At 46.3% G+C, this 288358-nt stretch overlaps 1 long non-coding RNA gene across 1 annotated transcript; it reads right to left on the reverse strand.

Moving 5' to 3' along the window:
• Positions 1–89089: 89089 nt before the first annotated feature.
• Positions 89090–210958, reverse strand: LOC138258779 (uncharacterized). Its single transcript, XR_011198564.1, has 3 exons — positions 210884–210958; positions 201929–202037; positions 89090–89884 (listed from the first exon to the last, which is right to left on the reverse strand). It is a non-coding gene; the product is annotated as an uncharacterized lncRNA (long non-coding RNA).
• Positions 210959–288358: the final 77400 nt, after the last annotated feature.

Below are 288358 nucleotides of genomic sequence, written 5' to 3' on the forward strand. Positions count from 1 at the left end.
CACACATAGGCGGTCATTCTGACCGCGGCGGTCGGCGGTCGCCGCCCGCCAAGCGGTTCCCCGACGAAAGACAGCGGCGGCCATTCCGGCTTTCCCGCTGGGCCGGCGGGCGACCGCCAGAAGACCGCCGGCCGGCCCAGCGGAAAAGCCCCTTCAACAATGAAGCCGGCTCCGAATGGAGCCGGCGGAGTTGCAGGGGTGCGACGGGTGCAGTGGCACCCGTCGCGATTTTCACTGTCTGCAAAGCAGACAGTGAAAATCTTTGTGGGGCCCTGTTAGGGGGCCCCTGCACTGCCCATGCCGGTGGCATGGGCAGTGCAGGGGCCCCCAGGGGCCCCACGGCACCCGTTCCCGCCATCCTGGTTCTGGCGGTGGACACCGCCAGAAACAGGCTGGCGGGAAGGGGGTCGGAATCCCCATGGCGGTGCTGCAAGCAGCGCCGCCATGGCGGATTCCCAGGGCCAGCGGGAAACTGGCGGGAAACCGGCGGGAAACCGCCGGCTCCCCTTTCCTGACCGCGGCTTTACCGCCGCGGTCAGAATCGCCCAGGAAGCACCGCCAGCCTGTTTGCGGTGCTTCCGCTGCCCTCCGCCATGGCGGTCATGGACCGCCAGGGTCAGAATGACCCCCATAGTGTTGGACTCCTTGCAGTTGTGATTGGGTGAGTTGTATGGTTGTTGACTGTTCTGCGGATGTCATCATGCACTTGAGGATCCCCTTAAGGCTGGCTGCCATAGTTTGCATCCCCACCTGTACCTCCATGGCCAGCTCCCGCTGTCCTCTCAAAGGCGGTCCCAGTGTGATCAGAGTCCTCAGCTGTGTTTGAGCTGGCAGGTCGTACAATTGGGGTGGTTCCTCTGGGATGGCTGCTATATATGTGCTCCTCCTTGCGACTGGAGGTGGTGTTCCCAGGACATCTTGGAGGGTTTCCTGGCTGATGGTTGTCAGCAGGTCATCTATGTCATCAGGGTAGTCCAGGACAGGCAAATCCACAGGAGAGCCATCGTCCCCTGCAGTGAGATATTGTACAATTAGTGTGTCTGTGCTGTGGCAGTTGTAATGTGACGTCACTGACTTCCTATTGGTGGTACGTTGCAATCTGGGTTCCCATTCATTTTTCCTGTCATTAATGTTTGCAGTCTCTCAGGCCTTTGCCCCACCTGCATGTCACATGTAGTGTGGGCAGTTTGGGGATTTGTCTGCGTCACATCTTCTAGGTGTGGTTTCTGTCCAAATTGTGGCTTGCCACCTTCTTGTCCTAATCAACCCTCTCTCTGCTACCATTAGCATGGTGAGGCCTTGCAATGCTTGTTCGTGTGCTAATGCCACATGCACCACACATACACATTTGGCCCTGTCTCAGGCCATCATTTTTCACATACGCCTATATGGTGCTGAGACCTAGCACCATACCATGTATTGCATTTCCATGAAACAATACAGGTGTCACCACTGGTAGTTTCTCATGTTGATGTTTGCGTATGTGTGCTATGTTGCATTGCACTGATGGGCCATGGCAGAGTTCCTTTTCCTCTTATGACTGTGCAGGTGTGTTTTCCTAGCTACACACATATGTCCTCTCCCTCAATACAGTTGTCTAAGCACTATGACACCTGAGATGTTGCATGGTGGCATTGCAGCTATTGTGACACAGGCATCAGGGTAGACCCTGGAATGGGCAGCATGGGTATGAGATTACTGCTGTGTACTTCATAATGTATGTAACAGTGCCTGATGTTTATTGGGTCTATGAACATGAGCAGTTGACAGGAGTTGCACTTGGATAGGGATCGATGGGGATTGATCACGTAGTCATACTGATCCCTCATTTTGGGTGTGTTTGTGCCATGGGCACCTAACTGCAATTTCCTATTTGATCAGCACACCCAGCACAGGTAGTAGTGGTAAGTGTTGTCAGTGGTAAATGCAGCTTGAGTCAATGGCCTGAAACTGGGCATTGTCCCCTAGCTTACATTCTGACAATACCAGCTGTCCTGTGACAGCAGCCCAGTTTTATGTTCTCCACTACCCTCCTGGTCTTCTTTCGCATTTCCAGCAGCCTTGCTATGGCGATGTACCCCCATGGAAAGGATGTTGGTGTTGTGTTGTGCTGTGCCCCTGAATGCCCCTGCACAGCCCATGCACCAGTGCCGTGTTCCTGTGCCCTTTCCACTGCCTGATTTTCAGGGCTGACATGCATTGTGTAGTAGGTATGTGCCTCCCCCTTCTTGCACTTGAGATTTATCCATTTTTAACCCTCATGCAACTTACCCTGCATATTTGTTGTTTTCTGATAGTCTGCACTGTCCTGCAATTCATGTGACGATCTCCTCTGGGATGACGGCTGCAACCATCTCCTCCATCTCGTCCAGGTCCTCTTGTGGTGCTGGACTTCCACCTCCAGTCTGCAGTGCTGCCTTCCTGTTCTTTGCCATTTTCTCCTTTGTCTTGCGCTTGCAGTCATGCCAGCATTTCTTACACTCGGTGACAGTTCTCCTGACCTCTGCCACACTGTTAATCTTGTCCACAATTTGTTGCCGAATTGCCTCTCTCCTTCCAATTGGCAATTTAGAGGTGATGAATAATTGATGTTGGTGCTCTGCACCACTCTGACCAGAATTTCATGCTCCTCTGTGCTGAAGTGAGACTTCCTCTTCTTCTTGTCTCTCCCCTGGGTCTTGTCTGTGTCCTCCTGGCTGGTTCCTGGTTGATTGAGGTCTCCCTGGGGTCTCTTCTGGCTTCTGGGATTCATTTTGGGGCTCCTTACCCCTGGATGGTGGTCCCCGGGCTGTGGGGGATTGGCGCTCCCCCCACATTAATCTTGCTTAAAGCCCCAGGGAGATGGCGGTCCCTGGGGCCATGGGGGGAGGCCGACTGTCCTCTCCCCACAGAAAGAAAAGTTAGCCCTGGGGAGGTGGTGATCCCTAGGGTACAGGGGAGCCTAAAAAAGATGAACCTTGGGAGCCTGCACTTCGTTATACATTTTTTTTATGGCAGACCGTCACGTCTCCCGCTGTACATAAAAAAAAATGCTTTTTAGTCCGGGGGGTGGGTCCCTCTAGGATCCCAGCATCAGAGCTAAGGGGTCAGGGTGTCTCCACCTTGTACCCTTTTCCTTTTTTTACATTTTTTCCTGGGACTTGGCTCAAACCGAGTTCGAACTTGGCTGCCAACACTTCCTTGTTGAATTCTGTCCAGTGGTTTTGGTTCCACTGTTCAATTTCCAATGGAAATTAACATTGGACACACTCTAACTTTCACCCACCCTTATCTCAGCTCCTGCTTGATGGATCACTCCGAAATTTGCAATACAGTAGCTCATGTGACTATTAAATATTTTTGGAAATTTTCATAAGAGCGGTGCAAAAAATGTAGGCAAGTAAAACAGCTCTTTCTATAGAAACTAGGTCCAAACTATAACTACATACTGTTGTCTGTCACTAGTTAACCATCATATATATGTTGAAGAATTGTTGTATGTTTGTGAATATTTTGGTCTCACATGACTTATGAGAGTATGCTATGCTCTTATGCATTCATTTGTATAGTGGCAACTGTATTCTTACATGAGTCTGTTTTCCCAAAATTGAGAGTGTAGATAGTCTGTTCTCTCTTTTCTTTATGCACATATTACTTTAAGGGGGGTGATGTGTTCTTTAAAACATTGCTGTGAAGAAGATCGGATAGATTGAAACGCGTTGAAAATAACATTTTTAGATTCCTAAATTCACTTGTTATGGAGTGTGCTTTAGGTTTACAGATATGAGTGGAGCTGTTGATTTGTAATATATATATATATATATATATCTATATGTGTCACTGGATAAAATATTTGGTCATTCAATGGTGTTGTGAAAAGGTGATAGTGAATACCATAGTGAAGAATAGTCCAAAAATATGATCTTGAAAATGAATGATGTAAGTGCTAAAATGAAAAAATAAATTAATGTATTGTGGAACAGCCAGATGTTCTAGTTTTACTTGGTAATGGACTTTTGGCCTGATTACAACTTTGGAGGAAGGTGTTAATCTTTCCCAAATGTTACGGATATACCACCAGCCGTATTATGAGTCCATTATATCCTATGGAACTCGTAATACGGCTGGTGGTATATCCGTCACATTTGGGACGGATTAACACCTCCTCCAAAGTTGTAATCATGCCCTATGTGTCTCCCTAAGTGACAACAAATTTTTATAGTGCCTCCTTTTGTTTCACATTGTGCTCCTTTTTCATGGGCCAGCAGGGTGAATGCGCATGTTGCTGTGGTAACAGAAATTTTTATTTGGTCATGGTGATGTTTGTGAATGTTGATATCTTGTTGATAGATCTTTATATGTTTTTGTATGTATCATCACATACTTCTCTGCTCATCTCTGTCCCTTACGAAACTTGTAGCCATAGTAACATATTTCTATTTCTATGTGTGCGCCTAAAAGTGTATATCCATTTGTGGCTTCAGTGTAGTTGCTGTGAATCACTAATCCAGAGAATATCTACTAGCACAAAAATGAAACTTCTGGTTCTAAATATAGATTGAAATAATAGTGCAAGAGTACGTGGTTTTTGTGCTGTTTAAGATAGCAGCGCTCCTCTGATCTGCTGTGCATCACAGAGCTAATTTGATGCATAAAGCTGCTTTTTAACTGGACAAACCACCCCGAACCTGCTTTCAAGTTCTGCATCACTTCCTCGACAAGGCCCCGGTGCTGCAGTGGTGATTTTTGAGGGAAGCGAGTAGGTGCCATTTTGTCAGTGTGGTGCTTGCACTTTGCTGATACTGTTCCTTCCTACATTTCCCTTATGAGTTGGCCTTAATATGTTCTAAGTTCAGAATTAAAAGAGCAACCCAAATGTCTATGTGAACATGGTTATCAAGTATAAATTCAGAACAGGCGTGCACATAGAACTCATGTTAGAATCAAATTGTAGTGTGTCAGGAATTACCTGTCTTGAAATAATCTAAATCACAATCTCAATAGTAAGGCAGAAAATACCTGTCACAGATCAATCAATGTCAAACCAAACATAGAGCAACCAGTAAGTCATAGTTAAATTCATTGCATCCGGAGTAAAGTTTATTTCAGACTTGAAATGTAACAAAATGCTTTAAAAAAATTACACAGTTAAGTGAACAGTGAGAATGTTTTTTGAGAAGCCCCAAGTGAGAAAACCATAACCAGAAGAAGCAATGGTGACAAAATAAGAGAGACAATGGTACATTGGTATTTACAAGACAGCCTCATTAACTCATTACATGAAGCAACACTGAGCAGTTCCCACAATGTGTGATTTGAGGCAAAAATCTAATTGTAGTGTGTCAGGAATTACCTGTCTTGAAATAATCTAAATCACAATCTCAATAGTAAGGCAGAAAATACCTGTCACAGATCAATCAATGTCAAACCAAACATAGAGCAACCAGTAAGTCATAGTTAAATTCATTCCATCCGCAGTAAAGTTTATTTCAGACTTGAAATGTAACAAAATGCTTTAAAAAAATTACACAGTTAAGTGAACAGTGAGAATGTTTTTTGAGAAGCCCCAAGTGAGAAAACCATAACCAGAAGAAGCAATGGTGACAAAATAAGAGAGAGACAATGGTACATTGGTATTTACAAGACAGCCTCATTAACTCATTACATGAAGCAACACTGGGCAGTTCCCACAATGTGTGATTTGAGGCAAAAAGGTCTAACTATAATAATGTTGACTGTGTTTCAACCCTATGTTGAGTAAGAGGGTCTCTTCAGGACTGAGTGATTAAAAAAGATTGTCTCACAAGGTATAGGAATAAGCTAACACTTGGAGGCATTTTAGAAGCAACTTTATCTGTGAGCACGCATGAACTTAATGCAGCTAGTGGACCCCGTTGGGGATCTGATAGTGTTACGGCACAAGCAGCACAAGCTTGACAAAATCCTCATCAGAGAATCACCTGAATGAGGAAAGGATGATCGTCAGTGTCCTGGTGATCAAACTACTGAAATGAAGTCCCCCGCAAAACTGAGGCCTGGGTCCTCTAACATCCTCAAGGTGAGGAGGAGGTATGTCCCTGCATGATGGGCATAAGGAGGTGTGCCAGGAGGCAAGCCTCAGAGAATCATCAGTGCTATTGAAGATGCAAGGCACTTGCTGTCCTTACTGTTTAAGATTCACTGCGGTGAATTGGGCCTGCACATGTGTAATAGGCAGGATGGTAGGCAAATTCACAGACACGTTTGTATATTAAAATTCAACAGTAAAAAAATCAATCAACCACACATGACAAACAGCCGTAAATTTGTGCACCATGGCACAGTCAGGGCACAATTGATTAAAGAATGGGAACAGCAAGGTGACCATACATGAGGAGCTCAGTGAGCAGTGAGAGGAGGCCCCATGACAACTCTCCAAACATCTCAGAATGTGCTGGTACAACATGAACAAACGAGTTGGCGGCCAAGCAGGGGACTATGCTAACATACAGACATTTACACAGTTAACATTACTTAAAGTATAAGTGGGTATATACATGAACAGTCAAAGTAAGTTAAACCAAACAGTTAAACAGAAAAAAATAAATATTACTCAGCGGAAGGAACTGCCAACTCTTGTGCTGGGGTCAGCCACAGATTCCGTGTTAGAAGTTGAGTCAGTCCTAGTTCACAAGAGCAATGAATTTGTGCCACTTTTCAATGGAGTTTAGTTCGTTCTTCATGGAGTCACTCTTATCGATCCACTTGCACTCAAAAGGCTAGAGAATATATCCAGTGTCTCCACCTCTGGTTGATGGTATACCTTTTCAATGACCTGCCAGTTCAGGTCATCTTCCAAGTGTTGATGTACAAGATAGTGGTGGACCAGGGGGAAGTATCATTACTACAACGAATGTGAATCTCTAGGTGCTGATTCTTGCTTTCACTTGCAGGGATATCTTTCTGAAATAGATCAGATTATAAAAGACACCATATTTAATAATTCACCTTACTGGATCCACAGTTGGAATGGTGTTGCAAAGTGGTCTGGATGGTCCCATGTGTGAAGACTTTAGTGTTGTTCATAAACTAAACTGGCAAGACACACAATTTCAACATTTAAAATGGCCCTTGATAGGATCTAGACAAGGGTGGATAAAGTTGTATCTCATGGTTTGGGGGATTCGAATCAGCATGGGCCAAATAGTCACTGATGTTTTTGCCCTTTTTGTAAGAAAACAAATGGTGGTTCTTTGAAGGTATCAATGTTTTTCAAAATAGACCATTTCTTTTCTGATTGTTCTAACACTTTTGTTAGTGTCTGGGCAGTAGGTAGAGATACATTTGAACTTGTCAGATGGAAGCTTGGCTCTCGTTTGTAATATGTGCCCCCTTGGGCTATTCCAGTTTCTTTTCATTTATGAGGTTTTGGGGTATCTCCTAATCTGAAGTTTCTTACTTAGGATGGCTCCTTCTTTGAAAAAGTCTGGTTTGAGGGTACAGTTTCCCCATAGCCTAAGGAATTGGCCAAAAGGGAGGCCATATTTGAGAGCCCATAGGTGGAAGCTATTGTATTCCAATAAGGTTGCATTCACTGGGTTTCCTATATAAGGCAACAATGAGGTGATTCTCGTTATTCTTGATTTCCAAGTCCAGAAATGGTATGCTCTGGCAATCAATGTTTTGAAGGAATGTGAGGAATGGTTGATAGCTGTTAAAGTAATCTATAAACAGTGTAAAGAGGTTGGAGGGGACTTTCCAGATCATAAAAATGTTATCAATGTAACTTTTGCAGCAGCTGATGTTGCTGTGGAAGGAGTTCTGATCAGTGATCAGAAAGTCAAGTTTGAGCTGGCCAACACAGAGATTCCCTAGGTTTGGTGCAAAAATGGATCCCATGGATGTAACAGAGCATTGTTGGTGATAGTCTTTGGCAAACATAAAATTGTTAGTGGTGAATATGTTTTCAGCAAGCCTGAAGACTGCATTTTCATGCTGGTGCTTTTTTCTTCTATGCAATTTTAGTATGAGAGGCTCATTTGTTTTTTCTTTCATTTGTTTTCTTATGAATTGCCCTGTATCTACTACTAACTTCAGAATAAACACTTGTATCACTAGTTCATTGTTGCTTTTTAATCTTGGTGGCTACCAACCCTGATTACTCACATCCAAACTCTGCCTGAGTTATTATTTTGTTGTATGGCTAGGACAAAATCATTAAAAAACATTATTGTCATACTGCACACTTCGTCAAAATGGTCAGCAACCTACTTGCAAATACAAAAGCTACCTCCTCCAGCACAAAATCTAAGAGGGTGCAAAAGGACTCCTCTCGCCTAGTATGTCTTCACATAATATACTTTAGGTAGCATCCTTGATGAGATGAAGGGGTTACACCACTTATGAGTGCCGCAAATGAGAAATTTCAACAAATTGAAGATCAATGGATTATTATGGAGGGTAAAATTGTCTAAAATGGAACAATGTGTTAGTTCTCTTCAGGATATAGCTACTAAGATTCCTATGTTTGAAAAGAGGATCCTGAAACTCAAACTCCATACAGAAGATTTGGAAAACAGAAATAGTCATAATAATCTCAGCCTGTATGGTCCTTTGGAGGCTCCTGAGGGTCCTAATTTGCTTGACATTTTGAAGCAACTTCTTCCAGAACTTCTTGGCTTCCATACCTCTCCTTTTCTTAATCTTCAATGAGCTGCCTTAATCCTCACTCTTCTTATGTTTTTTTTATTTATTTCCTGACTTTCTAGGGACATTGGCCTATTTTAATTAGACCTATCTGTCCCCATAGGAGGAAGAAGCCACTAGATGCCAGGGATTTTTTATATATATTAGTAAACAATAAAGGGGAGTGACCCCTTGAGTAAGGGTCGCTCCCCTGGGGGGAAATTATTTATTAGGCCATTTTTGCCCCCCCGCGGCCAGATCAGCCTGTTTTAATTAGGTCGATCTGCCCCCGGGTGGGGCAGAAGTCAGTAGGCACCAGGTATATATATTTTTTTACATAAACAATGAAGGGGAGCGACCCCTTGAGCAAGGGTCGCTCCTCAGGGGGTGTTTTGCGGGGCATTTTTTATTAGGCCAATTCTGTCCCCTCGGGGGCATATCAGCCTATTTTAATTAGGCTGAGGGCAGAAGCCACTAGATCCCAGGGATTCTTTTTTTATATATATGTAAACAATAAAGGGAAGCGACCCCTTGAGCAAGGGTTTCACCCCTTGGGGCAATTATTTATTAGGCAATATCTGCCCCCCCGGGTGCAGATTGGCCTATCTTAATTAGGCCGATCTGCACCGGTGGGGGGGGGGGGAATAAGCCACTATACACCATGGATATATATATATATATATATTTTTTTTTTCACATAAACAATGAAGGGAAACGACCCCTTGAGCAAGGGTCATTCCCCTGGGGTGCAATTGGGGGGGACAGAAGTCACTAGGCAACAGGGATTTTTTTTTTTAACACGTGGGGAGCGACCCCTTAGGTAAGGGTCGCTCCCCTGGGGGGCAAATTCTTTTTAGGCCATTTCTGGCCCCCTTGGGGGCAGACCAGCCAACTGTTATTAGGCCAATCTGTTCCCAAAAGGGGAAGAAAACACTAGACACCAGGGATGTTTTATTTTTACAGATGGGGAGCGAGCCCTTATGCAAGGGGCGCTCCCCTGGGGAGGGGCAAATTAATTATAGGCCATTTCAGCCTCCCTTGGGGGCAAATCAGCCTATTTCCATTAGGCTGATCTGCTCCCAGAGGGGGCGGGAATCACTTAGGCACCAGGGATTGGTGTGTGTGTGTTGGTGGGGGCAGCCCCTTGAGCAAGGGTCCTCTCCATGGGGACACATTACTGTTGGCCATTTCTGCCCTACAGGGGGCAGATTGGCCTATTTTTGAAAGGCCCACCAGAGACCAGGGAAGATTTATTTATTTTTTAAAGAGGATGGGGTTATGGCCATACCCCCACCCCAAATAAATGGGGACAAAGTTGTGCTGCCCACCTTTGGGCAGATGGGGTAATTACCCCTGACCCCCTCCCCGGGTGGGCAGAAAGACTACTAGATGCCAGAGAATTAAATAAAAAAAATAGTGGGGTGGTGGCTACCAACCAGTATGGGCATGGTTATGCCCCCACCCAAAATGAAGGGGGTAACAGTCTTTCAGCTCTCCCCTGCACACTAAAACATCTTATCCAACGGCAAGCAAGAGGACATTTGATTGTTTTGGTTTTACATTTAGGCTATGAAAGCTTGTCTAACTCTCAAAATTGTCCCATTTGGAATGGTGAGGGCTGCACTTTTTGGACTTTGGGACGCTTCCATGTAGAAAAATCTACGAGACCTAAACACAACTGAAAACTATACATCTTGGTGTGTCGAGGGTGGTGTGCTTCACATGCACCCGCACCATTTTCTAACCCACAATGCCTTGCAAACCTCCAATCACACATTTTCCCACATTTTTTTGATGGAACCTTCTGGAATCTGCAGGAATCCACAAAATTCTTACCAGCCAGCATTGTCGTATCCATACCAATAAAAATTCTGCTCCACGTGTGAGTCTAAAAATGTTTTTTTTCAAACTGCCGTTTTGGACCTGCTTTGGTTCCCCCACATGTTCAACATGTTTTTGGCTCTTCCGTGTCACAGGCACTTGGCCCCCCTACTCAAGTGAGGTATCATTTTTACCCGGAGACTGAGGGGAACATTGGGTGGTAGGAAATTTGTGCCGGTAAGGTGATCCCACACAGAAATATGGGAAAAATTTGATTTTTTTTAAGCTACATTTAAGGTTTACTGAGGATTCTGGGTGAGAAAACACTGCGGGATTCACACACGTCGCACTTCCCTGGACTCCCTCAGGTGTCTAGTTTTCAGAAATGTTTTGGTTTGGTAGGTTTCCCTATATGGCTGCTGAGCCCAGGACCAAAAAAGCAGGTGCCCCCGTAAAAACAGTTAGATTTGTATTTGATAATTTTGATGTGTCCACATAGTGTTTTGGGGCATTTCCTGTTGCGGGCACTAGGCTTCTCTCAGATTCCTGAACTTTCTGTCACCGAAATGTGTGGAAAAGTGTGTTTTTTGCCAAATTTTGAAGTTTGGAAAGGATTTTGGGTAACAGAACCTGGTGACAGCTCCACAAGTCAGCCCATGTTGTATTCCCCTAGGTGACTAGTTTTAAAAAATGCACAGGTTTGGTAGGTTTCCCTAGGTGCTGGCTGAACTAAAGGCCAAAATCCACAGCTAGGCACTTTGCAAAAAACAGGTCTGTTTTCTTTGAGAAAATGTGATGTGTCGATATTGTGTTTTGGGGCATTTCCTGTCGCAGGCACTAGGCCAACCACACAAGTGAGGTACCATTTTTATTGGGTGACTTGGGGGGATGCTGGGTGGGAGGAAATTTGTGGCTTCTTTCAGATTCCAGAACTTTCCGTCATCGAAATATGTGGAAAAAGTATTTTATTTGGCCAAATTTTGAGGTTTCCAAATGATTCTGGGTAACAGAACATGGTGAGAGCCCCACATATCACCCCATCTTTTATTCCCTAGGTGTCTAGTTTTCAAAAATGCACAGGTTTGGTAAGTTTTCCTAGGTGCCAGATGAGCTGGAGGCCAAAATCCACAGCTAGGCACTTTGCAAAAAACAGGTCTGTTTTCTTTGAGAAAATGGGATGTGTTCACATTGTGTTTTGGGGCATTTGCTGTACCGGGTACTAGGCCTACTGACACCAGTGAGGTGCCATTTTTATCGGAAGACTTGGGGAAATGCTGGGTGGAAGGAAATTTGTGGCCCTTCTCAGATTCTAAAACCTTCTGTCACTGAAATGTGAGGAAAACATGTTTTTTTGCCAAATTTTGAGGTTTGCAAAGGATTTTGGGTAACAGAACCTGGTGAGAGCTCCACAAGTCACCCCATGTTGTATTCCCCTTGGTGTCTAGTTTTATAAACTGCACAGGTTTGGTAGGTTTCCCTAGGTGACGGCTGAGCTAGAGATCAAAATCTACAGCTAGGCACTTTCCAAAAAACACGTCGGTTTTCAATGTAAAAATGTGATGTGTCATTGTTGCATTTCCTGTCACAGGCATTAGGCTTACCCACGCAAGTGAGTTACCATTTTTATTGGAAGACTTGGGGGAACACAGAATAGTAGAACAAGTGTTATTGCCCCTTGTCATTCTCTACATTTTGTCCTTCAAAATGTAAGGCAGTGTGTAAAAAAGACGACTATTTGAGAAATGCCCTGTAATTCACATGCTAGTATGGGCACCCCAGATTTCAGAGATGTGCTAATAACCACTGATTCTCAATACCTTATCTTGTGCCCATTTTAGAAATACAAATATTTCTCGATACCTATTTTTCACAAAATGAATTGCCATATAACAGGTATACAATGAAAACCGATTGCAATGTGCAGCTCCTTTATCGGCTCTGGGTACCTAGGGTTCTTGATGAACCTACAAGCCCAATATATCCCCACAACCAGAAGAGTCAGGCAGATGTAACAGTATATTACTTTTGAAAATCTGACATCGCAGGAAAAAGTTACAGAGTAAAATATGGAGAAAAATTGCTTTTTTTTCACCTCTATTTCAATATTTTTTTAGTTTCAGCTGTTATTTTCCATAGGAAAACCTTGTAGGATCTACACAAGTGACCCCTTTCTGAATTCAGAATGTTGTCTACTTTTTAGAAATGTTTAGCTCCTCCAGGATCCAGCATTGGTTTGACACCCATTTCTGTCACTAACTGGAGAGAGGCTAAAAGCACAACAAATAGTAAAAATGGGGTATGTCCCAGTAAAATGCGAAAATTGTGTTTAAAAATGTGGTTTCCTGATTCAAGTCTGCCTGTTCTTGAAAGCTCGGAAGATGGTGAATTTAGCACTGCAAACCCTTTGTTGATGCCATTTTCAAGGAAAAAAACACAAGCCTTCTTCTGCAGCCCTTTTTCCCAATTTCTTTTTTTAAATGAATTTTTTGCTGGTTTTTTGCTAATTTCTTGGTCTCCCCCAGGGAAACCCGCAAACTCTGGGTACCTCTAGAATCCGTAGGATGTTGGGAAAAACGGATGCAAATGTGGCAAGGGTAGCTTATGTGGACAAAAATTTATGAGGGCCTAAGTGCAAACTGCCCCAAATAGCCAAAAAAAGGCCTGGCACCTGAGGGGGAAAAGGCCTTGCAGCCAAGTTAATGCCATTATTCATAATAAACATATTTCCCTGTTTAATGTTTGTGTCCCAGTTAAACTTGACCCTTATTGTTGGCGTAACATTAAAGAAAAACTTGCTACTAATTGTAACCCCAATGTCATTATAGCAGGTGACTGTAACCAGTGGTTGCATCCCTTTACAAATAGAAAGTCTAAATGTAAATTTAAGCCAAACCTCATTAGACATTACAATCAGCCAACACATCTCAACTATTATGTGTTATTTGGAGAACTTGCATTCCTGATAAATTTGAAAATACCTTTCTCCAATGTACATCATACAATGTCGAGAATTGATGAAATTTTAGTCAAGAAATCTCTACTTCCTACTCTATTTTTTTATCTCTGTTCTTGTACCAGTTCTGTCCTCCTTTGATGACCCTCCTACTGACTCCAAAACCTTTTTTTTCAAATTAACAAATCTACTGACACACCCATTCCTAATAATTGTGATTCTTTTAGGGCCTCAGACAGAGCTTTCACCATAGCGTATTCTTCTGGAAGAAAGATTTTTGACTATCAAAATCTTACTTTACTTCAACAAATTAAGCTGCTTGAACATGCTAACCTTACTTCCAAATCTTTCTCGATGTTTCATGACCTGATCAAAGCCAAATCTATTCTTAACAAATTTGCTACCTTTGATGCATGAAGCATCTTGCTTAAAATGAAGTTTACATTTCATGGAGGTCAAAACAAAGCCAGTAAAATGCCAGCTAACTATTAAAAAATGAAACAGAGCATAAACTATTGGCACCATTCTCAATTAATCTGATAATACCACTTCAATCTCCAACTTTGATATCTCCAGCGCCTTCCAGTCCTTTTCTAAAACATTATATACAGAAGATACCACCCTATCAGAACCTAATATACAACACTTATTTAATGGTCTCCCAAAATCACCTTCCCTTTCATATGTATTTGATGAATTAAAAGCTGTCATTACGCTCTAAGAGACTTTGGACACAATCATCTCCCTGAAAAGATCTAAAACACCTGGTGCAGATGGGTTCTCTATCAAACGTATTTCCTCCCTTTCTTAATTTTTTTGCTCCCAAGTTTTTAAAGCTTTTTGACTCTTTTCTTTTTGATTCAAAGGGTAGTGGCTCCTTCTAGAAGCCTTGATTGTGATCATTCCCAAACCAGATGAAGATCCCACACTTTGCAATAATTATAGGCCCACTTCTCTGATCAACGATGACTGCAACATTTTTGCCAAGATTCCAGTGTCCCTCCTAGAACTTGTTGTGCCTTTTCTTGTTAAACCTGATCAGTATATCACACTTTATAGATAATGTAATGTTATTATCCAGTTTTGCACAGGAATTTTATCTTTACAGCCTGAGAAATGTTTAACACACTTTGGGAGGCTTCTATAGGGCTTGGGGTAAGGACAATACCCAGGGCATGAGCACGGGTATTGTCCTTACCTCAAGGTATGGAAGAGATGAGCAAGGACGCGATGAGTTAATAGAAGTTAATATCCCCAAGGAAGTAACATTCTTCACTTTAGCAGAAACTGAAATTGCTCTGGGCCAGATGAAGAGAGAAAAGACCCCTGGACCGGTCAGGGGGATCTTTATTTATCGCATCCAGAAGTACGTTACCCTTAGGGGAGATCATCTTTATGTCGCTTTCATAGACCTAGGAGCAGAATTCGATTTAGCTCCAAGGGACAAATTGTGGACAGTTCTTGAGGCCTATGAAATACCTAGTGATCTTGCTTGGTTATTGAGGGTTTTGCATGACAAAGCTTATGCTAAGGTCCGATGGAACATGGGAGGGGAGTTAGACGGAATTCCTATCAAACGGGGTGTGAGACAGGGTTGTGTCTTAGCACCAACTTTTTTTAGCCTCTACATTAATGGCGAGGTCAATTAGCTGAGGCAATGTAAGCACGACACCGGATGTCTGCATGTACTCCGGTACCAATTATTATGTTTTCAGACAATACTTCATTTATTTCAAGAACTCCCAAGGGTCTGCAGTCAGAACAGGATGCCTTGTAGCCTTTAGTAAGTCCAAGGATCTTAAACTGAACCCTTCCAAATCAAAGTTCATGTCTATAAACCCCCATCTGTCTTTCAGAGGTAGGATAACTAGCAATGGTGTTATGGCAGAAGAAGTCATAAGCTTTGATTACTTAGGCGTGAAGCTGGCAAACAACTTAGCATGGGGGCAAGTGGACAAGAGCAGGAGTACCTTGCACCAGAGAGCATCAGTGATATGGAGAAAGCTTAATTCCACCAAGGGAGGTGTATTGTCTCCTGTGCTGGAAATCTATAGAGCCACGGCTGCTTCTGCAGCTATTTATGGTGCAGAGATCTGGGGTCACACTGATGTGTCTAATCACACAAGAGAAAACAATTTCCTAAGAGTCCTTCTTAATTTACCAATCAGTACCCCACTCTTACTGTGTAGATTTGATCTTGGGTTAAACTACATCCATCAGGTGGCTTCTCTTAAACCACTTCTTTATTTGGTGCTGCTATGGATTACCTCAAAGCTAACAATCTTCAAAGAATGTCTAATAGATCTTCTTTGCTGTGATAAACAACTTGTCACCCCTTGGCCAAAACAGATCAAGAACATCTGTAATATGATTAAAATGGACAACTTCAAATGGGCATCCTGGGGAGGGTCACCCTCTAACATAACCAAGGCTGACATTCCCAAGCTGAAACTATTATACTGGGAGAATGTTGTGGCTTGTATTTGGTCCCAACAATCATTAGGGAGATTGACAGAACAGTTTTGTCCCATAAATCCAGGCCAGGGTTTGAATCCTTTCTGTACATTATCTTTCAGTTTCAAGATAAACATCTATGTGCGCAATTTTGTAATAGCATTCCTCAGTTTCGGGCAATAACGTGGAAAAGAGATAAAACAGGCATTGACCCGACCACTTTCCTCACTGCTTACTGCTCTAAGAAACAGAAGAACACTTCTTGTTCTTTTGTCTGCTGCATGTGAAGCTCAGAAAAAAGTGGATTATAGCATTGTATAGGATGGAGGGAGTGAGGCATTACTGGGAAGTAATGAGAATCTCGAAATCAAGCACAAGGGAGTGTGTCCTATTAGCTGTCTCTAAATTCTTGTAATGGGCATGGAAGATCAGAGTAAAGATGCTGTTCTCTTTGTGAGTTTGAAAACTTGTATTGGGTAAACTGCCCCATACGGGTAGAGGAAAGAGTGACAGGTGTTGCTGCACCCACTGCACCACCACAACATGATGTTCCACCTGCTGGCCCTGTGGTGAACTCCTAATAGGGTCTAGAGTTGATTGAATTCACATTCGTAAGGGTAATTGCCTGTCAGTTCACCCTGTATGGCAATGCTTAGAGTGATTTGGATATTATTGCTCTGTTTTATAATGCCAATAAAGGGCTACAAGCACAGTGAAATTGGATGTTGCCTAGAGAAATTTCCAGTGATTAAGTCGGATTCAACCACTTCCACCCACTACAGAATCCTTGTGATCTGATCTATTCCACAGGCTATGCTTAGATACAGGTTCTAAACAGACTGTGGTAAATTTGCACGAACACCACTTCACTGATGAGGGCCAATAGTACAGCACCTGCAATGTATTCTTCTTCAGAGGCCTAATTGATTGAGATGTGACTTTCATCTGGTGAAGGAGGAAGGGCACCGGTGAGTGGGGATGTAGCAGCCCACAGGTCCCAGGAAGCTGGCACCAGCAAAGCCGAGGGGACCAGTTGGATGGAGGGCGAGGGGAGCACCACGGGAGAGACTGCAACAACCACCACATCTGATACAGATTCCTCCTCCGCTGGTAGCTCCCTGGTGGTGTCCGACCCATCTGAGAGCACCCCAGCACCATCCTTGTCCTCCCCGCCTTACCAGCACCGCACTCCCTGTAGCTCCACACCCAGTTGCCCGTGCCCGCTTACCCAGGAGGGTGGGCGTCTCCTTCGTCGCAGGCACCTCTGCCCCTGCCCCAGTCAGCCCTGCTTCCCTCAATGAGGAGGCTGTTGACCTCCTGAGGTCCATCTCTATGGGGCAGACAACCATCATGAATGCCATCTAGGGACTGACATCCCAGATGCAGCAGTCCAATGTGTCCCTGGAACACATTCACAGTGCCTTGTCTGGCCAACAGAGATCGTTTCAGGATCTGGCCTCCTCGTTGACAGCAGCCGGTGTCCATTCATCTTCTGTTCCACCTCCAGCTACCTGTTCCCAATCTACAACCCCTCTCCCTACACCCGTCCAGGGCACACCTGCAGACCAGCATAAACCCACTGCAAAAAGATAAGGTGCGCAAAGACAGACTTAAGCACCCACAAGCATGCACACACATCTTCATACACAACAGACACTTCCCACACTGCCTCCCTTACAATCACATCACCACTCACACCTGCCAGAACTGCATCATCATACACTGATCCTGCTAGCATTCCTGTCATACCCTCAATCACCACAACAGCAGACTCACAGACACCCACCCCACAAACCATATCCGCACTCATCACGACTACCTTCTCTGCCCCCTGCAGCACATCCAACTCACTTGCACACACCACACCAACATTCACTCACACATCTCCCATCTCCCGCTACCTCTCCTTGCATCTCAACCCACTCACCCACCCAACATTCACCCACCACAAACATACACACCTTGCACACGCCAGCATCCATATACAGCACACCAACACATCAGATGAGCACTCCCTCTACCTCCACTCCCAACTCTCAATCATATGACCAACTTGTGTACCTAAAAAAGTCTTCCTTGCCACCCTTGACCTCTTCCCTACTCCTCTCCCACTCTGTGTTACCTGTAAACATCATGTCCCCCTGCCCCTCCCAGGCCCTTCCACCTCCCATTCCTCGGGTGACACCTCTGGTGTTTCCCCTGCTCCTCCACCCAGGAAAAAATCCACCCCTCCCAGAGCCAAGGTCCCCCCTCCCAAGCCCAAACCAAGACATGCCACTTCCAAATCCAAGCCACCCCCACCACCCCCAAACCCTTTAGGTGCCTACCTATCCCATTGATGCACCTATGATATGGAGGCCTTTTTGCTGTCAGAAGTCAAGTTGGGGCCATGATATATGGACAGTGAGCCCTGCATTTCCAGACATTGGACTTGCCATTTGGCACATTTTGAATATAGTTTATTTATATATTTTGTTTAAAATATACATCTGCCCACATTGCTGTGCTTGGCATGTTGAGATGCTTGACCTGGTTTCCTTCTACAAGGTGGTGTGGGTTGTGTCTGTGTTGTTGCATGTGCTGGGTAGATAGGTTGTGCCATGTGCATGTTGTTATATGTTTGAATGCTCTTGTGGGATTGTATGGGGTGTTGTGTGCATCCGTGTGTATGGTGCTGCATCTGTGGATTTCCTTGTATGTTGTGATGTGTCACCTCTGTCCTTGTTTGGATGTGTGTTCTCTGCTATTGATTGTGTGTCATTGCTACATACAGTTTATGGTGTTTTTGTATGTGTGGTGTTTCACAACATGCCTGTCTATGCCTGCGTTGAGGTGTTTGTGGTCTAGTTGTTGTTGTGTGTTTATGGGGTGTTGAGTATAGATGTGTATGACAGTGTTGGTGGTGCTTGTGTGTGTTGTACTGTATGTATGGCACTTACCTGCTTGTCTTTGTGTGTGTGCTCTGAGCAATAGGAACTTAAAAGGTGTATTTCAAAAACAATCTCAGTTATGTTGCAAGAAGCAGTAGGAAAACCCACTCATTTAGTGTATAATATACAGCAGAAAGGAACATTCCCTATGACACTGACACATAATAGCACAGTTTTGTAAAGTTTTCACAGCGGAAACTTTTCTTCTTTTCACAACCGTAATGTTGTTGGACAGTACATTTGCAGTAAAAGTCCATTTTGAGACCATTGATTTAATCTGGGAAGAAAATTGGAAACAAAATGTTCTACATTTCTCTGTAAGGTGGGGATAATTGAGACTCTCTGTGGTTTCCCATGCTTTTCATCTTGCAGGACAGACGCCCAGTCAGTATTTTTAGCAACCACAAAGACAAAGAACTGAATACAGACAGCCTGAAATTGGCTTTCATGTTTTAGAGCCTTCTCGTGAAAGATTTGAAAAAGTTAATAGTTGTGTTATGTAGTGAAAGTGTGAAATACCAAGGTATATCATGAAAATTCCATTCCGAAAATGTATTTGCTTTTTTTCTATACTTATGCCCTCTAAAATGTACTATTGCAAGACTATTGATGAATAAGAGGTAAACACGTATATTTTGTCACCAGGGATCATCTGGATTGATGGCCGAGTTACAGGGTTGTCTTTCCACAAGATCCTTGATGTGGCTCAGTTAATTCTATTTGTCTATGCACACTTCCGGGTACCAATCTGTCACAGTGGAAAGAGGTCGTTTCCTGCATTTGCGGAACTTTTGCTCATTAATGTTCAAGAAGAAGATTTCCTTATACTGATGTTTATTCACAGCAGCAAATGAAAAGAGCAGACTTCCATCTTTGAATGCATAGTTATAGAGTACCAATATGGCAATCATCGTGTGCAGCGCAAGGAAAATCCACATCACAAAATAGAAATCAGGGGCGCATGCATAGGTGTCTCAAACCTTTGTCGACTTTCTCCCATGCCTTTAGCTGTCACTCAGGCGGCCAGCGCTGTGGATCACAGTTTCTACTTTGCCATTTGTAACTGATTAAAAAGGGCAGTTGGTAATCTGTTAAGGATGTGAACCAATCATGTATTCCCTTGCAAGTGTCAACAAAGAGTGGGGCAATAAACCCATTTTTATTTTTTAAGGAGTTGCAAATCTACATTGTGGGGTACCCAAACATAATTTGGGCAAAGCAGGCTTTGAAATAGCAAATACCTTTACACAACCTTCCCATGATTTTCTATATAAAAATACTGTTCTGTGTATAATTTACTAAAGGGGGAGCCATTCCTTGCCTTTCGATATATTACTTGTTCTTTTGGAATTGATGTGTCTTTCATTTCCATGTCTAACTATACTAACGTTCCTGAGCATATCTTCAAAGAAACGTGCAGAATTGCTGCAGTAACCTAGACCAAATGCCTGTGGTTATTGTAACATTTTAAAATGGATTGACTTAAAATATACACTCCCCTGTAGGCTCAACGTCCTCAAATCTAAGACTGGAAGACTTAAATAATGTTTAACCACGTTTTAATTGGCAGACCAAGGGAAGAGCTCACATCTCCTCTAGCTGCACTGTTCTTTTCGACCATTTCAAACACTATAAGTTAAAAGCAGGCTTGAAAATATGTCTGATTGTATCATCTCTAAAATCCCTGTGATATCCACAGGGCAGCACCAAATGTACCTTTCGTGTTTAGAATCATTCTTGAACTTGAAATGCCTTTACAGGTTTAGCAGGGTTTGTGTACACATCGCAGTTCTGAGAGAAAAATAAGTTATCTTGGGGCACTTCAAACAGTCGAATCTTATCCTTTTATACTTTGACATGTTTGTTGTGTTTTACACACTATTGGAAATGTAGGACCTCATTTACAACAAATTGGTGCATCAATCACAATGCGCCAGTTTGCTTGCACCAACCAGCACCCCCAAACAACACCATGGTAGCTCTGTATTTACAATAGAACACACCATGGTGCTCGCTAGCACAGCTGTGTCAGAATTTCTGATGCAATGGTGGCGCTTTGCTGGACTAGTGTTAGCGCGTCAGACCTTAATAAGTAAACTTACAAGGGTACGCGAATAGGTCGATGAACCTTTTGACTCGCAATTAAGAAGTTCATACCATAGATCCAGTATGTAATCAATAATCAATACACAATAATCGACAATCATTTGTAATCAATAAAATCAATATTCAATGGAGTCAGTAATTGTCAAGCACCATGACCTTTCAATCATGAATAACCACACCTTTAGTAAAAGTTTTGTATGTTTATTTCCCTATATTAACAATGCTAAGGTCATGTAGATTAATCTCAAAATCAAATGAAACACATATAGAAACAACACTGGTTGTCCAAAGCGGCGGAAGAAACACAATCTAATCAAAGTTTGAACTACAACACATTCTAAAGTTACAGTGCAAATCAATAGCAGAGTCAGCTGCGTCAACAAGATGAAATACATGCAGTTAGGCAGAGAAATCCATCAAGCATTAGTCTCAACTGTCATAAGTCAGAATCCTCAACTAACATCAGATTAGCATCAGCATGTTGGGCTTCATGCAAAACAAGTTAGTAACAAATTCGGAAAAACATGTAACCATGATAGAGTCATAGACAAAAAACAGCGCAGCTGGTACCTAGAAAGAAAAAGCAAATATGCATAATAATCACATTTCAATTTATACCTATCCTCGGTATTTGTCAGCAAGCAGAATCAGTCTTCGTCCTCAGGACATCAGTCGATCAGCAAGGCATCAGGCTCTCAGTCAGAGAAAATATGGGAAAAATCATTAAGCATTAAAGATAAGCACATCTCTAATAAAGACACATAAGAAAATAATAACCTTTCATTCAGAAAATGGGGTAGAATGTCTGTCTTCTCTCAGAATGAGCGTAGTTATATCAAAGTCACCTAAACTATCCCCTAATTCCTTATTAGTCAGTTAATCGCATGTTCACACTCTGTCCAATAAAACTACTATACCAAATCTATGAATTCTAATATTTCTCTGTTCTCATATTGTTGATTGGTTTGTCTTGCAATGTCCTCATCATCTGGCTTGTCAGGTAACAATATTGTTGCAGCATTAACTCTAGTCAGTATCATCATTGTTCTTGTCCTGGGTAAGTCAGTCTCATACACATTACACATAAAATGTTGAATTAGCAGGAACATCATCTCCTAGCAGTCGGTTCTCATGAAAAGCTTCCATTAAGCACATTTAAACAATACAATAGGCATTTCACAGTTTAATTCACTTGGTCAGCATTTTATATTAAACACTAAGAAATACAGCTTCTACATGAGGCCTGGCAAAATAGGCCAAGACACTCGCTGAGTTAAGGCCTACAATTAATAAAGCTAAAACATACTTCATAACTCTCAATATGGCATATTACTGCATTAGTCTAACATATATTCAATATTTCCTAAGTATTAATTATTAATTAGTACACTTCGTTAACATTGCTGGCCATTCTTCAAGATAACATTTTCAAATGCTTACATTATTTTTCTACATTATTTCATTTGCTACATAAACTCGTTATTCAAAATACATAAACACTCATTAATAATTTCTTATTAAAAGCACCTGCGCTAGCACTAGCAACAAAAGTTTTGATGCTAGTCCAGCAATGCTATGGGGGCCTCATTGAAAACAGCAAAGCGTCACTTTCACGCTTGCCCTGAGAAGGGGTTAAAAAATTATGCTAGAATAATGCAGTGAAAACTTACAGATTTCACTGTGCCATTCCTGTGGGCCTCCTAGTTGGGGAACACCACCGTTGCATACATTATACCTGGCGCAGGTATAATGTGGTGCAAAGGTTTACAAACTGGCGGTATGGTCCCATTGCACCAGTTTGTAATTATGGTGCACGGTGGAGGACTGTTCTGCGCTGCTGTAGAATCAACATAAATGATGCTGCGGTGGCACAAGGGGCTTGTAAATGAGCCCCATAGTTGTGGCCACCAAGAAATGGGAAAGTGTGTGTAAGTACATGTATTTTGATAATATTGTTAAGGTTCCTGCGTTATGCATAACCAACTGACTACTTAGTGATATATTTCATTCTTGTAATGAAAGATGTGCATTCATGTTTTGGTAAAACAATTATTTTTCATGTGAACGCACATGGTTGAGTTATCAATAATACGGTCTTTCATGGATATAAAAGGTCACAATTTAGCTTGCTGGCAAGTACTTTTCCTCATATAATTCTTTAACGAGCACCCTACTAACATTTGTATAACAATATCCTTCCAGTTACATCTCATTAGTTTGTCGCTAAAACTCCAATAGGCAACTAACTTCATGGCAGATAGATCACTGCCACTCACCCTCGCCTGTTGGTCTCAATTCAGACAGTTTTACATGCCTACCAGAGAGGGGTTTGGGCAAGCTCATCATTCACTGGAGCTCTGGGTCAGCCCACTATAGCCATTGCTTTTGTGAAGTGAACTTCACCTTCTGGATCAGCCCAAGAATTTGTACTGATATTAACAGTTTACAGGGGCAATTGCAAAGAAGTTGGTCTCCGATATTGCAAGTTATGAGCCACTGGTCCTGCATTGCATGGGAACAGGTTGCAGAAATGGATGTATGACGGAAAAAAGCATGCGTATATCACACATGCCTTTACAACGCGGTCTCTACAACAACTGTGTCTTTACCACACATGCCTTCACCACACTTGCATTTACATCAAAATTAGTTGTAAAAGCTTGTTTGGTAAAGGAACATGTGTGGTAAATCCCCCCTCACCCTGCATCCTACACCTGATACCATACTCCACCTGTCCAAGCCATTAAAACTGCCCCTTACACCCCCTGCCCCGAGCCCTAACCCCCTGCCCTACTCTGCCCTGTCCTAAAACCTACTCCACCCTCCAAACTACTCGACGTCCCACTTCACCCCATCCTAAATCCGAAAACCTACCCTGTCCTAGAAACTACCCCACCCTTTCCTAAAAACTACCCTACCTCCCTACCTCCCTGCCTTAAACCATAAAACCTACCCTTTCCTGTCCTAAAAACTACCCTGCCCCCACCCTAAGCCCTAAAAGCTACCCTGCCCTATCCTAAAACTTACCCCACCATGTCCTAAAAACATCCCCAACTCACCGCCCTAAAATGTAAAACCTACCTGTCCTAAAAACTATCTTGCCCTGTCCTAAAAACTACCCTGACCCCTGCCCTAAACCCCAAAACCTACCCTATACTGTCCCTGACACTGCCCCCACCCTGAACTCTAAAAACTCTAAACCCTAAAATGTAAAACCTACCTGTCCTAAAAACTATCCTGCCCTATCCTAAAAACTACCCCAACCCCTCGCCTTCACCCTAAAAGATACCATGCCCGTCCTCAAACCGACCCCGCCCTGTCCTAAAAACTACCCCAACCCCCGCCCTAAACCCTGAAACCTACCCTGTTGTAATGGGTTCTTTATCCCGAAACAAAGAAAAAGGATATTGGAATAATGTGACAGGTGCAGAAGGTGAGGGTTTAGCTAATTTATTTGTGCTCTGTTTTAAGGATGGAGCTTTTTATCCCATGTTTCTTGTTCACATGGGTAGCCCTGTTTTAGTCCCAAAAATATATCACCAAAGTTCCCTTTCTCTTCTCTTTCAGGGTTCTGGTGATAGTCCATATGTGGCCGGGTCCAGCTTTGGGAAGGGGTCCGATCTTCCTCTACGTCAGTGGCCCAGACTCTCCAAAGGACATAGAAAGAAGGAAAACAAAACCAGGTAAGTGGGATATATATAATGTAGGTATAGCGAGTTAGTAGGGTGGTGGGGTGGAATAGGTATAAGTGAAGGGAGGTGAGGGTATAACTGTCCTTTAGTTTGTGGTCAACCCTGTGGGTGTTCTCAGGAATTCCCTTCTTTAGAGAAATCCTCTGGCCCTCGGTTTCTTTGTGAGGTTAGGTTTTATTTTAGGGCTCTCCGTCATATGGTCTCCCCTTCCCTGCAGGACCTCCCTCTCTTTCCCTTATCCCCCCCTATTCCTAATAGCCACCCTGACCCAAGCCCCCAGCTGCGGTACGAACGTACCTGAGGTGGCCACGCCCCTCCGGGGATGCGGCTGGCTCTTTGGCAGTCTCCCGGCTTCTCTCTGACGGGGGCGGGAGAGCCCCTGTACTTTTCCCTCTTCTCTGGATCCTCCGCTCCTTCAACGGGTTCCTTTCTGTCGGTCCTCGACGTCTGGGTTTCCTTCGCTTCGGGTTGCGTTCGCCGAGCGTCTTCCTCCGTCTCTCTCTCTCTTTCACGTTCGGGTCCATCTTTTCTTTCGTTCTTCGTCCAGACGCCGAAGGCGTCTGACGTCATAAGCCTGCGTCCCTCTCTAGTGTCTCGGGGCCCAGTAATTGTGGCCGTCACAATATCTTGAGAACCGGCGTCCGGAGACGTCCGGTTGCACACCCCCTCCCTTGAATGGGGCTGTTCGAGACCCAAAGGTCCCGGGAACCGGGATAAATAGTCAGCCTGTCCCATAAGATCACCAGGGAGATGGCAAACCTGGAAGGAGAAAGGTTGAAGCTCCATAAACCATCTCAATATGCGACTGTTAGTATCCTTATATTTCGAGAGCCAGGTGAGGGGAGCGTGATCCGTATATAATAGAAAGGATCTTCCTAGGAGGTAATATTGGAGGCTTTCAATCGCCCACTTGATGGCGAGACATTCACGTTCTATAATGGGATATTTCTGCTCCCTGGGAAAAAGTTTACGACTAATAAAGACCACGGGGTGACTGATATCATTCTCATCTTTCTGAAAAAGCACGGCCCCCAGACCCACGTCTGAGGCATCCGTTTGGAGGTGAAAGGGGATAGTGAAGTCAGGACATTTTAAAATTGGTTGGGTAGTGAGATATCTTTGTAGGGTCTGGTAACTATGGGATTGGACGGAGTTTAACTTCGTGATATTTTTGGGCTGACCTTTTCTCAGGAGGTCGGTTAGGGGAGCGGCCACGGTGGAATAATGGGGTATAAATCTTCGATAGTACCCTACCAAGCCTAAGAATGAACGGACCTCCTTTTTCGTTGTGGGTGTATCTATCCGTAGGATGGCTTCAACTTTATTCATTTGTGGTCTAAGTATTCCTTTCCCTATATGATATCCTAGATAAGAGATATCATGGAAGGCCAATCGACTTTTGGAGGCGTTGGCTGTTAATCCAGCCCCTCGTAATGCTGTAAAGATTTTGTTTAAATGTGCCAAGTGGTTCTCCCAGGTCTCGCTGTGGATAACGATATCATCCAGATATGCGGCAGCGTATCTGGTATGAGGTCGTAGAATGGTGTCGATGAGACGCTGGAAGGTGGCGGGGGCCCCATGTAACCCGAAAGGGAGAACATTAAAATGATATAGTCCTGAGGGAGTAGAGAAGGCCGTTTTCTCTTTATCTTTTGGAGCCAAAGGAATCTGCCAGTAGCCTTTGGTCAAATCGAGTGTAGACATGTACTTAGCTTTTCCCAACTTCTCTAAGAGTTCGTCTACCCTTGGAAGGGGATATGTGTTGAACTGTGATATGGAATTGACTCGTCTAAAGTCAATACAGAAACATATAGACCCATCTGGCTTTGGCACTAATACGACCGGTGAACACCAGGGACTCTGGGAAGGCTCTATAATGCCTAGGTCTAACATCTTTTCTATTTCGTGTTCTACCAGAATCTTTCTAGCTTCCGGGATACGATATGGCCGTAACCGTACGACCTTGCCAGGTGGTGTTATGATTTGATGATGTACCAACTTGGTTCTGCCTGGTATCGAGGAGAACACATGGGTATGATCATGGAGGAGCTGGGTTAATTGCTCACTCTGTTGAATCGAGATTTCGCTATTTATGGGAGGCACCTCGTTTCCGCTAGGATGATCAGTGGGACACCACCCTATCTCCAATTCCCTAACCGTGTTAACTAGGCACCCCCTGGTCGGTTCTCCCTGTGGCTCTTCCCACTTTTTTAATAGATTGACATGAAAGATCTGTGACCGGTTGGAACTATCTGTGAGCTGAACCTTATAGGTCACGGGTGTTACTACCCCAATCACTTTATAGGGTCCCTGCCACTTTGCTAGCAACTTGTTGTCTGAACTGGGGAGAAGCACTAATACCTTATCTCCTAGGGTAAAGGTCCTTAATTGAGTATTCCTGTCGTAATATCTTTTCTGCTTTTCTTGAGCCTTCTCCATATGTTCCCTTACGTTTTCCCACACAGTTTGGAGGTTAGTTTTTAACTCCTGGGTATATTCCAAGAGGAATTTTTCTCCATCCTCCTCCTCCCATAACTCTGCAGCCATATCTAACAAGGTCCTGGGCTGTCGTCCGAACAATAATTCAAATGGACTATGGCCCGTGGATGCTTGCTCATGGGTCCTGATGGCGTATAACACTAATGGGAGCTTTCTATCCCAGTCCTTACCTGTCTCTGAAATAGATTTCTTTAGTAGAGTTTTCAGAGTGCGGTTATACCTTTCCACCAAACCATCCGTTTGAGGATGATAAACCGCCGTCCGCAACTGTTTGATCCCCAGAAGTTGACATATTTGTGACATCAAGTTGGACATGAACTGGGTACCTTGGTCTGTTAAGATTTCTCGGGGAAAACCTATTCGGGAGAAGAACCCTATCATTGCATGGGCTACGCTCTTGGAGTTAATACTGCTGAGTGGAATGGCTTCTGGGTATCTGGTGGCATAATCTACCAGTACTAGTATATAGCGGTAGCCCCGGGAAGAAGGTAGGAGAGGGCCTACGATGTCCATTCCTATTCTTGAAAAAGGGATGTCTATAATGGGAAGCGGTTGCAAGGGAGCTCTTCTTTTGGGACCAGGATCAATCATTTGGCATTTAGGACATTGCTGACAGAACCTCCTAATCTGTGAAAAGACCCCCGGCCAGTAGAACTTCCTCAACAGATATTCTTCCGTTTTCTCTCTTCCATAGTGACCCCCCCCCGGCTGGCTATGGGCTAGGTGTAGGACTTGTGGCCTATAAGGTTCGGGGACTAATAGCTGCTTCCTTTCTTCTCGGTTATTACCAGTGACACGGTATAACAGATTTTTGATTATGGTAAAAGAAGGGCTCTTGTCTTGGGGGTCCCGGGGTCGTGCACTTTTCCAGGCATGGATCAAACTCGGATCTTCTCTTTGACAACTACGGAATGGGGGAAGATCAGAAAGGGTAAGGACCTTTGTAATTACCCTGTTGGGACTCATATTTCCTTGCGTGTAGACTTTTCTGGTTTCTCTTTTTTCTTTTCGGGAGGGTCTGTATCGAACCACCGGCGGTGGTATAGGCATACTAGAAAAAGGAGCTCTTTTCCACCATGTACTCAAGTCCTCAGAGTCTTTTGTACTATCAAGAAGTTCCGAAAAGTCAGGGAAGTCGGTTCCTATGATAGCCTCTTCGACTAGTCGTTCCACCACCCTCATCCTTATGGGGACTTCTTTTCCCTCCCATGACAGGGTTGTCCAGATTAGGGGGTATTCTCTCGTATCTCCATGAATACAACATATGGATACCGTAAGTCCTGAAGTAAAAGGGGGGCTTTCCAGTAAATCAGTACGAATTACGGACTGACTGCAACCTGAGTCGATGAGTGCCACTGTGGTTCTTCCATTGATAACAAGTCTCTTCTTGTATCGGGTTTCCTTTCACCCTGTATAGAAGACTCTCCCCCTAGTAACTCCTATTTCCATCGGTTCTGGTTTATCCGTTTTCAGCGGGCAAACCCGGGCGATATGCCCCCACTCTCCGCAGCTAAAACACTGTGGTTGTTGCATATAGGGTCTTTCTAGTCCTCGCAATTTTCCCGGGTCCTCAGTGGTTTTTCGTCCTAGGGATGAGGAGGGTCCGAGATTCTGCCGGACGGGGTTAAGTGTTGGCCGTACGGGAGGGATTTTGAACTCGAGGGAGCGGTGAAAGGCACAGGCTAATTCAATAGTGGTGTTAGTATCTGGACTTGGGTGTTGCTTGATCCAATTACGGGTGTTGGTGGGTAGGGCGTCTAGATATTGTTCTAAGAGAACAACCTCAATGATATCCTCCCTATTGGTCCCAATGGGACCTAGCCATTTGAGACCCAAGTCCTTAATCCGGAAATACAGGGCCCGGGGATTCTCGGAGGGTCCCCACTTGGCTTTCCTAAACCGGACCCGGTAGTGTTCTGTGTCAAATCCCACTCGCTCCAGGATACTCTTTTTAATATCCTGATAGGGTGTCGTTCCGCCTGGGTTTACCGCTTGATAAGCCGCTTGGAGAGTTCCTGTTAATAAGGGAGCAATATATTGGCCCCACCTATCCTGGGGCCAGGTGGCGGAAGTGGCAACCCGCTCAAAATTGGTGAAAAAGGCGTCCGGGTCTTCGCCTTCCTGATATCGCTGCAGGACCGAACTGGGTACGTTTGGATGCACCCGGGTGGCGGCAATAGTATCCGTGAGGTTTTTGATGGCAGTCTCATGAACCAACTGATTGTTGGCCATGATAGTGGCCTGACTTTTAAGAGCGCTTTGTAGGGCCTCCCTTTCCACTTTAACCTCCTTCTGTTGCTCTTCCCACACAACTTGCATATGTCTCTGCCCTGCGGCTAGCTGCTGCATCACATCCGCTAAGGTGGGTGTACCCTCCATTGTCTTAGATTACCTGTCGTTGTCCCAATATCCCACTTCTGACACCACTGTAATGGGTTCTTTATCCCGAAACAAAGAAAAAGGATATTGGAATAATGTGACAGGTGCAGAAGGTGAGGGTTTAGCTAATTTATTCGTGCTCTGTTTTAAGGATGGAGCTTTTTATCCCATGTTTCTTGTTCACATGGGTAGCCCTGTTTTAGTCCCAAAAATATATCACCAAAGTTCCCTTTCTCTTCTCTTTCAGGGTTCTGGTGATAGTCCATATGTGGCCGGGTCCAGCTTTGGGAAGGGGTCCGATCTTCCTCTACGTCAGTGGCCCAGACTCTCCAAAGGACATAGAAAGAAGGAAAACAAAACCAGGTAAGTGGGATATATATAATGTAGGTATAGCGGGTTAGTAGGGTGGTGGGGTGGAATAGGTATAAGTGAAGGGAGGTGAGGGTATAACTGTCCTTTAGTTTGTGGTCAACCCTGTGGGTGTTCTCAGGAATTCCCTTCTTTAGAGAAATCCTCTGGCCCTCGGTTTCTTTGTGAGGTTAGGTTTTATTTTAGGGCTCTCCGTCATATGGTCTCCCCTTCCCTGCAGGACCTCCCTCTCTTTCCCTTATCCCCCCCTATTCCTAATAGCCACCCTGACCCAAGCCCCCAGCTGCGGTACAAACGTACCTGAGGTGGCCACGCCCCTCCGGGGACGCGGCCGGCTCTTTGGCAGTCTCCCGGCTTCTCTCTGACGGGGGCGGGAGAGCCCCTGTACTTTTCCCTCTTCTCTGGATCCTCCGCTCCTTCAACGGGTTCCTTTCTGTCGGTCCTCGACGTCCGGGTTTCCTTCGCTTCGGGTTGCGTTCGCCGAGCGTCTTCCTCCGTCTCTCTCTCTCTTTCACGTTCGGGTCCGTCTTTTCTTTCGTTCTTCGTCCAGACGCCGAAGGCGTCTGACGTCATAAGCCTGCGTCCCTCTCGAGTGTCTCGGGGCCCGGTAATTGTGGCCGTCACAATATCTTGAGAACCGGCGTCCGGAGACGTCCGGTTACACCTGTCCTATCCTGAAAACTACCCCACCCTAATCCCTAAAGCTACCATGCCCTGTCCTAAAACCTACCCTGCCCTATCCTAAAAACTGCCTTATACCCTAAAACATATCCTGTCCTAAAAACTACCCCACCCTGTCCTAAAAACTACCCTGACCCCACCCCAACCCTGAACTCTAAAAACTATCCCGCCCTATCCTAGAAACTACCCCGACCCCTCGCCTTCACCCTAAAAGTTACCCTGCCCTGTCCTCAAACCTACCCCACCCTGTCCTAAAAACGACCCCAACCCCCACCCTAAAACTTACCCTGCCCTATCCTAAAAACTACCCCACCCTAAACCCTAAAGCTACCATGCCCTGTCCTAAAACCTACTTCACCCTGTTCTAAAAACTACTCAAGACCCCACCCCACCCTCAACCCTTAAACCTACCCTGTCCCAGAAACTACCCCACCCTTTCCTAAAAACTACCCTACCTCCCTGTCCTAAACCCTAAAACCTGCCCTGTCCTGTCCTAAAAACTACCCTGCCCCACCCTGAACCCTAAAAGCTACCCTGCTGTGTCCTAAAACTTACCCCACCCTGTCTTAAAACATCCTCAACTCACCGCCCAAAATTGTAAAACCTACATGTCCTAAAAACTATCCTGCCCTGTCTTAAAAACTACCCTGACCTAAACCCCAAAACCTACCCTGCCCTGTCCTAAAAACTACCCCACCCTGTCCTAAAAATCACCCCAACCCCGCCCTTAACCCTAAAACCTACCCTGCCCTAAAACCTACCCTGTCCCTCATCTCCGCCCTAAACTCTAAAACCTACTCTGCCCTGTCCTAAAATCTACCCCACCCTATCCTAAAAACTACCCTGACCCCCCAAACCCTAAAACCTACCGTGCCCTGTCCTAAAAACTACCCAACCCCCACCTCTGCCCTAAACCGTAAAACCTACCCTGTCCTAAAAACTACCTCCACCCTGTCCTAACAACTACCCTGACCCTGCCCCCACCCTGAACTCTAAAACCTATCCTGCCCTATCCTAAAAACTACCCCAACCCCTCACCTTCACCCTAAAAGATACCCTGCCTGTCCTCAAACTGACCCCGCCCTGTCCTAAAAACTACCCCAACCCCCACCCTAAACCCTGAAACCTACCCGCCCTATCCTAAAAACTACCCCACCCGAAACCCTAAAGCTACCATGCCCTGCACTAAAACCTACCCCCACCCTGTCCTAAAAACTGCCTTAAACCCTAAAACATATCTTGTCCTAAAAACTACCCTACCCTTTCCTAAAAACTACTGGAGCCCCTGCCCTAAACCCTAACACCTAAGCTGCCCTGTCCTAAAAACTACCCTGATTCCCTTCCCCAACCCTAAACCCTAAATGTTAAAACCTAACCTGCCCTGTCATAAAACATAGCCCACCTTGTCCTAAAAACTACCCCAACCCCCTGCCCTAACCCATAAAACCTATCCTGTCCTAAAAACTCACCCACCCCGAAATCTAAAACCTACCCCACCCTGTCCTAAAAACGACCCGACCCCATCCTAAACCCTAATAGAGACATTGCCCTACAACCTACGTTGCCCTGTCCTAAAAACTACTCCACCCCCACCCGAACCTTAACCCTGAAACCTACCCTGCCCTATTCTAAAAACTCCTCCTCCTTGTCATAAAAACTAATCCGACCCCCCACCCTAAACCTTAAAATCAACCCTGCCCTAAAACCTACCCCACCCTGTCCTAAAACTACCCCTAGTCCCTGTCCTAAACCCTAAAACCCATCCTGCCCTGTCCTTAAAATGGCCCCAACCCACCCTAAATCTTAAAACCTATCCTGCCCTGTCCTAAAACCTACCCATCCCTGTACTAAAAACTACCCTAACCTCCCACCCTGAAACCTACCCTGTCCTAAAACCTACCCCACCTTGTCCTAAAAACTACCCTGACATGCCACCTTCACCCCAAACCCTAAAAGATACCCCACCCTGTCCTAAAACCTACTCCGGCCTGTCCTAAATTCTACCCCGACCCCCACCCTAAACCCTAAAACCTACCCTGTCCTAAAACCTACCCTACCCTGTGCTACAAACTACCCAACTCCTCACTAAACCCTAAAACCTACCCTGCCCTGTCCTAAAAGCTACCCCACCCTAAACCCTAAAAACTGTCCTGTCCTGTTCTAAAACCTAACCTGTACTATCCTAAAAACTACCCCGAGCCCCCACCCGACCCTAAACCCTAAATACTACTCTGTCCTAAAAAATACCCCGACCCTGAGCCCTAAAACCTTCCCTACCATGTCCTAAAAACTAAACTAAATAGAAAAGATGCAGCAGGCCCAGAGACAACGCATCAATCCCTGTGAGTGCCCAATAGATCATAGTATAAAAAATGGTAACTGTTAGTATTTGTGGTGTTCAACTCCACCAAGGCCCCTGCCGCAAAAAGGAGCCTGAAGGGCAAATGAGGCCCCAACAATACAAAACATTCAGGGGGTGCACCACTCCAAAACACCAAGTAGAACAAAGTAAGCAGAAAGAGTCCAATATTGTTGAATTAATAATGGTACAAGACTTCTGTCGATTTCTTTCCGGAGACTTTTATTGACGTAGAGAACTTGTTACGACATGAAGTGCATGAAAAAGAAACAGCCGATGGGGTCGCGTAACTAGTTAGCATGGAGGAGTCTCGTTCGTTATCGGAATTAATCAGACAAACCGCTCCACCAACTAAGAACGGCTATGCACCACCACCCACAGAATTGAGAAAGAGCTATCAATCTGTCAATCCTTTCCGTGTCCGGGCCGGGTGAGGTTTCCCGTGTCCTAAAAACTACCCCTCTCGTGACCCTGTCCTAAAAAGTACCTCAACCACCCTCCTTTCACACCCCCAAACCTGGCTCCACTTACCTCTCTCTCCTCTGGTCGATACTCGTTCCTGTTCTGCCTGTACTGCTTTTTCTGCGTTACCACACATAAGTGTGGTGAAGGCATATGTGCTAAATGCATGCATAGTAAACGCATATGAGTGGTAATGGCAGCGTGGTCAATGCATAGCGTTCCATTGACCGCATAGCTAGTGAGGGTTCCCTGCAGAAACAGTTCTTAAACTAGTGCTGGAGTCCCTTAACCTGCCACAGTGGCTATGCATAGAAGTGGACTTCCATCAGTTGTAGGCAACTGGTCGCGCAAGAAGTAAAAAAATACTAGAACACAGACTACTGTGAGGGTAAACGTCTCAAGCATAATGGCCACCATGTGAACATAAATATGATTTTTTATCTTAAATGAGTGCTTTACTCTCATAATCAATGCCATCCTCTTATCTGTCTTAACACCGCACTATTGCATCATGATTTCCCAAAAAGGGGAAACCAGATTTTCATATGGAAATTTTCTAAAAAGAACTTCTTCATATTTCACCCTCCTTCAGCACACATCAGGCATCCACACACTCCATGTGTAATATACTAAAGAATGTGCAGGAAACAGGAAAACACATGTAAAATAATAAAATGGAGACTAGCCCATGATGCTAACTACCTAAACCAACTCAGGACACTGTGGCTGGCACATAGAACTCTCATCACATCAACTGGTCACCTTCTACAAAACTACCAACAATGAAGCAAGCAGCAGATGCCACCCCTTATCAAAAGCTGTCAAGTAATGCATCAATCCAATCCAAGACACTCCAGTCACTCAATCTACCCAAGTGAAACTCTTTCAAACACTTCTTCACCAGAAGGTCAACTTGATCAGAGCCTGAATTAACAACAAAAAGCAAATCTCCATGCTGCTTCCAATTCCCACCACTCCAGCCCCAGGTGGACAGTCACATTCTGCTCTCACTCACAGAGTTCACCAGCATCTGCAACTCTCCAAAGCTCTGCAAAGATGGCATTCTCCATCAGCAGAGATTCCCTGAAGACAGGATAGATTCGTCCACTTCAATAAAGAACTCCCCCGCACCTTTTCCACCTCACCAAATACAACCCTTCATCAGAAAAATCAGTGGGAAAGTATTTCTATCTATACAGGAGAAGATCAATAGGAAATAGGAATACCATTACATAAATTTACCAATCTTTATTCAGATCATGTTGTAGCAGAGAGACAGTCACTCTTAAAGTAACTGATGACACCCTCTTCATTAATGAAAATCACGGCCTCTGCCTTATAGTCCTGCTTGAGCTCTCTGCATCAGTTGACACCGTTGATCTCCATGCATTGAACTGAACCATATCATGGACACAGAGATGTGCTTCTCAGATATATTTATGCAATGGTTCATCTCTTACCTCATTCTCGAATATTAGCTTGTTTGATTAACACCCCAAAATCCTTGACACCTGTGAACTCCCACAGGGATATAGCCTTTCCTCCATCCGCTTCAACCTGGAACACTTCATAACCGTGTTCACCCATAAGAACGTCAATATTCATCAATATATAACTCCTTGCCTTGAAGTCTCTTGAGCTCACAATATTCAGTGACTCAAAACCTTCCTGAAACTAATTCAGAAATTGAAATAAAAAACCTAGTATAAACTTAACCTGTCAAAGTCTGAATTTCTTCACCTCAGTAACACCACCAGACAAACAGATTTAATTGTGGATAACCAACATGCATCTATACAGATTCTGCCCCCATCAGTTAGCCTACACAAATCCAAGACTCTCTAGTTCTAGCTCACTCTTCCGATAAATGTGAAATCATTTCTATCCAAAAATAATAAAAATAATTTAAGAACAACAGTGCAAGTTCTTGTCCTCTTCCTTCTGGATGCTGGCAACATCCTTCTCTGTGCCCTTCACGACACCAGTTTGCCTTTCCTCCAGAAGGGAACACAGGCAGCCCCAGGTATATCCAGACATGGGTCACAGGCTCACTGTGCCAGAGGACTCAAATTATACCTCACTGACGAGGACTTAGTAGAAAAATACCAGTCGGGGTTGCCTGTGTTCCATTCAGAAGGGGTTATGACCTGTCAATTTTGTTTGAACTTTTCCTATTAGGGCAGGGCTAAGTCAGATTTGCATATTGATAGTCCTGTCAAGAGTAGCATAGTAAGTAAAAAGTGATGGTCTTGAATGTAGCTGAATGACCATCAGTGGCTGAGATTAATTCAAACATTTCTTTTTTCACTATTTCCCTCATTATGAGCCTGGCGGTCTTCTGACTGCCAGGGTTAATGTGGCGGTATCATCGCCAACAGGATGGCGGTGTATACTGCCACATTATGAGTGTGACGGGTTGGCCGCTGCCAACCCATCACATCACCACTCATACTGTCATGGCAGTATGAACTGCCGGGCCGGAGATATTCATCTCCGACCCGGAGGCCCACAGAGTACTGCCGGAGCCATTATAAGCCAGCCTACCGCCATGGTTTCCGCGGCGTTAGCAATGCCATGAAAAACATGGTGGTAGGGCCTACCGGTGACAGGGAATTCTTTCCCTGTCACCAGTAGACGGCCCCCCTAGCCCCCAGCAATCACCTAAACCCCCCACCCACCCATGGCCAAACTCAACGCAATTCAAACACATACACCCCCAACCCAGATTCAAACACCCCCACCCCACCCGATTAATTCACAAACACCCCCACACCCCTATATATGCACACAGCCGCAGACATGACACACATTCATGCACACGCAGACACATTCCCACCACACAACTGCCCCCACAGCCATACACGCACACATCCACACACACCCACATCACCACCCTCCCCCACCCCCTACAGTCACAGCACTCTTCACCCCACATACACGCACACAGACACACACATGCAGCACACATACACCCATTCACCTACACTTCCATGCACACATTCACACATACATACCAACATGCAGTCAGGTACGCATTCATACAGACATACTCACACGCTGTCCTGCCATTTGATAAAGTTTGTTTTGACCAATGACTTTGTGTTTCACCACTGCGCATATTAGTTGCTCAATGTTCACCAGTAGCACATGGTATGTTTTGTTCAGTTTAGCCGTCTATGGGCTTTGACATTGCATTAGTCATTACATTCTGTATTGTGCCTATAGGCTTTGACATGGCATTAGCCATTACTTTCTGTATTCAGTTGAGCCGCCTATGGGCTTTGACATTGCATTAGCCATTACATTCTGTATTCTGCCTATTGACTTTGACATGATGTATTCAATTTAGCTGCCTATTGACTTTGACATGCTATTAGATATTCTGCCTATGGGCTTTGACATGATATTATATATTGCATTTTGTATTCAGCTTAACTGCCTATTGGCTTTGACATGATATTCAGCTTAACTGCCTATTGGCTTTGACATGATATTATACATTACATTTTGTATTCAGCTCCGCTGCCTATTGACTTTGACATGATATTATATATTGCATTTTGTATTCAGCTTAGATGCCTATTGGCTTTGACATGACACTAGACATTGCATTTGATATTTAGGTTAGCTGCCTATTGCCTTTAACATGACATTGCATTTGATATTTAGGTTAGCTGCCCATTGCCTTTAACGTGGAGTTCTGTATTTTTCCAAGCTGTGTTTTTGCACCAGAGAACCAAGATGTTTTGCTCTCACAGTAGACTAGACCTGATAAGAGAGAGTACATGGGCGTCGTTTCTCTTCCCTTGAGCTTGGGAACAGGAGTAGTCTTGGAGACCTGGCCAGTCTCCAAAAGGCTTGCTCAGTTTCCCAGGTCTGAGAGGAGGGGGCACACCTTTGTAACGAATGTAACAGGCTGCAGAGAGTCAGATTCGAATCTGCCGGACCTCGTGCTGGAGCTTGGCGCAGGCTGCCAGCAATCCCGTGTGGGTAGATGAATCACTCTTTCTCGCGGCTGACAGGGGTCATCAGCTTGCAGACCTTAGAAAGATGTAGCTGTAAATAGTTCCTACACGGTGAAGTATTTGTTTTGCTTTGCATTCAATATTTTATAAATATAACCTGCTGTGTATATTGCAAACTGATATATTTTGTTTGATTAACGCGGACTTGAAAGCTACTAATTCGTCATTCATTCATAAACATTGTGGTTGGGGAAGAATAAAATAACAATAAAAGTCTTCTTTGACCTCAGAAGTGCATTTCTGTTGTGTAATGTTAGTGCTTAGAAACTAAATAAGAGGAAAGCACTACAATTGGTACCTGGAGTCGTGGGGTCGGTCATTAAGAGGTGATTAAAAGGGGTTTGACGAGTTAGTAGATTTCTAAGTGCACACTTTAAAAGTGTAATTGTTTTTTTTGTTGTTTGGAGAATTACAGAAATTGTTTTCTGTTTGGAGAATCACAGTAGCACGGCAGACCATGTCTGAGAATACATGTGTTGATGAACTGCCTGATGGTGCTAAGAAAAACTGTGAATTGTTTTCTGTTTGGGGAATTACAGAAGAAAATGCATGTGTAGCTAAAATGCCTGATGTTGTTTTGAGAAATAATTCCCGTTGTATATATGTAGAAAAAGTGTGTTTTGGAAGTAATGATGACAGAAAGGTCTGGATACCTTTATCTGCTTACAGAGAAATGCAGGAGAAATGTAGGAAGTTGGAACATGAAAATAGGAATTTACGTGAGCAAATTAGCCCAACTGAAAGTTATAAAACTGCTGTTTTTGAAGAATCTTTCTTGTCCCATTCCAGTAATGAGGGGGTTAAGACAGCTCCGAGCTGCACTGAGTTTCCGTGTGAGCCAAGGTTTTTGGCAGCCAAAATGCATTCCTTAACTGATAACACGGACGAGAGAGCTCAGAATGTGATTTACGAGTTACCGTTGCAAAATGCACAAGTAAAACGAAGGATTTTAGAGCAAGACACCCCGAGTTTCATTAGCTTGTTTGATTTTTGGAAAAAGAATAGCCCTCATTTGAGAGAAATCCTAACACTTTTCTATATGGTCACTGTGAAAAATAATATGCAGCTGCGCGCGTGTGATTTGGCAAATGAAATAATGCAGACTTTAGGTTTCTGCTCAGTGCAAGAAGGAAATACTTATGTATATTTAAATCATGAACAAGGAAAGAAAATAGTGCCCCTAGCTAGAATCATACAATGGATCTGGTACTTGCAAGACAGGGCTAGAGTACCACAGATAAAAGAATTACCAATGAAGTTGAATGCACCATTTGAATTCGTGTCCACTGAAGATAAAAAGCATGTTTGTTTTACTAATGATTCATTGACTGAAATGTTGTTTTCTGGCACCGTAGAAGGAACAGCGTTGTATAATGTGTGTCAGATTTTAAAGCAAGAGCTACGTGAGATGTGTCATTTTTATGCTGATTTTTGGTTCTTTGATAATGTTTTAGCACCTAACTGGTTCAATTACCTTGCAGATGTTAATGAGAAAAATGCAGAGAGAGAAGTGTTCACCCAGAATTCTGCCTTAGTGGGGATGGCTATGTGGGTGCACCAGAAATGTGAAAAAGCCACTTACAGGTGGGCAGAGATGAGAGAGATGCACATTCCCCTAGATTTGATAAAAACTGTGCAGCACGCACAAAAGCAATCTGTCATGCAAGCAGTCACAGAGCAGTTGGGGAGAGGAACGTTACCAGATCAGAAATGGCAAATTGATCAGGTTTTAGGGAAAGTGATTGTTGCAAATTACCAAGGAAAAATCGAAATTATGCTGATACCTAGAAAAGAATCTGATTTATTCATACAAATTGGAGACAGAATGGCCCAACTTGGCAAAAATGCAGTGAATGGAGGTTTGGTAAAGAAGGAGTCTGCCCCAGCCCTTCTGACAGTGCAAGAAAAGGGAAGCTGTGGTGCAGCAGATAAAAACCTCAGTGCTGATGTGTGGGCTGACGCCCCAAGTGACCCTCCAGAACCTGCAGAAAATATAACAAAGGGCCCCAAAAACGTCCTGATAATAAAACAGGGAAAGAAAGAGAAAGGGTGCAGTTTAAATGAAAAATGTTATTTGCAAGAAAAGTCATACTTGTTTCTTTTGCAGATCCTACCACGTTTCGCCACTGTCCCTGAGTGTGCTGTGTGGTCCCCCTTCCGGTGTGTGCGTGTGGGGTCGGGGAAGGGACCGAACCCCCAACCTGAACCTGGCTGAGTAAAGTGCCAGCACCATGGATCCATTTTGCGCAAACTGCGCCTTCAGTTCAAGTTCAACTTGTTTGATTGCATTCTTCAAGCTGTGATTTTTTTTTTTTTTTTTTTTTTTTCCTCTCGTATGGAACTGTGACTTTTGCTTATCTTCCAGCAAACCTTTCAGGTGGACCATGCACCTTTACATGAGCAGAACTCATGCCACATCAAATTGCTAACACTGTTGAATTAGAGACTCATTCAGAAAAAAAATTGCCCAGTCTTTTCTATGTAGATGTATCTGATGTGAAAGGTTATGAAATCAATGTGTTAATTCACTTCTATTGCTTTACAGGGATTGCTTTGATCATAATGTTGTTTGTGCTGATGTTTTTTTTGTTTGTTTGAAATATGAGATATGTGAAACAAAAATTCATTGGTCAAAGGGCGGAATGTCCTGCCATTTGATAAAGTTTGTTTTGACCAATGACTTTGTGTTTCACCACTGCGCATATTAGTTGCTCAATGTTCACCAGTAGCACATGGTATGTTTTGTTCAGTTTAGCCGTCTATGGGCTTTGACATTGCATTAGTCATTACATTCTGTATTGTGCCTATAGGCTTTGACATGGCATTAGCCATTACTTTCTGTATTCAGTTGAGCCGCCTATGGGCTTTGACATTGCATTAGCCATTACATTCTGTATTCTGCCTATTGACTTTGACATGATGTATTCAATTTAGCTGCCTATTGACTTTGACATGCTATTAGATATTCTGCCTATGGGCTTTGACATGATATTATATATTGCATTTTGTATTCAGCTTAACTGCCTATTGGCTTTGACATGATATTCAGCTTAACTGCCTATTGGCTTTGACATGATATTATACATTACATTTTGTATTCAGCTCCGCTGCCTATTGACTTTGACATGATATTATATATTGCATTTTGTATTCAGCTTAGATGCCTATTGGCTTTGACATGACACTAGACATTGCATTTGATATTTAGGTTAGCTGCCTATTGCCTTTAACATGACATTGCATTTGATATTTAGGTTAGCTGCCCATTGCCTTTAACGTGGAGTTCTGTATTTTTCCAAGCTGTGTTTTTGCACCAGAGAACCAAGATGTTTTGCTCTCACAGTAGACTAGACCTGATAAGAGAGAGTACATGGGCGTCGTTTCTCTTCCCTTGAGCTTGGGAACAGGAGTAGTCTTGGAGACCTGGCCAGTCTCCAAAAGGCTTGCTCAGTTTCCCAGGTCTGAGAGGAGGGGGCACACCTTTGTAACGAATGTAACAGGCTGCAGAGAGTCAGATTCGAATCTGCCGGACCTCGTGCTGGAGCTTGGCGCAGGCTGCCAGCAATCCCGTGTGGGTAGATGAATCACTCTTTCTCGCGGCTGACAGGGGTCATCAGCTTGCAGACCTTAGAAAGATGTAGCTGTAAATAGTTCCTACACGGTGAAGTATTTGTTTTGCTTTGCATTCAATATTTTATAAATATAACCTGCTGTGTATATTGCAAACTGATATATTTTGTTTGATTAACGCGGACTTGAAAGCTACTAATTCGTCATTCATTCATAAACATTGTGGTTGGGGAAGAATAAAATAACAATAAAAGTCTTCTTTGACCTCAGAAGTGCATTTCTGTTGTGTTATGTTAGTGCTTAGAAACTAAATAAGAGGAAAGCACTACACACGCATTCATACACACATTCACACAGACATCCAAACACCCATTTAGGCATGCATACACACTGACATGCAGGCACGTACTTCAACTTTCATACACGCATTCACTCATGCATACAACTCCACATACACTACAACACTCACATTCACAAACACATGTATACACACAGGCAGACACCACCCCCTCCCCTGTCGGATGCCTGACTTACCTTGTCTGGCGAGGAAGTCGTCCAGCAGGGAACGGGAATGGGTGCTGCCACCGCCAGCAGCGCTCCGCCAGCAGGACATCACCAGGCCGTACTAATGGCCTTAATACGGCTGGCTGTGTCCTACTAGTGGGGCGGTGCTGGTGGTAGCAGCACCAGGGCGCCACCGTCTGCCAGCATGGCTACCGCAGGATTTCTGCCCTTATTGTGGTGGAAATGCTGCAGTATCCATAATATGGCGGTTTTCTGGCGCCCTTGGCATCAGCAGTATTCTGAGAATACCGCCGATGGCATAATGAGGGCCTTTGTTCTTTGTTGCAGTAGATGTCTGTAGTGCTACTAATGGGCAGGAACGTAGGTCGTCTTCTCACTTCGATACAGGAATCAAGCTAAACCTCACTGACAGGGGCTAAGTAGGCCAAAAGCGATCTGTGGTTGTTTGTCTTCCCTTCGGGAGGAACCCTGGCCTAGCAGTTTGGGCTGGACTGTTCGTATTGCAGCAGGACAAAATCTGATTTGCATATATATGGTCCCTGTTTAGAGCGGCGTAGTGGGTGAAAACAATGGTTTAGAATGTGGCCAGCAGTTGAGATAAATTCAAGCATTCATTCCATCACTTTGTGCTTTTTGTTCTTTCCACTGTTATATCACACACCAGTGTCTTCTACTATTGTATATACGAGTACCCTATAATCCTGAGTCTTCTTCTTCATTCTGAGTATGAGATCCATGCTCCTGCTCTCTGTAGACATTACTCACCATCCTCTCTTACTTCAATGTCCATGCACAATTATTTATATGGGAATCATTTCTCTTAAACCCAGATAATTGGGTTACCATTAACTATTGTAATTTCCTATTTATGTTTTGCATTTACCAACAGTTACTTTTTCTTGCCGGAGCATAGATAGGAACATAAATGTCTTGTGGAAATATTCACTGCACAACTTAGAAACACTAGACTGTGAACAGTTATGAGCAAAAGCTATGCAAGTTCGTTTACACACCTGAACAGATCATGAAATTGGGGATCTCTTGATGAAAAGTGTTGGATCTGGCCATTTTTTCAGGGTCATCCCCAAACTTTTTGCTTCCTTCCTCCTATTTTTCCTGACCTGTTTTTGTTGGCTTTTGAACTCTGAGCACTTTACCACTGCTAACCGGTGCTAAAGTGCATATGCTGTCTATGTAAATTAGACTGTTAATTAGTTTAGCCATGATTGGCATATTTTATTTACTAGTAAGTCCCTAGTAAAGTGCACTAGAGGTGGCCAGGGCTTGTAAATCAAATGCTACTAGTAGGCCAGCAGCACTGGTTGTGCCACCCACATAAGTAGCCCTGTAATAATGTCTCAGACTTGCAACTGCAGTGTCTGTGTGTGCAGTTTTAAACTGTAAATTCGACTTGGCAAGTGTCCCCACTTGTCAGGCCTAACCCTTCCCTTTTCCTACATATAAGACACCCCTAAGGTAGGCCCTAGGTAGCCCCATGGGCAGGGTGCAGTGTATGGTTAAGGTAGGACATATACTATTGTGTTTTATATGTCCTGACAGTGAAATACTGCCAAATACGGTTTTCACTGTTGCAAGGCCTATCTCTCTCATAGGTTAACTTGGGGGCTGCCTTTAAACATGATTAAAGTGTAGCTACTCTTTGGGAGCAGATAGACATGTGGAGTTTGGGACCTCTGAACTCACAATTTAAAAATACATATTTTAGTAAAGTTGATTTTAAGACTGTGTGTTTGAAAATGCCACTTTTAGAAAGTGGGCATTTTCTTGCTTGAACCATTTTTGCGACTCTGCCTGGTTGTGCATTCCCTGTCTGGGTTAGTTTGGCAGTTGGGCTGTTTGCATTTCTCTCCAGACAGTGAAACAAAGGGGGCTGGGGTGTAGCCTGCATATTCTGATGAGCCATTTGTGCTAGGAGGGAAGGGAGGAGTGGTCACTCACACCTGAAAGGGCTGTGTCTGCCCTCACACAATGCAGACTCCAAACTCCTGGTGTGTGTCTGAGGCCTTGCCTGGGCAAGGCAGGATTTCACAATCAAGTGAGACTTTCCTTTGAAGTAAGCCTACTTCAAAGGCCAAAATGGGTATAAGAACAACACCCAAACCTACAGATTTTAGACACTTCTTGAGGTAGACACTCTACCTCACAGACACTTCTGCACAAGAAACCTGCTGGTGAAGAATCCCTGAAGCAGACCTGCCAAGAGGAGCTGTCTGGCTGCCCAAAGGACTCACTAGGACTGCTTTTCTGACAAGGACTGCTGCCTTGCTGTTGCCCTGCTGACTTGCTGCTCCCTGGCTGTGCTGAGAAGTGCTCTCCAAGGGCTTGGATAGAGCTTACCTCCCTTCCCTGAAGTCTCAGAACCAAAAAGACTTCACTCCTGCAACTGGACTCTGTGTGCGTCGAACATTTGACGGATAGCCTGCTAAAAACAACACACAGGCTGCCCTGCGGTGAGAGGTTCACTGCACGCCGAACCAGAATGACACAGCATGACTTCGTAAGGAGAAGATCGATGCGGCGCCTGCGTTGCAACCGGAACTTCGACGCGCGGCCCACCGGATCGATGCACAGCGGATCTGGGATAACGCAGCCCAACTTCCAGAGAGAAGATCGACGCAGCGCCTGCCATGCGGGAGAAATTTCCACACAACTCCCACTGGATCGATGCAGCGCTTGTAACTTCGCTCTGCAAGCCCAGGATTCCACGCACAGTCCCTGGGGTGCCAGAAACCCCCGCAAACCCAAGAGGAACGAACTCGGCACACCAGAAATCGATGCACAGCCTTCCCCTATTTGGAAAATAACAATGCAAGTCTGTGTGCGAAGGGGTGAAACTGACCCACACCTCTCCATCTTCCATGCATCATCTCCTCTGCGGTCCCTTGTGGAGATTTTTAATGCGAACCAGGTACTTTGGGCTTACAAGGAACTTTTATGGTTTTCAAAAGACATTTACTTATTTTGCAAAGACTTGAGACACTTTAAATCACTTTTCAGTGATATCTCAACATCTACTTATTGCATTTTAATTGTTTTGACCTGCATCTTATCAGGTAAATATTATATATTTTTCTAAACATTGTGTGGTGTATTGTTGTGGTGCTATATGGTGTTGTTGTATGATTTATTGCACAAATACTTTACACATTGCCTTCTAAGTTATGCCTGACTGCTCAGTGCCAAGCTACCAGAGGATGAGCACAGGATAATTTGTATTGTGTGTAACTGAGTGAGGGTCCTTGCTTGGACAGGGGGTAATCTGACTGCCAACCAAAGACCCAATTTCTAACAAAAAGCATTTTGAAAGTCTCAGTTTTCTTGCAGACATCGATCCTCTTGGAGTAACTGTCAAATCTGTACTTCTCATGAGAATTATGTGTGCTAGTAGAGAAAGAACTATTTGATTTAGCTCTCCTCTACTGTGTTTCTCACCCAAAACTTTCTACTCCTACTCTCTGCATGCATCTCATGTCCTGGAGTTCGACTCTTGCTGCTGTTGTTTGACTTTCTGATGTTTTTACCTGCTCTCTGTATGTGTCTCATCTCTAGTATCTGATCCCTGTGAATGTGTCTCAGACCCTGGTGTCAATCCTGCTCTTTTTGCTCATGTTTAAATATTTGATGATTTGATGGTGTCATCTTTTCTGTGTACACACCTTACCCTTAGAGCTTGCTGCTGCTCTTTCTGCTTGTATTTCACTCTGTGATGCTTGCTCTTGTAATTTATACACTTCTCACCCTCAAGTGTCTTCTCTCTGAGAATATATTTCATACTATATTGTATTTTCCTGGGTGTTTGCAAGCATCTTGGTTCTAGTGTTTTGTTTTCTCTGTTTCTTTTTATGTTAAAGGTCTGGTCCCTGCTTTTAATTTCTGGACGTTTTTACGCCTTCCGTTGTCTGCTTGTGTTCACTTCGAACATGACTGACCCGTGAAATCTGCTTGTGTGGCCTGTGCATTTGTTTGACTCTTGGCGTATGTTTTCTCTACAGTCGTCTGACCTCTGCTGTCTGATTTCTGTGCAGGTGTCTTCTCCTATTATCTTCGTAGGTTTTTGAACATGACTCAACGAGCGCCTTAATCAAATCATAAATATTTATAAAGCGCACTACTCACCCGTGCGGGTCTCAAGGCGCTAGGGGGATGGGGGTTACTGCTGCTCGAAGAGCCAGGTCTTGAGTTGCCTCCGGAATGCGGAGTGGTCCTGGGTGGTCCTGAGGTTGGTGGGGAGGGAATTCCATGTCTTGGCCGCCAGGTAGGAGAAGGACCTCCCACCCGCCGTGGTGCAGCGGATGTGAGGAACGGCGGCGAGAGCGAGGTTGGCGGAGCGAAGTTGATGGGTGGGTGTGTAGAAGCTGAGGCGGCGGTTGAGGTATTCGGGTCCCTTGTTGTGGAGGGCTTTGTGTGCGTGGGTGAGGAGTCGGAAGGTGATCCTTTTGTTGACGGGGAGCCAGTGCAGGTGTCTCAGGTGGGCGGAGATGTGGCTGTTGCGTGGTATGTTGAGGATGAGGCGGGCGGAGGCGTTTTGAATTCGTTGCAGACGTTTCTGGAGTTTAGCAGTGGTTCCTGCATATAGGGTGTTGCCGTAGTCCAGGTGGCTCGTGACGAGGGCGTGGGTCACGGTCTTTCTGGTGTCGTCGGGGATCCAACGGAAGATCTTTCGAAGCATGCGAAGGGTGAGGAAGCAGGAGGATGATACGGCGTTGACTTGTTTGGTCATGGTGAGGAGTGGGTCCAGGATGAAACCGAGGTTGCGTGCGTGGTCTGAGGGGGTTGGTGCGGTGCCAAGGGCCGTGGGCCACCAGGAGTCGTCCCAGGCGGTCGGGGTGTTTCCGAGGATGAGGACTTCTGTTTTGTCTGAGTTCAGTTTCAGACGGCTGAGTTTCATCCATTCTGCGACGTCTTTCATTCCATCTTGCAGGTTGGTCTTGGCGCTGGTGGGGTCCTTGGTGAGGGAGAGTATCAGCTGAGTGTCGTCGGCGTAGGAGGTGATGTTGATGTTGTGCTTGCGTACGATGTCGGCTAGGGGGCTCATGTAGACATTGAAGAGAGTCGGGCTGAGCGAGGAGCCTTGTGGGACGCCGCAGATGATCTCGGTGGGGTCTGATCGGAAAGGTGGGAGGTAGACTCTTTGGGAGCGGTTGGAGAGGAAGGAGGTGATCCAGTCCAGGGCCTGTCCTTGGATCCCGGTGGAGCGGAGGCGGGTTATTAGGGTGCGGTGGCAGATGGTGTCGAAGGCAGCCGAGAGGTCGAGGAGGATGAGGGCGACTGTTTCTCCGTTGTCCATCAGGGTTCTAATGTAGTCTGTGACTGAGATGAGGGCGGTTTCTGTGCTGTGATTGGCTCGGAATCCGGACTGAGAGGGGTCGAGTAGGTTGTTGTCTTCAAGGAAGTTGGTAAGTTGCTTGTTGACGGTCTTCTCTATGACTTTGGTGGGGAAGGGGAGGAGCGAGATGGGGCGGAAGTTCTTCAGGTCGCTTGGGTCCGCCGTAGGTTTCTTCAGTAGGGCGTTGACTTCAGCCTGTTTCCAGCTCTCGGGGAAGGTGGCAGAAGAAAACGAGCTGTTGATGATGGTCTGGAGATGCGGGGCGATGATGTCGTCAGCTTTGTTGAAGAAGAAGTGTGGGCAGGGGTCCGAGGGGGCCCCGGAGTGGATGGAGTTCATGGTGGCTTTGGTCTCTTCCGTGTTGATGTGAGTCCAGGCGTTGAGGGTGATGGCTGGGGTTGTAGGTTCTGTGGTGGTTGGCTGGGTCTGGTGTCCGAAGCTGTCGTGTAGGTCGGTGATCTTACGATGGAAGAAGGTGGCAAGGGAGTTGCAGAGGTCTTGTGAGGGCGTGATGGCGTTGGCGTTGGCGTTAGGGTTGGAGAGCTCTTTGACGATGTTGAAGAGTTCTCTGCTGTTGTGAGTGTTTTTTGTCCAGTCTGTCAGTGAAGGAATTTCTTTTGGCGGTGCGGATCAGTTGGTGGTGTTCGCGGGTAGCGTTCTTGAGGGCAGTCATGTTATCTGCGGTGTGGTCCTTGCGCCAGGCTTTCTCGAGGGTGCGGCTGTTTTTTTTTTATTCCTTGAGGGTATCAGTGAACCAGCGAGGTATTTTGGTGTTGGTCTGTCTTGGGAGGCGTCTGAGGGGAGCGAGGCTGTCTGCGCAGTTGGTGATCCAATGCTTGAGACTGAGGGCTGCGTCATTGGGGTCGGTGGAGAAGGTGGGTTGGTTTTTGCTGAGAGTGGAGAGGAGCTGAACCGCTGGGATTTTGTTCCACTGTCGGCGTGGGATGGGTTGTGTGCGGAGGTGGCGAGTCTCGCGTCGGAAGATGAAGTGGACACATCTGTGGTCGGTCCAGTGTATGGCGGAGGAGTGGCTGAAGGATACGTGGTTGCTGGCGGAGAAGATGGGGTCTAGCGTGTGTCCGGCGATGTGGGTGGGGGTTGTCACCAGTTGCTTGAGACCGAGGTTGGCGAGGTTGTCGAGCAGGGCGGTGGTGTTGGGGTCGTTGTTCTGTTCCAGGTGGAAGTTGAGGTCACCGAGGAGGATGTAGTCCGGCGAGGCAAGGGCGTGCGGGGAGATGAAGTCAGTGATCGAGTCGCTGAAGAGGGCGCGTGGTCCAGGGGGTCGGTAGATGAGAGTTCTTCTGAGGGTGGTCCTGGGGTCGGTGTGGATCTGGAAGTGCAGGTGTTCGGCGGCGAGGGGGGTGTCTTCAGTGGAGGTGGTGACGTTGATGGAGTCCTTGAAGACAATGGCGATTCCTCCCCCTAATTGGTTGGTGCGGTCTCTCCTGGAAATCTTGTAGCCGTCAGGGATGGCTATGGCGATGTCGGGGCCGAGGAGGCGTTCATTCAGGTCTCAGTGATGAAGGCGACGTCCGGTGCGGTGGAGTCCAGGAGGTCCCATAGTTCAACGGCGTGCTTGTGGACAGAGCGTGCATTGATCAGGATGCATTTGAGGTGGTTGATGGCGAGTGGGCTGGCAGGCGTGGTGGTTTCGCAGTGGAAGGTGAGTTTGCAGGTGTGACATGCGAAGGGTCCGTGGGTGCATTTCGGGTTCGCTTGGAAGCAGGTGCTGGAGCGCCCCGGGTTGAGGGCGTGGAGGGTGATGGGGTCGTAGCGGTGCTGCGGGGTTAGGGAGTGCTAGGGGCCAGGGGTCGTGGCGCTGGGCGCGGTCCAGGAGCGGACGGGCGCAGACGGGCTTGCCTTTGGCCGCCATAAGAGGGAGGAGGGGGGGAGGAGGGGTCAGCTGGGGGCGGGGCGGGAGGGGGGCGACGAATGGGAGCAGGGGGGGCGGGGTGAACAGGAGGTGGCGGCGGGAAAGCGGAGGGTGGGGGGGTCAGGTAGAGGGGAGGGGAGAAACAATAGGGGAGGGGGTGTTAAAGGTGGAGGGGAGTAAGGAAGAAAGATAGGAAGATAGGGGAGGGGGGTTACAGAGGTGGAGGGGAGTAGGGGAGAAAGATAGGAAGATAGGGGAGGGGGTGTTAAAGGTGGAGGGGAGTAAGGAAGAAAGATAGGAAGATAGGGGAGGGGGGTTACAGAGGTGGAGGGGTGTAAGGAAGGACAGAGAGAAGGGTCAGGATCAGAAGAACAGAAGACAGAAGAGCCAAGAAGAAAGAATGGTAAAGAAGAAGAGGAGCGAGGAGTCAAGAACAGAAGAACAGAGGAGAGAGGAGCTAAGAAGCAGGGTAAAGAAGAGGAGGTGAGAAGAGTCAAGGAAGAGGAGTCAGGCAGAAGAGGAGAGACCTGAGAAGCAGAGGATACGAAGAACACAGATGAAGAACACAGAAGAAGGACAAAGAAGAAGAGTGAACACGCAGGACGGGGTGAAGGGAAGAAAGAAGAACACAGATGAAGAAACACAGATGAAGAAAGAAGAAAGCACACGCAGGTCGCGGTGCAGAAGAGAAGGAAGAAACACAGATGAAGTACACAGAAGAAGAACACAGATGAAGAACACAGATGAAGAAAGAAGAAAGCACACGCAGGTCGCGGTGCAGAAGAGAAGGAAGAAACACAGATGAAGTACACAGAAGAAGAACACAGATGAAGAATACAGATGAAGAACACAGAAGAAGTCCAAAGATGAAGAAAGAAGCAGGAAGAGAACGCGGTGAGGAAGAGTACCGGGGCCGAGGCAGAGCAGAACACGCAGCAAGAGGGCTGCAGAAGAGGAGCAGAGAGCGAAGGGAAGAAGGACGGCGGAGGAGCGGAGAGAGGTAGGAGGGGAGCGCGGAAGGCAGAAGACAGAGGCACAGGAGAAGAGGTGAGTAGCGTGGGGCAGGGCGAGGGGCTGGACGGGGGGGAAGTACTTACTGTATTTTCGCAGGACTTGCTTGGAGGTTTCAGGAACCTGGGCTGGTGGAGCTGCAGCGGCAGGGGGAACGACCTACCCTTGGGTCAAGGGTCGCTAACTCTGTCGCGCAGCAGCCGCCATAAAAGGGAGGAGGGGTCAGCTGGGGGCGGGGCGGGAGGGGGGCGACGAATGGGAGCGGGGGGCGGGGGCGAGCAGGAGGTGGCGTCTGGAAAGTGGAGGGTGGGGGGTCAGGTAGAGGGGAGGGGAGAAACGATAGGGGAGGGGGTGTTAAAGGTGGAGGGGAGTAAGGAAGAAAGATAGGAAGATAGGGGAGGGGGGTTACAGAGGTGGAGGGGAGTAAGGAAGGACAGAGAGAAGGGTCAGGATCAGAAGAACAGAAGACAGAAGAGCCAAGAAGAAAGAATGGTAAAGAAGAAGAGGAGCAAGGAGTCAAGAACAGAAGAACAGAGGAGAGAGGAGCTAAGAAGCAGGGTAAAGAAGAGGAGGTGAGAAGTGTCAAGGAAGAGGAGTCAGGCAGAAGAGGAGAGACCTGAGAAGCAGAGGATACGAAGAACACAGATGAAGAACACAGAAGAAGGACAAAGAAGAAGAGTGAACACGCAGGACGGGGTGCAGGGAAGAAAGAAGAACACAGATGAAGAAACACAGATGAAGAAAGAAGAAAGCACACGCAGGTCGCGGTGCAGAAGAGAAGGAAGAAACACAGATGAAGTACACAGAAGAAGAACACAGATGAAGAACACAGATGAAGAAAGAAGAAAGCACACGCAGGTCGCGGTGCAGAAGAGAAGGAAGAAACACAGATGAAGTACACAGAAGAAGAACACAGATGAAGAATACAGATGAAGAACACAGAAGAAGACCAAAGATGAAGAAAGAAGCAGGAAGAGAACGCGGTGAGGAAGAGTACCGGGGCCGAGGCAGAGCAGAACACGCAGCAAGAGGGCTGCAGAAGAGGAGCAGAGAGCGAAGGGAAGAAGGACGGCAGAGGAGCGGAGAGAGGTAGGAGGGGAGCGCGGAAGGCAGAAGACAGAGGCACAGGAGAAGAGGTGAGTAGCGTGGGGCAGGGCGAGGGGCTGGGCGGGGGGGAAGTACTTACTGTATTTTCGCAGGACTTGCTTGGAGGTTTCAGGATCCTGGGCTGGTGGAGCTGCAGCGGCAGGGGGAGCGACCTACCCTTGGGTCAAAGGTCGCTAACTCTGTCGCGCAGCAGCCGCCATAAGAGGGAGGAGGGGGGAGGAGGGGTCAGCTGGGGGCGGGAGGGGGGCGACGAATGGGAGCAGGGGGCGGGGGCGAGTAGGAGGTGGCATCGGGAAAGCGGAGGGTGGGGGGTCAGGTAGAGGGGAGGGGAGAAACGATAGGGGAGGGGGTGTTAAAGGTGGAGGGGAGTAAGGAAGAAAGATAGGAAGATAGGGGAGGGGGGTTACAGAGGTGGAGGGGAGTAAGGAAGGACAGAGAGAAGGGTCAGGATCAGAAGAACAGAAGACAGAAGAGCCAAGAAGAAAGAATGGTAAAGAAGAAGAGGAGCGAGGAGTCAAGAACAGAAGAACAGAGGAGAGAGGAGCTAAGAAGCAGGGTAAAGAAGAGGAGGTGAGAAGAGTCAAGGAAGAGGAGTCAGGCAGAAGAGGAGAGACCTGAGAAGCAGAGGATACGAAGAACACAGATGAAGAACACAGAAGAAGGACAAAGAAGAAGAGTGAACACGCAGGACGGGGTGCAGGGAAGAAAGAAGAACACAGATGAAGAAACACAGATGAAGAAAGAAGAAAGCACACGCAGGTCGCGGTGCAGAAGAGAAGGAAGAAACACAGATGAAGTACACAGAAGAAGAACACAGATGAAGAACACAGATGAAGAAAGAAGAAAGCACACGCAGGTCGCGGTGCAGAAGAGAAGGAAGAAACACAGATGAAGTACACAGAAGAAGAACACAGATGAAGAATACAGATGAAGAACACAGAAGAAGACCAAAGATGAAGAAAGAAGCAGGAAGAGAACGCGGTGAGGAAGAGTACCGGGGCCGAGGCAGAGCAGAACACGCAGCAAGAGGGCTGCAGAAGAGGAGCAGAGAGCGAAGGGAAGAAGGACGGCAGAGGAGCGGAGAGAGGTAGGAGGGGAGCGCGGAAGGCAGAAGACAGAGGCACAGGAGAAGAGGTGAGTAGCGTGGGGCAGGGCGAGGGGCTGGGCGGGGGGGAAGTACTTACTGTATTTTCGCAGGACTTGCTTGGAGGTTTCAGGATCCTGGGCTGGTGGAGCTGCAGCGGCAGGGGGAGCGACCTACCCTTGGGTCAAAGGTCGCTAACTCTGTCGCGCTGCAGCCGCCATAAGAGGGAGGAGGGGGGAGGAGGGGTCAGCTGGGGGCGGGAGGGGGGCGACGAATGGGAGCAGGGGGCGGGGGCGAGTAGGAGGTGGCATCGGGAAAGCGGAGGGTGGGGGGTCAGGTAGAGGGGAGGGGAGAAACGATAGGGGAGGGGGTGTTAAAGGTAGAGGGGAGTAAGGAAGAAAGATAGGAAGATAGGGGAGGGGGGTTACAGAGGTGGAGGGGAGTAAGGAAGGACAGAGAGAAGGGTCAGGATCAGAAGAACAGAAGACAGAAGAGCCAAGAAGAAAGAATGGTAAAGAAGAAGAGGAGCGAGGAGTCAAGAACAGAAGAACAGAGGAGAGAGGAGCTAAGAAGCAGGGTAAAGAAGAGGAGGTGAGAAGAGTCAAGGAAGAGGAGTCAGGCAGAAGAGGAGAGACCTGAGAAGCAGAGGATACGAAGAACACAGATGAAGAACACAGAAGAAGGACAAAGAAGAAGAGTGAACACGCAGGACGGGGTGCAGGGAAGAAAGAAGAACACAGATGAAGAAACACAGATGAAGAAAGAAGAAAGCACACGCAGGTCGCGGTGCAGAAGAGAAGGAGGAAACACAGATGAAGTACACGGAAGAAGAACACAGATGAAGAACACAGATGAAGAAAGAAGAAAGCACACGCAGGTCGCGGTGCAGAAGAGAAGGAAGAAACACAGATGAAGTACACAGAAGAAGAACACAGATGAAGAATACAGATGAAGAACACAGAAGAAAACCAAAGATGAAGAAAGAAGCAGGAAGAGAACGCGGTGAGGAAGAGTACCGGGGCCGAGGCAGAGCAGAACACGCAGCGAGAGGGCTGCAGAAGAGGAGCAGAGAGCGAAGGGAAGAAGGATGGCGGAGGAGCGGAGAGAGGTAGGAGGGGAGCGCGGAAGGCAGAAGACAGAGGCACAGGAGAAGAGGTGAGTAGCGTGGGGCAGGGCGAGGGGCTGGGCGGGGTGGGGAAGTACTTACTGTATTTTCGCAGGACTTGCTTGGAGGTTTCAGGAGCCTGGGCTGGTGGAGCTGCAGTGGCAGGGGGAGCAACCTACCCTTGGGTCAAGGGTCGCTAACTCTGTCGCGCAGCGGCCGCCATAAGAGGGAGGAGGGGGGGAGGAGGGGTCAGCTGGGGGCAGGGGGCAGGAGGGGGGCGACGAATGGGAGAAGGGGGGCGGGGGCGAGCAGGAGGTGGCGGCGGGAAAGAGGAGGATGGGGGTCAGGTAGAGGGGAGGGGAGAAACGATAGGGGAGGGGGTGTTAAAGGTGGAGGGGAGTAAGGAAGAAAGATAGGAAGATAGGGGAGGGGGGGTTACAGAGGTGGAGGGGAGTAAGGAAGGACAGAGAGAGGTCAGGATCAGAAGAACAGAAGACAGAAGAGCCAAGAAGAAAGAATGGTAAAGAAGAAGAGGAGCGAGGAGTCAAGAACAGAAGAACAGAGGAGAGAGGAGCTAAGAAGCAGGGTAAAGAAGAGGAGGTGAGAAGAGTCAAGGAAGAGGAGACAGGCAGAAGAGGAGAGACCTGAGAAGCAGAGGATACGAAGAACACAGATGAAGAACACAGAAGAAGGACAAAGAAGAAGAGTGAACATGCAGGACGGGGTGCAGGGAAGAAAGAAGAACACAGATGAAGAAACACAGATGAAGAAAGAAGAAAGCACACGCAGGTCGCGGTGCAGAAGAGAAGGAGGAAACACAGATGAAGTACACAGAAGAAGAACACAGATGAAGAACACAGATGAAGAAAGAAGAAAGCACACGCAGGTCGCAGTGCAGAAGAGAAGGAAGAAACACAGATGAAGTACACAGAAGAAGAACACAGATGAAGAATACAGATGAAGAACACAGAAGAAGACCAAAGATGAAGAAAGAAGCAGGAAGAGAACGCGGTGAGGAAGAGGAGCGGGGCCGAGGCAGGGCAGAACACGCAGCAAGAGGGCTGCAGAAAAGGAGCAGAGAGCAAAAGGAAGAAGGACGGCAGAGGAGCGGAGAGAGGTAGGAGGGGAGCGCGGAAGGCAGAAGACAGAGGCAAAGGAGAAGAGGTGAGTAGCGTGGGGCAGGGCGAGGGGCTGGGCGGGGGGACAAGTACTTACTGTATTTTCGCAGGACTTGCTTGGAGGTTTCAGGAGCCTGGGCTGGTGGAGCTGCAGCGGCAGGGGGAGCGACCTACCCTTGGGTCAAGGGTCAGTAACTCTGTCGCGCAGCGGCCGCCATAAGAGGGAGGAGGGGGGGAGGAGGGGTCAGCTGGGGGTGGGGGGCAGGAGGGGGCCGACGAATGGGAGAAGGGGGGGCGTGCGAGCAGGAGGTGGCGGCGGGAAAGAGGAGGGTAGGGGGGTCAGGTAGAGGGGAGGGGAGAAACGATAGGGGAGGGGGTGTTAAAGGTGGAGGGGAGTAAGGAAGAAAGATAGGAAGATAGGGGAGGGGGGTTACAGAGGTGGAGGGGAGTAGGGAAGAAAGATAGGAAGATAGGGGAGGGGGTGCTAAAGGTGGAGGGGAGTAAGGAAGAAAGATGGGAAGATAGGGGAGGGGGGTTACAGAGGTGGAGGGGAGTAAGGAAGGACAGAGAGAAGGGTCAGGATCAGAAGAACAGAAGACAGAAGAGCCAAGAAGAAAGAATGGTAAAGAAGAAGAGGAGCGAGGAGTCAAGAACAGAAGAACAGAGGAGAGAGGAGCTAAGAAGCAGGGTAAAGAAGAGGAGGTGAGAAGAGTCAAGGAAGAGGAGTCAAGCAGAAGAGGAGAGACCTGAGAAGCAGAGGATACAAAGAACACAGATGAAGAACACAGAAGAAGGACAAAGAAGAAGAGTGAACATGTAGGACGGGGTGCAGGGAAGAAAGAAGAACACAGATGAAGAAACACAGATGAAGAAAGAAGAAAGCACATGCAGGTCGTGGTGCAGAAGGGAAGGAAGAAACACAGATGAAGTACACAGAAGAAGAACACAGATGAAGAATACAGATGAAGAACACAGAAGAAGACCAAAGATGAAGAAAGAAGCAGGAAGAGAACGCGGTGAGGAAGAGTAGTGGGGCCGAGGCAGAGCAGAACACGCAGCAAGAGGGCTGCAGAAGAGGAGCAGAGAGCGAAGGGAAGAAGGACGGCGGAGGAGCGGAGAGAGGTAGGAGGGGAGCGCGGAAGGCAGAAGACAGAGGCACAGGAGAAGAGGTGAGTAGCGCGGGGCAGGGCGAGGGGCTGGGCGGGGGGGGGAAGTACTTACTGTATTTTCGCAGGACTTGCTTGGAGGTTTCAGGAGCCTGGGCTGGTGGAGCTGCAGCGGCAGGGGGAGCGACCTACCCTTGGGTCAAGGGTCGCTAACTCTGTCGCGCAGCAGCCGCCATAGGAGGGAGGAGGGGGGGAGGAGGGGTCAGCTGGGGGCGGGAGGGGGGCGACGAATGGGAGCAGGGGGCGGGGCGAGTAGGAGGTGGCGTCGGGAAAGCGGAGGGTGGGGGGTCAGGTAGAGGGGAGGGGAGAAACGATAGGGGAGGGGGTGTTAAAGGTGGAGGGGAGTAAGGAAGAAAGATAGGAAGATAGGGGAGGGGGGTTACAGAGGTGGAGGGGAGTAAGGAAGGACAGAGAGAAGGGTCAGGATCAGAAGAAGAGAAGACAGAAGAGCCAAGAAGAAAGAATGGTAAAGAAGAAGAGGAGCGAGGAGTCAAGAACAGAAGAACAGAGGAGAGAGGCGCTAAGAAGCAGGGTAAAGAAGAGGAGGTGAGAAGAGTCAAGGAAGAGGAGTCAGGCAGAAGAGGAGAGACCTGAGAAGCAGAGGATACGAAGAACACAGATGAAGAACACAGAAGAAGGACAAAGAAGAAGAGTGAACACGCAGGACGGGGTGCAGGGAAGAAAGAAGAACACAGATGAAGAAACACAGATGAAGAAAGAAGAAAGCACATGCAGGTCGTGGTGCAGAAGAGAAGGAAGAAACACAGATGAAGTACACAGAAGAAGAACACAGATGAAGAATACAGATGAAGAAACACAGATGAAGAAAGAAGAAAGCACACGCAGGTCGCGGTGCAGAAGAGAAGGAGGAAACACAGATGAAGTACACGGAAGAAGAACACAGATGAAGAACACAGATGAAGAAAGAAGAAAGCACACGCAGGTCGTGGTGCAGAAGAGAAGGAAGAAACACAGATGAAGTACACAGAAGAAGAACACAGATGAAGAATACAGATGAAGAACACAGAAGAAGACCAAAGATGAAGAAAGAAGCAGGAAGAGAACGCGGTGAGGAAGAGTACCGGGGCCGAGGCAGAGCAGAACACGCAGCAAGAGGGCTGCAGAAGAGGAGCAGAGAGCGAAGGGAAGAAGGATGGCGGAGGAGCGGAGAGAGGTAGGAGGGGAGCGCGGAAGGCAGAAGACAGAGGCACAGGAGAAGAGGTGAGTAGCGTGGGGCAGGGCGAGGGGCTGGGCGGGGGGGAAGTACTTACTGTATTTTCGCAGGACTTGCTTGGAGGTTTCATGAGCCTGGGCTGGTGGAGCTGCAGTGGCAGGGGGAGCGACCTACCCTTGGGTCAAGGGTCGCTAACTCTGCCACGCAGCGGCCGCCATAAGAGGGAGGAGGGGGGGAGGAGGGGTCAGCTGGGGGCAGGAGGGGGGCGACGAATGGGAGAAGGGGGGCGGGGGCGAGCAGGAGGTGGCGGCGGGAAAGAGGAGGATGGGGGTCAGGTAGAGGGGAGGGGAGAAACGATAGGGGAGGGGGTGTTAAAGGTGGAGGGGAGTAAGGAAGAAAGATAGGAAGATAGGGGAGGGGGGTTACAGAGGTGGAGGGGAGTAAGGAAGGACAGAGAGAAGGGTCAGGATCAGAAGAACAGAAGACAGAAGAGCCAAGAAGAAAGAATGGTAAAGAAGAAGAGGAGCGAGGAGTCAAGAACAGAAGAACAGAGGAGAGAGGAGCTAAGAAGCAGGGTAAAGAAGAGGAGGTGAGAAGAGTCAAGGAAGAGGAGACAGGCAGAAGAGGAGAGACCTGAGAAGCAGAGGATACGAAGAACACAGATGAAGAACACAGAAGAAGGACAAAGAAGAAGAGTGAACACGCAGGACGGGGTGCAGGGAAGAAAGAAGAACACAGATGAAGAAACACAGATGAAGAAAGAAGAAAGCACACGCAGGTCGCGGTGCAGAAGAGAAGGAGGAAACACAGATGAAGTACACAGAAGAAGAACACAGATGAAGAACACAGATGAAGAAAGAAGAAAGCACACGCAGGTCGCGGTGCAGAAGAGAAGGAAGAAACACAGATGAAGTACACAGAAGAAGAACACAGATGAAGAATACAGATGAAGAACACAGAAGAAGACCAAAGATGAAGAAAGAAGCAGGAAGAGAACGCGGTGAGGAAGAGGAGCGGGGCCGAGGCAGGGCAGAACACGCAGCAAGAGGGCTGCAGAAAAGGAGCAGAGAGCGAAAGGAAGAAGGATGGCAGAGGAGCGGAGAGAGGTAGGAGGGGAGCGCGGAAGGCAGAAGACAGAGGCACAGGAGAAGAGGTGAGTAGCGCGGGGCAGGGCGAGGGGCTGGGCGGGGGGACAAGTACTTACTGTATTTTGCAGGACTTGCTTGGAGGTTTCAGGAGCCTGGGCTGGTGGAGCTGCAGCGGCAGGGGGAGCGACCTACCCTTGGGTCAAGGGTCAGTAACTCTGTCGCGCAGCGGCCGCCATAAGAGGGAGGAGGGGGGGAGGAGGGGTCAGCTGGGGGTGGGGGGCAGGAGGGGGCCGACGAATGGGAGAAGGGGGGGCGGGGCGAGCAGGAGGTGGCAGCGGGAAAGAGGAGGGTAGGGGGGTCAGGTAGAGGGGAGGGGAGAAACGATAGGGGAGGGGGTGTTAAAGGTGGAGGGGAGTAAGGAAGAAAGATAGGAAGATAGGGGAGGGGGGTTACAGAGGTGGAGGGGAGTAGGGAAGAAAGATAGGAAGATAGGGGAGGGGGTGCTAAAGGTGGAGGGGAGTAAGGAAGAAAGATAGGAAGATAGGGGAGGGGGGTTACAGAGGTGGAGGGGAGTAAGGAAGGACAGAGAGAAGGGTCAGGATCAGAAGAACAGAAGACAGAAGAGCCAAGAAGAAAGAATGGTAAAGAAGAAGAGGAGCGAGGAGTCAAGAACAGAAGAACAGAGGAGAGAGGAGCTAAGAAGCAGGGTAAAGAAGAGGAGGTGAGAAGAGTCAAGGAAGAGGAGTCAAGCAGAAGAGGAGAGACCTGAGAAGCAGAGGATACAAAGAACACAAATGAAGAACACAGAAGAAGGACAAAGAAGAAGAGTGAACATGTAGGACGGGGTGCAGGGAAGAAAGAAGAACACAGATGAAGAAACACAGATGAAGAAAGAAGAAAGCACATGCAGGTCGTGGTGCAGAAGAGAAGGAAGAAACACAGATGAAGTACACAGAAGAAGAACACAGATGAAGAATACAGATGAAGAACACAGAAGAAGACCAAAGATGAAGAAAGAAGCAGGAAGAGAACACGGTGAGGAAGAGTAGTGGGGCCGAGGCAGAGCAGAACACGCAGCAAGAGGGCTGCAGAAGAGGAGCAGAGAGCGAAGGGAAGAAGGACGGCGGAGGAGCGGAGAGAGGTAGGAGGGGAGCGCGGAAGGCAGAAGACAGAGGCACAGGAGAAGAGGTGAGTAGCTCGGGGCAGGTGAGGGGCTGGGCGGGGGGGGGAGTACTTACTGTATTTTCGCAGGACTTGCTTGGAGGTTTCAGGAGCCTGGGCTGGTGGAGCTGCAGCGGCAGGGGGAGCGACCTACCCTTGGGTCAAGGGTTGGTAACTCTGTCGCGCAGCGGCCGCCATAAGAGGGAGGAGGGGGGGAGGAGGGGTCAGCTGGGGGTGGGGGGGCGACGAATGGGAGCGGGGGGCGGGGGCGAGCAGGAGGTGGCGTCGGGAAAGTGGAGGGTGGGGGGTCAGGTAGAGGGGAGGGGAGAAACTATAGGGGAGGGGGTGTTAAAGGTGGAGGGGAGTAAGGAAGAAAGATAGGAAGATAGGGAAGGGGGGTTACAGAGGTGGAGGGGAGTAAGGAAGGACAGAGAGAAGGGTCAGGATCAGAAGAACAGAAGACAGAAGAGCCAAGAAGAAAGAATGGTAAAGAAGAAGAGGAGCGAGGAGTCAAGAACAGAAGAACAGAGGAGAGAGGAGCTAAGAAGCAGGGTAAAGAAGAGGAGGTGAGAAGAGTCAAGGAAGAGGAGTCAGGCAGAAGAGGAGAGACCTGAGAAGCAGAGGATACGAAGAACACAGATGAAGAACACAGAAGAAGGACAAAGAAGAAGAGTGAACACGCAGGACGGGGTGCAGGGAAGAAAGAAGAACACAGATGAAGAAACACAGATGAAGAAAGAAGAAAGCACATGCAGGTCGCGGTGCAGATGAGAAGGAGGAAACACAGATGAAGTACACAGAAGAAGAACACAGATGAAGAACACAGATGAAGAAAGAAGAAAGCACACGCAGGTCGCGGTGCAGAAGAGAAGGAAGAAACACAGATGAAGTACACAGAAGAAGAACACAGATGAAGAATACAGATGAAGAACACAGAAGAAGACCAAAGATGAAGAAAGAAGCAGGAAGAGAACGCGGTGAGGAAGAGGAGCGGGGCCGAGGCAGGGCAGAACACGCAGCAAGAGGGCTGCAGAAAAGGAGCAGAGAGCGAAAGGAAGAAGGACGGCAGAGGAGCGGAGAGAGGTAGGAGGGGAGCGCGGAAGGCAGAAGACAGAGGCACAGGAGAAGAGGTGAGTAGCGCGGGGCAGGGCGAGGGGCTGGGCGGGGGGACAAGTACTTACTGTATTTTGCAGGACTTGCTTGGAGGTTTCAGGAGCCTGGGCTGGTGGAGCTGCAGCGGCAGGGGGAGCGACCTACCCTTGGGTCAAGGGTCAGTAACTCTGTCGCGCAGCGGCCGCCATAAGAGGGAGGAGGGGGGGAGGAGGGGTCAGCTGGGGGTGGGGGGCAGGAGGGGGCCGACGAATGGGAGAAGGGGGGGCGGGGCGAGCAGGAGGTGGCAGCGGGAAAGAGGAGGGTAGGGGGGTCAGGTACAGGGGAGGGGAGAAACAATAGGGGAGGGGGTGTTAAAGGTGGAGGGGAGTAAGGAAGAAAGATAGGAAGATAGGGGAGGGGGGTTACAGAGGTGGAGGGGAGTAGGGAAGAAAGATAGGAAGATAGGGGAGGGGGTGCTAAAGGTGGAGGGGAGTAAGGAAGAAAGATAGGAAGATAGGGGAGGGGGGTTACAGAGGTGGAGGGGAGTAAGGAAGGACAGAGAGAAGGGTCAGGATCAGGATCAGAAGAACAGAAGACAGAAGAGCCAAGAAGAAAGAATGGTAAAGAAGAAGAGGAGCGAGGAGTCAAGAACAGAAGAACAGAGGAGAGAGGAGCTAAGAAGCAGGGTAAAGAAGAGGAGGTGAGAAGAGTCAAGGAAGAGGAGTCAAGCAGAAGAGGAGAGACCTGAGAAGCAGAGGATACAAAGAACACAGATGAAGAACACAGAAGAAGGACAAAGAAGAAGAGTGAACACGCAGGACGGGGTGCAGGGAAGAAAGAAGAACACAGATGAAGAAACACAGATGAAGAAAGAAGAAAGCACATGCAGGTCGCGGTGCAGATGAGAAGGAGGAAACACAGATGAAGTACACAGAAGAAGAACACAGATGAAGAATACAGATGAAGAACACAGAAGAAGACCAAAGATGAAGAAAGAAGCAGGAAGAGAACACAGTGAGGAAGAGTAGTGGGGCCGAGGCAGAGCAGAACACGCAGCAAGAGGGCTGCAGAAGAGGAGCAGAGAGCGAAGGGAAGAAGGACGGCGGAGGAGCGGAGAGAGGTAGGAGGGGAGCGCGGAAGGCAGAAGACAGAGGCACAGGAGAAGAGGTGAGTAGCTCGGGGCAGGTGAGGGGCTGGGCGGGGGGGGAAGTACTTACTGTATTTTCGCAGGACTTGCTTGGAGGTTTCAGGAGCCTGGGCTGGTGGAGCTGCAGCGGCAGGGGGAGCGACCTACCCTTGGGTCAAGGGTTGCTAACTCTGTCGCGCAGCGGCCGCCATAAGAGGGAGGAGGGGGGGAGGAGGGGTCAGCTGGGGGCGGGGGGGCGACGAATGGGATCGGGGGGCGGGGGCGAGCAGGAGGTGGCGTCGGGAAAGTGGAGGGTGGGGGGTCAGGTAGAGGGGAGGGGAGAAACTATAGGGGAGGGGGTGTTAAAGGTGGAGGGGAGTAAGGAAGAAAGATAGGAAGATAGGGGAGGGGGGTTACAGAGGTGGAGGGGAGTAAGGAAGGACAGAGAGAAGGGTCAGGATCAGAAGAACAGAAGACAGAAGAGCCAAGAAGAAAGAATGGTAAAGAAGAAGAGGAGCGAGGAGTCAAGAACAGAAGAACAGAGGAGAGAGGAGCTAAGAAGCAGGGTAAAGAAGAGGAGGTGAGAAGAGTCAAGGAAGAGGAGTCAGGCAGAAGAGGAGAGACCTGAGAAGCAGAGGATACGAAGAACACAGATGAAGAACACAGAAGAAGGACAAAGAAGAAGAGTGAACACGCAGGACGGGGTGCAGGGAAGAAAGAAGAACACAGATGAAGAAACACAGATGAAGAAAGAAGAAAGCACACGCAGGTCGCGGTGCAGATGAGAAGGAGGAAACACAGATGAAGTACACAGAAGAAGAACACAGATGAAGAACACAGATGAAGAAAGAAGAAAGCACACGCAGGTCGCGGTGCAGAAGAGAAGGAAGAAACACAGATGAAGTACACAGAAGAAGAACACAGATGAAGAATACAGATGAAGAACACAGAAGAAGACCAAAGATGAAGAAATAAGCAGGAAGAGAACGCGGTGAGGAAGAGGAGCGGGCCGAGGCAGGGCAGAACACGCAGCAAGAGGGCTGCAGAAAAGGAGCAGAGAGCGAAGGGAAGAAGGACGGCGGAGGAGCGGAGAGAGGTAGGAGGGGAGCGCGGAAGGCAGAAGACAGAGGCACAGGAGAAGAGGTGAGTAGCGCAGGGCAGGGCGAGGGGCTGGGCGGGGGGGAAGTACTTACTGTATTTTCGCAGGACTTGCTTGGAGGTTTCAGGAGCCTGGGCTGGTGGAGCTGAAGCGGCAGGGGGAGCAACCTACCCTTGGGTCAAGGGTCGCTAACTCTGTCGCGCTGCGGCTGCCATAAGAGGGAGGAGGGGGGGAGGAGGGGTCAGCTGGGGGCGGGGGGCAGGAGGGGGGCGACGATTGGGAGAAGGGGGGCGGGGGCGAGCAGGAGGTGGCGGCGGGAAAGAGGAGGATGGGGGGTCAGGTAGAGGGGAGGGGAGAAACGATAGGGGAGGGGGGGTTAAAGGTGGAGGGCAGTAAGGAAGAAAGATAGGAAGATAGGGGAGGGGGGGTTACAGAGGTGGAGGGGAGTAGGGAAGAAAGATAGGAAGATAGGGGAGGGGGGTTACAGAGGTGGAGGGGAGTAAGGAAGGACAGAGAGAAGGGTCAGGATCAGAAGAACAGAAGACAGAAGAGCCAAGAAGAAAGAATGGTAAAGAAGAAGAGGAGCGAGGAGTCAAGAACAGAAGAACAGAGGAGAGAGGAGCTAAGAAGCAGGGTAAAGAAGAGGAGGTGAGAAGAGTCAAGGAAGAGGAGTCAAGCAGAAGAGGAGAGACCTGAGAAGCAGAGGATACAAAGAACACAGATGAAGAACACAGAAGAAGGACAAAGAAGAAGAGTGAACACGTAGGACGGGGTGCAGGGAAGAAAGAAGAACACAGATGAAGAAACACAGATGAAGAAAGAAGAAAGCACACGCAGGTCGCGGTGCAGAAGAGAAGGAAGAAACACAGATGAAGTACACAGAAGAAGAACACAGATGAAGAACACAGATGAAGAAAGAAGAAAGCACACGCAGGTCGCGGTGCAGAAGAGAAGGAAGAAACACAGATGAAGTACACAGAAGAAGAACACAGATGAAGAATACAGATGAAGAACACAGAAGAAGACCAAAGATGAAGAAAGAAGCAGGAAGAGAACGCGGTGAGGAAGAGGAGCGGGGCCGAGGCAGAGCAGAACACGCAGCAAGAGGGCTGCAGAAGAGGAGCAGAGAGCGAAGGGAAGAAGGACGGCGGAGAGAGGTAGGAGGGGAGCGCGGAAGGCAGAAGCCAGAGGCACAGGAGAAGAGGTGAGTAGCACGGGGCAGGGCGAGGGGCTGGGCGGGGGGGAAGTACTTACTGTATTTTCGCAGGACTTGCTTGGAGGTTTCAAGAGCTGCAGCGGCAGGGGGAGCGACCTACCCTTGGGTCAGCTTTAGCTTCAGGGTTAGCTTCTTCTCTCTTCACACTGCCTTATTCTGAGGGGCTGGTCTCATTTCTAGTGGGCAACTCAAGAGATCCAGCTTATCATTTTCTGTTGGAATATTTTTTTGAGAAGTGGATTAGCTGTGGGAGTATATAGTAGGAGCACTAAGTGACTGGAAAACCCCTAGGTTAGAGGCACGTTAATTCCACCAAAGGTCAATGGAAGATTTGTGGCTATCACATTCAGGTACTTCATCAGCATTCTTCACTTTCATAACATAACTGAGGGAGTAGATTTAGCTTATTTCAACGAAATATTGTTGTAGAACTTAGCAGCAATGTCTTCTGTAGGTCATATGAAATCAGGTGCTAAGTCATGTTGATACCGTTAAAAGAAACTAGATAAAGACTCCCTTATACTGGGTTCAAGGGCAACAAGTGCACAAGCTGGTCTTTTACTCACAAGAAAATCCAGAATTTTTCAGGACACAGAATACTTCTACAAGATTGGTCATTAATTGTGTGGAAGTGCACACTAGACTCGCTGATAGACATATTACACATGGTCAAGCACATTTGTGATGAATTGCATACTGAAATTATGCATTAAGAAGCTAGTATGAAGAGCATAGTATTGCTGGCAAATTAAAAGAAGTGCCAGGAGGAAATGAATGCTGACATGGCACTATTCAGGAAATCAACCACTGGTGTAACATTAGCCTCCGCAGACCCCTGTGAAGGAGGAGCCAAGAGGCCAGTGGATCCCCTCAGCCAATTAAACTGGCCTGACAGCTCCTGACGACTCAATGTAGATGGCCCCACCAAGAACTTTGCATGGGTGCCTCCTCAACAAGTATTGTTACGCCGCTAACATCCACACAACGGCAAAGTTAGAAAACTAAAAAAAAAATCATTACTTTGTTCATGAAACAGCTTGATGTTGCATTAGAAAAGGACAATGTAACTAGGCCAGGGCAGAGTTCCTGGAGTTGCGCTACACAGAGCTCCACAGAGTGCCCAAAAAACTCTGCCATGCTACATGGAGTTTCGCAAGCGGCAGAGTGCATTAGGTCATGCTGTTTGTGCTGCTTTTTAGTGCCAGGTGTTTGTCCCGCAATTAAAAATCAGGGTGAACAGCTCTCTGCACAGCTCAAGAGGGCACTGCTTCTTTCCTGCCACTTGAGTTGATTTTCTACTCGAGCCACAGCTACCTCAATGTGAACGGAAGGTCTCTCGCATTGACAAATGTCGCCGGGAGGTGGTTTTGAGTAAGATTTTCCTTGCTCACTCTGGTCTCTGTTGATGAGCACGAGCGGGAAAAAAACTCTGCTCCGCTCCACTACGCAGAGTTTTTCAGAACTCTGCGCTCTACGTGGAGCGCAGAGTGGGAAAAACTCAGCAAACTCCGCGAGCAGAGCGGAGTTCACCACCGACCCCTAACTTTAACCAGAACACTATAACCAACATCCAGCTCCACGTAACAGAAACAGAATGTAAAACGAGATCCATGTTGGACAATTGGACTTTCAGTTCCAATGGCAACAGCAAAAGAGGGGAGGCCCCGACTACCTCAGAGTGTAAGACACAATACTGTGCAGGCAATTAGCGATTTAGCCATAAAAACAATGACCAATATCAAGGTAAGTAGATGAGGGACTATTCAGTCATGAGGTGGGGCAGGAGGAGCTGATGGGGAAACTGATGACCCCACCACAGGACTAAAGGCCTGATTACGTCCTTGGCAGATGGGATAGTCCGTCACAAACGTGACGGATATCCCTTCCATTATATTACAAGTTCCATTATATGCTATTGAACTTGTAAAACGTCAGGCAGGATACCCATCACGTTTGTGACGGAGTATCCCATCTGCCAAGATCGTCATCAGGCCCTAAATCTAGTTGTGATAAATTACTGAAATGGAAATAAGAATCCTAAATCCAAGACTATGGTTTGTCCCTGTCCCAAAACATGCTTATTTCGAACCAGAACATAACTTCATCAGTTTTTTTATTAAATCAAACTCAGATTTTTTTTTGACAAGAATAACATTAACCCCATCACGGCTGTCATTGGCCTGAGAAATAAATCTTATTTCAGTCCCCTACTACCTTCAACCCCCCGTGAAGACCATACTTTTGAAAAGACTGTACTACGAAACATGGAGTATTTTAAAGAAATACTTCTGAGCTTTTCAATATTCTGCCAAGATAGGGAAGATTGGCACTCACCAACCTAAGAACAAGAAAGAGCAGGTGATTGGTGACAAACCAGCCAATAAAGAAGGAGCCATTGTCATTCAAACATAAATGGCCCTATACATGGCCATAGAAGAGAGTGACTTCACTTTGGTGATGAAAGATATCACAAGAAACTGGCCAATGATCATTCTGACCCAAAAGAGTTCCTTAATCTCATTAAGGACATAACAGTGAACCCCAAGGAGAAATGTCTCTCACCTTAGATATAGAGGCCCTCTACACCAATATTCCCCAATGAGAAACTTTGTGAGTAGTGAAGCAACTACTTAGGGATTATGGCAGGCAGTATTAGACCCCTAACAGTCCCTATCACAGACAGTGTTTTCTATGTGATCCTGTCAATCTTTTTCGGTTTTCCGAAAGCTCTTAAAGACTTGGCTCTTTTGAACTGTGCTTAGTTTTTAAGACCAGGATGGTATACCAGAAATGGTAAGCGCTGGGAACCCCTGACTGGGTAGCTATGTGCTTTAGAAAAATAAAATAAATATATATATATATAATCATAATAATAATAAGAAGAAGAAGAAGAAGAAGAAGAAGAAGAAGAATAATAATAATAATAATAATAATAATAATAATAATAATGATAATAATAATAATAATAATAATAATAATAATAATAATAATAATAATAATAATAATAATAATAAGAATAAGAATAAGAATAATAATAATACAAAACAACCTATTTGATGATATTAAATATAATACAGGAATTGACATTCAATGGCCATCACTACAAGAGCCCTAATGTTGCCTTCAACAGAGGTCACTCAACCAATACTAGATCAGAAGGGAATGAAGGGAAGCAATCTTAATTAACACTATAAAATGTACCAAAATTCATAGATCACTTTAACAATGGCAGAAGTCGGGGAGCTTTGTCTAATAGAGAACACACACCAACTGGGTTAATGATTATTTGTGTATGTACTTAAGTGAAAATAGTCATTAAAATAGATAGGCAAGGCCACTCGAAACATGACCGCACGAATTGTTGAACATGAAAGCTATATTAGTTGTGGAAAACTGACAACTACACTCGGTTTTCAATTGGTAGTAAGAATGATCTGACCTGTACTGTGATAGAGAAAGCAAAGATGAGTGGCAATTATGAAAGAGCTATCCTGCATCAGAAGAAGCGAAAATTATCGTTTAGACTCTCAGGCCTTATCAAGAGTCTCAACGATAATATTAAACAGGGCAAGATGTGATTAGTCTCTTCCAAATAATACTTTAAAAATTGCATCCTCGCTTTCACATTTTAAAAATTACTCACATACGTCCTTACTTCCATTGGGTCGCAATAATCCCTCTTTGGGGGACCTGATTGTAGGCAACATGTCCTTTGGTGAGTTGTAGAATGGGGGAACCCTACTCTTTTTTCACTGATAAAGATATTTAACATACCATGACCAGTTTATTTCACAGATGGGTCTAGCCTAAACTTTTGACAACTTTTTGCATACCATATTTTGGAGAATCCGAAATATAGAGCATGGACTATATTTTACATATATGTCTTGCAGAGAGTGATCGTGTTTATATGACAACACATCAAACCCACGACTACATAGCATGCCCCTAGATACGGGAATTCCTCTTAGTGTTGGCAACATAATAACCGGGCACCACATCATGCACGAGCTATTCTGTTATACACCCACAAACACAAATCACGGTGCACACCGCATCATATATAGAGATGCTCGTTTTGACATCTCCTCCATTTAAAAAGGCAGTGGGGATCCTTATCAAAAGAATGGTTCAGTGTGCACCAGGAGCCGGGAAGTGAGGAGCCGGGAAGAGAACATTACAACAGAAGTAACAATCCATTACCACGATGGGATGTTGCTAACATTCTACTTAGTTTACTGATTAAATCATTATGGCTGATTGAAATGGAGCTACTTTTTTCCTTTACCGGATTTTCAGTGTTTCACAAAGTGCTTGTGTTTTGAGTAATGAGACAAAACAATGATAACTTACTAATAAGACTAGAGAGGCACACTCCTTTGCATAATATGTAGTGTCACTGGTATATAGAGTGTGATGTGTTTATATGTTACAAGCTACTATGTTTTATCAACTAAACTTAGCAGTTCCCATCAATGAGGGGTATGTTGCGCAGCATTTGATTTAATCGACAAATAAGTGTACAAGACTATTAAGGAAGCTGAAATAAGTGACACTAAATTAATACGTTTTCATTTTTCCATGTCGCCTTGACAGGTACTGTATGCCTTGAGGTGGAAGATACTATTCCCTGAATCGTTGCAGTCATTCAGATTGCATGTTAGATTATATTTTCCTGTCCGTACACTGCATTTGAGGCTAGATTGTGTTAAATGGGTCTAGAGAAGTTAAGGTCTTAAAAATGCCCATGACCTAGGGATGACAGATTAGAAGCAGAAAAATGTGATGACAAATTGACTACGAGGGTATTTAAAATGTCCTTTTTGTCAGAACCCCTTTCAGCGGGCCTTGGGGCAATCAGAAGCTACCTGGTCCCACAATAAAGTTGAACTCTTGTAGTCCTGTAGTCCTGGGGCCTGACCTACTGTGAATCTTCAGCAGCTATGCTAAGTACCCCTTCAGCACTTGACTCTCACTTGTAGCAGGGGTTGAGGTGTTCAAGGCTTCTCATGGAGAAGGTAGATACAAGAGGTTTGACACAGGCTCACAGGTAAATGTAGGTTTAATAGCAGCAATTCATGATTGTCCAATCTAATACTATCCTTTATGACAAAAGTAGCGTTTGTATACATTCACAAAGTGAAATTCGGAATACACAATTTACACAGCCCCTGAGGTCAGGACTCTAGTGTTCAATAGGTAGGCCCTGTGTTCCACCCGCAGTGGCAGTTATTGAATATGGGTGACATTCAGGTTGGGCCGCACTTTCTGTCTAAGGCTCAGGAGTTTGACTCCAACCCTTTCATAAAAGTCAAAAGTGTTCCACTGACAAAGCGCTATCTTGCAGACAAGTCTGCCCTGGCATTCTGGCCCATCAGTCAGTTTTTCCTGCACCAGCAAGGACTGCATGACTGAAGTCTCTGAGTGTCCCTCTCACGGATGTGAAGCCTGCAGTAGTTGCCTTCAGTGAGTATCACTCGCTGTTCTCAGGGGCACCGGATGGGTGTCTTCTGTGCTCTCCTAATACAGCGGTAAGTTTCCATTGATCCTCCCACAGGTGGAGGAGAGGAAGTTTACACAGCTTCTGGTCCCGATCCTAAGCCCGGTCGTAGGCCCAGAATAGCCACCGCAGCAGCCTCTCCTTTGGAATTATTCAACCAGGTTGTGATCCTTGTCTTTTCTGGTGACACCTTCTAGCTTAGAGGGTCACATCAGTCCCTCAGGCATATGGGCAACTGCCTGATTGACATGGCTAACTTCCTGGAAACCACTTCTCGCATGTCACTGACTTGCACACAGCACATGGGTAGCGGCCCGATTGGCATGATTAACTTCACAGTTGCCCCCGCTGGCATACAAGGTTAGCAACTTACACACTGCCTTTTGGATATGGCCCAGTTGGCACAGTCAACCTCACAGTGGCCCCCTCCAGCATAGAGGGTCACCAACTTACACATTTTACACAGCACTAATCTTCACGGTGGCTCCCTCTGGCGTACGCGGTGGGTGACTTACACAATGCACAAATGCAATTGCTTGATCGGCCAGGATTCCCTACTGGACCTTGCTTTCTTCAACAATCTCCTCTTCCTCACCAGGCACACTGGTCTTGGCAAGCACATCACAAATTATTATGGGGCATCCCTTTAACCCTGGGAAACTAGGCTGGTGAATACAAGAACAAGACAATAATTGCCTTCAGGAGAGGTTTTCAGCCTAAACCTTCTAGGCCAAATATTGTGATTCAGGAACAATCAGTTAGAATCAAACAGTTACTTTATTTCAGTATATCATATCACATTACAGGTGCTCCCAAAACGACACAGTAACAGTAAATAATGACATCAGTGAGAACGTTGTACTTGGTGCTGTGCAAAAATATATACAACACATGTGCACATTTGTCTCTAGGGGCTGATAAAGGTGGAGACTCTCAGCAAGACTGACAATAAGAGTACAGTGTGTATATCATAATAAATCTTAATAATCCACTAGTTAATTTTTCAATGTTTCAACCCTATTAGGAGTGATTTATCAGGGTCATCCCTAGTAATTCTAGCAATCTGAAAGGAAGAAGGTAGCCAAACTAATTAGTATGCACCCTAATCATAGTCGAGAAAGGTACAATGTATTGTATACTGGGGAAAACCTCCCAGTATAGAAGGAAGAGTCACCTAATAGAAAAGAATAGATGAGGACATTAATCTGCAAAGGACACAGCAATATAAAGTCAGAGGCAAAAATATTTTGTCATAAACCACACATGTATGCATCTCCAATGCATCTTAGTCATCACGATTCCCAAAAGGAGGCTTTGAAAATGATGGATAGAGCACTGAGAAAGTGTATGTTTCAAATAACAATTATAACCAGCTGTGATATATGTGTCATCATGTAGGAACGGAATAAACTGGCCATTAATATAGAATATGCTCCAAATGCGGCAAAGGGAAATATCAGCAATGGTACTTGCCTTCATCATCATGTCATCTGTGTTACCCCAAAATTGTTGTGGAGATCATGAGGTTCCAAGGGTAGAGTTTTGTGGATATGTGACATCACTGGTATAGCATTAGGAGAAACTCAGATGTAGAACACCAAAGGCTGAATGCTCCACTGCATTGGTTACCCATAATGCTGACATAGGGGGCATATTCAGCTAAAGAATTAAGCCATGCTGTACTGAATGCCGAATATCGTGAGAAGCCACCACATGGCTGGAAAAAGTGCCTAGAGTTATGTGAACAAGGATTAGTCCTAGGGTAGCGTGTATAATGGACAAGAGGCCAAAACACTGGAATAGTGCATAAGGTGAATCAAAGGTTTCACAAAAAAAGGCTTACCACTGAGGACAAATGGCCAGATGCTGCTCTGAGGATGAAAATGAGGGATTTGTTAAAAAAGTTAGTTATACTAACTAATCATATACCGATTAGATGATGCTCAATCGTAACATCACAATTGAACTGAACAGGAATTTAGGACAAAATATACTTATTCCACTGGGTGAAAAAATCACATATGTTTAAGATAGGTTTGTATTAGGAAAATATACGCATTCATGTCAGTTCAACAAATGTATAAACACATAGTACATTGACAGTGGAATGTCATTCTTCATATGAAGATATCAATTGTAAGGGTGATAAAAGTAATTTCAAGAGCAAGATAGACTGTGTAGAGGTTTTGGTCTCTTGGAGGAACAATCCAAGAGACCATCTTCAGGATTATGATCTATGTGTGTTGATTTAAACAGACTCTGTTTCCTAGGTGTGGAGCCAAACCTAAGTATGTATACACTAGTAGCTCGCAATTGAATCAAAATTGTCCTGGCATGTACAGTATATTTGCCAGACCTATATGGCTGCCAAAGTATGATCGTAACTGGTGTAACAAATGGTGGATAAGTCACTATTTTATTTGTGTGCCTTCCACTTCAACTTAGTGAGGCTGGGGGTCTGTGAAACTCCTACTGATCTACCTCACTTCTACTGATCACTAGATGATATGCTGAGACACGTTTGGTTGTGCTGCTTAACTGCTGGCAAATGCAGTAGCAATTCAACACTATGAAGGTAGCGCTTTGGGCACCCTTGCCTGTCCAACAAGAGTGCAATCCACAAGACAGGCCTTTGCCATGGTGCACATGCATGATCAGTGTTCACCCACAGGAACCAACATCAGCACCAGGAATCCAGACCTCATTCCACCAGGGGTTCTCAGGGTATATTAGAACGTCTGTCAGCATGCAAGAGACTTTTCCATCCCAACATTGTTATTCTTGGAATCAATGTGAGAAGAGTAAGAAAAGTATAATATTGACAAAACTGCCTTTTAACTGATTTTTAATCTAGGTCCTTGTTTTCCTACCTGGATTGGTATGCTCTTATGATTCCAAAGGAAGTAACACTAACTTCTGTTGGTTGGCTCCCAAAATAAACCACACTTTAAGGGCTTCTTTGCAATCCATTGTCGACCATTCCACCAACGACCATGGTAAGGACGAAAGACCCAAAGATGGAATATGCCCCATATTGTGGGTGAGGGGCGCCACTCTTTTAGAGACCTGTCTGAGGGGTTCTACCATGTGAAGTAGTGACCTTGGACTGTCAGAAAGCTTGCTTCAGCAGCACTCCTTTTTCTACCATGTCTTTAAGTCCACCAGTAATTTTTTCATGACTTACTCTGTGTGCACCAGGGGTCGTGCAAAATTGCATATTACTTTCTGCAAAATGTCACTAAATTGCATACAAATATTGGAAAATAAATGAAATTATCTATTTGCCACAGAATGCGGTTTGGCAGAATGTTCTGTCAACTTGTTCACCAAACTTCATACATGAAACTAATGAGCAGAGATACCAAGAAGAAACTGGTTCGAGGAGGCAATAGGTGAAATAAATTAATATGTATTTTTTCAACATATGCATGTTTTGCATAACATAAAATTTAGTAATTCAATGAAGTTTGCCCATGAAATTTAACTTTCACCCCATGTCTTATCTGCCCGGTCTGTACCAGTTACCTGTATAGATGTCTGAGCACCGGAATGTGCCCCCGCTTTCTGCTCTCTACATATGTCTCAGTCTGTCTATGTTCTCTGTACAAGTGTCCTACCCTTGGTGCTTGCACCTCCTCGGAGTGCTTATCTCAGGCCTTGTGCCTTCTCCTCTGGTCATGCATCTGAGACCCTGGTATTTCCCCCTTTCTAGTGTGTTACTCGTTGTAATCTTCTGTATCCATTCACTCAGTCATTCACTAATTCATCCATCAACTTACGCATCCCTGTAACCACCTTCTCACCCATCATTGATCTTGTTCTCATTCACCTATTCATGAAGCGACACAACCAAACATAAAACTTGCCAATTAGTGAACTAGCACTTTCATTAATAAGATAGCCAAAGCTATTGGTTTTGTTTAGGCATCTGAAAATGATAAGGATGCATATCATGTTACCTGTCTGAGGTCAGTGCTGTGCAAAGGATCTGATTCATTCCTAGGGTTGTAATATTTCCACAGTAGTTTGGGTAATGATGCATGATTTTTGGGTAATGTGCTGCAAAACATATCTGCTGAAGTTGTATTGAATACATATCATGTTTTCACAGCACAGTGGGTACACTTCAAAAAATAAATGTTAATGTTTACCAACTCACTGTTACACTGTTTACTAAAATGAAAATTGTGGGATGGAAACACTTCTTTTAAAACTCTCCTCTAACGTTGATAGACTTTTCACGGCTCTGATGTCAGAACATGTTTTGTACGTGGATGTTGTTGCTTGAAAGTGATTAGACCAGGATGGTAACATGTGCTGTTCTAAAATCCGAATTTTCCAGATTCTTGAATTCAAGGCAAGGTGTGCCGATATAAACTATCTTTCAGTGCCGACAGTGTGTCTTCATAACAGGCTTTTTTTTACCAGACTGCGCCACGTTTTTGCAAAATCATTACAACTTTGCAGTTTAGCAAATTATCCTTCACAGGCCCTAACAAAAATCATAAACTTTCTATCAACATAGAACCAAAGACAAAGTGCGGTAAAACATAGTGCAAAGCAGCAATCATCTTCTGTCCTAATACCTGAGAGGGCTACAGATTTGATTTGATTTGACTAGCTGGTCTAACCAATGAAGACCCACACAATGTGTGATCTTCGCTGCGGGTCTACAGTGCACCGCTCAAAACTGGAGTGCCTCCGCACACTGCTTGGGACAGATTTACCATTATTTCACGCAATGCAATGCATTGCAGTAAAGCGATTTGCTGTAGTGGATTACGTGAAAGTGAGCGAGCGGAAACGCTCCATATTTAAAAGATATGAAACATTTCTGTCTCTCCTTGCGTTTTTGCACTCTGTGCAGCCTGGCGTCAAAGGCAGGCACCCTTGCTCCATAGTGCAAGGTACATGCGTAACAGGCAGGATGTTTTTGTGAAGGAACTGACACCTTCCTGCAAAAGAACAATCCTCAGAGCCCTATTCTTTCAATTTCTGCTGCAGAATGCACACATGTGGAAAGAGGATTTACCAAAGGACAAATAAATATATTTCTACTTGTTACACCTCTCTCTGATAGGCATACCATTTTAGCACAAACCCAGGTTTACAGACTTTGTAAATCTGTATTGGTGTCAGCATACATGGGTGGATACATGGGAACACCCATGCTCCAGTCATGTAATGCCTACCCAACACAAAGTAAAGCAAGACATTGCAGTGTTCTGCGTTAAATTAATTTATATTTACTAAACATGCAAAGCCACATAAAGTGGCTTTTTGTGGCTTAATAAATCCCTAAGGACTTGTGATGACTAGTGTCATGTAAAAACAACGCAAGTCCTTATTTAAACTGCCCCCCTAAGTTTACGCTTCTTACTCTTTGTGTCCAAGCCTTCTAGCTGCCAGCTTTTTTATGGTACTGTTCTTGTCCAGCAGCTTGCAACCAAAGCAGTTCAGGTTGTGGGCTGTTGATGCGCAAAGACATGAACAAGTATATTAGAGGCTGAGGACATGCACATGCACCAGGAAGGCATCAGAGAGAAGGCAGCTCTGGTGTGATTTGTGATGCTGCAATGGTAGAAATGAGTTGGTGACTTGCTAAGCACAACTATTGAGTATTAAACTGCACTGGCGAGACATAAAGGACAGTAATGACCTAGCTCAGAAAGACACAGCCTGTAGGACAGAGGTGAGCTTATTGAGTGCACTAATGAAGGCTGCCTTTGAGTTTGCTTCTTGACTACATTTGTGTTTGTGACTTGCATTTCAGGGCTATGTCTAAAGGGAAAAAGTCTGATTGGGGCAAACCTGGTTTCCTTTGCAGTTGGCCTCAAATTTCATCTAGGTATCTGTAAAGCACAACCAGATGACCGTGATTGACACAACACTTTCTGCACTATTTTGTTTAAAATATAAACAATTGACATCCCTGGGTCCCTTATTGGATTTTGTTGTTTTGATGTAATTTTGTTAATTAAATTATTACCTACTTTTAAATTGGATTGGGATTTTTATTGAGTTATGTTTTCCACTTATGAACTGTGCTCGCACTTCTAAATCCTTTACACATTTTCTTAAGTTAGTCCTGCCTTCTCTGTGCCAAAGTTATCAGAGGAAACAGGTTTAAATTACTCAAAACATTTACCAGACGTAACAGGAATAGTGACGTTTTTACTTGTAATGAACTACCTTTCACCTCGATTAATAATCCACTTTCTGACAGTCTTGGGATCAAAGGATCCCTCTTTCAAAGGTCTTACTTTACACTTACTTATAAACGGACAGGGGTCACCTTGCCCCTTTCAAGTTTATGAAGTTCCTGGACACACGATTTCTGCAAGACTATAAGTCATACACCGCACACACAGGTCTTAATGGCAAAAGGTCCTGTTGATTGTTTAATCTCTGCATCTCTGCCAGCGGCTCAGCAAGGGGAAAGCACTGGCAGAGTGGGCAGAGGGCTTTAGCCTACTGGCCCCTAAAAGAATTTCAGACTGGATTAGTCTATATTTCTAAAAGTTATATATCTTGTATGTTTATCAAACATACAACTTCACATTGAATTTGATTTTTAAATATTAAATATTTGGCTGAATGGATTTTGTAGCGTATTTCGCATAATAGCATTTTAATTTGACTTTAGTTTTTCTCATAGAAAAAACCACAGCCCTATAGAAGGTAACTAGCTTTGGCGGGGATAGCCACTGTAGAAAAAGCCCAACAATTAATTCTTACATGCTGTATCTGTAAATATATGTCACTCTACGTTGTAGGTGAAACGGCCTGTATAGTGGGTGAATTACTTAATATTTAAAAGTGGGGTTCCGTCCAATGAATAAGAGTTCTTTTGACAAGCTACAGCAACTAGGTCACACATGAAGGCCTAAAGTCAGGTACATGTACTGTACTTTAAGAGTGAGATTTAACTTCCTAATACTGGTGAATTTCCTGCATCATTTAAAATCTACTTGTCACATTCATTCCATAGTGCTTCCAACTACACCATCAGAGTTGTCTGCCTCAAAAGTTCTTAGTTCTCCTGAAGGATTGTGTCATATAGGACCTGTTGGCAAAGTATTGTCTTGCATACCCTTTTACGGAATTTGAAGGTAGCTGCAAATGGTGCATTCACTACGTTGCCATCTTTTGTGAACATTTGCCTGGGCAAAACAATTATCTTCTAGGAGCAAAAGCTAGGACTTGTTTTGGCAAGTTGAACTTCGGTGACAAACACATGATCCCGCAGCTGTCAGTAAAGAATACACCCCTTGCTGAAGATGATACAAATATTCTGTTGTTTATATATTATAAGAAATACGGCAACAAATTAATTTACATCTGAGTGAACATAAAGCTGTATGTCAGGGAACTAAAATTCAAATTATGTTTCCCCTGAAGGTCAGTGTTCCTTAGGCGAGAATAACTTGGTTTTAACAGGCATGGGACTGAATAGATGGTTGGTGGAAACAACGTGCTTGAAGTAGGGGAACATTTGGAGAATGCAATCAATTCACACACTTGTAGAAAGGTCAAAGGTGAAACCAATATGGATTCAGTGGCTGCTGATTCTCAGGCCAGAAATGTGATGACGAATTGGGATAGGTTCTGGAGGAAGCTCGAACTATCTTTTCATGGCCCATTTATTATGATAGAAAATTGTGAAGTGATGAAGGGAAAGAACATTGTGAAGTGATGAAGGGAATGCTGGGCCACCAGTGATCTCTTGAATCTGCATATTCAGTACCATGCTGCTTTACAGATCAGCCATATGCAAAGCAGAGTAGGTCATGGCCTAGGAGGAACAGCCCAGCCCAAAATGCCAGGCCAGGTTTTCTCCAGACACCTACACCCCATTTTCGCCCTACCTATCCCTCTCCAGTGAGGTATAGTTTAGGTCCTGTAGCACAGTGAGCTATGGATCCACTTCTCGACATATGCATTGCACTTAGGGCATTTTAAGCAACCAGCAGCAAAGTGATGGAATGGATGGTTAAATTAATCTAAGTCTCTGGTGATCTCTTGTTGTTAAATTCCCGTACATCAATTTCCTCTTACAATTATTCATGGATTCTGGTTGTTTTCATGGTTAACCACAGAGATCATCAAAATAACATGAAGAGTGAGGAAAAGTCAAGAGGTCAATATTTCACCTTATAAAGGCGAGACCTATAGGGTTTGCCATTCTTTATTTCATACTGGATGAGACCTGCTTCTGCTAGCGAACCTTAATCCAGAATGCTGTGTGACCTGATTGGTGATCCAATTGCCTTCACAAGTGTCTTCGCCCAGCTGGAGCTCTGTCACCTAAATACATCTTTAATTAGACCTCTTAATGAGTAAATGAGTAAATCTCATGAGAAATGCTCTCCTTGACTTCATCGAAGTTCAAAGGTAACATTTCGCCTCAGGAAGTAGGGGCATGTCATGTTGACATTGAGCATCTCACGGAAAAGTCTGATCCTTGATTAAATTAAATGAGATAACTCCATAGAGACAAGAGGGCCGAAAAGTCTTACACATATGAATTTGGGCAAATGTTTGTGGCTTCACTACGATTTTTACATGGGAGAACAATCCACCCCGTAGTACTGTGGACAAGTCTGTAACTATACTATCCCTTACCTATGAAATAAAATAATTCTAGGATGATAGTGTCATTATGTTTTGTAAGTCATAATATAAAAATAAAATACCCTCTGCCTTGTATTTGAAGGTTATTGCAAGTCATGTTGCAGTAAAATGACCTTCTCAAGGAACCTGAATAATTCTGCCTAGTCCATTGATATGGTCGCAGAATGTCTTAGTCACTTGCAACATGCTTATCATGTATGTTCGGGGGTACTTTATGGCATATATAGAAAGGAAATCCTAATCCATGAATGCCTCTTTACAAAAAATTAAAGATGCAACATTTTATACAATATTTGTTCTGCTGATGCCATTGTAAAGGTGAAAGGCTGCGAACTGTGCGACCATGCTATCCCTGCCTTGGGTGTTCCCATGTCATTTTGATTTTTGGCAACCTCATCTTATCCTTCAGGACCCTTCAAACTGCAAATTGGTGCTTCTCCTGCTCACTTCTTCATTAGAGAGAGACCATTTAATTGGTCTTTTTATCTTGCCAGAAAGCACAGAAAAAGGTCTTTATTAGGAGAAGGCCATAACACAGCACATAAAAGTAAAATATAATATAAAAATACATGATATATAAAAATCATCAAATCAAAGACAAGGGCTTCTTAAGCTAACCACAAAGCATATCAATATCATAAGCATAAGTTTCACAGTGTTTCCTAATACTAAAAGGAATTACACTCTTATAACATTCAAAATTGCAAGACAGATCTCTATAGTACCAAGGCGCTGCCGAAACACAAGCCCCTCCTTATCTTCTCTCAGATTACTGTTACGTAAAATAGGAAACAGAAAAGAGGACTGAGTGTTGAGTATGAGTCTTCACGCAGGCTTTAGTTGGAAATATATGTTATCCCTCAAAAGGAGCAGACAGGTGCAATGCAGGTATTACTTAGTACAAAGTCCCTACTGCGCTCTCCCAACCATTCACTCAAAGTTCTCCCACCTTCATACATTCTACCCTCTTCATCTCTACCAGAACATTCTACTCCATTACTTCCTTAAAGGGATACACTATTTATATCAATCTCTATATGTTGTAACATATAACACATTTATAACACTGAAGTTCTGAGTACAAAGTGCAAAACAGGATAAAGTGACTAGTGCTTTTCTTGGATATATTATCACAGTGGCAAAGGGGTACATTGTGCTGCCAGGCGCCTTGAAGGGGAAAAGCCACTTTAAAGTGCAATGTGCTTATTCTCAAGAGTGGAAGATAAACGTGATCAGTAGAGATCGTAAACCAAGCTAAATAGGGTTCCAAACTCTTAGTTGTAGATGCTTCTACATATCTTACTCCTTAGCCTGAGCTTTCTCTGGTTGCTTGTTAATCCAATATTCTAAGTACCTCTGCTTGACTACTTCTTTATTTTATGCGTGATCTTAAGTGGGTCATTGTATAGATCTGCCAGAATTAGAGTCTGGAATGTTGTCCTCAAATATGTGAGCCATGAGATCTTGTGTACCTTATAAAGGGACAGGCACTCCAAGATACAGGTTCTAACAAGGCCCACCTCTGGAGATCCCCAGCTCTTGATCCAGAATAATAAGGGGGCAGGCCCAATTTGATCCTCCAGGTATGGCATTCCTAACTCTTCTTAACTCCTCCATGAGCTGACAACAGCCAGGTAGTGAAATGGTTTTCCGCACACTGAAGAATCCATGCATTGCAATATCCCCATAACTCTGCAGCATAGATCCCAGCTGAGGTACATTTTTACCTTGTCACTTCTATGGGATAACACTCTTTCATGACCTCTTTACGTGATCTGAATGCTTGCCTAGTGTTCATAGTTTTTCTTTTTAGAGCACATCTGTACCTAGGGTAGCTGACTACTGTCCTTCCTTTGTAACTGAAATTCAGAGGCATGACTAATGGGGTGCCTATGCTTTCATATTTTTGCATTTGTGATGTTGTCAATGGTTGCTGACCACTGTCATCCTAACACGTGTATGCATTAAATGCTTGGAGAACAGTACTGGTGAACTTACCCTTAGGGTTATCTTTAACTTTTTGGGAAACCTTATTTCGACGTGAATGATGGTTGTAAGATAGAGGACTGATGCTGACCATAGAGGACAACCATAACCCCTACTTCATTTTTGTATTCTGTTATTTTGTTTCTAATGCTGAGAAAAGGAAGTACATGCAGTGTTCCATAAAAATACACACAAAAAATGCAGCCTGTAATGTGTGCACCTTTGCACCATGATGCACTAGGCAGCCTTTAATGCACCAGCGCAGGGAGAGAGCTGAAGAGCAGCCTATTTTAGGAGCTATGGCACTGTGTCCTGCTCTCTCCTATTTCTGCAGCGCAGTACAGCAACTTCCTGCACTTTATAACGTGAATTCGTAATATATGTGCCCACAGATATCCACATATGAGAAAGGGCTGTCGCAAAACACATCCAAGCACGGTACCCAGGCAGAAGCTGCAGGTTGTTCCTTCATGGTTTCTAAGTATGAATGTAGAATCTTTCATGTGAACAAATATTCATGTAACCTAATGAGCGTACTTACGAGCCAGCCATAAGGCACGAGGGTGGGGGCCGGGGTTCTGGCAAACACTGGTTGTCTTTTGCAACATATTTTGTTGTTTTTAGTTGATTGCAACATTTGTAACCATAGTTTCCCCGTGTTCTTTTTCCCAAATCATATTTATGAGATAGATATATTTGTACTTAAATTTGGTGTGAGCATTCCCAATTGCAATTCTTTCTCTATTGCTTCATAAAGAGACACACCTTAAATGCTGTATACTGTCTCGAGATGGATACCTCACCGTGCAAGTTAAGCTTTAAAAGGAGTACCAAGGTTCCACCCCATTGAAATCAGATAACTCTGTGCCAGGTTTGATTTGAGCGAATTTTGCATTTGACAATTTAATATTCATTTTTGTACTTGTTGTTGGTTCGTAGTTTGTTCTCTTGAAAGTACTTCCAACGATGTGTTAGCTTAGTACCTTTTGCTTTCTGTACGACTTTTCTGCTCACCCTTTTTTCACATTAACACCTTAAATGCAAAGCTAATATTTCTTCAGTCACACTCTCTAAACATTGGCTTACTATTCGCAATATGGACTTCCTAAAGATTTGATGGCTATGTCTACTGTCACACTAGAATGAACCAAATTTGTTCCTGAAAACACCAGATGAAATGTATGATTCACACATGTACCTGTAATTTCTTAGGGTAATTATTTAGTTCTAGGAATCCTATTTTAATTACGTTGCTGGTGTTTCCTCTGCCGCTCCTACTAAAATATGTAAATAATTCTATGGTCTGGTCATTGAGTGGATGTATGTTAACCATGTGTCCACCAAGTACAGTACCCTAAACAGCAATTGTGATTACTAAGGGGCATCATTTTGAAAACTGACAAATTGATGGGGCATGGCAGCGATGCATCAGAAATAGTTGTGCTGCGCTATGACAAAAAACAGAGAAATGGATGTGCTCTATCTATCGTATGGATCACCATGTCGTAAGCTTTCAAGGTGTGTCAGAAATTCTGACGTATCTGTGGGAAGGATGGTGCAGCGCATCTGCTCCCAAAGTGACGCATAGCTGAATTTGGGATCATGACAAGCTCAACTTCAGCAATGAGCTACGCAACAGAGGAGATGGGTGGGACCAGAGTGACACAACTTGCCTAATGTGTGGGGGCTAATATGCAAGTCTAATTCATAGAGGGTGTCACATCTTGGACACACTTCAAATGGGCCTGGATGAATAGCAAACAAGTCTACGATATGCCAATGTGCTATTTTGCAGTGGCCATAGTCTGCTTATGTGTGACAATACTGAGTGGCACATTTTTGTGAGTGGATATAAGTAAGTGATGTAATGTAATGTACATATCCTATGTCATCTACCTTACATGTACCTAACGTTTGTGGTTGATAGTAGGGTTGGGTGGAGTTAGGGGCCATACCTATGTGGATATGTGGCAAGCCTAGCCTGTTCCGTACATGCTGTGCACTGCATCATATTGCAATGCTGCAGTGGTTGAAACTATATAAGGTGTGTTAGAAATCGGGTATTTGGTTGACAGTCAGGTTACCCCCTGATCAAACAAGGACCCTCAGTCTAGTCAGGGTAAAAGAGAATCACCCTCAGCTAACCCCTGCTTATCCCCTTGGTAGCTTGGCAGAGCAGTAGCTTAACTTCAGAGTGCTAGGTGTAAAGTATTTGTACCAACACACAAACAGTAACTTAATGAAAACACTACAAAATGACACAACACAAGTTTAGACAAATAGGAAATATTTATCTAAACAAAACAAGACCAAAACAACAACAATCCACAATACACAAGTCAAGTTATCAATAAAAATGCAAAAAGAGTCTTGAAGTAGTTTTAAACACACACTAACACTGTTAGCGTGAAAAAGTACCTTGGGTGCGTCAAAAATAACCCTGCACGGGCAAGTGTGCATCAAAAAGGGCTTGCGATGCATCGATTCCACTCACGAGTGGGAACATGTGTTGTTTCTCCTTTCGTCAGGTCGGGCACGTTGTTTCTTCTATCCGCAGGAGGGCAATGTGTTGATTCGGTCAACACTCTCGGGTCCGGGCAGGCCTTGCTTGTTTTTACATGTCCAGCGGTACTTGAGTCAAAAATCCAGCCACATGATGATCCGAAAACCCTGCAGCGCGGGTTGCGATCTGCTAGGCTCCGTCAGCGATATTGCACATCGTTTCTCCTGCTCTGTGCGTCAATTCTTCGGTTGCGTTTCCCGCGAGCGTCAATTTTCAGCTGCAGAGACGGCGGCGCGTCTTTTCTTCAGCCACAGATCGGAGTTGCGTTGATCTTTTCCCCGCACGGTGCTCTGTGCATGGATTTCCTTTTCTTTAGGCTGCCAGCTTCTCCTTTCAGGGTCCCAGGAATTGGATGACCACCAAAGTGCAGATTAAGAGTCTATCCAGAGACTCCAGGTGCTGCCAGAGAGAGAAGTCTTTGCTGTCCCTGAGACTTCAAACAACAGGAGGCAAGCTCTAAATCAAGCCCTTGGAGATTTATTCTCAAGATAGAAGGCACACAAAGTCCAGTCTTTGCCGTTTTACTCTGGCAGAAGCAGCAACTGCAGGACAGCTCCTCAAAGCACAGTCACTGGCAGGGCAGCTCTTCTTCCTCAGCTCTTCAGCTCTTCTCCAGGAAGAGGTTCCTCTTGTTTCCAGAAGTGTTTTTTTTCAAGTCTGTGGTTTTGGGTGCCCTTCTTATACCCAATTCTCCTTTGAAGTAGGCCTACTTCAAAGTAAAGTCTCTTTTGAATGTGAAATCCTGCCTTGCCCAGGCCAGGCCCCAGACACACACCAGGGGGTTGGAGACTGCATTGTGTGAGGGCAGGCACCGCCCTTTGAGGTGTGAGTGACTGCTCCTCCCCTCCCTCCTAGCACAGATGGCTCATCAGGATATGCAGGCTACACCTCAGCTCCCTTTGTGTCACTGTCTAGTGTGAGGTGCAACCAGCCCAACTGTCAAACTGACCCAGACAGGGAATCCACAAACAGCCAGTTACAGAAATAGTATAAGCAAGAAAATTCTACCTTTCTAAAAGTGGCATTTTCAAACACACAATCTTAAAATCAACTTTACTAAAATATGTATTTTTAAATTGTGAGCTCAGTGACCCCAAACTCCACATGTCCACCCGCTTTCAAAGGGAATCTACACATTAATCAGATTTAAAGGTAGCCCCCATGTTAACCTGTGAGAGGGACAGGCCTTGCAACAGTGAAAAACGAATTTAGCAATATTTCACTGTCAGGACATGTAAAACACATTACTATATGTCCTACCTTAACCATACACTGCACCCTGCCCTTGGGGCTACCTAGGGCCTACCTTAGGGGTGTCTGACATGTAAGAAAAGGGAAGGTTTAGGCCTGGCAAGTGGGTACACTTGCCAGGTCGAATTTACAGTTAAAACTGCACACACAGACACTGCAGTGGCAGGTTTGAGACATGATTACAGCGCTACTTATGTGGGTGGCACAACCAGTGCTGCAGACCCACTAGTAGCATTTGATTTACAGGCCCTGGCACCTCCAGTGCACTTTACTAGGGACTTACTAGTAAATCAAATATGGCAATCATGGATAAGCCAATTACATACACATTTTGTAAAGGAGCACTTGCACTTTAGCACTGGCTAGCAGTGGTAAAGTGCCCAGAGTAACAAAAACAGCAAAATCAGAGTTTAGCACACATCAACAACCTGGGGAACAGAGGCAAAAAGTTAAGGGAGAGCACGCCAAGGATGAAAAGTCTAAGAAGGTGCCAAGGCCCCATGTTGCTCAAGGCGACCTAAAAGGAGGTTTTTACATGTGTGGGCCTACTAATGGTTGAAGTGATGTGATATAACTGATGATTATGATGTGTTAGGTGACTTCAGCTGTTCACTTTCTTGTACATCAGCCACTGCATCATTTCCTATGCCTGGGTTACCGATGAGTAGAGTTTTTGGCGGCTTCCAGGCTTAATGCGACACATCAAAAAGATGCCTCGCCAATCCCATGGAATACCAATGCGTTACAATTTAGATTTAGAAAAATATTAGCTGGTTCTATGCATACATAGCATTTTATCAGTTAAGAAAGTTAAGCAAAGGGTAATGAACTTGAATATTTATTTCATTAAAAGGTACATATAAAAGGGTAATACTTTCATACTGCAACACATGGATGCATTTTATGAAAACATTCTAAAACACCCAAGTAAAGACATTATGGGATGATTTTAATATGTTTTGCTAATGATGTCTATTTAAGGCAATAATTGTTTCCCTAATGTGGTTTTAATGAGAAAAGTATAAAATAGATTCATTATGTGTTTTACGATTAAATCATCAAGACATGAACTATAAATCAGACATCATTATTAACAGAAGAACGACATCAATTAAAACCAAGCCCAAGGCTGATACACTGTCAGAATGTAGTTTTCCGACTTAGACATTTCTACTCAAGCAAAAGAGATGCGCAATATATCTGTTTAATATTTCACCAGCTGTATAGTATTGCTATCTATAAAAAGAATTACCTGACGTATTCTACACGTTCTTTATACGATGACACAGATAACACTGATAGTAGAGGAATAGATTAAGTTCCAAAACATGCATTTTTATTACATTCATTCCATAAAAATATTGCGAAGCTCATATCGTGTTTGAGAATGTTTGTTCTAAAAAATTGAGAACATCTGAAAACCATCAGAGCACACCTACCGTTGGCCTTCTGTATGCCTCAACTCATTACATTGTGAATCTTACAAAAACTGACCGAATCACAAACTGACTCTTGAGACTTCCAGACACATTGATCATGCCGTGTCATGTACAGGGAGTGACTGACCTGCGGCCTATGAACCCTGACATCAAGGAGTAGCGCAATAAACACATTCACCCTGCAAATCGAAGTGCATACACTGGTGGCACCAGAGATGCTGATGCAGGCAAAGAGGCTGGGTGGTTTGTCCATCAATTACGAGAATGCCGCTCCCACCCGTCTGGTGGAAGAGAGAGGGGGAGACCTGGTGGGTCAACCCAGACTAAGACAGCTGAGATGACAGCGGATGTCCCCTGAACCTGGGGGACGAGGCTGAGGCCTGCTTCAGTAATTACCAAAGGAATAGAGACTGATGATTGAAACGTAATCAGAGACGAGATAGATGACCTCGGATGCCTGCGGATAGTCTATGACAGTAGCAGAGGCAGAGACTAATTGAGACCACGGCAAAGGGCACTGATGGCAGTAAATGGAGAGTGGGTAAAGAACAGATCCGAACGGCAGAGTGCCCCCTCCCTCCTCATTATTGCTGCATGGTTATTGCCAATGATGAGGTGGGGAGTTAGATGTTTCTGGGGTAGAAGTATGAAGAGGGAAGTACATTGGGAAGTATTAGAATTTGATAGGAACTTCAGTTAAGTTATATGGAGCTCACACTGCATGTAGATATGCACAGATAGTTGACTCACTGTAATACCCATCAACGATGGCAGTAATGGGCGAATGACACAAATAAAACCTTGGGATATTAATGTCATAAATGTAATAGCTCAAGAGAAGAGCAGAATTGTGTTACTTTAGGAGAGACTCACCAATGAGGCTATTACTGCAGGACAGCCATGTAGCCGGGATCAACTTTTTCTTTCATGGATAGATATGGCTATTCAATAGTGGCCCATGTAGGAATCGTAAGGGACTCTAAAAGGACGGCTATATCCGTATATTTTCAATTTAAGGTTCTCCCATATGAAGCAGATTACAAAGTCGTATCATGTACCTTTCCACCAAAGATACCCACAGTTTGGGGTTTGGACTGCTGGAGTGTCTTACTGGCTTTTCGGTGATTGATGGAATTGTTAACACTGCCATGTACAGGGAATTGGAAGTATGTGGAATAAAAGCACAGCAAATATTGCAGCAAATGTATTCTGAAACTGGGCATCATCCTTGAAACTTAGAGATTACAGGAGATCATGAACCCGAACAAAAAATAATTTGCATACTACTTTGCAGCCCACCACATATTCTCATCTATTAACTACTTCATGACGCTTGCCTGCATCCTTCCGAGATGTTGTGTTTAGCACCTCACAACTGAATTGCATACTGGTTAGGAGGCTTGGTTGGTGAGTGAGTGTTGAGGCTGGATGCATGGTCTCCTCATGACGACAACCTCATGAATCACCTACAAGAAGAATCAGCAGCATGCTTTGAAATTAACAGGGGCTTAGTTTGCTCATGCTGTGGGAGGCACAAAAAGAGATAATGTTAGAAAGGGCAAGGGCACATCTACATAAAAAAAAAAAAATAAGCACTAATGAAGCTAGAAAAAATTACAAAAAGATGTATTCAGAGACCATACTAGGATGGCTAGAAGTAATCCAAGAAATTTAAGGAAGCACTTTTAAATACAGCAAAGACTGGGTGGATGTCATTACACAGCCATATATAGGAGTTTGGGGATAAAACAGGTAAGCTCTTCCACTAGCAAAACATAACCAATGTAGTACTGTCCCAGTGATACACGATGTAGGTGGCAATGAAATTATTGATGTGCATGGAATTCCCCTTATATTTGCAGAACAGTCTTGGCAGTTATATCTAGAGAAGAACTCGGGAAATTAGGAAAGATGGGAAGTGGTGATTGCAGACATACCTGTGACATGTTTACAGAATGAACACTGCCTAGACCTAAATCAAACAATGCGCATCAACAGCCATGTCTAATAGAATACCACTTGGGTCTAAGGGCCTACCAATCAAACTTTTAAAAAACTCTCATCAATAATTACTCAACATTTGCATTAACACAGTAGGAGAGGCTGCCAACATGTCATCCCACCTGGTAAATTTGCAGACGGTCACTAGTGTTCCATACCAAAAAACCTAAAGGACTATAAGACATTTTCAGTCTGTATTGCCTAACATTTCTTATAAATATTGATACCAAATTAGTAGCAAAGGCTTTACTTAATAGACTAATTCATGTGATCCCTTCATTGGTTCATTTGGGAAAAACATCTTTAAGGCTAAGGGAGGGATGAGAGATAGCTTCCATGAGACAACTGCCTACTCCTAAAAAAGGTTTGTGTAACTTCACTTTCTTTTTTAAGTCATACAGTTTTCCTTAAAGGAATCTGTGCTGTATTTAATAATAAAAATTGCCTTATTTGAAAGCAATCTCACACATGGAGGTCTGCTGAAGCCAGCAGGCCTCCATCACTGTGATTGCGGCCAATTGCAATGATTACAATTTGTGATCTATATGATGATTATTGATGAGATAGATCTAACTGCAACCCACTACAATTCTGTATTTTGCAAATCGACCTATTAGTTCCTAGGTCAGCTGGCAAAATACCATCACATTCAGTAGAAGCAGGTGAGCAAATTCGAAACACTTTTATTGAATCCACTTTAGTACATTTCAAATAAGAAATCATAAATTGTGAATCAATAGTAGTCTTTAGGATTTCGTATTTGGAATCATTGTACATGAGGTGCCTATCTAGGTGGGCTAGAACCAAAGGTTGCCACGTGATTTATGACTCTAGCACAGGAATTGGATGACACAAGTAACCAACTTTAAATGCTTCACAGTGCTGATGGGCCTTTTGGGAAACTCCAATCAAGATTAGTTTTCTACTACTGAAACCATGAAGTTCCGCACCCCACTGGGCCCAAGAGGCGATATCTTAGAAGTGAGTAACAAATAACCAAGAACTGCATGTCAAACAATTTATCAACAGTCCAATATCATCTACATTTGATGGGAGTCAATAATAAGAGCTTAGATTATATTTTCAAGAATTTATTAAATTATTAGCTCATCACAATCTTATTAACAGAGCATAGTATGTAGATAAAATTACAGAACAAAGCATGAAGCGTGTTTCATAAAATTTAGCACCTATTCTAAGCTAACTTCAGGTTAAATCTCAGAAGAACTCATAATGTGTTCTTTCTTTAGATGTGAAAGCATATACATTTTTATGAGAACTCCCCATAAAGAGAGGGTTGCAGAATTCTATGGGATGTCCTTAGCTAAACTCAAAACGGAAATAAAGTAGCTCTCTGAGTGAATCTGAGATGCAACAGAAAGGAGTCTAGGTCACAATGTGTCAGAGTCAGAGTTTGCTCTCAAAGGAAAGGGTCTTGTCTCTTCTCTCTATCTAGTCTGGGAACACAAGTTTTATAACATTTAATATTATAACAGGTTACAAGTCTTGGATAGATCATTTCCAGCTCTGTCCAATCAGGAATTGATGTATTCATGAGAACAGGCAGAACTGTGTCGACTTCGCAAGTTTCACCAAAGAAAATTCTAAACACATGATATATTTAACAATTTTATAAAATATTTTGAAGCCTCCTGAATTCTTTCCATCATAGAAAGCCTATAAAGCAAAGACAAGTCAAGGTGAGTACAATACCTTCCGAAATTAAATCATTCCCTTTCCTGTATGCTTTTAGTGAAAATGCTTATTAAACAAAACAACTTTTAAGATTCATCTAACACTGCAAGAATTCTACATGGGTCAACTGGATATAGCTATGTTCTAACACTCCCTTTATACATATGGTTGTTCCCATAGGACATTTACATTGTGAAAAGATATACACTTGTGACCGTGACACCAGTAAAAACAATGCAAAAAAGAAAGAGGAAGGAAAAAAATGACATATCCTTGTCAGAAGTTATAACAAAGTGCACTGTCTCTGCGCAGGCTTCGAATGCAAAGCGACATTTAAAAGCAGTTTTTAGTTGAGGCATACAAACTTCTCTGGCAGGTTCATAATATAATATTTTAGATCCGTAAAACACACTAGCAACAGATAGTTCCACAATAGGTATTGCTAGCTCAAGAGTTGTGTGGGACACTGAACACATGAAAGCCTTTGCTGATCTAAGTGAGGAATTTGAATTACATAACTCAAAATTCTACAACTATCTCCAGGTGAGACATGTGCTGACCTGCCAGATTAATATTGCTGCTAGAATACCTGGTTGTAACTATCTAGAACATAAAATGATAATTTACCCCCATCAAAGGCAGGGGACACATTTAGCAAAAACACTGTTCCCTTCTCAATAATTGTCCAGGCAAAGTAGCGGGCCTTTAACTAGTGTGGGAAGCAGATATATGATCCTTAGATGAAGATGATTGGAGATGATTGGAGGGAAAATGAAATGGTGGTCTAAAAGCTATCATTTATCTTTTAAATTTAAAGGAATCCTGTTTAAATACATGCACAGGGTTTATTTTTATATATCTAAAAGTCTTTAGAAGATAGGCAGATGCTTCTTCTCAATATGCCTCAGATGGGAGGCTGGCAATGGGAACCTTTCTCATGTAATTTGGACTTGTACTGCAAAACAAAGATATTAGATTTCTAATGCCTGTGACTACATCTAAAAATCAATGTTATAAGGAATAGAGCTCAAATCTATATGGTGCTCAGAAAAAGTAAGGGAAGTATCCCTAGCTAATGGCCTCCAAACCATTTCAATTGGTTTCTTGCTACAGACCTATATTTGCCTATTATGCACACTCTGAACAGGTTCACAGAGGAATGGTTTTCATACAGTCTGAGAAATTTGGGCCCTCAGCACCTTCTTTAGGTGGGGGTCTGCTTTCTTAAGCAGCAGATATTTTGACAGAATCAGGAAATACTCCATACCAGAGAAATTAAACATAGAAGGATGAGGAGATGTCTGGGAATCATCTCAAAGAACATATGCCAATATTTTTTATTTTCTTTAAAGAACGAAGAAAGCCCTGATGATATCCTGGTCTCTAGACTGCATCTCATCATGTGGGGAGTGCTGAGGAAGGGATGAGAGGGTTGGAGGCAGACAGAGAAAGGTTGAGTGTGCAACATGAACGTGCTCCGACTTTGCTGAGAGGTTCCATACTCTTCATTTGTAGACCAGCATGTCCTTCTTTTCTGATATGCGTGATCGTGCGATGGATGTTTGTGCGACTGATGTCTCCTGCAGCACAATGAAGTTAGTCTCAGTTTCAAAGCACTTTATTTGGTTACTATAACTATGACAGTGTACGGCAAAAACATCAAGAATAACATAATAAAATAATTTATTACAAATGTAATACAGACAATCTTAAGAATTTAATTCCTGATTCAGTCTCAACTCATACTGTTTCACAGTGAAAATCCAAAGGGTAATATATATTATTAAATGCTACAGCCACATCATACATACAGAGTGACATACATATAACTTAAAATCAGATTGATAAAGCTGGTTAATGGTATATCGTAGCAAACCCAAATAAGATGCTAGGTTTGTAAAGTGCAACAATATCAATAGATCATCGGTTCCCTGGAAAACAGACTTAGGACCCGATTACAAGTCTGATGTTCCTAGGACCGCCGACTCGCTGTGGCGGTTGGACTGCTGCGTCTGTGGCAGTCCAACCTCCACATGACAGAAGTTGGCGGGAAGACCTGCCAACCTACGCACAATCCCCACCAGGATCCTAGATCCCAACGGGCTAACGGCAGTGCCGATTGTAATCAGTTAGGTCAGCGCCACCCTGCTGATTACAATCTTTCTCTCCACTACCCTTTTTATGTCAGTACCCCTGCCATAAAAAGGGTGGTGGAAACCAAGTCCAGAGGGCCACAGTGGGCCCCCTGCACTACCTATGCCCATGGCATGGGCAGTTCAGGGGTCCTCCTGCCCACACTTGAAATGTGCACCATCAGCTGTGCTCATTTCAAGGGTGCTGGGGCACCTGCAGCATCTTTCCCACTGGGTTGACCGGCAGAAACCTTGGTTTCTGCCGGTCAGCCCGGTGGGAAAATTGTAATGCGGCCAATGGGGAGGTCATCAGCACTGCGGCGACAGATGTTTCCAGCCGCCAAACTCGTAATCAGCCCCTAAGTGAATAATACATCACTTTACAATCCAGAAAGTGCAAGATTTGTTAAAGTGCAAGTGACTAAGACAAATAAAAACCTAAAAAATTATTCAAAGTTCATTTTCACAGAATGCACAAGTATAAAAATTTCTACTTCTACAGAATTGATTACTTCAGTGCTATGATCAGATGGCTTGCTCCTTTTTGCACCACTTTATTACTATAATTTGTTCAGGAACTTCTCACGGTTGAACCAGAAATTTAACAAGAAGCGACTGACTGAAAACACAATTAGTCCCGTTTTTTAAGATTTGCTGGGCAACTAAGCAACGAGTAACCCTCACTCGGCCAATCCACTTTCAGCCTGAGTTGCAATACTCTGAACAGGAGAACAAAATATGTTCCTCCATCTCAGGAGCAGAAATACATGCTGGACACATATCGGAGGGCTGGTCATTTTTCCATTTACTACTAAGTGCCTTCAGGAGTAAGCTACCTAATCTGAACCTTACATATAAACTTTTTGCAGGAAGTGGTGTAATAGTGGTCAGAAAGATTTCAATGTACAGGCTTGGCTTGAATTCTAAAAACTGCATTGTCAAACGCCCATGGGTCACCCTTGTAACTTGCTTACCACATGTAAATATGCCCAGTGGCTTGATTTCAGAACTGCAACCTGAGACATACAGATTTTTACAGGGTCTTCCTCTATTTTGAGTAGGCCTAACATGTTACACCAGTTGAAAACAAACCTCAACCAGGGGATCTTCATAGCATGATCCATTTTCATTAGATCCCTGCAGAATCCCTGTACTCGGATAGCTCAGGGGTTGACCAAATGTAAATCCAGTACATTAATTGTTTTCAATTGAGCCATATTCGAAATTCAATATATACCTAGATAGAGGGAAAGAGGAATACTAGGAGTACTGACCGGGACCGATGTAAGTGATATTATAAAATTATTCATAGCTACATCCAGCTTCTGAGTGTCTGCGTAACCCTAGACTTCAGCACCAAAAATTGCAGCACTTTGAGCCTTAACAAGATATCCTTCACAAGACGGTGAGATTGAAAGAGAATAAGTCCTCTTATGAACACGAAGTATACCTTTTGATCTGTGAACTGTTGTAGGGAACATTTGTTGATTAGAGGCTGTTATTGAAATATAACAGACAAAAGACCCTTTCAAGAGGTTGACTGCCAACCTTTACAATGCTATTTCTAGCTGTCCCTTTACCAAAGACCATTTATTTTGTTTTAATTTAATTTAGTTCTAAACCCCTTGCCATGCTGGATTCTAAAAAGTTGTCAATCATATTTTGAATCCCATGGGGGTTTTGACATGCAAAGGGAGTCATCTGCAGAAAGCAGTATAGGAATTGTTTTGACATTTAAGAAGGGAGAATCATTCTTGCATCCTAGCAGTACCTTCACCACATTGTTTACATACAGGGTGAACTATACACAATCAAGCATCTCCTGCTTGCCTTCGCTAACATCTTCCATGATATTTCATGTGACATTGCTGGGGATGAGGAACTATGGAACAGTGGCATTTCCAGAGGGCAGAAAGATCTCGTTTGCTGGGTTTCCTTTCTCTTCAATGACCTTCAAAGATAAAACTTAATGTCATGAATGCTATTTAGTTTTTTGATTGTCATTTCTATAATGGTCTTTCCTGACTTACTTCAGAAGTTAGACTCCAAAAGTGCTCAAAGAACAGAAGATAGATGACACACATAGCATGTTTCAAATGTGCCTTAAATGACTTGCCACGAGGCACCAACAGTACCCACCAGTAACACAACCTCTAACAGAACACAATAGCTAGAATTCTGTTGATGTGAATAACACAGAAAAAACATATATACATTGGTGTCAATATACCCATAGTAGCAATACCCACCAAGACATACTATGCACCACCTTACTACAGAACACAAGACATATCTCTGAACATATTCCCATTACCACCTGTATCTGCATTTGGCTAGTAAAACACCCAGTATTACTTGCTACTATCAGCTACCTACCACACCTACAGTTATCAAGCATTGAGCACCATACCAACAGCAGAAAAATTTAAACAATTTGGTACTGTTGTCTTGTGACACTCACCCAATATCAAGCTTCACAACATTGCAAAATTGACACCATTGGCACATCATCACCTTTTTTTAGCATGAGACTATGGACCTTATTACAAGTGTGGCAGTCTTATAACCGCCACACTCACAGTGACGGTCTGGACCGCCACCAATGCGGCAGTCTGACCGCCACAATAAAACCCTGGCGGTCAGACTGCCAGGGAACTGTGAGCTCATCTGGATCTTGTGTCCCAGCAGTCTGGAGGTGGCAGAGATCCTAATTCGCCAGAGCAGTGCTGCCCTGGGGATTACAACCTCGTTCTCAGCCAGCCTTTTCATGGAGGTAAAACTGCCATGAAAAGGCTGGTGGAAAACAAGTGCAAATGGCCACAGCGTGGCCGTTGCACTGCCCATGCACTTGACATGGGCAGTGCAGGGGCCTCCCTGCCCAGCGCCATCGGAATGTTTACTGTCTGCTTTGCAGACAGAGAACATTGCGAGGGTGCTGGTGCAACCTTCTGGCTACAGCATTGCCGCTGGCTCTATTTTGAGCTGGAGACAATAATGTAGTCTGTTACTCGCTAGGCTGGCAGGCAGAAACTGAGGTTTCTGCCCACCAGTCTAGCGGGAAACTCTTAATGGGTCCAGAAGGGAGGTCGCCTGTGTGGCGGCAACCTCCTTGTCTGAAATTCAGCGTAAGGTGACAACCGTCCGATTATTATTAGTATTGTGAACCTAATCATACAATTTTGCCCACTTCGGCTTGATTGATATATTTTCTGTCAATAATTTAAATCATATTTTATCGAGTTGCCCTCTTAAGCCTGATTGACAACTATGATGATCTCTTATAACATGATAGCTAGCTTCCCGAGCAGGGGTGTGGCTGATGACCACAGAGGCTTCTATTGGCTTTAACACTTGGCTTCTATGACACTTTTATTTTGATATAACCCCTTGGAGTTTTAATAAGAGATATGTGATAGAAAAGTGTCTGCAATTCTCATTACAAGAGGGTTCCGGGGTGATGGCAGTGTCCCTGGACTATTTGACCCTGTACCCACTGGGGTAAGACTTTAAGGTCAGAGTTATATGCAGAGTGTTGGTCAAACCCAGCACTAACACATATTAGGAATGCCTGGTGTAATGATCATGAACATTGTTGTTCAATGAAAGAAAATGTAATTTAAATTTTGTACATTTTCATTGTAGTAATACTTGGATTGATTAATTGAACATACAGTGTGCAGGGAGCATTCACTGAGAATTGTCTTTTGTTTCTTTTATTTTGAAATTTCATGATTTACTATGTTCACAAACTTTAATGCATGTACAACAAGATGGCTACCACAGTCTTGTATGATTAGGCTCTCTTGCATGCTTAATAAAACATTTATAAATAGTTGTTAATTAATTATTACCTGATAAACTTCACACCCTGTACCCTTAAAATGAAACAACCCGCATCTAACATATAACTTACAAAATATAATTATTATAGATTTAAAATAATTAACAATGAATTAAATAATAATTATTAAATGATTAATTATTTATTTATCGATTATTACTAAATAACTTCCTACCCTATACACCTACAAAACCAACAACCCACATCCAATATATAACTGAAAAAGATAATACTTGCACAATTTACATATATATTAATCAATGAAATATGAATTAATTATTATTGAATTATTACTCAATTAGCTTCTCAACCTATACCCCTACAAATCCAGCAACCTGCACCTAATATAGAACTTTAAAATTATAACAATTTACATAATTAATAATCAAGAAAATAATTTATAATAGAATAATAATTAATTGTGAATTAATTCTACTTAATTAACATCCCATTCTGTACCCCTAGAAACATCACAAGCCACTACTACACTATACATTACTATTACGAAACAAATAAAAAATTATAAACCATTTAAAATACAAAGTGTGTTTAAAAATATTGCCAACAGTTATACAAACAATATATAACATTTAAAATTGATATATGAACTTAAACACATGAAAGAAATTTAAAACACTATTTTTACATCTATGTTATTGAAAATGATATTAGCAACACAGATATTCTTGAAAAGAATATTACTTATCCAAAAAATCGATTTCTTGTCACTAATATTTCTGCTTAACGCTATTTTAGTATCACATTTGGTATCACATTATTTTTTGTCTGATATTTCTGTATCATGATATTTAAAATTCAAAATGTTATAGTGAGACATCCAGTATAATGACTCTTAACAGGATAATGTACTAGGACATTAGGATATGATATGTTGATTAAATCATTATGTCGCTGAAATGTTGTAAAGCGTGACATAGTAGTGTTATAGTTGAGAAGAAATATCCAGGATACATAATGTTATGTTATATTATATATTGGTATCTTTATGTACCTCTACCTGTACGAGAACTGTACTGCCCGGTCTGCACCCCTCCTTCGCCCTGATCTCCTTCCGCCAACTGACCTCGGACCTATTATCTACCATGTCCCTACTATACTCTATGACCCTATCTTATATACCCATAAAACACTCCGCGATACAACACAACATCAAGTATTAGGCATAACACCTTAAGTACCAACCTCCATCAACGCTCAACACCTTCCTCCCCCTCTCTTACTTTTCCCTCCCCCTGCTGACTCTCCTGGATGATCAGCAACACTCCACGATAGTACCGCCCAGGCATCATAACAGCCAACCACTCCTTACCCCTACCAATATACATTTTAACCGTATAAATATGATACCTGTCAATAACCGTTGACGAACAGAACTGCTCCTCGACACATAAACACAGCCGCAAACTCCCCACCCCTCCTTACCACCAACATATCGACGACTGACTGTCTTCTGGCTCCCCCCCTCGCACCCCGACAGAGAACGCCCCGACGGCCCGTGAGCTCCGAGAGACATCGGACCCGCAGTTTACAGACCTAACGAACAAGGAGGTTGGGTTCCCAGCCTCCTTCATCCCTTTACCCCTCCACTTCCCCCCCCAATTGCACGCTCTCTTGCTATATCTTCAATTTCAGCCTCAGCACATACATTCATCCCCTCCCCCCTTCATTCTCCTATTCTTATCTCCCCCCCCTTTTCCCTGTACCCTTTTTCCCCCATATCTACCCCGCATCTGGCACTTGCCCTATCTATATTGCTCTTTCTCCTCTCACCATCTCCTTCCTTTTCTCTTCCTTTTCCAGAGGACAATCTTGGCCTCCACCAGCTGCTACCCCTCCGTATAAAACACTGTACCATACCGAAGCACAACCCCTACTCTAACAACAAAGTCAATATTCCCCACCCTACCTACCCTTCAACCAATACCAACCCCGGAACAAGGGTGATTATTCACACCTACCCAAGATGTCGAAGAACCACCCTCAAGCGACACGCCCATTACGGATACTATCTTGGAATGTACATGGCATGACGACCTATGTAAAGCGAAAAAAGATACTGTCCTACCTCCAATCCAAAAAAACAGATATCGCTCTGATCCAAGAGACCCACCTTGACACCCTGGAATCCAGTAAACTTAAACGGGATTGGGTAGGTAGGGTTGCCTTCAGCTGCTGCCCAGCGAATCAGGAATCTGGAAGCAGCGGGCCCCCCAAATGCGGAGTGGCGATACTAGTGCGTAAATCCCTTCCGCTCACTATCATAAAAACCTGGAATGATACGGAAGGAAGGTATATATTCGCTAAACTAAAACTAGGGGACACCTTTTTATGCGTGGGCTCCATCTACGCCCCAACCGGCCCAAAACGCCCATCCTCCTACAGCTAAATCGCCTCCTGACAGAAATCTGAACTACTCGATACATAATTTGGGGAGATTGGAATCTCGCCCAAGATGCTATAATGGATAGGACTGGCCCCCTTGATGTATGTAACAATCACGACAGAGCGCTCCTGACGAACCTGACCACTGACGTCGGTCTAGTGGATTGCTGGAGAATACAACACCCGAAAGATAAGGAATATACTTTCCTGTCTACCGTCCATGGCACCCAATCACGCCTGGACTATTTTTTAGTATCACACTGTAATTCCCCATATACAAGACACTTGCATCCTAGACAGCGGCCTCTCAGATCACTCCCCAATCTTAATCCAGATTCAGGTGGGACTATCCCTCGCCGGTCGAAAACCATGGCGCCTAGCTGTACACAGATACCGCTCTCCCCAAGGAAAGGAACAATTAAAAGCTCACGTATCTACATATATGACCGAGAATACAGGCACAGTGTCCTCCAAAAGGATCCTATGGGCGGCAGCAAAAGCGACCCTGAGAGGGAATATGATGCGAGATGCAGCACTGGCCAATAAAGACAGAATAGCCCGCCAAACCACCTTAGAGACCCCAATCCAGGACCTCACTAAACAATATACCGCCCAACTGTCCCCTAGGCTACGATGCGCCCTAGAACAGGCCCGCATGGCACACAACGAACTCTATACATCCCAAGCAGAATACGCACTGCAAAAACTACGAGGCCGGCATTACGAACAAGGAGAAAAAGCAGGACGTCTCCTAGCGGCACAACTCCGACAAAGAGAGGCCGCCTCCGCCATCGTAGCCATAACATCTTCCTCAGGAGCAGTGTTAACTCGTCCACAAGATATTGTGAATGAGTTTGCCAAGTACTACCGACACCTATACACTCCTGAAACAACGACTGATCAGACACAAATGGAGACATTCCTTACCGCGGCCAACCTACCTCGTTTGTCAGAGGCAGGTAGGGCTCTCTTAGACGGCGATATAAGCAAAGAAGAGATAACTCAAGTTATAACACACCTCCTCTATCACAAATCCCCAGGAGAAGACGGATTCCCTGCGGAATTCTATAAATGGGCCGGGGAAGAGGCAACCACCGCAGTACATGAAGCACTGACGGAAGCAGGCCTGGAAGCTTCCTTGGGCGCACTATCGAATAAAGCTACGATTGTCGTCCTGCCTAAGCCAGGGAGGGATTCCCTCCTCTGTGGCAGTTACCGCCCTATCTCCCTTTTGAACAGGGATGTTCAACTTCTAGCCAGTGTCCTAGCAGCACGGCTCCGCAAGGTGATTCCATCATTGATTCACAACACCCAAGTGGGGTTTGTACCGGGCCGCACCTCCAGAAACCATATGCGAACCCTTTGCCATACGCTGTTAGAATCCCTGCAATTACCTGAAGAAGCCCTAGCTCTGTCCCTAGGCGCGGAGAAAGCATTCGATCGCATTGAATCGTCCTACTTATTTACAACCATGAAGCATTTTGGCCTGGGGGAACAATTTATTTCCAAAGTACGCTTATTATATGATCACCCCACGGCACAGGTCACTTGAGGGGGCATCTTGTCAGACCCATTCCCTATTGGAAGGGGCACGCGCCAGGGCTGCCCCCTGTCACCACTTCTCTTCCTATTGGCCATGGAACCTCTAGCTGCCACCATACGAAACTCTCACCAGATAAAGGGGATCCATATAACCGGGGGCATATCCAAAATTTATCTCTATGCAGATGACATTCTGTTAACAATGTCCGATTTAGAAACCTCTCTCCCAGCACTACTCTCCACTATAGAGGACTTCGCATCCCTATCCGGATATTGGGTAAACTGGGATAAAAGTGAGGCACTACCATTGTCCCGCACAACGACGAGGGCAGCGATATATGGCCTCCAATTTAAATGGACCCCGACTCGCCTTAAATACCTAGGAACGTTTATTAACCGAGGTCTGGAACATATGGTCAGGGACAACATAGACCCCCTCATATCTAAAATGAAACAAGACTTTGCCAAATGGTCATTATTAGGCCTGTCCATGTGGGGCAGGACACAGGCGGTCAGAATGGTCACCTTACCACGTTTTACATATGTACTAGGCATGCTCCCCCTACAGATACCTCTTTCCCTACTCCGTCTGATCGACGCATCCATAAGGACCTTCGTATGGGGCTCCTTACGCCCACGACTGAAACCTGCAACTATACTGGCTCGACGGCCCTATGGAGGTTTAGGACTACCCTCGGTAGAACAATACTCTCTAGCCCTACAACTCTCACAGCTAGCATACACACTTCCAGGTATACCTGACCCACCACAATGGGTGGTCACAGAGAAACTCCTATATGGACAGCATACGGAGAGGGGAGGGATATACGCTGACCATGCTCCCTCTGTTAACCCCATCCTCAAGGCCACAAACACAGCGTGGTGCAGAGCCCATCGACTACTAGGGGTACATCCCTCCCTGCACACCCAGGCCCCCATAGCAGGGAATAAAAGCATAAAAATAGGAGGGAATAGACTCAGATGGCCCCAATGGTCCGAGGCAGGTATCCACAATATATCCCAGATTATAGATGGAGATAGCCTCCGCACATTCGCCTCTCTTCAGGAAGAGTTCGGTATCCACAGTAATCAGGAGTGGCGATATCTACAGCTTAAACATTGTATGCGCAGAACGTTAGGAGCCCCCCCGTGGACGCTCAAAACCTCACCCATCGTCACCTAACTTCAGAAATGGGGATGACAAAAAGGCGTCATGGCTGGCCTCTATGCCGAATTAACAAACCACCTCTATTCGCAGCCTCTTCTTGAACGATTACGTTTAAAATGGCAGGACAAACTAGAGATAACCTATACGGACGAAGAATGGCCAGACATACTAGAAGCCCTTGACAGGGGAGTACGTGAAGCACGCCTAAAATTTTGCCTATTCAAAATCCTTCAGGAGTGGTACTGGACCCCCGTTAAACTTTTTAGGGCAGGGTTGATACCGCACGCGAACTGTTGGAGATGCACAGAGCCCTATTGTGACCAACTTCATATCCTATGCCATTGTCCAACAATACAGTCCCTATGGGATGCGGTACGCCTCGCCCTATCGGACTTCATACAGATACCAAAACCGACCCCACCAGCACTCATTCTTCTACACAATACTCACCCGTATCCCTCCCTATCACGGGCACACAAACGATTACTCCATACGGCACTCGCCACGGCCAAAATATGCATACTCCGGCACTGGAGATCCAGTATTGCCCCCACACCGATAGAATGGATGACGGCCATGTACCAAACGGCCACCCATGAACGAGTGATTTATAACCTACAGGACCAGGCAGAGCTATTTGCGGAGGTCTGGTGCCCATTTCTGACGAGACCATGAAGCAGCTGGCGGGTGACCAATGGCCAATGACCAATGGTTAGGGAATATTAACTATCAATTACCCTCTGAGAACTTTAGAACCTTGGAACGTATCTAATCTCCCATTGCCCCCTCTTTCCCCCTCTTTCCCCTTCTAGCTATTCTCTCTTACCCTCCTTTATCCTCTCTTTTTCTCTCTTTATTAACCCCTAGACCCCTAGACCCCTCATTTTGACGTACACTCGGGACTTTGGACAAACCAACACGACACCGCACATCGCTACCTAACACAAATAATGACTGAGACACCAACTCATATAAGAAGTAGCCACTCTCTCATTGACTTCACCATAACTAACATATACACTACCTACTCCTAGGTAGTAGCTTACAACAGATGGAGAACTACAGAACGATTTATCCCTTGATCCGGCCAGGCTAGCTTCAGGATACAAGGATTCCCTACCTATCCCTCAGTTTCCACCTCTCACAATCCCCCCAGACCTCTCTTCTTTCTTTTCTTCTTTTTCCTCCCCATCCCTCACTTCACATGACAACCTCATCTCTCTCTTACCCCAAGATCAACCCCTCCACACTACCCTACCCTCGTTCCTTTCTCCCTTACTCCCCCCCCATCTGCTTTCTCCTTCTCTCCTTCTTAAAAAATAAGGGTACAAACCTCAACTATGCAATTAGGAATTTGTGTTTGCCTGACTGTACGTGTATATATGTCCATAATGGAAATAATTGTGGCAAAAAAAAAAATATATGTTTTGAAAACTAAACAGGTTATTTATATATTGTATGTACCGCCTCATATTCGTAATAAAACCTTTAAAAAAAAAAAAAAAAAAAAAAAAATGTTGCTTAAATACTGATGTGCCTTATCAAATTTTTAATTTTTCTGTAAAATTTATAGATACAATTTAGATAAGAGGGATGCTACAAAGATTTTACAACTTTGCCTTCCTACATTATCTGGCAGATTGAAAATATGAATATTGTACTGTCTATTTCTATTTTCCAAATCCAGGAGCATTTTCTTCATAGAAATAACTACATTGACACTAGGTGCAAAATGGTCAAGACATTTTTATTACCTCTGGTTTTAAACTTATTATCTAAAACTATCATGGATAATGCAGCCAATTCACTAGAATATTTCTAAAGTCAGTGCTAATGCCTGCAGTTGTCGAATTTTTGTGATTAAAGTTTCTTTTGGATCTATTGCTTTTGATTTGAAAGACAAAGGTTAAATAGCCTGTTTCCATTTCTTTGTGTGAGTTTGTGAATCCACTGCCAGCAGTAATATTTTTTGAATTAATAAAAAATTGAACAATTTTAATGAATCAGTAAATGCCTCTGTGGGGCATTTAATATGCCAGAAAAATTATATATTGAAGGTGTCAAGCATATATATTGTATTTATGGTAAGTTGAGATAGCTGGCCACAGAGAAAGAGGAAATGAAATACTTTAAATTATTAAACAAACCAGTAGCCTTACTTAAAATTACAGGAATCCTTTGGTACAGCAGCTAAAATGAACATCAGAGTGGTGTTTAACCAAAGTTTATCCCTTCCACATTACAAGTGATGGAAAAGGCAGGCTTTCGATTTCCCAGAGAAATCCATGTCATACTGCCTCAGGGAACTGTAACTTTCGGTTAAAGCAAAGGAGGCACCAGCAAGCAAACCTCGAGGAAAGTGGTGAGTGCAGGAGACCAAAATAGTCCAGTAGGGCTCTAGCAGCCTCTTTGTACTCACATGAGAGTCAGTTGAAACAGCAGGTGAAATAGAGCTCCCAGGTTATCAGCAATCTTAATGCACTCTCATCCAGCAATTCCTTGAGCAAACTACTTTTATTATAAATTTGGGTTTTAATGCAGCTGCTGTAGATAAACACATATATATATATATGCAGCACATCTCAGGAAATTGCTTGCTTGCTTGCACTCTGCACTTTATTCTTTTCTATGTCAATAGAAGTCCAGGATTTGTAAAGCATGACAAATCACCTGTGAAGGTCTCAAGGCGCTAAATTGTAGGCAAGGGGGAGATTAAGTAATTTGCCCAGAATCACAAGATGTTGAGCAGGTGCCAAGACTCGAATCTGGGTCACCGAACTCCCAAGTCGGCAACTCAGGCCCTTAGGAGCTGTAGTGTGCCTGAGTGGTTAGATAAAGACAACATGATTTGTTGTCTCAAGTCACTGCTGCCTGACCTGCTCCGCCTCCAACTGCTAGACACCTTGGACCTACAGAGAGCACACTGGGCCTGCTCTCGCTGTGTTTCTCAACCCAACTCTCCACATCTCATTATCGCTTGCACCCTCCTCCACCAGAACACATGGGCTATTCTCTCTGCTGCCCACCACTGCCCAGCACCCCTGCCAATATGACTGCTCTGTGGGTAAATGTCAGGGTCTTTATTACAAAGATCATTGTGTTACCTCACCATCATTCCTATGAACGTTAACTTCCTGTCCCACTATGTCAAGCACAAGAATATCTTGCACTACCTACATACCAAATGCGTCGACATAGCTCTTCTGTGGGAGACCCGCCCGACCCATGCCAAACTCCAATAGGAAGAGGTGAGTACAGTCTTTAGCAGCAGTAGACCAGTTGTGGATCCTGGCAAAACTTCTCCTTCGTGCAATAGCTCTAAAAAATGTGAGGTGGCCATTGTCAAGTGTAAATCTTTCCCTTGTATGGTACTTAAGACCTGGTTGAACGAGGGGGGGCCATTGGGTGCTGGCAAAGCTACGGATTTTAAACAGACTTCTAGTGGTAGGAGCAAGCTATGCCCTCACCACCAGTAAATCTCATTTCTTCATTCAACTATCCTGACTCCTGTCCTCCCTCAACAGAACAGTAGTGCGGTTGAGATAGGAACCTGGTGCCAGACCCCATCTTGGATCAGACAGGTAGGGATGACACACACAAAAGATGGGACAGGGCACTTTTTGGGGATCTGGTGACTGACCATGCTTTGGTGGCTAGGTGGTGGTTATTGCACAGGGGTCACTGGGAATATACATTCCTCAATCTCAGATTGAATCAGTGCACAGGACTCAGTCTTGGATCAATTACTTTCTCCTGTGTGGCCAGCCCCTACCTCACTTCATCGCTTGTGTCATACTGGAGCTGGTCTTGCTGATTCTAGCCCAGTGCTGCTGGGGTAGACATTAGACATGATAGGCCCCCTATTACTGGCGCATGAAGGCTTTTCACCCACTGGAAACCTGACGGGAAATCCCAATTGCATGACCATTTACAGCCCTACTTTTCAGATAATGAGAGCACAGTGCCCTCCCATAGACTGCTGTGAGCATTCTATAAGGTGAAGCTCTGGGGCTCCATGGTGATGGGCATTGCAGCTGCCACCCACAAGAAATGCGTGGTCAGGGACCTCCTGGATTGGGAGATATGCATCCTTAGGGCCTCCCATTCGTCTCTCTTTAAGCAACTGAACTTGCTAAAATCTGGCTGAATTCTTACAGCATGAAGGATGCTGAAAAAGAGCTAACTAAACTTGAGTGGCGATGCTATGAACATGTAGAGAAGGCGGGTCGGCTCCTGGTCACCCAACTGAACCAGAGGGAATCGCACCTCGCTATCCCAGCAAGATCACACGGGTGCACTCCTTATACACCCTTGTGATATTTCCTCTTGTTCCCTTCAATTTATGCTTCCTTCTTTTCCTTTGTGGACCAAGGGGACACAGTGGAACAAATGGAAGACTTCTTGGCCCCCACACATGCCGGTGCTGTCCAGCAAGGGCTGGGCGATATATTGTTGGGAGCTGTTAGAAATGGGTTTTTTGGTTGGCAGTCAGGTTACCCTCTGTCCAAGCAAGGACTCTCACTCTAGTCAGGGTAAGTCACACACAATCCAAATTATCCTGTGCCCACCCTCTGGTAGCTTGGCAATGAGCAGTCAGGCTTAACTTAGAAGGCAATGTGTAAAGTATTTGTGCAATAAATCATACAATAACCCCATATAGCACCACAAAAATACACCACACAGTGTTTAGTAAAATATAGGATATTTATCTGGATATTTGCAGGTCAAAAACGATCAAAGATGCAATAAGAAAATGTAAAGATATCACTGAAAAGTGATATAAAGTGTCTTAAGTCTTTTAAAAGCAAACAAAGTCTCTTTCAAGCACAAAGTACCTGGTTTGAGTGAAAAATCTCTGCAAAGGTCTGCAGAGGAGGAGATGCGTGGAAAATGGTGTGTGCGTCAGTTTCGTCCCTTCGCACACAGACTTGTGTCGTTATTTTCCACGCGGGGAAGACGTTGCGTCGATTTCCGGCACGCAGACGGGCCTCCTCTTCGGGTTGCAGGGTTTTCAGATGCCTCGGGGTCTATGCGTGGAATCCTGGGCTTGTTGGCAAAGCTCTGCGTCGTTCTGGTGGGCGATGTGGGGAAATTTCTCCCTCACGGCAGGCGCTGTGTCGCTTTCCCCTCTGGGAGGTGGGCGTCGTCATCCCAGGTCGGCTGTGCGTCGTTCTGGTGGACCGTGCGTTGAAGTTCCGGTCGCACCGCAGGCACCACGTCGAACTTTTCCTTTTAAACTCGAGTGGCGTTGTCCCAGGTCGCCGTGTGGTGAATCTTTCACCACGGAACAGGCTGTGCATTGTTTTTAGCAAGCTGTGCGTAAATTTTTTGCTGCACAAGGAGTCCAGTTGCAAGAGAGAAGTCTTTTTGGTCCTGAGACTTCAGGGAACAGGAGGCAAGCTCTATCCAAGCCCTTGGAGAGCACTTCTTCACCACAGCCAGGGGACAGCAAGGCAGCAGTCCTTCAGAGAAAGCAGCCAGGTGAGTCCTTTGGGCAGCCAGGCAGTTCTTCTTGGCAGGATGCAGGTTCTGGTTACAAGTTTCTTCTCCAGGAAGTGTCTGAGGTGGTAGGGCAGAGGCCCTGTTTTATACCCAAATGTGCCTTTGAAGTGGGGGAGACTTCAACGAGTGGCTTAGAAGTGCACCAGGTCCCCTTTCAGTTCAATCCTGTCTGCCAGGGTCCCAGTAGGGGGTGTGGCAGTCCTTTGTGTGAGAGCAGGCCCTTCACCCTCCCAGCCCAGGAAGACCCATTCAAAATTCAGATGAATGCAAGTGAGGCTGAGTACCCTGTATTTGGGGTGTGTCTGAGTGAATGCACCAGGAGCTGTCAACTCCTTTAAGTGCAGAGAAATGCTCACTTTCTAAAAGTGGCATTTCTAAAATAGTAATATTAAATCCAACTTCACCAGTCAGCAGGATTTTGTATTACCATTCTGGTCATACTAAATATGACCTTCCTACTCCTTTCAGATCAGCAGCTACCACTTCAATACTGTATGAGGGCAGCCCCAATGTTAGCCTATGAAGGGAGCAGGCCTCACAGTAGTGTATAACGAATTTGGGAGTTGTACACTACCAGGACATGTAAACTACACAGGTACATGTCATGCCTTTTACCCACACAGCACCCTGCCCTAGGGGTTACCTAGGGCACACCTTAGGGGTGACTTATATGTAGGAAAAGGGGAGTTTTGGGCTTGGCAAGTACTTTTAAATGCCAAGTCGAAGTGGCAGTGAAACTGCACACACCGGCCTTGCAATGGCAGGCCTGAGACAAGGTTAAGGAGCTACTTAAGTGGGTGGCACAACCAGTGCTGCAGGCCCACTAGTAGCATTTAATCTACAAGCCATGGGCACATATAGGGGGTCATTCTGACTCTGGCGGTAAAAACCACCAGGGCCAACGACCGCGGGAGCACCGCCAACAGGCTGGCGGTGCTCCCTTGGGCATTCTGACTGCGGCGGTACAGCCGCGGTCAGAAACGGAGAACCGGCGGTGTACCGCCGGTTCTCCGCTGCCCTGGGGAATCCAGCTGCGCCGCCATGGGGATTCCGAGCCCCATACCGCCATCCTGTTCCTGGCGGGTTTTGGCCGCCAGGAAGAGGATGGCGGTATGGGGTGTCGTGGGGCCCCTAAGGGCACCTGCAGTGCCCATGCCAATGGCATGGGCACTGCAGGGGCCCCCGTAACAGGGCCCCACAAAGATTTTCAGTGTCTGCCATGCAGACACTGAAAATCGTGACGGGTGCAACTGCACCCGTCGCACCCCTTCCACTCCGCCGGCTCCATTCGGAGCCGGCATCCTCATGGAAGGGTGTTTCCCGCTGGGCTGGCGGGCGGCCTTCTGGCGGTCGCCCGCCAGCCCAGCGGGAAACTCAGAATAACCGCAGCGGTCTTTTGACCGCACAGCGGTATTCTGCCGGCGGGACTTTGGGGGGCGGCCTCCGCCGCCCGCCAAGGTCAGAATGAGGGCCATAGTGCCTTCTGCTAGGGACTTATAAGTAAATTAAATAGTCCAATTGGGTATGATCCAATGTCACCATGTTTAAAGGGAGAGAGCATATGCACTTTAGCACTGGTTAGCAGTGGTAAAGTGTGCAGTCTAAAAACCAGCAAAAAAAGTGTCCAAAAAGTGGAGGGAGGCAACAAGTTAGGGGTGACCACCCTAAGGCTGTCAGGTCTAACAGGAGCCATCACTGAAGAGTACATGGCTGACTCTATAGCAGCCTGCCCATCATATAAATCCCCTGTGGAAGATGGGTTCCTGGGTGAATTTTATAAAGCAGGGAAGGACTTCTTGGTCCCCCACCTGATGAAGGGGTTCCAGGAGGCTGAGGAGGCAGGCTCAATGGGTGCTTTCTCCAAAATAGCCACTGTCAATTTTCTTTCCAAGTCTGGTAAGGACCTCCTGTGGATGTGCCACCTACCATCCAATATCACTGCTCAGAGTTGACATGAGAATTCTAGCCAAGGTGTTAGCCACTCATTTGAGCATGGTCATACCCCTCCTGATCCATGAGTACCCCACATGGGCTTTGTTCTGAGCCCTAGTTCCAGAGCTTATCTCCAACTGCTGTTGTACCTGGTGTGGGAGACGAAGGATGACCCCTCTGAATTTCTGGTGTTTTCCTTAGACACTGAGAAGGCATTTGACCATGTTGACTGGTGCTATCTTTTCAACATCATGTCCCACAAGGGTGTGGGGGCGAACTTTTTTTGGAAGGTGCATCTTCTCCGTGGCACCCCAGAAACTGTGGTTTCTTGGTGTGGACCTCTGTCGGCCCACTTACCAGTAACACGTGGAACCTGCCAGGGTTGCTCCCTAGCCACCTCCTGTTCCTCACTGCCCTGGAGCCACTGGTGGCTGTGATGCAATGATCACCCGGAGTGACAGGCATTCCCACTGCTGTGGAAGAGGTCAAGGCACTTCATAACACTCATGATTTTCTGCTACTCCGTGCCTGCCCCAGACAACAATAGCGGCTGCAATGTTGCTCATTGATGACTTTTCCCACCTTTTGGGGTACAAAATCAATTGGTCCAAGAGTGTAGTCCTCCAAATGTCCTGTTTGACCACTGTGACCTGTACTCATGATTATTCTATGCACTGGGTCTCGACTGGCCTCATTTACCTAAGTCTTAAGATCAACAGAGGCCTTCCGCACATGGTGGATTGCACAAAGAGGAATTTCCAGAAGTGGTCCCTAATTTATCTCTCCCGCAGGGTCTCAGGTGCAGAGATTTAAGATAACTGTTGCTTGATATCTGTGCTTACATATGGTGCAGCCATAAGCCTAGGTTCCAGGCAGCCCATCTCTGGGCAGACACAGAAGCCGGTGGACTGTGATTGCTCCACAAAAAATCTTATTACTTGCCGTTCCAACTCCCCCATGTGGCAGCTCATTTTGGCCCACCCCAGATCACCTCTCTCGGGACACAGCTGGAACATCACTTGCTGCGTGTCCCATACCCCCCCTGTCACCATACTGCTCTCCTTTCCACTGAGCAGTGTCCTTGAAACCAGTCTTGGCGATGATGGTGGCAGCTTGGAGGGAAGCAAATACATAGATTGATGGGCATGCCCTGGTTTCTGCACATGAAAGCACCATTGTGGCACAATTCTTCCCTGCGCATTGGAGGTGCACGATTCTAATGGGAGTTCTGGAGTACAAAGAACCTGTGCTCAATAGACCAAATGCATGTGGTACCCTGCTGAAGACCTTCCTGGTGCTCTGTATGGAATTCAACCTCTTGCTCCCGGAACATTTGGCATTAATGCCAGTTAACACATTGCCTGCAAGCTGCCCTAGGGCCTTCTCAGACAGAATTCCCCACATTGCCTGTTCTGCAATACATCTGTGTTCTGGGCTGTTATCCAAAATTGGTCTTGTCCTCTACAGGATCCTAATTAAATCACTTGATTCTGGCCCCTTGAGTGTTGTGACACAGTTGTTGTGGTAGACAATGCTTGGCATAGCCTACTTGCCAGAGGCATGGAAGTTCCTCCTGGCTGGGCATGACAGAGCCCTGCGGTAATCGAATTCATGTACTTCAAGGTGTTGCACGATTGGTAACGGTCTCCATGGAAACTTAAGCAGGCCAAGCTGCTTCCCCATGACCTATGCTGGAGATGAGACACCAGCCACTGTGATCTGTTCCACATTCTCCGGTCATGTCTGACACTTCAGACTTACCAGGCAAACACCACATGGTCCCTGCTCTGCTGTCACTGCCCCTTTCCAGGTTCTCCCTTTGTCTCACCTCACTCTCCTACACAACACCTTTGACCTTCCAGACCTAAACACTTACGAACGCAGGTGGACTGCAACTGCTCTTACTATGGTGAAGATTTTATCCTTTTCCACTGAAACAGCCACAACTCCAACCCACAAAGAATGGAAGATAAAATTTCACAGAATAGTGACTCAGCAATGCATGGCATATAAGCTCAATGACAACTTTGATGCCTTCAAGGTGATCTGGGGTTCCCTTCCTTACTGTTGATGGCTCAGCTTTGCCCTGACAGTGCCCTAGAATCCCACATGTGGAGTTCCATTCATCACTGCCACACATAGAGCATGTATTCAGAAAAAATAAGGGAGAATTGAGTGTTAGACCTGACAGCCTGAGGGTGGTCACCCCCAACCTTTTGCCTGCTGCCCTCCACTTTTTGACACTGTTTTTGCTGGATATAGGACTCTGCGCACTTTACCACTGCTAACACAGTGCTAAAGTGCATATGCTCTCTCCCTAAAACATGGTGACATTCGCCTATACCCAATTGCAATATTTAATTTACTTGTAAGTCCCTAGTAAAGTGCAAAGCATATGCCCAGGGCCTGTAAATTAAATTAAATTTACTAGTGGGACTGCAGCACTGATTGTGCCACCCACCTTAGTATCCCCTTAACCATGCCTCAGGCCTGCCATTGCTGGCCTGTGTGTACAGTGTCACTGCCACTTTGACTTGGCATTTAAAAGCACTTGCCCACCCTTAAACTCCCCTTTTTCTACATATAAGTGACCCCTAAGGTAGGCCCTAGCTAACCCACAGGGCAGGGTGCTATATAAGTATAAGACAGGTGTTCTATATGTCCTGGTAGTGTAAAACTCCTAAATTCATTTTCCTGTGAGGCCTGCTCCTTTTATAGACTAGCATTAGGGCTACCCTCATTTACTGGTTGAGTGATACATTCTGATCTGAAAGGGGTAACCAGGTCATATTTAGCATGGCCAGAATGGTAACAGAAAACACTGCTGACTGGTAAGGTTGGATTTAGCATTACTATTTTAGAAATGCCACTTTTAGAAAGTGAGCATTTCTCTGCCCTTAAAATTTGTCTGTGCCATCAGCCTGTCTCCAATCCATGTCTGGGCTGGGCTGGGCTGGGTTGGTCAACAGCTCCCTTGTGCATTTCACCCAGACACCCACAAACACTGGATACTCAGTCACACCTGCACTCATCTGCATACTGAATGGGTCTTCCTGGACTGGAAGGGTGGAGGGGCCTGACATATTTCAAAGGCTAGTGGCCTGCCCTCACACAATGGACTGCCAAACCCCCTACTGGGACCCTGGCAAACAGACCTGTACGGAAAGGGGACCCTGTCCAATTCAAAATCACTCTTTGAAGTCTCCCCCACTTCAAAGGCATTTTGGGTATATAAACTGGGTCCCGGACTCCACTAGAGTCCCCATTTCTAACAGCCAAGATGAACATGTTTGTGTGAACCAGATTCGAGGACTGGATTCTAACAAGAGGATAGCTGTTAGGCCAGAACCTGGTTATTTTTTACTGTATTTCTGTACAGATTAAGGGCCTCATTATGAGTGTGGCGGTCGAAGGACCGCCACACTAACTTTGACAGGGTGGTCCGATCACCCAATTACAACCCCGGCAGGCAGACCTGCCAAGGAAAACGCCGCACCACTGGGAACATGGTTCCTGATGGCATGACCGAAGTCAGAGTTGTACTTAGCCAGGGGGGCGCTGAACTCAGCACCACCTGGCTGATTACAACTTTCCTCACCGCCAGCCTTTCCATGGCAATTTCACTGACATGGAAAGGCTGGTGATGAGGGTGTGCTGGGGGGCCATAGGGGGGCCCTGCACTACCCATGCCCATGGAATGGGCAGTGCAGAGGCCCTCCTGCCCAGCACCGTCAGTATGCCCACTGTCTGTTTTGCAGACAGTGTGTTTTCCGAGGGTGCTGTTTGGCCCTCTCTGTGCTGCGAAATAGCACTCAGCTCCTTTAAGGGAGCCGAGTGCTATCTTGTACCACTGTTCCTGTCGGTCTGACCAGTGGGAACGCTCTATTGCAATGTTCCCGCTGGTCAGACAGGTAGGAATGTTGTAATAGGTGAGGAAGGAATGGTATTGCCATGGAGGTGGCCTCCTTTCTGCGAGTTTGGCTTACTCGGGGTGAGACCTCCATACTCGGAATGAGGTCGTAAATCCAATAGGAACATTTGGACGCTTAACAATAGTATTCATTCATTCACGTTAAAGAGCATTTTAGTAAATCGCAGCGATATTTTATGTCTCTGATTCACATTTACCTTTAGTGCGAAACCTAAATGTGATCTAATGAGTAATTTCCATTAACTAACAGTAGCCGAGTCGTTTCAATTACTTGTCAATAGATGTAATAGATTTTGCTAGTGTTTCTCACAGCTGCCTGTCACTTTTTCAATGCCGCCTGGATGGAGTTAAGGTTGAGCAACAAGGCTATGTTTCTGTGCGAAAAACTGGGCGGCTATTGTGTCTGGCAATTGGATTTTCGCGATATTTTGTTTGCACCAAAAGCGTCTTCGAATCACAAATTGACTTAGTGACACATTTTGCACTTAAATATAACAATACATCAAAAATTTGCATTTCAAGAAATGATGTGAAAGCAAATTGTGCACATTTTGCGCATCCGAACACCACACCGGGCTGAGGAAATATTTTCATATTTATTTTGGCCAGACTGTAAAATTGTGAAGGTGTTCGGACACATCCATTTTCTCCGACCTTTTTCACCAGCAGGAAAATATTTGAATTTGTCACTGACATGTATAGGCCCTTCACACGGCTATGAAACTGATATTTGCAGCTGCAAAGAAGCATACAATTCTGAGCCACGTATGAAAAAAAAGAAATCGTATGGTTATTGCTACGTCCAGTAGCTGACACAATTTCTAGAATAAAAATCTTCTTATTGGGACCAAACACATTAAAAACAAAAGTACAACTGTCCTATACAGGTCAGGCTGTCCAAAGGCAGCAGGGGCTAGCTGATACAAATAAATCTGCCATATGCGATTGTACTTGTAAACCATGAATTTCAAACAATCAATTTAATTTGATCAGTGGTGAAGGTGAGCTACCATGTTAAACATGAGTAATCGAGTTTTATATCAGCTTTAGAAAGTATAAATTATTTAAATTTTGAAACAAAATGTATTTCGCTATTTTAGTATATCGCAGATAAATTACATTTTGCACACAAACAATTGGGGCTCCTTTTTATTAGGTGTGCACATAAGAAGGGACGCCAGTGATTCATATTTTAATCTAGCGTTTCCCACACGTTGAAACTATTTATTAAAGCGCTAATTACTAAACGCAGATATGTCTTTGACATGTCTGGTATCTCACAGTGTCCATGCAGCACCAAGTCTGAAATTCACAAAATGCTAATTCAAAATCTGGAAGCTAAGTCACACCAACAGATTTTCCCCTCAATCACTTTTTCTCATAAATCCAGATCAAAGTGCTTAAAATAGTAGAGGTCATGCAAAGTTTGTCTAAGTACCTTTAATTTGACAGGCGTTTAAATTAGGGGATTTTCAAGTGTCCCAATATATGAAAGGCGATTTTGCACTTTAGAGAACGTATATCCAAATACATTAGCAAATGAAAAATGTATTAGCCTGTAAAACAAATATCAAACATAACACAACATAGTGTAACAACATATTTAAAAGATCTTTTTGAACACAGTTTAAAAAAGGTAACTTCTAAGGGGACTATTCTGAAAATCTGACTGAGATTTACATTCACCCTTTGCCTGAAAGTTGATGCAACTCATATTTAGCTCTCAGGAATATCAGAGTATTATCCTTATGTGATTACTGTAGCAGGAACACCTAACAATTGAGGTCCTGCACAGAGAGCAGTTTGGTGCCAAGGGACTAGTTGAGAGAAATAATAGAATACTGGAGGTAATGACAACCTGTACCTGGGACACTGCAAGACAGCACATTGTACGGTGCATTTCATTTATGTTATGCAGGCTATCTATGTTAACATACCATAAAGTAAGTGGAAGCCATTGTATTGTACTTAAAATCTTTATAGTACCATCTCAGTACCCAAACACGATATACATACATATTAACAAATTAAAAGCCAGCAATGTGTACACTGACAAGGTGCGCAATGAAAGCTTAAAATCTTCAAAAGCTATTCACAATACCGTGTCTAGTATATGTACTAAAGACCGTATTGCAAGGAAGCAGCAAATTCACTGTAAATAGGTGTCCTATAAACACTAATGCGAGAGTACACCATTCCAAAAGAAGTAATATGCACTGGCAGATTTACACCTATGTTCCACTGTAGATTTACTAATTTATGAAATTCACAAACATTTCCAGGAATACTCAAATACAGATGTGCTTTGCAGTGGTTTCCATGTGTGTTTCAGAAATGGTTAAATCACATTCCCAGCGGGATCCTATTCCTACTCTGTAGGGTTTTCCCACAGGACGAAAGGCGTCCGGGCAAAACATTGGCCAAGGGTAGGCCCATCTGTGGCCCATCAGGGACCCCATAAGGCTGGATTGGGCCACCTTTTTCACAGTCTTCAAACAAACCCACCAGCAGCGGACATATTTTAATGAGACCTGTCTCCAACATTGTGAGACACTTAGTAGAGGAAACAGCAACAGCAAAGACGAAAAGGCCTTACTGGAAGACTATGGCACTCAGTGTCTCTGGAGTTTGCAGAGATCCCCACAATAGCCACAGGACCATTATAACAATAAGGAGTAGTATAATGAGATCTGTCTCCTACAGCGTGGGAGGCATCAGGATAAAACCAAGGCCAAGGCAGGCATATCTGCAGCCATTGAAAGGCTAGAAGAGGCTCGGCTTTGCCACCACTTATGGCCAGATACATTTGACACTGGTTATCTTTTTATCACAATCACCTCTAGCCCAGCCTAGTGGCAAGAAGTAGAGAGTCTACAGAGAACATTGATGTTGTGTGCCCCAGCACTAAAGATAGTGCTATCCCAAAGCCAAAACCCAAATAGAAATTTGCCAGTCCACAACGTAGACTAAATTAGGTTTTAACCAACATGTATGTTGGGGCATGAGATATTATCTGGTCTTAACATAAATAATTACTGCTTCCTCCTAAATATAATAATGACTGCTTAGTTCCTAGAGAGATTTCCAGTCTGAGGACTCATAGCTGTCCATAACCGTCTCATGTTCAAATTATTATAACACCCTTGTGCAGTTCACAGAGAACTGTGGGTGAATCCCAGAAGGTGGAAGTACCATCAAGAGACAATGGAGCTGAGCCCAAGCAGATGGAATTATTCCCCACACACACTAAGATCTCTAGAATTAGTCCAAGCCCATCAAATTAAAGTGGTGACCTGAATTGTATAAGCAGCCATCTAACTGAATTAAAGACTTGCAACAATTGTAATTTTACTACTTGTTTGATTAATTTTGATTCAGTAATTATTGGGCTGTCTTATAGGATGAAAAGACTGCAGGGTATTCTCGAGAGAATTTACAAGCTGGTTGCACTACAATTGGATAATAGTAGTTCCATTAAAACACAAATACGTCAACAATAGTTGATTACGGTTAGCAAAGCCTTGCATTAAAAATTTACTTGTGATAGCCCCTCCGCCTGCTTGAAATAATCAGCCTCTGCAACAGGAACCAAGGTGTATGCTGTAGAACACTTGGGCCAGTTATGTGTAATGGTTCAAGTTATTGCCAGTTAATCTAATGAATCAAGGTGATGCCCATGTACTTCAGTCCCAACAAGCCATTTCAAATAATATGCACATCACTGTGGCCTAAAGACCCAAAGCTAGTTTGCAAGGTATGTATGTGAAAGTTAGCCACGGTACAACACAGGAATCCCCGATCAACAAAGTGCCACAATGGGTCGAAGAAGTGAAACATTGATATAAAGTTATACGTACACAATTTTGTGAGAAGGTAAGGCCATTTCCGAGCCATCCTGAGAAAAAAGTGCAATCCTCCTCCATGCTGCTGTTTCTTTCTTTACAGAATTCCCAGATATGACTGGGGAGAGAAATGAGAGGAACCCACATATTGCCCAAGGGGAATTGAAAGACATTGGAGTAAGGATCCAACAAAAACTTCTTCATCTGAATGGGTGACCAAGGCTTCTCTTTTCTTTTTTTTCTTTTTTTAAGTTTCTTTTCTTATTGTACTGAACCCAAGCTTGGTCAAATATAATTTGGTGGCTTCCAAGTCGTTTTTAACATATGACTACTCTCCTATTGAGCTTGAAATATTTCCATATTCTGAAGCTACCATATCAGTCATTCCAATTCCTTTCTGTTGTCCAGCCCATACCTATGTGTCCCAAATTTAGACCTATAGTATTGTTCTCTCTTCTTCCTTTTATTTTCTACTTCTCTACCCTTTGCTGTACGTTTATTATTTTCTACAATGCACCATCTTAGTTTATTTCCCTATGTTTCTGATCCATCCAATGTTACACCAAGAGAGCACTCTTTCTCATGGTCCTGATTGCAGATCTATGTTCATTTAATCTTAGGCACACTTCTCTGACTGTCTCCCTGTATATCCTTTATTGCATGGCCAGACAATTAAATACACTACCTTTCTCATCCTGCACTTCACCATACCGTTTACCTGATGTCTTATTCCATTTAGTTCTCTCCACATAGGAAATTCCCTGTGAGTTTATTTCCACTTCTTATGTCTGTTTTTGCATCCTTTTGGATTTACTATGTGTGCACTAAACGATTCCTGATTGTCCTGTTTTTTTCTGTATGCAAAAAGGGGTTTCTCTAGATTTTCATTGCTGACCCTCTTTAGAACTGACCAATTTCTGTTGATCACATGTTTTATTTTATTGCTCATGCTGGAGACATTTCTAATACACAAAATCCTCTGATTTCCTTGTCTTCGTACTCTACCCCTGAATAGGCTATCCCTATCATAGTATTTCACTGTCTTATATACTCTTCTTATCAACCTTTTGGGTTAGCGTCTATCCAGTAGTTTCTCCTGTAGTGCTTTAGCATGTGCCTCAAAGTTCAACCTGTTTGTACAATTAGAGCACAGTTGGACAAATTAGCGAAAAGGAATAGTATCCTTCTGGCAACCCGGGTGGTTACTCGTATAATGGAGTAAGGTGTTCAGATCTGTTGGTTTTGTAAACAGTTCACCTCCAATTTCCCCTCCACAATTTTAATCTTTAAGTCAAAGAAATCACATTCAAACTGACTAATAGTCGAAGTAAATTTCAGGTTGGGATCACCACAGTTTAGCCTCTTTATGAAGGAACTTAAATCCTCTCTGCTTCCATGCCAGATAAAGAACACATAGTTAATAAATCGCGACCAGTGTGTTGCATTTTCATAAAATGGATCCATGTTGTTACATGTACATATGTTTTTTCTCAAAGGTTCCTATATATAGACAGGCCAGACTTGGGGCACAAGTTGCACCCATACTACTCCCTTTAGTTTGGCAATAAAAGTCCCCATTAAACAAAAAAACTTTGTATTTCAAAATAATTTCCGTGCATTCAGTAATCACATTTGCATGGGGTGATTGATACCCTTTCTCATCCTGCAATATCTCTCCAATCACTTTCACTGTGTCATTCTGCGCGTTATTTATGTACAAGACTTCAATGTCTAACGATAGTAGCCATTAATTATCAATATTAAATCTAATTCCTTCAATTTTACGGATCACATCTGTTGTATCTTTAATATAGGTAGTATGAAAGAGTCCACGTATTTGCTAATAGACACCATTAGGGAATTTAGATTAGATACTATTGGTCTCATGGGAGGGTCTAGAAGGATTTTATGAACCTTTGGGAACCCACGTAAAGCTGGTATTGCTGGATGTTTCATTGTGAAAAAAATCAAATTTATCCCGGCATATTGTATTATATCATCTTCTTTCACTAGGCATAATACACTTCAGACTTTTAACTCTAGGTCTTTCAATTCATGAAGGTTCAATTTCCTCTTGTGGGCCTCAACCTCCCAAAGGGCATGCATCCTTCTGTTTTAGTCCATGGTATCCATCACTACTATGCTTCCACTTTTGTCCCCAGGTTTGATTGTTATGTTATCACACTTCTGTAGTTGTTTCAGGGCTTCCCTATGCTAACTAGACAGGTTGTTCTTGCTCCAATTGTTTTTTCGTTAATAGCTCTTCAGTCCCTTTCTCTACCACTTTTTCATATGTCTCTACTTCCTCTAGGGGGTCCATATTGAAGGAGTTTTAAACCCCAACCTATTTTCTTTATGTTCAATATCTTTTACTGCAAAGAATTTCTTTAACCTGATTTTCCTAAATAGGTCCTTCAAATCCTTTTCTAAGTCAAACCTATTTCTGATGCTGTAGATGCAAACCTAATCCTTTCTCTAGGGCTTCCTTTTCATCTACAAAGTGTTCTTAGGACAAATGTATTATAAATCCCCTATTCCCTTCTAATCCCATTCTTTTTAGCTCCTGGTTCTCACATACTGTTCCTTGGGTCGGAGTTCTGGCACTGGTAACCACCCTTGGGGGTTGTGGGTGAACGTTTTCTATTGTTGTAACAGGGTTCCTGCCGCTGGGTCCTGCCACTCCTTCCCCGTTGTCCCTGTTATAGCTGTAATCCTGTGCGGTTTCTTCTTCTGACTCCATGCTTGTGTTTGAAGAATCTGAAAAGGTCACATGTTTTTATGGGCTTTATTTTGGAACCATCTTCTGTTAATTCCCCTTTTGTTCATTGGTGTGTCATAATAATCTTTCTGAAGATATGGGTAAACCTGTTCTACGGTGTATCTATTAACATAATTCCTCAGTTTTGTAGTTTTCTTGTTTACTAAATATTTTTCATGACCCACTAAGGGCCTGATTCTGAGTTTGGAGGTCTGGGGACCGCTATGGTGGCGGTCTGTCCTCTGCTGTGTGCAACACTAGACCATGGTGGCAGCAAAATAGGCCAATACACCTGTCGGAGAGTGGACTGCCAGTGTTCCCGCCAGCCCAATTATGATGTTGCTTTCCACTGACGTGACTGAGGTGGTCCAACCACAACATCTGAGCTGGGGGAAACGGCGGGATATTAGGCAAAAAATCACCTGCCAGCTGCGTCACACATCCTGTGCCACCATGGAGCTGATCCTTCACGTCCTGCAACTGGTTCTACTTCTTGATGGTGCACAAAATCGACACTGTCGTGGGTGCAACTGACTGTAAGCCAAACACTTACCTGTTTCCTCCAACTCCACAGCAAATTGACGGGCCACCATTGACCTGATGTGTGAGCTGTGCTCTGTGGCCTAGATATATTTTGTGTTCCCCGGATTTGAGCTGTACATAATCTATCATCCAACCACAGCCCCATAACGCCCCCTTTGGCCTGATCACTGACACTGCAGCACTACAAAACTTGATATGTGTGCACATCCCAGTTTCAGGGATAGTGATGTGTTCATAGCATTGTATCTCACACACCAGCAAATCCTCATCAATATTACATCTAAATATTGAAGTGATATCCTCACATTGTTCACATGCCATTGCCTGTTGGGACATAACATATACATCGGTATGGATGTGTCATTGAACTCAAAACACAAATGCCCTGTAAAATCCTTTTGATGGACTCGCACGTATTACCCACATTGCAAGTGAATGTAAGGTAAATGGGATGTAGAATAATTTGGGTGACAAACATCCAAAGCTGCCAATTTAAACAATGCCTGCAGAATAGGTATGGCAATATCAGGGGGACCCAGGAAGCCTACTACTCTGGGACACATTTCACCTTGCACATACCTGAAAAGCACTATTTGCACAGGAACTGTGGATTGATGAATATCAGGGGCAACCAATAGTATAATCAAGTTTCATGCCTATGTGGCAAATGTGTGAGTCCAAGTCTAGAAAGCAAATACACCAGTAACAGCATGGGATACACATTTAGATGTAGTGGGTGCGTGGTACACACGTTAAAATGGACACATTCATTCTAATGTATAGAAAGGTAGCACAATTGAACACCCTCCATGTGTGAACAAACAAACCTCAAGCTTGCACACATGATACGAATATCCAATCTACATCAGGGGAAGAAATGTAGCCCAGTAGATAATGATATTGGCCAAGCCAAGATGAAATGCTTTCCATATGAAGCACCACCCAATGCAATGCCACTACAATTAGATTACATCCCACACATCCATCCATGGAACATTTACCTTGTGCTGGGTGACTCCAGCACTGGTTCCAAAGTCAGATCTTACAACCACATCAAATGGACCATCAATAAGGGTGCAACAAACACAACTATAGTCATACATCACAAATTATCCATGAACATCAAAAAGGTAGAAAAGTGATGGCAGGGCCAATGTGTAGCAAAACAAACAACTGATGTTTATTTTCAACACTTCAAAAATGAAGCAAGGTCAATGGCCAGTCCTTGTAACAAATATGCTGAGCACACTGATGTGCCCCACAGCTTGCCTCACAGATCACTGCCACAGGAACCTCCACAGAAAGGGGCATCTAGTTAGCACCCCGGGCACCTCAATGATCACCCTTGGATGGTGTATGGTCAGGTTTCAGATGGGCGGGTTTAGACTTGGGAGGGATGAGCTTCACTTTGAGGAAGGTGCATTTCTTGGAGTGGCAGGTGTCACAGGTGAGTACTTGGACATGGGTTGAGGTGTGAGTGGGGTCCTTTTTGCTTTGGGAAGGGGGTTTCCCAGAGTTACGGGCAAGGGGAAAATGAAGCCTTCTTGGAAATGGGTAGAGTGTTTAGGGGGGATCAGGGGCTGGGAAGTTGAGGAACTGCTTGTGTGAGGTGTGGGTGTGGGTGTGGCTGTTGTTGGTGCTGTAGTGTGTGTATCTGAAGTAAGTTTGTGTTTTGATTGTGTCTGTTGGGTGTGTGAGTGTGGGCATTTGCATCTCTTGGTGGGCTATGATGTGGATGCAATGGATAAGGTGGTAGTGGTGGATGTGACTGTGTGGGTGAGGGTGGTGTCTGGGGGTATGGTATGAGTGGTCGCTATGTCTGTGGGTGTTAGGGTGGTATCTGGAAGTATGTTGTGAGTGTTGGCTGTGTCTGTGTGTGTTGGGGTGGTATCTGCGGGTATGCTGTTAGTGGTGGCTGTGCCTGTGGTTGTTGGGTTGGTATTTGGAGGTATGTGGTGAGTGATGACTGTGCCTGTGGGTGTTGGGGTGGTGGCTGGGGGTATGTTGTGACTGGTGGCTGTGTCTGTGGGTGTTGGCGTGGCATCTGTTTTGAGTGGTTGCTGTGCCTGTGGGTGTGAGGGTGGTGTCTGGGATTATGTGGTGAGTGGGGACTGTGTCTGTGGGTGTTGGGGTGGTGTCTGGGGGTATGGTGTGACTGGTGGCTGTTTCTGTGGGTGTTTGAGTGGTATCTGGGGATACCGTGTGGGTAGTGTGTGGGTCTGGACTGTGGTGTCTGCGAGTATGGTGTGTGAGGCAGTGGGTGTGAGTGGCGTGAGTGTCTTTTGAGTGCTTGTATGCTTGTCTATCTTGTAATGTCTGTGTGTTGTATGTGGCTCTTGAGGTGTGTGCGTGCATATGTGTGAGTCTGCTTGGGACAGGTAGAGGAATTTGGAAATTGGATGGGGAAGAGGAAGGTGGTGGGGGAAGATTGTGGGGGGTGGAAGGCTGCCGTGAGGGAGGAGGCCAGAGACTGAAAAGATCTCTGTAGGTCAGATATAGCACAATAAATACTTTCCAGATATGCAATCATCTGTTGGAGTTGGCTGCCCTGTACCTGAATGGTATTCACACTGTCAGTCTGAACCACAGAGATGCTCCTCAGGAGGTCAATAGCCTCCTCACTCAGGGCAGCAGGGGTAGCAGGGGCAGGGGGTGAAGTGCCAGGCAGAAAGGAAATGGCTACGCTCTTGGGGGGATGGGACCAACCTGTGCTCTTGGGGTGGAGAACACCAGGGAGGGTGGAGATGGAACTGGGGTGGCAGACAAGGATGGAACAGGAGGAGGTCCTGAGTGTTCTGCCACCACAAGGGAGTGTCCACTGGAGGTTGACTCAGAAGAAGACAATGTTGAACCGGTGTCCTCCGTGGCACTCCCCTCACCCTCTGTGTCCCTCGGAGTCTGATGTTTCGTGACCGGAGGTACTGTGGCCAACTGCTTCCCCACTGGTGTCAGCCCTGTCTCTTCCACTTGCCTGTGATGATGCAGAAATGGCAAATACAAATAGAGTCATTCTATGTGCCTGAACACATTTGAACAACAGCTTTGATTACAAATAATTACCATAATGTAGAGTAGTCCCCAACCACAAGGTCCTCCAAAGTAGCTTCAACATTTGCAACACCACATGCATGCATGCTACATGAACTACAAACAATTGTCCACAGGAAAATCAGAATCACAGAGTGTTGGACCTGGCCTTTTTACAGGGTCGTTCTCCAGACTTTTTGCCTTTTGCCTCCTTATTTATCCAACCTTTGTTTGCTGACGTTATGACTCTGAGCACTTTTTCACTGCTAACCAGTGCTAAAGTGCATGTGCTCTCCATTGTAAAATTGGTAAGATTGGCTTATACCTAATTGGCATACTTAATTTACCTATAGGTCCCTTGTAAAGTGGTATCCCTATACCCAGGGCCTGTAAATTACATGCTACTAGTGTGCCTGCAGCGCTGCTTGCGCCACCCACTGAGTTAGCCTTTCAAACCTATCTCAGGCCTGCTAGCGCAGGGCCTGTGTGTGCAGTTTTCTGCCACAGGGTCCTGGCATCTAAATTTACTTGTCAGGCCCAGAACTCCCTGTTTACTACATGTAATTTACACCTAAAGTAGGCCCTAGCTAGCCCTATTGGCAGGGTGCCATGTATGTAGAAGGCAGGACATGTGCCAGGTTGCGTGGCCTGTCCTGGTAGTGACAAACAGCCTAACTTGATGTCTGACTGCTGTGAGTGCTGCCTTCTCATAGGATTACATTAGAAATGCCCTGCCTTATGTGTAAGGGGTATTGTCTGATTTATGAGGGGTATCATTGGCATGTTTGGTATGGTTGTAATAGTGATGAGAAACGCTGCTTACTGGTGTAGGTGTATTTTTTATTACTATTACAGAAATGCCACTTCTAGAATGTGTGCATTTATCTGTGCTTATGACTCTGGTGTTTTTGCAGCTTGACTCCAATTCTCGTCTGGGCAGACTATCAGTTGGGCTTTGTGCATGCTTTTCAGACAGCCTGTACATAGGGAGGGTGGAGGTGTCACAGAGGTGCATCTACATATTGAATAATCTTCCTGGGCTGAGAGAAGGGAGAGGCGGGGCACACCTGCATTTGTAAAGGCTGTGCCCTGGCCTCGCACAGTAGGGTCGTTTACCCCCCACTGATGTTTGGAGCCTGTGCTGGAGGAGAGAAGGGGCACTCCCAGAACCAGTTGTAACTAGTTGGAACCCCTTCCCCTCATTGTAAGAGACACTGCAAACTTTGTATAAGTACAGGGGAATTTTCCCCACAATTTAGACATTCGTGGGACTCCAGAAAACTTACCTGGAACTGGATACAGGACACTGTTGCGAGAACTCACCAGGACCACCTTGGACTGCTGCTGCTGTGCTAACCTGTGACCTGCCTGGTCACTAGGAGGAATTGCCATCACCTGCACCCCTTGTGCTGACCTGTTGTTGGGCCTGCCAGCCATGTGCCACCCCCCCTTGCTTGTCTCCAGGGGCACGGTGCCGTGGCCCCTGACCCCTGCCAGGAGGAGTGCTGCTGGTAACAGGAAAGCACCTAGAAGAGCGCTTCCTTGGGCTCCCTTGCGCATCCTGCGCACTTGCTGGGGAAAAAGGAATCACCACCGCAGCCCGGGACACCAGTGTTGCTTCACGCGCTTTTGAAAGTGTTTTCTGTGCTGCCTGTATCACTGCCGCAGCCCGGGACACCAGTGTTGCTTTACGCGCTTTTTGAAAGCACTTTCTGTGCTGCCCGAATCACCGCCGCACCCCGAGTGTGCGTTTCATTGTTGGAGCGTGTCGCGCTCTGCCCAGTGCTCCCAGGGCACCATCAGGAGGAGAATAGGAGCGAGCGCGCTCCAGCCGTGCCCCCGGGGCGACGCGCACTTATAGACGCACCCCCGGGGCACCAGCAGGCACCATTCCTGGTGCCGGCTTGAGGGAAACACCGAGGGAGAGAGGAGAGTGGCTCACGCACTGTGTGACCTCCCTTCAGAGCAGGAGGAAAGCCTCATCGTAGGCACATGCTCCAACGTATCCTCACTCTGACAGCCACCTCGAGGACGCGGCGGCTGTCTATCTGATGCAGGGCACGGGGGGCGGAAAGGTAGTTACTTTCTCCCGGCCACTACCTTAGGGGCGCGATCACTCTGTAACTTATCATTGGCATCTTTGGTGGCCCCCTTGGTGGTAGGGCCAGTGGAGGCCCAGGGGGACCCCACAGAGATCGCGGGCCCCAGGAGGGGCCCGTTAGGTACATCAGAGAGGGTGCCGACCGCCTTTCTTCCCTGAGAACCACATGTGGCCCCCGTGGAGCACATAGGAGCACTGGGGGCTCCTACCACGACCTTCTAGGCACTAGGAGTGCCATGTTCCATAAATTAAGGTACTTTTGGGGACACTGGGAGGGTGGTATTCTCCAGGGTTATTTGTCTAATGATATATGTTGGCTATATGTTCCTGTTATGGGCATGCTAGGCTGATGTATGTTTACTTTCTCATGACTTGCCATATCATTTTATAATGTTCCTGATATAGGCCTTAATGATATTTACTATGACAAGTGCATTTATTTACTGTGATTCCTGACTACTGCTTATGTTGCAGAATCCTGAGTACTTACGTGTTCCATTGTGACAACTGCTTATTCTTGCACAGTATTAGTAACTTCTTTAACGTTCTGACAGCTGCTAAGGTAGCTGGGTATTACTAACGTGTAATGTTTGGTCTAATTATGTTTTGTGCAATACAGTTTATTTTTACATAGCTCAGTGTTGTGTTTACTTTGTGGTGTACAACGTGAATCACGTGTGTTGTGTGTGTTGTGCAAACGCTCAACACATTGCCTCCGGGTTATGCCTGACTGCTCGTGTCAAACTACCAAGGGGGTGAGCAGGGGTTATCTTGGACGTGTAACTCCCTTGCCCTGACTAGAGTGGGTGGGTTCTGCCTGGCTTAGGTGCATACCCTAGCCAACCAGAAACCCCATTTCTAACACAGACAACTTCAATTGTAGTAGTGAAGTTTTCCAATCACAATGCCCATGTAGCCGGAAGATGGAATGGAAAACACCCATGTCACACTGTAAAAACTCACCAATGGTAACTTCACAATATGTCCATTGTCCAAAGAGTCTCATGGATGTTGCACTGATGTAGCTTTTCTAGATAATGCATATGGCACAGAAAACTACACTTGAGACAATCTGCTCAAAATGTCCGGGAGATTTGTCTGCAAATATCTACAGCTCAATGAATTAGCTGGGCATAGGGAAATCACCTGTCTCGATCGGTACTGCTGAGAACACCCTTCCAACATTGCATATGTAAAAGGCAATAGTCAATTGAATGTTTTTGTGCCTCAAGGAATCTCCCTTATCTGAAGAGGGTGTTTGACATATTTCTCAATGGGAAGGCACATCACTGTACCTGTTTATCATGCAAACACAGATTCCTTTGTACTACTGAAGGTTCACACTCACATATAATTCCAGTATTTCTGCATGTCACTCCCTGAAGCATGTCAACAGTCAGGTAATGAACCTCCACTAAATAACATGTGCAAAGCACTTGGCCAAATGATTCAACATCAATGGCATGTAAATGTACATTGTGAGTGATTACTGTATGTCTACCTGTCATGTCCTTTATTGCTTTTGCAATTGCTCATGATAACTGACATGGAGTAATGGGTTAGGGCATGTGTGACCCAACAATGTTGACACACTTCTGTCTGCTGCACCACATGAACTGTATACCCATCATATAAAACATTTTTACAAAAGATTTTGGCATGCACACATGTGTGATGGAATCAGACATCATCCCACAAAGACAGGTAGATCGTGTATGAAACGCTAGTGGAAATGATACTACAAAAGTGCAAGGCACACATGCTAACATGTAGACACAAATACTGATGCCAATTATGATGTTATCCAAATCATGTAACTGTACATTCCCTACTTACCAAAGCCAAGTATTGCTCTCTGACTGCACACAAAGGACAATATATGCTATGTCACATATACGATGACCACCATCACATGAGAGACAGTAGTGATGCACCAGCACTCTTGACAAACTGAGGACAAATGGCCTGTTGGGTACAGATGCCAATATACTCTCCTGAGCAGACACATGGATGAGTACAGTGATCTATTATCTCATGTTGTTTGATGTTTTAGCTGACACATTGAAGACAGGTGGACTGTTGGGTACAAATGACACCTACAACATGAAACAATATGAGATGAATGACTACTGTACTCAGCCATGTGTCTGCCAAATAAAGTATACTGGTAGTGGACTGTACTCTGGTGTGTCCCTGGTCACTAGGTCAATAGGCAAGGCACATCAGCATGCACCAACTACAATACCTACACAAACAAAAACACATCTTGTATATTGCACATGAGCCATCTCCAATATTCATGGGGGGATAGTTGTCTCTAATACATCAACCTGGCAATGTAAAAGGTAAATATCTGCTCAGGACTCCCCCCTTGTTGCTGCTGTGCTGGCAATGCAACAGGTAAATATCTGCCCAGGACTCACCACATTGTTGTGTTGTGCTTCTCTCAAATGCCCATCAAGCTTGGGGTAGGCTACTGCCAGCAGGCAGGCCAACAGGGGGTCAGGTTCCTGGCATACGCCCTGTCTACATTGGGAGGACAGACACAGCTGGACCTCTGTGATTCTCCTGGCCCAGCTTCTCAGGTCTCGCGTTTGGTTTACGTAGCTTTCTGCAGCCGCAAGTGGGTGTTGTGTCATTTCTTCAGCCGCGATGCAGATAATGCGTCAATTTCCCAGCTGCAATGCAGGTGGTGCATCAATTTCAGCCACGAGATGGGTGGCGCTTCGTTTTTACAGCCACGTTGCAGGTAGTGCATCAAACTTTTCCCTGCGCGGCTTCCTGTGCGTGGATTTCAGTCCTTGTTCGACCAGCTTCACCTTTCAAGGGCCCAGGGACTAGATAGGACACCACTTGGCAGGGCAGGAATCTAAGAAGAGAGTCCAGGTGCCTGCAGAGGAAGTCTTTGATGGCACTGAGACTTCAAAACAGGGGGCAAGCTCAGTCCAAGCCCTTGGAGGCACCTCACAAGCAAGAATAATCCACAAAGTACAATCTTTGTCCTCTTTCAGGCAGAAGCAGCAACTGCAGGCCAACACAGCAAAGCACAGTCACAAGCAAAGGGACAGTAGTCCTCCTCCAGCTCTTCAGCTCTTCTGCTTGGCAGACGTTCCTCTTGGATCCAGAAGTAATCTGAAAATCTGGTGTTTTGGGTCCACTACCTATAACCCTTTCTGCCTTTGAAGTAGGCAAACCTCAAAGGAAAGTCTCTGTTGTTCACAAGATCTTGCCTTGTCCAGGCCTGGCCCCAGACATACCCCAGGGGGATGGAGACTGCATTGTGTGGGGGCTGGGATAGCCCATTCAGGTGTAAGTGTCAGCTCCTCCTTCCACTCTAGCTCAGATGACCCATCAGGATAAGCAACTCCCTTTCTGTCGCTGTCTGGTGGAGATTCACAAGGAGCCCAACTGTCAATCTGACCAGACAATACACAAGCAGGCAGTTACAGAATGGTTTACGCAAGAAAATGCCTACTTTCTAAAAAACAACTTTACCAAATGATGTATTTTTAAATTGGGAGTTCAGAGACCCCAAACTCTATGTGCTCCCAGTGGGAAACTGCACTTAAAAGATATTTAAAGTTATTTCAAATATTAACCTATGAGAGAGAAAGGCCTTGCAACAGTGAAAAAACAAATTTGGCAGTATTTCACGGTCAGGACATATAAAACACACTAGTACATGTCCCACCTTTAACATTCACTGCACCTTGTCCATGGGGCTACCTAGGGCCTAACTTAGGGGTACCTACACATTACATTTATAAAAAAGGATGGTTTGGGCCTGGCAAGTGGGCACACTTGCCAGGTCAAATTGGCAGTGCAAGACTGCACACACAGACATTTCAGTAGCAGGTCTGAGACATGTTTACAGGGCTACTCATCTGGGTGGCACAACCAGTGCTGCAGGCCCACTAGTAGCATTTAATTTACAGGCCCTGGGGACCTCTAGCACATTTTACTAGGGACTTACTAGTAAATCATATATGCCAATCAGGGATAAACCAATCACTGATCCAATTTCCACAGAGAGCATATGCACTTTAGCACTGGTTAGCAGTGGTAAAGTGCCCAGAGTCCTAAAGTCAACAAAAACTTGTCAGAAAAAAAGGAGGAAGGAGGCAAAACGTTTGGGGATGACCCTTCAAAAAGGGCCCGGTTCAACAACACATATTTTTGGAACACCTAGCACAAGTATTTTGTAATTGTCAACAATCTGCATTTATAAAGCACACATGGTGATAAGTACAGGGACAAAAATACACACTTTTGAAGTCATCCACTGACTATCCACAACCCTGATCATGGCCTACACTCACTAAGCAAGGCCACTGACATTATGTAGCCTAGGGTCAAGCTACATGTATTGTCATATGGGCCTCTAGTTAAAACAACATAACATTGCGACCTTCTGAAGGGTAAACTACGTGTGCATGACTGTACAGACACCTTTACATCTAGGCACATTGACTCTCTGCATATGGTCAATACAGGCAAATACAATGGTACAGACTACACCCTAAGACTTAGGTGACAATGAAAGGGCTGGCATGGGTGCCACTGAAAGCTTCTTCTCTATGGATAAGTGGGTAAGTGGTATACCTAATGGATTCTCATAAGACTTCAGAGTGGGTTTGTGTGGTATGTACTGGTATCACAGGAGACACATTTTATCATATGTGGCACTCCTACAGAGATGACATTAAACATACCGAAGTATGTTTGGTCTGATTGGTTGCATGTAACAAATCTAGTGATTTATGTCATGATCTCACCTGATTTAACCAACTATCTGCACTGTGGGCTTTTTACTTCTGCAATTGGCCGGTACTGTACAAACAAGACTTATGGAAATGTGACAATAGATCTGAGGGAGTAAGAGGCCTGTCGTAAGACAATGGCACACATTCAATCTAAATAGGTACAAGGTAAGGTGGTGACCTCAGTCCCCTTTCCTAATGTAGTCAATGTAAAAGCCTTCAGCCCAAATCTTGCATCTAAAGACTCATTTTAGCCACATCGAGGGACCTGTAGGTCTACAGGGAGTGGGCAGGGTGCCGTTGCTGCACAGCCACAGTGACTGTGCACCAGCCTGGGCTATGTCACATACTGTGAAAAAGCTTTGACAGGCCTTGTTCTCCACAGGCTGAGCATACAGAACCTACACAAACATCACAGTTCCATCACTTCCATGAATGGCAGAACATCCTGTGGCCATCCTTTATGTGGGTTCAGGTTTGTGTGGCACTCTGAAGGGCTGAGCGAGTTTTAGATTGTTCTCATACGACAGTTTGCCAAGGCTTGATCTGGGCTGAGTGATCTATGGGACTTTACACATTGCTAACAATATCCTCAACTGACTCAAACAGTATTCGTACATAGCTCATGCTGTAATGTAAATACATTTACTGTGTCATTTGCCACAATCAGATCATCAGATATATCATTGTTTGGTTGTAAAGTTTATTTGCATAGATACATGAATGCAACAGAGGGAGGCTCTAGGGCTTATCACACAATACAATGGTTGTTTGAACTACACAGAGTACAGGGCTTCACAATCCACAACCTGTACATTCTATGTATTGGCCACAGATTGTGACCACAGGCACCAAACTACCTCCCGGGGACTCAGGAGTACATTGTAGCCTGTGAGGAAGGAAAGGATGGTGTTGAAGAGAGTCAAATATACTAACAAAGTAGTTACCTGCTTGTATGGTGAGCTATAAGGCTGCCTGTGCCAGGGAAGGACGTCTTCCACAAGCCTCTCCAGCTCCTCTGGAGAGAAGGCAGGGGCCCTTTCCCCTGCTTTACCTGGCATGTTGTTCCCAGAGGCGGCACACAGCAGCTGAAATGGTAGAGGTGTTGACGGCAGCAGTGTCAGGAGGCAAGTGAGTTATTTTCCAAATCGCAGGTTACATTTACGCCATGTACGCGGTCATCATCGTCGACAGGCACAGCTATCAGACCATGAACATCAAATCCAACATTGTTAGCTTATGGCTGTGTCTACCGCAGTTGAAACTGACCACCCCATGGTTGACTTCTGCTAGAGGTTCCTGAAGATCAGTGAGCAAAGTCAGATATCTGCCAATTTGGCAGTTGAAAGTACAGTTTTGGTGAATGTTAAATGCGTCACAACACCTATAAGTGTGTAGTAGCATCTTAACATATATAATGTTCCCTTGATATGTAGATTCATCTACACAATCATCAGTGTAGTTCGTTGCTAGTTACAGATGCCATATGACCACAATGCACTGGTCCCCGCAAGTGACAGTAATTTTAGTGGTCGGAACAGAATTTACAATATCAAGGGGCACAAGAGGAGCAAATAGTTGTGTTATGCACACATATATGTTGTAGACACATGTCTAGACAACCATGGGAATCATAGCTGAACCTTGAGTAGTAGACAGTTTTGATGTGTAATGGGTGTAATGTATTTCCAGTCACTAATGTCACTAATGTTTTGTCACATGACTTTGGTATTACTCATCAGATATGCTGGTCTGGACACAGTGACTGTTAGACCTGACAGCCCTAGGGTGGTCATCCCCCAATTATTTGCCTGCCTCCCTCCATTTTTCTTACCCTGTTTTTGCTGGTTTTAGGACTCTGTGCACTTTACCACTGCTGGCCAGTGTTACAGTGCATGTGCTCTCTCCCCTAAACATGATAACATTGGTTCCTACCCAATTGGTCTATTTAATTTACCTGTAAGTGCCTAGTAGAGGGCACTACATGTGCCCAGGGTCTGTAAATTAAATGTCACTAGTGGGCCTGCAGTACTGATTGTGACACCCACATAAGTAGCGCCTTAACCATTTCTCAGGCCTTCCTTGCAAGGTCTGTGTGTGCATTTTCACTGCCACATCGGCTTGCCACTTAAAACTACTTGCCAAGCCTTAAACACCCCTTTTTCTACATATATGTCACCCTAAGGTAGGCCCTAGGTAACCCATAGGGCAGGGTGCTATGTAAGTAAAAGGCAGGACATTTACTTATGTGTTTTACATATCCCGGTAGTGAAAAACTCACAAATTCATTTTCCACTACTGTGAGGCCTGCTCCTCTCATAGGCTAGCATTAGAACTTCCCTCATATATTTTAAGTGATAGATTCTGATCTGTAAAGGGTAGCCCAGTCATGTTTAGTATTGCCAGAATGACAATAGAAAATCCTGCTTACTGGTGAAGTTGGATTTAACATAACTATTTTAGAAATGCCACATTTAGAAAGTAGGCATTTCTCTGCACTTACTGCCATCTGTGCCTTACAACCTGTCTCAAATCCACATCTTCTCTGTGCTGGTTGACAGCTCCCCTTGTGCATTCCACCCAGACAGCCATAAACACAGGCCACTCAGTCACATCTACATTCATCTGCATACTGAACGGGTCTCCCTGGGCAGGAAGGTTGAAGGTACTCTCTCTTACACTTCCAGTGCCCTCACCACACACAAAGGACTGATACACTCCCATAGGGATCCTGTCAGACAGGACTAGGCTGAAAGGGGAACTTGTGTACTTCAAAACCACTGTCTGAAGTTTCCCCCACTTCAAAGTCACTTTTGTGTATATATACTGGGTCTCTGACCCCACCAAATCAGACATTTCTGGCCATATTGATTGCAAAATTTGGACTGACCCCTGAAAAGTATCGCCAAAGATTCAGGGACACTAACAAGCTACCCAACCAATCCTGGGTAGACTTCATTGATTACTCCAGGAGGGCAATTAGTGGCTGGGTGCGGGGCAGCAAAGTCAGTGATTATGTTGGGTTGTACAATTTAATCCTGAGAGAGCAAATGCTCAGTATTTGTTTTGTAGAGTTGCACCAGCATCTAGTTCACAGTAAGCTGATTGATCCCAGGAAGCTTGCTGAGGAGGTGGACATCTGGGCTAGCACCAGAGTGTCCAAAAAGGTATCTGGGGGGGACACCCACAAAGGTGGTCAGAATTCCCAACTGAAAAAAGAGGGGGTAGAAAACTTAAAGATAAGGAGTTCGCCAAAGGTCCCCATAATAATTTTCAAGGGAATAGTGGTAACCAGTCCCAGCCTGATCCTAAGAAGATAGGGTTCTTTGATCAGTAGACAGGGAGGTGGGTACCCCAGTGTGCAGAGTGCTCCATGTATGGTCACTCTAAGGGTGACTCCAAATGTCTAAACAGTGCACAGGCCCCCACTGGTGGGCAGACATATGAGTTGGCTAGTGTAGCGCTAGGGGAGGAGGTAGTCCCAAATAGCTTTGGAAAACAGACAGAGGTACCCTTAGTGGCCCTGGGAGATCAGACATGGTGCCAAAGCCCACATGCCTCCCAATACCTCTAAGTATAGGCAGTGGGTCATCATTAATGGGCAATGGGTGAAGGCTCTGGGTGACATAAGAGCCAGCACGGCAACTGTCAAGTGTCAGCTGGTGTCAGCAGAGCAGGTCCTACCTAACACCTTCCACCAAGTCATAGTCGCTTACAATTGTGAGACCCATCTACTGGTGGCTCTGTTTCCCTTTGAGCGGGGGGTCTCTGGTACTCTGAAAGTAGCTGTGAGTCCTGCCATGCCTGTAGATAGTCTGTTAGGCAATGACCTAGAGCACACTACCTGGAGGGAGGTAGAGCTCAGGTTTCACTGAGGGATTGCCTGAGTGGCTCTGCATGACCACATGGTCTACTGCTGCCCGGGAGGGGAGTCAAGGGCATCTGGAGCCTAAAGAATGGCCTAGACAGCTGCCAAGGAGAGGGGCAAGGGACATGTGAAACGGGTCCCAGAAGTTCCCACGATGGATGTTGACGGGGTCCCTAAGGAGGAGGCCCCTGAGTCAACCAGGGAGGACATTGCCACCCTATGTGACCTGCCTGAGCTTGCTGGCTGGCAAGTTGAGGTGGGCCCACCAGGGAAGAATTCTGCAAAGCACAGAAAGAGTGTCTCACTCTTGAGGGCTTGAGGTGACAGACCTCAGCCCATGCAGCAGGTGAAGCCTCTGGGGAATCACCTGATCTACTGGGAGAATGATCTCCTATATAGTGAGCCTAAGGTTCAAGGTACTGGGGCAGCACATGTGCTGGTGGTCCCCCAGTGGTACCGGGACCTCCTAGGGGGTTTGGCTCATGAAATACACCTGGCTGGACATTTTGGGCAAGACAAGACCTTTGCCAGGCTTGTCATGCACTGCTATTGGCCACGAATGAAGACAGCCTCAGATGCATTCTGCAAATCCTGTCCCACCTGCCAGTGGGAAGTCAGGGAAAAAGCTGAAGGCTCCCCTAATCCCACTTACTGTCATTGGCACCCCCTTTGAAAGGGTGGGCATCTACGTCATTGGCCCATTGGACCCCAAGACTGCCCTAGGCAATAGGTTTATCCTGGTCTTGGTGGACCATGCACCACGCTACCCAGAGGCAATCCCTCTGAGGACGGTGACTGTACCTTTGATGACCAGAACTTCAATGTTTTTTTTTACCCATGTGGGCTGCCCCAAAGAAATGGTGTCTGACAGAGGCACTAACTTCAAGCCTCACTTTGAGAGGTCTGCAGTCAGCATGTTCCTTGTGACAGATGAAGGTGTGGAGGAGGAGAGAGAACCTCTCCCTGACCTCCTTTCTGCAAAGGAAAGTGATAGGTCCATGGAAGATGTCAACCTCTCTGACTCCCTGACCCTAGAGGGGGGACTGCTTCCAGCTGCTCGGACAGTTTGCCTCACTCTTCTCCCTCACCCCTGGACTCACACTTCTGTGTGTCAATGACATTGACACAGGAGACAGTTCCCCTGTAAAGAACAACATTTACAGGTTGTCAGATAGGGTGAAAGCCAGTATCAAGGAACAAGTTGCAAAAATGCTAGGATTATGGAGGATTGAAACCTCTAACAGTCCCTGGTCCAGTCCAGTGGTATTGGTACCAAAGGCTGCCCCTCTGAGAGCCAAAGCAGAACTTTGGTTCTGTGTGGACTATCAATGCCTCAGTTCCATCACCAGGACTGACACACACCCCATTCCCTGAGTTGATGAGCTAATTGACAGGCTAGGCTCTGCCAAATTCCGCTATACCTTTGATTTGCCATCAGAGTACTGGCAGATCACTTTGACTGAGGGAGCAAAAGAGAGGTCAGCATGCAAATTTTTTTTTGTCAAAAATATTACTGCAAATATTACATTGATATTATCAATTATGTTATCAAAGATGTATGAGTGTCGTCATTTGTGGGATAATTAGCACTGTATATTGAGGTTGTAAGTTTTAGTAACCTTAGGGCATGAGTTATAGTTACTTGAGCTAACTCTAACTATAACTGGTGAATTTCCATGGTTTTGTACATTTAAAATGTGTGTCTAACTATAATGTCCCTGTAACCATTGTTGTTTGCAGTGAATTTCTATGTTTTTTTTAAATTCTATTTCCTAACAATAACATTTCTGTAACCTTTGTTTTTTTCAGTGAATTTCTATGTTTTTTTTTAACATATACTAATTTTCCTTTGTATACGTTAATCCAACAACCACCACACACGGCGGCAGTTGGCCACAGGGTCTGGCCTTTAGCCAGACCCTGTGACCACCCCTATAAGCACCAAACTTTGCACCATACACAGCATTAGCCCATGGGCATTCAAGGTTTCCCGCAAGACCCAGCCTGCAGCCAGACCATGCGGCTAACCCCCCTAACCACCAAACCCCATGCTGCGCATGGCCCTTTGTCCATGGGTGGTAAGAGTTGGCCGCGGCCTCTCTCAGTGTCAGAATAGGTGTGAGAGGGTATATCTGGGGGTGAGAGTGGCTGTGAGAGTGTCTGTCTGGGTATGGGGGTGCATACATCAGTGTTTTAGTGGGTGCACCAGTCTGTGTGTTGGTCTGAATGGGTGCATGAGGATGTCAGTGGGTCTCTGAGTGGTTGCGTGAGAGTCTGAATCGGTCTGTGAGTGGCTGTACAACCGTCTGAGTAAGTCTGTGAGTGGGTGCATGAGGGACAGAGTGCATCCATGAGTGGATGCATGAGTGTCTGAGTGGGTCTGAGTGGGTGCGTAAGTGTCTGAGTGGGTGTGTGAGTGGGAGAAACTGATTGAAAGAGAGAGGGAGAGAGAAAGATACTTTTTTAGGCTTTCATGTATGATATACTTAGAATAAAATATTTCTGCAAAATTTTAAAATAAACATGTATTTGTAATGTAAAAAGTGTAAGATCACCCTTTATATAAGCCTTAAACAGTTCTACATAAAATAAAAGAGGGAAATAAGTCTGGCTGAACTCGAACCCTTAACGCTCAGTGTGAAGGTTTGTGAAACAAGATAACTATAACTCGTGCCCCCGCTATACAAAGGTTTTATATTGAATAATTTGACTGCTAATGTTTCATTTGTATTTTTAATGACGCTATAGAAGTTGTCATGAATGTTGTAATATCTGGGGTAATTATCAGGGTATGGCAAGGGCACGAGTTATAGTTACCTAAGGGTACGAGTTATAGTTACTTGAAAGAACTCTAACTATAACTGACGAATTTCTATGGTTTTTGTATGAGTAAATTCAGAACCTAAATATAACGTCCCTGTAACCTTTGTTTTTTTCAGTGAATTTAATACTTAATGTAAGAAAAAAATAGTAAATAATTATTTCATTAAGTTCCAACACTATAGTCACACATGAAACATATATCTAATTTAAAACATTATATTTACCCAATGTACATAATAAGCTAACAATTAATTAATTATAAATAGATAATTTATAATTAGTTAATTGTAATTTAAGTGACTTCCCACCCTATACCCCTACATATCCAACAACCCACACCCAAAATGTAAATTAAAAAATTATATTAATTACACAATTTACATAATGAATTAACATTTAACTAATTAATAATTTATAAATACTTAACACTTGATTATTGAATGAACTTTCCAACTCCTACCCCTATAAATGCAACAACCTGCACCTAAAATATAAATTACAAAATTATATTTAAAACATTTACTAAATTAATTAACAATTAATTAGTTAATAATGTATTAATAATTAGTCAAATACTATTTAATAAACTTCCCACCCAATAAACCTACAAACCCAATAACTCCCACCTGAAATATAACTTTAAAAAATATTATTTGCACAATTCACATACTTAATAATCTAATAAATGATTAATATTAATTAAAAATATATATAACATAATTATACTTAATTAACTTCCCACCCGGTACCCCTACAAACCTCACAACCCGCTACGAAACTATAAACTACTATTTCACATTTAAATTAAAAATATACATAACTTAAAACTACAAACCATATTTAAAAACATGGACAACAATTACACAAACAATATAAAACAAGCTATAATGCCTTCCCATTACGAATTTCCCACTAAGCTGATGGGCGGAAACCATGGTGTCAACCGTCAGCCTAGCGGGAAATTGGCAGCAGCATTGTGTGGCAGTCAGACCATCTCAGCAGCGGCAGTCCTGACCGCCACCGTGAGACTGGCATTCTTAAGACCTCCAGCCTCCTAATCAGGCCCAAAGCATTAATTCTCATAAACGCCTGCGCTAGTATCTAAAGGGGGGCAGTATAAATGATGTAAAGGGGCTATAGGACAAGCACTCGTGCAAACGTTGCCAGCTGAGACACCCTAATTTGTTGTTTATCAGCTGCTTATTCACATGGTGAAATTAACTTGCTTTGTCATGGTCATGAATGTCTACAATACATGTATAGGACTTTTCAGGTTTTATGATATTCAGATCTCTTTTAGAAGGGCCTTGATGAATAACTGAACAAACACCTGTTGGGGCTGGGATAGTAACAACTAGTTAGTCCTTTATTTTAAGGGGATCTTAATGTTGAAAGGGCTCCAGAAAAGAGCGGAAATCTGTGTGAAAGTATAAAGGAAAATGAAAAGTTATCAGAGATATCAGACACGTATTTACATACTCCCCCTTGTAATTCCTCATTCCGTAGTGGACAATAAGGATCCAAGGTGTAATGGCCATGATTTTCCTCACTCCCAGAGATACTGTTGCCCTCGCTAATTCCAGAGGTCAGGTAAAATCCATCCCTTTACCGGTCCACGCATAATGAGGACCTTGGTAGGGTTTCTGACACTCTGTAATTTTTGGGTACTATAAATTTTACATTCACTGTTAAATTTGCTGAATTATACGTGGGGTGAAGGCCATGTAAATACAGGGACATACAAATTGTGGTGAGGAAAGCCCCATTTTTAGGGCTAAGCTTGGAACAGATGCTATTTGTTGTGCCCACTAAACTTTTATTCTTGAGTATTGGTTTGCCTTCCCCTCCAGCATTTTGCAATCAAGGCCTAGGAGTCTCAATTTGAGTGCTCTGGATCTTTAGTACTGTTGGCATCTGAAGAAAGGTGATTTTACAATATGTAGTGGTTGGCGATGAGGAGGTGTGTTGGAAATGGCCTTTGTACAGGGTCATCCCCAGGGTTTTTGCGTTCCTCCTTCTCTTTTTCTGACCTCATTTTTGCTGGCTTTAGGACTCTGCGCACTTTCCCACTGCTAATCAGTGCTAAAGTGAATATGCTCTCTCCTTAAAACATGGTAACATTGGATCATACCCATTTGGATTTTTTAATTTACTTATACGTCTGTGGTGGAATGCACTATAGGTGCCCAAGGCCTGTAGATTAAATGGTACTAGTGGCCCTGCAGCACTGATTGTGCCACCCACTTAAGTAGCCCCTTTACCTTGTCTCTGGCCTGCCATTGCAAGGCCTGTGTGTACAGTTTCACTGTCAATTCAACTTGGCAATTAAAAGTACTTGCCAAGCCTAGAATTTCTTTGGCCTGGGGACCCCCCACACATTAGCCGGTCTTCCCATCACTACTTCATATGGAGAAAGACCTGGCTTGACACTTGAGTGTGGTGTGGCCCGGAGTGACAACAGGGCCAGGGGGAGTGCATCCGGCATTGATATGCCTTTGTCAGCGCATATTTTGGACAATTGTAGTTTAAACGAACCATTGTATTTTTCAACTAGTCCTGCAGCTTGGGGATGATTAGCAGCATGGAATTTTTGTTGAATTCCTAATCCCTCACATACCTTACTCATCATTTGACCTGTAAAATGGCTGCCGTTATTTGACCATGCAATTCTGGGCATCCCAAACCGGGGGAAGAACTCTTTCAGCAATGTTTTGCCAGTGGTCAGGGCTGTATTGTCTTTGGTGGCATAGGCTTCAACCCACTTGCTGAACATGCAGACTATCACCAATACATACTTCAAATTATTGCATCTCTCTATCTCAATGAAGTCCATTTGCAGGACCTCAAATGGGTAACTGGGCGGTGCAAAGTTGCAGGGGGCACCTGAACACCTTTACCAGGGTTGTGTTGCATGCAAATCATACAGTTTTACCAATTTCTCAGCAGCCTGGGGTATGTTTTTATTGTACCACCCAGGAGCCAACAATTTACAGATCCCTTTTGGACTAATATGGGCTGGACCATGGGCCATTGTTACTACCGGGAGGACATACCCATCAGGAAGCATCTATCTTTGAGCCTCTGATAGATCTGTCCAACACCCTGTTTCCTCATACATCCCTGCCTTGCTTTCCTTCCATAATGCTAACTCAGTCTCTGTTGCTTCTGTCTGTATACTCTTCACACTTTCCACTGTGTCCTCGAACATCCCATTATCCAGGACCCATCTGGCTGGCCCTGCTACATACATCTTGCTTTTCTTCTGACGTGCTGTTTCTTTCGCTACCTGGTCTGCAAAGGCATTCCCTTGCCCCACATGATCAGTGACTTTCCTGTGTGCGCTACTTTTCACAATGACCAAGGTCCTTGGTAAGGCTAGGACGGAGAGTAGAGTATGTATCAATCCCCCATGTTGTATGTGGGTGCCATGTGAGGTGAGGAGCCTCTCTCTGCCCATAATCGTCCAAAATCGTGAGCTACACCAAATGCATATTGACTGTCAGTATAGATGTTCACATCTAAGCCTGTGCTTATTTTACATGCCCTAATGACAGCCATCAATTCGGCAGCTTGTGCAGAATTATGTGGGATCTGGGCTGCTTCCACTATTGTTGTTAAGGTCGTTATGGCATATGCATCTGAGGTATTGCCATCAGGTAGTTTGAGACATGAACCATCAATGTACAGTGTTCCCTGGGGATTTCTTAGGGGGGTGTCCTGCAGATCCACCCTTCCTTTTGTCTCTTCCTCTGTTCTAATAATGCAATCATGAGCATCAGTGGGTGTTTCCTCATGCGTGTCAGTTAATGGCAATAATGTTGCAGGGTTAAGAGTACCACATCTCTTTATGGTAATGTGACTGGCAAGGAGCGTTAGCTCATAGCTGGTCAGTCGAGGCTTAGTGAGGTGTTGCGTCTTTGTCTTATTAAGTAGAGCATCAACAGCATGTGGAACCATTAACACCAGGGGAGTGTCCATGACTATGCCAGCTGACTGTCGTACTACTACTGCGGCTGCAGCCACAGCCCGCAGACAGCTTGGAAGGGCCCTGGCAACAGGGTCCAGATGGGCTGAAAAATAGGCACACGGTCACTGCTTGCCGCCGTGTGCTTGTGTCAGGACTGAGAGGGAGCATCCATCACGCTCACAAACGAACAATGTAAAGGGCTTATGGTAGTCTGGTGTACCCAACACGGGGCAGAACAGAGGGCATCTTTAAGTTCATCAAAACTGAGTTGGCAGTCAGGAGTCCATAGGACGGTGTCAGGAAAATCTTTTTGTGTTAGGGCTAATAGAGGCTTTATGAGGAGAGAAAAATTTGGTATCCATTGATGGCAGAATGATGTGATGCCAATGAATCTCTTGACCTCCTTCTGTGTTTGTGGGACTGGCAGGTTACGTATTGCTTGCACACATGCTGGTGTTAGAGTACGTCCCTCCTTCGACAGCAGGTGGCCTAAATAGGTAACCTGCTGTTGACAATACTGTAATTTAGAGAGTGAGACTTTGTGATTATGCTGTGAGAGATGCGTCAGAAGGGCCACTGTGTCTTGTTGTCAATGTGCTTGGGAAGCAGAGGCAACAAGAAGGACATCAACGTACTGTACAAGGGTGGAACCAGCAGGGAATTGGAATTAATCCAATTGACTCTTAAGCACTTGGCTAAAAATACTGGGAGATTCAGTGTACCCCTGAGGCGCACGCCAGAACTGGAAACTGCAACCACTTAAGGAGAACCCGAAAATATGTCTGTTGTCGGGGTGAATAGGTATACTGAAGAAGGCATTTTTTAGATCTATGACTGAGAACCAGGTGGCCGTAGAGGGTCTCATGGTGAGAAGGGTGGTGATGTCAGGCACAACTGAAAATTGGGGCTCCACAATTTTATTGACTGCTCGGAGATCAATGACAAAGCGTAGACCAGGCTGGTGGGAAGAATCTGTGGACTTTTTGAGCACGGGGAGTATGGGGCTGTTACATGTATTGCCTCTTGTTTCCTCAACCACCCCTTTGTCAATTACCTGTGTGATGATGTCCTTGAGGGCTTGTTCAGTGTGGTGTGTTAGTTTGTATTGAGGCAGATGGGGAAGTTGTGCGTGCGCTTTCACCTTAATAGAGAGCAGGGGAATGTCAAGAAGGAGGAAACCGTGAACTGCAACTTAGAAGAAATGAGGCCAAATGGATTTTGAGATTGAAAAGTATACGAATGGGAATAAATATTGACCATGAACTGTATTACTTTTTCTGACATGGTCTTGATAAGTCTGTTAGCTAATGCTTTCTGGATGACTGTTATTGTGCAAAAATGTACCAATAGGAATATGTGTCTCATGCTTTGTAAAAGAAGTACCATCTGTTTTGGAATATAATTGATATGCGATTCATTTTGAACATTTCATCAATGGATACCAATTTGTCATGGATATATGATTCACTCTATATAATTCATCAATGAACATCAATTGGCCAGATATATCTCTGACTTCTCTATGTGCCACTGTATCACATTTCTATATTGATGATTAGAACACAGATACACTGAATAGACTTTTGTTAGACTCTATACTCTATATTCATAGAGATTGAACGTTTCTTACTGTATAATTAGAATTTTTAACAACTGATTATACTTCCACTAACTCCAAAAATTAGAACATCACGGTATTCCGTATATTAAGAACACGACATAATTAAGGACCATTTAAGATGGCTTCATAGCAAGATATAGAGATAATGGGCCTTTGAGACAACATTTAGAGACTTGTGAATGGAGCTTTTCTTTGAGTCCATTCCAACTAAATTACAGATGCTTATCTATGGCACACGAACCTTCGCTCACTCTCATTGTGTGTGCTTTAATATTATTAAGCACCGAAGAAATTTGTGCCGCGCTTTATCAGGTGATCTTTATATATCCCTTTAGTTTACTGATCGCAATAGGAGTCTCCACCTCTTTTCTTAAAAACTTAGCTACCTAGAGGACTCTTTACCGTTTTATATTTTACTGAGTTTGGATTAAGCGATACTAGTTATAAACACCGGCTTTCATTTTCAAGATGGCGCTTACACTTGTGATGCAACTCTCGTATATTCACGAGTTTAATCGAGAAGGCCAAGTCCTTCTTCTATTACGCTGTCTTCCTTAAAAATGGACGTCCGGGAGACGTCCAGCTTTCAGAAAGCCGGTATCGGAGGAATTGCTGTCAGGACAACCCACTTTTCAAAGAGGTAAAGTTAGATGTACTATCCAATGGTAACTCCCATTTAAGTTGCCTCATTACTTTTACTTAAGGAGCGACTCAAAGACATTATCTATTGGTAACACCCCCTCTTTTCATTCCAAAGAATTCGGGGAATTTTACCAATTAGTTTCATTTCCCCTTTTGAATTTACACGCGCAAATCTCTGTCATTCTGACTCACTTTAGGCACCTTACAATTGGAATATCAGACGAACTTAGGATCCGTATTTACATCCTCGTGTATTAGAAACTTATGAAATACAGGTTAGTGTTAATCTCTGACCTACCGTACATACAATACAATAATAGCTCTCTGTTCAAGTACTTAGTCTAGGTTTCCTTTTTTTCTTCACAGAATTTTCTTTCTGAAACTTGGAATATATTTTGGTTCGACTTTTTCTTTTCAATCAACAATCATACAATTAAAAAAGGTATTGAATTCAGTGTATCTCTCTAACTATCAATTACTAGTTTCTCTAAATGTTTCATGGTATACAATATACTCTCAGGAATTTTGGATCTTTTGAAAGTACAAAACACGCATGAGGTGATCCTATTTATTGGTGTCTCTCTTAATAGTATCTTGGTTCCACACCTCTGTTATTTTTATTATCTTCCTCATTCTCGATGGAAAATGATTTCTTGATACAAAACTTATGGCAGTCACAAACATAATTTCTGCTCGCTTTCAAAAATATTCTGATGTCAATAACTTTCACTTGTGGTATCGGTACACATCCTAACACAGAATTTCTTTTCTAACTTTATGACACTTATACCGTTGGCAGCATGTTGGCATAGTGTGTGGCACTATATGTTTAGGTTGCTATTCGTGTTATTTATGGTAAACAAGGTACAAAATGAACCTTCCTTTATTTGTCTTTATCAGCCTTGATAAAGTCCTATTTAAGGACGAAACACGTGTCGGCTGAATTTGGAAGAATTGGACATTTTATCATTCTATTTGGATGAAGAGAATTTTTCTACTTTCTAATTGTTGGAGTGGAGAACTTTTATCCCCTTATGTCTTTTCTTTCTCATTTTGGACATTAAATGGACATTTTAGGGGACCACCGCTCTCGCATTGACTCAACATTTAATGTGTTTCATGTTGAACTAATCTTTGTATATACTGTACAGATTATTTGTTACCAATTCTAGTTTATTTTTTGTATTAGGTTTCTATGGATTGAACCTTTTTCTTTCTTAAATCAGATTAATTTTATGTTTCACTTATTAAAATCTACTTGTGTTTTTCTAAATTTTGCAACGGTCGCATTTGTTACTGATACCACGATTGTGGGAATTCATGATATGATCTCTTTGATAAGACTAAATGTTTAGAATCTTTGGTTATTGTGAATAGAGGGATTATATTTACTGTTTGTGTGCTCCATACGCTCTTTTTCTATGGCCTAAATAGGTAACCTGCTGTTGACAATACTGTAATTTAGAGAGTGAGACTTTGTGATTATGCTGTGAGAGATGCGTCAGAAGGGCCACTGTGTCTTGTTGTCAATGTGCTTGGGAAGCAGAGGCAACAAGAAGGACATCAACGTACTGTACAAGGGTGGAACCAGCAGGGAATTGGAATTAATCCAATTGACTCTTAAGCACTTGGCTAAAAATACTGGGAGATTCAGTGTACCCCTGAGGCGCACGCCAGAACTGGAAACTGCAACCACTTAAGGAGAACCCGAAAATATGTCTGTTGTCGGGGTGAATAGGTATACTGAAGAAGGCATTTTTTAGATCTATGACTGAGAACCAGGTGGCCGTAGAGGGTCTCATGGTGAGAAGGGTGGTGATGTCAGGCACAACTGAAAATTGGGGCTCCACAATTTTATTGACTGCTCGGAGATCAATGACAAAGCGTAGACCAGGCTGGTGGGAAGAATCTGTGGACTTTTTGAGCACGGGGAGTATGGGGCTGTTACATGTATTGCCTCTTGTTTCCTCAACCACCCCTTCGTCAATTACCTGTGTGATGATGTCCTTGAGGGCTTGTTCAGTGTGGTGTGATAGTTTGTATTGAGGCAGATGGGGAAGTTGTGCGTGCGCTTTCACCTTAATAGAGAGCAGGGGAATGTCAAGACAACCCATGTCTTCATTGTCTGAAGCCCAAAGCGTAGCAGGGAGCTGTTGTAACTCGGGCGGGAGTGGTAACGCAAGGAACTGGGTGGGGGCCACTTTAGGGCCCATGGTGATGTATACCCCCTCCGGGGAACAATAAATAGTGGCATGCAATCTTTTCAATAAATCAAGGCCTAGCAAGTTCTCACTGCAGCCCGAGGTGAGAATAAAAGGGGAGTCAACAGTATAGGGGCCAATTGTAAGAGCCAGTGGCTTGGATACTGGGTTGACCACTGGGACGCCTGAGAATCCTACAGACACATTCGTATTGCGGGACAAGGAGACCCCAGGGACCGCATCCTTCATAACTGAACTTTGAGTGGCCCCAGTGTCAATCAGAAAATTCCTAGAGGTACCATCAAGTTGTACTTCTATGTGTGGGCCATTCTGTTTAACTGGAATGGGGACGGGTCCGAACCTCCCTTGTCCTATGCTGTCCTAGTGGAAGTACAAGCCCTGTCCTTCATCAGGGTCATAGTTATCATTGTAATACTGACATTGGGCGGAATGTTGATCTAAATGATTGTCAGTGTTAGTGGTGGTCTGGTATTGAGATGCCCTATTGGGGCCCTGTTGTCACAGACCACCTCGCCCTCCTCCTCTGGTAAACCCTCTCCCTCTCATAGGGGTAACAGGACCATTTTTAAGAGGGCAATCTCCTTTCCAGTGCCCCTCTTCTTTACAATAAGCATATTGATTTGGGCCAAGAGGAGGACGGGCCTGATAATGGACTTCAGTATTTCTCTGTTGCCGGGGCCCAGGAGGAGCAGACCTATTTTGAGGATACGCCTATTGTATAAGTATTTTCGTCTTTAAGTCCTTGGTCTGTCAGTCCTTTTTGTCTTTTTCGTCTTGTACTCTATTTTCATAATACTGGGCCATAATGAGAATCTGGGTGGGGGTATTAGTGGACCAGGTGCTTTTTGAGAGTTTGAGCTTAAGTGTGATGTCAGGCAGCAGGCGCATACCCCCCTCTGAAGATGTGTCCTGACCACTGTAATCAGCGTATGTGTTTTCAAAATGGGTGTAAAAGTCAGAAACTGGTTCATCTTTCTTTTGTTTGCAAGCATCTAATTTATCCCAATTGACCAGGCAGGGTGGCAAAGACGTTTGCATTAACGTTATTAATTTGGCGGGCAGTTCTAATATTACCTGGGCCGGTTTCTCTCCTGGCTTCCTGTCTTGGTCAGCTAATTCTAGGGCCGGCCAGGTGCCTCCTAATTCATCTGGGTGATCCACCCGAGTAATATTTTTCCAAATATCCTGCGGCACCAGGGTGCCGAACAACATTTTTATGTCTGTAAGAGTCCAAATCTGTGGGGCAAGAATTTGGGTAAATTCTTTATAAAAACCTGCAGGATTTTTCCTAGGATCAGGCAATTGAGACCGTAAGGCAAGAATGTCTGTCCTACTCCATTGTTGGTAAATACATTGCTGTTTAAAATGTCCAGGGACGGCTGGCTCATTTCCTACCGCGTCCTGATGGGGAACCCAGGTGGGGGGGACCTCTCTCAGGGGGTGCATTTTACTTTGCACAGGTGTTGGGTCTGCGAGTTCATTGGCTTCTTCTAATTCTTCAATTTTTTCTAGGTACATTCTCCTATACCTCAGGAATTTGACCAGGGTGGCTCGCATATTGCCGCTTTGGACACCCCCTATGTTAATAGCCTGTTTAAGATTGCGTAAATCCTGGGGGGCTGATTCTTGGAGTATGGTAGTCCATTTCCCCAACAAAATGTCAAATAGACGGACAACCATACTAGTGCGATCTATATCGGTGAATTGTTCCAAATTTTGCCAGATATCCTCAAGGCTAACGTTAGGGGTTAACGCCCATTTATGTAACATAGTGGTCATGGCCCCTGCTTTTGTAATCTGGTGGGCACGTCGGGCGCAACCAGTGGTTGGGGTGACGGGTATAGGATGGAAGGCAAACAAGGAGATATTGTTCGTGGGTGTTGTGGGGACCGGGGGTACAGGAGCTGTGGGCCAGGGCCTATTTAACTCCGCAGGCGCATTAGGTGGTGGTGGTACTACTTGCTCATCATGAGGATGGGCCACAGGCAGAGCTAGGTACATGGCATGGGTATAACTGGGAGGACGATCCAACACACCTTGTAGGAGTGGGTCACATTCTTGGTCAGGTTTTGGTCGGGTCACATATGCTTTTTGAGTATCAAGGCGGAATTCCCTATCCAGTTCAGTACAACTCTGTTCGGTCTTTTGTTTGTCATAAACCCTGACTTTCTCAGCGTTTGTCTGTGCAGCATGTCTCCTAGCGTCTTTTTCGGCTTTTATACGTCTTTGTCTACCCTCTTTCTGCCATAGTCTGAGCGAGTCAAACATACCAGGTCTACTTTTAGTTGCAAATAGTCATTCTTCTAAAAAATTACGTTTTTGTTCATCAAAAGTCCAGTGCAGTGGCCACTGTAAGTCAGCACTATTCCTAGTCTTTTTACGCCATGTGTCAGTCCAAACTATACTTCCTACCCTGTGTTTCACATACATTTCATGGCAGGGAGTTCCAATTGAAGGAGCCGGACAAGACTCCTCCAACCGGGAGTCCACCTGACAGCAACAGCAACACCATTTTCTTAATTTACTGAATACCGGCATTATTACAACAGACAGATAACTGATATCAGTGGATGACAACAGAAACAATATGAGCAAATATGCAAAATATATTCATATAGTTTATAGAACAAAGTTTAGTAAAACATCCACTGACTTCGGTCTTTGCAAAGATCGAATAACACTTACCAGGAACAGAAAAGAGGCAGGAACTAGTCCTACCCTTACCTTACTCTTCTTCTCTTCCTCAGTCAAGACTCCGAAATCAGGGCCAGATATTTTCAGGAACCCCAGTCAGGGCAGGTCCACCGGCACTCGTCGAGATGAAGGGGGAACCACTGCCAGAGAACCGCAGGTCCACAAGGAAAAAGGTACTTTCCCGATCAGATGTGGGGTGCCCCCTTTGGTAGTCCCGCAGCGAACCTCCTCCTCCTTCAGAGGCGACAGCGGGTGCCACTGATGGGGTCCCTGTTCAGGTGCCAACTGAAGAACCAGGAGAGGCGACCCCACCCCTCCCAGCAGTGGAGGGAGCACCCTATGTCTTCAGGGTCCGTTATCAATAGGCTGAACACAACAGACGGAGTCGCAACTGACGAAGAAAAGAAGAGTTTATTACAACAGGTTATAGCTCGAGCTAAACACAGAATCCCAGGACAGTCTCGGAGACTCTCCTACGGAGGCTGCTGCTTCACTCCGCAGCGTACAATCTTACATAGGTTGAGCCAACACCCTTCTAGCCAGGTGCAAGCACATCGCGTGATCAACCGACTGAGAGGCAGCTGCTCAAGACAGTTTTCTGTTAGCCCACAAACCCCCCTCTGTTTCCTCTCTTCGAGATGTTAAAACAGGGGCTGCAAGAAACACGTCTGGTACATTTCCTCACCGCACCCTGCCTATCTCTAAGAATCAAAAACTGCCTGCGGTTAAACTTAAGCTGCTCATGCAAGCTCAGTTATTATCACAGTTCTCGGAACATGTAAGTTCCTGGGTTCAACAGTAGTAGCAGTGAACACGATAAAGCACAAACAGATACATATTTGTCTCATTGTGGCAGCAAATAAAGACAAGTTACACATCGCATTTAAGAGGCCTCAAAATATAAAATTCCTCACTGCCTTGCTGTTGCCCTGCTGCCTTGCTGCTCTCTGGCTGTGGTGAAGAAGTGCTCTCCAAGGGCCTGGATAGCGCTTGCCTCCTTTTCCTGAAGTCTCAGGACCAAAAAGACTTCAGGGGTCATTCTGACCCTGGCGGTCGGTGACCGCCATTGCGGAGGTCGGCGGTAGCACCGCCAACAGGCTGGCGGTGCACCGCTGGGCATTCTGACGGCGGCGGTTCAGCCGCGGCCAGAAACGGAAAGTCGGCGGTCTCCCGCCGACTTTCCGCTGCCCTTGAGAATCCTCCATGGCGGCGGAGCGTGCTCCGCCGCCATGGGGATTCTGACACCCCCTACCGCCATCCAGTTCCTGGCGGTTCTCCCGCCGGGAACAGGATGGCAGTAGGGGGTGCCGCGGGGCCCCTGGGGGCCCCTGCAGTGCCCACGCCAATGGCATGGGCACTGCAGGGACCCCCGTAAGAGGGCCCCAAAAAGAATTTCAGTGTCTGCCTAGCAGACACTGAAATTCGCGACGGGTGCAACTGCACCCGTCGCACCTTCCCACTCCGCCGGCTCAATTCTGAGCCGGCGTCCTCGTGGGAAGGGTGTTTCCCGCTGGGCTGGCGGGCGGACTTTCGGCGGTCGCCCGCCAGCCCAGTGGGAAAGCCAGAATGACCGCCGCGGTCTTTTGACCGCAGAGCGGTCTTTCGGCGGGAACCGCTTGGCGGGCGGCGACCGCCGTCCGCCGCGGTCAGAATCACCCCCTTCATCTCTACAAGAAGGACTCCTTGTGCGGCGAAATTCGATGCACAGTCTGCCAGAAATGATACACAGCCTGCACCGCGGTGAAAAACTCACTGCATGCCGAACCGGAACGTCGCAGCCCAACTTCGCAACGAAAAGATGGATGCAGCACCAGTGTAGAGACTGAAAATTCGATGCACGGCCCACTGGATCGATGCACAGCTGAGCTGGAATGATGCAGCCCGACTTCCAGAGAGGAATCGACGCAGTGCCTGCCGTGCAGTAGAACATTTGACGCCACCGGATCGACGCAGCTCCTGTGACTTCGTCCTGCAAGACCAGGAAATCCACACATTGTCCCCTGGGTGTCTGAAAACCCAGCAACCCGAGGATCTACGACCGAGCGTAGGAAATCGACGCATAGCGGTCTCTGAGTGAAAACTAAAGGACTCATCACCGTGGACGGCCCGAGAAATCGACACACACCCCTTTGTTTCCACACATCTCCTCCTCTACGGTTCTTTGCGGAGATTTTTCACGCGAACCAGGTACTTTGTGCTTGAAAGAGACTTTGGTGATCATTCTGACCTCGGCGGTAAAAGGCGCCTACCGCCGGTCAGAAATCCTCCATAATCCCGCCGCGGTCGCGGAAACCCGCCACGGTCATTCTGACCCGCAGAAGGCAAACCTCCGAAAATCCGACCGCCACAACAGACCGCCAGACCAGCGGTCGGCGGAAAGGTGGAGGTGACAAAACCTCCACCGTCACGCCAACAGAAATACGCCCATGCCATTACGACCCACGAATCCACGCGGCGGTCATTCAAACGCGGTATTCCATTGGCGGGACACACCGCCGCGGTCAGAATACACACAAACGAACAAAACCCAGCCACATTGGACGATTTGAATCCCACACACCTGATACACATACACACACCACTCCCACACACACAATACAATATAAAACACACACCCACATCACCCACAAACCCCTACGCTAAAAAATTCGTAAAGAAGGCAAGAGCGAGACACCAGCATCCAAAAAATAACATCCACAGCCACTCAACACCATCACCCACACACTATCCACACACAAAACAACACACACCACCACACTCAACTCACTTAAATACACATACTCCACCCCACACATCATACACACCACCCCATGGCACCCCAAAGACAACCCCGCTTCACAGACGAAGAACTCAGGGTCATGGTGGAGGAAATCGTTCGGGTAGAGCCCCAGCTGTTCGGCACACAGATACAATACACTAGCATTGCCCGGAGGATGGAGCTATGGCAGAGGATTGTCGACAGGGTGAACGCAGTGGGACAGCACCCCAGAAATCGGGAAGACATCAGGAAGCGATGGAACAACCTACGGGGGAAGGTGCGTTCCATGGTATCCAGGCACAACATCGCCGTGCAGAAGACTGGCGGAGGACCCCCACCTCAACCCCCACAATTCACATCATGGGAGGAGGAAGTCTTGAACATCCTGCATCCTGACGGCCTCGCAGGAGTCGGCGGAGGAATGGATACTGGTAAGTTGAAGCTTCAATACTGCTTCCCCCCCACCTGCATGCCAAATCAGACCCCAAACCTCACCCCCATCCTCGAACCCCACCCTCACCCCCACCCCCATCCTCACCCCCACCCTCACCCCCACCACCATCCTCACCCCCACCACCATCCTCACCCCCACCACCATCCTCACCACCATCCTCACCCCCACCCCCAGCACACCTATTCCCCGCCAATGTCTCACCATCACAACCCACACATCCCAAAACCTAGGCCTGCATGCGTCCACTAAGCATGGACACCCATCACCAAAGCATGCCCAATGCATATACACATCCCCCCCACAAGCCACCCTCACCAAAGCCCCCACACACGAATGCCAGCACTTGGGGACACGAGAACCCACAGATACACCCATATGCCACACATTGAAACTATAACCATACCTCTATACCCCTGCAGGACCCGACCGTCAACACACCGCGGCGGAGGGGCCAGAATTATCCACACCCCCCACCCAAGAGGCCGTCAGCGATGACAGCAGCTCTGTCGATCTGGATACCGATGACCAGCCCGGACCATCGGGGACCTCTGGACAGTCGGTTCCCCTCACACAGGCACAGGCCACTACAGACCCTAACCCCTCTGGGAACACCAGCACAGCTCCCACCCAGCGGGCCCATGCCTCTGTCTCCAGGGCGCGTCAATCTGCGGTGTGTCTACCACTACAGGGCACCCAGGATAACCCACCACCCCAACAACAACAGGGACCTGGGGGCAGTGGTAGTGGGCACACCGGCCAGGGGGCAGAGGCCCAGGGAAACAGGGGAACTCGGAGGGCAGCTGTGCGACAGGGGGGGGAGGAGAGGCCCAGGGAACCCACTCTCCACGAGGTCCTCACCACCATCATGGGAGCATACAACCGCTCCCAGGAGACGATGGCGACGGTACTGGCCCGGTTCCAGGAGATCCAGGCACTGCAGGAGGAACACTATCGGGGGTACAGGGAGGACATCAGAGCCATCAACACCACCCTGGTTACCATGGTAGGGCTGCTGCAGGACCTCGTAAACACCAGGGCGGACACTGAACAACACCCAAGGGCCCCTGCCACTAGCCTGGACCAAGAACAGCCAACCACCTCCGCCGGCGCTAGTGGACAGGAGGCCCCCGCACAGCAGCAGCCCACCAGACCCCCACCTCCTGCAGGAGAAGAACCACCCCGCAAGAAGGCCCTGAGATCTCGCAAGAAGACAGAGTAGGATGTCAAGACCCCCGCCAGCAATGGATACCACCTGATGTCATCCCACTGTCCCACATTGTCACCCTGTCCGTCCTTGAACTGCCCATGCTCCATCTCTCCACAGGCCTCTGGACAATGCACCTGTGTGACTGTTACTCTGGACTCTGCCATGGACATTCCTTCACCATAGCCCCCACCCACTTGAAACCACCCATCCCATTTTGAGCACTTCAATAAACACCTATTTTGCACCAAAATATCTGGAGTCTGGCTGTGATTTCAATAGATTGTAATTGACATGACAGTGCAAATATGTCCTTGTACATGGTGAAGTCAACAAACAGCTGCCACAAAGCTGTAGTCCATGGGGAAACGAAGCACAGGACTCGTAGTGGGGACCCCAGATCTGAAATAGGGAGGGAAAAGCCAAAACTCAGTCATCATACACTGGGGCAAATAGACAGGCAGCAGAGATGCTGGAGAGTAGTTCACATTTACTAAATTATCTTTGAAATGTTACCTGTGTCCTATTGGAAGTACTGTTCAATGATTCTGTCCCTGTTGTCTGTTTCAGCCCCGTCGTCTTCCTCCTCGTCACTCTCCTCAGGTTCCACCGCTGCCACAACACCACCGTCTCGACCATCCTCCTGCAGGAAAGGCACCTGGCGGCGCAAAGCCAGGTTGTGAAGCATGCAGCAGGCCACGATGATGTGACACACCTTCTTAGGTGAGTACATTAGGGATCCACCTGTCATATGCAGGCACCTAAACCTGGCCTTTAGGAGGCCAAAGGTGCGTTCGATCACCCTCCTTGTACGCCCATGGGCCTCATTGTACCGTTCCTCTGCCCTGGTCCGGGGATTCCTTACTGGGGTCAGTAGCCACGACATGTTGGGGTACCCAGAGTCCCCCACTAGCCATACACGGTGTCTCTGTAGCTGTTCCATCACGTAAGGGATGCTGCTATTCCTTAGGATGTAGGCGTCATGCACTGACCCTGGGAATTTGGCATTTACATGCGAGATGTACTGGTCAGCCAAACACACCATCTGGATGTTCATTGAATGGTAACTTTTTCTGTTCCTGTACACCTGCTCCCTGTCTCTTGGGGGAACCAAAGCCACATGGGTCCCATCAATGGCACCAATTACGTTGGGAATATGTCCAAGGGTGTAGAAATCACCCTTCACTGTAGCCAATTCGCCCACCTCAGGGAAAATGATGTAGCTCCTCACGGATTTCATCAGGGCAGACAACACTCTGGATAACACCTTCGAAAACATGGGCTGAGACATCCCAGAAGCAATTCCCACGGTTGTCTGAAATGACCCACTTGCCAAGAAATGGAGTACTGACATGACCTGCACCAGAGGGGGAATCCCTGTGGGTTGGCGGATGGGGGACATCAGGTCGGGCTCCAGCTGGGCACACAGTTCATGGATAGTGGCACGGTTAAGACGGTAGGTCAGGATAATGTGGCGTTCTTCCATTGTCGACAGGTCCACCAGCGGTCGGTACACGGGAGGATTCATCCGTCTCCTCGCCCAACCCAGCGGACGGTGCCTAGGAAGGACAACATGGAGCACACAGTCAAGCAACCCACAGGTACGTACTCACAGCTAGCACAGTATACGATTCTCTATGCAGTGAATGGCGTGTCTGAGTGGCTATGCAAGGCCTAGGCCTGTGTGACGCAGTTGAATTTGAGCCATGTGGGCCCTGGAAATGGCGGCTGCCTGACCTGTGAAGTGTGACAATGGGATGTGAGGTCAATGCGCTGGCGTGGCACACCGCGGCGGGCGAAGACCGCGGCGCAAAGCCGCATTGGTTAACATTGAAGCCTATGGGTTTCAGGAGCCAATGGCGAAGGGCGCCGGCGGTGGCGGGACGCACCGCCGCGGTACGCACCGCCGCGGACGTGACCGCCATTTTCTATCTAATTATCCACTTGCGACTTGAACTTTCACAGGAGAGGACCTATACTGCAAGTGTTGCTGTGACCTCGGTCTGGAAGGGACAATGGCTGCTGCACCTGGGGAAAGGGCCCCTGCCTTCACTGGAGAGGAGTTGGAGAAACTCGTGGATGGGGTCCTCCCCCAGTATGCGCTACTCTACGGTCCTCCAGACCAACAAGTGAGTTTAATTCAATCTGGATTTGGGGATACTGGCTGGCTTGGGGGCCTGGCGGGGGGCCTGGCGGGGATGGGGTGCATGTTGGGCCTGGCGGGGGGCATGGCGGGGATGGGGGGCATGTTGGGCCTGGCGGGGGGCCTGGCGGGGGGCATGGCGGGGATGGGGGGCATGTTGGGCCTGGCGGGGGGCCTGGCGGGGATGGGGGGCATGTTGGGCCTGGCGGGGGGCATGGCGGGGATGGGGGGCATGTTGGGCCTGGCGGGGGGCCTGGCGGGGGGCCTGGCGGGGGGCATGGCGGGGATGGGGGGCATGTTGGGCCTGGCGGGGGGCATGGCGGGATGGGGGGCATGTTGGGCCTGGCGGGGGGCATGGCGGGGATGGGGGGCATGTTGGGCCTGGCGGGGGGCCTGGCGGGGATGGGGGGCATGTTGGGCCTGGCGGGGGGCATGGCGGGGATGGGGGGCATGTTGGGCCTGGCGGGGGGCATGGCGGGGATGGGGGGCATGTTGGGCCTGGCGGGGGGCATGGCGGGGATGGGGGGCATGTTGGGCCTGGCAGGGGGCATGGCGGGGATGGGGGGCATGTTGGGCCTGGCGGGGGGCCTGGCGGGGGGCATGGCGGGGGGCATGGCGGGGATGGGGGGCATGTTGGGCCTGGCGGGGGGCCTGGCGGGGATGGGGGGCATGTTCGGCCTGGCGGGGGGCCTGGCGGGGATGGGGGGCGTTGGGCCACTGGAAAGGAAAATGCTGACAAACTTGAACGTGGTATTTCTCCCTCCCTGTACGTGTCACATAGGTCCGCGCCCATGAGAAGATCGGGATTTGGCGTGCCATCGCCAAGGAAGTCCGGACCCTGGGGGTCCACCATCGACGGGGCACCCACTGCCGCAAGAGGTGGGAGGACATCCGCCGCGGGACCAAGAAGACCGCCGAGTCTCTGCTGGGGATGGCCTCCCAACGTAGGCGGGGTGCCTGCCGTCAACTGAGCCCCCTGATGTTCCGGATCCTGGCGGTGGCCTACCCTGAATTGGATGGGCGCGTGAGGGCAGCACAGCAGACACAAGGGGGTGAGTACAAGCATTATCTACTCTGTTGTCGCGCAGTGGAGGTGTCTGGTTGGGGGAGGAAGGCTGGGGGTCCCCCTAGGCCAGGGCGATATCTGTAGGCTGGGCACCCCCGTAAGCCCCTGTGTCCCCAGCCACCACCCTCAGTAGTGTGTCAGTACAGCCATCCCTGGGCCGTGTCATCCATGGGTGCAGTTGTCAACTCTAGGCGTGTAGGGCATGTTCCACGGAATGCGTAGCGGACCCCAAGTGCGCAACTTAGTGCAGGGGGCATCTGTGTCTGTCATGTCCGCTAACTGTACCGGAGATCCATGTACTCAATATCCCTTTATTTCTCTCTCTCCCCCCTTTTTGTTTGTCTTTCTGTGCTTGTGTGCATCAGCATCATCAGGCGGAGGAGAAGTGGCATCGGGGCAGGAGGGAGCTGCATCTCACATGGCCCAGGAGGGCCATGCCACAGAGTCAGACTGGACCAGTGAGACGGAGGGCGAGGGGAGCTCCACGACGGGGACGACTGGACCCTGCAGCGACACGGACACGTCCTCGGAAGGGGGCTCCCTTGCGGGGGTGGCACCATCCATGCCCCCCGCCATTACAGGTACAGCCGCCACCCAGCGCACCATCTCCGCCCTCCCAGCAGCCCCTCAGCGTTCGCCCCGTGCCCGCTCTGCCAGGAAGCCGGGCATCTCCTTCGCCCCAGGCACCTCAGGCCCTGCCCCTGTTACCCCCGCTGCCCTCAGTGAGGAGGTCATTGACCTCCTCCGAACGCTCATTGTTGGGCAGACTACCCTTTTGAATGCCATCCAGGGGGTGGAGAGGGAGGTTCATCGCAGCAATGCGTACCTGGAGGGCATTCATTCGGGTCAGGCTGCCCATCAGCGATCGTTCCAGGCTCTGGCCTCAGCACTGACGGCAGCCATTGTCCCTGTCTCCTGCCTGCCTCTACTAACTCCCTCCTCCCAGTCTCCTGTTCCTCTGCCTGTCCCACCCACACCATCAGACCAGCCTGCACACACCTCAACACCCAAGAGAAGCTCATCCAAACATAAGCACCACAGATCACGCAGACATTCACACACGCAACATTCCGATGCAGACATGCCAACAGTCACTACCACCTCTGTGACCCCCACCTCCTCGTCTCCCTCCTCCCTCCCTGTGACGTCTACACTCACACCTCCATTCACCTCACCATCAGCCAGTGTTTCCATCACCAGCACACCCTCCACTCCAGTCCGCACACGTGCAGTCACCACCCCCACTGCCATTTACACGTCCCCTGTGTCCTCTCCCACTGTGTCTGTCACCCCCTCTTCCACACCACACAAACGCAGCCACCCACCCACCCAACAGCCATCCACCTCACGACAGCCTATCCCTCCTGCACCTGCACCCAAAGACAGCAAACGTGACTCACCTACAACCACATCCTCTCCCTCCACTCCCATTCCCACTGTACCTACCACTCTCCATTGTCCCAAGAAGCTCTTCCTCGCCACTACTAACTTCTTTCCTGACCCTGAGCCCCCCCCTCCTTCTCGTCGGGGTAAGAAGAGCACCTCAGCCACCACCAGCCCTGCAGCCCCCTTGACAAGGGTGCAGGGGTATTGGAGCCCGCCAGCCCGCATGTCTGGATCTTCGCCCAGCAGCAAGGGGACAGCCAGCCCACCCCCTGGGAAGAGGAGCAGAAGGCGGAAGGGGCGCCGCAGGAGCCCGCCTTCTACATCCCCCCCGGACACCACCCAGAGACAGTCACCAGCCACAGCTCCAAAGGGAGGAAAGGGACACAGGCCCACGACTAAGGAGGGCAAGGGCAGCAAGTCGGAGAGGTCAGGCAGCAGGCCTGCTGCCCAGGAGGAGCCCACAACCCCCATAGCCGCTGCCCCGGGAGGAACCGGCACAGCTGCCCCGGGAGAGCCCACCACCCCCATAGCCACTGCCCAGGGAGGACCCAGCCCAGCTGGCCAGGAGGGCCCCACCACCCACAGCCCAGGTGGGCAGTGAAGGAGCACCATCCCCGCTGCCCAGGAGGGCACCACCAGGCAATTAGCAGTTGGCCATAGACCGGCCGCCGTCTCAAGAACCGCTGAACTGGGCCCTTCAAGGCAAGGACCGCTGAACTGGGCCCGCCGTCTCAAGAACCGCTGAACTGGGCCCCGCCGTCTCAAGCACCGCTCCGCTGGGCCCCGCCGTCTCAAGAACCGCTCCGCTGGGCCCCCCGTCTCACGCACCGCTCCGCTGGGCCCCGCCGTCTCAAGAACCGCTGAACTGGGCCCTTCAGGGCAAGGACCGCTGAACTGGGCCCCGCCGTCTCAAGAACCGCTGAACTGGGCCCTTCAAGGCAAGTAGCGCTGACCTGGGCCCCACCGTCTCAAGAACCGCTGAACTGGGCCCCGCCGTCTCAAGAACCGCTGAACTGGGCCCCGCCGTCTCAAGAACCGCTGAACTGGGCCCCGCCGTCTCAAGAACCGCTGAACTGGGCCCCGCCGTCTCAAGAACCGCTGAACTGGGCCCCGCCGTCTCAAGAACCGCTGAACTGGGCCCCGCCGTCTCAAGAACCGCTGAACTGGGCCCCGCCGTCTCAAGAACCGCTGAACTGGGCCCCGCCGTCTCAAGAACCGCTGAACTGGGCCCTTCAGGGCAAGGACCGCTGAACTGGGCCCCGCCGTCTCAAGAACCGCTGAACTGGGCCCTTCAAGGCAAGTAGCGCTGACCTGGGCCCCACCGTCTCAAGAACCGCTGAACTGGGCCCCGCCGTCTCAAGAACCGCTGAACTGGGCCCCGCCGTCTCAAGAACCGCTGAACTGGGCCCTTCAAGGCAAGTAGCGCTGACCTGGGCCCCGCCGTCTCAAGAACCGCTGAACTGGGCCCCGCCGAATCAAGAACCGCTGAACTGGGCCCCGCCGTCTCAAGAACCGCTGAACTGGGCCCCGCCGTCTCAAGAACCGCTGAACTGGGCCCCGCCGTCTCAAGAACCGCTGAACTGGGCCCCGCCGTCTCAAGAACCGCTGAACTGGGCCCCGCCGTCTCAAGAACCGCTGAACTGGGCCCTTCAAGGCAAGTAGCGCTGACCTGGGCCCCGCCGTCTCAAGAACCGCTGAACTGGGCCCTTCAGGGCAAGGACCGCTGAACTGGGCCCCGCCGTCTCAAGAACCGCTGAACTGGGCCCTTCAAGGCAAGTAGCGCTGACCTGGGCCCCGCCGTCTCAAGAACCGCTGAACTGGGCCCCGCCGTCTCAAGAACCGCTGAACTGGGCCCTTCAAGGCAAGTAGCGCTGACCTGGGCCCCGCCGTCTCAAGAACCGCTGAACTGGGCCCCGCCGTCTCAAGAACCGCTGAACTGGGCCCTTCAAGGCAAGAACCGCTGGCCCTTTGGCAGACGTGGCAGGGCAGGATCTATCTCGGGCAGGGCTGCAGGATGTCCTCTGGCCAACTTGCCTCCTCCAGTGGCAGTGGGGTCTGTTATGGACTGTATGGACTGTGGCTTTGCTCTCCCCAGGATGGCCCAGTGGGCAGGCCACCCACTGTATGGACTGTTTGGACTGTTGGTTTGCTCTCCCCAGGATGGCCCAGTGGGCAGGCCACCCACTGTATGGACTGTTTGGACTGTGGCTTTGCTCTCCCCAGGATGGCCCAGTGGGCAGGCCACCCACTGTATGGACTGTGGCTTTGCTCTCCCCAGGATGGCCCAGTGGGCAGGCCACCCACTGTATGGACTGTTTGGACTGTGGCTTTGCTCTCCCCAGGATGGCCCAGTGGGCAGGCCACCCACTGTATGGACTGTATGGACTGTGGCTTTGCTCTCCCCAGGATGGCCCAGTGGTCATGGAGTCCCCTCGTGGATCTGGCGTCGTGTACTCAAGTGGCTGAGGTGCCCCCCCTTCCCTTCCCCCTGAGGTGCCTGTCCGATTTTCTTTCTGATGCCCCTGCAGTGTTCTCTCCGTGGAGTTCTTGTCGTGGGACTGGGCCTTGCCCCTTTGCACAGGAACCCTGTGATCCACGGACAGTGGTTGGACTACATTTAGTAGCTGTATATATTTTGTATATAGTTTATTTATTTATTGGGATTACTGGTGTCCATATTTCAATATATCTGCCCGTTTATGATCTCTTCTTTGGGTCTTTGCATTATTTCGGAGGGGGGTGGTTTGTGGGTTGTGACAGTGATCTGTGGGAATGCATTGATGTGTGTGTTGTAGTGGGTGTGGGTGGGTGGGTGTGTGCCGGTAATCTTTTCCCTCCCCTGTGTCGTAGGTGCAGTACTCACCGATGTCTTCCGCGCCGCCGGGCGTGCTCCTGGTATATGAGCAGGAATAGGAGTGCGGGGATGACCTGCAACTCTGGTTCCATGCTGCCGAAATCTCGCGTGGAGTGCGTAGAGGTGAGCGTTTTCCCGTTCGTAGTCTGTTTCCGCCGTGTTCTTATCGGCGGTGCTCCCGCCCCGGAAAAGGTGGCAGATTGGTGGGTCGTAATAGGGTGGGCGGTACATTGTCTGCCGCCTGGCTGTTGGCGGGAACCACCGCGCTGTTTGTTTGTACCGCTGTGGCGGGCGGAGTGTTAAGTTGGCGGGCCGTGTTGGCGGTTCCCGCCAGGGTCAGAATTGCATATTTTAGACCGCCGGCCTGTTGGCGGCTTGGCCGCCGCTTTATCACCGACCGCCAGGGTCAGAATGAGGGCCTTTGTTTGCTTTTAAAAGACCTAAGACACTTTATATCACTTTTCAGTGATATCTCAACATTTACTAATTTCCTCTTCAATCATTTTGACCTGCATTTATTCACATAAATATTCTATATTTTTCTAAACACTGAGTGGTGTATTTTTGTGGTGCTATATGGTGTTATTGTATGATTTATTGCACAAATACTTTACACATTGCCTTCTAAATTAAGCCTGACTGCTCAGTGCTAAGCTACCAGAGGGTGGGCCCAGGATAATTTGGATTGTGTGTGACTTACCCTGGCTAGAGTGAGGGTCCTTGCTTGGACAGGGGGGTAACCTGACTGCCAACCAAGGACCCCATTTCTAACACGGTGGAAATAAGGTATATCATGCAGTAACCAGTTTTGTGCACCTGATTGCTGTATGTTTTCTCTCTTCTGACCTGGAGCTCTGCAACTTTATAAAGAATCTTCGCCTATTGTAACGTGTCTACAAATGTTCACAAAACTCCTAGGGAACTAGCATTGCCCTTATAACGTTCAATTGGACGAACAGTATCTCATGAAGTGTGTATGTTCATCGAAAAATGCATGTTGATGCTTTAGACTTCAAATAGAAAATTGAGGGCCCTGGGTTGTTGCACCAACTTCTATGGTCAGTTCTTTAATAGCAACGAAAATATGATATTAGCCTCTCTCTAGCCTCAGAAGAGTGGGGCTGCGTGTTCCAGAATGAGGCATAATGTGATTATCTTTTGCCTTTATCTTATGCTGTTTTCCAATCCATTTTTACACCTTCATATATTGTATTCACCTTCCTATGGAATCAATCATTGTGTGCCTACTATTGACATCACCAAAGCCATTAACGATTCCATGTAATTTAATGTGACATAATTGGCAAAGTTGTATGTTGTGTTGAGCTATTACTTGTACATGCCCTCACATTTTGCGTTTTCAGTTAATATATGTGGAAAGGAGCAGTGAGCCAAGGAAGAGAAGTATTATTGATTAGATCTGAATTTAAAAAAAATATGCACAATGGCATTAACATTGCTGCAGCATTAAATAAACACACCGATTTTTAGAAACGGCTGAACGAACGTTAAGCAGAGGCTATAGATTTTACTTCAAGGGAGATACTCAGTTGGGATTTGCACTGATTTCACGGTTCCAAGGCTAATGCAGGCCGCGTCCTAGCCGCTCGTACCAATTAAGTTGTAGACAGCGATGACAATGCGCCATTTACTGCAAAATGGCCTTGAAATTCCTTCTTCACAGACAGAATACTAGCGTCCTTGAGGAGAAACCCGCTGCTCGTGAATATATTCAAACGGAGTCGTTTATCGCAAAGATAAAATGAATGCTATTGGATCAAATCCGTAAAACTGGCTACATCGTGAAAGCCTGGTGTAGTCTAATGGCATGATTTAAGTTTGGGTGGTAATGGCAAACAGTCCTGGGTTCGATATATGAATCTTTTTTTTACCTTACAAACCTTGTGCTGTGAAAAAAACACAACTAAACAAAATGCAATTCATAAAAATCTTTTGGAGTTACAAATATCTTTTTGCTTCACATAGTCAGCCTTACAGTTCACCGGTGCATTCTCCTCCCTGCCTCAATGTGTCACTTTCTAGATTGTAATCCACGTTCCTTTAATGGATTACAAAACGAGGATTTTTCAAATAGAGATGGAAGGCATCTATCCGATGCAGGCCACTATGTCTGCATTTATATCTGGTGGCAAAGATTTTGATTCTATCACAGGCACCAAAATGCCGAGTCACAGTCGTCTGCAGAAATCTTCAGGATTATCCGTTCGCACACACTTGTCAATCCTATATCTGTCCTCAAGTGTTATAAAAATGGCAGCTCTTTATATTATTCCCACATTATCATCAGGCTTCTACTTTGAAACCTAGGTACAATAAAGTAAGCATGAGCTTGATTTACTGGATCATTAATTGAATTGTTCTCAATATTTTTATCTGAATTATTCTACAGAGTTCCAACTAGTTTCAATGAAACCACATTTAGGTGTTTTATAAATTTGCAATAGTTCCTTTGGCCAGAATCATGATACATTTTATCCACTTCATCAAAAATCAATTTTCACAGAGTTAACAAAAAACACAGTGGGTGATGATGACCTTCTACTAAATATTCCATTGTTGCCTCAAGAACGTCAGCTGTGTTGTTGCAGAATTCAGGCACAAAATTGCTAGAAAAATTCTACTGGTTTGGGCTTTGGCGAGTGTGAACTTTGAAAAATTCACAAGCGGCTTGCGGCGTGGGGCGGGGGGGTGTGTGGCAGGGAGAAATTAATTAAAAAAAATTACCTATATCACCTCTGCCACCCCCGCGCCGCTCCTCTTGCCTTCGTTGCAGGCTCCAGGCACAGGCTCCCAGCCTGCTCTGCATCCAGTCTGAATGCTGCTGTCATGCTGCTGGCAGCATGACAGCAGCATTCAGATTGGTTGGAGGACCCAGCCAGGGTGCTCCAAGGCAGACTGGGAGCATCTGCCTGCTGTCTCCAACCCGGCAACTGAGATGGCCGTCCAAACATACATGCACACTGAGGTGAGTGCTGTGCACTCCTCCTCAGTGCTCGTCACAGCCCGTGGCCCCTCCCCTGTTTCATTAAAATGATAATAAACATGTTGCTTCTGGCGGGGGGGGGGCGATGCTCCACCTTTGCGCTTGCAGTTTTCATATTTACAGTTAAACTGCTACTTGTAAATAGGGCTCCCAAATTGAAAATATGTCATATCTTTATATATTTATAATATGGCATATCTTTATTTATTCTTATATAGGTTTAAAAAAAACTAAAAGCTGCAACCAGTATTCTTCCATACTTATCTAGCTGATAAAGGTACACTCGCACTAGGATGGCTTATGGGTTTTAGTGCTAAAAGAAGTATTGTACCCTGCATCAGTTATGTGAAATAGACATATGAAAACATTACTATTATACTACAAACACTTGCACAAATGGTGCTATGTATGGCTGCATTAGAAAAAACCCTTTCTTCTGACCTGCACTCCCTGTCAGTTTGTACAGATAATTCCCTGGTAACCATGGCTGTCAGTATTACATTGCTAAGTACCATTTCAAAGAAGGCACATTTTCAATTTTTCCATTTTTAAAAATAAATAAACTCGAACTTAGATAGTTCGCTGTCAGTATTTATAAGTAATAGAAAGAACAATTGAAAAAAATAGCACCTTTACCATAAAAACCTGGTATATTTGGTTAAGCATACTAGGAACAACCACTAGCACTTTGACACATCAAGAGAGCATATGTTTCTTGAAGTAATGACGTTGTAGTCGCCCATTGAAGGGCCCATTTAAAATAATTCACGCCTCTTCTCATCAGCCTTTTACAGGGAGGTCTTTTTTCATCCACTTGGAGCACTGGCATAGCATCTATACCATTTTATTCAAACTTTTAGTTTGATGGTTCAGTTTAGTTGATCTTTTCACCTTCTTGTGGTGTAGCATTCCAAGTAGTCACCCCCGAAATGTATAGATTCATTATGTTTAAGAAATGTGGAGGCTTAATATGTGAAAGCTAATTTAGGGTCACTGTCCTATTGACTAATAAATTAGAAAGAACTCAACATCTTGCTGTGGGGTTGGTTTGTATGCAGCCTTAACATGCTTGAATTTATTACTAATGCACCCAAAACTCTTTACAGCCTTACAGTTGTTCACAATGAATAGAAACAGAAAACAGGAAAACCTTTACATAAATAAATATGAATGTGCTCCATACAAATGCTACTAGCATCAGAAAACCTATACCACCCATGAATAAGCCTATTTCGTGTAGGTACCACACAGCAGCTGGGAAAGGTCTCACTTGAAAAAAACTAACATTTAATGATGTGGGTTACTCGTGACTAGATTTATTTCTGAGAGTGCCATTGAAGAAAGATTTTTAGTGGATTTTAGGCCTGTTATCTTTTCAAAAAGATGTACGATGATGTGCTTGTTGACTTCAGATCATGAACTTGTGTAAGCACCTCATTTAAAATAAAATATTAAGCATACTTTAAAGGGTTATTTTCTCATAAATTCTGCAGTAGGAATTGAATATGTATCATTTATCTCACACTCTAGCTTGCAAAGCATCGAATGCATTCTAATTATAATCTAATAATTGTGGAGTGTTTAACAATGTGGGGTATGTTATTCTGAGCAGCAAGGTCAAAATTAAGCATTTATGAGTAAAATAAATAGTGTTACAGGTGTACTCTACTTCCAGCTCAGAAAAGGCCAAATCCCTACTAATTTATGTGCAAAATGATGCAGTCTTTTTGGCTTATATTAATTGTACATAAATATTAACTGGATATTCCCATTGTTCCTATTTTAGATGCTTGGGATAATTTACAAAGGTAAATAACAGTATGTAAAACAATACTACCGGAGTACTACTTTACATGCTCCAAACTGCCTTAGTGAATGGGTTCTGTTAAGGAAAGTATAAAATGTGAGGAAATCTCACCACCAGAGACATCAGTAGAGAGCATTATAGAGCGACACGTGATTAAAGAGCAGTAAAAGACTAAGGCCCTCATTATGACCCTGGCGGTGACTGATAAAGTGGCAGTAATACTGCCAACAGGCTGGCGGTAATTACCACCAAATTATGACCATGACGATGATAACTCCTATAGACAACCAGTGTACCATACCAACCGCTGTGGCGGAAACAACACTCGCCCCGACAGTAGCCGTCAACAGTAGGCAGAAGACAAAGTACCACCCACCATATTTTGACACATTCAATCCGCCATGTTTTTAGGGGCGGTACCAATGCCATCAAAAGCCTGGCAGAAACACATCACAGAAGAGAAAGGACTCACCATCGGAGACACATGGAAGAACAACACCACCATGGAACCCGAACTGCAAGTCTTTCTGATGCTCTTCTACGTCATGCTCCACCTGGCACACCAACACTGACGAAGACGACGACGGTGAGTACAGCCACCTAACACAAGGGAGGGAGGGAGGAAAACGAGAGTGACACACACACGCATGACACACACCTGACACACGTCCAGCTGCACACGAAAAACAATGGCACACGATACACGGCAGAATAATGCAAGGACAACAAGAAAGCACTAAGGAGAATGTATTGATATCAACAGCTCATAACTAATCTGATTGTACATGAAATAGATATGTACAAATGTACACAAAGTGCCACTTCCCAGTCCAATGTACTAAGGGCCCACATGGCCACAGGGCACAGTCCAAGGCCCAACTCAAATCCTGACTTCGTCTGGGAAGAACTCTGCATGGGCATCAGTTTGCAAGGTCCCTCATACAGCAACCCCTGGAGGGTGGCCTACATGGCTTCCACTGGTGATGATGGCTGCACTGTGGTGGCAGATGGAGGTGCCTCCTGTGCAGCCTCAGCTGGTGGGGATGGATACACTGTGGTGGCAGATGGAGGTTTCTCTTGGGCAGCCTCTGCTGGTGGTGATGGATGCACTGTGGTGGCAGATGGAGGTGCCTCCTGGGCAACCTTTGCTGGTGGTGAGGGATGCACTTCCTCAGCTGGCAGTGGGAGCCCCGTGACCACTGGTGACGGTGGAGGTGTCACCCGGACAGCCTCCGCAGGAGTCGAGGGCTTCGTCCCCTTCATGGCATGAGACATGGAATCCTTACCCTTCCAGGCAGGGGTTGAGGGCTTCTTCCCATTCATGGCAGGTTGTACGTGTTCCTTAGCCTTCCGGGCAGACGTCGAGGGCTTCTTCCCCTTCAAAGCAGGAAGTGAAGGCTCCTTCCCCTTGATGGCAGGAGGTGTGGGATCCTTCACCTTCTTGGCTGGTGGAGTGAGATCCTTCACTGACTTGTCACCATGACTAGGTGATGCCACCACTGTCCAGGTGTACTGTTTGGCTGAGGTGCTGGGCTGGGTCGTTGGGACCCTGCTCTTACGGGCTGGACGGGGGAGGGGGAGGTGGAGAGAAGAAGTCAAGTTGGGCAGGGAAAAGCTTCTTAGGGATGGTGGGGCGGGATGACGGAGGAGGGATGGGAGTGGAGGCTGAGGGTCTAGTTGTAGGAGGTGTATGCCTGCTGGATTTGGGTGCAGGTGCATGAGCAGTATGCCGATATAAGGTGGATGGCTGTTGGGTGTGTGAGTGCTTGTGTTTGTGTCCTTTAGGAGGGGGGACAGAAAGGGTGGGAGAGGACACAGGGGAAGCATGCATGGATGTTGTGGAGGTGTCTACTAGTGAGGTGTGTTTGCTGCTTGGTGTGGTGATGCTGGTGGTGGATGTTAATGCAGTGCATGCAGGTGTGAGTGGGGACGAGACTGTGAGTGAGGTGGAGGAGGAGGAGGCGGGGGAGACAGTGGAGGCAGTGGATGTGGTTGTGTCTGCAAATGTCTGGTGTTTGCATGAGTGCTTGTGGGATGAAATGTGGTGCCTACGTTTCACTGTGCCACTCGGGTGTTGTCTTGTGTGCATGCTCATCTGTATGTGTGCAGGGGATGGGTTGAGGTTGAGGAGACTGGGACTGAGAAGTGGTAGTTAGAGGGGGGATGGTATGAACAGGGACAATGGTTGCCATCAGTGAGGAGGCCAGAGCCTTTATCAATCTCTGTTGGGCCACCAATCCACCGTGGATGCCCTCCAGGAATGCATTGTATTGCTGCATCTGGGATGCCAGCCCCTGGATGGTATTCACAATGGTTGATTGTCCTACAAAGATGGATCTCAGGAGGTCAATAGCCTCCTCACTCAGGGCGGCAGCAGGGCTCACTGGGGCAGGGCCTGAGGTGCCTTGGGCAAAGGAGATGCCCACCATCCTGGGTGAGCGGGCACGGGCAACTCGCTGAGGGGCTACTGGGAGAGCGGTGCTGGTAAGGGGGGTGGTGACTGTACCTGCAGCTGAGGTGGTCCAGAGGTGTCCACCATCACCAGGGAGCTTCCATCAGAGGAGGTATCTGAGTCTGTGCTGTCACTTCCTGTCTCTGCCGTGGTGCTCCCCTCGCCCTCCATCCCAGTGGTTGCCTTGGCATCAGTGGACTCTGCCTCCTGGGTCCTGTGGGATGCAGCTCCCTCTGTCACCAATGACCCTACTCCTCCACCAGATGATGCTAATGCACACATGGACAGGATGAAAGAAGAAAAAAGGGGTGGGAGAGAAAAAGGAAACGCAGGGTCAATTACTGCACCAACACCACAGTTGGCATACACAGTACCGTCACATACAGGGATCAGGCTTGAGCACTATACATTGCACTGCCAGTGATTTGGCTAGATGCCACAGCAATATGAGAGCCACACACCGCCAACTGCACCCCTCCTGGTACCCACAAAGCTCTGACTGAAATGGAATGCTAATAAGCTAGGTTACCTGCATTTACCATACACCCATTACCCTAGAGTTTACTCACGCTGCAATGTCTGGCCTAGTCCTAGGGGCATCCCCTAACTCACATCCACCACCCGGATGTCAAGACGGGCCACTCACCTGAAAAGCAGGATGTCTGCAGGGGCGATGGTATGCCCCCAACCTCCTGGAACATCTCTCACCACTTCCTGGTGGACACAGAAAACCCAGCAGGTGTCCCAAAAGGAAAGGGGGAGTGGAAGAGAAAGAGACAAATCACTGCCACGTCTTGCCGGTCCAGCCAGGCACCCTGCATCTTCGGGGGGCAGGTCATTGTTGACAGAGTGATAGTAGAGTTAGTGCACTCAACTTCCTTGAAACTGAATCTCTCTTTTTGATATGGGTACGGGAGCGGTAGAAGAACACCAGGATGCTCCAGCACTTTTCTTGGATAATACTAACTGTTGGCACAATTACTAACACTGTATTACCAAAAACCCAAACTGAGCACCATAACAATAAGTACTGCGACACTAGGGCTGGCTTCACAGAGATTCACTGTTGCACACTACAATTAGAACTGTGGTTGCACTTATCATGCACAAGAAAGACAAAGGCATTAATTATATCACGTATAACTTTCCTGCATGCATAGAGTTCAACTAAAAGGAACAAAAACAATCCAAGAAATACAAATGTCCACTCAGGGTTTAAACAGTTAGGGTGGCACAGTTTGGTTTGGTTTCACTGTGTGTGTGAAAAACCCTTAAAAAGCAAATTTCTCAAGCCTGAAACACAGGCATGAATGACACAATTTAAATCCAAGAGTTATGCTATTAGAAAAAGAAAAGTCACGTAAATGCTCTTTTAAAATTGCACTGTCACTTTTTGTAGTACTTGAGCTCAAGCAGATTTCCTGAAGAACATTTAGGCAAGTAACAACAATAATAATGTAGAATGTTCAGAAAGGCATTTGTCTCCTCAAGATAAGCACTCTGCCAAAATACAAGGTTTGAAATACACCAACTGTTCTAGGAAAGCACGATGGTCAAAGAACAAATTCCCTGGAGAATACTAGTCACTTAGCTGCAGTCTTTTCCAGAGTGCTGGAGGAATGCCTGGTGTCAGCTCATACAGAAACGAAGAAAATAATTGCCTCAGAAGTCCTGAATACGAGGATGACAGCAGGGGCTGGACTGCCAAGTCAGATGCTGAGATCAGGAAGGAAAACAAAACCAAGCAGGGAGGCATGCTTCACTCTGCTATTTATAGCCAATCATGAAAGCAGTTGAGTTTCCACATGTGGATGAGTCACCACACCCATTTAAAAGGACATTTCTACACCTGCTCACATTAACAAACAAGCATTGGTAAAACAAGCATTGATAAAACCAATTGCGTAACACAGCACATTATGTTTACTTAGAAACATTAAGGTTTAACCACAAACAGAGATATGATTTAACCCTAATCCCTGGGGATTCTGACAGATAATGCAGGAGGCACCTTGGGGATTCCTGACACCGGATTCCTCCCCACCTGCCAATTTTTTAATAATGCTCACTGTATTCACCTCCGTGTGGCTGCTGTGATGCCCTAAAGCGTCCATCCAGTTCTGGGTAGGCCACCACCAGTATGTGGGCCATCAGGGGGGTCAGATTCCGATGGGAACCCTTTCCTCAATGGGAGGCCATCCACAGCTGGGCCTCTGCGGTCTTCCATGCCCAGCGTTTCCTGTCCTCCCACAGTTTCCGACAGTGGGTGCTCTACCTGCCATAGACCCCCAGGGTCCGCATGTCCTTTGTTATGGCATGCCATAATCCCTTCTTTTGATGGGCGCTGACCTGCAGAAGTAATACAGACCGGAGAACTACATTAACCAAACAGTCCAGCCTGTCACACATATGGCCCACCAATCCCGTTTCCATCACCATTGGCACACACATCGCTTGGCGCACATAAGACATTTCCCTCACCCTGATGGCACAATGCTCCTACGAAGTCCCCAGTCACACGGGCCATGGTAGGTTCCAGACACAGGTCACAGCAGCACACACAGTGTAGGTGTTCTCCTGTTGAAGGTCAGGAAACAGAGCCCCATGTTATCCAATGAGGAATTGCACGGCGGTGCAAGACCGACTTCCACTACAACACCCAACATCGGTGGAATTATCTCACTTCCACCTTTCCCTACTTACAGGACAGGCAGTCACCATTTCATAGGGGAGGACAACGGTCATATCAACCTTAACTGCATCACAGCCTAGATTAGCACATACCTCATCATTCCCACTGTCCCGTAACATAAATGCACTATGTACACTGAAGTAGTGGTGTAATTGTTCAAATTGTGACAGCCTACTCACTCTTGTGTCCGTGAGAGATCTACTGCTGTGGATGAATAGGAGGTGGAGACATACCCTCATGTACAGACCCCTTGTGGACTTGGCTGCTCTGGAGGACAGACAGATTCTCCTCACCTATAGACTGGACAGTGCCACGATAACTGAGCTGTGTGCCCAATTGGAGCCAGACCTGATATCTGCTATCCGTCATCCCTCTGGGATCCTCCCTCTTGTGCAAGTGCTATCAGTGCTCCATTTCCTAGCAAATGGCTCTTTCCAAGTGACAGTGGGCTTGGCAGCAGGAATGTCACAGCCAATGTTCACAATCGTCGAGGCAAGAGTTTTGTCTGACCTGGTAAAACAGTTGTGCAGCTACATTTCTTTCCCCCAGGTGGAAGATTTGGCCACTGTGAAGGCCGGATTCTGTGCAATGGGACATATCCCCAATATTATTGGGGCGATTGATGGGACACATATTGCGTTTGTCCCCCCCCACCAGAATGAACAGGTGTTCAGGAATCGTAAGAGTTTCCACTCACTGAATGTGCAAATGGTGTGCCTGGAGGACCAGTCCATCTCCCACGTCAATGCTAAGTATCCAGGGTCGGTGCATGATTCCTTTGTTCTGAGGAAAAGCAGCATCCCAAATGTCATGACCCAACTACAGAGGCACAGGGTGTGGCTAATAGGTGAGCCTTGGACCCCACCCACTTTACCTTAGTGTATGCCTTCAGGTGTCATCCCTATAGCATTGTGTAAAGCTAAATGTTATCCTCAGTACTTGCAGGTGACTCTGGCTACCCAAGCCTATCGTGGCTGCTGACCCCTGTGAGGAATGCCAGGACAGGGGCAGCGGAACGCTAGAATGAGGCACATGGGCGAACCAGAAGGATCATCGAGAGGACCTTCGGTCTCCTGAAGGCCAGGTTCAGGTGCCTCCATCTGACAGGTGGATCCCTGTGCTACTCACCCGGGAAGGTCTGCCAGATAGTAGTGGCATGCTGCATGCTGCACAACCTGGCCCTCAGATGGCATGTACCCTTTCTGCAGGAGGAAGAGACTGGAGATGCCCCTGTGGCAGCAATAGACCCTGAGTGAAGTGAGGATGAAGAGGCTGAGAATAAGGATGAGGACAACAGAACATCAGTTATCCATCAATACATCCAATGACACACAGGTGAAACAGTGCAAATGACCATTCCTATGACTATTGGTGTATTCTGTGTGGCTGTAGCATGATGCAATTAACGTCCTGTGTATCTCAACTTACTGTCACCTCTGGCTTGTCATTTTATAGATGTTGGTGATATAACAACTGTGTATTGATGTGCTGACTACAGACAGCTACAGGACCTTATTTCTATGCTCTCATAGTGTTCAGATCATTTGCAAAATGTGCTGTGGTATTGGATACTGATGGAGGCTCTGTAGTGGACTGTGAGTGGGCTTGAGTGACCGGCTCTCCAGTGGTCCCTGATGGGCCAGGTTGTTGGTCCAGTTCCTGAAGTCAGGAGTTACTGCCATCACTGGGGGAATCTTCTGTTGGGGACTGGTTTGTTGTGGTACCTCCTCTCCACTATGATTTGATGGGGTACCTGTGGGGATGTAAGTGATGTATTATGCTTCATGTCTGTGACATATTGTACATCCCTGGTTTCCCCTCTATCGTTGCTGTTGCACTGCCAACTTTTGCTTGTGTATGGTGATGTATTGTGTGATTGTTACTTCTCCTATGCTGTGCATGCTTTGGTGATGGATGTCCATGCAGGGCTGGTGGGGCTGTCTGTGTATTGCTATGGCATGCAAGACTAGGCATTGGGGTTAGTCATCTATGTTGGTTCAGTGTGTGAGATGGAGTGGAGTGATGGGAGTGAGGGTGATGGTGTGTGATGGCATGCAGGCATGGGGGTGATAAGTGGTAAATGTTGACTTTCCAGTGTCCAGTCCTCCGGCTACTCCAGCGAGTCCCTCAGAAAGCAGTAATGCCAAGACTTGCTCCTCCCATGCTGTGAGCTGTGGGGGAGGAGGTGGGGGTCCATCACCAGTCCGCTGTAGGGCGAGCTGGTGTCTTGCTGCTATGGAACGTACCTTTCCCCGTGTGTCGTTCCACCTCTTCCTGATGTTGTCCCTTGTTCTTGGGTGCTGTCCCACAGTGTTCACCCTGTCCATGATTCTCCGCCATAGCTTCATCTTCCTGGCAATGGCTATCTGCTGTACCTGTGCTCCAAACAGCTGTGGCTCTACCCTGACAATTTCCTCCACCATGACCCTAAACTCCTCATCAGTGAAACAGGGGTTCCTTTGTGGGGACATGGGTGTTGTGTGGTGTGTGTTGGTGAGAGTGTGTTGAGTAATGTGGTGGGGTGTGTGATGTGGGGTGCGTGAGGGATGTAGGGATGTAAGTGGTGTGTGTGTCTAGTAGTCTCTGTGCTGTTCGTGTCAATCTCCTGGCAGTAAATGTTGTTTATAAAGGTTTGTGGGTGTGTGTTTTATAAGGCTGTGGGTGGGTGGGTGTGATGTGTGTATGAGTGTCAGGTGTTTGTTTTTGATATTGGCCAATGTAGTGTTGTTTTGTATGTGGGTGGCCAATCTGGGCACAGAGGTATGTACCGCCAATGGTTTACCACCGTTGATTGTCCGCTGTGGTTATTCGTGGGTCATAATGGGGTGGGCGTTGTTTTGTTGTTGTAACTGTATGGGTGTTGTGATGCCACTTTATCACTGACCTTTGGGCTGGCGGATTTGTGTATGTGGCTGTATTCTGTCAGATTCGTGTGTGTGTGTCATAATATGGTGAATGGATATTCGCCACCGCAGTGGTATGTTGGTGGCCGTCACTGCGGCGGTAAGCGGGATTTACCACCAATGTCATAATGCGGGCCTAAATCTCACAAGGGTACAATACAGGTGAGAGTTCACCAAAAAGCAGAACAGAAGCTCAACAAATTTCAGGTAAATGGGAAAACATGTTTAACAAGCCTTGAAGAGTTTACAACCACAGTGCTCAAGCACGTATTCCATCCCTGTTATTAGTTGAGACAGTGACTTAGGAAATATGTGGTCACAAAGGTTACTTAAGTGAAGACTACAGAATCAGATAAGAAAACCTGAGAACAGCAGAACAAACACACACTCAGTGAGGAGAGGTTCAAATTGAAAGTTTCTTCAAGGCTCTGTTAAGATTACGTTAAAGGGAGACGAGAGGAGAAGACATAAGTTCAAAGATGCATATGGTGTGGTGTTTATGTAAAACTATATTAAATATTAGCATATTATTCTGTGACTTGTTATTGCTTTCAAGGAAATATGTATGAAGCCAGCATTTTTGTGACTACATAAACAGTTGCTGCATGCAGCAAATTGGCACAGTCTTCAGTTCTACGGGGCTGACTGTCTCCCGACCGTCTTTTGAGTAATCCTATTCTCTATTGCCAACAACCTGTGTCTTTGATTCCTTTCATTGTTAACAGTTCTTAAATCATAAAATAAACCATAGAATTTAGGACATGAGTCAGATTTGAACCACACTGAAAAACATTGACAAGTTAAGGGAAACAGTGTGGCATTATTTAGCGAAGGGGACACTTTTTCAGGGCAAGCTATTAATAATTATGCCTCAAATTTAGCTCATTGTTTATTCAGTAAGAAGTATATGTAGTGCTGATTAGTACTTTTTACAACTATTTAGATTTGGTCCAAATGGTGAAATTCACTAAATAAACAGGTGTAGGGCAAGAGCAAAATATTCACACATCAATCCAGTTTTTGTAAGTCATGGGGAAAATACTTCTAGCACAGTGCATGCAGCACATAGGGTCCCTAATTGCTGTGGTTCAATAACCTGGGTCTACCGGAGACTATTATTGTTTAGTAAAACTCACACAGACTTCTAATGAGTCAACGATTGACAGAAACTCACTTTCTTCTTTAACAACTTTAATGTGGTGTGTTTGGCACACATCTGCTATCAATATCCCTGCAAGAGGTAACTAGGAGGAGAATAACAGGATCTCAGATTCATAAACCAGATTTCTTTCATAATATGTGTGCCAAATATGCAGCCATTTTAAGCCGGCATTTGGACTTTTCTATATACAGGAACACCGTTATGCAGGTCCTACAGGAACACTGTTATGCAGGGAAAGTGGCCTTTTTATGTTGTCTTCCCTTTAAAGCACTGAATCCAATAGTATAGTTGAGTGTCTGCACTGAGAAACTGTCTGGAAAAGACATTTGAAATTGACTGAGTAGCAGTCTTCACTGCTTTTGCTCCACTCCTAGGCATTGATAAATGGTGACTATAACCAAATGTCTTGTTTAACATATGGATAAAATCACAGTACAATCATTTGGAAATATCACACACAGTCAAATAATGTATCTGTCCAATATGAGCTGCAATCTAAATTTGCACCACCCACATTAGTGATTTGAAAGTATGTCTTCAAGACTGGTATTGAACTTTTCAGATTAAGCTGAAATAGACATATGTGAAAGGAAACCATTATTGGCATTTTTCAAAGTTTTCTTTGGCATTAGCACAGTCACCCGTAAGTAGAACTTTAAAGCCAAAATGATATTGGTGCATAATGCTCAAAGGCAGGATACACCTAATATTGAGTATGATATACTTTCCAGTGAAAGCATACCAGATTCCACTTTTGCTGCATAGGCAGTGGTAGTCTTTCTTCTATGACAAAAGCCTGTTTGTGAATAGAAATCAGATTTCATCCATACACAGTTTAAATATTTGTCAAACATGTAAATCAGTTGTGAACATAACGTTTTGTTTAATATAATGCAAATATGATTTTACAAAAGTGCATTTGTCTTTAACTGGGAACATATACATTGGCAGTTATGAACAAACACTCGCTTCTGCAGTGACAGTGATTACCATTGATTAGGTGTGAAAAAAATCCTCCTGGGATCACACAGTAGACCTTGCTTACTGGAAGTATAGTGTAAGGAGTTAATTTCAGCCATCTATAGCGATCTATTTTGGAATGTTGTAAAGGATAATGAACATGCCAACACAAAGACCTGGCTGGGCCTGTTTATTCAGCTTGTAGATAATAAACATGGTCCAAGGGAGGTTGAGGGTTTTGTATGGTGTTCTGTTTGCAGCCAAACTGTGGGGGTCATTCTGACCCTGGCGGTAAATACCGCCAGGGCCGGGGTCGGCGGTAGCACCGCCAACAGGCTGGCGGTGCTCCGCCGGGCATTCTGACCGCGGCGGTACAGCCGCGGCCAGAAGCGGAAAGCCGGCGGTGTACCGCCGACTTTCCACCGCCCATGGGAATCCGCCATGGCGGCGCAGCTTGCTGCGCCGCCATGGGGATTCTGGCACCCCATGGGTCATGGGTTCACCCGCCAGGAACAGGATGGCGGTATGGGGTGTCGTGGGGCAATAAATGAGGAACACACACTCAGAGACAATTCCAGGCCAATAGGTTTTTGTATAGAAAAATATCTTTTCTTAGTTTATTTTAAGAACCACAGGTTCAAATTCTACATGTAATACTTTGCATGAAAGGTATTGCAGGTAAGTACTTTAGGAACTTTGAATAATCACAATAGCATATACACTTTTCAAATAAAACACATATAGCTATTTTAAAACTAGACAGTGCAATTTTCACAGTTCCTAGGGGAGGTAAGTAATTGTTAGTTCTTGCAGGTAAGTAAACCACCTACGGGGTTCAAGTTTGGGGCCAAGGTAGCCCACCGTTGGGGGTTCAGAGCAACCCCAAAGTTACCACACCAGCAGCTCAGGGCCGGTCAGGTGCAGAGTTCAAAGTGGTGCCCAAAACACATAGGCTTCAATGGAGAAGGGGGTGCCCCGGTTCCAGTCTGCCAGCAGGTAAGTACCAGCGTCTTCGGAGGGCAGACCAGGGGGGTTTTGTAGGGCACCGGGGGACACACAAGTTAGCACAGAAAGTACACCCTCAGCAGCACGGGGTGGCCGGGTGCAGTGTGCCAACACACGTCGGGTTTGTAATAGGAATCAATGGGAGACCAAGGGGTCTCTTCAGCAATGCAGGCAGGCAAGGGGAGGGGGATCCTCGGGGTAGCCACCACCTGGGCAAGGGAGAGGGCCTCCTGGGGGTCACTCCTGTACTGGAGTTCCGATCCTTCATGTCCTGGGGGCTGCGGGTGCAGGGTCTTTTCCAGGCGTCGGGATCTGAGAGTCAGGCAGTCGCGGTCAGGGGGAGCCTCGGGATTCCCTCTGCAGGCGTCGCTGTGGGGCTCAGGGGGGACAACTTTGGTAACTCACAGTCTCGGAGTCGCCGGGGAGTCCTCCCTGAAGTGTTGGTTCTCAACAAGTCGAGCCGGGGGCATCGGGTTCAGAGTTGCAAGTCTCACGCTTCTGGCGGGAAATGCTGTTGTCTTTAAGTTGCTTCTTTGGAAACAAAGTTGCAGTCTTGGATGAACAGGGCCGCTGTTCTAGGGAGTTTCTTGGTCCTTTTAGAGCACGGCAGTCCTCTGAGGATTCAGAGGTCGCTGGTCCTGGGGAAAGCGTAGCTGGAGCAGTTTTCTTCCGAAGGGGGACGACAGGCCGGTAGAGCTGGGGCCAAGGCAGTTGGTGTCTCCGTCTTCTCTGCAGGGTTTTTCAGCTCAGCAGTCCTCTTCTTCTTAGGTTGCAGGAATCTGAGTTCCTAGGTTCTGGGGAGCCCCTAAATACAGAATTTAGGGGTGTGTTTAGGTCAGGGAGGGCAGTAGCCAATGGCTACTAGCCCTGAGGGTGGCTACACCCTCTTTGTGCCTACTCCCAAGGGGAGTGGGTCACATTCCTATCCCTATTGGGGGGATCCTCCATCTGCAAGATGGAGGATTCCTAAAAGTCGGAGTCACTTCAGCTCAGGTTGCCTTAGGGGCTGTCCTGACTGGTCAGTGACTCCTCCTTGTTTTTCTCATTAGCTCCTCCGGCCTTGCCGCCAAAAGTGGGGCAGTGGCCGGAGGGGGTGGGCAACTCCACTAGCTGGAATGCCCTGTGGTGCTGGAACAAAGGGGGTGAGCCTTTGAGGCTCACCGCCAGGTGTTACAGCTCCTGCCTGGGGGAGGTGATAGCACCTCCACCCAGTGCAGGCTTTGTTACTGGCCACCGAGTGACAAAGGTACTCTCCCCATGTGGCCAGCAACATGTCTCGAGTGTGGCAGGCTGCTAAAACCAGTCAGCCTACACAGGTAGTTGGTTAAGGTTTCAGGGGGCACCTCTAAGGTGCCCTCTGGGGTGTATTTTACAATAAAATGTACACTGGCATCAGTGTGCATTTATTGTGCTGAGAGGTTTGATACCAAACTTCCCAGTTTTCAGTTTAGCCATTATGGTGCTGTGGAGTCCGTGTTTGACAGACTCCCAGACCATATACTCTTATGGCTTCCCTGCACTTACAACGTCTAAGGTTTGGCTTAGACATTGTAGGGGCACAGTGCTCATGCACTGGTGCCCTCACCCATGGTATAGTGCACCCTGCCTTAGGGCTGTAAGGCCTGCTAGAGGGGTGACTTAGCTATACTGCATAGGCAGTGTGAGGTTGGCATGGCACCCTGAGGGGAGTGCCATGTCGACTTACTCGTTTTGTCCTCACCAGCACACACAAGCTGGCAAGCAGTGTGTTTGTGCTGAGTGAGGGGTCCCCAGGGTGGCATAAGACATGCTGCATCCCTTAGAGACCTTCCCTGGCATCAGGGCCCTTGGTACCAGGGGTACCAGTTACAAGGGACTTACCTGGATGCCAGGGTGTGGCAATTGTTAAAACAAAAGTACAGGTTAGGGAAAGAACACTGGTGCTGGGGCCTGGTTAGCAGGCCTCAGCACACTTTCAATTCAAAACATAGCATCAGCAAAGGCAAAAAGTCAGGGGGTAACCATGCCAAGGAGGCATTTCCTTACAGTGTGTGAATATCGTGAATGCGGGGGCAGGAGGGAGTGTTTGTGGGTGCGTGTCTGCATGTGTGAGTGATTGTGTGTAGAAGGGTGAAAGGGGTGGGGGGTGAATGAGTGTTTGTGGGGGGTGGTGGGGGTGTATGAGTGTTTGTGGATGGGAAGGGGGTGAGTGCATGAGTGAGTGCGTACGGGTGTGAGCGATTGAGTGTGTGAGTGCGATTGAGTGGATGGAAGGGGTGAGTGTGTGTATGCGTGTGTATGTGTATGTAAGTGGACGTGGAGGGGGTGCGTGTTTGTGTGAGTGAATGGGAAGGGGGAGCATGTTTGTGTGAGTGAACGTGAAGAGCGGGTGCATGTGTGTGAGTGGATGGGGAGAGCGGGTGACTGTGTGTATGTTGTACAGGGGGAGGGGTGTGTGATTGTAAGTATGTGCTGGGGGGAGGTGCAAATGTATGTTTGCACTGTGGGAGGAGGTTTGGCGGTAAATGTATATATGTGCTAGGGGAGGGAGGAGTGAATGCATTCATGAGTGTGATGTTTGAGTATGTATGTTAGTGTAAATGGGTGTGTATGTCGCATTTGCATGGGTGAGCGGGGAAGTGTTTGTTTGTAGAAACGTGTGTGCATGTATGTGGGTATGTGGACGTGTGTGTGAGTGTATCCTGGCGACAGGAATGCTTATTCCTGTGCCAGGGTGGAGGACTGCCCACTTTTTCTTGTGGTGTGACCAACAGAAAAATGCTGGTGGTATCCCGCCTGCAGAACACGTCAATGTGGTGGGACGGGTGGAGGCTCAGTGGTTTGGCTTCGGCCAAACCGCCAAACTCCTAATTTGGTGGTACTGTGTACATCAATAGCTTTATGAGAAATTACGCAATTGCCCCCTACCCTGTGCCATAGAGCGCCATATTTTAAGTATGGCGCACACATGGTGGTGGTAGGAGTGTGCTAAGGGTGCAAGGAAATTGATGCTGCAATCGGTGCAGCGCCACTTTACATAATTCTGCCCCATAGTGCCTTTATATTTGAGTGAGTTATTTGCATGAACTAATGTAAAAAGTATTCTTTTTTTAGAAAAACATTAGAAATGAAGTATATCATGAACATTAAATGAACATGAATTAATCATACTTGTACAGATTAAAATAAATTCATCAACATTTAAACTGTTTCTAATATATTGTGAATAACGTTTGTAATTAAATAATTTGCTTTGCATATTTGATTCAAATTGTAAGGTGCGCAATAGGTTTTATAAATGTTAATTATATTAATATATATTTAGGCTTTTTTAGCTAAACAAGACCTGAAGACTCATTTTTACAGCAATAGAGGAAAATTACTTGCTTATTCTGTTTCCCCCCGACCTGAATTTTTCCCTAGGTTGCTGACGTGTTGTTGAATGTCCTATTGTATTAAAGACTGAGATCATGTTTAGATGTTAACAAAGTAACTGTATTTGTTCTACCTGTCGAACAAGACAGGAAGACTTTTTGTTGCACATGAGAATTGTTCAACTCATCCTGTGTACTGTGAGAAAGGATCCTAAAGTTGCAACAAATGAGAAAGTGTCATATTTGGCGGAACTGTATGAATTAATTTAGATGACAATGCGTCTTCACTGAGAAAATCTGGAATAGTTGCAAACTTGATGGGCATGTGGAATTCTTATTGGAAATAGATTTTTGTGCCCAAGATGAGCCCACCAGGAGGACCGATCGGAAACTGATAGATATTTCTAGTTACAGAGAGTCTTTTAAAAAGTTTTAGTTAGTCTGCTAGAGTCTGCTGCTGTCTGACGAAGCCTGAGAGTCCCCCTTGGGTGTCCATGCTGTCACCTCTTCTCCCTCTTTAATTCTAGTCCAATATTTAATCTTTATGTTATGAGTTTCCTATTAGTCCTCTATGTCCCACTTATGCTGTTCAGTACTAATATGCCCAATGAATTCTGAACTGCTGATCTGTCCTATGTGCAGCCTGTGTTCTGCACTGTCCTGATGCTGTTGTCTACTGATGCTGCACAATGGTGAACGCTCCGCTTGATGAAACTTTCCTGTCTTCTGTCCCATGAGGAAAGGCATAAACTAAATATAGTTTCAGGTTTCCTTTTTCAGCTTAGATAATTACACCAGTGTATTTTTATAGTGAGTTACCTTAGTTAGGTGATTTTTCCAAATTATTTTTGTTTCTCCTTTTGTTTTGCCCGCATGTGTTAACCCTTTCAGACACATGCAAGTTCAAATTCATATCAGAAATAAGGATTGACCAACTCTGAAAACTTATTGTTATTAACTGAATTTTGATGACTTAGTGATGTCACCATCATCTGCTTTGAAATCTGACTTTAATGTGCATATAATAGTTTTGTTAATCTGTGTCATACTTTTGAAGCATTTAATAGTATTGATGTTTGGTAGGCTTAATCTCTTTAGACGCTTTGGTCAGTTTATGGTTTTCATGTATTTTTATAACTTAGCTTTCAGCACCATTTATGTTACATTAGCTTTGTGGTTGTAATAAAGCTTTTAAACTATGTTCAGCTTGGAGTCTTGTTTTATGGGTAAAAATGATTATGGTGTTTAATAGTGATTATGTTTTCCATGGTGTTGATCTGTGATAAATTAATCCAATTACCACACTCCTCACTGAGTCCCAATATCCAGTGGACTTCTAGTGGTGGGATAAGTTATGGTGTCTCACCAGAGTGCTTGAGGTTTCTGAACCTGAAGCGGTAAGAAGATCTCTGTGTGCGCTCCAGCACAGCTAAGTGTTTCTGGCATAGTTGACAGTGCAGGCCATCACTTTCATACACACACGGCAAGTGCACAGAAAAAAATGGAAACTGCAAAATTACCTCTTTTTTTCTAAATGATAGTCCTGAACTTTTTTAAATGTTTTACATTCATAGAGGAGAGAAACAGACAAAGGAATGCAATGATTCACAAATCAGGAGAAAATAATGTGCTTTTGTTGCACAGATCGTAGGGTACATCCATTCAGTTAATTAACGTTTTTTCCGTCAAAACAGTCTGTTATATAAAATTACATATAGAGCATGTGCATAAAAACATGCCCCTCTGTTTAGAGTTCAGTACATGCACAGTAGTTGAAGATTATGAGGCATGTCGTTACCAACTTGTCATCTTATTTAAAAACGATGGTCAGTAATGTCCACACAGCCATATGGTACAACATTTAAAACGTACATCATTTAAAATCAATTTTATGGCTAATCCTGAGATACATATGAAATAGTTGTGTAGAGTGCTCTAAATTCAGATATTAACGTTAAATGGCTTTTCGAGTGAAATATATTCGACATCTTCCTGCAAAGACTGTTCTCTCTATGAGCTAAGACGGCAGAGATAAAACAATCCGTATGCTTGGGAAATAGGCTTTGTAGGTACTTGTTAGTTCATCTCTAGTCACAAATCAGCATCAATATGACAGGGGCTATGGCAGCTTCTCTTTAATAGCCTATCACCATTATTAATGTAGTTGATAAATCTGGTCACCAATTGAGGATGCTCTCCTTGCAGCGAAGGTGATGGCTTGTGGGCAGGTGCATATGGCGTGTTGAATAGAGGTTTTTCCTAGCCTTGGTCCTCGTTGAGTGAGACAGAATATGTAGCAACTATGTGGGCCACAGTTTCCTCTTGGCTGTAACAGAGCTGGTATTCTTGCTTTATTGTTTTTATCTCCCATTTTGGCAGACAATCAAGGGTGAGAAAGAGCCCCGAGTGTAATTGCATCAATCTGATTTAGTAATGTGCTGCAAAAGTTTCAGATAGGTAGTTGTGAGGACAGAGCGCTTTGCAGGAATTTAGTACTAGCCTTGTATGGTTTATTTTGTTTAAGAGCGATCTATCGGCTGCAAGGTCGTGCCTTTTTGCCAGTTTATCGGCGAGTGTTTTTAAAACACGCATGTGACACATTTTGCTCCCACAGATTAACTACTCCGGTTAGGATAACTAACCCAGTCTGCAAATATTTTAATTGATTGGCTCTGTATGTTGGCAGGGCCTGGGTGCATCTCCTTCCAGATGTAATGTATGAGGGTAAAATTGTGAGCATGTCTCAATTTGAATGCGTACTTTAGAAATGCTATTTTTTGAGCGACTGCAGGCCTATTAATCCAAATTCTAATCTCATCTGCGCCTATGATTAATTTTTGTGGCAGTTTAAACAGTAGCCTGTTAATATTACACTGAACGTTATTGAGAAAAGGTCCACATTTTCGGAGATATACCTCCTCGCTGCCACTGCTGGATTGAGTTTTGCTTTTATTATTTTGAGTATGGGGGAAATGAAGTGTTGCAAGTTTTGCGCACCAAGGACTGGAAGGCAAAATAGAGGAAGGTGGCTTTTGGTTTGAGTGAGTTCAGGTGCTGTAAATGCCCAGCTCCTTAACCAGCCAAACTCCCAGGTATTTGTATATAGTGAGCCACCCAGGAACGAGGAGCCAGGTTTATTCATTTATTTTTCCGAATACTAATATATTCGTTTTCTAGTAGTTATCTTCCATTTGATTTGCTTCGCAGTAACAGTTTAAGAAATCTAAAAGCTTCTGGAGACCAATCTCCATTTGATTTAACAGTACAAGATCATAAGCGATGCAGTGAAGGGCGTGGCTTTAGGCCTAATCGTTTATGCAAGTTGGCTTCACCAAGATAAATGCTCAAGTCGGCCATGTATAAGTTGAAGGGTTTGTGTGTGAGGGTGCAGTTTTGCTTAAGGCCTCTGTGAATGTAAATTTTTGGTGACATGGTCTGCTTTCTGTGCAGATTGACCAGGGTCCATGTTATACATTGTGCCCTGGGGAGGCAACAGCTGTGTGAGCACGCTTTGGACATCCCCATGCATCCCCTTTCCCGTCGTGAAAGTGCAGTTGGCATTCCACCTTGTTAGAAATGGGGTTTTTGGTTGGCAGTCAGGTTACCCCCTGTCCAAGCAAAAGCCCTTACTCTAGTCAGGGTAAGTCACACACAATCCAAGATTATCCTGTGCCCACCCTCTGGTAGCTTGGCACGAGCAGTCAGGCTTAACTTAGAAGGCAATGTGTAAAGTATTTGTGCAATAAATCATACAATACCACCATATAGCACCACAAAAATACACCACACAGTGTTTAGAAAAATATAGAATATTTTATCAGGATAATTGTAGGTCAAAAAGAATAAAGTTGCAATGGGAAATTGTAGAGATATCACTGAAAAGTGATACAAAGTGTCTTAAGTCTTTAGAATATAAACAAAGTCTCTTTCAAGCACAAGTACCTGGTTTAGCGTGGAAAAATCTCCTCAGATGGCCACAAGAGAAGAGGTGTGTGGAAAAAGGGTGTGTGCGTCGATTTCTCCCCAGCACATCCGGACTTGCGTCGTTATTTTCCACGCGGGGAAGTCGGGCGTCGTTTTCCGACGCGCGGACAGTCTCTTTCTGTGGATCGCGGGGATTACCAGATGTCCCGGGTCTGTGCGTGGATTTTCCTGCTTGTTCTCCGGCTGCGCGTCGGTCTGCGGGGCTGTGCGTCGAAATTACGATCTCACGGCAGGCGTCGCGTCGATTTCTCCTCTAGACTTCGATCTGCGGGGCTGCGTGTTGAAATTACGATCTCACGGCAGGCGTCGCGTCGATTTCTCCTCTAGAGGTCGGGCGGCGTTGTCCTTGCGAGGCCGTGCGTCGGATCTTCGATCGTCCCAAGAGCGTTGCGTCGATCAGCGTCGGTGTGCGGTGTTTTTCTCGCCGCGAAACAAGCTGTGCGTCGAAATTTTCGGCGCACGGAGCATCCAAGTGAAAGAGAGAAGTCTTTTTGGTCCTGAGACTTCAGTGAACAGGAGGCAAGCTCTATCCAAGCCCTTGGAGAGCACTTTCACAGCCAGACAAGAGTTCAGCAAGGCAGCAGGGCAACAGCAAGGCAGCAGTCCTTTGTAGAAAGCAGGCAAGTGAGTCCTTTGAGCAGCCAGGCAGTTCTTCTTGGCAGGATGTAGTTTCTGGTTCAGGTTTCTTCTCCAGCAAGTGTCTGATGAGGTAGGGCAGAGGCCCTGTTTTATACTCAAATGTGCCTTTGAAGTGGGGGAGACTTCAAAGAGTGGCTAAGAAGTGCACCAGGTCCCCTTTCAGTTCAATCCTGTCTGCCAGGGTCCCAGTAGGGGGTGTGGCAGTCCTTTGTGTGAGGGCAGGCCCTCCACCCTCCCAGCCCAGGAAGACCCATTCAAAATGCAGATGTATGCAAGTGAGGCTGAGTACCCTGTGTTTGGGGTGTGTCTGAGTGAATGCACAAGGGGCTGTCAACCAAGCCCAGCCAGACGTGGATTGTAAGGCACAGAAGGATTTAAGTGCAAAGAAATGCTCACTTTCTAAAAGTGGCATTTCTAGAATAGTAATATTAAATCCGACTTCACCAGTCAGTAGGATTTTGTATTACCATTCTGGCCATACTAAATATGACCTTCCTGCTCCTTTCAGATCAGCAGCTGCCACTGCACCAGTGTATGAGGGCAGCCCCAATGTTAGCCTATGAAGGGAGCATGCCTCACAGTAGTGTGAAAACGAATTTAGGAGTTTTACACTACCAGGACATATAACTACACAGGTACATGTCCTGCCTTTTACCTACACAGCACCCTGCCTTAGGGGTTACCTAGGGCACACCTTAAGGGTGACTTATATGTAGAAAAAGGGGAGTTCTAGGCTTGGCAAGAACTTTTAAATGCCAAGTCGATGTGGCAGTGAAACTGCACACACAGGCCTGGCAATGGCAGGCCTGAGACAAGGAAAAGGGGCTACTTAAGTGGGGGGCACAACCAGTGCTGCTGGCCCACTAGTAGCATTTAATTTACCAGCCCTATGCACATAAAGTGCACCTTACTAGGGACTTATAAGTAAATTAATAGTCCAATCAGGTATGATTCCAGGTTACCATGTTTTAGGGGAGAGAGCATATGCACTTTAGCCCTGGTTAGCAGGGGTAAAGTGCGCAGTCTATAAACCAGCAAAAACAGTGTCCAAAAAGTGGAGGGAGGCAGGCAAAAAGTTAGGGGTGACTACCCTAAGGCTGTCAGGTCTAACACACCTGCACTGTGAAACACGTGTCGGCTATGAAGCAGCAACTCCATATTTCACTTGAAAGTGCTTGCTCAAGGGCAGTTCCAGTTTGTGGCATTCTTTGTAATATGGTGCATTGTCCCTATTTTGCCTGGCACACCTTTAGAAAGGTGCACCATGGCCCAAATAGGGAATGTGCGCAATATATATATATATATATATATATATATATATATATATATACTGCCCATGGGGTTCTGTAAATAAAAGCTGTGTTGCATGTAAGAGATTTAAAGGAGTATGACAACTCTTCTGCTTTTTCAGAGAAGATTTCTATTCAGTTGATCAAAGGCCTTGTCAAAATCTCTGAAACAGGAATAGAGGAGGCTGATTTTTGATTGAGTGATGGGTTTTCATTGTTAGAGCAACTGAATTATCTACAGTACTTGGAACACTTGCTTGGAAGCCTGTTTGATTAAACAGTATCAGATTTTTGCTTCAGCCCAGGTCTCCAACTCAGTAGTAGATTGGCAAAATACTTTGATTCTGCAACCATCAAAGCAATTAGTCCATTGCTGTTTGATCTAGTGATTGAACCCTTTTTATAAATAGGTTCCAATACTGACCCATGCCATGATGCTGTGATGAACTGAGTATTGAGACAGAATGCAAATAGTCCTCAACATTTTTTAGAACCGACATCAGGGACCTGCTTATAGAGTGCAGTTGGAAGACTTAGGTTCTTGGGAGCTGTATGTGCTCCTTTTTCTTACACATATTTTTCCTTCTTCCATGGTGGGGACACAAAGAGGACTGTTGGATTCTGGATGGATCGTTGTGGGGGTTTGATGATTCATTATAAGGATCTGATGATAATGATCTGATATGTTTGAGCCAGGCATCCTTTGGTACGTTGTTAGCTTCGGCCTGGACTGAACTTTTTCCATGCCATTCACAACCATCTAGAACTTTCTCTGTCCTTTGTTGTTGCAGGCGACGAGAAATGCCAGCTATTCTGACTTACCTGAAAGTGTAGTCTAAAACTGAGAGTAGCTGATGGAGTTATGAGTGTGCAACATAAGGAAATCTTTGAGTAATAAACTGTTAAGGGTCCAGAGACCCAGGCTCTCAGGGAAAGATGGAAACAATATTTCCGGTTTCTCTTTTCTCTGTGGTCTAATTTCTTGGGGCCAGACTCCCTCATCTTGCCATTTTGTTGAAATGTTAAGCGCCTCTCAGTGGGTTGAGAATTAGATGTAAGTAAAAGTCACCTGGAAGTATCCTAGGTGAGTCTCTGTGGGTACACTGTAAAGAGTCAAGATTATATTCATTTCTTTTGATGATTTCTTATCTCATCATAGCTGCTAGATTACTGTTTACAGTTAATACTAGCAAAGGGCTTGGTGTAGTGCAATTTAACCTTTCATGTGTGCATCATATTAATCAATTAATGGCTGCATTTGAACAGTGCTTAGAGCCACACAGACAACCATTTATAATCATTGTATTCTTTCATGCTAACTGTATTCATAGGTTGCCATCTTTTTTCTTGTGTATGCCATGATTTAGTACTAGGCCTCAGTCACTTGAGTTGTTTTCTTCAATAAATATATTGTGAGTTTCATGTTTTTCTCTTCTCTGCAAGTGCCTTATCGAAGAGTGCCTGTTATTAGGAATATAGTAATTGTTTATTGTAGAGTACTGTGAGACGTAGCTTCTCTGATTAGAATGTGGCTGAGGACATGTAGCAAGTAGGGATGGGAAAGAGCCTCCTGTATGAGGCAGACAGACTCCAACTAACCTCAAGGCCGGACAGCTGTACATTTCTTGTTTGACATTGAGAACCTGAGGAGTCTACCTGCTCTAAGAGAACTTCATCTTTGTCTGCTGGGATGGAGCTTCCAGAACCTTCTACTGTGTCTTAGGTATGTATTTTCTTAGAATAGTTGGCAGATCCAGTCCTGATTTTGCTGAGAGGAGACTTTTCTCACATCTGCAGCCTCCCATTGCCAATGGTCTTCAGCTTTATGCTTGAATGACCATTTCATTCACAAGAACCTTCATCTGGTTTCTCTGATGCTGACACTTTCCTTTATGAAATTCCCCTTGCCAGTTTCAAAGCTTTCTTTAGAGTAGGGAAGTTAATTTATGGAACAAATCTTCTTTATATTCTGTACTTTGTGTCGTGCTATATTTTGAATCTTCTTCTTTATAATATACACATTCAGACTGCATAATTATAAGGAGATATACTGACTTTGGATACATTGATTTTACTAAATGATGGTTGTTTATAAATGGATTACATTTTGCTAATAAACCTTCATGGTTTGGACACAATCCGCTCTGCCGTTATTGTGGAGCCAAATTAGTTTCCCTTTCATTGAAATGTATTGCAAATGCTAGCTCCTTTCATACACTTTTAGTCGAAAACCAAAAGGTCCATATGACCAGTGGAGGATCGATCATGTATTAAGAAATCATTTCATGATGGCCACCATGCCAGAGCACACACGGGTATTCACTGGTGCCAATCTTATAATAATTTGTGTTATACATTAAAAAAGGCATGAACCAGACTCCACATTGGAAAGATTAATACTTTAAAAAACTTTCCCAAGTTGTCCACCCATGTATGTGCAAGCATGGATAACCTTCTAGAAAAGGGATTGGTCACTGACTTTGCAATAAAACAAGCGTTGGAGACGTCAACAGCTCTGCAGCTTCTCCTAATAGGGGCGACCTTCAGGCCTTGACAGTGCTTGTTTCCTTGTAGCATTTGGCCATGAACAAGTTGCCTGCTTGGAAATGACCACTGTGTCAGTTGGTTTGCAATGATCACAAACCTTCTGATAGGAGTATAATGTCATGAGCGGCAATATATACCAGGTACACATAAAAATAGCTAGGACTTACTATGCATCATCCAACGGCCATCCTACAGTGCTACTACATCCTCTAATATCTACTGAGCTCCCAATCAACCTCAATTAAGCCTACGCACTTTCCTCTTCATTCTCTGGCCCTCATTTAGAGCTGGTCTGCCTCATCTACTGCCTCTCCCTCAATGCTGTATTGTATCATCTGGTTGCACCGCACTTCTTTCCCTTACCCTCTTTTGTTTTGTATCTTCCATTCTCTCCCATCTGCCCCTCCAATCTCCTCTGCAATGTCTCTACCCTTGGCACCACTAGTGTTTAGCACTCCTTTGCATAGTATCTAGGTGTGAACTATAAAACTCATCATACATATCTATATGCCCAGAGGAGATTCCTTTTTACTTTGAATCATATCTGCAATTAACTCTGGTTAAATATTTATTTTGATGTATTTTATATTTTGATACATCATTTCACATTAGGTTATTTCATGTTACCCTGTGCTTTCTAATACCCACCTCTCGCAACAAAATCACTTCAGAGTGTTGCTGCAAGAAAAAAAATATTAACTACTTCTATTTCAGATTTTCCCAAACACTTTAGAGCCAACAACCCTGGTTCAGGAATTATGCTTTGAGAGTGGTGTTAAAAAATGTAGGGCCTGATTTAGATCTCAGTAGAGAGGTTACACCATCGCAATGGTGACGGATATCCTGTCCGCTGAAATCTAAATACCATAAAAAACAAAGGTATTTAGATTTCGGCGGAAGGGATATCTGTCACCGTTGCGATGGAGTAACCCCTCCACCAAGGTCTAAATCTTGCCCTTAAGGTTTTACATGATATCTAAACCAAACAACTTTCTTTCTTCCTTAAAGTTACTGAACAACATTTCATAAAAGTGGTGCGTTTATAGCTGCTAAATATCCATTACCATGAAGTTTATATAGGCAATAGCTGGAAGGCTCAAAGAAACATATCTAAGTGACTTAGATGGAGTACAGCTTTTCACTTTATTTCAAAGAGGGGTGAGGGGCACCAGATTACTCTGAATAGTACTTATCATGTTGAATTTGTGGCAATTCCTAAAGGGTAGTTTCGTAATTTCTACTTTTAAATAATCACATGGCTCAAATAGAGTCCTAATCTTACTAATTTATTGCATTTCAATCGCAAATAATATTTTAATATCTACATACATTGAATTTACAAAGTTCAACTCAATAAGAATTATTAACAAAGTCAGTTCTCCTCCATTTACATCCTAAATATATAGTTATCCTCCATTTACATCCTAAATATATAGTTAGAAGTTAGCAGTCTTCCTCCAATTACTGTATTTGGAGGTTGAAACTATGACAAATGCGAAGGTTTTTCCATCCAAAATGATAATTTGTATACAAACATATTTATTCTAATCTGGTAAAGCTTTCTTTGACTTTAACAATAAGCACATTCCACAATCCCAGCATCAAACAGAGACAAAAACTTCCTAGGTGTTAGCTTGGAAAAGAACGCAACACATTTTGATACCCCATTACAGATACACAAAGACCCTCATCACAACCCTGGCGGTCGGTGTTAAAGCGGTGGTAATACCGCAAACAGGCCGGTGGAAAAAAAATGAGATTATGATCGTGGCGGAAACCGCCAACATAGACATCCACTTTAACACTCCGACCGCCACGGCGGTAGAAATAAACAGCGCAGCGAACACCGCCAACAGACAGGCGGGAGAAAAAGTATTGCCCACTGTATTACAAGAGACCTATCCGCCACCTTTTCCGGGGCGGAACCAACACAACCAAAAGCACAGCGGAAACAGTACAGAGAAAGGAAAACACTTACCTCTCAACACCCCACGAGGAACCAGGGCACCATGGAGCCCGAACTTCACGTCCTGCCCATGTTGGTGTTCCTCTTCTACCAGGAGTACGAACTGCGGCGGCGACCACGGTGAGTACTGCACCTACAACACAGGGGGGGGAGGAAAGAGAGTGACAGACACACGCAACACCACCACCGTCACCCTCACACACAACAACATACGCACAAATACATGCAGCAACATTGCATATACACCCCCGACCCCCTGGAAGAACGCAAGGACAAAAGGAAATGATTGTAACAATTGTAATCATTAAAAATACATTCGTCAAAAGTAAAAATTCAGTATATACAAATATGTACAGCAACTACACAAGTCCAGATAGTGTACAAATCATTTTCTGTGGACCACTGGGCCAAAAATGCATGGGCGAGGCCCACACATGATACCTGACTGGAAACAGAGAGAACACTGCTGGGGCATCAGATCTAAAATATACAGGCACCTCAGGAGGAGGGGGAGGGGGCACCTCAGCCTGATGAACGCACAACGTCACTGCTGCATGAGGGGGCTCCATGCCCATTGCTGTATCCTGGGGGGTGCAAAGCCACAGTTTCTCAAGTCTTTCCAGTGGGTGGTTTGCCCACTGCTTTATCCTGGGGAGTGCAAAGCCACAGTCTCTCAAGTCTCTCCAGTGGGTAGTTTGCACACTACTTTATCCTGGGGAGTGCAAAGCCACAGTCTCCCAAGTGGATAAAAGTCTCCACTGGTTCTGGAGGGGGCCTGGTGCCCAGAGTGCTTCATCCTGTCAAGGACTGAGGTAGGGGATGTCTTTCTCCACTAGTTCCGGAGGGGGCATGGTGCCCAGAGTGCTTCATCCTGCCAAGGACTGAGGTAGTGGATATGATACTCCACTGGTTCTGGAGGGGGCCTGGTGCCCAGAGTGCTTCATCCTGCCAAGGACTGAGGTAGTGGATGTCTTTCTCCACTGGTTCTGGAGGGGGCCTGGTGCCCAGAGTGCTTCATCCTTTCAAGGACTGAGGTAGTGGATGTGATACTCCACTGGTTCTGGAGGGTGCCTGGTGCCCAGAGTGCTTCTTCCTGCCAAGGACTGAGGTAGTGGATGCGATACTCCACTGGTTCTGGAGGGGGCCTGGTGCCCAAAGTGCTTCATCCTGCCAAGGACTGACGTAGTGGATGTCTTTCTCCACTGGTTCTGGAGGGGGCATGGTGCCCAGAGTGCTCCACATGCAGTGTGGCCGGTACAATTCCCCCCCAGGTGTGCGTGCCACGAGATTTGCGAGGTTCAGGTAGCATGATACGCCCTGGAGGCAGCGACATACCCCACACTGCTGCGGCTGTGCCTTCCACCTGCAGGTGCAAACAGTGATGGAAGAAATGCTTCATGGAAGCTGCCCAGGGTCCAGGAACTCTCCTCCAGCCTCAGATGACTGACCACTGGGGATGGTAGCCATGTCAGCAGGGGTGCCTGTGCCTGAGGACGCCGCGGGCCGGTGATGGTGCTTGCGGCGGTGTCTGTCGCGGCGATGCTGGCGGCGGTGTATGGGTCAGCACCTGCTGAGGGACACAGCAGGACGTCTCCTGCAGCCTCGGATGGCTGCCCACTGGGGAAGAGGCTGGGGACTGTAGCTGAGGCTGTAGACGTGCCAGGGGTGGTGCAGGTGGCGGTGCTTGCGGTGGTGGCTGTTGTGGCGGTGCTTGCGGCAGTGTCTGTTGCAGCGGTACTGACAGCGGTGCATGGGTCAGCACCTGCCGAGGGACACAGCAGGATGTCTCCTGAGTTTGGGACAGTCGCTGAGGCTGCAGACATGCCAGGGGCGGTGCAGGTGGCAGTGCAGGTGGCGGTGCAGGTGGCTGTTGTGGTGGCGGGGCAGCTAGCGGTGTTCGCCGCCGTACAGGTTGGCGTGGTCATAGACAGAAAGTGTGACACTGTTCCCTCAGTCGGTGCCACCATGCCCTCTCCTGACCTGCTCTTCAGATTTTGTCCCTTCCCCAGCTTTGATGGTGCCGCAGTTGTCTTGCCACTATCCCCTTTGGTTTTTGCTGAGCCCTTGGTGGCTGGTATGTTCGGCTTCTCCCTCAGGGATGTGGGTGCCTTTTTCACCTTGGCAGGTGGCGGAATGTCCTTGCCCTCGCTACGTGGCACACTGGCAGCCCTGATGGGTGGCGCACTCCATGCCCCGGCAGTTGCTGGCACAACTGTGCCTGGGGATGTGGTGGCTGAGGTGCTGGGCTGGAACCTGGAAAGCCTGGCCCTAGGGGAAGGGCGGGGGGAGGTGTAGGGAAGAGGTCAATGTTAGCCAGGAAGAGTTTTTTAGACACACTGGGATGGGAAGATGGAGGGGGTTTGGGAGTGGAGGAAGAGGTAGTGGTTGTAGGAGGTGTACGTCTGCTGAATTTGGGTGAAGGTGCATGGGCCGGAGGCTGTTGTGAGTTGGATGGCTGTTGGGTGGGTGTGTGCCTGCATTTGTGTTCTTTGGGAGGAGGGCTCAATGACACACTGGGAGAGGAAACTGGGGATGTGTGAATGTTAGTGGGGGTGGTGAGTGCACGTGAGTGGTGTGTGGTGATGGGCGTGCTGGTGATGGAGGCAGTGGCTGAGGATGTAGTGCATGCAGGTGTGAGTGGAGACGAGACAGGGAGGGAGGAGCAGGACGTGGAGGACGGAGACACAGTGGAGGCAGTGGATGTTGCTGTGTCTGCATGGGGATGGTGCTTGTGTGAGTGCCTGTGGTATGTGTGGTGCTTAGGTTTGCCTGAGCCACTCTTGTGTGTTGATGAGTGTGCATGCTGGTCCGATGGTGTGCTTGCAATAGGCTGAGGTACAGGGGATTGGGTCTGGGTGGAGGAAGTTGGAGGGGGGGAGGCTGGACACAGGGACAATGGCTGCCATCAGTGCTGAGGCCAGAGCCTGAAATGCTCTCTGTTGGGCTACCTGCCCAGAATGAATGCCCTCCAGGTATGCATTTATTTGTTGCAAATGCCTCTCTACACCCTGGATGGCATTCACAATGGTAGATTGCCCAACATTGAGGGATCTCAAGAGGTCAATAGCCTCCTCACTGAGGGCAGCAGGGCTGACTGCGGCAGGGCCTGAGGTGCCTGGGGCGAAGGAGATGCCCACCCTCCTGGGTGAGCGGGCACGGGACACACGCTGAGGGGCTGCTGGGAGCGCGGTGCTGGTATGGGGGTGGCGGCTATACCTGTTGATGCGGTGGGCACAGAGGTGCCCGCCACCGCAAAGGGGCTCCCATCAGAGGAGGAATCACTGTCACTGCTGTCTGCTCCTGTCCCCGCCGTGGAGCTCCCCTCGCCCTCTGTCCCACTGGCGGCTTCAGACTCCGTTGTTTTGCCCTCCAGGGCCAAGTGGGTTGCAGCTCCCTCCTGCTCTGGTGCCAATGCTCCTCTGCCTGATGATGCTATTGCACACAAGAACAGGGAGACCACAAAAAGGGGGGGGAACAGAAGAAAGACATGTTCAGTGCATGCAACACCACTTCCATTGGCAGACTCAAATCACAGGGAGCAGCCCTCTGCACTACGCCATGCACAGACAGTTCCTAGAAATTTCAGCTGACCATGGGGTACGAGGCCTAAGCCCAATTGCTGCACACCTGGAAGTCACAGGAGTCTGACTAGGTGTAGATGGCTCTTACCACTGGTGGGTTTCGGGTTCCACATGGCCTGCCTCACAAGGGACCTTGCCTACCAAGTTCGCCATGGCCTAGGGGATTCCACTGCCCACCTCCCCCACCCAGACACCTGGTAATGCACACAGAGTCAGTTGAATTAGAGTGTACTCACCCCCTTGTGGCTGCTGTGATACCCTAAAGCGCCCATCCAACTCCGGATAGGCCACCTCCAGGATCTGGAACATCAGTGGGGCCATGGTGCGAGGGGCACCCCTCCCACGTTGGGAGGCCATCCCCGCTCGGCCTCCGCCTTCTTCTTGCTCCAGCAGCACAGGTCCTTCCATCTTTTCCGGCAGTGGTGCTCCATCTGTGGTAAACCCCCAGGGTCCGGACGTCCTTGGCGATGGCACGCCAAATACCCTTCTTCTGGTGGGCACTGAGCTAGAGGAAGGGTACAGGGGGAAAGGAAATTACTTACCCGTCCGGATCATCATACTCATTGCCCCCCAGTTCCCACCCTTGCCCTGACGAACATACACTCCCCATCCGCACATGCAGGACTCAGCCTCCCCCATGTATCTTCCATCCACACCACTCAAAACAGGTATTGCCCATGCAGCATGCTCACAGTGTACTCACCTGTTTGTCTGGAGGACCGTACAGTTGCGTGTACTGGGGAGGACCCCATCCACTAGTTTCTCCAACTCCTCCGAAGTGAAGGCAGGGGTCCTTTACCCAGACACATGAGCCATTGTCGCTTCCAGACACAGGTCACAGCAGCACTTGCAGTGTAGGTCCTCTCCTGTTGAAGGTCAGGTATCAAGTGAGTGAACAGACAGAAAATGGAGGTCACGTCTGCGGCTATGCCTACCGTCACCACCGGCGCACATCGTCATTGGCTCCTGGGACCCATAGGGCCCAATGTTAACCAATGCAGAATTGCGCCGCGGTCTTTGCCTGCCTACTGCGACGATATAGAACGCCAGCGCAGTTACCTCATATCCTCTTGTCCCACCTTACAGGTCAGGCAGCCGACATTTCAGGAGGCCACATGGGATGGATGTTAACTGCGTCACACCTATCTAGGCCGGGAATGTAGACAGATACCGGCACATTGAGGATTATTAACGTTTCTGCAAATAACACATTGTGATACCTCAGTGTTGGATCACTCTCTGCTCGCTGTTCTCCTCCATAGGGCACGTCCGCTGGGGCAGGTGATGAGATGGCGGAATCCTCCAGTGTACAGACCCCTGGTGAACCTGTCGACAATGGAAGAGAGACACATCCTAGTCACATACAGACTTGATCGTGCAACAATCCAGGAACTGTGTGCCCAGTTGGAGCCGGACGTGATGTCAGCTATCCTCCATCCCACAGGAATCCCCCCTCTAGTGCAGGTCCTGTCTGTACTGCATTTCCTGGCCAATGGGTCTTTTCAAACAACAGTGGCCATGGTATCAGGGATGTCCCAGCCAATGTTCTCTAACATGTTGTCCTGAGTGTTGTCTGCCCTGCTGAAACACATGCGCAGCTACATTGTGTTCCCTCAGGTGGAGGATTTGCCCTCAGTGAAAGGTGACTTTTATGCCCTGGGACATATCCCCAACATCATTGGTGCCATTGATGGCACACATGGGGCATTTGTACCCCCCACCCGCAGGAATAAACAGGTGTACAGAAACCAGAAGAGCTACCATTCTATGAATGTGCAGATGGTGTGTTTGGCACACCAGTGCATCTCCCATGTGAATGCCAAGTATCCTGGCTCAGTGCATGACGCTTACATTTTGAGGAATAGCAGCATCACTTATGTGATGGGGCAACTCCAGAGGCACCATGTGTGGCTAATAGGTGAGCCTAAAGTCCCCACACAGTTTCATTTGCTGTCTGGGTATGGGGCTGTCCCTAAGGGTTAGTGTGTGTCTAACAGTTGTCCCTCGACATTTGCAGGTGACTCTGGTTACCCCAACCTGTCATGGCTACTGACCCCAGTGAGGAATCCCAGGACAAGGGCAGAGGAACGCTACAATGAGGCACATGGGCGAACTAGGAGGGTGATCGAACGCACCTTCAGCCTCCTGAAGGCCAGATTCCAGAGCCTCCATCTGACAGGTGGCTCCCTATACTACTCACCGAAGAAGGTGTGCCAGATAATCGTGGCCTGCTGTATGTTGCACAACCTAGCTTTGCGACGCCAGGTGCCTTTTCTGCAGGAGGATGGGCCAGATGGTGGTCTTGTGGCAGCTGTGGAGCCTGTGGACAGTGAAGAAGAGGAAGCAGAAGAAAAGGATATCGACAACCGAAAAAACATCATCATACAATACTTCCAGTGAGACACAGGTAAGACGATTTCACTGCTTCCCACATCTCATACTATTGTTGGAGCTAGCATAAGTCTGTCATTTTCATTTGGTGTAAGGACCCTGACTTGTCACTTTAACTTTCCATTTCACAGATCTGGGTTCCACTTTGTGCCCTCTGCTATGTTTACTGCTGGCCTACAGCTGTGTTACATTGGTATGTGAACAAGTAAATTGACATTGCTATATTCCATAGTTATTGCAATTACATGTTTGTGAAAGCACAGACAGACTCCAGATTATTTTGTGATTGAAGTGTGTTTATTCCTGTGCTAATAAGTGGAGGGGGTTGTAAAATGGTCTGGGGGGATGGTGGAGGAATGTCCATGGCAGAGTCCAGTCTATTTGTTTCACAGGTGCATTGTCCAATGGGGCATATGAAGTGGAGCAATGGCAGTTTAAGGATGGACAGGGTGACATAGTGGGACAGAAGGGTGACATTCAGGGGGGTCTTATTTCCTGGCGGGGGTCTTGGCAATGTTATCTGTCTTGTTCCTGGATCTCAGGGACCGTTTGTGGGGTGGTTCTCCATCTGCAGGGGGTGGGGTGCTGGTGCCTCCTGTTCACTAGTGCTGGTGGAGGTGGAGGGCTGTTCATCGTCCAGGATAGTGTCAGGGGCCCCTTGTTGTGCCACTGTGTCCCTCCTGGTGTTGAGAAGGTCTGCCAACACCCCTGCAATGGTGACCAGGGTGGTGTTAATTTACTTCAAGTCCTCCCTGATCCCCAGGTAGTGTTCCTCCTGCAGCCGCTGGGTCTCCTGAAACTTGGCCAGTACCGTTGCCATCGTCTCCTGGGAATGACGGTAAGCTCCCATGATGTTGGAGAGTGCCTCGTGGAGTGTTGGTTCCCTGGGCCTGTCCTACCCCTGTCGCACAGCAGTCCTCCCAGCTTCCCTGTTATCCTGTGCCTCTGTCCCCTGACCGTGTGCCCACTGCCACTGCCCCCAGGTCCCTGATTGTCTTGGGTTGGTGTATTTGCCTGGGTTCCCTGTAGTGGTGGACACACTGCTGATAGAATTGTCCTGGGGACAGAGGGATGGGCCCACTGGGTGGGTGCTGTGCTGGTGTTTCCTGATGGGGGAGGCTCTGTGGTGGCTTGTGACAGTGTCAGGGGAACCGACTGTCCTGAGGTCCCAGATGGTCCGGGCTGGTCATCTTGATCCAGTTGTGCAGAGCTGCGGTCATCACTGTGGGCCTCTTCTGTGGGGGGACTGGATATGTCTGGCACCTCCTGTCCAGTGACGTTGGGTAGGGGTCCTGGTGGGGTGTAAATGCATAATTATTGTATTTGTGTGTGCCATTGTGTGCAATGGGTGGTTGACCCTCTCTGTGATTGGTGATTTTGGGGCATGAGTGAGTCTCTGTACTGGACATGCTTGGGTGATGGGTATCCATGCATTGGTGTTACATGCAGGGCTTTGTTTAGGGATGTGTGGGTTGTGTTAGTGGGGTATCTGTGGGTTGCTGGGGTGATGGGTGTAAGGGTAAGGGTGGGAGTATGTGATGGCAGACAGGTGGGGTGGGGGGATAAGGTAGTAAGGCTTTGACTTACCAGAGTCCAGTCCTCCTGCTACTCCTGCTAGGACCTCAGGATGCAGTATTACCAAGACTTGCTCCTTCCATGTTGTTAGTTGTGGGGGAGGAGGCGGGGGTCCACTGACAGTCCTCTGTACAGCAATCTGGTGTCTGGAGGCCACGGAACTCATCTTCCCCCATAGTTTGTTGTGTGTCTGTGGATGCTGTTGTTGTTTTAGGTAGTGTCTCGCTGTGGCCTGCTTTCAAATTTCTGGTAGTAAGGGTTTGTGGGTAATGTGGGTGTGTGTTTAATAGTGTTGTGGGTGTGTATGTGTATCAAGTGTGTGTATTTTTGAACTGTCCAATGTGGTTGTGTATTGTATATGTGTGTGTATTTTGAGCGCGGCAGTGTGTACCGCCAATGGATTAGCGCGGTTGAAATACCGCTGCGTTGATTTGTGGGTCGTGATAGTGTGGGCGTATTCTTGTTGGCGTGACGGTGTCGGTATCGCCAGTTTATCACTGACCTTTGGTGTGGTGGACTTGTGTGGGTGTCTGTATTGTGGCAGATTCCGGGCTGTGGGTCGTAATACCTGTAGCGGAATTCCGCAGCCGCAGCTGTATGTTGGCAGTGTTCTGCACGGCGGTAAGCGGGATTTACCGCCAGGGTTGTAATGAGGGCCAAAATCTTCACAGTGCAAAATTATGTCTATGTACACTGTTAAAGAAAACAAAATGGCCACTGTTGGACTTTTTTGGTAATGTAGGGTCATCCCCAATCTTTTTGCCTCCTACTTTTTATGACCTGTTGCTGTTGGCTTTTGAACTCTGAGCACTTTACCAATGCTAACCAGTGCTAAAGTGCATATGCTCTCTGTGTAAATTGTATGCAATTGGATATCCATGATTGGCATATTTGATTTATTAGTAAGTCCCTAGTACAGTGCCCTAGAGGTGCCATGGCCTGTAAATCAAATGCTACTAGTGAGCCTGCAGCACTGGTTCTGCCACCCACATAAGTAGCTCTGTAATCATGTCTCAGACCTGCCACTACAGTGTCTGTGTGTGCAGTTTTAACTGTAAATTCGACTTGGCAAGCGTACCCAATTGTCAGGCCTAATTCTTCCCTTTTCTTACATGTAAGGCACCCCTAAGGTAGGCCCTAGGTAGCCCCAAAGGCAGGGTGCAGTGTATGGTTAAGGTAGGACATATAGTAATGTGTTTTATATGTCCTGACAGTGAAATATTGCTAAATTCATTTTTCACTGTTGCAAGGCCAGTCCCTCTCATAGGTTAACATGGGGGCTACCTTTGGGAGCAGATGGACATGTGGAGTTTGGGGTATCTGAGCTCACAATTTAAAAATTCATCTTTTAGTAAAGCTGGTTTTCAGATTTTAGATTGTGTGTTTGAAATTGCAACTTTTAGAAAGTGAGCATTTTCTTGCTTATACCATTTCTGGGACTCTGCCTGTTTGTAGATTCCCTGTCTGGGTCAGTTTGACAGTTGGGCTGATTGCACCTCACACTAGACAGTAACACAAAGGGAGCTGGATGTAGTCTGCATTTCCTGATGATCCATCTGTGCTAGGAGGGAAGGGAGTAGTGGTCACTTACACCTGAAAGGGCTGTGCCTGTCCTCACACAATGCAGTCTCCAACCCCCTGGTGAGTGTCTGGGGCCTGGCCTGGGTAAGGCAGGATTTCACATTCAAAAGAGACTTTACTTTGAAGTAGGCCTACTTCAAAGGATAAATTGGGTATAAGAAGGGCACCCAAGCCACAGACTTTAGAACACTTCTGGAAACAAGAGGAACCTCTGCCTGGAGAAGAGCTGAAGAGCTGCCCTGCTTGTGACTGTTCTTTGTGGAGCTATCCTGCAGTTGCTGCTTTTGCCAGAATAAGAGGGCAAAGACTGGACTTTGTGTGCTTTCCACCTTGAGAAGAAATCTCCAATGGCTTGATTTACAGCTTGCCTCCTGTTGTTTGAAGTCTCAGGGACAGCAAAGACTACTCTCTGCCAGCACCTGGAGTCTCTGGAGAGACTCCTACTCTACCCTGTGGTACCCATCCAGTTCCTGGGACCCTGAAAGGAGAAGCTAGCAGCCTAAGAGGAGGAAATCTACGCACAGAGCACCGTGCAGGGAAAAGATCGACGCAACTCCGATTTGTGGCTGAAGAAACGACACGCGCTGGCTCCGTCAAAATCAACGCTTGCTAGAAACGTGACAGAAGAAGCGACGCGCAGCATTGCTGACGGAGGCTGGGAGATCACAAACCCATGCTGCGTGGTTTTTGGATCATTGTGCGGCTGAATTTCCGACGTAAACACCGCTGGGCGTGTAAAAACAACACAAGGCCTGCCCGGACCTGAGAGTGCTGACCGGATCCATGCATCGCTCTCCTGTGGAGAGAAGGAACGATGCGCCCCAACCCGACGAAAGGAGAAACAACGCAAAGTCCCGCTTGTGAGTGGAATCGACGCATCGCAACCCCTTTTTGACGCACACTTGCCTGTGAGGGGTTATTTTTGACGCACCCAAGGTACATTTTCACGCTAACTGTTAGTGTGTGTTTAAAACTACTTAAGGACTCTTTTTGCATTTTTATTGATACCTTGACTTGTGTATTGTGGATTTTTGTCGTTTTGGTCCTGTTTTGTTTAGATAAATATTCTCTATTTTTCTAAACCTGTGTTGTGTCACTTTGTAGTGCTTTTATGAAGTTATTGTGTGTGTTGGTACAAATACTTTACACCTAGCACTCTGAAGTTAAGCCTTCTGCTCTGCCAAGCTACGAAGGGGGTAAGCAGGGGTTAGCTTAGGATGATTCTCTTTTACCCTGACTAGATGAGGGTCCTTGCTTGAACAGGGGGTAACCTAACTGTCAACCAAAGACCCTATTTCTAACATTGGTGGCAGCGGTGAGATTGGACTTGTATTTGTACTTGATATACAGTAATTAAGTGTACACTACTGTTTTGAGTTCAGACCACTACGTAACCACACACTACTTGTCTTGTGATTCTGCTTTTTGTTCTCTGATGTCTTCCTGGATATACTGTTGGTATCTTGGGACTCGGGTTTTTGGTTGTGAAGTCTTTGCAGAATGGAAGTCAATTTCTGGCACCTATTTATCTATAAAAAGTGGCAGCTGAAAGCATTCTGCATGGAAAGGGGACTGGCTGTGAATAAAAAATCCAGAAGGGAGGATCTTGAGTCAGCCCTGTTTCAATATGAGTTGAACCTTTGTCAGGCAACACAACCAGATGAGTCTGAGGAGAAGGACTACTCTGAGCTGGAGGTCAGTGGCCCAGAGGAGGGAAAAGAAAGAGACGATTGGCTCCTAACTCGAATCCAGAGCCTGGAAGAGCTAGATGCAGAGCTTGAGAGGGCTGAGGAGAAGAGAGCATTAGCCCTGGCAAAAGAAAGGTTGGCAGCTCAAGAGCTGAGCTGCAAAGAGCTAAAGCTGGAAGCCAGGAGGGCTGAGTCCAGTTCAGATGGTGGCAGCAATAATCTTGTATCCAGTACTGCTGAAGAAGTGCACATGCCCAGAGATGCAGTGCCCTCCTTGAAGGAGGAAGTTAACACACACCAGAAGGTTCAGGGGTATGAGGTAGCTCCAGTGATGCAAAGGGTCCCGGAGGTGGATTGGGGAACTGGCATGGGGAGTTATATTCCTACTAGTGGGAGGTGCACTCTACTGACTCTAAGTGAGAGTGACAGGGAGAGGGGTTCCCCCAGGTAGAAGTCCTGGTTATGAAGTGTAAAGACATCCCAGAAGAGTGTGGGTTCAGTGTCAGGGACAGTCAGGTACTGTCTCACCAGTCTCAGGAGGTTGATATGGGGTACTTTTTCAAGGCTGAGTCACTGGATGGTTGGGTGAAGGGTAGTTTGGATAATCCATGTAAGGGGCTGTGTGATGTAATTGCTGGGAAGCATATGTCTAATCCTTATTTTCCAGAGCTATGCCAACACCAAGTGGAGTGTGAATTATCTGACCCCAGGGAACTTACAATGGAGGCAGACCTTTGAGAGAGTACCAGAGAGTCTGAAGAGGCATTTGGGGGTGCTCCTGAAGGGAGTGGTCTAGGTATTTCCCAGCCAGGTGAGGTAGGGAAGGATTGTAGTGTCCCAGGTAGGTCCTAGTGTAGTGGGATGGGTAAGGAACCCCATGTCCAGTCTCAGAGGAGAGGGAATGGGGATGGGCTGAGGCCCAGGGTGCCCGAGATCCAGGCCCAGGTCCTGGAGGGTTCCAGGAGGGAACACCAGGAGGGGAGCCTAGCCTGTTCCATAGGGCCATCTGTTGAGGGAGACCCCCAGTGTCAGGACAACTTGGGGGGGGGGGCGCTGTAGCCAGCATCCCACCAGTTCTGGTGTTTTGCAGTATCACTCGTAGTGAGGGGGTGCAGAAGTCCAGACAGAGGGTGTAGTGGGGTTTGCAGACCCCAGTGGAGAACCTGGAGAACCTGGAGGGTCAGGGGTCAGCTCTGAGAGCAGAACCCTCAGGAATGACCTTGGTGAGACCATTTCTGGGTTGGGGGGAATCCAGACTCTGTCAGATGGGCAGAGGTCAGGAGACCTGTGCCAGTCAGACTCTTGTGTGGCCCTTGGGGCTGGTGTGTTCCTTGAGGGGGGAAGTGTGCCCCCATGGAAGTCCCGGCGTGCCAGGCAAAGGTTCAACTGCAGGGTGGTGACTCTGGGTTGAATGATCAGGTTCAGGGGGTAAACTCTGACCTGATGGGGGGTAGGTGTGCTCCCAAGGAAGTCCTGGTGCGTCAGGCAGTGGTTCAGCCGCAGGGTGGTGACTCTGGGTTAGATGGCCAGGTTCAGAGGGTAAACTCTAACCTGGTGGGGGGTAGGTATGCCCCCAGGATGTCCTGGACTGCCAGGTAGTGGTCCAGTCTGAGGGTACAGACCCTGGACTGATTGATCAGGTACAGGGTGTACTTTACACCTAGCACTCTGAATTTAAGCCTACTGCTCTGCCAAACTACCAAGAGGGTAAGGAGGGGTTAGCTGAGGGTGATTCTCTTTTACCCTGACTAGAGTGAGGGTCCTTGCTTGAACAGGGGGTAACCTGACTGTCAACCAAAGAACCCATTGCTAACAGACACCAATATAAATGGTGGTTTATTATTCACTGCTGCAAATTAAGGTACCCATTTTTGTCTATCAAATTTATATTAGTTCATGATAGAGCGCAGTTATGCTTCACTGTCTATGACTTCTAGGAATTTCATTTGCGTACAGTATTGTGGAGCATATTCAACAAATGTATGCAGTAATTTCCTTGTTCAGTCTTGTTAGCACAATAATTCACTGGGTATATGGGAGTAATAAAATAACCTAATGAATTGTAAATGTATTAAAAGTCTCACACCACTAGCAAAGCCAATCAGGCAGATATTGACATAGTAACACATGCACTCACATTTTGTGCATGTCTTTATTTGCTTTTGTCTCAAGGAAAGGATTTAGTGAAGCTCCTTCCTGTTCTTTTCATGATCACCCAAAGACCGAATGACATACACTCAAAGCCGTTTAGCCATCATCCTTTTAACATACACTATAAAGTGTCACATGTCTCTCTGAGATGTGCCACTTAGAGGCAAAAAGTGTCTAGAGCAGAAAAAAATAGCTTGGCAATAGGGATCAAAAACAGCAAATGGACACACTGGAAGAATAGACAAAAAATGATAGCTGATGGTTACATGTTTTTTCCATCATAATATGACAAACCTTATTTTTCGAGTTTTGTCTGTTATAGTTTTACAGCAGTCCAATGGTTTGCTTTTTCTGAAGGGACCCTGTCCTCAATCTAGGAGGGTAAGGCAACAATGTTCTTCGATTAGATAAAATAAGCCCTGGAGTGAGTTTCTGAAAGGGGTTGATGGCAGGAACATCACATTTTCACTAGATGTGGGTGCATGCGATCACTGTGCCCACACCATAACAAAACGTTTGTTCCTATTGTTCTTATGAACTTTATAATTTATCTTTTTCTTCTCCAGGTCTACCTTGAATTAAGGGATCTAGGCTTATACATAAGTCTTTTTTCCACATCCTTTCTACATTGCTAACACAGTCAGAGCCAGATTTATTGGAAAATCATGCTGCGCGGCGCTGCACTAAATTTTGCAGCATCGCGCACCGTCATTTTCAAAACGCAGAGATGTGCCGTATTTACTAGAATATGGCTCACCTCTGTGTTTCCTCCTGCACTAAATTTACTGCCATGCGCCAACACAGACACCTTTGCGCGAAAGTGAAAGGATGGCTGTTTTGAGGGGGAGATTGCTTTTGTGCAGTAAGGAACATCTTTATGCACAAAAACAATTTTAAATGGGAAATTGCAAAATGCAGCATACATCGAAAGAGCAAAAAATGAGGAGAAAGGAAATCATTTCTCGTCGTTTTGCCACTCTAACGCCACCCCTTGGGGTGTTTAGTGAAAAATAGCACCTAAAGATCAAAGTGACAACCACAATAACCGGTTGTGCCATACAAAGGCAAAGTCAAAGTTAAGGCTGACTATGATGAGGCACGGGTCAGATTCACAAAGTGGATTGGGCCTAGTATGGTCTTACCTTTGTATTCAAGGTTAGAGTTCAGTGGGAAAAGGCAACAGGTTGTGTCCAAGAAGGAGTCATATTCACAGGTGAGCATTGGACGAGGTCTCGCTGAAGCCATCCATGATAGTAGGGAAAAAAGCTCTGAACATGAGAAGATGGATGTCCAGGAAGGTAGCCGTCATCAGTGGGAGCCTGTCATCACTGAGCCTGTTGAAGATTTTTAGCTTTAGATTTAGACCACTTTTTGGAAGTCAAAACTTTACCCAAAAGGGCTCTGAAATGGATATCATCACTCGAAGCTCCCACTGAACATAATTTGCTGTTGTGGAGAAGAAGGTAGAGGGAGCTACGGGGAAGTCAGGCTGACCAGCGATGTGCCATTGGCAGTTTAGATGACAAGAATGTTCCTGTCTTCTATCAGTTCTTCTGGCACTTTTAGGTGGTTAGGTAGGAGCAGTACCTCTAGCACCACTACAAAGGATCCAGGACCTGGGTTGCACCACTTGGGGGGTTAGAACTCACTCCAGCAGAGGCCAGGTGAAGGTTCAAGGTCTTTGGAGATTGTGATGTCCCTGCATCTTACCCAAGAAGCCAGCCAACCAGCTATTGGAGTCACTCTGTTAGCCATGGATTTAAGAAGATAGTCTGTCCTCCTTCAAGCAGCAAGGCAATCCTCAAGCAGCAGGGAAATCCTATGAAGAACAAGACAGGCATTAAACAGCAGGGCAGTCCTCTGGAATACAACACAGTGCTTATGAAGACTTCCCCTTGTCCAGGAGTGTACTGAAGAGGTGGTTCAGGTGATCCTATATTTATACCTTGTGCTGAACTTTGTTTTGGGGATGAAATATTGGCTAGCCCTACATCTGGTTCTGGAAAGTTCTTCCCTTCCCCTGACAAGGCTCAAAGAAATCTGGGGTGACAAATGTGTGTTGTCAGGTCACTGTGCATGTATGCTGGAGGCAGCCCATTGAACTGTAAGTGGGGTAGGGAACACCTCTGCCCCACCCATCCTGGCAGGATGACCCATCCTGCCAGCCCTTGGGGCCTGATTTTGATCCTGGTGGATGGAATACTCCGTCACAAACGTGCCGGATACCTCACCTGCTGTATTGCATTCCCAATAGGATATAAAGGGATCGTAATACAGCAGACAGGATATCTGTCACGTGTGTGATGGGGTATCCCCCCCCCGCCAGCATCTAAATTAGGCCCAGAGCCTTCCTTTGTTTCACTGTGTGGGAAGAATACAAAAAGGTCAACTGTCAGGCTATTCACAATCATGTGACCCAGGACACAGGCAGCAGACACCAAATGGTTAGGAGAAGAAAATGTTAACTTTCTAAAAGTGCTTTTTCCAGGTTTGGGTCCAAACTTGACACCCCTCTCTTTTCCCAGTCAAATTTTAGCACTATTAAATGAAATAAGGTAACCCAATATTATCGAATGGGATAGATAAGCCTTACAGTAATGGAAAAAACAAATCTAGGTGACTTTCATTACAAGGAGATGTAACACTTAAAATCACGTTTCACTTTTTAAATACAATACACCCTGTCCTACGGGCTGTTTAGAGCCTGCGTTAAAGGTGCCTTATGTATTAGAAAGGAAGCTTTAGGCATGGCAAAGGTTTATTTTGCCAGGTCGAATTGGCAGTTTTATAACTGCACTACGGATTGAAATGACATGCCTGAGATATTTTAAAAGGCGACTTAAGAGAGTGGTACAATGAGTGCTGCAGGCCCACTGGTAGCATTTAATTTAGAGCCCCTTCATCCATGTAGTACCACATATTTGGGACTTAAAAGTAAATTAAATATGCCAGTCAGGTGTAAACCAATAATACCATATTTAAAGGAGAGAATTCAAGCAATTTAGGTCCGGTCAACATTGGTAAACTGTGAGTAATATTTTAGAGTTGTGCCCCTTTCAGAGCATTATGATTACTCTGTGAGTGCAAGTTGAAAACTGTACCCATGCTATGACAGATTGAGCCAAGTGCCTGTGTGAAATGAGGGTGAATAGTGTGCCAAGGTGTGTTCAGTGGGGTGGGTGTTTATAAGAGAGTAGAGTGAGTTGTGTGTGTGTATAAGGTTAGCGTGAACAGTGTACCTGTGTAACAGCAGGGTTTGGCCATGTAAATGTACAATGAGAGGTGAGTGCTGGGCGAGTTATGTGTCTGTTTGAATGTATGGTATGTGGTGTCCTCATGTGAGTGCAAGTGAATGGTGTGCCTGTTGATACATGCATTATTTGCTGCACGGCAGAGTTATGTTAAAAATGTTTACAAACTACGAACTGAATAAAGAAAACACAGTGAATTATGTGCCTTTTTGAGCGCAGAGTGAGTGGTGTGCTGGTTTGCAAGCACAGTAAATGGTGAGACCCTGTTAATGCAGAGTGAATAATTACCCATGTTCATGCAGGGTAAGTGGTGTCCCTTTGTGAGTGCTGGGTGAGAGGTTTTTCATTGTGAGTGCAGGTGTGGGTCTGTGTAAGCTGAGCAGTGTGTCCGTGTAGTGCAGCATGACTGTGTGGCTGCCTTAATGAACATGAACGCGGAGTGAAAGATGTGCTTCGGTGTGAGGAGGCTGCAGTACATTAAAGCCAGGCATATGAGCACTGCCAGTGTTTATTTGGTTTTGTTAGGATCTTGACTATGTGCCATTCCAGCTCCAAGCAGCAGAGGAGTCTGTTTGGTCTAATTCGAGAAATCAATAGGCATCTCTCACAGCACTGTTAATGTTGTCTGCCTGCTGATGGCTTCCTTTTCCTTCTGTCCGGCCTTAGATGGCATTTGGTCACTTCTTGTTTTACAGTCATTAGCTGCTTTTGCCCTTGACTGCTTAGTGACCTCTTTATAGCTTCATGGTTGAAGTGCAGTTTTTGATTGGTGGTGCTGACACAGGGATTTTAACAGAATTTATTAATGAATATTTATGTATCCTGAGTGCTGAATTTGCGTAGGAAATGTAATAATCTAGAGAAACATAATGCATACATTTGAAAGTTTGACCACGAGAATGTCCACCAGTGTTCACGAAGTATACTTATAAATGGCTTATTAATATGAAATGATGAGCATTTGTTTGATTAATGTATTAATAGATCATATTAAGGGTTATGCATTATGTAATTTATTTATTAATTGAAAGCCTTAAGTTAGTGGAGGTCTTGGTCTAGTTGCAATGCCTCATGACAAGCTGCATTTCTTAAGCGTTTAATAAAATCAATGTTTAGATAATAAAGTTGTGATTTTCCACTGTACTGACTTAATGTGCTTGTAGCTAAAGGTCTTTCTCATGAGACCTGCTTGCTAGAAGATGTTGTTCCTGTAGAATGAAACATTGTATTGTAACATGTAAGACTGACTTTCTCAGGAGGAGACAATGACCATACTGTGAGAAAGTAGCCTCTTTCTAGCCTTGTTGCCCCCACTTTGGGCCTGTTTGTGAGTGTATGTCAGGGTGTTTTCACTGTCTCACTGGTATCCTGCTTGCCAGGGCCCAGTGCTCATAGTGAAAACCCTATGTTTTCAGTATGTTTGTTATGTGTCACTGGGACCCTGCTAGTCAGGACCCCAGTGCTCATAAGTTTGTGACCTATAGGTATGTGTTCCCTGTGTGATGCCTAACTGTCTCACTGAGGCTCTGCTAACCAGAACCTCAGTGGTTATGCTCTCTCTTTACAAATTGTCACTAACAGGCTAGTGACCAATTTTATCAATTTACATTGGCTTACTGGAACACCCTTATAATTCCCTAGTATATGGTACTGAGGTACCCAGGGTATTAGGGCTCCAGCAGATCCCTATGGGCTGCAGCATTTCTATTGCCACCCATAGGGAGCTCTGACAATTCTTACACAGGCCTGCCACTGCAGCCTGAGTGAAATAACGTCCACGTTATTTCACAGCCATTTTACACTGCACTTAAGTAACTTATAAGTCACCTATATGTCTAACCTTTACCTGGTAAAGGTTAGGTGCAAAGTTACTTAGTGTGAGGGCACCCTGGCACTAGCCAAGGTGCCCCCACATTGTTCAGGGCCAATTCCCTGGACTTTCTGAGTGCGGGGACACCATTACACGTGTGCACTACATATAGGTCACTACCTATATGTAGCTTCACAATGGTAACTCCGAATATGGCCATGTAACATGTCTATGATCATGGAATTGCCCCCTCTATACCATCCTGGCATAGTTGGCACAATCCCATGATCCCAGTGGTCTGTAGCACAGACCCTGGTACTGCCAAACTGCCTTTCCTGGGGTTTCACTGCAGCTGCTGCTGCTGCCAACCCCTCAGACAGGCATCTGCCCTCCTGGGGTCCAGCCAGGCCTGGCCCAGGATGGCAGAACAAAGGACTTCCTCTGAGAGAAGGTGTTACACCCTCTCCCTTTGGAAAATGGTGTGAAGGCAGGGGAGGAGTAGCCTCCCCCAGCCTCTGGAAATGCTTTCTTGGGCACAGATGTGCCCAATTCTGCATAAGCCAGTCTACACCGGTTCAGGGGACCCCTTAGCCCTGCTCTGGCGCGAAACTGGACGAAGGAAAGGGGAGTGACCACTCCCCTGACCTGTACCTCCCCTGGGAGGTGCCCAGAGCTCCTCCAGTGTGCTCCAGACCTCTGTCATCTTGGAAACAGAGGTGCTGCTGGCACACTGGACTGCTCTGAGTGGCCAGTGCCACCAGGTGACGTCAGAGACTCCTTGTGATAGGCTCCTTCAGGTGTTGCTAGCCTATCCTCTCTCCTAAGTAGCCAAACCCTCTTTTCTGGCTATTTAGGGTCTTTGTCTCTTGGGATTCCTTAGATAACGAATGCAAGAGCTCATCCGAGTTCCTCTGCATCTCTCTCTTCACCTTCTGCCAAGGAATCGACTGCTGACCGCGCTGGAAGCCTGCAAACCTGCAACATAGTAGCAAAGACGACTACTGCAACTCTGTAACGCTGATCCTGCCGCCTTCTCGACTGTTTTCCTGGTGGTGCATGCTGTGGGGGTAGTCTGCCTCCTCTCTGCACTAGAAGCTCCGAAGAAATCTCCTGTGGGTCGACGGAATCGTCCCCCTGCAACCGCAGGCACCAAAAAGCTGCATTACCGGTCCCTTGGGTCTCCTCTCAGCACGACGAGCGAGGTCCCTTGAATCCAGCAACTCTGTCCAAGTGACTCCCACAGTCCAGTGACTCTTCAGTCCAAGTTTGGTGGAGGTAAGTCCTTGCCTCACCTCGCTAGACTGCATTGCTGGGAACCGCGACTTTTGCAGCTACTCCGGCCCCTGTGCACTTCCGGCGGCAATCCTTCGTGCACAGCCAAGCCTGGGTCCACGGCACTCTAACCTGCATTGCACGACTTTCTAAGTTGGTCTCCGGCGACGTGGGACTCCTTTGTGTAACTTCGGGTGAGCACCGTTTCACGCATCCTTGTAGTGCCTGTTTCTGGCACTTCTCCAGGTGCTACCTGCTACTAAGAGGGCTCCTTGTCTTGCTCGACGTCCCCTCTACCTCCTGGTCCAATTTGCGACCTCCTGGTCCCTCCTGGGCCACAGCAGCGTCCAAAAACGCTAACCGCACGATTTGCAGCTAGCAAGGCTTGTTGGCGTTCTTTCGGCGGGAAAACACTTCTGCACGACTCTACAAGGTGAGAGGGATCCGTCCTCCAAAGGGGACGTCTCTAGCCCTTTGCGTTCCTGCAGAAACCGCAGCTTCTTCAGTCCAGTCGAAGCTTCTTTGCACCCGCAGCTGGCATTTCCTGGGCATCTGCCCATCTCCGACTTGCTTGTGACTTTTGGACTTGGTCCCCTTGTTCCACAGGTACCCCAGATTGGAAATCCAGCATTGTTGCATTGTTGGTTTGTGTCTTTCCTGCATTATTCCTCTAACACGACTTCTTTGTCCTTAGGGGAACTTTAGTGCACTTTGCACTCACTTTTCAGGGTCTTGGGGAGGGTTATTTTTCTAACTCTCACTATTTTCTAATAGTCCCAGCGACCCTCTACAAGGTCACATAGGTTTGGGGTCCATTCGTGGTTCGCATTCCACTTTTGGAGTATATGGTTTGTGTTGCCCCTATCCCTATGTGTCCCCATTGCATCCTATTGTAACTATACATTGTTTGCACTGTTTTCTAAGACTATACTGCATATTTCTGGTATTGTGTATATATATATCTTGTGTATATTTCCTATCCTCTCACTGAGGGTACACTCTGAGATACTTTGGCATATTGTCATAAAAATAAAGTACCTTTATTTTTAGTATAACTGTGTATTGTGTTTTCTTATGATATTGTGCATATGACACTAAGTGGTACTGTAGTAGCTTCACACGTCTCCTAGTTCAGCCTAAGCTGCTCTGCTAAGCTACCATTATCTATCAGCCTAAGCTGCTAGACACCCTATACACTAATAAGGGATAACTGGGCCTGGTGCAAGGTGCAAGTACCCCTAGGTACTCACTACAAGCCAGTCCAGCCTCCTACACATACTGACTGGAGTATAAGGTGCAACTATATTTTTACCTGATGAGCCCGATGATGAGAACATCACAAAAGGAGCCAATCATCGTAATGTGAACCGTGTACTAGTAGAAATGTAGATTTTATGTTTTAGTTTTATCTGACAAAGTGTAAACATGCAATCCCTTGACCAAAAGGGACTTGGGAAGTAGTTTTAGGAAATCTAACTTAACGGACTGCAATGAGGAGAATCTATCCGTTCACCATTCACCAGCCATTATTTTCTGAGTATCTTGATAAGAGTCATGCTTAACTTTAATACTTAAAGAGACTTTGCCTTTTCTGAATTTTGATGCTGAATCTTGATGCCTTGCTGACCAGACTGATGTCCTGAGGATGAAGACTGACACTGCTTGCTGATCCAAACTGAGGACAGGTATTTGAATACAATGTTGTTTGCTATGCCTATTTGCTTTTATTTCTAGGTACCAACCGCACTATTTTGACAGAGCCATAGTTATTTGTTTTTCCAAAAATTGTGTTGACAAAATAATTTTGCATGAACCCTAATGTTCTAATTCTAATCTAGTGTTAGTTAAGGTTCTCACTAATTAAGTTTAATATAGAGAACAGCAACTGATGCCTTTTCTTTGCTGAATATAAATGTATGTAATATCGTTTGCGCAATTATTCTTGCTACTAATTTGCACTGTAATTTGGGAATGTGTAGTAGCTCAAGCCTTGATTAGATTGTGTTTCTTTCGCCGCTTTGGACAGCCAGTGCTGTTTCGGTATGTTTATCATTTGATTTTGAGGTTAACCTACGTGACATTAGCATTGTTAATATAGGGAAATAAATATTCTAACTTGTACATAAAGGTGTCATTATTCAAGACTGAAAGGTCATGGTGTGTCAATTACAGACTCCTATTGATTACTAATGTTATTGATTATTGTTGATAGTTGATATTGATAATTGACATTTGGTTATTGATCAGTATTGGTACAGAGTCTTTATGATGGGAACATCTCAAGCGTTGGTCAAAAGGTTCATCAACCTATTCCCATCCCCTTGTAAGTTTACTTATTAAAGTCTGACGCGCCAACAGTGGTCACTATAAATTTCAATTGATGATAACACAATTTGTATTTGTAAAGTGCTTGTTTACCCCTTAGGCCATCCTGGCTCTGAAAAGCAGTTACATATTGCTTACCAACTCAATGGTACTAACTGTTTTACCCTTACAGCGAGCACAGGTTGAGGATCCTACTGGGATTTTAACCTGTGACACTGACAGTCATTATTCCATTGAGCCACCAGACTATCTCCTGGCCACTCTAAACTTCAGGCTAGCCGGTTACCGATCTTGCTGTGATTACTAGTCATTCACTGATCAACTTGATTATTGGTTGTGCCTCGCAAAGAGGATACAAAAAGCTTACAGAACTAATCAAAGATTGTAATCTGATCATTTAGCCTTGATGGCAATCTCTCGTCTCCAGCCTTAACCATAAATTGTGAGGTCCAAGCATCTCTTGTAAGGCAACGAGTGGATTTCCACAAGCATAGTTCACTATTAACTGGTCATGAACAAGTGGAGCAGTTAGAATTCTCTTCAGCCACGGAGAGCACCAGGGAGGGACCTATGGCGTGTGTTTGGTTTAAAATTGAGTTGATCTGTGAATTGCATGTATTATTTTGGGGTCATATCTCAACTCTGTTCAATAATCTGACACTGACTTTCAGTTCACCATTTAACACTTTTGCCTGCTTTAACTATATTCATGCTTACTTTTCACTCAATTTATGTCATTTTTAGGTACCGCTCCTTTATTTGCATTGCAGTTCATTGTAAAGTTTGCTAAAAAAAATGCATGATGTCCATTATGTTATACAACGTCAAGGTGTGCATGCTGCTCGGATATCAAGAGGTCAACGTGCTTAATGCCTTATAGGTTTTCTTCTTCTCCATTAATGCTCATATATGAAGGTTTCCATCAATAAATTAAAAGTCAGACCTATTGGTGTTACCAGTGCTTGTTACTGAAGCAGGAGAATCAGTAACGTGCGTTGGTATGCACTGAACAGTTTGATGTGTGGGTTCAGGTTGAAATCGGATTACAGAAATCATCTGGAGCTGACAGAATTTGGGCAAGACTAAAATGCAAAAAAATGTACAGTAGTTTTTTTTTAACATGAGCAGTATAAAATTTGCTACGTGGGGCGCCTTAAGCTAAAGTGGTGGGCCCAGAATACACTTTTTATACTTTAGTAAAGTTCCGCAGCGGTGTTTTGAAATCAGGTGACCGTGTCAAGAAGTCAGGAGCTTAGCTACAAGAAATGTACCCTTTATTACTCTTAAATACTATCATCTTTATGTATTTTCTCGGTGGGAACTAAACGGGAATGACTAGTATATGCAGGCTCTCTCTGGTTTTGTAGCTGCGCCAAGCCCAGCATAGCAATTACATGAAAAGACAGCAAGAAGACCTGATACAAGCTAATTGAGGCGCTCATGTTACTGTGCGGAACATCTTAATTAATTAATGTTGCTCAATAAGGAAAATCACAACTTAATGACACTCCAACTTGTTTTGCTGCTCAGAGGAGCTCAATTGTTCAGAGGGAGTGTAAACAGAACACATGCTACTGATACAGAACGCAGCCCTGTTCTTTCGCAATCTTTATTTACCTTGAGCACTGGCAGTAATTGATTGGCTTCACAGGCGACATCAAAGGGGGCCTGGTGACAAGAGCTAATCAGATTATGGTAATAAGGGCACTCGGGAAGATCTCAAAAACCAGAAAGCCTGGAGTGTCAGTAGGAAACTAGGTACGCCCTTGCAGCTGCTTCCATTTTCACTCACTGATGTTTTAAAGGGCTACTGAAGGTAATGGCGGGATAAGGTAAAAAAAAAAAAAAAAAACAAGAAAAGACCCTTCAAAGGTAACAGAGCACCAAAGAATATATCCATAAATAAAACACTGCTGAAGACAATATTTCACCAGATGGCCAAGGAGGAGTGCCGACTGCCACTGAAATAAATTAATAAAGAATTGTTTTTTTGTTTAAAACACTTACCTTGTACTGCGGGAGACGGGTTTGTCTCCCCCGTCCTCGCCTTCATCGGGAAGCACACAGGCTCCCAGACTCCCCTCAGCCAATCACGAAGCTGCTGTCACCAGCATGACAGCAGCGTCATGATTGTTGTGAGCGGCCTGCTTCGGGGCTCACAAAGGGACTGAAGGTCTGTGCTCTTTCTCCTCCTGGCTGTGCAATACAGCCAGGAGGAGAAATGGAAAGTGTGCATGTGTGTTTTGCGGCCCAACACGGCCGGCCAAATACGCATACACACTTATGGTGCACAAACCACTCCTCTTCCAGCCCATTCCAGCCCCGCCCTACCCTAACCTGGCTGAGCGAAAAATAAAATGATAATAATGCTCTGTTATTATCATTTTATTTTTCTTTCTGCTGCAAGCACCAGGGTGACGCCACTCTGCCAAAGAGTCAATGTTCTGAGCCTAGAACTTCTTTTTAACAATGTAAGACATTTTGAGAGTTGAAATCAGGGTTTACTTCAGTTGATAATATTGAATTTAAACACATGAAAGCAACAGTTTAAAAAAGAAAACCCCAGTATGGAGAATTACATTCTTGGTGACTTGGTGCTGGGACTGGGGCACCACATCATTGGTGGCATGGTGTAATCTTGTATATTTTGGGGTTATTTGGGGATGTTCACCATTCTGCCAAGGCTGCTGAGGCATGTAATGTGCTTTTCTGGTGTACATTCAGTCTATTTTGGGGCATGATCTTGAATTTTTGTGGTGGGGCAATTCTCCACCGGGGATGGAGTAAATTACTCCGTCATCTGGCAGAGGTCCCAACTACCAAATTTTAAAATGTCCGTCAGGCCAGCGGACATTTCAATCATTGACAGGAACCACCATCTAGGCTGTTCCTGCCAATGTATTGTAACTTTGCTGTACGGCTCCGTCAAACATAAAGGAGATGTATGACAAAGTTACACTCTTTGTTTTATTTTCAAAAACAAAACCCCTAAGCCCGAATTTGTTTCTGTTTTTGTTGAGTACTGTATGACATATTTTATTTATTTTCACAGACATCTATCTGTATTTAACAACCTTGTTTTCTGACACCCACAGTTTGGAGGTAATGAGTGATAGAGTGGTTATACCCAGTTTATGAACGATTGATAAGCATGACATATTTGCATTGATTCCTCAGGATAATTAGTTCTCTTCTGTGTGTTAAATCTTAGGGAGCTCTTTATATGATTCCTGACCTCAGGGCGTGCAGGTAATACTTAACATATATAAAGCCAGGGACAAGAGCCAATGCTGCTTGTTACCATGGGCCATATGTATGAAAAAATGGCCTTGCGAATCGCAAATAGCGATTTTTAAGAAATCGCAATTTCCGAGTCGCAATTGGCCATGTAACAAAATTACGATTCGGAATTAGCGATTTCTTAAAAATCGCTGTTTGTGGTTTGCGAGGCCCATTTACCGAATCGCAAATTACATTTTCGCAAATTGCAATTTTTTTGCGATTCGGTAAAAAATCGCAAATTGCGAGAAATTTTGAGAAAGCACACCTGGAGGAGCCTGATGACATCACAAGCAGGAAATGAGTCATCCCAGGCAGTTTCTGTGCCACATCGAAACCAGCATCTTGAGAGAGAGCAGCCCAGCCACACAGAGCAGCACTCAGAAGGAGCCAGCACACCTGAGCAAGGATGGACACCCCAGGCCAAGCACAGGAGAAGGGAGAAAGAAAGTGCAAGCTAAAATTCAGTGAGCAGGAGCTTGAGGTGCTGACTGACGAGGTGGTCAGGAGCCATGACCGCCTTTTTGGAAAAAGCTCACTCCAGATGCCTGAGATTGAGAAAAGGAAACTATGGGCGGATATACAATCAAAAATCTGCACAATTGGAGTGGCACAGCGCTCCGTAGAAGAAATCAAGAAGAGGTGGTATGACCTGCGGTCCCGTGCGAAGGAGAGGGTGGCAAGGAGACTGCAGGAGGCCAGGGGCACAGGAGGCAGTCCACCCACAGAGGCACCATCCACACCATTGGAGGACCAGTCGAGTCCACACTCCTCCCTGAAGCTGTGAAAGGGGTAACAGAGATCGACACCTCCGGCACACCAAGTACCAGCCAAGGTAAGTGCAATATTGCTTTTGTAACCCCATATGTGTATGCACAAACGTTCCTTAGGAATTAGCAAGTAATGTTAAACATTGTGAGAAGTAGTCCAGTCCACATCTTAGAAGCAGCACAACAATGCATTATGGGAGTGGCAGTCCACAATCCAGAGCTGAAAGTAGCCCATACAATGTATTTAAGTAGAGTGACACCCAGAGGAACACAACACACACAGCACAGTGTAGAGAAGTACCTGTACCTTTATTACCATTGTCTGACCGTAAATGTGACAAACATAACTGACATGCTGCATATTATCGTTGCAGGTGGGCCAGGGCCAGCAGCCACAGCATCAGCACAGGTAGGCGAGACTGACACCCATCTGGCCTCCGATTCAAACACCAGTGGCTCTCTCAACATTGCGACTGTCCGACGCAGGCCCAGGGCACTGCCACTGCCAGAGCTCAGCAACGACTCAGATGAACAGCAGGAAGGGACAATTTCCCCATCAGCAATAGGCAGGCGCAGCCAGATGCAGGAGGTCAGGTGTCCAGACCACAGCACCACGCAGGATGGCGACCAATTCCAGGACACAGCAGCATGAGGCAGTTGAGGGTCCCTCCCTATTTGGTGGGCTGGAAGCTGCTATGTTGCAGCAGCAGCACCTACAAAATAAGAGGATCCTGGGATTAGAAACGAATTTGCGCAAACATAACCGCAACATGGTGGGCCTGCATCGCCAACTTGACTCCCTCAATCACAACATAGAACAGCTGCGTGAGGGACAGATGCAGGCATCATGGGACCACAGAGACCTCACAAGTGCTGTCCGTGAACTCTGCCAGGAGCTGCGCCATTAGAGGGTGAGCCAGCGCAGACAGGAGTGCAGATTTAGGAACATGTTTGGCAGCTTCTGTCGTTCTTCTAACAGGGTGGCAAATTCAACTGCACTGACTGCCCGTCGTGCAGTGGCTGCACAAGTGGAGGCAGCACACAGCAGCAGGGCTGTTGTGACTGGTGCAGATCACCAATGTGATCTAACACATTATGGGACCGAGGTCAGCCACTCCGAGTGAGCTTGCACTGGGGGACACTGAGGACAGTTCCAGCCCCAGCAGTGTAGCTGTACCAGCATTGGACACCAGACGGCGCAGTGCCAGGCACAGCACTGCCACTGACACTGACAATAGAGGTGCCAGTGAGGTAACTGGGCACCCGAGTGGTGTGCGTGGCCACAAAAAATGACTCTAGCTGCCAGTGGACTTATGTTTTCACTATGAAGTAATAGTGCATTGCTCAGTCCTTTATTGTTTTGAGTTTCTCACTTAACCTTTTTTGTTATTCCTCACACGAACATTACCTGACTTAAGGTAATACATTTATTTCACTACAGGTACAGTTGTCAGAGGATTTGTGTCATTTATACTCACATCCGAAATGGTTGTGTGTGATGTTGGCACGCCTTTGCCTTCCCTCTCCTGCACTGGTCCTGTCTGCTGGATGTAGGGGTTGTATGGGATCATCATCCTCATCAGATTCAGTATCACATATTTCTACAGGTATGTCCCTGGTGGTAGCTATATTGTGCAAGATAGCACAAGTAGCCACTATTCTACATGTCGTCTCTGGACTGTACTGTAGTGCCCCTCCACTTTTGTGGAGGCACCGGAAGCGACTCTTCAGCAGTCCAAATGTGCGCTCCACCACATTGCGGGTTGCCCTGTGTGTTGCATTGTATCTCCGTTCTGCTGGTGTTGCAGGATTGAGGTAGGGCGTCATCATGTAGGTGCGCACTGCGTAAGCACTGTATCCTGGAAGGGACTGAGGGTCTGATAAGCAGTGGGCCATCTGACATTAGCACGCCATCAATGCGCCATTGTATAGAGGGACAATACCTAGTAGATATCCTTCACCAAACTCCCCAGCTAGCAGTCTTGTGTGAATCCCGCTGTGGCGAAAGATGTACGAATCATGTGTGCTCCCTGGGTATCTGGCCACGAGATCAGTAATGATGTAGGAGGCATTGCAAATCACCTGTATATTCATTGAATGTTGGTATTTCCTGTTGCGGTACACATACTCTGTGGCGGATGGTGGACAGATTGCCACATGTGTTCCATCTATGGCACCTAGGACGTGGGGGAACTGTGCTATCTGGTAAAATTCAATTTTTGTCTGCTGTATTTCCTGTGGGGTGTGGGGGAATCTGATGTACTGGGGTAGTTTGCTCAGCATGGCGTTGATAAATGCATTGAAAAATCTGGAGAGGGTACTCTGTGAGACCCCTCCAGCTGCTGCTATGACCCCTTGATATCTCCCTGAGGCGAGTAGGTGGAGGGAGCAAAATACCTGCACATGGGTGGGTATGCTGTGAGTCCTTAGTGTTCTGGCTGCAGTATGGGTTGTAGCTCAGCAATCAGATCAAGTATCATGGCTGAGTTCAACCTATACCTCTCATATATTTCCTTCTCTGTCAGGTTAAAAAGTGTAATGCGCACTCTAAAAATGCGCTCCTGTCTCCTCCTCCCTCTCCTCAAACCTGCTAAGATCTTCATCCTCCTCGCCATGACTTAGAGTGCAGCCATTGTGGAAAAGAGTCTGAGGCATTCTGGGCCTCTTTATATAGGTTGCACCTGATTACCACCTGGTTTCAGTTAGTGGTATTTGTGCAAAATGCCATTCTTCGAAAAATCGCAATTTGCGATTTTTTTATGTATCTCTTTGTGACTTGGATTTTGCGACTCGCAATTTGCGCCTCGCAATTTCCTACTTTAAATACCAAATCGCAAATTGCGACTCACAAAACCAGGCCGCAACGGAAAAAAACGCTATTTTTGCGATTTCTTATTTTTGGTCTGTGAATGCCTTTCTTGCATCGCAGACCACTTTTTTGCACTCGCAAACGGCCGAATTTTGCGATTCGCACCGTTTGCGAGTGCAAAAAAGTTTCATACATCTGGCCCCATTTTCTCTCCTGAGGCCATTCAAATCCTGTCCAGAAGCCATTCTACATCTAGCCTCTTTCTTGCTGTCTCCCAACCCCACTGTCCCCAGGAGGTTACCTGCCAGCACTGATGGTGGTATTTTCATGCTGATGGTTGTACAACAGGTGATTGGAGGCATACCTTCTCTCCAGCAGATCCTGGCATTCAGGTGCGTGGAGGTTGACAGAAAGTCTTTGGTTGGAAGAATTAAACACACATATTACAATAATGCCCGGGAGGTGGCAGACACCAGGGCAACAGGGGTGCCCCAGGGCAACAGGGGAGCCACAGCCCCCGCATTGGAAAAAAGAGCCCCGGGGAGGTGGTGGTCCCTGGGGCAGCAGAATGGGACAGGAAGCCCCCCCCACGTTAAAAAAAAAAATGCCCCAGGGACTTGGCCCACCCGGGGGCATTCGACTAACGAAGCGCGAGGGCCCCGCTTTTTTTTTTTCTTCATTTTACGAGGGGATTCGCGGAACCAACGCATCTCTGCTTGTAAAATCAACAAAAACATGCTTTATAGCCCTGGAGGGGTCTCTGTGGGACCCCAGCAATGGAGCTAAGGGGGACTTGGCTGAAGCTGAGTCTCAAGATGGCTGACAACACTTCAGCAGCTTCTGCTGTTGAAGTGTTTTCAGCCAATCAGATCTCAGCACAAGATCGGTAGGGGTCACGATTCCTTCGCATCCCTAGATATACAAATTTGTTTTCCCCTTAATTTCTCAAAAACTACTGAACAGAATAATACCAAAACATAAAAGGCACTCTTTCTGGACCAGTACCTACCTTCCTGCAAAATTTGATGTGATTCCTTTCAGTAGTTTTTGCGTTATTGCTGTTCAAAATCCCTATGAAAAAATTAATGAGAATAACATGTTTTGGAACCCCCCTTTTTTCTTGGCCGCCCTGGACGGATCACCCTGAAACTTTTCAGGCAGCAAATGATGGAACTGGCAAAATGTTTAAAAATGTTTTGTGAAGATTCGTCAAGTGGTGCCAACGATATAGGCAAGTAAAAAAACACTTTTTGTATAGAAACGTAATCCTACCTATAACTACCTAGTGGTGACTGCCACTAGGTACTATATAGATATATAGGATCCTTCTTTCAATTGTCTGTTTACATTTTTATCTTACATATCTTCCAATTGTAACTAGTACAAACTGTTTGTTATTGTGATTAATAATTTACATACTGTTTAATGAGTCTCTGGCCTTTTCAATATATCTTATTCTAGTTTGAGCTTGTAAATCTTCCAAGTGCTCATGCTCTTTGAACATACACTCTTCATTTGCCTGAATCCTTCCTATGGAGGAACACTATAGTTGAATATTTTCTGTGGTACACTTTTGCTCAATTGCAGTCTTCAGACACTGCTCATAAACTCTTCTGCAGATGTGCTGTAATCTACACTGCTTCTAGACTCCCAAACACCTCTGCACATGTGCCAGGAAAAACAATGCTCTTTGAACTGATTTTCTCAGAATTTCTCCTCACAAACTCAGTTGAAGTGCACTGAACATGGTCCACATGCACACATACATTTGTCCCACCAACTAGATTGCCTTGATTTTTCATCGTGAATGTTGGACTTTTTTCCTTATGAAGGGTCATCCCCAGTCTTTTTGCCTCCTGCCTCCTATTTTTTCGGACCTCTCGCTGTTGGCTCTAGGACTCTGAGCACTTTTTCACTGCTGACCAGTGCTAAAGTGCAGGTGCTCTCCCATCTAAAGTTGGTATGATTGGCTCATACATTTAATTTACTTGTAAGTCCCGTGTACAGTGGTATCTCTAAACCCAAGGCCTGTAAATTAAATACTACTAGTGGGCCTGCAGCGCTGCTTGTGCCACCCACTGAAGTAGACTTTCAAACCTGCCTCAGGCCTGTTAGCGCAGGGCCTGTGTGCGCAGTTTTCTGCCACAGGAACCTGGCATCTAAATGTACTTGCCAGGCCCAGAAACCCCCTTTTACTACGTGCAAGTCACCCCTAAGGTACACCCTAGCTAGCCCTATGGGCAGGGTGCCATGTATGTAGAAGACAGGACATGTGTCAGGTTGCATGGCCTGTCCTGGTAGTGAGAAACAGCCAAACTTGGTGACTCACTGCTGTGAGTGCTGCTTCTCATAGGATCACATTAGAAATGACCTGCCTTATGTGTAAGGGGTATTGTCTGATTTATGAGGGGTAGCGTGTTTTGTATGTTTGTGATGGTGATAATAAATGCTGCTTACTGGTGTAGGTGTATTTCTTATTGCTATGACAGAAATGCCACTTCTAGAAAGTGCGCATTTCTCTGTGCTTATGACTCTGGTGTTTGCAGCTTGACTCCGATCCACTCTGGGCAGAGTGACAGTTGGGGCTTTGTGCATACTTTTCAGACAGCCTGTACACAGGGAGGGTGCACAGAGGTGCATCTGCATACTGAATAGTCTTCCTTGGCTGAGAGAAGGGAGAGGCGGGGCACACCTACATTTGTAAAGGCTGTGCCCTGGCCTCCACTCAAAAGAGTCGTTTACCCCCCCACTGATGTTTGGAGCCTCTGATGAAGGAGAGAGGGGGCACTTGGGGCACTTCCAGAACTAGTTGTAACTGGTTTGAACCCCCTCTTCCCACTATTGTAAAACACTGCAAGGACTGAGTATAAGTACAGGGGAAGTTTCCCCACAATTTGGAGACTCTTGGAATCATCTTGTTACTGGACAAAAAGGACTGGAAGGACTCACCAGGAACCGCCATGGACTGCTGCTGCTGTGCTGACTTGTGACCTACTTGGTCACTGTAAAGGACTTGCCACCTGCTTGCATCCTCTGTGCTGGCCTGTTGTTGGCACCCTCCCTTTGTGGGCCATTTTCCCTGACTCTTGTTCCCCAGGGGCAGGGTGCTGTGGCTCCTGACCCCTGCAACGATCTTCAGGCACGAAGAGTGCTTCAACATATGCCTGTGATTAGCGATGTGGAAAGCGCTGCTGCTGTACTGTTGATAGCGCTTGAAAAGTGCTTTTTCAAACTGTTGCACAGAATAACTGCCACAACCCGGGCTTAAACTGATGCCCTGGGCGTTTTTAGAAAGCACGTCGCTGTGCCCGTGTTCACCGCCGCAGCCCGGGGAGGCTGTGTGAGTGAAACGCGAGTGAAGCGTGCTTCACAGTGCCACCGGGGCACAAAGGAAATCCCTTTGTCCTGAAACGGAACAAGCGTGCTCCTATTGGTTCCCAGGGGCAAGGATCGCTCCGTAGAGCATCCCTGGGGCACCAGGAGGCCCTGATTTATCATGGACCCCGCCGGAGGCAGGAAGGAGAGGAGGACGCCTCTCCTTAGCCTGCTGAGCCCAGAAGGGCTCTTTGTTGGATCGTGGGTGGGGCAGCAGCCTCCATGAAGGCTCCCCCGCGCCGCAGGTCCCTTGCTTGGCCCATTGTGGTCCAGTGCCTTTTCTGTGCCTCCCCCCACGTTGGAGGGCCAGTGTAGGCCTGGGGTGCACCCCTAGAGATCACAGGCCCCAGGAGGGGCCCGTCACCAATTGGAGGGGAGTCCTCCCCCCTACATTACTTGGAGGACTTTGTCCCCCCTTGTGAAGGCCGGTTGAGGCCCAGTGGGGCCCCCAGTGATCGCGTGCCCCTTGAGGGGCCCATCAGTAGCACAGATGGGGTGTGTGCCACACCCTCTGCTTCAAAGATTATCAGAGGCCCCCGTTGGCACAGAGGAGCGCCGGGGGCCCCGTCTTCCAGGCACTGGAGGTGCCTTCATCATCAGACAGGTACTTTTAAATGGACAATATATATCAGAGGTTCTTTCTAGAGACCCTGTTGATGCATATATTGCGTACCTGTTTATGATGCCTTCATATATGTATGCAAATGTACCTATTATGGGCATACCATGCTAATATGTTTTTATGACTTGCCATATGTTTTATAATGTTCCTACTACGGGTGTTTATGATATTCTTATGACAAGTGCTTTGGTGTAATAACTTGTTTTCCTGACTACTGCTTATGTTGCAGAATTCTGAGAACTTTGTGTTATATGTGACTACTGCGAGTTTGCAGATTAACTAATGTGTAACGAGGTAGCAGGATAGTACTGATATGTGATGTTTGGTCTAATCATTTAATTGTGTACAATACAGTATACTTTCATATAACTGGCTGTTGTGTTTCCTTTGTGGTGGGGATAGTGCGTCACGTGTGTTGTGTGTGTTGTGCAAACGCTTTACACATTGCCTCTGGGATAGGCCTGACTGCTCATGCCAAGCTACCAAGGGGGTGAGGGTGTTATCTTGGCTGTGTAACTCCCTTGCCCTGACTAGAGTGGGTGGGTTCTGCCTGGCTGAGGTGCATACCCTAGCCAACCAGATACCCTATTTCTAACAGTGAACCATAGCGGCCATCTTGAAATTCTCTGTACCAAGTCCTTGCAATCCTTTCAACACTGAGTGAAACAACAGCTTCCTGCAAGGACATAGATTCTCCCACAGTCAATAGAGCTTGACAAAAAGGTATTTGGCATTTTTCGGCTTTCTTTCGGAGCTTAAAACATGCAGTAGATTTTTTACACACCCTCCCTCTGAGGGTGATGCACAAAGAACCCTGCATTAACCTGTGCCAAACCCTCTGGTATTTTGGCACAGAGCAGTCAGGCTTAACTGAGAGGCAATGTGTAAAGGATTTCTGCAGCACTCCAAACAGTAATAAAGTGAAAACACCACACAGAAATGATGCCACACCAAGCTAGAAATATAGGGGGTTATTACAACTTTGGAGGAGGTGTTAATCCGTCCCAAATGTGACTGATATACCACCAGCCGTATTATGAGTTCCATAGGATATAATGGACTTGTAATGCGGCTGGTGGTATATCTGTCACTTTACCGTCACTTTTGGGACGGATTAACACCTCCTCCAAAGTTGTAATAACCCCCATAGAGTATCTTTTATTAAATAAAATAAGGCCACAATAACAAACATCCAATTAGTAGAACAGGAGATTTACAATTTTAAAGATTTCAGGGAAAATAGTGCTAAAAAGCAGAATGCGACAACTATAGATATATTTGTGTGCCTGACCAGGGCAAAGGCAGAAGTTCAGTCCGACTGCAATAGAGCCTGGGCTGGCTATAAGCACCCTGTTAGACCTGCTGAACAGATTACTTTAAATCCTGGTTTGCATATCGTTGTGAAGATCTACATCGAAAATGTGCCACACAGCCGAAGTGATGCGTCGGTTCTGAGATGCGGCAAAGCTGATGTGTGAGGTCCTGTGTCATCGTTCATGATATGTCGTCGAGAGATTGCAATGTGAAGTCTGGCATTGAGGATGCATTGCTCAGTCAGAGCAATGCTTTGGGTTGGAGGGGCTGTGATGAGCAGTCCAACATCATCGTTGAGGCTGCCATCAACAAGGGATGTTTAGGCTGTGCCACTGATTTGTTGCACAGCAGTGGTTCCGAAGGTGCATGTGGGCTGCTGCAGTTCTATGGGCCTTTGTGGTGGGTCTAATACATGATGCAGCAGCAGCAGCAATGCACGGGTTCTGCTGGATCACAGAAGCTGGCAAGCACCTTAGGCCCACTTCCAAGGGCCCAGGACTGGGTTGGCACCACTTGGCAGGGTAAATTCACAGATGGCAGAGTTGAGGTGCGGCGTTGTTGGAATCATGTCACCTGCACCCAGTCATGTGACCCAGAGACAGGCTGCAGGCTAGTCCTGGTCAGAATTCTTAATTATTCTGGAGGAATATCCTAATTCCTCATTACTTTTCCAAGGTGGAAATATTGATAAATTCCACTGTTCCACTGGCAGAATAAATTTACACTGGTTGTTGTTTATAAAATAGGGATGCAAAAAGGATCAATCCGTCTATGTTTAAAAATCACTGCTGAATAATGTTTAATCTACAGTGGTCCCTCTTGCGGCCATGTTTAGAAACCAAACCACTTCAGTACATTCCCTGTCACAACCTTACAAACTCTGCAGTAATCTGGAAAGTATGTAGGGGAGCAGAGGGTTTTGCACTGCAGTGATACCTCTCTGTGCCCTTACTCTGCAGTGGTCACTGGGGTCTAGGGAATCTGTATTCTGGTGTTGGAAAGCCACCTAAATACTGATTCTAGAGGTGTGCAGGGTAGCAGCCATTGGCTACTTAACCTTTGGGTACCTACAAATCCCTATATAACCACTTCCTGTGGGAAGTTGGCATATTCCTATTCCAGAAGGCCTGGTTTCAACCAAAAACAAGATGATGGAACCCTTCCTTGAGTGCCCACCTCAGGTAGCCCATCCTAGGGGTGTGGTTACTCCAGAAGTGATACACGCCTAGTGCCTAGCTAATTTTCCTGCCTGTCCTGGTGCCAAGTGGGCCTCAGGGAAGGTGGTGGTTACATCTAGGTCTGGGGAAGCTGGGTGGTAGTATGCTAAAGATGGCAAAGACTTTAAAGCCACTGGCCTTGGTATGCAGATCTGCTGGCCATCCTGCTAGAGAGGGTGACAACATTCCTCTCCGGAGCAGGCTTTGTTTCTGGCCTCCGATAGTGTGGGCTGTCACCTCCAGGGGTCATAAACCTGTCTGCAGTGGCAGGATGGTCGAGACCCATAAGCCAACTCACTTAGAGACGAGTGTGCTGCCCTTTGGATGCATGTCATAATAAATCTGGGGCTGTCATCAACCTGGATTTATTAAGATGAGCTGATACCAAGCACCTTAGGGTTCAGTGAAGCTAGTATGTGACTGGGTCACTTATGTTGACAAGTATCCAGCACATACCTTAAGATGGTTTCCCAGTTCATTTGCAATGCTCAGCAATGGGGCTGGGCATTACAGGGGCATGCCTGCTTGTGCAACTATGTCCACAAAACAAATATAATGCACCCTGCCCTAGGGCTCACAAGCCTGCTGTAGGGATGACTTGCATGTATTCATATGTAGTGATTGTCACATGGCACACAATGGGTGTTCCACGCGGTTTTCTCCTGACAGACTGCAAGGGCAGCTGTGTGCTCCTCAGTTTTAGAGGGGTGCCTGAGGGTGGCACAGCAGGTGCTGCAGCTCTTGGGGACTCTCTCATCTACCCATGTCCTAGGTACCAGGGGAACCATTTACTAGAGAATCACACATGTCAGAGTAGTCTGCCAATTGTACACATTATTTCTTGTTTTCAGGGAAAGAGCACTGGCACTAGGGAACTGTTTAGCAAGGACCCAGTGCACCTCAGTTGAAAAACCTCAGGACCAGAGAGCAAAAAGTTAGGGAAACCATGTCAAAAATGGCATTTTCCTACACTAGTGTCTTGAGTGTTTGAAGTCAACCCAGGTAAAATCTCAGTTAAGCTAGTGTAATTCCGGCATTTTGCAATATGCTTTTTAAGCAAAATTAGGCAGATTTCTGTAATTATGCCACGTTGGTCATTTGGGTGTTGCTGAGATAACAAAAATCCTATCCAACATGAACAGACAGAACACGAGCAACTCTGGCATTGTTTTTGACATGCAAATGTATTTTGCAGTAAAATATAGCATAAAATGTCTCATTCGCATTTCACGTTATTTCACATGCATTTTTCTGAAGTTTTGTTTAATTAGAACAAAATATGTGATCTTCTTATACCCATTTATTTAAACATCTAGCCTGGAAATAATACCCATGATGGCATGGAAGTGGTCACAATATGAAGGGAGCATAGGCTCTACCCTCCTCAACCTGTGTGGTATGTTTTTGTGCAAACTGCCCCATTACCACAGAAGATGCAAGCCATACCACCCAAGGGAATCATGGATATATAGTCAGCATACCTTATCAACAAATGTGTACCTGTCATGGTTTGTGATGTCGCCTTATTTGCTGTCAAAGTGATTTGCAGCATGCGGGTTTCAGCAAACATGTCACTTGGATATGCCAGATAGAGATCAACTAAGAAAAAGTCACTGTAGCAAATGTTCCTTTTCTGCATGTTCACTTCAGAACTTTCACCTTTTTCCAGACCCTGTTTATGCTGAATTTCTGATTGCATGGGCTTTACCACTGCTAAACAGTAGTAAAGTGCACATGCTTCCCCCCATGCAAGTGCTGTACATTAGAATATCCTACTTACACTATTTAACTTTGTTATATGTCCAATGTAAATGGTGCCTATTATTCATCTATTGAATGGTAAGTTAAATGGCAGTGTCTGATTATACCACCCATGCATATACCAAAAATATATGCCCTCTCTGAGCACCATTGTGCAGGGCTGCAGTTTAAATATGTTGCAGTGACACATGGCAATGAATGCCTTTGCCATTTAGGAAAAACTATTTTTATATAGGCATAAATCACCCCTACAATGTGCCTTGTAAGCTCACAGGAAATACTTTAAACCTGTCAGCCTTAGGGGATTCTTCCTCCAAACCTTTTCCCTTCTCATCTCCTATTTTGTTGAATTTGTTTTTGTTGGCATTTGGCTCCATGCTCTTTACCACTGCTAACCAGTGCTAAAATGTGTATGCTCACTCTCTAAATCATCGTGCAATTGCCTTAAAACTGATTGACCTATTTAATTTACTTATAAGTCCCGAGTACAGTGGTACACCCTACACTCAGTGGGCTTGTAACACTTGTGAAGCCACTAAAACATGTCTTAGGGTTGGCATTGCAGCCTGTGCAGTTTTAAACTGCCAACTTGATATGGCAAAATAAACCTTTTGCCCAATCCAAAAACTCCTTTATCAATAAATATAAATCACTCCAGGCATAGGCCCTAACCAGTCCATAGGGCAGGGTGCATTGTATTTGAAAAGTTGGACATGTACTTTTAAGTTTTACAGGTCCTGGTATTGAAAATCTGAATTAGGTTTTCACTACTGAGAGGTCAACCTCTCCCAAAGGATAACATTACGTTATCTTCTTACAGTTAATACGTGATAACTTTTATTTAGGAACAGGTCACAATCTCATCTTTGGTGTCCAGGGAATTCTAATTTAAAACTCTCTTTAATGATGAAGTCAGATTTTAAGTCACAATTCTGAAAATGACACTTTTAGAAAGTTGGAATTTTCATGTCCTAATAATTTAACGCCTGCAGTTTGTATCCTGCGTCACAAACACCGCTGGCTGCCTTGTCCCACTGATCTTTTCCATTTCCAACATTTTTCTTTGAAATTTCTTCCAAGTCCAGAGGTAAGCCTGTACCAGGCCCCATTCACTTGTAGTATCCTAGCCGCATTCCATCACAGTTAGCAATAATGTTAGACTTTTCCCCAGTCTTGAGTGAGCAACTTTGGCTTATAGGATAATCGCCTACAGTTGTGACTCAAATTTGGACATTAAATGCTGACTACTTAGTATGGATTAACCATTTGAGAATTCACAGGAGGAGTTGTCTTTTGACTTGGACATGCCTGTGCACGTTATCCAAGTGTATATTTTCATGCATGATACTCATTCGCATGTTTGAAGCATCGGTTACATTTTAACTAACCAGAGCATAGCATATGTCCCTGGTTATTTTGTATAAACACATCTTTCATGAACAGACAAATCACCAGCTTAGAGACTAACATGAGCATGCCTTGTACGTGCATGTTCTGTTTGAAAAGACACAGACTCACACTTTAGAGGGATCAGCTCCCTCATCGAGTGCATTAAGTCAAGTGCTGCTGATGACAAGGTGGGGGTCTCTACTTTTTTTTAACCTTGAGCTGGGCTTTTGATCAGGCCTGGGAGGATCTTGCAGAGTTTATTTCCACAGCACTCCACCAAGTTTCTCCCGAAGTGCAAACGGCACCACACATTCTGCCAGAGGGCACTGCTTCCTCCTGCCGGCCAAGTAGATTTTGTACTCAAGCCACAGCTTTCTCAATGCGAGCGATCACGATCTGCCATGACTGCCTGTGTTAAGAAATCACACCCTAGCACTTGATTGTTTCACTCATGCTCGCTAACTTAACATTGGCGAGCCACCTGTGAGAAAAAACTCTTCCACGCAGCAGTTGGCAGTGTTTTTCCCAATCTCCTTTCTCCAGTCAGAGTGCAAAATGGGCAAAACTCAGTGAACTCTGTTGGCAGACTGAATTTTACCGCCCACCTGTACTTTTGATGTTTTAACTTGCAATAAGCCTTTGTTTTCCCTTTCGCTTTGGAGATCTTCTGTTCAGTGATTTCCTTTACGTTCTTGCATTGCATTAATTGTGTTTTTTCTGATTGCAGTATGCATCATGAAGGAGATGTACGTGATTGCTATGTTTGATAAATGCACAGGGTAAGCTTCAATTCCATTCACCCTTGTGTGGCTTTCTAAGGCAGGATATAAGATATATTTATTATCCTTTGTATTGTTAATTTGGGCTTCATTAGAAATTAAAGAAAGTGTTTGTGGACCTTTTGGAAATACCATTTCTCATTCTGTTTCAATGATTTCACTGATAAGCTTGAGCCCCCCCTAATATAATTTCAAGATTATTTTGGCACTATCTACCTTGGCTAATCGTTTTTAGTGCCCACCCTTGCAAATGGACGTACATTTTTCTCACTATCCTGATGCAGATACCAATGTAGTTTATTATTTAGGAGTGCAAACATTGAGAACATATTAAACATTGTACTGCTGTTTGGGTCTAAGACCATCCTGATGCAGATACCAGTGTAGTTGATTATTTAGGAGTGAAAACATTGAGAACATATTAAACATTGTATGTACTGCTGTTTGGGTCTAAGACCACTTGGATAAGCTCCCCCACATTGTCTCTCGTAAATATAAGCAACCATTTTTTTTCTCTACCTGTACTTGAGCTTTTTTTCTCTATTTTCTGTTTCACTTGTACACTACCCACACGCACTGCATCTTCACCATTCAGTCCATCTGATGAGCACCTATTGAACATAGTCTATGTACTTCTAAAATTGCATGACAGTGTCACCACTTGATTCTGCTATAAATGAGTGATCATACAAAATCTAGACCCTTTGCTGTTTTATTTTTAGAAATTGGTTCTAGACCAGATATAGTTCCACTAACTTTTAATCTAAGAATTGGGTACTAAAATGTTTGCCATACGCACCACAGTATTCTCACACTGGGCATAATACGATGTTCTGATGAGTGCAGGGTTGTACAGTTGCTTTTTTTTCAGGGGCTATTCAAGAAGTGCAGAGTTTAGGTAATCTTCATTTTACTTTAGGAGACCGGCACTGCAAGTTCAGGTAACATGCTACAATTAACAAAAGTGGGATAAGAGACACCGAAGATTTCTGGAATATATATACTCAGTGGGAAGTGGTGCCCCAAAAGAAAAGGCTATGGACAGGGCAAATAAACATATAGGCCCTGATTCCAAACTTGGCGGGCGGCAGGAGCCGCCCGCCAAGCGGGAACCGCCAGAATACCGCTGCGCGGTCAAAAGACCGCCGCGGTAATTCTGAGTTTCCCGCTGGGCGGGCGGGCGACCGCCAGAAGGCCGCCCGCCCAGCGGGAAACCCCTTCCCACGAGGATGCCGGCTCCGAATGGAGCCGGCGGAGTGGGAAGGGTGCGACGGGTGCAGTTGCACTCATCGCGATTTTCAGTGTCTGCTATGCAGACACTGAAAATCTTTATGGGGCCCTGTTAGGGGGCCCCTGCAGTGCCCATGCCATTGGCATGGGCACTGCAGGGGCCCCCAGGGGCCCCACGACACCCGTTACCGCCATCCTGTTCCTGGCGGTGAAAACTGCCAGGAACAGGATGGCGGTAAGGGGGTCGGAATCCCCATGGCAGCGCTGCAAGCAGCGCCGCCGTGGAGGATTCCATAGGGCAGCGGGAAACCGGCGGGACACCGCCGGTTTCCCGTTTCTGACCGCGGCTGTACCGCCGCGGTCAGAATGCCCATGGGAGCACCGCCAGCCTGTTGGCGGTGCTCCCGTCATTTTAGCCCTGGCGGTCGTCGACCGCCAGGGTTAGAATGACCCCCATAGTAGCAACAGATTTACTGTTTGTGGTAATGGAAACTATTGGAAAGGAGCTAACATGAAAGACTAGCACAAACGCTGAACAGGCTATGACTATGCTGAAACTACTTAAACTAGAGAAACTAAGGAAGAGGGAACTGAGTAAGTGTTGTGAGGCCACAGCTTTGCAGAAATATTTGGATCTGGATAGAATACTCAGAATACTTTCATGTGGACACAAAACTCCACAAAAGTCTGTTGCCCACAGAGGAGTTATCAACAGGCCTACAAGAGTAAAAATGTAAAAAGTGATGACACTGGCAACATATCAAGAGCACAAATATCATTGTTATAACACAAACATTGGAAACAATAATATTGTCAACTTTAAATAAACATATAGCATGTAAAAAATATCAATTCAGATAATGTCAACTACAATAATATTGCCAAAATAATTATAATTTATAAATATAAAGCCATCACTTTTTATGTAATATAATTAGACATAAACTTAAAATATTTTAAACACACGTTTAAATGAAATATAGATCTATTGCATCACAAACATGTTTATTATTCACCACAATGTTATTATTTAACTAAAATTATAACAACGAAATCCATAAAATACCATTAACTACAAACACTTAGCCAACAACAAAAATTATAATAAATAAATGTATATATACAATTACATTTTTTCTTTCTTTTCTTTAGTTTACTTTATTCGGTGCAAAAAGACCATAAAAGACATAAAATAAATAAATAACATTACAGATTTCACAGTCATAAAAAATTTCTAAAAAGCGTTGTTAATACATTTTCCGAACACCATAAGCAGCATGTATAAAATTTAGCACAGCCTGGATTATGTCCATATTTCCCAAATCATGTAAGTGGGAGTAAGCAAGTTGGCTAGTTCTAATACTGTTAGACAGAAATAGCGGACGTAAAAACCTTTTTCTTGGAGCAGTGTATAAAGTGCAGAAAAGCATAAAATGTAATGTGCTTTGGGATGTCTTTCCATCGCAGCGACAAGGAGGAAGGTTCTTAAACCAGGTTCCAGCAACTGGAAATGCTACCAGATAGTGTAAGGTATTTAGGCATAGTCTTGTGAGTAAAAACCTTTGTCTCTCATGGTTAATGATGGTCAGATACAGCTTTGGTTGAAGTTGTTGTGCCTAATAACTTGTCCATGGTCTCGTTGAACTAGACGCTGGGTCCATGTCCTGATTTTTCTGCCAGAATATATCTTTAACCTTCTTAATATCCTGTCTTGTTAAAGTATCTGGTTTGAGAAAGAATTCTCCTAAACCTAATGATAGGAGAGAGAGATAGACATATCTAAGCCAGGGTATATCTAGAAATCGTGACAGGAGAAGACAATCCTGTATCACCTTTCTACATAGAAGTGCTTCAGGCTTATTCCAGATTTTCACCCATAGTATAAGAGGTTGAAGTTTTATATAGCTAGATATATATCTTAAACCTAATTCTTTATGGCAGAACTTTACTGGTGTAGATTGGGGGACTGATAGTAGCCTTCTTAGAAATTTATTTTCTATAATCTGGAGCCCTGTACATTCTGCGAGCCCCCAGACCCCAGCTCCAAATGTCGCGGTAGAGAGGCATTTAGAAGTGAAAACAGTCATCATTTCCTTAACAGGTTTATGCCGAAGATTTCTTGCAAACCTAAAAACAGCTTCAATGGATTTTTGGAATTATATTGAGCGTATATTAACTAAAAACTTCCAGTTAAAATCTACATCAATAGGGACCCCCAGATACGTGAAATGTGGGACCTTGAGTATCTCATGCCCATCTAAAGTATTTTTTTTCGTTTTTGCTAATTTAGGACCGCACTTCATAACAAATGACTTAGTTCTGTTAATTTTAAGACCAAGGTTCCTCATAAAAGTATTAAAAGCACTCAATAAAATCTGGAGGCCATTTGCTGTCCTTGAGATTAGTACTGCATCATCTGCATATAAAAGTACAGGGATTGGAGAGTTATTGATAACTGCGGAATCTTTCCCTAATTCACAGAGAAATTTCTCCAGCCCATTTATATACAGGAGAGAGAGGAAAGGGGCAAGAACACATCCCTGTCTGACCCCTTTTTGTGAGGGGAATTTCTCTGTCAGGCCTCCCTCCCGGGAGTAATGGACCCGGGCCTCTGTGCAGGCATGAAGTTTACTAAGTAATATAACTATGTCTTTATCCACCCCCATACCCAGCATTACCTTCCACAATTTCGCCTTACTAACTGTATCAAAGGCGCAGGAGAGATCCATAAATGCTAAGTGTATACAGCCCCTTTTAGCTTTAGTATATTTCTGGACTATAAGTGTCAAATTAAGAGTTTGTTCGACTGTGCCAACCCCTGGGCGAAAGCCAAATTGTATTTCTGAGAGGGAGTGAGTAACAGTTGCCCATTCTTCTAGCTTATTTAAAATTACTCGGCTTAAAATTTTGACTGAACTGTCCAGCAAAGAGATTGGGCGATAGCACAGGGGGTCTGCCCTATCTCCCGTCTTGAAAATCGGGACGATGATCGCTTCTTTCCAAGAGTCTACTAGAGGGCCTACCACAGCCGATCTCATGACATTGGTTAGCAGTGGACCCCAGAAATCTGGAAGTGCTTTATATAAGTCAGCAGGAATTCTGTCTGGACCCGGGGCTTTCTCAGATGGACTATCTTGAATTGCTTGTTTGACATCATCCACGGTTATGGTATTACTAAAAGCCAAACTTAGCTGATCATTTCCTGCAGGTTTTGGACAGTTTAGCATTTCTGATTGGATGTTTGTCTCTATGGCGAAAGTTTTTTTGAAGTAGTCAACCCAAGTCTTAGCTGGAATGACAGTGTCCATGGGTGTCTCATATTTGTTGCTCAACAGTGAAGAGTTAACCACACGCCAGATTCAGACGTATCTTTGATTTTACTTGCAGCCATCAGTTCCTCCCACGCAGATTCACTTAGTTCAACTTTCCTTTTGGCAAGAACTTCTTTATAGTTTTTCCTGCCAATCTTAATTCTCAATTTTTCCTGCCGTTCTCAATTAAATCTCAATTGCTTGTAGATCTTTGGGAGATGCATTGATTGTATTTTTTTAGCTTGCTTAGGGATGCGGTACATGCGTGGTTAAACCATCTTGGGCCATGGACTTTATTAGTTTGTTGAGGCTGTAGTTTCTCCGCCATATATCTTGTCAGAGAGGAGAATGCACGGATAATTTCATGTGGGGCCTTATTTTCATCCAGAGATGTCATAACGTCTGGCCATTTATTAAAAAATAAATCTCTAAAAACATTATTACTGTTTATCTTCTCCCATTTGATTGTAGGCCCTTTTTGGGATGAGAGCTTCATGGCAGGGTGTCGCTTCCCTCTTCTTGAATCACTTGTCAGATCTAAGTTAATCACAATGGACAAGGGATTATGGTCACTAAAACAGGTCGGGGTAACCCTGTATTGTCCTGTAATAGAGGACAATTCTCTAGAGTAAATAATATAATCAATAGCGGTGTGAGTGTCCCCCCTTACAAATGTTGGTATCCCTCTTATAGCAGGTGTGGGAAAGGAAAGAGAATTTACTGTTATCAAAGAATTAAGGGCGTTCCCATACGGGGAATGTTTGAAATGTTGAATGGGATTGTCGCTCTCGTCCAGGAGTCAACAGCAGTCAAGGAACTCTGGCTCGCAGAGATGGGCATTACAATCACCAACCCAGACTATTCGTATGTCCTTTTTACTTGAGACTGTTACCTTATGTATTAAGGTCTGGAGACTACTGACCACGCTAATGTCCAAGTTATCAAAGGTGTTGTTATAGTAGTTGATCAGTAGTATATCGAATGGCTCTTCTAGTTTCAGAGATAGGGCCAGAAAAAAAGGCGATATGCCCACAACACGTGCTACCGTCCCTCCAGCCTCCACAGATAAGAAGATGGCCAGACCGCCCTTAGCTCTACCTGTGGGGGCCTTGGTTGCAGGAACAAAATATGTGGTATAGCCATTAATATGTGGTGATTCTGTGAGCCAGGTCTCCTGACAACAAATAATAAGGTTTCCCATCACTAAATCTATCCAATCAGGGTTTCCAGTTTTCGATTTTAGACCTGCAACATTCCATGAAATAATTCCTAGGGATGTCATACCCTGTATATCACGTATATCAGGGACTCCTTTGGGTTCTAAGGGGGACTGTGGGAGTGCGTTTGTCTTCAAGGGGCCTTGCAAAGATGGCTCAGTTACTAATGGTCAGTCTAACTGCTCTAGTGAGGTCAGGGTCTCATACCTATTAGATAATGTCAAAGCAGTGTCAGGGGGGTTAGAGAGACCAGGATTGCTTGGATTCTGATTCCCAGGGTGGATTGAATCAGGATAGCATGGGTTTAATACTGGAGGTATAAACTTAGTCAGGCGTTGGACTCTTATAGGCCCTACAGATGATCTCATAGTTGAGAGGTGGCGATACAAAGCATTAACAGTCCAAGGGGACCTAAAGTTTATTATAATACAGTCTCCAAGTGATGTTTTAGGGGATGAGCCAACCCAAGGTACCCTTCTTACAGTTAGAATGTCCCTATGGAAATCAACCCGCCCTCCCGTGTGTTTTCCTAACCAATGAGTCACCTTATTCAACAGTGACATGTGGGACTCGGGGTGGATGCTTTCCAATGTAGGGGCATTTTCCAAGATTAAAGCATATGGGGCACATGCCAACGGTATCCTTGGGCAGGCTACCTGAGTACTTATAGTCTCCTGGCCCAGCCGGCCTTCCCGTTTGTTTGTACCCCAGTGATGCTGTAAGTTTGTAGGATCCTGTGAAGCCTCTACGTTCAGGGGTTTTTGGGTTGGTTTCTGGGCATGAGATATTCTAAAGTTCTGATGTTGAGGAGTAGGTGGGGCTGGTAAACATTCAGGAATGGAATGAATGTTCTGAGATTCTGTCTTCAATGGTTTAGGTTTTATATTCGTTATAGATTCAACCTTCTGCTCGAGAATGGCCACTCTCTCCAGAACTGATGAGCATAACATTTTAATGTCTCTGAGTTGATCTTCAATTTGCAAAAAACAAGTTTTAAATAAATCTGAATTTTTGCAATCTTTTGGTTGTTTCCCTATAGTTTGTCTTATTTTTTGGGTTTTAGAAAGATATTTGCTATTGGTCTTTTTAGTTCCTGATGAGGACTCTCCAAAGCCACCTCTATCTACAGGGGATCCCACTAGGTGTATGGGGGTTACTGCTGTATGGGGGGGAATTATTTGCCTGCTTTTTTTTTAGGACTCTCTGGAGTTATAGGAGTAATTAAATCAATTTCTGTTATTACACAAGGGTTTCTTTTCTTAGTCTTACTCGGCCGTGATGTTGCCAGCAGAGTCCTTCCCTCCTCCCCAGCCTTTCCTGCTTTCTCAAGAGACGACTCTAGAGTAGCTTCTACCCTCCCTATCTCTGTCTCAATGGTGCCCATTACAGACGTTAGATAACTTGTTATTAACCTGGGTGGGGGAGCCTCCTGAATGGGTTCCCTGCCCCCATTGTCTCCCTTACGTTTTCCCATTTTGACAGGCTAGTCCCTTTATCCAAAATAGGGCGCCGTATATTTCTTTAATGGATATATCAGACTCAGAGCCAAAATTATAATCAGACCCTACTTGGTTCAAATGTCCAGTCACAGCCTTTTGCCACACCGGGTCCCCTGCAGTTGTAGAGTAATAGGCCTGACTTACGCCTTATGCGTAATTCGCCTATGTCAGCCCTTGCGCAAAGCGGGAGCGTGTCCTTCAATTTAGATATCAGTATTCCTTCACAGCGGCACCAAAAACGCACTTCCCGAGGACCCTCTTTTATTTTGGGGAATTATCACCGACACAGTACCTTCAGGCAGCCATGTATATATGGGCTGTCTGATCCAGACGTCTTTAGATGGATGTCAGGGGGGTGGCCCTGCCCTGTCTCTTCCTGGCAATGACGGGCAAGGACGGGCCCCCCTTGGCACGGGCTTGGCCCGGGCGCCGCCCGCGCGCATCCCGCAAGGCGGGAGCGTGACCAATGTTTAAGGGCTCCTGCCCCTCCTCTCCACACAAACGCGCTTTCCGCGGGAGCGCGACCAATGTTTAAGGGCTCCTGCCCCTCCTCTCCACGCAAACGCGCTTCCCGCGATTAAATTGATACTCAAAACTATCAAAATATTTATAACATACATTATAACTAAAACCTAAACTAGCATTTACCATACGACATAACTGAAAAAAATAAACTAAACCAACCAATAAAATCAAAGTATGAAATTTAACCAAGAAAATCAAGCAAACTAATTTAAACGACTAAATACTTCAAAAACAACAAGAGCTGCAAGACGAGGATACTTTGACCAGACCATTAAAGAATAATTATTAGCATCTCAACTACTACCTAACCCAGTATCTAAAACATTTTTTGTCATCCAACAGAAAGCACCTCCTCAACATTAGAACACCCCAAATAGAAAAGCTGAAAAAAACTGTAATCATCTATACATAACATACATGTGAGTAAACAAAATAGAAGTAGTTGCATAAAAATAACAAACGTACAAAAGTTAAAATATTGCACATATTTATACTATTAGACTACTTTCAGACATTATGACAGAGGCAGCAAAATACATAACCATGACAAAAGGAAAGCAGTTTATAAATCACACAGACTTTTCTACAGCCAAGAAAGTGCATCAACACAGAAAGTAAATTGGAAATGAACTAAATATTATTCTAATGCATGCAATGGGAAGACAACTACAAAATGTGATGTAATTCATCTAAGAGAGCACAACAACTCCCCCAAATGTGACATAAATAAAAGTAAGAGAGGTATTGCAGAATATACAAGAAGAAAGATTTGGCCCCCAGGAACCCATTATGAAAATCCTTAAAGATATAGGGGGTTATTACAACTTTGGAGGAGGTGTTAATCCGTCCCAAAAGTGACAGATATACCACCAGCCGTATTACGAGTTCCATAGGATATAATGGACTCGTAATACGGCTGGTGGTATATCCGTCACTTTACCGTCACTTTTGGGACGGATTAACACCTTCTCCAAAGTTGTAATAACCCCCTTATTGCCTAAAGTTCCCAAACACATCAAAGGTCAACTACTACCTATTCCCACTTTTATACTTTTAATTGGACCTAACTAAAAAAGCCACCAGTGATACTCCTCCTGCAACTAGAAGGTAACAAGAAATACCTGATCATTTAGCAATAACACATAATGGAGGAAATATCCCTTTTACATGATAACCTAAAGAATGAGAAACAAAACCAGCGAATACCTTACCAATACTAAGCTAAAGTCAAAACAACCTAGATGATGGATGGGACCCTCAAACTTTGTCTCAAACAGTTCACTTGGTGTACAGCATACATGGTGAATATCAAGGCAAAGATAGCCCTTTTGTATTTGCCCTGCTACCAAATAAACAAAGTAGCACTTACTACGACCTCTTAAACCACATTAAACATAAAACAATTACTACCCCAAAAATAATCATAGACTTTGAGAAAGCCATGATTCAAACCATTTTAAAAATGTACCCACATACAGCCATACAATGCTGTTACTATCTTTTCAATCAAAGCATGAAGAGACACCTCCAACAATCTACACTGAGGGGGTCATTCCGACCCCAGCGGGAACCGCCATATGGCCGCTCCGCCGTCGAAAGACCGCTGGGGCCATTCTGACTTTCCTGCTGGGCCGGCGGGCGCTAGCCAATATAGCGCCCGCCGGCCCAGCAGGAAAGAGGCCTGCAACACTGAAGCCAGCTCCGAATGGAGCCGGCGGTGTTGCAGGTGTGCGACGGGTGCAGTTGCACCCGTCGCGCTTTTCACTGTCTGCTAAGCAGACAGTGAAAAGCTTCATGGGGCCCTGTTAGGGGGCACCTGCACTGCCCATGCCAGTGGCATGGGCAGTGCGGGGGCCCCCAGGGACCCAGGACACCTGTTCCCGCCATCCTGTTCCTGGCGGTGAAAACCGCCAGAAACAGGCTGGCGGGAAGGCAGCGCCGCCATGGAGGATTCTCCCAGCCGGGGTTAATCCGGCGGGAAACCGCCGGACCCGGCTGGGCGACCGCAGCTGTACCGCCGCGGTCGGAATGACGATTGAAGCACCGCCAGCCTGTTGGCGGTGCTTACGTCATTCGCCACCCTGGCGGTCTATGACCGCCAGGGTTGGAATGAGGGCCTGAGTGTCGCATATTATACAAACAGTCAATTAACCTTCAAAATAAAATATACTATAGTATTAGCCTATGTCCCTATCACAGAAGTAACTAACCACTACAATTTACTAATAGAAGGCCCTTTCTACCAATAAATGAAAACAAATTAAGCCTCCTAATGAACTATCTCAAATACACTTGGGTTATACCAGCCCAGATTTCAAATACCATGGTGGATTGTCTAAGACAGCATCTTGGCACAGGAAGCCAAAACAAACAACACAGTGGAAGGATGATAGAATGTCTTAAATATACACACTAGGCTGAACCCAACATAACCTCTATAAATTTTATAGAAGCTTTTAAAAAAGAGCAAATCTACCAACAACTATGAAAGTAGCAATCTGTTAGGCAAAGCATCCCTAAACTTAGCACCCCAACCAAAAGAATGTACAATATGCAATAATGTAAAGCCAGTGGGCCTCATCACGAGTCTGGCGGTCACGTGACTGCCAGACTCGCGGATAGCAGTCTGACCGTCGCCAGTGCGTCTGTCTGAGTGCCATATTAGGACCATGGCGATCGGGCAGTGGTGGGACTGTCATCTCCACCAGGATCGGAGATCACAGCGGTCTGGCAGTTGCAGCGTCCTAATCCACCCGGGAAGTGCTGCAAGCAGTGCTGCCTTGGGGATTACGACCTTGTTCTCCACCATCAGGATGCTGGCGGTACCAGGGCGGCCCTGCGCTGCCCATGCTGTTGCAATGTTCACTGTCTGCTTTGCAGCCAGTGAACATCGCAAGGGTGCTGGTGCACCCTGCATCCTACAGCATTGCCGCTGGTTCGATTACGAGCATGAGACAATGCTGTAGGCTGTTTCCCGCTAGTCCAGCGGTCAGAAACTCAGGTTTCTGCCCACTGACCTGGCGGGAAACTCTTAATTGATCCAGTGGAGAGGTAGCCACTATCACACCAACCTCCCTGTCGGAAGTTCGGCGGATGGCCTAGACTGTCTGTCGAACTCGTAATAAGACCCTATGTTTTCATAAATTACAAACGAGTAGATTACCAGAACTAATAGACAAACGCATATTATAAAATAAATAAACTATCACAAAGTCTAAATAAATGTGACAAAGCATTTCTTAAAAACTAAATATAATATTTTATCACATCATTCTAAAAATTAAATAAAAGTTCAATGTTGATGAAGAATAAAATGATGTATAAATTATTTGAATAAAAATGTAACCATCATCAACTGAAAAGTACAAAAGAATCCATCATGTAAAATGATTGCAACACATAAATTGCACAATTCGAAATAACAATCACAAATTATATTTACATAAACAATAAAAATAAAATATAACACTGCCTACCATAAGAAGCAAAACAAAAAAAGTCCTAGGGTCCGATATCAAGTTTGGCGGTCGAACTGCCAGACCACCATGTTGGTGGTCCCTAGCCCGCTGTATTACAATGCAGCCAGGCTGAACCTCCACCCTGCAAGCAAAAAGGCAGACCACCAGTGCGTAGCAGCCTTGCATCTAGGCAATTTGACTACCAGTGCTGTCAGCACCATAGCCAATGACCGAGCCTAGTACAAGCACACAGTCACCGTGGCAGTTAGCCAATGGCCATCGACCAATGCACTACGCATCCATCAACGTAACAGACAAGTGCACATTGGATGAATTGAAAAAACGACACAGCTGACACACATTAATCCAGTGGACACATCTGCAAATCCCACTATTAAACACACCTCCTCACAGACCACAATCCTTTGCATCTCTACAGGAAGCCAAATAACTCCTGGTGCTGTTTTTGGTAATTTACAAAGGTTAGGCACCCCTTTCTTCACCATCCCATATAACGCCTTGCACACACTTGTGTCCATTCACTCCCTATAGTACTTCCCCTATTAAGTAAGTCACCACTTTAGTTGTCCACCATGTCATGTCCCAAAAATCCCCATTTTTCAGAAGATGAGTTGAAAGTCATGATGGATGACATCATAAGAGTAGAGCCACAATTCTTTGGAGCCCAATTACAGCACACTACACTCAGTAGGAAAAATTAATTGTGGCAAAGGATCGTCGACAGAGTAAATGCTGTAGGCACCACCCTGCTCACAAGGGACGGCATTAGAAAGAATTGGAACGTCCTGAGGGGCAAGTTCCGTTTGCTGGTCTCCAGGCAACAGATGGAGGTCAACAAGACTGATGGTGGCCCTCTTAGTGCCCCATTAAGATTCTTTCCCTAGGAAGAGAAGGTCTTGGCCATCCTGCACCCTGAATCCTGATGGCTTGACAGGAATATCTGGGGGAGTGGAGTCTGGTAAGTTACCACACAAAAACTGTCACAAAAATACAATGTCCTGCATGCCCACAACTCAGCCATTGCCACTTTGTTGTTCATGTACTTCACCAACATTCAATACCCAGCAGCGTAGCTTCTAAGACCCGTCTTGTGCCATAAGTTGAAATGGTACCTGTAAGTCTTTCCATATCAAACAATCTTCCCAAGAATCATGGTATGTCTCAACATGTTAATGTATGTTCAAACCTAAATGCTGTCTACGTACATTTATTGAATACCTAACATTTGTTAAGTGTTGGGAATTAGAGGGAGTGACTTGACCGCAACTCCCACGGGGCCTTGTTTGTGTGGCTCCATCCACCAGCCCAGATTTCACTTGCTCAATACACCAGTTTGTAATCTCTCTAACGGACCTTTGCTCACATGGGAGGATACCATTTGTCAAGTGTAGAGGGAGTGACGTGACTGCAACTCCCAGGAAGCTCTGTTTTTGTGACTCCAACCACCAGACCAATGTTCACTTCCTCATATACCACTGTTTGTCAAATACCAAATGAGGTGAATTCACCTGGGAGAATACCATCTATCAAGAGTTGGGAAGTAGAGGGAGTGATCTGATTGCAACTCCCAGGAGGCACAGTTTTTGTAACTCCACCCACCAGCCCAGTGGTCACTTGCCCATATACCCCTGTTTGTTAACTCACAATTGAAGTATACTCACCTGGGAGTGGGCAAGATACAGATCATGCTCAACTCAGAGACATGTCTGTCCAACTAGGTTCATCTTGAGCTGCTAACCCAAGATGAAACTATTGAGGATAGGAATGACACCTTACCAAGTGTGTACAACAACTGTTCCTAAGGCCTCAACTGCATCACCAGGTTGGTATTGGCAGCACGCACATTGATACAGCACTCTACACATGATGATGTTAGTCACATATACAACAAAGTCATATGTTTGCCTGCATCCAACTCAACCAGGCCTCCAAATGGTCAAAGGCATATGTTAGCTCTTCACTGTGTTTGCTTCACTGGTGGTAAGATGTCATTTTCATTCCATCTTCCAAATTGCAACTGACCTGCATATCTCATGAGCTGCCTGAGTCAACTAGCAAATAGTTTTGGCATGCTTCAGAAATGTCATGGTAAATAACCCAATACCATGGTAACATTGCATAATAGGCTAACCTACAACTTATTAATGTCCAATGTCTCTGCTACTGTAACACAAAACCTTTGGAGGTAGATTTCACACTTCGACCAGTAACAATGTATGTCCTTCATTAATAGGTCGAGCTGCTGCCAGGCACACGGAGGCCACAGAACAGACTACAACTACCCCTATGGACGAAGTCCTCAAGATGACAACGCTCCTGGACTTGTAGATGTGGAGGAAGGTCCTGGCCCATCTCGGTAACCGGGGCAGACGGCAACAGCCTCACTGTGGCCCCAGTGTCACCTCCCAGCCTTGTTACTTCAACATCACAGGCAAACATGTGCTCCCCAACATGTGTACCTAGCACAGTTTCTACCATCCTGTGTACCCCAGCCCTGGATCCAGAGGTGCAAATTGACACTCCGGACACTGAGGATCCAGGACCCAGTTGGAGAGGGCACACTATGCCAAGGGCACAGGTGTGTGAGGGTAGGTCTGTGGGAGGGATGCTCTGGGCCAGTGGAGTGAGGCCACTGGGGCTGCTGTTGGCCACGTCTTGGGAGTCTATCAGGAGTCCCAAGGCATGATAGGCCAAGTGTTGACTGAACTCCAGGACATTAAGTGGCTGCAGAGGGTAATGATAGAACAAGTGGGTATCCACAATATTGAAATGGGCACCCTAACAGGGGTACCTAGGGAAATTAACACCACACTGATCAGGACTTTACTCACAACATCTACTCCTTCCTCCATAGCACGTACATCATGCCTAACTAAATCTGTGGAAGACACAGGAATTGAGGTCCTGCCAGAGGCAGAAACAGCCAGAGACACCCCTGCCTCTGCAGCAGCTAATCCTTCCTCTTGGATGCAAGACATCCCCCACTGCCAGCAAAACTCCTCTTCCTTAATGCCCTCCTGTGTATGTCGCACATTCTCTCTGTTGACTGATCCTGAACCAAAATCCAGTTCCAATGAGAAGAGTACTCTGGACTTTGGAATTCCAATTGTGTGGCATCTACTCCAATAATTTCATTCACTGCAACTGACACCTTCGCATTAAAATTTTTGTTAAGTCATTTCACACATATTTTCTGTTAGTTGTAACTTCCCAATACATTTACCTGTCTGTTAGACTTTTTATCCTTGGCGTGGTTTCCCCTAACTTTTTGCCTCTGTTTCCCAGGTTGTTGATGTGTGCTGGACTCTGTTTTTGCTGTTTTTGTTACTCTGGGCACTTTACCAATGCTATCCTGTACTAAAGTGCAAGTGCTCCTGTACAAAATGTGTATGTAATTGTCTTTCTATGATTGGCATATTTGATTTACTGGTAAAGTCCCTAGTACAGTGCACTAGAGGTGCCCAGGGTCTGTAAATCAAATGCTACTAGTGGGCCTGCAGCACTGGTTGTGCCACCCACATAAGTAGTTCTGTAAACATGGCTCAGACCTGCACTGCAGTGTCTGTGTGTGCAGTTTTAAACTGCCAATTTGACTTGGCAAGTGTACCCACTTGCCAGGCCTAAACCTTCCCTTTTCTTACTTGTAAGACACCCCTAAGGTAGGCCCTAGGTAGCCCCATGGGCAGGGTGCATAATGTATTTTAAAAGTCCTGACAGTGAAATATTGCTAAATTTGTTTTTCACTTTTGCAAGGCCTTTCCCTCTCATAGGTTAACATAGGGGCTACCTTTAAAACTGATTACAGTGTAGATTCCCTTTGGGAGCGGATAGACATGTGGAGTTTGGGGTCTCTGAGCTCACAATTTAAAAGTACATCTTTTAGTAAAGTTGATTTTAAGATTGTGTGTTTGAAAATGCCACTTTCAGAAGGTGAGCATTTTCTTGCTTATTCCATTTCTGTGACTCTGCCTGTTTGTGGATTCCCTGTCTGGGTCAGTTTGACAGTTGGGCTGGTTGCACTTCACACTAGACAGTGACACAAAGGGAGCTGGGGTGCAGTCTGCATTTTCTGATGAGCCATCTGTGCTAGGAGGGAGGGAAGGAGTGGTCACTCACACCTGAAAGGGCTGTGCCTGCCCTCACACAATGCAGTCTCCAACCCACTGGTGAGTGTCTGGGGCATGGCCTAAGCAAGGCAGGATTTCATATTCAAGAGAGACATTGCTTTGAAGTAGGCCTACTTCAAAGGAGAAATTGGGTATAAGAAGGGCACCCAAAACCACAGACTTTAGAAACACTTCTGGAAACAAGAGGAACCTCTGCCTGGAGAAGAGCTGAGGAAGAAGAGCTGCCTGGCCTGTGACTGTGCTTTGTGGAGCTATCCTGCAGTTGCTGCTTCTGCCAAAGTAAGAGGGCAAAGACTGGACTTTTTGTGCCTTCCATCTTGAGAAGAACTTTCCAAGGGCTTGATTTAGAGCTTGCTTCCTGTTGTTTGAAATCTCAGGGACAGCAAAGACTTCTCTCTGTCAGCACCTGGAGCCCATCCAGTTCCTGGGACCCTGAAAGGAGAAGCTGGCAGCCTAAAGACAAGGAAATCCACGCACAGATCACCGTGCGGAGAAAAGATCGATGCAACTCCGATCTGCAGCTGAAGAAACGACACACCGCGGCTCCGCCGGCTCCGCCGGCTCCGCAGCTGAGAATCAACGCTAGCAGGAACGCGACTGAAGAATCAACGCACAGAGCAGGAGAAACGACGCGCAGCATCCCTGACAGGGGCTGGGAGATCACAACCCGCGCTGTGGGCTTTTCGGATCCTCGTGCCATTGGATTTCCGACTCAAGTACTGCTGGGTGTGGAAAAACAACGCAAGACCTGCCCGGACTCGAGAGTGCTGACCAGATTGACGCATCGCTCTCCTGCGGAGAGAAGAAACGACGTGCCCCGACCTGGCGAAAGGAGAAACGACGCAAGGTCCCGCTAGTGAGTGGAATCAATGCATCGCAAGCACTTTCTGATGCTCACCCATGCGGGGTTATTTTTGATGCACCCAAGGTGCTTTTTCGCGCTAACAGCGTTAGTGTGTGTTTAAAACTACTTAAGGACTCTTTTTGCATTTTTATTGATATCTTGACTTGTGTATTGTGGATTCTTGTGGTTTTGGTCTTGATTTGTTTAGATAAATATTTCCTATTTTTCTAAAACCTGTGTTGTGTCATTTTGTAGTGTTTTCAGTAAGTTACTGTGTGTGTTGGTACAAATACTTTACACCTAGCACTCTGAAGTTAAGCCTACTGCTCTGCCAAGCTACCAAGGGGATAAGCAGGGGTTAGCTGAGGGTGATTCCCTTTTACCTTGCCTAGAGTGAGGGTCCTTGCTTCAACAGGGGGTAACCTGACTGTCAACCAAAGACCCCATTTCTAACATTGGTGATCAGCGGTTGGGATTTGGCTTGTATTTGTATTTGACATACAGTAATTAAGTGTACACTACTGTTTTGATTTCAGACCACAACGTGACCACATACTACTTGTCTTGTGATTTTGCTTTTTCTCTTTGGGACTCCTTTTTGTTCTACTTCCATAATTTTGGTGACCTCTTTGTTGATGTTGGAACGTTGCACTTTTTTACCGTCATGTCTCAATCTGGAGATGCAACAGCTGGAGCTGTGTTTGAATTATGGAAACTGAAGAGGTACTCAGTTGCTCAATTGAAACAGTTTTGTGAAGATCTTGCCTGTCCCGTTAAGAGCTCCGCCAGGAAGGGGGAGCTGCAAAAGGCATTGAAGGCCTGGGTGACAGTCAAGGAGGCTGGGGGGCATGCAGAAGATAAGGATGAGGAAGTGCAGAGGCTACACAGTGGTGTAGTAGAGGTACTTGTTACACCTGGGGGGAGGGTCTCCAGGAGAGGTAGCAGTAGGTCCTCTGAGGGTCTGATTCCTGAAGAGTCACAGGACAGACAGGCAGAGAGGGCTCACCAGTTGGAATTAATCAAGATGAGGAGGGATTTAGAGATGAAAGAGCTGAGGTTAGCTTATGAGCTATTGGTGAAAGAGCTGGAAGCCATAACGGCTGAGTCCAGCTGGAATGGTGGCAGCAACAATTGTATATCTAGTGCTGCTGAAGAAGTGCACATGCCAAGAGACATGGTGCCGTACTTGAAAGAGGGAGTTAACACACACCAGGAGGTTCAGGGGTATGAGGTAGCTCCAGTGATGCACAGGGTCCCTGAGGTGGATTGGGGAACTACCATATTCCTACTGTTGGGAGGGACACTCTACTGACTCTAGGTGAGAGTGACAGGGAAAGGGGTTCCCCCCAGGTAGACGTCCTGATTAGGGATTGTGAGGACATCCTACAAGAGTGTGGGTTGAGTGTCAGGGACAGTCAGGTACTGTCTCACCAGTCTCTGGAGTATGATGTGGGGTGCTTTTTCAAAGCAGAGTCACTGGATGGTTGGGTGAAGGGTAATTTGGTTAATTCATGTGTGGGTCTGTGTGATGTAATTGCTGGAGAGCATATGTCTAGTCCTTATTTTCCAGAGCTACATCAACATCAGGCAGAGTGCGAGTTCTCTGACCCCAGGGAGCTTACAATGGAGGCAGACTTCTGGATGAGTGCCAGAGAGTCTGAAGAGGCAGTTGGGGTGTTCCTGAAAGGAGTGGTCTAGGTATTTCCCAACCAGGTGAGGTAGGGAGCATTGTAGTGTCCCAGGTAGGTCCCAGTGTAGTGGGATGGGTGAGGGACCCCATGTCCAGTCGCAGAGGAGAGGGAAGGGGGATGGGTTGAGGCCCAAGGTGCCCAAGATCCGGTCCCAGGTCCTGGAGGGTTCCATGAGGGAACACCAGGAGGAGAGCCTACCCTGTACCGTAGGGCCATCTGTTGAGGAAGACCCAACAGTGTCAGGAGAACTTGGGGGGGGGAGGGGCTGTCACCAGCATCCCACCAGTTCTGGTGTCTGGCAGTACCACTCGTGGTGAGGGGGTACAGAAGTCCAGACAGAGGGTTGAGAGGGGGTTGTGGACCCCAGTGGAGAACCTGGACGGTCAGGGGTCAGCTCTCAGAGCACTAGCCCCCCAGGAATGACCTTGGTGAGACCATGTCTGGGTTGGGGGGAATCCACACTCTGTCAGATGGGCAGAGGTCAAGAAACCTGCACCAGCCAGACTCTGGTGTGGCCCTTGGGGACAGTGTGTCCTTTGAGGGGGTAAGTGTGCCCCCCTGGAAGTCCTGGTGTGCCAGGCAATGGTTCAACTGCAGGGTGGTGACTCTGGGATGAATGATCAGGTTCAGGGGGTATACTCTGACCTGATGGGGGTAGGTGTGCTCCCAAGGAAGTCCTGATGCACCATGCAGTGGTTCAACCGCAGGGTGGTGACTTTGGGTTGGATGACCAGGTTCAGAGGGTAAACTCTAACCTGGTGGGGGGTAGGTATGCCCCCCAGGAAGGCCTGGGTTGCCAGGCAGTGGTCCAGTCTGAGGGTACAGACCCTGGAATGGCGGATCAGGTGCAGGGGGTAAACCCTGACCTGAAGGGGGGGGCGGTTTGCCCAATCACCCCCCTGGTGTTATTTCTAGGGGTACTCTCCCCGATGTGGGGTGCAGAACCCTGAGAGTAGGCCCTGACCCCAGTGGAATCTAAGGGTACAGACCCTAGATTGGAATGTCAGGTTCAGGGTGTCCCCCTGACCCGGAGGAAGGGGCTACTGCTAACAGTGACCTCACCATGTTGTGTTCTTGGGGGGGGGCACTCCTAGTTGGGGGGTGGAGGACCCCAAAAGGGAGGGCAGGGGGAGGGAAGTCTCACCCTTGGCCCTGGTCCAACCTGAAGGTACAGACCCCAGGTTGGAGGACCAGTGGCAGGTTAACATCCCTGCACTGGTGGAAGAATTGTACAGGACTGCTTCTACAAACCCCCTGACAATTGTTGACTCTGGGGGTGCCGCTCCTAGAGGGAGGGCATAGAGCCCCAGAGGGGAGTACTAGGGTCAGGTTGTCATCCCTGACCTGGTGGAAGGGAGAGTGGTCAAAGGGTGCCAGGCACCTGGGGCTACTGCCCCCCACTGTCCACAGTCACAGTGGTTGGAGAGGCCTGAGGTCTGGCTGTCAGCCCTGACAATTGTTAGGGGGTCACTGTGGCTTGCTGTCCTGGTGGACAGAGTTTTCCCTGGGGGGGGACGAGAGTCACACCCCAGGGGTGGAGTGGGCAACAACACTGTGTTGGCGCTGGTGGCACTATCTGCCCATTGGGATACAACTGTGAGCAAAGTAAAGTTAGGTGCTGCACAGATGGTATCTTCAGATGTGGAGAAGGGTTCCCCATGGGTTAGCTTAGTGGGCCCTGAGAATATGGACAGAGGGATCCAACTGGAGTCAGGAAGGCGTAGAACTGGAACATGCCCCTACTGTTGTGTGCCTGGGTCCTTGTTCTATCGCCCCAATCAGGGAAGTACATCACGGTATTGAATTTTCTCCCCTGGCTTTAGGCTGGTAGGGGGTCGTGTTGGACTTTTTTGCTTATGCAGGGTTATCCCCAGTCCTTTGCCTCCTGCCTCCTATTTTTTCTGACCTGTTGCTGTTCGCTTTTGAACTCTGAGCACTTTACCACAGCTAACCAGTGCTAAAGTGCATATGCTCTCTGTGTAAATTGTATATAATTGGCTTATCCATGATTGGCATATTTGATTTATTAGTAAGTTCCTAGTGCAGTGCACTAGAGGTGCCAGGGCCTGTAAATCAAATGCTACTAGTGGGCCTGCAGCACTGGTTGTGCTACCCACATAAGTAGCTCTGTAATCATGTCTCAGACCTGCCACTACAGTGTCTGTGTGTGCAGTTTTAACTGCAAATTCGACTTGGCAAGTATACCCACTTGCCAGGCCTAAACTTTCCCTTTTCTTACATGTCAAGACACCTCTAAGGTAGGCCGTAGGTAGCCCCAAGGGCAGGGTGCAGTGTATGGTTAAGGTAGGACATATAGTAATGTTTTTTATATGTCCTGACAGTGAAATATTGCAAAATTCGTTTTTACCTCTCTTTAGACAGTGATGCAAAGGGAGCTGGGGTGTAGTCTGCATTTCCTGATGAGCCATCTGTGCTAATAGGGAGGGGATCAGTGGTCACTTACACCTGAAAGGGCTGTGCCTGCCCTCGAACAATGTAGTCTCCAACCTCCTGGTGTGTGTCTGGGGCCTGGCCTGGGCAGGGCAGGATTTCACAAACAAGAGAGACTTTTCTTTGAAGTAAGCCTACTTCAAAGGGCAAAATGGGTATAAGAAGGGCACCCAAAACCACAGACTTTAGATCACTTCTGGACCTCAAGAGGAACCTCTGCCTGGAGAAGAGCTGCCCTGCCTGTGACTGTGCTTTGTTGAGCTATCCTGCAGTTGCTGCTTCTGCCAGAGTAAGAGGGCAAATACTGGACTTTGTGTGCCTTCCTACTTGTGAAGAAATCTCCAAGGGCTTGAAATAGAGCTTGCTTCCTGTTGTTGAAGTCTCAGGGACAGCAAAGACTTCTCTCTTCCAGCCCCTGGATCCTCTGATCCTACCTTGGCCAAGTGGTGCCCATCCAGTTCCTGGGACCCTGAAAGGAGAAGCTGGCAGAACAAGAGCAAGAAAATCCACGCACAGACCGCTGTGCGGGGAAATATTCGACACACCTTCCAAGACACGGCTCAAAAATGACGCGCCGCCGGCTTCGCGGCAGAAATCAACGTTCCACCGGCATTGCAGCTGGGAAATCGACTCACGGAGCTGGAAGAAGGCTGCTCATGCCCGCTGACATAGGCTGTTAACATCACAACCCACATTGCACGGTTTTGCTGAGACCGAGCGGCAGGATTTTCAAAGCAAACATTGCTGGGTGCAGAAAAATGATGAAACGCCTGCCCAGACCCGAGTGCTGCCCAGATCGATACATCGCCCCCCTGCGGAGAGGAAAAACGACACACAGCGGCCTGACCGGAGAAGGAGAAACGATGCACGAGTTCGCTTGTGGGTGACAAATCCCCGCACCGTTTACCTTTTTCGACACACACTCGCCCGTGCATGTTATTTTGACCTGATCCAGGTACATTTCCACGCTACTAGTGTTAACGTTGTGTTTAAAATTACATGAAGACTTTTTTTGGTTTTTAATTGAGAACTTGCCTTGTGTATAGTGGGTTTTTGTCGTTTTGTTCTTGTTTTGTTTCGATAAATATTTTCTATTTTTCTAAACCTGTGTTGTGTCATTTTGTTGTGTTTTCATTGAGTTACTGTGTGTGTTGGTACGAATACTTTACACTTAGCACTCTGAAGTTGAGTCTGCCTGCTCATGCCAAGCTACCAAGGGGGTGAGTGGGGGTTAGCTGAGGGTGATTCTCCTTTACCCTGACTAGAGTGAAGGTCCTTGCTTGGACAGGGGTTAACCTGACTGCCAACCAAAGACCCCATTTCTAACACTGTTGATAACTAATTTTTGTCTTTAATTTCACATTTTGCCAAGTAGATATGTTAGGCCATGTGAACCATACAATGATGATCCAGGGCACTTATTCAAGATGGGATATCTTGCATGTGAACAGTGTCCAATTTAGGATTACAACCATTCCATACAAACACATACATGCAAGTGCCTTGTCAAAGAAGAAATTGTATTACATCGTTCAAACCATAGGTTGTCAATATGTTTGAAACATAGCAAATCACACATGATTAAATCATAGTGTGAAAATTAACATATTTGCAGGTACAGACCTCCAGACCATGGAAGGGATTAGTCAGACATTGCCCTGTAGAATAGGCAAACATTAAAGTGGTTGATGTCATCATCTGGAGCTATATCACCTACCACAACAAAGTAATCCAACATCATATAGTGCAAGACTCAGAAAGATAGCATTACAACAGTTTCTAATCACACGCTAATTACAATCCAGTGTGTATGCACCTGGTGGTATGACACAAACATGTGTCAGTGATTTAGCATAAGCACTTTGGCCTACAATGATGGAACAAATCAACAGCTACAAACAGGTCATACAAAAAGAGCGTTTAGCCAATGTGAAATGTAACTAACATGATTATGGCCTAAAACTACATATTTTCTGACCACATGATGACACACATGATGCATCATGACCAACACAGGACAAGAAACAAGTCCAATGCAATCTTCTAAGCTTCTATCCAATCACTGGGCAAGTTGTGTTGGCACAGGTCTCTTACACCCAAAGTCTGTGACCTATATTCGCTGCAACAAACCATGTCAACTTCGTATGTCAGAACAGCATCACATACCAGTCAATTTCACAACTCTGAAATGCCCACAGAAAGATGTCATGGTGACGGTACCTGAACAAAGGCATGAAACCATACATATGGCACAGGTCACATAGTAAGCATCTGGAAAACGAAGTACATTACAATAAATCTGACACAAACAAAGCAATATTATCAAGGTGGGATGTGTCAAAAATGATCTCACCAAACAGCCTTTGGCTGATTTTGGCTGAGTATCAGCTCCCTAACTGAGAGTTAACTCCACACATTCTCAGAGCTACTGTACATTGTACAGTCACATGACATGTTTACACTATGAGAAGAAGCTGTCAATGAGATCTTGTCACAAGTCAGCTTCTTCCTCTTCACCACTGTCATCTTTATTTGGCATTTCAGGATTCTCACCCGGTGGCACTGCAGGTTCCTCTGGGATGTGAGGGATATTCCTCTGCAGGGCAATATTTTAGAGCACGCAGCATGCCACAGTAATCTGACACCTATCCCAGGTGAGTAGAGGAGGGCTCCCCGAGTCTTGTCCAGACACCAAACCTGGCCTTCAGGAGCCCAAAGGCCCACTCCACTGCCTGCCATGTTCTTCCATGGGCCTCATTTAAGCAGACTTCCACTGGTGTAGTTGGATTCCTCAGCGGCGTCAACAAACAAGGGTGTTGAGTCTCCTGTTAGGAATGGGAAATAAGTGCAACAATAAGTCACTCACTTCATGATTCTAACACCTGACATTGCTCACACATAATCAGGACAGATTTGACTTAGCAACCAGCCAGGCCCTCTCTATTTGAAGTTGTGACATCAGCTGGGGATATGGTGCTGTTCTGCATTGTAAAAGAACCATGGGCTGAACTAGGGAAACTGGCACATACGTTTGAGATGTTGGGATCTGCTAAACAGACAACTTGCATGTTAATAGAATGGAAGTTTTTCCTTTTGCAATAGACTTGTTCACTGGCCTGCAGTGGCACCAAGGCAATATGCGTGTTATCAAATGTGAAAGGTGAGCAAAATCATAGAAGTCAGCCTTCACACAGGCTAAATCCTCACGTCGGGGGAATATGATATAGCTTTCAATGTGTTTCAACATTGCTGATAGGATATCATTCAACCAAGACCGAACATAGGTTGGGACATACCACCAGATATGGCCACTAGATGCTTAAATGACCCCTTGGCCAGAAAGTACAATACTGCCATGATTTAAACAGTGGGTGACATGCAGGTTGCATTACTGTTTTCAGGCATCAGAAATTACTCCAACTGATGGCATAAATCTACTGTTTGCCTATTCAGATGGTACAGTTGCATTAGGTGCCGCACCTCCATTGCTTGAAGGTCTGGCAATGGACTGTACACTGAAGCTTGTCGCATCCTCCCTCTCCCAGGGTACATATGTGTGAAAATACATGAGTGAAAGCATCAGTCACTGTGTCCACACCAACATACATGATGTATACCAATAAATTCCTGTGACAAAGCTTTTCTGACTGGAAATACATTACGCCCACTACACATCCCAGCTGTCAACTACACAAGGGTCAAATGTGACCCCCATGGTTGACACAACATGTGTCCACAACATGGATTCGGGCAACACCCAACTATCTGCTACTCAATTGCCCCTCAAAATTTAACAGTCTTTTCTGAATGTCAAAAATACCACCAGTGGAGGTGGACAGTGTTCCGCCATCATATGCCTTCTGTGCCCAGCAACACACTACACTGGTGATTGTGTAGTAGGACCTACACAGCAAGACTGCTTTAGAATGTGTCTGATGATCCAACACATATATTATTGTTGTGATGCATTTAACAGGGCCATACACTGCATTTCCAAATGCCAAAATGGCGGATACCTGACCTACTACTCTGGACATTAGGAACCACCCGCGGCTGCTGCCAGAAGGCGGTACCAACCATGGCAGACAAAGCCATAGGCTAACTTTGTTGCCGGTGGTGGTAGCAGGCCAATGGCTTTTCCCGTCGGCAGTGATGACCGCATACATGGCTTGCATGTACGCTGTGTTTTGCTAAATCAGTCCCTTGACTTCTGACCCTGCTGCCATCAACACCTCCACCACTTCAGCTGCTGTGTTCCACTTCTGGGAGTAATCATGCAATGGTCAGCAGGTAAAAGGATCCCTGTCTTCTCTCCAGAGTAGCTGGAAAAGTTCATGGACGAGGTCCTTCCCCTTTATGCTCAGCTTTGTGCCTCACCAAAGTAGCGGGTAAGAATCTCATAGGCACAATTGACTCTATTCAGCACCATCCTTTCCCTCCTCAAGGGCTACAGTATGCACATGTGTGCCAGTTAGACTTCTTGTGTGCCTGTTGTTGCAGTCTGTGTGACATAACTGGGATGTACATGGTGCAGGTATTAGAGGAAAGTACAATATATTTGGAACATTCACATTGTGTTGTGTGACGTGTTTTGAGACCTAGATACTTCTTCTGTTGCATGCATATATGTAGACAGGGCAACTCTACTGCCATACAATGACATTTCATTTGATATTTTGGTTGTAAATTTCAGACAACGTGTATGTGCATGACTGCATGAGCTGTGTATGCATCTTGTTTGAGTCATTTGAGGATCTTGTAAGCAATGTGTATTGTGCCACAGATCATTCAGCCAACATCAGGCCTTGCCAAACTGCTGTATGAGAGGAATCTCCTCACTCACTGTGCCCTTCAGGTTGCTACACAAGCCACATTGATGATGGCTATATGATGTTCTGTCATGCATGGAAGTGATGGAAATGTGTGAGACATATAGGTTCTGTATGCAAACCTGGCCCTGAATGCCTAAGGCCATTGACTAGATTAGATTAGGAATGGGTACTGAGGTAAATCCTTCAACTCGTACATATGTGCATTTTGCATCATTATCAATGTGTGCCATTGACTTATGACAGATCACATACTCCCACCGCTCTTTTGGCACCATAATAAAAGTCATATTTGTCCAGTACGGACATATTGCATAATTGACAAACCCACAGTGCAGATAGTGTGTAGATTCCATTTCTTGTGCCTACGTATTAGCATGTGCTCCTTTCACTTTTGGCAACTCATTTCACTGCTGTTTCATGCATGGTTTTCCTGTCTTCCTGGGATTATTTCTGTATTCCTTCACATAGCTCTGCATGCCAACATGTGTTTGGAATTGGACATATGTCATGGGGCTACATTGCATGTGGTGCCACAGACAGGAGTGTGTTACCATTGATTGGAGGCTCACCCCTCATTGCATGTAAATTGGCATGTACAACTGCAGTAGCAATGAAGTACATGACAGGTAGGACTAGAGTTTGTACCCACAATGTGCATTTCCATACCTTTGATGGGGCATCACGTAGCAAAGTGCTTTGCACATGTGGAATGGGGAAGGTTCATTACCTAACTGTTGGCATGCATCATGGAGTGACCTGCAGTTATGTGGGAATCATATGTGGTTATGTACAAGCATTCATCCATGGAAATCTGTATTTGTGAGACAAAAATAGAGATAGTGATATGGCTTCCCATAGGCCAACATTTTCAAAGCCTTCTATAAGTACTTGAGATTTCCTGGGACTCTCTAACGTTCAAAAGACTATTGGCTTCTACTGATGTCAGGGGGAGCAATGGAGAGAGTTGTACTCACTAGGAATAGCTGATTCAGTGTATTGTGGATTTTAGAGAAGTATCTCCCTGACATTTTGAACAATTTGTCTCCAGTGTACATTTCCGTGCAAGATGTGTTATCTTTCTGAACAACATTAGTACAACCTCCATTACTCCATTAGGACAATTTATACATGCTAAAAGTGAGCATTGTTGATTTGTTTCCATTGTGAGATGGGTATTTTTATGTCACCTTCTTCAGACAACTGTACTTCTGTCTGCAACATGACCGGATTTTCGACCATCATTTCTTCATTATGTAGTATTGGGTATATGATGATTAGCAATATGCATGACCATGTGTAGGATCTGTGTAAATGAACATGGAAATGCCCTACTGTTGTATGACAACAGGTAACTGAGGAATGCTACATGAGGCAAATCATTGAAGGTGATAAAATCACCTACTTGTTCAATGTACTCAATGTACTCTGATTGCATAACTTCACTCATGCCATTGGAGTTGATTCTGAATTTCCTGTGGGCAGCTGTTGACAGTTCATGTAGCATGCATGCACATGGTGTTGCAAATCTAGGAGCCACTTTGGTGGAGCTTGTTCCTGGGGGCTACGTATGTGATGGTAATGCTTGCTAATCACAGCTGTTAAATCTGATCAAGAAACTGTAATGATCCTATTTTGCTTTGTAATTTCAGCATCATCCCAGGTAAGCGATGGAGACAGGTTGGAACCAAGTGAGGAAGCCTCTGCCCATGGTACCTTCAGTCATGACACACCGACATGGTGGGACCCAGTGGCCTGGAGGGTGTGGGAGTGCCACAAAGGACATAGGATCAACCTTGTCATCTTTTTATTCAAACTCCAGTGGCCACTCCCTGGTGGTGGTGGACCCATCAGGTCTTGCTCCTGTACCATCCTTGTCTGCCCCCCCAGTTCCATCGCCACCCTCCCTGTTACTACCCATCAAGTTGGCTGTGCCTGTTAACCCAAGAGGGTGTGTGTCTCCTTTGCCCGAGGCACCTCACCCATGGTCACAATCAGTTAGGAGCACACCTGCCTAACATCCCAGCAAATAATCTGCCCCATTGCATCATGATAAATGTAGTTTCCTCAAAAAACGAACTCAGTTACTTTTAAATATTTCACCTCTAAATAGGTGCAGCCTTTGCTGTGCATCTCTGGACACATGTGTTTCTGGGTTAATCCCTTCTTCAGCAGAGAACAAGTTTGCGGGGTGCTGGAAATGCTGCCATTAATCATCCGGTTTCAATACCTCTTCACTGGCATGCTCCAGAGCTCGTCAGCCCAGTGGCTTAAGGGAGCCTTTTTAAAGTCACAATCAGTTAGGAGCACACCTGCCTAACATCCCAGCAAATAATCTGCCCCATTGCATCATGATAAATGTAGTTTCCTCAAAAAACGAACTCAGTTACTTTTAAATATTTCACCTCTAAATAGGTGCAGCCTTTGCTGTGCATCTCTGGACACATGTGTTTCTGGGTTAATCCCTTCTTCAGCAGAGAACAAGTTTGCGGGGTGCTGGAAATGCTGCCATTAATCATCCGGTTTCAATACCTCTTCACTGGCATGCTCCAGAGCTCGTCAGCCCAGTGGCTCAAGGGAGCCTTTTTAAAGTCACAATCAGTTAGGAGCACACCTGCCTAACATCCCAGCAAATAATCTGCCCCATTGCATCATGATAAATGTAGTTTCCTCAAAAAACGAACTCAGTTACTTTTAAATATTTCACCTCTAAATAGGTGCAGCCTTTGCTGTGCATCTCTGGACACATGTGTTTCTGGGTTAATCCCTTCTTCAGCAGAGAACAAGTTTGCGGGGTGCTGGAAATGCTGCCATTAATCATCCGGTTTCAATACCTCTTCACTGGCATGCTCCAGAGCTCGTCAGCCCAGTGGCTCAAGGGAGCCTTTTTAAAGTCACAATCAGTTAGGAGCACACCTGCCTAACATCCCAGCAAATAATCTGCCCCATTGCATCATGATAAATGTAGTTTCCTCAAAAAACGAACTCAGTTACTTTTAAATATTTCACCTCTAAATAGGTGCAGCCTTTGCTGTGCATCTCTGGACACATGTGTTTCTGGGTTAATCCCTTCTTCAACAGAGAACAAGTTTGCGGGGTGCTGGAAATGCTGCCATTAATCATCCGGTTTCAATACCTCTTCACTGGCATGCTCCAGAGCTCGTCAGCCCAGTGGCTCAAGGGAGCCTTTTTAAAGTCACAATCAGTTAGGAGCACACCTGCCTAACATCCCAGAAAATAATCTGCCCCATTGCATCATGATAAATGTAGTTTCCTCAAAAAACGAACTCAGTTACTTCAGTCAGAATGCCCATGGGAGCACCGCCAGCCTGTTGGCGGTGCTCCCGTCATTTTAGCCCTGGCGGTCGTCGACCACTGAGCACTTTTTCACTGCTAATCAGTGCTAAAGTGCATGTGCTCTCCGTTGTAAACTTGGTATGATTGGCTTATCCCTAATTGCCATTTTTAATTTATCTATAAGTCCCTTGTAAAGTGGTATCGCTATACCCATGGCCTGTAAATTAAATTCTACTAGTGGGCCTGCAGCACTGCTTGTGCCACCCACTGAAGTAGCCTTTCAAACCTGTCTCAGGCCTGCTAGCGCAGGGTCTGTGTGCGCAGTTTTCTGCCACAGGGACCTGGCATCTAAATTTACTTGCCAGGCCCAGAACTCCGCTTTTACTACATGTAAGTCACCCCTAAGGTAGGCCCTAGCTAGCCCTATATGCAGGGTGCCAGGTATGTAGAAGGCAGGACATGTGCCTTGTAATGTGGCCTGTCCAGTAGTGACAAACAGCCTATTTGGTTTCTCACTGCTGTGAGGGCTGCCTTCTCATACGATTGCAGTGGAAATTCCCTGCCTTATGTGTAAGGGGTATTGTCTGATTTATGAGGGGTAGCGTAGGCATGTTTGGTATTGTTGTAATGGTAGTGAGAAATGCTGCTTACTGGTGTAGGTGAATTTTTTATTACTATTACAGTAATGCCACTTCTAGAAAGTGAGCATTTCTCTGTGCTTATGACTCTGGTGTTTTGCAGCTTGACTCCAATCCACATCTGGGCAGAGTGACAGTTGGGCTTTGTGCATACTTTTCAGACAGCCTGTACACAGGGAGGGTGGAGGTGTCATAAAGGTGCATCTACATACTGAATAGTCTTCCTGGGCTGAGATAGGGAGACACAGGGCACACCTGCATTTATAAAGGCTGTGCCCTGGCCTTACACACTAGGGTCGTTTACCGTCCACTGATGTTTAGAGCCTGTGCTGGAGAGGAGAGAAGGGGGCACTCCCAGAACCAGTTGTAACAGGTTGGAACGTCCTCTCCCCCTCTTGTAAAACACACTGAAAACTGAGCATAAGTACAGGGGAATTTTCACCACAATTTAGACTTGAAGAGACTTACTTGGAATTGGACACAGGAGGCTGCTGAATGGACTCAGCAGGACCCACCTGTGACTCCTGCTGCTGTGCTGACCTGTGACCTGTCTGGTCACTAGGAGGAACTGCCACCATCTGCATCCCTTGCACTGGCCTGTTGTTGGGCTGGCTAGCCCTGTGCTTCCCTCCCCTCTCCTGTCTCCAGGGGCAGGGTGCCGTGGCCCCTGACCCCTGCAACTGTGTGAAAGTAAGGAGCACTTCAGTTAATGTATTTAGTGCCTGGAGGGCGTCCTGCTCATTCTTAAAGGACAGCGCTTTGGAAAGCGCTTTATTTTATAGACCCCTGCGCCCTGGACAGCGCTTTTTTGCCACAAAGAAACACCGCCACGACCCAGGCTTGTTGGACTGTCGTAGCGCTCGTGAGCGCATTGTTGCCCAAATCACTGCCGCAGCCCAAGAGGCGGTATTCATTATGCGCGCGTGCCGCGCTGCCCCTGGACTCCCAGGGCACCCTGGATTAAGGAAGAGAAGCGAGCGTACTCCTACTGTGCCCCCGGGGCAAAACGCACTTTGAAGAGCACCCTCGGTGCTGCTTTCACCACCGCAGCCCGGGAACGGCAGAAGAGCGGCTCGCACACCGTGTCGGGTGTGGCCGCTTCCCGAGCAGAGGGGAAGCCTCATTGGAGGCCCCCTGCTCCCCCAGGTCCCATTTCCGTGAGGACTCCGAGTCCTTGCGGAGTGGGAGTTGAGGAGGGAGTCCTCAATGGAGGCTCTCCCCCCTTTTGTGTTGGTTGCACCAGAGATCGCGAGCGGGTGAATGCCTCAACGGAGGCCCCCACATCACCAGTACTCTTCTTCTCCCCCCTTTCTTTGCGGGGTTTGGCATTGCCCCCCCTTTGGTTGGGGGGCCAGTAGAGGCCCGGGGGAGCCCCCTGAAATCACAGGTCCAAGGAGGTGCCCATTATAAGAATCAGAAGGGGTGCATGGCGCTCCTTCCTCCCCCAATCAGGAAAGTGGCCCCGAGGGAGCGCATGGAGTGTTGGGACCCCATTTTGATCCTCGTGACACTGGAAGTGCCTTCATCATAGCAAAGGTACTTTCTTTGGATCTACATAAGTCATATGTTCCTTATATGGACATTACTGGTTTATATGTGTATCTGCCTATGTCTATGAGGTGTTTCATATATGTATGCTGTTGGAAAGTGGGTTACTGGCAGTGGTAACTATAAACCTACCACTGACACTAAGGCCACTAACTAAATATAGGTTCAGTACAGGTAAATTAGCCCCTTGCTCAACCCTTGGTAGCTATTACCGAGCAGGCAGGCCTAACTTAAGAGACTAGAGTGTAAAGCATTCAAAAACACCAATACAGTAAATAAGTGAGACACAACATACAATAAAAATCCCTCACCAATTTATGAAAATAGGTTATATTTTTATGAGTAATTAGACACCAAAAAGACAAAAATCCAATGTAGGGAACCAGAGATATGAATTGTAAAAGAATAAACACTTTCTAGCGCTTAGAAACACAAAGGCCCTCATTACAACATTGGCGGTAAAAGGCGCTTACCGGCGTGCAGAAGACCGCCAAAACACCGCCGCGGCCGCGGAATTCCGCCACAGCTATTATGACACACATCTCGGAATCTGCCGAAATTCAGACACCCACACAAGACCGCCACACCAAAGGTCAGTGATAAACTGGCGAAAACAAAACCTCCACGCCAACAGAAACACGCCCATGCTATCACAACCCACGAATCCACGCGGCGGTCTTTCAACCGTGGTATTCCATTGGCGGTACACACCGTCGCGCTCAAAATACACACACATCTCCAAAACACCGCCACATTGGACAATTCCAAATACACACACCTGATACACATACAAACACCACTCCCACACACCCAACACAATATAAAACACACACCCACATCACCCACAAACCCCTACGACCAAAAATCAGAGACGAAGGCCAGATAGACAGAGAGCACAGCAACTGAGAACCCCACCACACAGAGGCACACAACACCATCACCCATACCACATTACACGCACAATACACCACACACCACTACACATCACCACACACATCAACACTTACACCACCCCACACATCACCCACACCACCTCATGTCACGCCAAAGACACCCCCGGTTTTCCGAGGAGGAGCTCAGGGTCATGGTGGAGGAAATCCTACGGGTAGAGCCACAGCTATTTGGCTCACAGGTGCAGCACACATCCATAGCCAGGAAGATGGAGCTATGGCAAAGAATCGTGGACAGGGTCAACACTGTGGGACAGCATCCAAGAAATCGGGAGGACATCAGGAAGAGGTGGAACGACCTACGGGGGAAAGTGCGTTCTGTGGTATCCAGGTACAACATCGCGGTACAGCGGACTGGCGGCGGACCCCCACCTCCTCCCCCACAACTAACAACATGGGAGGAGCAAGTCTTGACCATCATGCATCCAGAGGGCCTCAGAGGAGTCGGTGGAGGAATGGACACTGGTAAGTTAAATCTCAACTATCATATCCCCCACCCTACCTGCATGCCATCACACACCCCCACCCTCACCCCCTCCCCTATCACTCCAACTCTTCACTAATGTACTCATAACACAAACCACCCATCCCAACACCAAGCCCCGCATGGAAAAACAAAGCATGGTCAGCCCTCACCAAAGCATGCTCACTGCACATACCCATAACAACCCCCTAACCATCATCACACAAACCCACACACAGGAATGCTTGCACTGGGGTACACAAACACCCACCCATTGCACACCATTACTCACACACATGCACTAATCATGCTCTTATATCCCTGCAGGACCACTACGGAACGTCACCACACCGGAGGGTCCAGACAACTCCACTCCACCCACAGAAGAGGCCCACAGTGACGACAGCAGCTCTGCCCTACTGGATCCTGATGACCAGCCCGGACCATCGTGGGCCTCGGGACAGTCGGTTCCCCTTGCACAGGCACAGCCCAACACTGACCTTCCACCCTCTGGTAACACCAGCACAGCACCCACCCAGCGGGCCCATACCTCCGTACCCAGGACACGTCAATCAGCGGTGTGTCCACCACTACAGGGAACCCAGGATAACCCACCACCCCAACAACAACAGGGACCTGGGGGCAGTGGTAGTGGGCACACGGTCCAGGGGACGGAGGCACAGGAACACAGGGGAACTGGGAGGGCTGCTGTGCGACAGGGGGCGGACAGGCCAAGGGAACCCACCCTCAACGAGGGAGCCTACCACCACTCCCAGGAGACGATGGCGACGGTCCTGGCCAAGTTTCAGGAGACCCAGCACCTGCAGGACGAACTGTATTTGGGGTTCAGGGAGGAGCTCAGAACCATCAGCTCCGCCCTGGGCACCATTGCAGGGGTGCTGAAGGACATACAAAAGACCATGAGTGACACCGTGGCACTCCAAGGGGCCCCTGACACTGGCATTGGCGATGAACTGCCCACCACCTCTGCCGGCGCTAGTGGACAGGACGCCCGCCACAGGACCACCACACCAGCACCCCACCCCCTGCAGACAGACAACCACCCCGCAAGCGGTCCCTGAGATCCAGGAACAGGACAGAGCAAGATGGCAAGACCCCGCCAAGAAATGAGACCACCCTGATTGTCCTCCCACTGTCTCACTTTGTTACCCTGTCCCGATTGGAACTGCCCCATCTCCACTTCCTATGCCCATATGGGCAGTGCACCTGTGTGACTAATGGACTGGACTCTGCCATGGACATTCCTCCACCGTCCCCCATCACCATATCACTACCCCCCTCCATTTTGAAGCACTGAAATAAACACCCTTGAACCACAAAACAATCTGGAATCAGTCTGTGATTTGGTAAATATGTATAATCAATGACAGTGTCAACATGCGTTTTCAATTAAAGCCAACATACCTATGTCACACATCACAAGTCCTTGAAGGATGCAAGCAGATGACACACGTTGCTAACCACACCTGTGAAACCGTAATGGAAAGGTACAACTCAGTGACCAAATACTGCTATGAACTGACAGACAGGATAGAGGTAGAAGTGTGAAAGTGAATGTAATGGTAAAAAGAAAACTGTTCTCACCTGTGTGTCACTGGAAATATTGCTGTATGACTGACTCCCTGTTGTCTATGTCTTCTTCCTCAGCGTCCTCCTCATCACTGTCCACAGGCTCCACAGGCTCCACAGCTGCCACAACACCGCCATCTGGACCATCCTCCTGCAGAAAAGGCACCTGGCGTCGCAAAGCAAGATTGTGAAGCATCGAGCAGGCGATGATGATCTGGCACACCTTCCTTGGTGAGTAGAATAGGGAACCACCTGTCATATGCAGGCACCTGAACCTGGCCTTCAGGAGGCCGAAGGTGCGTTCGATCACCCTCCTAGTCGGCCCATGGGCCTCATTGTAGCGTTCCTCTGCCCTGGTCCTGGGATTCCTCACTGGGGTCAATAGCCAGGACAGGTTGGGGTAACCAGAGTCCCCCAATAGCCACGTGCCTCTGGAGTTGACCCATCATATAAGGGATGCTGCTATTGCGCAGGATGTAGGCGTCATGCACTGAGCCAGGGAACATAGCATTTACCTGAGAGATGTACTGGTCTGCCAAACATACCATCTGTACATTTATGGAATGATAACTCTTCCGGTTCCTGTACACCTGTTCCTGTTCCTGTCCTGTGGGGGGGGACCAGAGCTACATGGGTCCCATCAATAGCACCTATGATGTTGGGGATATGTCCAAGGGCATAGAAGTCACCTTTCACTGTAGGCAAATCCTCCACCTGAGGGAAAACGATGTAGCTCCTTACGTGTTTCAGCAGGGCAGACAACACTCTGGACAACACGTTGGAAAACATAGGCTGGGACATCCCTGATGCCATGGCCACTGTTGTCTGAAATGATCCACTTGCAAGGAAATGGAGCACTGACAGCACCTGCACTTGAGGCGGGATTCCTGTGGGATGGCGGATTAGTGACATCAGGTCTGGCTCCAACTGGGTACATAGTTCCTGGATAGTGGCACGGTCAAACCTGTAGGTGATGAGTAAATGTTGCTCCTCCATTGTCAACAGGTCCACCAGCGGTCGGTACACCGGAGGATTCCGCCATCTTCTCAAATGTACAAGCTGACGGTGCCTAGGAAGGACAACAGCGACCACAGAGTCAACAAAATCCCAGGTATGTACCCACAGATACACAGAACACGACACCAAAGACAAAAATCTTTCTGTATGTGTGTCGAGTGTAGGCCCAGGTATGTGTGACGCAGTTGCAAATTAAGCCATGTGTGCCCCTGAAATGGCAGCTGCCTGACCTCTAAACTGGGACAATGGGATGTGAGGTAACTGCGCTGGCGTTGTACACTGTCGCGGTAGGCGGTCGAAGAACGCAGCGCAAAGCTGCATTGGTTAACATTGGATGAAGTGCGCCTGCGGTGATGAGACGCACCGCCGCGGACGTCACCGCCGCGGACGTGACCACCATTTTCTATCTGTTCAATCACTTGATACCTGATCTTCGAAAGGAGAGGACCTTCACTGCAAGTGCTGCTGTGACCTCGGTCTGGAAGAGACAATGGCTGCTGCGTCTGGGGAAAGGGCCCCTGCCTTCGCTGCTCAGGAGTTGGAGAAGCTCGTGGATGGGGTCCTCCCCCAGAACACGCTACTCTACGGTCCTCCAGACCAACAGGTAAGTACACAGGGAGCACGTTGTATGGGCTATGCCTGGGTGGAGAGGGCTGGTTGTAAGAGGGAAGGGGGCAGAGTGCAGTGAACATGAAGGACTGTGAATGCATGTGCCACATGGCAAGGGCAGGGATGGGGGCCACTCACTTCGACGGTGCTCTTGCTAATGACTTCTCTTCTTCCTCTGTGCATGTCATGTAGGTCAGCGCCCACCAGAAGAAGGACATTTGGCGTGCCATCGCCAAGGACGTCCGGACCCTGGGGGTCGACCAGAGGAGGGGCACCCACTGCCGTAAAAGATGGGAGGACATTCGCCGCTGGAGCAAGAAGACGGCGGAGGCTCAGCTGGGGATGGCCTCCCAACGTGAGAGGGGTGCCCGTCACCCCATGACCCCCCCTGATGTTCCGAATCCTGGCGGTGGCCTACACTGAGTTGGATGGGTGCTTGAGGGCATCACAGCAGACACAAGGGGGTGAGTACACCCTCATTCTGGGGACTTTACACGCAGTTGAGGGGTCTAGGTGTGGGAGGAGGGCTGTGGGTTTCCCTAGGCCAGGGCGACTTCCATAGGCTAGGCCCCTCCGTAATGCAGGCCATGTGGCACTCCACCCCACCGCAGTAGAGTGCCAAGTACAGGTATACATGCCCCTGTGGCATCCATGTGTGCAGATATCCACCATAGCGATGTAGGCCATATCACAGGAATTGCATCTGTAGAGGCCAGGAGCACGGCGTAGTGCAGGGGGCTGCTGTGTCTGTATTGTCCGCCAACTGAACCTGTCTTTCTTCTGTCGTCCACCCCACTTTCTCTGCTCTCCCTGTTCTTTTGTGCATCAGCATCATCAGGCGGAGATACAGTGGCACCGGAGCACGAGGGAGCTGCATCCCACATGGCCATGGAGGGCCACACCATGGACTCAGAATGCACCAGTGGGACGGAGGGCGAGGGGAGCTTCACGTCGGGCACCGGATCACCAACCAGCGACACGGACTCATCCGCCGATGGGAGCTCCCTTGTGGTGGTGGCACCATCTGTGCCCCCCACTTCTACAGGTACAGCCGCCACCTCCCCTACCAGCACCGCCCTCCCAGCAGCCCCTCAGCGTTCGCCCCGTGCCCGCTCACCCAGGAGTGTGGGCATCACCTTCGCCCAAAGCCCCTCAGCCCCTGCCCCTGTCACCCCTGCTGCCCTCAGTGAGGAGGCCATTGACCTCCTCAGGTCACTCACTGTTGGGCAGTCTACCATTGTGAATGCCATCCAGGGTGTAGAAAGGGAGTTGCAACACAGTAATGCATTCCTGGAGGGCATTCATTCTGGTCAGGCTGCCCTTCATCGAACGCTGCAATCTTTGGCCTCAGCACGGATGGCAGCCATTGTCCTTGTGTCTAGCCTCCCCCCTCCAACTTCCTCCACCCAGACCCAAACCCCTGTACCCCAGCCTATCCCAAGCACACCATCAGACAAGCATGCACACACCTCAACACACAAAAGTAGCTCAGGCAAACATAGGCACCACACATCCCACAGGCACTCACACAAGCATCAGACACATACAGACACAGCAACATCCACTGCCTCCACTGTGTCCCCCTCCTCATCGTCTCCCTCCTTCCTCCCAGTGTCGTCTACACTCTCACCTGCATGCACTACATTTACAGCCACTAGGACTCGCACCAGAACACCCAGCACCACACCCCACTCACCTGCACTCACCACCCCCACTCCCATTTACACGTCCCCTTTGTCCTCTCCCAGTGTGTCTGTGACACCCCCTCCCAAAGTACACAAACGCGGGCACCCACACACCCAACATCCATCCACCTCACAACATCCTCCGGTACCAGCACCTGCACCCAAAACACCTAAAGTGATACCTCCTACAACCACCTCCTCTTCCTCCACTCCCAGACCTCCTCCAGCTACCCATCCCAGTGTTCGTCATAAACTATCCCTCAGCAACGTTGACCTCTTTGCCCCCAAGCTCCCCACACCTCCAATTCATAAGTCCCGTAGTAGCAACTCAGCCAAAAAGACTCCAGTACCAGTGGTGCGTGTTACAGGTGTGTGGAGTACACCAGCCACCAGGGCAGGCAGTATGACACGGAGCCAAAGCACTGCCAGTCCACCCCCTGTAAAGCATCTCAAGTTGGAAAGTGGCCGACGGGACAGGGTGAAGACTCCTGGTGGCAAAACTGCTCACCAGGGGCCCAGGGGGATTGCAGAGTCAGCTGTGACTCCTCCAAAGGTGGTGAAGGGCCAGAGGAAGTCTGCACAGTCTGGTGAGAGCAGCATGGCAGAGAAGGGCGCCATCTTCCCCGGTGTCTGGGACGCCACCGCCAGCACCGTCGTCACTGGTCAGGAGACCACCACCGGAGTCAGTGACCAGGAGGGCAGGAGTATCGTCATTGGTCAGGAGACCACCGCCGGAGTCAGTGCCAAGGAGGGCAGGAGTATCGTCACTGATCAGGAGACCACCGCCGGAGTCAGTGCCCAGGAGGGCAGGAGTATCGTCACTGGTCAGGAGACCACTGCCAGAGTCAGTGCCCAGGAGGGCCCCGGCTGCCACAGCCCCGCTGAAAAATGAGGGACCGTCATGCCACACACCAATGCACATGTCAGAGACCGCCATGGCAAAGCACCGCTGAACAAGGGAATCACCGCCATGGTGAAGACCGCTGAACAGGGCAAAGCACCGCTGAACCGGGCAGAGATCCACTGAACAGATCAGAGACCGCCATGGCAAAGCACCACTGAACAAGGGAATCACCGCCATGGTGAAGACCGCTGAACAGGGCACAGCACCGCTGAACAGGGCAGAGAACCGCTGAAGAGATCAGAGACCGCCATGGCAAAGCACCGCTGAACAAGGGAATCACTGCCATGGTGAAGACCGCTGAACAGGGCACAGCACCGCTGAACAGGGCAGAGGACCGCTGAACAGATCAGAGACCGCCATTGCAAAGCACCGCTGAACAAGGAAACACCGCCACATCAAGCATCATTATCCCATGTACAGCTGGGACTGTGACGGAACAGGAACCGTCACGGGGAGCTTAATGCAGTGTGGGCACCATTCCCCCTCCAGAACCAGTGGAGACTGTTATCCACTTGAGAGACTGTGGCTTTGCACTCCCCAGGATTGTTCAGTGTGCAAACCAACCACTGTAGAGACTTGAGAGACTGTGGCTTTGCACTCCCCAGGATTGTTCAGTGGGCAAACCAACCACTGTAGAGACTTGAGAGACTGTGGCTTTGCACTCCCCAGGATTGTTCAGTGGGCAAACCAACCACTGTAGAGACTTGAGAGACTGTGGCTTTGCACTTCCCAGGATTGTTCAGTGGGCAAACCAACCACTGTAGAGACTTGAGAGACTGTGACTTTGCACTCCTCAGGATACATCAATGGCAATGGAGCCCCGTAGTGGATCTGGCATGGTGCTGTAATCCGGCTGAGGTGCCCCCCCCTTCCCTTACCCCTGAGGTGCCTGTTGTATTTCGATCTGATGCCCCAGCAGTGTTCTCTCCGTTTGTGGACAGGTATCTATTGTGGGCCTCGCCCATGCATTTTTGGTCCAGTGGTGCACGGACATTGATATGTGCATACCTGCACTGCTTCTCGTAATGTATATACTTTTGAATGTGTATATATATATATCTGTATATATTTGGCAACTTTATTTTGATACATTACAATTTTTCGACTGATTTCCTTTGGTCTTTGCATTCTTCCGGGGGGGTTGTGGGTTGTTACTGTGATGTTTTGACATGCATAGATGTGTGTGTTAAAATGTGCGAGGGTGGGGGTGTTTTGTGTGTGTGTCCCTGACTTTTGCTTCCCCCTTCCCCTATGTCGTAGGTGCAGTACTCACCGTTGTCTTCGCCGCCGCCATTGCTGGTGTTCGTAAATGAGCAGGAAGACAAGGGCAGGTAGGATTTGTAATTCCGGCTCCATGGTGTCCTCCTTCCTTGTGGGATGTGTAGAAGGTGAGCGTTTTCCCATTGCAAAAGCTGTTTCAGCCGTGTTTTTATCCACGGTGAATCTGCCCCGGAAAAGGTGGCGGATTGGCCGGTTGTGATACTATGGGCGGTACATTGTCTCCCACCTGTCTGTTGGCGGTGACCGCCGCGCTGCTTGTCTGTACCGCCTTGGTGGTCGGAGTGTTAAAGTGGCTGTCTATGTTGGCGGTTTCCGCCACAGTCATGATTCCCTTTTTTTGTCCACCGGCCTGTTTGCGGTATTACCGCACCTTTAACACCGTCCGCCAGGGTTGTAATGACCCCCAAAGTGCCAACTTTATCAACATTCTCCAAACTTCAGGAGGTGTTTCCTGAAGTCCTCCTTGCAGGTACAAAAGTTCCAAAACACAAATCCAAGAGTCTGGAATCTCCAGGTGGGTCCTTAAAACCAGAGATATGATTTTTTTAAAGAATAAACACTTCCTAGTGCTTAGAAACACAAAGCGCCAATTTTACTAAAATTCTCCAAACTTCTCCAATCTTCAGGAGGCATTTCCTGAAGTCCTCCTTGCAGGTACAGAGGGTCCAAAACACAAATCCAAGGGTCTGGAATCTCCTGGATGGTCCTTGGAAAGTTGGACCACAATTCCCGCAATGCACCTGGCCAAATCCTTCAAAGTCCACTCAATGCACTCCAGGCTGGGGACTTTTGCTGGGGATGATGCAGATGAAGCTTTGTTAACCTGTAGCTGCAGGGAGTCCACTCCTGAGTCCTTCTTGAAGCAAGGCACCGTCCCCAGGGCTGTAGTACCAGATGGTGCAGCAGGCACAGTTCACTTAGAAGTGCAGGCCAAGGGTGCAGATCCAGATTCCAGCAGGGCAGTCCTTTTTTCTCTTGTAGTTTTCAGGCAGCAGATCTGAGAGGCTATGCAGCTCTCACATATTTAATCCGAGCTCCTGGGCATCAGGAAGGGGGCGCCCAACCAATAGAATGCAGAGTGACACCCAGATGCATGACTACTTCCTGCAAAGTGTAGCATATTCCTGCCCCAGATAGCACCATTTTTCCAAAATCCATGATGTCTGAAACTAAGAGCTGTCTAAACCATTCTCCAGTGTGGCTCATTTCCATAGGTCTCCTCCTTCCAACATCTGCAAATTCCTTCCTTAAGCCTAGTATCCGGCTGAGGGGTCCAGAAGGTGGGGGTTAGGTGATCTGGCATTCTCTGCTGTCTTGCTCTCCTTTGAGGCTGTATGTTTTATTACCCCTCCCCCTGCTCATGCATTCCTGTGTAGCCCCCAAGCTGCCCTTCACCAGATATGCTCTCCCCTGGGCTGCCACTTATCACTTAATCAAGCAGCTCTGCTAATCCTGTTAGCACTGACCAATCAGAGGGGACAGTCAGAAGGCTGGATTTTGGCTTACAGAAAGAAAAGCCTTATAACTTATTTTCTGTACAAGTTGCGATAAATTCACCAATGTCAAATTGCTGGATTTATCAAAACAAATCTTTTAAGTCCTTGAATTGCTTTTCTGCGCTTTCCCTTACTATTATTACCATGAAAATACAATATAGCAATGATAGCCTATGAAGGCCAGTATCTATAGTGGGGGAAAATTAAATGATCAGTTTTTCCCTTACCCGGGTGTATAAAACATCTTTTATAAGATTCCTGCTTATGATTACATGACCCCCGCCCCTAGGATACCTAGGGGAGATCCTGGGGGTACCAAATATGTGAAAATAAGGTAGATCATCACATTTAAAGTGCCCACAGCACCAAAGTCGAATTGGGACACCATTTCCATGTAAATGCAGTCTGCAGAGTCAGGCTACATTTTAAAATGACAGAAAACCTCCAGCAGTGCCCAAATGCAATTCTGCTGGGTCTCTACTTCCATGCCCTATTATGTACAATGGTCTTATAGGTAGTTGGCACTCCCTTGCCATATTGTTTACTAGAGACCTACAGGGGCTGTCATGCAAATGGTAGGAACGTAACTTTTAAAGCCAGGCTGCAAGGCAGGTCTGCACTTAAAAGGACAGGAAGCACACAGCAGTGCACACATGCAGGTATAGAAATTCCGCTAGTCCTCTAATATCCATGCCCTATTATATAGGGGCTTATAGGCAGACTGTACACCCTTACCCCATTATATACTAGGGACTTACATGGTCTGTTAGGACAATCAAAAGGGTGCCCTAATACCTAGTGTACTCTACTACAAGTGTGTGTTTTAACATAGCACTGGCCTGGGTCTGGCTAACAGAGTCCAGGGCACAGTCAGAATCAGTTATCATCAGCACCAGTCAGCAACAAAAAACAATTGGGGATGAACAGGTCAAAAAGATGACTTTGCAACATATGCCAATGTTCCTTTTATGAGCATAACATACTAATATGTTTTCTTGACTTGTCATATGTTTTATAATGCTCTTGGTACAGGCATTTATGATACATTAATGACAAGTGCTTTGGTGTAATAATGTGCCTGACTACTGCTTATGTTGCAGAATTCTGAGTACTTACGTGTTCTAATGTGACTACTGCTTATTCTTGCAGAGTATTAGTTACCTGTGTAACGTTCTGACAATTGCTAAGGTAGCAAGGCATTACTGACATGTAATTTTTTGGTCTGAGTATGTTTTGTGCAATACAGTTTAGTTTTACATAGCTCAGTGTTGTGTTTACTTTGTGGTGTACCGATTGAGTCATGTGTTTTGTGTGTATTGGGTGTGTTGTGCAAACGCTTTACACATTGTCTCCGGGTTAGGCCTGACTGCTCGTGCCAAGCTACCAAGGGGATGAGCAAGGGTTATCTTGGACGTGTAACTCCCTTGCCCTGACTAGAGTGGGTGGGTTCTGCCTGGCTTAGGTGCATGCCCTAGCCAACCAGAAAACCCATTTCTAACAACAATCGTGTTCATGACTACCATTTGGACTCGCCAGTGGCCTTTGCTCCTAAACATTTACTGTTAATCAACCCAAGTTGTTGTTCTGTGGTACAAATATGTCCTGCCATTATGTTTCTACCTTTTTGTTGTTCCTGAGTAATGTTTGCTGCATGTCTACATTTGTGTGTGTTTCACCCTGATTGCTGACCATTTGCTGTTCTTAGCAAGATCTAACTTTATTGGCAGCACTGGTGTCACTCAGGACAAGGATAGATATATGGATATGTGGGTGGTAATCCAATTAGGGGGTCATTGCATTGTGTTTTGTTTGATATGGTAAGTTTTTCATCTTGTGTTGGCCAATGTCAGCATGTGTTGTGTTAGATTTGTCCCTGATGTGGATTGGACACTCTTCTCATGTGTGGAAGCTAGAATCTTGTTTCTCTACACATGGAGGGTGTTCATTTGTGCAGCATTCGTTTTGCATTTGACTGACCATGTGTCCATTTTGTTGTTTTTACCTTCCAGCTACTTCATCTACATGTATGGCTCTTACTGTTGCTGTTGTATTTGCTTTCTTGACTTGCACTTACACATTTGGCACATAGGCATGTCACTTGACTCTACTATTGTTTGTCCATGAGATACATGTAGGGCCAGTTCCTGTGCCAATGGTGTTTTGAGGCATGTGAAAAGTTAAATGTGTCCAGGGCAGCATCCTTTAAGGAGTATTCCTCATGCCCCCATCCCTATTGTGCAGGTATTGTTCCCATTGTGATTTGGATATTTGTCTCACAAAATATTGTGCATCCCATTGACCTTCCATTGTGTTACAATGGGGGTGATATGTGTCAGTACATTACAGGGATGTTTCATGGGAGGGATGTTTGTGTTAAATGACACATCCATGCATATGTGTCTTTAATCTCATGACGGTCCATGGCATGTGAGTAATGTTAGGGTGTGTGTTGAATTATGTCAGATGTTGATGTGTATGGCTATTGGGTGACACAATGTTCTGTACACTTCACTGTCCCTGAAACTGTGAAAAGCATACACGGTTTTTATGGAGTAAGGCGGTGCAGTGTTAGTGACCTGCCCAAAAGGGGCATTATGTGGCTGTGAATTGGTCATTCATTGTGTACAACTTTGACCCGGGACACAAGGACAAGTGTACTTGGTCCATGTAGAGTAACCTACATACCAGGTTGATGGCAGCACCTCAATCTGTTGGTGAGTTTCAGTACATGGTAACGTGTTTTGTCTTACCATCGATTGCATCCACAGCAGTGTGAATTTTGTGCTCCATCTATGAGCCGCAGCAGCGACCGGATGCGTGTGATCAGCTCAGTGGCCCGCAGGATGTGTGAAAATGCCTACAGGTGAGTTTCTTCCTTGAATGTCTCTGTTTCCGCCAGCTGGGACATGATGGTTGGAACGCAACAGTCATGTTGGCAGAAGTCAATTTCATAATGTGTCCAGTAGAAACACTGGCTCTGACGGCCTCATTGGCATATCTCACCATCATGGCAGTCTGCGCTGCATGGTGGCTCCAGCGGGACCACAGGGGTCTTTCCTCTGTGCAACCACATGCATCTTAATACAGTGATATAACCGCCAAGCCGATAGCTGTCAGCTGCCGATACCATGACAGTCTACAGACAGCCACACTCGTAATCAAGCCCTTACTCTTGGCTAGCTGCAGATGTTGCTCAGTATCCACGTAGGCAAAACTAGTAAACCATAAAAAATGGAAAAAATGCTATCCAAAAAGCCCCAAAAATGCAAAATTAAAAAAATTCAATAAAGATCCCTCAAAGTAATCCAACATATCTAGTGACCATAAAAAAAAAAAAAAGTGTTTAAATAAAAGAAATGCCTGATAGAAACCTATCAAAAAGGAAATAAAGGTAAAAAATATTTGTTTATTCCAAAGCAAAATGTATTTCCTTTAAAACAAAAGAAACTCCCAATGCCCATAGGACCCATAGGCAAACAAAAAACCTCTAAAGTAAATTAAAAAACCCTCCCACAAAACACAGTGCAATCCCAAAACTACATATACATCACACGCAATCATCGAAATGTAAGTAATATAACACAATTTGTTGTAACATAACAATACATTACTAAAACAGTGTACAAAAATCCAAAGCTACAAACTAGTAAAAACACTATTATTAGTACTACTAAATATAGAACAATCTCACAAATCACACTATAACTATATTCTAAACCTCCCCCCAAATACCACTACCCTCAAAACCCTAAAGAATTAGCACTGCCATATAAAGGCCGGTCGAAGACAGGTTGTGGGGGGCCCCTGCTATGCCCTTGCAGTTGGCAGGGGCACCCATGGCCAGCCTCATTGCACTGTTCACAATGGGTGCTGGTGCACCCTACACACTTCAACATCTCCCCACCAAAATGAATGAGAAGTATTGTAAAAATCATAGTACAATGTATGAAAAATGTGAAAATGTGTAAATATTTTGTACAAAATGCTAAAAATTGTAACGTTTAAATTAAATAATAGTATCACATATATTTGTTAAATTGGGTTTTTCGTTTTACAGAGATGTGAGTCTTGGTCAAGCCATAGCCACAATCCCTTCCAGGGTGAACTACAGAAATGTTAACAAATTAACTGTAATGTAACCCTGGGTAGCTTGGTACAAAACAGTTAGGTTTAGTTTAGGGACAATATGTAAAGAATTCATGCAGCCCACAAACAGTAATAAATTGAAAACACAACACAAATAAATCCCAAACCAGTTTTCGAAAAATAGAGTAAAGTTTAATAAATTATTTGACAGCAAAGCAACAAAAATCCAATCAGTAGAACCAGAATTATGATTTTCATAAAAAAAAAAAAAAGATTCAAAATAGTGCCTAAAAGATCAAAGTGCCAACCATGGATATCTGGTCACGTGAGACTAAGTCAAAGCGGAAAGTTCAGGCCAACCACAATGGAGTGCGGTTCAGATACAATAAGTGGAATTTGTCAGGTCAGCACTTACCTTTGGACATAAACATTTCTGCAGAACAGTGTCTGAGAATGTAAAGTTCAGTGGGGCAAGGCTGCAGGGGGTGTCCAATGATGGAGGATCATTTTCAGGTGGCCTTGGGTTAAAGCAGCGGTGAGGATTTCTACATTTGTACTTAGTTGCTGAAATGAAAGTCGAAAAGCTCCAGCTGGAAGAGATAGAAGGCTATAGCTGAAGACAATTCCATGAGGTTGGATACCCATTTGGAGAATGACCACTGAAATAGATTTGCTGCTGTGGAGGAGAACGTAGTGAGAGAAACCACAAAGTCAATCCGACTGATGCTGCAGCTTCGGGTAGATAGATGAGTAGGTTGGTCTCGGTCTCCTCCTGGTTCTCAGTGCACTTTTTGGCCAAATTTGATCTAAGTCCTCAGTTTTGGAAATTGGCCATCTAGGCACCTTTAGCACCAGAACCAAGGATCCACCTCTTTGGGGTCCACAACTCACTCAGGATGGTTCTAGGTGCATGCTCAAGTTGGGGGAGGTTGTTTTGTCCTGTGGCTCTGAACAGGAGGCCAACAAACTAGCCCTTGGAGTCTGTCTTGTAGTCCTGGTTGCAGGTGAAGATGCATGACTCACCAGCAGGGCCTGCCTTCAAGAGTTCAAGGCAGGCTTTAGGCAACAATGCAGTCTTTCCATGTACAACAACAGATTGGCAGAGTGAACTGCAGGTCATAGCAACAGGCAGGCCTCTAGGAGTCCATCTGCAGGTCCAATAGTGAACTGAAGAGTGGGTCTTAAGGTCATATTTTTATACCCTGATGACCTTATTCTGGAAGGTGATAGAAGCTTCTGGAAAGGTTTTTTGAAGTACATGGAGTTTCCTGACTTCCCTGCGCTAGCTAGAAGCTGGCCGCAGTAACAGAACAGGGTTGTTAGACCCTTTGTGTGAAGGCAGAGCACAGGCTATTCAGGTGTAAGTGTGATCTTGTACCCCCATCCTGCCAGCAGATGGTCCATTGAGACACACCTAATCCCTATATTGTGTGACTTTCTGGGAGCAATTCACGAAGTCTAACTGTCTGATACACCCAGTCATATGACCCAAGGCAGGCTGAAAGCACAAAAGAGCTAAGGGAAGAAAAATGCCAACTTTCTAAATGCAGTATTTTCAAACGAGTAATGACAAATATGACTTCACCATTAAAGGTTCACAACCTCACCTGACTGCAGGGACGATGCTGGACCTCCAGTCCCAGTTGGAACCACCTAGTATAACAAGTAATGACTGTCTAGCTCCACAGTCTGCTCCCAGAGAGGAATGGAGAATGGATGAAACAAGAAAAAGATGAATCCACGTCACTGTGGAAACTGCTTGGCTGCCTCGTGTACTCAATGCAGAGGTGATACAGTAAAAACAACAAAAGACAATGTTACCCATTGGTTTCTTACTTAGAATCTCTGTCAATAGTTTACAAATCTGGTACTCCTACAGGCTTCATCATAAACATTGCATATAGAGAGCAGAAATCAATTCAAGAATAACTGATGATCTTCTGAAAATCCGGAACATACGGGATTCCGATTCTACATAAATACTTCAGTCTCTAGGAACTTGTCCAAGTTCCTAGATTCAATGTTGTCACAAAACACAATGACAAGCTTTCACTTTGTGTTTAAAGAGTTCAGAGCCCTATTATGAAACAGTCCAGAGCACTGGGCCTCGAGGGGAGGATACTCCAACAATGTTCAAAATACAAAACTTGCCCACACCTTCAAGAAATAGGTATTGAAATAAATATAGTCTATTGATTAGTGTGCACTGACCTGAGAACAAAGTACTTAGCCTTAACAGTACTTGAACTGGAATCCGTAGGCGGCAGGAAATTTGATGCAGGACGCTCAGGAAGCGGAAGAATAGTAGCTCATGAAGGAAGACACTGGAAGTATCACAGACACCAGAATAATGGAACCATCAGAAAAGGCTTGGAAGACTAGAATGCTACAAACTCCTGGCAGCACAGGAGTTGAGCACAGGAAAGATACTTTGACAGAACTGGAACACTGGAAGGTGAGTGAAAGAATGATGCTTGCTCATTCCAGAAAGAGATTCAAGGCCAAGCACCCATGCAAGTTCAGAAGGAGTTATTTATACAGGAAGCCAGGAGTATTCCAGAAGGGCACATGTCCCCTGTGGAAGCGTGGAATATTCCAATGAACTGGAGGAAAATAATGTGCTATATATCAAGAGACATGAGGCCTAGTAGGTGCAAACAGTAATTGACAACAGTAAAAAGTACAATAAAACCCAACAGTAAAAAGTACAATAAAACCAAAAGTATATGATGGTACAATTCAATGGTTCACAGTGGAAATGTGACTATCCCAAATTGACATGTGATATCTGCAGGTGCAAACTAGATTAAACTTGCATAGTAACAAAGTAGGATAGTCAATGGTTTAGGCTTACTGGAAGGCAGTGTTAATATTGGAAAAGTCAATGCCAATGTGCACTATGATACGATCACATATAACAATTAAATTACATCACTATTAAGGAATTCACCCGTTTTGAACTCTCCATCAACCCCAATTCCAAAATATGTGGTCAAGCAGTTTCTGAGACCTAGGTCTGAGGATACTGACTGATAGGTCACAGGTGGAGTGGCACATAGCCGAAAGACAAACATGGAAGGAAACTCAGATCAATTCCACAGATAGGCGCAGTGACACCACAATGGTCCTAGAAGACTGGCCCCAAAAACACACATATGGCTATAGAGATGAGCAAATTCCCAAACACCATAATGTCATATGCCCCATGAAGTTAGGAACACACAGACAATCAGAGCACAAGATGCACAGTAACACACAGTGATCACGCGTCCCCTCAGTCCGGACATCTGGATATGTAACCCACTGACCCACATTGTGTCCATGCAAGGTCGAGGCCCACCTGTATTTGGTATCACAACTTAATTTATAACTCCATGACAACTGTTCATATTCTGCACCGCAAAAGGATGCTGTAATTGTTTCAATGTATCCAGAGTTCAGTATAAAACACCACACAGATCAATGAAACAGTCCTCAGGCCCCCTTTCTGCAACTGCTCTCCCTGACGTAATGTTTAATTAAATGAGCGATTCCTGTTTTGCCAAACACCTCTTGTCTTTTGTTTTTTTCAAGGGAAATTCACATTCGGGCAACATTTTGGTGAGCCAGATAGAAGCTGATTGGTTCCTTGAACCATTCCGCAACTGCGACCGAAGGAAGGGGACCCCGCCAAACGGATTCACATTGGCGCAAAAAAGATGGTAGGCAGATGCTGCAATTGATTGGAAGTCCTGCTGAATCCGCTGGGCCACAGTCCATCCTGAAGTCACCATCAGAACGGTAAGAGGCTATATCAGAGCCTTAGTCCTACCATATAGCAAACTAGGAAGGAGCATAACCTGTGGAAATCACCTTTTTTAGATAGTCAGCATGCTAGGACATGTTGTTGCATAGGTTCTCATTGTCCTAATGAGACTACTGGATTTAGATGGCAGAATCACTTGCACTGTGGGGGACTGAGTCTGAACCCATTACAGGTGACACATGTAAGCCTAGTCCGGGTTTTGTTCCGGCTAACTAGAAGTGTCTCATCTCCCCCCAAGATGAGGGATGACTGGGCAACCGAGCGCATGACACAATTGACTCCTCAGGGAAATTGTGATCACTCAGATCTCATCCGTTTGTCTCAGTAACATTAGTCTCACATATACAAGAACAATCAGAGGAAGAATATAGTTCAATAGGATTTTATTGAGGTAACAGTATCTTAGATAATGAAGCATGTATTGCAATAACTAGGACAATGAAGCATGACAGGATTAAAATTGTGACAAGGAGAGTGAAACATAAAAATAGCGCTATCATATTGTCACTACGGTTTTTTAGAATAGTTCCTACCTAGACTTTGTTAGAGCACAGCATGTTCAGCTCTAATTCTGCCCTTTAGGTTCCCCTGGGAAGACATCATCCCTCATACCTGAGCAAGAGGCCTTTAGTCTACATAAGCAGCTGCAGCGAAGCACTCAGCAATCAGAAATCAGCATACAGTCATGGTAATCTGTCTGGAATCTTCCTCTATCGTACATGGGTCAAAGTAGTGTTTTATAATAAAACAGCTGATGTTCCAAGAAAGGTTCCCCACGTATGAGTGTGTATGTTTCAGCGCACAACTTTTGCCGGCGACCTATCTTACTGCAGCCTTGAGAAAAGCACAGAGTGAAAGAAATGTCTTGTTTAAGAACGCAGTGCTGGCCTAGGCAAAGAACAGCTAGATAGAGAAAATAAAACAAGACCGCAAATGTGGCTATTGTTAAAATAATAAAAACTAAGCTGAACAAAATTTGTCTAGGTTAAAGTGCACAGCGGCAGGCCTAGTTTGCTAAAATAATGTATATGAAGCTATAGCTCAAATGGCTCCATGACTATTGTTTGTCGCTTGGACCGCTGGGTGTGACAGAGATGGTATGCATAGGCCCTGGGTGTGATATATGGTGGCACCTCATTTTGGGAGATGTCTATCGCTTGGACCACTAGGAGTGTTACAGATGGTATATTTGTCCCCTGGGATGACACAGGGTTGATCACTTGGACTGCTGGGCATGACACAAATGATATGCATGGGCCCTGGGTGTGATATAGGACGCGCACCTCAATCATATTTTTAAGTCTAAAAGGGCTTCTCAGTGCTACTGGTTTCTGAACACTTTTGGTATCTGAAAGAAGTAAGAGGTGCTGTTCGCTTGGACCACTGGGTGTGACACTGGGTGTGACACAGATGGCACGCATGACCCCTGGGTATGTTGAAGGATGTGTAGGAAAGTCCTTTTTTTTTTGCCTGATCACCCCCACTCTTTCTGGATAGGTACTGGTGGTTACTGACTCTTGGCTGTGCCCTGGGTACTGCTTACCAGTCCCAGGGCCAGTGCTCTGTGTAAAATGGATATGCAAATTAGGCTAATTATAATTGGCTAAGTTAACCTACCTATAAGTCCCTAGTATATGGTAGGGCATGTAGGTTTAGGGACCACAGCATAGGTGGTGCACACCTAGGTGCATTGCTGAGGTGCCCAGTGTCATTTTAAAAGCAAGCCTGCCTTGCTGGCTGCTTTTAAATTAAAGTTATATGCAAATTCGACTTTGGAATTAAAGGTACTTCCAAAGTTTTAAACTACCTTATTTTTACATATAAGTCACCCCTAAGGTGTGCCCTATGTGCCCCTAGGGCTGGGTGCCATGTAACTATAAGCAGGGACTTTATAAAAATAGATTTATAAGCCCTGGTGAGGTAAAAACAGCCAAATTCGTTTTTCCCTCATTGAAGTCAATGGCCTTCATAGGCTAGAATGGGCAGACTTTATTTAAAATTTTAAAGTCTCCTTAAATGTTACATACCAAGAATTTGGTATCAAATTGATTGTTATAATAAATCCCACAACTTCCAGTTGTTGGATTTAATATAACTAGTCCAGGTAAAAAGTTTAGACTTTACCTAAAAAGTTGCCAATTTCAGCTCTGCATTGCTTTTGCTGCTGTGCTCTGATTGGCCAGCCTGCAGCAGCTTCTGCCAGGCCACTTTAATGAGGTGTGAAGTGGCCTGACTTTACACAAAGGAATGTGCTTGGGGGAGAGAATCTCCCCTCAGCAGATGGGGAAGCAGGAAGGGGGAGGGCTGCCAAACTGGTCTTCAAAGGCAGAGAAGGACATTTGCAGCACCCAGCAACACCCCCACATCCTGCAACCCCAGACAGCTAGGTGCCCCCTTGATTAGATTAGGAGAGGGCAGGAGAGGGGTGTGTTTATGATTTTTAGCCACACCAGTGGGTGGGCTCAGCCAGATCTCTCCTCTAAAAATCAGATTCATCCATTTTGGATTTTTAGAGACTATTGCCTTCTGGGATGGATTTTTGCCACACTTCCCAGGAAGTGGTCATCACAGGGGGACGACCCTGTCCCTGATTGGAGGACCAGGGCCCCCCCTGCTTTTCACCCAGGAGCAAGGATAAAACTGGCAGACCTGCACCCACGCCTCAGATCCCCACCAAATTTCAAGAAGAAAGAACTACAAGGAGAAGAAGGACTGCCCTGCTGGACCCCTGGCCTGCACCTGGACCCTGCACTCAGAAAGACTGCACCAGCTGCACACTTGGGCTTCACCACAAGAAGGACTTTGCCTGGCTTCCACTGGTTCAAGGAGGGACTCCCTGTTTGCTACAGGTGAAAAATTGCTAACCAGAGTCCCCTGCACCAACTCCTGAAAAAGTGACCAGCTGACCACTGTCCAGTGGCCAAAAAGGAGTTTGCGCCAGGTGCACTCTGGGAGTTGAAGTCCGCACTTCCCAAGGACCATCACAGAACTTCTGGACCCTTGGGGTGAGCTGTGGACCCCAAAAGAACCTTAAAAGAACATCTGGGTGAAGCCCCAGAAGTTTGGAAAAGATTGGAGAAATTTTAGAAAAAAGCTCCATAAAGTGACCGACTCGACGCGGAAATTCTAGCCGGCTTGCCTCAACCGCGACCCGGCCTGACTTCGTGGTTCGTCCCGGTCAAGAAAAACATCCGAAAAAAAGACTAAGTCCGAACGTAAAAAGTTGACCGGGACCTTCCAGCCATCGTATCCGAGAAGGGCTCCACGGACGTCGGATCAAGATCCAGGTTTACCCCGGTCGAAGGATTTTCATCTCGAAAAAACGACTAAGTCCGAAGGTAGAAATCACCACAGAGGAAACCGACTTCGCGTATCCGGACAAGGGCTCCAGGAGGTCGGATCCAACTGGCAGGTTCGTCCCGGTGAAGAAAAACATCGAAAAAGAGACTAAGTCAGAAGGTAACTTTTTAACCGAGGCCTCCCGCGACCTGTAGCCGAGCAGGGCTCCATCGCGGTCGGCCTGAAAGTTTGACTTTGTCCCGGTCCTGGTGCAACCAGATGACCCGATTGGCGCTTTTCGTTTCTGGGCGCTAGAAAATAATAATACTTTAAAAATTCATATCTCCGGTTCCCCTGAACCGATTTTAATCGTTTTTGTGTCATTTTAAAGATAAAAATATAAGCTATTTTTATAAATTGGTTTTGGATTTTTAAACTGTTTCCTGTGTTTTATTTAATTACTGTTTTGTGATATTTGAATGCTTTACACTTTGTCTCCTAAGTTAAGCCTTGACGCTCGATGCTAAGCTACCAAGGGTAGAGCTGGGATTAATTTACTGAGACCTAACTGTACTTTTGTGAAGGTTTGTGGCTTGTTGCTTGGTGTAGGTACCTACCTGCCCTATCAATAACCCATTTTCCAACATAATTGGAAGCAGCGACGGGATCCTGTACTTGTGTTCAATATCACGTTACAGTTTTAGATAAAACAAATTAAAAATCCTCTAAATTGTCCTAGTGCAAAAATTGTTTTTAATTTTTAATTTTAATTTTTTTTAAAAAAATTAATTTGGATTAATTTCAATTATTGAATTTTTGTAATTTTTCTAAATTCTTGTTTCCAATTTTTGCAAAAAGCTTTTGTTGACACAAAACTAGGGAACCATGGAGCTTGATCTGGCTAGCCTACCCACACTGACAGTAGTCCAGCTTAGGGGGTTGTGTACTGAGAGGGGGTTGCCTGCAACCCCTAATCTCAGGAAAGAAATCCTGATTAAATCCCTGACAGCATGGGCTGAGGCCCAAGAGGTAGAGACAGAGGAAGCTCCAGAGGAGGAACCAAAAGAAGATGATGCTAACTCTAACCATTCAGGGGAGGAAAGGCATCAGACCCCAAGTGAGGAAGAGGAGGAACGGTCCTCACTGGACACAGTCACTAGGGGTAGACCCAAAGCTAGTGGTAGGAAGAGGGTCCTTTCAGGAGGAGAGAACCCATCCATCAGGGAGAGAGAGCTGGAAGCCCAGCTAGCCTACATAGCTTTGGAGGCAGATAAGCTTGCCCTAGAAAAAAAGAAGTGGGCAAGCAAAGAAAACAAAGATGGAAGCAGCGAGAAAGAAACTGAGGTGTCCCTGGGTGGGGGTTTTGCCCCCAGATTACCCAAAGGGGTGGTTCCTGCCTATGTAGAGGGGGATGACATCGATAAGTGGCTGGGGGCCTTTGAGAGGGCCCTCCAGATGAGGAAAGTCAAGCCTCAGTACTGGGGTTCACTCCTTTGGGAGTTAGTTCCCAACTCTGGGAGGGATAGGCTCCTAACCATGAGTGGGGAGGATGCAGACTCATACCCCAGTATGAAGAGATGCTTGACTAAAAAGTTTGGTCTAACCCCAGAGCAGTATAGGCTTAAGTTTAGGGACACCCAAAAGACAAGCACCCAGTCCTGGGTGGACTTTGTGGACATTTCAGTGAAAGCACTGGAGGGCTGGATACAGGGCAACAGGGTAAGTACCTTTGAGGGGCTGTACAATTTGATTATGAGGGAGCACCTTCTAACTAATTGTGTCCAAGAGAGGCTCCGCCAGTATCTAGTAGACTCTAGGTTGACCAACCCCAGAGAGCTGGGGGAGGCAGCAGATGACTGGTTAAGAACTAGAGTTAACCAGAGACCCCCAGGGGGTGATCAGAAAAAGGGAGGACATGGTTCTTCTCAGGGGAAGAACCAGGGGAAAGATGAAAAAAAACCCAAAGAGTCCTCACAAGAGTCCCCAAAAACTTCTCAGGGAGGGGGAGCCCCAAGCCAATTCACTTTTAAAGGGAAAGGGTATCAGGGAAAGAATTTTGATCCTGCTAAAGCAGGAAGGTTTCAGGAGCTTGCTAAGGCCGGCAAGTGTTTTGACTGTTTTCAGCCAGGACATAAAAGAGGAGATGCTATCTGCACCAAGAAGCCCCCCACTGGTGGGCAATCCCAGGGGATTGCTAGTGTAGGGTTGGGGGTGGAAGTTGGCCCAGGGGTGGAATCAGGGTACACTGAAGTCACCTTAGTATCCGTGGGTGGGGTGGACATTGCAACTATGGCCACCTTACCTCCCATCATGCAGAGGTATAGGCAGAGGCCTAAAGTCAATGGGACTGAAGTGGAAGCTCTGAGAGATACAGGAGCCAGTGTGACAATGGTCACAGAAAAGCTGGTTTCTCCAGAGCAGGTCTTACCTGGTGTCTTCCACCAGGTGACTTATGCAGATAGCAGAACCAAACTCCATCCCATGGCTATGGTGAGTCTGGAATGGGGAGGTGTGACTGGCCCTAAAAAAGTAGCTGTAGCTCCTGCCCTCCCAGTAGAGTGTCTACTGGGAAATGACCTTGAAGCATCTGAATGGTCAGAAGTGGAGAGAAGGGTCCATGCAAAGATGCTGGATCTCCCTGAATGGGTGTGTGCTGTGACTAGGTCACAGGCAGCACAACAGGGAAATGCTGGACACTTGGACCCTGGAACAATGGGCCAAGCCTCCAAGAAAAAGAGAAAGAGCACTGGGTCTGGCTTGCCAGCCCCAACAAGTACAGAGGGTCAGGAAGAATCCAACCCTGAGGGGGAGGATCTGAACTCTGAGGGAGGGACACCTTCCCTGCAAACTCTGCCTGACTTGGCAGAACTGCAAGGGGCAGGTGGGCCCACCAGAGAAGATTTGTGCCAGGGACAAAGAGAGTGTCCCACTCTTGAGGGCCTGAGGCAGACTGCTGCCAGGCAAGAACAAGGGGATACCAGTGGTACCCACAAGGTTTACTGGGAGGATGGAGTTCTCTACACTGAGGCTAGGACCCTCAAAGAAGGGGCTACTAGGAGAGTAGTGGTCCCCCAAAAGTATAGAGAATTCCTCCTTACCTTAAGCCATGATATCCCCTTAGCTGGTCATTTGGGACAGACCAAGACCTGGAACAGGCTGGTCAACCATTTTTTTTGGCCAGAAATGTCCGAAAAAGTCAAGGAGTTTTGCAGCTCCTGTGTCACCTGTCAAGCCAGTGGCAAGACAGGGGGCAAGTCAAAGGCTCCCTTAATTCCACTGCCAGTGGTTGGGACTCCCTTTGAGAGGGTGGGGATTGACATTGTTGGTCCCCTAGACCCACCAACTGCTTCAGGTAACAGGTACATTGTGGTGGTAGTGGACCATGCCACCAGGTACCCTGAGGCAATACCCCTCCGGACAATCACTGCACCCACAGTGGCTAGGGCCCTACTTGGTGTGTTCACCAGAGTGGGATTCCCAAAGGAGGTGGTCTCAGATAGGGGCACAAACTTTATGTCAGCCTATCTGAAAGCCATGTGGGAGGAGTGTGGTGTTACTTATAAGTTCAGCACACCCTACCATCCACAGACCAATGGTCTAGTGGAAAGATTCAATAAGACCCTGAAGGGCATGATCATGGGTTTGTCTGACAAACTCAGGAGGAGATGGGATGTCCTCCTCCCATGCCTGCTGTTTGCCTACAGGGAGGTGCCACAGAAGGGGGTTGGATTCAGCCCCTTTGAGTTACTGTTTGGGCACCCTGTAAGAGGCCCATTGTGCTTGGTGAGAGAGTCTTGGGAAAAGCCTCTCAAGGAAGCCAAGGAGAATGTGCTGGATTATGTACTAGGCCTGCGGTCTCGCATGGCTGAGTATATGAAGAAGGCAAGCAGGAACCTGGAGGCCAGTCAGGAGCTCATGAAGCTCTGGCATGATCAAAAGGCTACCATGCCTGAGTATCACCCAGGACAGCTGGTGTGGGTTTTGGAGCCCATGGCTCCTAGGGCACTACAGGCCAAATGGACTGGGCCCTATCCAATCCTAGAGAAAAAAGGTGAGGTCACCTATTTGGTGGACCTTGGCACCCCCAGGAATCCTCACAGGGTCCTGCATGTTAATAGGATGAAACCCCACCAGGACAGGGCAGACATGACCATGCTGATGGTCACTGATGAAGGGAAGGAGGAGGAGGGTGAACCTCTGCCAGACCTCCTATCCTCAAAGGAAAAAGATGGGTCAGTGGAGGGAGTGGTACTCTCTCCCAAACTGACAGATCAGCAACAACAAGACTGTAAGCAAGTCTTGGGACAGTTTGCTAGTCTGTTCTCCCTGACCCCTGGACTCACCAATTGGTGTGTCCATGATGTTGACACTGGTGACAGCTTGCCTGTCAAGAACAAGCTGTACAGGCTGTCTGACCAGGTCAAGGCCAACATCAAAGCTGAAGTGGCTAAGATGTTGGACCTGAAGGTAATTGAGCCCTCTGATAGTCCTTGGTCCAGTCCAGTGGTACTGGTACCCAAAGCTAATCCCCAAGGTGGGAAGAAAGAATTAAGATTCTGTGTGGACTACAGAGGTCTAAATGCAGTCACTAGGACTGATGCTCACCCCATACCTAGAGCTGATGAGCTCATTGACAGGTTGGGGGCTGCCAAATTCCTGAGCACATTTGATCTGACCTCAGGATATTGGCAGATTGCCTTAAGTCCAAGAGCCAAGGAGAGGTCAGCATTTTCCACACCAGAGGGCCACTTTCAGTTCAAGGTGATGCCCTTTGGGATGAAAAATGCTCCTGCCACCTTCCAACGGTTGGTGAATAGAGTCCTATCTGGGTTGGAATCTTTTAGTGCAGCTTATCTAGATGATATAGCTGTATTTAGTTCCACCTGGAGGGACCACCTGGTCCACCTGAAGGAAGTGCTTCAGGCCCTGCTTCAAGCAGGCCTGACTATCAAGGCAAGCAAGTGCCAGATAGGGCAAAGTTCTGTGGTGTACCTGGGCCACCTTGTTGGTGGAGGCCATGTACAACCTCTCCAGCCCAAAATCCAGACTATCCTGGATTGGGAGGCTCCAAAAACCCAGACTCAGGTCAGGGCCTTTCTTGGCCTGACTGGGTATTACAGGAGGTTTGTTCAGAATTTTGGGACCATAGTGGCCCCTCTGACTGAGCTTACCTCCAAGAAACAACCCAAGAAGGTCATTTGGACCCCAGAGTGTCAGAAAGCTTTTGACACCCTAAAACAGGCTATGTGTTCAGCACCAGTGTTACTGGCCCCTGACTATAGCAAGGAGTTTGTAGTGCAAACCGATGCTTCAGAGGAAGGGATTGGGGCAGTGTTAGCACAAGTTAATGAAGAGGGCCATGATCACCCAGTTGCCTTCATCAGCAGGCGACTACTCCCCAGAGAGAAGAAATGGAGTGCCATTGAGAGGGAGGCCTTTGCTGTGGTTTGGTCCCTGAAGAAGTTGAGGCCTTACTTGTTTGGCACTCACTTCCGTGTACAAACTGACCACAGACCTCTCAGATGGTTGATGCAGATGAGGGGGGAGAACCCAAAACTGTTAAGGTGGTCCATTTCCCTACAGGGGATGGACTTCACAGTGGAGCACAGACCTGGGACTGCTCATGCCAATGCAGATGGCCTTTCCAGGTTTTTCCACTTAGCTGATGAGGACTACCAGGGTGTAGGTTAGTACCCATCACCTTTCATCTGGGGGGGGGCAGTGTAGGAAAGTCCTTTTTTTTTTGCCTGATCACCCCCACTCTTTCTGGATAGGTACTGGTGGTTACTGACTCTTGGCTGTGCCCTGGGTACTGCTTACCAGTCCCAGGGCCAGTGCTCTGTGTAAAATGGATATGCAAATTAGGCTAATTATAATTGGCTAAGTTAACCTACCTATAAGTCCCTAGTATATGGTAGGGCATGTAGGTTTAGGGACCACAGCATAGGTGGTGCACACCTAGGTGCATTGCTGAGGTGCCCAGTGTCATTTTAAAAGCAAGCCTGCCTTGCTGGCTGATTTTAAATTAAAGTTATATGCAAATTCGACTTTGGAATTAAAGGTACTTCCAAAGTTTTAAACTACCTTATTTTTACATATAAGTCACCCCTAAGGTGTGCCCTATGTGCCCCTAGGGCTGGGTGCCATGTAACTATAAGCAGGGACTTTATAAAAATAGATTTATAAGCCCTGGTGAGGTAAAAACAGCCAAATTCGTTTTTCCCTCATTGAAGTCAATGGCCTTCATTGGCTAGAATGGGCAGACTTTATTTAAAATTTTAAAGTCTCCTTAAATGTTACATACCAAGAATTTGGTATCAAATTGATTGTTATAATAAATCCCACAACTTCCAGTTGTTGGATTTAATATAACTAGTCCAGGTAAAAAGTTTAGACTTTACCTAAAAAGTTGCCAATTTCAGCTCTGCATTGCTTTTGCTGCTGTGCTCTGATTGGCCAGCCTGCAGCAGCTTCTGCCAGGCCACTTTAATGAGGTGTGAAGTGGCCTGACTTTACACAAAGGAATGTGCTTGGGGGAGAGAATCTCCCCTCAGCAGATGGGGAAGCAGGAAGGGGGAGGGCTGCCAAACTGGTCTTCAAAGGCAGAGAAGGACATTTGCAGCACCCAGCAACACCCCCACATCCTGCAACCCCAGACAGCTAGGTGCCCCCTTGATTAGATTAGGAGAGGGCAGGAGAGGGGTGTGTTTATGATTTTTAGCCACACCAGTGGGTGGGCTCAGCCAGATCTCTCCTCTAAAAATCAGATTCATCCATTTTGGATTTTTAGAGACTATTGCCTTCTGGGATGGATTTTTGCCACACTTCCCAGGAAGTGGTCATCACAGGGGGACGACCCTGTCCCTGATTGGAGGACCAGGGCCCCCCCTGCTTTTCACCCAGGAGCAAGGATAAAACTGGCAGACCTGCACCCACGCCTCAGATCCCCACCAAATTTCAAGAAGAAAGAACTACAAGGAGAAGAAGGACTGCCCTGCTGGACCCCTGGCCTGCACCTGGACCCTGCACTCAGAAAGACTGCACCAGCTGCACACTTGGGCTTCACCACAAGAAGGACTTTGCCTGGCTTCCACTGGTTCAAGGAGGGACTCCCTGTTTGCTACAGGTGAAAAATTGCTAACCAGAGTCCCCTGCACCAACTCCTGAAAAAGTGACCAGCTGACCACTGTCCAGTGGCCAAAAAGGAGTTTGCGCCAGGTGCACTCTGGGAGTTGAAGTCCGCACTTCCCAAGGACCATCACAGAACTTCTGGACCCTTGGGGTGAGCTGTGGACCCCAAAAGAACCTTAAAAGAACATCTGGGTGAAGCCCCAGAAGTTTGGAAAAGATTGGAGAAATTTTAGAAAAAAGCTCCATAAAGTGACCGACTCGACGCGGAAATTCTAGCCGGCTTGCCTCAACCGCGACCCGGCCTGACTTCGTGGTTCGTCCCGGTCAAGAAAAACATCCGAAAAAAAGACTAAGTCCGAACGTAAAAAGTTGACCGGGACCTTCCAGCCATCGTATCCGAGAAGGGCTCCACGGACGTCGGATCAAGATCCAGGTTTACCCCGGTCGAAGGATTTTCATCTCGAAAAAACGACTAAGTCCGAAGGTAGAAATCACCACCGAGGAAACCGACTTCGCGTATCCGGACAAGGGCTCCAGGAGGTCGGATCCAACTGGCAGGTTCGTCCCGGTGAAGAAAAACATCGAAAAAGAGACTAAGTCAGAAGGTAACTTTTTAACCGAGGCCTCCCGCGACCTGTAGCCGAGCAGGGCTCCATCGCGGTCGGCCTGAAAGTTTGACTTTGTCCCGGTCCTGGTGCAACCAGATGACCCGATTGGCGCTTTTCGTTTCTGGGCGCTAGAAAATAATAATACTTTAAAAATTCATATCTCCGGTTCCCCTGAACCGATTTTAATCGTTTTTGTGTCATTTTAAAGATAAAAATATAAGCTATTTTTATAAATTGGTTTTGGATTTTTAAACTGTTTCCTGTGTTTTATTTAATTACTGTTTTGTGATATTTGAATGCTTTACACTTTGTCTCCTAAGTTAAGCCTTGACGCTCGATGCTAAGCTACCAAGGGTAGAGCTGGGATTAATTTACTGAGACCTAACTGTACTTTTGTGAAGGTTTGTGGCTTGTTGCTTGGTGTAGGTACCTACCTGCCCTATCAATAACCCATTTTCCAACAGGATGTGATTCAGATGTTAAGGATGAAAAAGATTTGGATCTAGGAGATTAAACGTAGCTTGTATCCGGCCAAGAAGGGCCTATGGTTGTCGAGTTATTCCTTTTTTCCCTGCATACATTGTTGTTATCTTTGCCCCGGATCTGATATTGGCAGACTATCAAGCTCACTTAGTCCATGTACCTCTCAGAGCTTCCCATGGTCACAGGATAGCATGCGCTATGAGCGGACTAAAGTATATTTCACAAAGTCATCATGTTTTGTGCTCTGTTAATTTTTCTTTGTTTCAGTTGAAAATTATGGTGGTCATTACAACCCTGGCGGTGGGTGTTAAAGCGGCGGTAAAACCGCCAACAGCCCAGCGGTAAAAAAATTGAATCACGACCATTGCGGAAACCGCCAACAAAGACTGCCACTTTAACACTCCGACCGCCACGGCGGTAGAAACAAACACCGCGGCGGTAACCACCAACAGACAGGCAGAAGACAATGTACCGCCCACAGTATTACAACAGGCCAATCCGCCACCTTTCCCGGGGCGGATTCACCACAATCAAAAACACGGCGGAAACAGGACTTGGAAGGGAAAACGCTCACCTCTACACTCCCCGCGAGGAACCAGGATGCCATGGAGCCGGAACTCCATATTCTCCCTGCCTTTGTCTTCCTGCTCCTCTACCAGGAGCACGAATGCCGGCGTCGAAGACCAAGGTGAGTACTGCACCTACGACACAGGGGAGGGGGCAGGGAAAAGAGAGTGACACAAACACGCAACACCCCCACCCCCACCCTCACACACCACAACACACACACTAATACATGTTGATACATCACAGTTACACCTCCCAAACCCCCCGGAAGAATGCAAAGCCAAAAGGAAATGATTGTAACCATTGTAATCTATTAAAATCCAGTACTCAAATATATATATATAAACTATAAACAAATATATACACGAAGAATAGAAGTCCAGGTATTGCACCATTTAAGTCCGTGGACCACTGGGCCCAAAATGCATGGGCGAGGCCCACACTCAATACCTGATCAAAACTGAGAGAACACTGCAGGGGCATCAGATAGAAATACAACAGGCACCTCAGGGGGAAGGGAAGGGGGGGCACCTCAGCCGGGTGAGTGCACGACGCCAGATCCACGAGGGAGCTCCATGCCCACTGCTGTATCCTGGAGAGTGCAAAACCACAGTCTCGCAAGTCTTTCCAGTGGGTGGGTTGCCCACTGCTTTATCCTGGGGAGTGCAAAGCCACAGTCTCTCAAGTCTCTCCAGTGGGTGGTTTGCCCACTGCTTTATCCTGGGGAGTGCAAAGCCACAGTCTCTCAAGTATTTCCAGTGGGTGGTTTGCCCACTGCTCTATCCTGGGTAGTGCAAAGCCACAGTCTCTCAAGTCTTTCCAGTGGGTGGTTTGCCGACTGCTCTATCCTGGGGAGTGCAAAGCCACAGTCTCTCCAGTGGGTGGTTTGCCCACTGCACTATCCTGGGGAGTGCAAAGCCACAGTCTCTCAAGTCTTTCCAGTGGGTGGTTTGCCCACTGCTTTATCCTGGGGAGTGCAAAGCCATTGTCTCTCAAGTCTTTCCAGTGGGTGGTTTGCCCACTGCTTTATCCTGTGGAGTGCAAAGCCACAGTCTCTCAAGTGGATAACAGTCTCCACTGGTTCTGGAGGGGGCTTTGTGCCCAGAGTGCTTCATCCTGCCAAGGACAGAGGTAGTGGATGTGAATCTCGACAGGTTCTGGAGGGGGCTTTGTGCCCAGAGTGCTTCATCCTGCCAAGGACAGAGGTAGTGGATGCCTTTCTGCACTGGTTCTGGAGGGGGCTCTGTGCCCAGAGTGCTTCATTCTGCTCGTGGCGGCCTCAGTAGTGGCGGTGCTTGCGGCGCTCATGGGCCTGCAGTGCTGGTGGGTGGCTCAGTGAGCATGCTGCTGGCGGCGGTGTCCTTGGCAGCAGTGCTGTTGGTGGCGGTGTCCTTGGCAGTGGTGCTGCTGGTGGTGGTGTCCTGGGCAGCGGTGCTGCTGGCGGCGGTGTCCTGGGCAGCGGTGCTGCTGGCGGCGGTGTCCTTGACAACAGTGCTGCTGGCGATTGTGTACTTGGTGGCAGTGTCC

This window comes from Pleurodeles waltl, chromosome 9 (genome assembly GCF_031143425.1).
Source record: "Pleurodeles waltl isolate 20211129_DDA chromosome 9, aPleWal1.hap1.20221129, whole genome shotgun sequence".
Taxonomy (NCBI): domain Eukaryota; kingdom Metazoa; phylum Chordata; class Amphibia; order Caudata; family Salamandridae; genus Pleurodeles; species Pleurodeles waltl.